The sequence below is a fragment of the Sus scrofa genome, chromosome 13, assembly GCF_000003025.6.
Source record: "Sus scrofa isolate TJ Tabasco breed Duroc chromosome 13, Sscrofa11.1, whole genome shotgun sequence".
In the NCBI taxonomy this organism is placed as follows: Eukaryota; Metazoa; Chordata; class Mammalia; order Artiodactyla; family Suidae; genus Sus; species Sus scrofa.
In genome coordinates this window covers 204,569,384-204,832,731 of record NC_010455.5, presented here as the reverse complement: position 1 = coordinate 204,832,731, position 263,348 = coordinate 204,569,384, and the positions used below count along the sequence as shown (strand labels likewise).

Sequence of the window (263,348 nt, the reverse complement as noted above, 5' to 3'; positions counted from 1 at the left end):
CTGATTGGACCCGTAGCCTGGGAACCTCCATATGCTGCAGGTGTGGCCCTAAAAAGACAAAAGACCAAAAAAAAAAAAAAAAGATAAAGGATAGAAGATGATATAAAGACGATATAAAGAGACACAGAGGAAGACAGCCAAAACAAATCCAGCTAGGAACCATGAGGTTGCAGGTTCGATCCCTGGCCTCGCTCCGTGGATTAAGGATCTGGCATTGCCATGAGCTGTGGTGTAGGTCGCAGACGTGGCTCAGATCTGGCGTTGCTGTGGTTGTGATGTAGGCCAGCAGCTGTAGCTCTGATTCGACCTCTAGCCTGGAAACCTCCATATGCTGCAGATGTGACCCTAAAAAGCAAAGAAGGGGGTGGGGGGGCGGACAGAGGCTGGAGGGATGCACCACAAGCTAAGGAAAGCTGAGGGTAGCTGGAGCCACTGGAAGCTGGGAGAGAGGCTGGGGCAGATTTTCCCGCAGAGCCTCCAGGAGGAACCCACTCTGCTGACACCTGGACTTCAGATTTCTGGCCTCCAGAACCGTGAGAGGACAAACTACCGTTGTTCTGTGCCATCCAGTTGGTGGTGCTTTGTGATGGAAGCACACACCTGGCCCCAAGCATCTTCCCTGAACACCCGGCACCTGGGTTTGGGGTCAGTCCGGAGGTGTAAATGAGCTTTGGTTGAGGCTGTGTGTATGTGTACAGGTGAGTGGAGCACAGTAAGGGGACGCTTTGAGTGTACAACTCACGGACCCAAGAGTAAACATCAGGCTTTGTTTTTCTCAGACTTTATTGTCCACAACAGCATTTATAATATGAAGAGATTTGATTCTTCTCTTCAGCCCTGCTACTAACTATGTGTACGAGTGACCCGATTCATAAAACGAGGGGAAACGCCAAGAAGGAAAAAAAAGTATGACACCTACACTGAGACCAATGTTTTGTCATTTAATTGTCTTCTCATAATTGTTAGTTTCGATATTTACCAAAGTTCCCTAAAACCAGAGTCACTTTGCAGGACAAGGATTCCCCACTTTTACCACTTGTATTCAATACAGTTTTGGAAGTCCTAGCCAGAGCAATTGGGCAAGATAAAGAAAGAAAAGGCATCCGAGTCAGAAAGGAAGAAGTAAATTCATCCCTGTTCACAGATGATATGACCTTATATGTAGAAATGGTAAATATGCCACAAAAATTCTTACAACTACTAAATGAATTCACCAAAGTAGCAGGATATAAAACCAATACACAAAAATGAGTTGCATATACGGAAACTAACAGTGACCAATCTGAAAAGGAAATTAAGAAAATAATTCCATTTATAATAACATCAAAAAGAATAAAATACTTGCTAATTAACTAGGGAACTGAAAGTCTCAAACACTGAAAACTACAAAACATGGATTGCCAGAAGAAATTAAAGAGACACAGATAAATGGAAAGACATCCTATGTTCATGGATTGAAAGACCCAATATTGTTAAGGTGCAAACAGCACCCAACGTGACCTAAAAGGAGTCAGTGCAGTTTCTATCAAAATCCCAATGACATTTTACCCATCCTAAAATCCATATAAAAAATTCACATGGGATTTCAAGGAACCCCAAATAACCAATGAAACAACCATAAAGAAAGATACTCAGCCATAAAAAACCATGAAATAATGCCATTTGCAGCAACATAGATGAAACTAGAGAGTCTCATACTAAGTGTAGTGAGTCAGAAAGAGAACGACCAATACCATATGATATCTCTTATACGTGGAATCTAAAATATGGCACAAATGAACAGAAGCAGACTCATAGAGAACAGACTTGTGGTTGCCAAAAGGGAGGGGGAAGGAGTGGGCTGGACAGGGAGTTGGGGGTTAGTAGATGCAAACTATTGCATTTAGAATAAATAAGCAATGAGGTCCTGCTGTCCAGCACAGGGAACTATATGCGACTTCTTGGGATAGAACATGATGGAAGATGATAACATACGAAAAAGAACGTGTGTGTGTGTGTGTGTGTGTGTGTGTGTGTGTGTGTGTGTGTGTGGGACTGGGGCACTTTGCTGTACAACAGAAATTGGCACGACATTTAATAAAGATAAAATTTAAAAAGAAAAAGAAAAATAGAACAAAGCTAGAGTATTCACCCTTCCTGATTTCAAGGCTTACTATAATCCTACAATGATCAAAAGAGTGTGGTAAGAACGTGAACACGGTCATACAGGCAAGGAACAGAACAGAGCCCAGAAACAAGTCATGCACATGTGGCCGAAAGATTTTTGACAAGGGTGCCAAGATCAACAGGAAAGAGCAGTCTTTTCAACGAACGGTGCTGGGGAAACTGGATATCCAGATGCAAAAGAGTGAAGGTGGATGCTTCCCTAACACCAGGTACAAAAACTGACTCAGAACGTATTAAAGAACTCAACCTAAGAACTGGCTGCAGGAGCTTTAGAAGTCAGGGTTGCTCTGCGGACCGAGAAGTAAAGAAAAAAAGAGGCACTGGAGGGAGGGAGGATTTGCTGGCATTTTTGAACACCTGCTTTGGGACACATAGTGGGTAAAAATGGTTTCTCTTAGCCCTCTGAAAGTTCCTGTGAGCTCATTAGAGCTTAGCGTGAAGAAGAAATTAAAATTAGCCATAATCCTCCGATGGAGAGATGACCACTTGTGTTAAGCTCTTGTTTTAAAAAAGTAAGTTTTTCCTTATTCAGTTTCTCTCGAAGACTTAACAGAGCCGTGGGAGCTCACTGCAATGGGAAACAACAGAGATTAAAACCAGTACCACTCAGCCGCCTTCCTCCTGGGGACCGGGAGATACCATCACAGCAAAGCCCGGGAAGAAGGTGGCATGACCGAATTTATCTGAGTGACCAGCTAAGGGGTGCCATCCCCAGCGACCAAGGTCTGGATTGAAGCCAGAGCTTCAGGTCATGGCCCCCATTCATTTGTTCAATGAGATACGTATTACGTGGCTCCCACGTGCTGGGCACGCTGCAGGATTCCGGAAATACAAAAGAACAGGATACTGACCTTACCCCTCTGAGGTCTCAGGGTCTAAGGGGGAGAGGTGATCCCTTAACAACGAATGGTAGCAGTCGTTAAGAATACTGTAACTGGGGTTAGGGGACACAAGGGCTGGACAGCCCCCTCTTCCTGGAGGGGGAGGAAGATTCCCGGCCAAGCTGACAGCACTGCGCACACGTGAGTTTCAGACAGAAGCTCTGGTGCTGAGGGTACAGTACAGCAAAGACAGAGACAGGCAAGGACAGAAGAGTCCGGCCCCAGACCAGAAGCCACCTGCTATACCACCTCCCTTCCAAGGACAGACAGAAGCAAAAATCCAGAAGTACTGGGGTTCTTTGGGGAGTTTACCCCTGTAATGACTGAGCGAATTTGCTGAGAGTGTGCCGTGCTTCAGCCAGCCGGTGAATTTTCTCCTTCAGGAAATGCCTCTTGGCAGAAGTGTGGCTCTCTTCTTGAAGCAGCCAAGAATACTGTTCTCTTCCCTGCAGCATCTGCATCATGGCTTTCTGCAAGTGATCTCTGCTTTCTTGGAGCACACAGTATTGAATTATGAATGGGATCTGGTTGGCCAGACGTTGGGAGGTCCCCTGGAAGGGGGGGTAAGAAAAGTCAGCTGGAGAGGCCTTGGCCAAGCCCGTGGTTGCAGACGCAGTCTCAGATGCGTGGACAGCCACGTTGCTCGGTCCTGGGGTCCCGTCCCCCTCCACTCCAGTGGTCAGTACCAAACCAAGGGAAGGGGCTATTGGGCTCACCCAGTTCTCACCACCCGGGTATTCCCTCTGGCACGAAGAAGCCCGCTGTAGACTGGCAAACCCATACCACGTTCTGGACATCCCCGCCTGCCAGGAGCTCCTCCCCACCTCCACTCCACCTCCCTGGAGAGACCTCGTGGCCCTGGGAACCCAAGCCCTTTCTGGGAGCAGACGGGGACCCGCTTCAGTGCTCGCCTTGTCCCCTCCTCACCAGCATCTCGTTTGCCTGGCAGCTGGACCTCACGTCTGAGTAACTCTCCGTTCTATTCTGATCAAGAAGGGCTTCTTGAGTTCCCACTGTCGTGCAGTGGGTTAAAGATCCTGCATCCCTGCAGCTGTGGCATAGGTCGCAGCTGTGGCTTGGACCAAATCCCAGGCTCGGGATCTTCCATATGCCACGGGTGGCCCCCCAAAAACAAAACCACTTGGGCTTCTGCGCAGTTGAAAAGCTACCTTCCTTTCTGTACACCCTAATACTTTTGCACGGATGGAGGTTAGAAATCTCCAAGTCGACAGGGACACAAGATCTAGGGAAAGGCATTTCGCCCGCGCTTTGCAGAGCAGCCAGTTGGAGACAGTTCAAAGCGGAGTATCTTCTGAACACGAAGGAAAGCTGTGTTAGAAGCGGTAACATCAGTGCTTGTTGTGTTTTGCTATATTCTGATAACGGTAATTTTGCGATCTGTGCCTAGCATAAACTGTAAAGAACGTTCGATTCGTTCTGAGGATGTGCTCTCTGCCACAGGAAAAACCTTGAAAAGCGCCTCGATAGGGTGACGGTCAAACTATAAGGAGATAACACCTGAGTGGTTTTTCGCAGCCGAAAGCGCTTGGTCCCAGCAGTGGGCCTTCTCTTCTCGGCTCGGCTGAGCCGCTGGCAGCCAGGAGACCGCAGCAGCCCTCGCGGGGCAGGGAGCATCGCGCGCGACCCCGGACCCCGGTACACTCACCATGAAGTACGCGTTCACGTGCACCCCGATCTCGGTGATGGAGGAAACAGGAGACGGTCCGTTTACGAAAGGCAGCCTCAGCTGCAGGCTCTGCGGATGTTCCGCCACCGGGTTGAAGAGCTCCTCCCGGACCGCTTTGAGATCCACCCTGTAGATGTCATCTTGACAAAAAACCAGCTGCTCCATCCTGAACTGAAGTCGGATCAAACCTTCTGCTCTTTCTGCTGCACGTGCTGCTATGCTGTCCACTTTGTTCTGGTTGGATGAGAAGGAGATTATGTCTCTTTTATGCTCCCCCCCGGCCCCTGCTGTTGTGTAAACAGCTTAGGAAGTACCATTATGTTGAACACGGAACTAAAACTAATCGGAGGTCAAAAAAGGCCTGAGACTTTTTTTGTTCGTTTCTTTTTAGGGCCGCACCTGAGACATATGGAGGTTCCCAGGCTAGGGGTCGCATAGGAGCTGCAGCTGCCAGCCTACACCACCGCCACAGCCACGCCAGATCCAAGCCGTGTCTGTGACCAGGCTGGGGCGACGCTGGATCCTTAATCCCCTGAGTGAGGCCAGGGATCGAACCCCTAGTCTGCATCCTGACCTCATGGATGCGAACTAGGTCAGGTTCTTAACCCACTGAGCCATCGTGGGAACTCCAGGCCTGAGACCTTTCAGAAGGTCCCTTTGCCCTCAGCCACTGTCCTCCTCAGCCGGACCTTGTGCTCTGCCCCCGTGTGCGCCAGGCCCCCCTCGTCTCCCGCCTGTCCTCTCTCTACCCTGACCTCTGACCTCTGTGTCCTCCCACGCCCCCATCTCAGCATCTCCTTAAGGCATCGTGGCCTTTTTACACCCATTCTTGTCTCTGTGGGGGACTCGACTCCACGCTCTGGAGAACACCCCAGCACTGATGACTCGGTGGGGAAACAGCTCCAAGTCTGTGTTTCCCAGAAGCCCTGCAACTCCCACATCACCCTCTCGTCAAAGGCGTCGGGAAAGGAAGGGACGACAGAGTGGAGAAAACTCACGTCTTGGCTTCTGAGTTTCAAAGAGACGTTGGTACAACAAAGGTGGAGGCAAGAGCGAAAGACCTGACCTCCATAAGGGCATAACTTCTTTTTTGGAGTGTGCGTTGCCCAAAAAAACCCCTCATGTGTGCAGGTTTGAGACTGCTTCATGGATATATTTGTGTGTGTGTGTGTCTTTTGGCTTTTTAGGGCCGCACCCACGGCATAAGGAGGTTCCCAGGCTAGGGGTCGAACTGGAGCTGCAGCTGCCGGCCGGCACCACAGCCACAGCCACGCAGATCTGAGCCACACCTGTGACCTGGGCCGTGGCTCATGGCAACGGTGGATCCTTAACCCACGGACTGAACCTGCATCCCCATGGACACTGTGTTGGGGTCTTAACCCACTGAGCCACCACGGGAACTCCACGTGCTTTGCTTCATTTCTCCCAGGAAGTACAGACTCTCCTGAGTGGAAGCAAAATGAAAGATGCTCCTGGCATCACCAGCGCAGCCACAGTGACCCCTCCCTGGTGGTTCCAAATGAGTGCAGAGGGCCAGCTTCTCATCGAAGGCTGGACTATCGGCCAGCAGAGAGCAGGTGACGAGCAAGGAAGCTGGGCGCTTACCTGGGTTGTCTGATTCAGGTTGGAAAATTCACCAAAATTTTTTTGGGCTGTGTCAGAGAAAGTCTGCCGGACAATTTCTGCTCAAAGAAAGAACAAAAACATCAGTAAAATGCAGGCAGCAAGGAAATGGGTGAAAGACACAGGGAGGATAAATCAGAGTATGCTGGCGTTCCCGTTGTGGCTCAGTGGTTAACGAACCCGACTAGCATCCGTGAGGATGCAGGTTCGATCCCTGACCTTGCTCAGTGGGTTAGGGACCCGGTGTTGTCATGAGCCGAGGTGTAGGTCGCAGGTGCAGCTTGGATCCTGCATTGCTATGGCTGTGGTGTAGGCCAGCGGCTACAGCTCCGATTGGACCCCTAGCCTGGGAACCTCCATGTGCCACAGGTGCAGTTCTAAAAAGACCAAAAAAAAAAAAAAAATTCAGGGTACGTTGATCCCGTCCTCTGGTTGAACTCCCCAGATCTCCAGACTCAGAGAGAAGGAGAGGATGGCACACAATGCCAGGGAAATGCAGTACCCACTGTCACCACCACCCCAAGCAGGTCCCATCAATTTCCTGCCCTTCCCTGGCTGTGTTCCCAGCAGGCTTCTCATTTTCCTCGTACAGCGGCCTCGAGGCTCGGCTACGACAAGACGAAGCTCTTACATATCCTGCTCCTGCCCCCAAAGGGCCGGCTGGCCTCTGCTGCCTGTGTGGGCTACGTCCATCCCAATCTCTGCCTACGGCCGGGCCTGGCATGACCACGGGGAAGGCAGGCGGCACAGGTCCTCACCAACGACCGTCTGCAGCATCCCGAGTGCCGGGTCGACCAGTTCTTCCAGGTACTGCCTCACGATGGACTCGAACGTCTTGTAGCTGACAAACCCCATCAGTTCTTTGCCGCGGTACTGCCTGTCGTATTTTGAGACTTCTTCGTGGATGATGTTTTTAACTGCAAGGTGAAACAAGTCACCAAGGTCACTTCGAACCATGTCACAGGCCTTTTAAAGCTGGTCTTTTAACTCTTTTCAAGTTCCCACGGTAGTGCTGTGGGTTTATAATCCAGCTTATCTCTGCGGTGGCGCTGGTCACGCTGCAGCGGTGGCACAGGTCGCAGCCCTGGCTCGGATGTGATCCCTGGCCCAGGAGCGTCCATGTGCTGCGGATGCAGCCAAGAAAGAGCCAAAAAAAAAGGCACTTAAAAAACAATTCTTACCCACTGAACGGGATGACAGTGTTTTTTTTTTTTTTAAAGAATGAACAAAATATTCATGGTCCTGTAATGCCAGTTTGAGAAATACTGTCTCTTAAGAGGGAAAAATCGTATTCTGGTCAAACGTGTTTCAATGGAGAGTCATTATCCTGAGAGAGAAATGGAAGAAAAAGTTGGGGAGACTGGTGGAAAAAGATCTGACTTGTTAAAGGAAAATAGGAATTCAGACATTCTTGTGGCACTTCCAGCTCTCCCAAGAATACATCCAGACTCCAGATGGAGAAATCTTATCAGGGAAGGAATAGGGCTGTTTGTTTATTTGTTTTTTGTTTTTTTTTTTTTTTTGGCCGCGTCCACAGCATGCGGAAGTTCTGAGGTCAGGGATCAAACCTGTGCCACAGCAGCTACCCAAGCCCCAGCAGTAACCATGCTGGGTCCTTAACTTGCTGAGCCACCAGGGAACTCCTTTTTTCTTTCTCTCTTTTTTTTTTTTGGGAATAGTGCTGTTTTTATCAAGTGCCAGAACAAAGACTCATTCACACACACGCGCGCACACACACACACACACACACTACTGGTATTTGGGCCAGAGCAGAATGGAAGCTGAGGGGTTCCTGTCGTGGCTCAGCAGAAATGAACCTGACTAGGATCCACGAGGATGTGGGTTCAATCCCTGGCCTTGCTCAGTGGGTTAAGGATCCAGTGTTGCCGTGAGCTGTGCTATAGGTCGAAGATGCTGCTCGGACCCTGTGTTGCTGTGGCTGTGGTGTAGACCAGCGGCCATAGCTCCCGTTCAACCCCTAGCCTAGGAACCTCCATGTGCTGAGGGCGTGGCCCTAAAACAAAAAGAATGGAAGCTGCAACTCTGCCAGGTCTTGAGCTCTCTGGTCTTGGATTAGGGGTGAAGAGATGGGATAGGTGGCACTGCCTGGCCTTGAAACAAAGCAGCAGAAAGCAAGAGTGTGGCACGGTCTTCTGTGGGACTGACTCAGGCAGGGCCCCACACGGTGGCTGGGAAGCAGCTAGAGATGCCAAGGGCTCCCTGGCGTAGGCACCGTCAGTCAGCTCTTTGCTCACCTTCCATGTGCCGGGAGCAGCTTCTGGTCTTGGTAAATACGACGCTGCTTTTAGGCGGAGCCGGGTCCCAGGACTTACCTTTTTTGGAATTGCAATCAAGTGTGACTATCCAGCTTTTAAACTCCTCTCTGATTTTGTTATATAAGCGGGCCTCTTTCTCCTTTACAATTTCTTCTCCTTCTGCCAAGTTTTCAATGTCCTGATTAAACACCTTTATTTTCTGAAACAGAAATAAAGTCATCAGTGTGTGCTGTAGTTGTATTAAAAAGCCGGGCCCAGGACAGCGGCGTGTGGTGTGGGGGCGGGAGGGGCCTCGAGGAAGTCAGAGCATCCACCCACCACCCCGTCCCCGGGGTGAGACCCACGGAGGGCAGGGCAGGGCTCCCGCACCCCACAGACAGGTGGGGGAGCATGAAGGGCCACCTCGGGGGGAGCGGGGCCACCAGGAAGGATCGGATTGTCTCAAGAGATCTGGTGACAGGGAAGCCACTTTCTGTGCTTTTGAGGGCCACGCGGGGTCCCCAGGAATCCTGACCTCAATCAGAAAGAACATTTTATCAGCGTCGTTGCTGGGGACGCTGGCTCCACACAGGCGCAGCTCCTCTGTCGCACTCTGGTGGATCTCCTTTATCTGACTGAACAACAACGGCAGCGATTTCTGAACAAAACAGGAGGAAACAAAACGTGGCAGCTTGATGAGATGAGCTGGCAGGTCTGGTAGGTGTGCACAGAAGCCCACCTGAACACACTCAAGCGGATCCAGAATTTCTATTAGCGGGCGAAGCTTGTTAAGACGTTAACACGTGTTCCAAGCTCAAGGAGGGCTTTGCATGCAATGGCTGGGCACTTCAGCGTGAACCATCATCTGGCGTCGAATGTTCCAGTTCTGCTACGTGATCAGAGTGGGGAGGAAGCGGCTGGTGGCCAGTTTGGGGGGGTTTGGTTGTTGGGGTTGTTTTGTTTGACTCGGTGCTTTGCCCGAGAAAAGAACAGGCACACATGCCTGTAGGGGAAGATTACTGAAAGGTCCCGGCGGTGGTCTTTGGGTGTTACGAGCTGACAAACGGTGCTTCGGGAAAGGATGTGTCAGCAAATCGCTATCAGGCTGGGCACAGTCCTAAGCAGTCAAGGCTGCTGATGGCAACAGCGAAGCAGAGGAGAAGGAAAGATGGAGAAGGGCAGCAAGGAGGGTTGTCTTTGGGCCGAGCATCCTTCCAAGCCCTCCCCATCTCAGCGAAGCCCCCCCCGGAGGGCGGGCCGTACAAAGCCCACGTCTCAGAGGGGCAAGCTGCTCGATAGCATGGCTGGGCTGGTCAGGGGCAGAGCTCCACTGACACCCCGCTCGCCAGCTCCGCAGCCCAAGCAGGTGAACTCTGCAGGTAAGGATGCCTGAGTGAAGCAGCCCGGCAGGATGGGCTCTTTGGGATTTAGAGGCAGTTTGTGGATTAGCATCTTAAGACATAGATAAGGTCTCTGTCTTTTTTTTTTTTTTTTTTTTTTGGACAATTTGTATCTGGAGGCAGAACTGTATTCCTTTTCCCTCTAAGTGTGTTGACTCAGGATTGGTCAAACACACTTAAAATAGTATTATACACATGGTTCATTTTCTTTCTAGATCTCATGTCATTAATATTTATACATTGTGAAAATTAAAATAGCCTAGGACTGGGAAAGCAGTTGGATGCTTTCACTGTTGCGGCCCGAGTTTAATCCCTGGTCTGGTGACTGAAATCCCACATCGAGCCGCTGCATGCCACAGCCAAATAAATAAAGGAATAAATACATGAAATAGCACAAGACTGAAATGCAAATTTTCACGTGAAATATTTAATCGTTGGGCACTGTGTTAGGACAAAATGATCAAACTGCAACGTCTTTTTGCAGAAAAGATGTTTTTCTCGATTGGACAGGGAATACATAGCTTTTTGTCTTTGAGAATCATCTATGGCAAACCTGGGGGTTCCAGCGGAATCAGTGTTCCTCAAAGTTGTGTCCCCTCAGTCACCTGGGAAGTGAGAAGAATGAATTCCTGGGCCCACCCAGGACCTATGGGCTCAGACACCCAGCCTGGGGCCCAGGAAGCAGAGTTTAAACATACGTTTCAGGAAATTTTGGTGGGCTCGTCATTTGAGAACCACGGGCCCCCCAAACAATTATCTCTTGATTCTGCGTCTTCAGGTTCAAAAGAATTCGCTGCTTTTATGTGACACGCAATTTAGCATCGCCCAGAATCCGGCCTCTGGGATCATCTCTGCTCTTAGGTTTAATCCTCCAACTTTCCAGGTTGTTCTATTTCAGGTGCAAAGGTTCAGGCAAGTGTGACACATTTTACTTCTCACGAAGCACGAAGACGCAGTGAGTCTATCTCCTGTGACATCATGAGAACTCTGCCTATGGTTGTCCATTTTTGAGCATCTGTGGAAACTGAACATGTTTCCTACAAGGTTGAAGCTGGGGCAATGCTTTCTTTATATGCTGATTTTTTTTTTTTTTTTTTGCCTTGCTGCAGCATGTCGAGTTCCTGGGCCAGGAATGGAACCCATGTCACAGCTGTGACCTGAGCCGCTGCAAGGACAATGCCTGATCCTTGACCCGCTGTGCCACAGGAGAACCCCTACACTGTGCATTTTTAACCTAGTACAAATTTTGCCAACTCAGTGTTCATTCCTTTTCACACTGCGAACCAGGCACCAGAGTTTTCTTCTTTTCCTTTTTGCATCCTTCAAAGTGACAGATTCAGCTCTGTTTCAGCATTATGCAGTTGTTGCTCCCCCAGTTCAGAAGCTCTCTCGTGAGCCTCTGACCAGCACTGATGAGGTTTCCAGAATGTGCTTGTTTCTCTGTTGCTTTGGACAGTTCAGTGGGGAATCTTAGACAACCCATGACCAAGAAAGTGACTTGGGGAATTCCCATAGTGGCTCAGCAGGTTAAGAACCAGACATAGGGTCCATGAGGATGTGGATTCGATTCCCGGCCTCACTCAGTGGGTTAAGGATCTGGTGTGGCCACAAGCAGCGGTGTAGGTCAAAGATGTGGCTCAGATCCCATGTTGCTGTGGCTGTGGTATAGACCAGCAGCTACAGCTCTGACTTGAACCCTAGGCTGGGAGCTTCCACATTCTGCAGATATGGCAGTAAAAAGAAGACGAAGAAAAAAAAGAAAGTGACTTGGACAGTCATTTTTACATCCCTTGTACCTCAACCCACCAACTCACACTGATATGCCCGATGAGCTCGACGGTGAGTCGTTCTGCCAGACGAGGCACTGTGGCCTTTCCTTCCTCCAGCAGGATTCTGAAACGAGACAGAGCACACGAGAACTTAGGAAGGCCCCACAGGATCATGTTCCAAAAACTGGGCCTTGTAAGCAGGTAGGTGAGCTCAGCTCCTTGGAGCAACACGGGACTTCAGAAAAGCCAGGGAGGGCATGAGAAGGACAGTTGATAATGATGGAGCAAGCCCAGACCTAAGCAGGAATGGTGCTGGGAAGGTTACATTGATTTTCTCTTCTTATCATTGCAATAAACTCATGAGGCAAGTCATCTTTTCAGGGAACGCAAACCAAAGATAACTTCGTAGAGGTGACGTGACTTTCCCAAACTACTGTCTTATTTCTTCTATCCAATGTTGGTCCCTGAATAGCTAAGTCAGTCTTGATAAAGAAGAACAAAGCTGGAGGGAGGCATCGTATTTCCTGACATCAAATATATTACAAAACTACCATGATTAAAGCAGTATGGTCCTAGCATAAAGACAGACATATAGACCTATGGGACAGAATAGCAAGCCCAGAGATAAATCCATGCATATACAGAGAACTGATTTTTGGCAAAAGCGCCCTGAATGCACAAAGAAAAAGGATAATCTCTTCAAAAAACAGTGTTGGGAACATTGGATATCCACAATGCAAGAATGAAGTTGGACCCTAATCTTACACTAGACACAAAAGTCAACTGAAAATTGAAGGCTTAAGTGTAAGACCTGAAAACTCCTAGACGAAAACATGGGGGAACAGCTTCATCATATTGATCTTGGAAACGACTTCATGGTCTGACACCAAAAGCACAGTCAACAAAAGCAAAAAGAGACAAGTAGGATGAGATCCAACCAAAAGAACCATCCACAGAGGAGAAGACAGGCGACCAAATGGCGGGAGATACCTGCAAACCATGTATCCGATAAGGGGTTAAGTTATGAAATATATACGAAACTCTACGATTCAAGAGCAAGTAAACTCTCATACCCCAGTTTAAAAATGGGCTAAAGACTTGAATAGAGATTTCTTTAAAGAAGACATATAGTCGGCCAATAGGTACATGAAAAGATGCTCAACATCACTAATCATCAGGGAACCACGAATCAAACCACAATGGAATACCACTTCACATGGGTTAGGTGACATGCGTTGGCAAGGACATGAAGAAACTGGAATGCGCTACGATTCCCTGACGGGAATTCAAAATGGCAGGGCCATTACGCAAAGCACCACGAAAAATTACAAGCACGTCAGAAAATTAAAAACGGGGCCTTCCCGCTGTGGCACAAAGGGATCGACAGCATCTTTGCAGTGCTCGCAGGGAGGCGGGTTCGATCCCTGGCCCAGTACAGTGGGTTAAGGATCCAGCCTTGCTATGGCTGCGGCATAGGTCACAACTGCGGCTCAGATCTGATCCCTGGCCTGGAACTCCATATGCCAAAGGCGGTCAAAAAAAAAAAAAAAAAAAAAAAAAAAGATTAAAAGTGGGCTACCATATGATCCAAGAATTTATTTCTGGGTATCTAATCAAAAGAATCGAAATTAAGATCTCAGAGACACTAGCACTCCCACGTCCACAGGTGTGGAGACCAGTTAGATGTCCATGGAAAGATATATAGATTAACACATGTGGTGGATACATGCAAGAGACCATCATCCAGCCTAGAAAAAGAAGGACATTTGGCGACATGTGACAGCATGAAAGAACATCAAGCACGTTACGTTAGAGAAACAAGCCACTCCCAGAAGGACAAATGATCCATTGACATGAGCTCTCTAAAATGGTCAAGCCTGGGAGTTCATTGTGGCTCAGCAGTTAAGAACAAGACATACTGTCCATGAAGACGTGGGTTCAATCCCTGCCCTTGCTCAGTGGTTTAATGATCCGGCGTTGCCGTGAGCTGTAGTGCAGGTTGCAGACGCGGCTCAGATCCCGTGTTCCTGTGGCTGTGGTGTGGGCTGGCAGCTGCAGCTCCGATTGCACCCCTAGCCTGGGAACTTCCATATGCCGCAGGTGCAGTCCTAAAGAGACAAAAGACAAAAAAAATTTAGAAATGTAAAAAATAAATAAAAAGGTCAACTCATGCAATCAGGGAGTGGACTGGTGGTTGCCAGGTATGGGGGGGGGGCAGGAAATGAGGAGCTGCTAATCAAAGGGCATGAAATTTCCCTTATGCAAGATGAGTAGGTCCTTGAACTCCGCTGAGCAATACCGAGCCTGTCGTGAACAAAAGAGCAGTGTGTACACCGATGTTTGTCGGGAGGGTGGACCTCACATTAAAAGTTCTCGCCCCAATCAAATCAAGTCTCAAGCAGGTTTACCTGGGGCTTACTAAGCGTCCACACCATTCTAAGCCCTTGATAAATATTTAATCATTGAAGGGCCAATCTTTGAGAGAAAGACGAAGGCACAGAGAGGTTAAGTCACTTTCCCAGGGTCGCTCACCAGGCAGTCTAGCTGCTGGGTTGTGTGTTTGCCCTTAACAGGAATTCAGGAAGGATCCCGTAGGGTCACTTTGCCAGTACGACTCCACGTCCCTCTCCAGCAGGTGCCGAGTTCGAGCATGTGGGCGCACAAGGATTTCAACTCAGCCATTCAACACGCTTGTTCATCCAAGACTTAACGTTCCCAGAGACCCTGAGAAGCAGTTTGCAAAGTGTGGCCCCTGGACCAGCAAATATCAACCCTAAACAGGAACTTGTTAGAAACCCAAATTCCTGGGTCCCACCCCAGATCTCAGAAACTCTGGGACAGAGCACCACCAGCTGGATTTTAACAAATGCTCCTGGAGAGTCTGCTGCTTGTTCAGGGTTGAGAACCAGCGGTGTGACTGTTAGAGAATCTTCTCTCTGTTGGGTGAGCCCAGTTTTCTCTCCCTGTGATTCCCCAACACTATGGAACATGATCTGTTTCTCCCATTCAGGGCAGAAGCAGAGAGAAAGAAGGAACCAGGGTTTTATTTATGGAGGGCTGGCTAGAAGCCTTGCATGTGTCTTTGCCATTTAACCCAAAACACAATCCTCTGAGGTAGTAGCAGGGCTCCTGGACCAGATGAGAGAGCGAAAGCTCATAGAACTGGAGGCACCTCCCCAGGGCACAGGGCAAGAAGCAAACCTGGTCTTCCCAAATTCATGATTTTCTCAGGTGTTCTTACCAAGTCTCTCTTTAAAGCAGGAGTGACCTCTGTAAGTTGTTACCTGTTCCCTCAAGGTTCAGGAATAGCAAGTTCTTGAATGACAGGAAAGGAAAATGTACCCCATTCAATGGGAAAAACCCCAACATCCTGCAAACTGCAGAGTCGCTACAGGGTAATTTACATTGAATAAAACCATTTGGTTTGCAGGCTCCAAAGAGTTCCATGAAGAGGGTTTGAAAGTGAACCATTTATGGTGGTTGGATAGGTTTATGAAAGTTAGGGATCTGAGTCTAGTTCTGTTTGCATTTACCAGTTGTTTGCCTTTCTTCTTCTTTGCTACCAAAATGGGAAGACTCTCCAGATTTTGTGCAACTCAAATGAGAACGCGAGTGAAAACATTTTGGGAAACCAAAATGGGTTGTGCCGTATGGACCCGCGACTTTGGGTTTCTAAGAAGTTCCCATTCGAGGTTGATACTGCTGGTCCCGGGGCCACGCTTTGCAAACCACTGCTCAAGGTCTCTGGGGAAGTTAAGCTACGGTAAACTTTTAATCAGCATCATCATCAGGGTTCAAGAAAACACGATTTGTTCGAATGCTGGAGAGAGTGTGGAGAAAAGAGAACCTTCCGACAGGGTTGGCAGGAATGTAAATTGATGCAGCCACTATAGAGAACGGCGTGGAGGTTCATCAAAAAAGTAAAAACAGAATTGCCATTTGGTCCTGCAATCCCACTTCTGGGCATATATCCAGATAAAATTATCATTCAAAAAGATACACGCACCCCATGTTCATAGCAGCACTGTTCGCAATAGCCAAGACCTGGAAGCAACCTAAAAGTCCATGGATGGAGGACTGGATAAAGAAGATGTGGTACATGTACACAATGGAATATTACTCAGCCGTAAAAAAGAATGAAATGATGCCATTTGCAGCAACATGGATGGACCCAGAGAGTCTCGAACTAAGAGAAATAAGTCAGACAGAGACCGATACCATGTGATATGCTTCTATGCGGAGTCTAAAATATGGTACGAAAGAACGCATCTACAAAACAGAAACAGACTCACATAGAGAACAGACGTGTGCTTGCCAAGGGGACGGGGGCGGGGGTGGAAGAGGGATGGACGGTGGGGGGTTGGAACTAGCAGAGGCGACCTATTATATACAGGATGGATAAACAACAGGGTCCCACTGTAGAGCACGGGGAACTCTACTCAGTATCCTGTGATAAGTCACAGTGGAGAAGAACACAAAAAAGAATGTGTACCCACATGAAGGGTAGGTGATGCTCTGCTGCATCGTTTTCCTATTTAATTTGGTACTGATCTTGGCCCATTCTGGGAGGCAGGGCTGGCTTCCACGGAGTCCAAGGTTGTCCTCAAGCATCTTACCTGAAGTGCGGATGCGAGTGAAAGAATGCGATTTCCCTCTTGGTTGCCTCGGCCAGGCTCAGCTTGTTCAAGATCTCCTGCTGGCCACGGCACTTCACTATCATGTAGCCCTTCTTGAGATGGTATGTGAGGTTCTGCATCACATTCAGGACAACTTTCTCGGCGCCCGTGTCCACCAGATCTGGTTTGGTCAGGATCCCTGGGAGGGGATTCGAGAAGGACAATGGAAAGGGCGGTTCTTTCCCCAAAGATCTCTGAGTGCTGCTGGGCTGTGGGATCTCCTTTGGCTGGGACCCACAATGCCTTCAGCAGAGTTGATGGCCCCGGGCCTGAGAATCCCTTTAAGTCCCTCCAGCATCACTCCCCTTACTCGCATTCTTATTGGCTCACCCACTCATTCAGCTTATGAACTGCCTTGTGTAATGTATTTAACAAATGTTTCCTGGGTACCTGCTGGGTGCCAGACACTAAGGCAACAAGCATCATCAGAGCCACACTGCCCCATCACTGTGTTTCCAGAAAAAGGTGTCCTCTGCTGGAAGGAGGGTCCGTGCCCTCTCTCTAGTGTCCCCGTCAGGGACTCCCTCTGCCCCTTCTGTGGGTACCTCCCCCAACTCGCTCCTTCGTGCCTTCCTCTCACTCTCCTCCTCACTCCTTTCTGCTCACGCTGGATTGAAAGCTTGGCATTCCGAGGGGTTGTGGTCTTTGAGTGTTTAATTTTGCCACAGCATTTTTTTTTGTTTGATTGTTTATGTTGGAAAACGGAATGTCACCTACTGTTTTTTTCTTTTTAATGTGTGGTAAAGTCTGGCCGTCTGGTCTACCAGCTGCTCGCGCGCGGCCCCCCCCCTTTGTTTTTGTCTTTTTAGGGCCACGTCTGAGGCTTATGGAGGTTCCCAGGCAAGGGGTCACAGCAGAGCTACACCTGCCAACCTAGATCACAACCACAGCAACACCAGATCCAAGCCACATCTGTGACTTACACCACAGCTCACGGCAACACCAGATCCCTAACCCACGGAGTGAGGCCAGGGATCAAACCTGCATCCTCACGGTCAGTAGTCAGGTTCCTTACTGCTGTACCACAATGGGAACTCCCAGGGTCTGCCATTTTCTGAGCCTTTCCTGGCACATATGTAGTTGATTTTCTCTGTTTTAAACTTCCTCTTACCAAGGGTGTTATTTAAGATCACATCTTAGAGTCACTAAAAGGTTTAGGGGAGGACAGGCCTTCATGCGACTAACGGAGCCAAGACATCTCTGAATCTACTTTGCTAACATAGAGGACCTTCTACTGGGAAGACAGGAAGCCGCCAAGAAGCCCCTTCCCTGGAAGCAGCGGTCCTTCAGGAAAGCCTGGATCATTGTACTTGATCCCGAGAAAAAGCAGCAGGAAGATAACAGTGGAGGCTCGTGATGAAAATTCACCCTACCTGGAGGAGGAGAGCCTTTCACAGAGAAGCCAAGTCAGAAAGCACCCCTGTCTCTCGCGGCTCAAGAGCGTTGATTACTGACCCAACTATTGAGCAGTTTCTAGATACTTTAATTTTTTAAATGAATTCATTCCCGAGTCCATTACACATACGTATTTCCTTAACAAGGGCTCATCAAGCACACCACTTGCGGTGTTGAGGAGGTAGCACAGTCGAGACTGAAAAGTCCCTGACCCGTGAATGTCTCCCACCTTCAAGCAGGAGAGAGCCAGATGGGCTGATCTGGCCATCTACAGAAATAAAGAAAATATTCAGTATTGATTCGTGTTCTGCAGAGAATGACAATCAGTTGAAGTGCTGGCCAATGACTGCAGACAGGGGTGGGGGTACAGTTTGAGGCGGGGTTTCCAGGAGGACCTCTGAGAAGGCACGTCTGGGTCGAGCCCAGCCTGATGAAGACGGAGAAGGAGCATTCCCGGCCCTTAGCAAGGAGGAGCTGGGGTGACTGAGCCACATCAGAGAGGAGCGGGCAAGGCAGTGAGCGATGGGACCTGTGATCAGAGGCACACCGAGGCCAGGCACGTACAGAGGACCTAGTTGTCCAGGTAAAGGGGCCTGGGCTTTGTACAGGTGAGATGGGAGCATTAGAGGGTAAAAGCGGAGGAAGGGCATGGCCTGACGTACACCTGAAAGGCTGGTACAGAGTGCGCTGTAGAGGGCAAGGTGGATGCCAAGAGGCTGGCAGGAGGAAGCCAGGCAGGAGCGGCTGGAGGCTTGGTCTAGGCGGTGACTGTGCAGATGGAGAGGAGTGGATGGACTGGGTCCTGGTTTGGAGGCAGAGTCACCAGGACCTCAAAGGAATCAGACATGGAAGCAATGGGAAGAAAGACTCAAGCGTGGCTCATCAATGCGGCTTCTGAACTGGGCAGGTGGATACGGTGTTAAGTGAGGTGAGGCAGCCTCAGGGAGGAGGAAGACTTGGGTCGGGTGGGGTATCGGGAGTCACGTTTTGGTCAAGTTAAACTGGAGACACTGAATGGACATCCAAGGGTCAGGTCTAAGGAAGGGTTAAGGGTTACAGAGAGAGCTCTGGGCATTGCTGGCTTACGGATGCGATTCAAAACTGTGGGCGGACACGATTATTTAAAGAAAGAGGGGAGAGCTCAGAAGCAAGTTCTGGGGTCCAACATGTAGAGGTCAGAGATGTGGAAAAGCAACCAAACTAAGAATGTGACCTCTAGCTGGCCAGGGACCAGGAGACCTGAGAACGGGGACCCAGATCTGTGACGTCACAGCCAAGGCAGGAAAGGTTTCTGGAGAAGGGAGGGCTCAGCCATCCCGACATGGGCTGAGAGGTTGAGAAAAGTAAGGACCGAGAAGGGACTGCACGCTTGTCCGCGTTGCATGCCCTTCCCCACTCCCCTTTCTGATACGTCTTTATATATTTCCCTGTTCCTCTTTGGGGCAGCATGAAATAGAGCCTCCAGGGCTGCAGTTAGTGGACAAAACAAAAGGTGTCATTTTGTTTTGTCGCGGCGCAGCAGAAACAAATCCAAAGAGGAACCATGAGGTTGCAGGTTCGATCCCTGGCCTTGCTCAGTGGGTTAAAGAATCCGGCGATGCTGTGAGCTGTGGTGTAGGTCAAAGACGGCTCAGATCTGGCATTGCTATGGCTGAGGTGTAGGCTGGGAGCTGTAGCTCCCCTAGAGTGGGATTCGACCCCTAGACTGGGAACCTCCATATGCTGCGGGGGCAGCCCTAAAAAGCAAAAAAAAAGAGAGAAAACAAAAACCAAAAAACGAAAGTGAGAACAGCCACTCCCAAAGGTGGGCCAGCGAGCCCTGAGGGAACTCAGGAAAGACACACAGACGACTGGCCCCCAACTGAGGTCACATCAAAGGAGTGAGTCCAGGAAGCCCAGACCTCCTCTTCTGGGCTTTCTGGAAATCTTTGTCTGTAAATCCGGTTTCCTGTAAATCTTTTGTTCCTACGCCCTTCCCTTTGTTGCAAAAACTCCTGTATCCTAGCTCCCCCCGCCCCCCGCCGCCTCCTGGGCGCCGTTTCTCGGGGCTCCCTGAGATGCCGGCTCCTGGGCTTCCGTCCTAATTTCACCCCAAATAAAACTGCACTGTCGACTTTCAGGTTGTTTTGTTTTGTTTTTGTTTTTGTTTTTAGCCGACAGAGTGGTACTCCATCTCAATAGAGATACGAACATCCAAATGGATCCGTCTACTGGACAGATGCCATTCCCTTCCGGGGCATCAGTGAGACATCCCTACTGACATGCCTTTGAGATGAGAAAGAAATGGCACTTACAATGACGGTGACCCCACCCCTGAGTTTTCTCTCTGGTTCAGTGCGTTCTAGATGCCTGTGAACGGCGGCGGCTAACGGGCACAAGTGTGGCCGGGCAGATGGTAACATATTAAACTTGTATTGTCTTCCCCTAATGTTCATTTTCATCCTTACCCGAAAACTGAGCATTTGTTTGGGGGAAAAAATGGAAAAGACGATTACATACTGAGTATCCATTGAGTCAAGGAAAACGACTTGCAAATTTTCAGGAAAGTAAACTCCAAAGGTAGGTGGAATGATTGCAAAGAAGTGATATTGAATAAGAAGAGTAAAACTTAAAACAATACCAGTATCCTTTGTCCAAGGATATGTAGCCACTAAGTAATAGAACAAGGATTCCAACCCCGGCAGTCTGTGCTCTTAAACCAGGTCCCCTAAAATACCTTCTGGGGGGACATTTTTTTCCTTTTTAGGGCCACACCTATGGCATATGGAGGTTCCCAAACCCAGGGCTGAATCAGAGCTGCAGCTGGCAGCCGACACCACAGCCACAGCAATGCTAGAGCCGAACCGCATCTGGGAACTCTGCTGGATCCCTAACCTACTGAGCGAGGCCAAGGATCGAACCTGCATCCTCACAGACACTGTCAGGTTCTTAACCCCCTGCACCACAGTGGCAACTCCCAAAAAGGCTGGTTTGAGAGAAGCCAGTTCCCCAGTGAAGAGTCCTGCTTGAACACATGTTCCGCAGACGCCCGGCCCCAGCGTGAGCCTGGAGGCCTGTGCCCTGCACATGCTCATAAAGGCGCTAGGGAGGCCTTCACCAGCACCAAGCGGTGGCCAGAACTTTACCCGAGGAACTGCAGAGCCGACGGGCCAGTCGCTTTCTGCTCTCTGGACCATTCTGGGCAGCGCTCCCCGATCCGGAAAGGTTCCAGGATGCAAAGGAGGGACAGGGGAAGGAGGGCAAAGAACCTCCAGATTTGGGCCACACATCGAACGCTGACCGGAGCAAGAATGACCCCTCTGCTGGGCTCCCCTGCACTCCAAGTCCATGGAGCTTCTGGGGGAACAGCGCTCGGATCCCACGCGGGATGCGGGCACCTCCGACGGGCTACATTCCGGGCCCTTCTAAAGCCGGAGGGGCCTCCCCTTCCCTTCCCGGCCTCCAGAAGCTGGGCCCTGCCTACCGATGGTCCTGTCTCCTTCGGGGTCCACCTCCTGGGCCATGCGCAGCGCCTCCGTGGTGGCGATGTCCACGTTGCAGGGGACCACCACCAAGTTGATGGTCTGCTGCTCCTGGATGTACTTCCTGATGAGCGCCTTGATCTGTCGCCAGGGAGTCGCAGAGGGAGAGCAAGCACACCTGGTCAGCCAAGAGCCCCTGTAGACGGACGCGCCCTCCAGAGCAGGACGCGGGGCTCACACTTCGGGGCTTCCGCTGGAGTGCCCGCCCCACCTGCCCTTACGGATGTCCTACTTAGCCTCCAGAGCTCATCACCGCAATTTCTTCCTTCTGGAAGACTCTCGGACTCCTGCGGCCAGAACACGCCCCTCCTTTCTCTCCAGACACCCCCCCTCGGAGGCTCCCGAGAGCCAGTCTTCTATCAGACTGATCTGTGTGTGTCATATCTGCCCCCGAAGCTGGGGGTGCCTTGGGGTGACCCCCTGACATCCTCTAGAATCCAGCCAGCGCCCCAAGCGGCAGGTACTCCATCCCGGCTCCCACGGCCCTGACATCAATACCGTCTCCTAAAATCAACGGCTTCTTCCGCAGCTTGTTCTCGGAAGGGGTCCAGCTCATTCAAGTTAGAGGAATTTAGTACAATTTCTTAGACTTTGTGGCTGGGGAAGGAGTTTCTGGGGCCGGGGCTGTGGTGCAGACCAAGAGCTGCAGCTCCGAACTGACCCCTCACCGGGGAACCTCCATACGCCGCCACTGCGGCTGTAAAAAGCCAAAAAAAAAAAAAAAAAAAAAAAATCTGGATTCCATTAGAGGCTGGAAGACATGGCAGGAGGAAATGAATGGCCTGTCACCCCACGCCCGCGTCTTTCTCTACCCTAGACAATGCCACCGTTCGCTGGCTGAAGCAGGGTCGTGGAGTGGAATGGGTCACTTGACTCACCAAGGGAAGTGAGCTAATTACCCCGCGTCCAGGGAGACTGAGGATGGCGGTGTGGATGCAGAGGAAGGAAGAGTAATTTAGCCGCGGAGACAGCGGAGCTGGCAAAGACGCCATCCAGGGAGCACGGCCACATGCTAGTTTGGCTGTGGCTGGGTTCCCAACACCAGCAGGGTCCCCCACAAAAGGGACGGGGCAGGTGAGTGACCCCAGTCCCAGGCCAGAAGGGTCTCATCCTGCCCCCCCTCCACACTGTCCCTTTACACCCGGGACCCCATCCCCATTCTCAGGCCGTCCTCGTCTCCCTGGCCTCCACGTGAGCTGGCTCAGCACAGCTGGACGAGGCTGGTCTTGGGATGAACCTGCCCATGTGAGACTCCAGCATCCCGGGGACGGGGGGGGGGAACCACGTCCTCAGGCGACCTTGGGTGGGAAGGTCATTGGCAAGGAAGCCACCGGCTCAGCGGCTGTTGGTTTGTCCTGGGTCACAGCTGGTCCGTGGCTCTCAGCCCTGTCCACTGTGCGGACCTTCCTGCTCCTGGCCAGAGATCACAGCCTCTGGTAAGTGATCCGACTTACGTAGTACTGACAAAGTGTTGCTAAAATGGGCAGATCTCAGGCAAAAATCCAATTCCTGGCTACTTCTAAATCAGAGGACAGTTTAGGGGTAACGCTGGGCTGACATGGCCATAGGACGAGGTCGGGCAGGGTGTGGATTCGCCTGTCCATCTCCACTCCCACGAGTCCACCTCGCCTGTTTCCACGACCTGCCAGGTCCTGAGTGTGTGGCCCCGGCCCCCAGCCCCCTCCCCTGCCACTCGGAGTGAGGGCAGGCCCAGCGCTGCCCTGGGGCTGCCTGCAGGGACCCGGGACGTCTCCCCGGCTGAGCACGGTCCACTCCCAAGTCCCAGGAAGGCGCACCTGCAGTCCGATGTCCTGGGGCTGGTTGCCCACGGCCACCCTGGTGATGCCGGGAAGATCGATGAGGGTCAGGTCTGGAACCTCCGGGGAGGTGACCTCCAGACTGATGAGCTCGTGGCTGATGCCAACTCCGCTCCCAGCGATGGCATCCTGGGCTACAGACGCCAAGAGAGGAGACATCCAGGGTCAGGATGAACCACCCACCCCTCCTGGCAAAAGCACCTGCAGCTGGGGCAGTGAGGCGGTGCACCTCCATTCCACCCAGAGCAGCGCGGGTGTGAGAACTGGGAAGCAGCTCCAGACACAGCCCTGACGATTCGCCTCGTTCTCTCTTTTATCTTTCTTTCTTTCTTGCTTGCTTGCTTGCTTGCTTGCTTGCTTTTCTTGGGGGGCTGCACCTGTGGCACATGGAGGTTCCCAGACTAGGGGTTGAATTGGAGCTACAGCTGCCGGCCTACACCACAGCCCCAGCAACATCAGATCCAAGCCATGTCTGCAACCTACCCCACAGCTCATGGACCTCATGGTTCCTAGTTGGATTCGTTTCCACTGCGCCATGACGGGAACTCCTTTTTTTTATTGTTCTTTTTTTAGGGCTACACCCACGACATATGAAGGTTCTCGGACTAGGGTCAAATAGGAGCTACAGACGCTAGCCTACACCACAGCCACAGCAAAGCAGGATCCCAGGCGTGTCTTCGACTTACACCACAGCTCACGGCAACGCCAGATCCTTAACCCACTGAGCGAGGCCAGGGATCGAACCCTCATGGATAACTAGTTATGGATGAGCCACGGTGGGCACTCGCTGCCTCATTCTTTAGAGATGGAACAGGGGCCATGGGGAAACCCAGAGCTGCTCCTTTGTAAACTCTGTCCTGCTTGAATGCTCATTTGGAGTCACTACTACAGACAGGACTTTATAACTGTATTGAGTTGGAACAGACCTAAGCATGTGGCTTGGTGGGTTTCAGGCTGGACTCACGGGCGTAAGCGACACATCAGGAGTGTCAGTGTCAGGAAACAGAGCACGGCCAGTCCCCTGAAGCCCTCTCTCCTTGCTGGTTGTTGCCTACCAGCATCTACTCCTTTGCTATTTTTGTACTTCATACCTGGTTGAGCCAAGCCACTTTGCTGGTGGGTAACCGCCTTTGAATACAAGAAGATCAGTTTCACGTGGGCCCATCTCATTATAGATGGAAGCATAAACTATATCCTCTCTTGGCTCCATTCTCTTTGCTCAGCTTGCATTTATACACGTCCTCATCGCTGAGGCTGCTCCTTGCCCTGTGTTATTCTACCCTGTGCCCCGATGCAGTCTACGGCTGATGGACAATGGGTGGTTTCCAGCTTTGCCAAAAGTGCCGCTACGAACTTTCCAGAACCTAACTTTGGGTGCACATCTCGGGCTGGGTATATACTCAGGGGTAGAGTTTGGGGGCGTCCCCCATCTTCGTGGGCATTGTGCCAATTCTCCAAAGCGATTTGCAGCAATATAACCTCCCACTGGCAGTGGATGGGAGTTCCGAGATGCTGTCCTGAAGCTGCCTCAGCTGTGGTTTGCTCATTATCCATCCTTACCTAGAATGTTCACTTAAGCATGCACCCCTGGGGCCCACCCAGTCCTGCCCACAGAGCTCCTGGTTAGAGAGAGTCTGGGTGACCCCAAGAGCGCTGGGGCTGGAGGGTACAGGGATCACGGAAGGCAGAGCTGGTGCAGAGTTTTTTTATTTTTTCCAAGCTAGGAAACTTGCCAATTGTGGGTCTCAAGCAGCTCTGTTTGGGGGGCTGAATGCTAGAATTGGGGGCGGTGCTTCCTCACCTCGGGAGGGAGCTCTCTGAGGCCCCAGGGTTCTTGGGGGAGCTGGGTCCAGAGAGTCGTGTGGAAACCCCAGCTCTAGATGCTGAGTCTATTACTTAATAAGGCAAAAAGCCTGTCTCCCTGGGGTGGAGGCCGTGGCTGCAGATACTCAATCTTATGATCAGGGTTAATTCTTGCCAGCCTGGCTGAGCCCAGCAAAACAGCAGGAAAGGGGAGTCTCCTCGGGACTCAGAGACCTGGGTGGCAGGGCTGTGAGGGGGTGGCTGCCAGCGGTCCCTCCGAGCGGGAAGGGACGTGGACATGGACTCCAGGAGCAACGGCGCCTTTTGCTCATTCTGTAGTTACCTAACTAACGCTCATCTCAAGTGCTGGACAACCCCGTTCAAAGGGCAGTGTTGGCTGCGCTTCTGGGAATGATGGGTGGGCGGGGTCAGCTCTGGGGGACAGGGACGTGGCCACAGGTGGTCAGCCATGCTAGGTTAGAGCAGGGCCTCTGGATAGCGGTGCCCAGGGGAGCGAGGGCCAGGGGTCCTGCAGGGGGCAATTCCCAGAGAAGGGGCCGGGAAACTGAGACCCGAAGAAAGAGCGGGAACTGGGCAGACAAGGAGGAATGAGGAGGGGGCATGGTGGGGGGGCGCTCGGAGCTGGAGAGGTCCCCAGGCTTCAGAAGGAGCTGCAGCAGCTCCAGGGGCCCTTCCAAGGGGGGCGGGGCTCACCTTTGCGTATTTCCCGCTCCACCTGGGAGGGGTCTTGCAGCTGGAGCTCCACTTTGCGGTAGCTGATCCTCCCCTGCCACGGGCACTCCTTCTTTTTCAGCCTCAGGGCTAGCGGACACCTGGTGATGATTCCTGCAAGAGTTTCCCCAACCTCCTAAGTCTCCCTTAAAAAGAAGCGCTCAGAGATGCCCTTGGCTCTTATCCCCAAGGACCTGCCCTCGTGTCCCCAGAGACCTTGTTTGAAATCCCTGTCCCTCTCTAGGGCCCAGTCCAGGCCCCCTGGCTTACGCCCATGCCCTGGAAAGGCCTCAGGCACCATCCAGGTGGCAGCCACAGGGCTGGGACAGAAGGGGATGTCTGACCATGGCATCCGTCTGAATGAGGGGTGGGTCCAGCCCTCCCAAGCCCTTCACACAGAGGAGACAGCAGGAGTCTGGGGGAGACACCCCCCACCCCTCATCCCCCCACCGCTCCATCCCCCTCCCCCCAACCCCTCATCCCCCACCCCTCCATTGGGAAGAGAACACAGACGCGGGGGTATCGGGAACACCCGGGACCCCAGCCGCCACCACGCGCTCCAGACCCAGCCGTCCAGGCCTGTGAGAGATGCCCTTGGGGGCCTTCCCAGCAACCTGCCCTTGAAACCACTGGTCCCTGGGACGCTTTGTGGCTGGCAGGTGGCTGGCCTCTGGCAGTCGCCGGCTGGCCCCTCACTGCTCACCGCTGCCTCTGGGGAGAGGGACCCCCGACAGGGCCTCCAGCACGGAGCTCTTGCCCGAACTCTGGTCCCCGATGACGGCGATGGTGGGCAGGGCCAGGTCCTGCTCCACGCCCAGGGCCCGCAGCGAGTCGATGAGGTCGATGCAGGGCCGCACCTTCTCCTCGAACGGGCTGTACAGGTTGTTCTCGGGCCCCTGGGGGAGGCACCGCAACTTCAGTCATGACCTCCGAGGGGGCTCCCACCACCGTGGGGGATTTGTGGCAGCACAGATGCACGGACGTGGCAGGCAGCCAGGGGTGGGGGGGATCTGGCTGTGCCCTTCGAGAGGGAGGTCGCTATGGCCCAGTGCGGCTTTGCTCTGCAGCTGCAGGGGAACATCTGGCTGGGAGGGTTGGGGTGTCTGGCTGAGCAGGGAGACGGCACCAAGGGTGGACGCTCCCAGCCAGAGCGGGGAGGGGAGCCGGCCCCAGGGCTACCGAGCTGGGGTGGGGGTTGGGCGGGACAGTGGCCGTCACAGCGGGGGTGTGGGGGGGAGCTCCCAGAAAGGAGACCCCAGACTCCTGGGAGGTCACTGCTGCCCTGGAGACCGTCTGTCCCTGTCTTCGTTGGAAGTGCCCGGGAGAGGGAGGGACACCGGCTGTGAAGCCGGGCTTGGGGATTCACTGCCCTCCCTCCCCCGGCTGGGGGCTGGGATGTGCCCTTGCGGATGGTGGGTCCCTTACCTTTGACGTCTGCTGGCCACTCTTTCCCCCTGGCTGCTGAGGGCTCAAGGTCAGCATATTCAGGCCCTTGGTGAGGTCCTTCCCACCCATCTGCCAGTTTAGAGGGAAGGTCATCTGCCCTGGGCCTGCGCCCAGGGGCAAAGGCTGCTGCGGGAAGAAATTCATTTCTTTGTGGGGATGAGGTGGGGAAGAAGCCTGCCTATGACGTTGGTAAGGCCACGACATGCGGGGTTTAGGCATCAGCTGATGCCCAGGTGAGCTGGTGGCTTCAATCTCCACTGCTCAGCTCCTCAATCTTCTTGGCACGCTCTGCAAAGACATGAGACAGGAACATGGCCCAGGGTCCCCAGGCAGACCTCACCTGGGCTGCAGCTTTGCCAGCCCTGCCTCATCCGGCCCCACACGGCCCATCCTCCGCACCCAGACGCAGGCGAGGCAGGAACTGGGCACAGGCCCCGTCTGCGGGAGCAGCTGGTGGCAGCCAACAGAGCACAAGAGGGCTGTCTGTGGGCTCCCGGGGCCTGGGGACAAGTGGACCCCACGCTGCCACGGGAGAATGTGAAGGTCCCTCTGTCACCTCTAATGGACTCTGTGCCACCTGAGGTTCAGGACAGGACAGGGGAACAGCATCAGGCACAGAGAGGTGACAGGTAGCTCTCCTGGGTCCGTTTAAGCCCCTCCCCGCCCCATTGCCACTGTTTCTCCCCAGACTAGGTCGGGCTGTGGGAGGGTCTGGGAGAGAAGGCTCTTTGGGTCCCTGCTTCTCCACAGGGCCTGTAATCAGAGAGCCAGCGTCCTGAGCCAGCTGCGGTATTGGGGGGCAGGCCTCGCCAGGTGCTGCTCCCAGATGCTACTTTCTCTCTTTTTTTTTTTTTTCCTTTAGGGCCAGGCCCGCAGCATATGGACGTTCCCAAGCTAGGTTTGAATCAGAGCTGCAGCTGCGGTTCACAGCCACAGCCACGGCCATGGCCACGCTGGATCCTCAACCCGCTAAGCAAGGCCATGGATCCAACCCTCATCCTCATCGATACCAGTCAGGTTCATAACCCGCCAAGCCACAACGGGGACTCCCTTCCTTTTCACAGCAGCCCTGCGTGTTAGCTCCTGATCTGCATTTTCTGGGTCAGGACGCTGAGGTCTGGAGGTCCAGTTCCTGACCCAAGTCGGGGCCCAGAGACGAGCGGGTGACGCCACGGCATGAAGCGTTTCCTGCCACGACCCACCTGCCCCTCCTCCGAGAAGAGAGCGGATGCAACAGGTTGAAGGGTGGCGACCCCCTCTCAAGGGCAGGTCCCCTCAGGATCGGGACTGTGACTGTATCTGGGAAAAGGGTCGTGGCAGACGCGATGGACCAGGCTCTGCGAATGACAGTGGGCCCGAAACCCAAGAAGAGGCAGGTGGGGGGATTTGAGACACGGAAACCCGTGGCTGGAGGCGACGTGAACACAGAGGCAGACACGGCAGAGTCCAGGAGCCCCAGAGGTGCGGCCGCCGGGAGAGGGGCCAGAACAGACTGCCCCACAGAGCCACCGGGAGGAGCTGACCTGCCGACCCCTGACCCAGAGCTTCTGGGCTCCAGAACCAGGAGTGGGTAACTGCCTTGTCGTCAGCAGCCGAGGACTTTGGGGACTTTGCCATGCTGGCATCAGGGCACTAGCCAGTGGGCGGACTGGAGCCCTGGCACGGCCCCTCCCCCATAGGTGGACTCTGGGCGTCCACCTGCGCCCCGTGTCCAAGCTTCCCCCCTCCTCACGACAGAGCCCCCCCCCGACCCCAAGCCCCGCACATTTGTGCCTCTTTTTCTTCGAAACCCCAGACCGCATCATGTTGTGACCCTTTCTGAAAACCTCTGAGATCTTTTTTCAGGATACGATTCCTAAAAAAACATGGTCCCAACCGACCTTTTCATGTTAGAAGCATCTCTTCTCCGATGGCCGGGCTACACATTTTCCCCTTCCACAACCTGGACGTGCACAGTCACAATTTTGTGTGTGCTGTGCCCGTTTTAAAAATGAGGGTGGGATGGAGTTCCCAAGTGGCTCAGCAGGTTAAGACCCTGACATAGTATCCATGAGGATGTGGGTTTGATCCCTGGCCTCGCTCCGTGGGTTAAGGGTCCGGTGTTGCTGTGAGTTGTGGTGCAGGCCGGCAGCTGAAGCTCTGGTTCAACCCCTAGCCTGGGAACTTCCATATGCTGCAAGTGCGGCCATAAAAAACAAGCAAACAAACGAAAAAGGATGGTGAGATATACTGCACATCACAGGGGATGTAGCCAAATTTTGTAACAACTGTAAATGCTGTGTAACCTTTAAAAACTGTATCAAAAGGAGTCCCTGCTGTGGTGCAGTGTCAGTGACCCAGCTTGTCTCGTGAAGGCACTGGTTCAATCACTGGCCCGGCACAGTGGGTTTAGGATCTGGTGTTGCTGTCGCTGGGGCAGAGGTCACAACTCTGGCCTGGGAACTTCCATGTGCCACTGGTGGAACCAAAAAAGAAAAAAAGGAAAGAAAAGAGAAAAAATTTGTATAAAAAATTAAAAAATAGGAGTGTCCATCGTGGCTCAGTGGTTAACGAAATCCGACTAGGAACCATGGGGTTTCAGGTTCCAGCCCTGGCCTCGCTCAATGGGTTGGGGATCCGGCATTGCCGTGAGCTGTGGTGTAGGTGGCAGACGAGGCTCCAATCTGGCGTTGCTGTGGCTGTGGTGTAGGCCAGCGGCTGCACCGATTGGACCCCTAGCCTGGGAGCCTCCATATGCCATGGGTGCAGCCCTAGAATAGACAAAAAAGACAAAAAACAAACAAAATAAATAAAAAATTAAAAAATAACAAACATTTTAAAACGAGAGGGGTTCATTCATTCAGTCATTCGACAAATATGTTCTGAGGACAGTTATGGGCTGAAATGTGCCCCAAGTTCATACGGTGGGGACCTAACCCCGGGGACCTCCGCGTGGGTCCCTACTGGAGATTCAGCATTGAAAGAGGTGACTGAGGTCCCTATAGGGTGGACCCTAAACCAATCCGACTGAGGCCCTTATGAAAGAGGCCATGTGTGGACGCAGGGAGAAGGCAGCCGTCTACACGTCAAGGAGAGAGGCCCAAGAGAAAGCAAGGTGCAGCCCTAAAAGCAAAAGGAGGGAAGGAAGGAAGGAAGGAAGGAAGGAAGGACGGACGGACAGAAGATAGACAGTGGTTACTGATACTGGGGTTGGCTGGCATGGGTCTGTTTTGAGTGGATCTGTGAATAGGGTATGATTGAGCAGAGAGACAAGGGTTAGCAGTCCCAGCGGGAGCATTTCCAGCAGAGCAAATGCAAGTGCAAAGGTCCTGAGGTCAGCATGAGCTCAGGGAAAGGGAGAAACACGTCTTTCTCCCGAGAGGCTCAAAAAGCCCGGTCCAAGGGCAGCTTCTTTTTTGAGGGGGGTGGTGGGCTGGCCCCTCTGGTCCTCAGCCTGCATGGGGTGTGCCCTGGCCTTTCTTGGCCTTGCTGGGGTCAGACCTGACACCTGAGTTTGGGCTGGAAGACCTTCTACCTGTGTTTCTCCAGGGGGTCAGTCTCACCAACCTGGAGACCTTAAGCGATGGGGGATCCCCAGGCTCGGCCCTGCATCCTGGGGAGCCCTGTGCAGGGTGCTCAGGCGGAAGGAGCGCCTTCCCCTCTGTGTTCAAATCCTAAGCCAGTGCTTCCGCTCCCTCTTGTGGAGAAAGAGCAACCTCGAGACTGTTCCGCAGAAACCCAGAGCCAACTGGGTGGAAGGTCAAACCCACAGCTGGCCCAGGGGACGGTCTGCGTAGGACTAGTTCCCGTGATATGATGCCGGCACTTCCTGGACAGGAATCCCTGTCCCTCAGCCCTTGGAGGGCTGGGCGACCTAAGCTAGATTGGGAGGAAAAGGCTCCTAGCCAGGTCCTCCCTCTGGTTGGGGACCAAAACTCCATCTCGGTTTTTTCTGGCTGTTCTTCTTCATTTCCCCAGAGTCCCTGAGGTTTAGGCTTTGCTACCCCCCGCACCCGACAGCACATCGCATTACCACGTTCCCCAGGGAGACATTCATTTTACAGAACACCTAGCCCTTCACAAGTGCCAAGAGGAAATGTGACCTCTTGCAACGTTCTCTGCATTTTTATAGAAGACAGGACGTGACGTTCAAATGAGTTCAGCACACAGTCTCCACCTTTTTGCAAATTAATAAAATTGCCCTCAAGAACATATCCAGCGATTTTTTAATCTCTCTCTCTCTCTCTTTTTTTTGCTTTTTTTTAGGGCCGAACCTGCAGCCTATGGAGGTTCCCAGGCTATGGTTCAAATCGGAGCTGTAGCCACCAGCCTATGCCACAAGCTGTAGCAACACGGGATCCAAGCCACATCTGTGACCTACACCACAGCTCATGGCCACACCGGACACTGGACCCTTAACCCACTGAGCGAGGCCAGGGATCACACCCACGTCTCACGGGTACTAGTTGGTCTCTCCTTGGCACTCTTCATGTGCACTGAGAGTAACACGCAGGTGCCAGGGCCTGAAATCCAGCACGCTGCCACCGTCCCCTGGCCCCTGGGTCTGGCCCCTGGGACCTGCATGGGCCCTGGGTTCTGCTGGGAGGTTCCACAGCTGGGCAGGCTGTGCCCGCAGAGCGGGGAGCCCTGCATTCACTTAAAAACTCCCCTCTGAGCTGGCCTCTTGCACGGAATCTGTGTTTACACACACCCGCGGGAATACTACCCCTCCTTTTTTTTAAGTAAATAGGAAACTAGTTTCTCCGAAAAGCAAAATACAACAAGAATCTGGTTCCCTGGGATTTCCTCACAGTGTCCAGGAGAAGAAAGTTCACACTACCCTGGGATCCACGCCTAAACCTTCCCCCCCTCCCGGCTGGGTCCCTGTGAGCTGCACAGGGAAGCTCAGGCTCTGTCCTGTAAAATCTCCCACAGTGACAATGGGCCACAGGTCACGGCTGACCACGGGGCCTGGAGTATTTCCTTCCGCTGGCAGCGTGACCTCAGCATCCTAATATATTTTCCCCAGATAACACCAAGGAGTACTGGCAGCGGGCAGAAGCTGGAAGAGGCAAAGAAGGATTCTTTGCAGTCTTTGCAGGAACCAACCCTGCTGACGCCTTGATCTCAGAGCTGGCAGAGGGGGCATTTCTGAAGGTGAAGTCCCCCCTCCCCGCCCCGGGCCACCACAGGACACTAACACACTGTGGTTTGCACCTAATCTGCCTTTCTTTGCTGCAGACTTGGCATCAATGGCTGTCTTTCTTTAAATCAGACCTCGAAGGCATAGTAACGTTTCCAGCACACCCTACAGTGGGAATTGCAAATGCTATCAAGTGTCCCCATTCCTGGGAGAGCTGGCTTTCGAGGACACCGCTGAGAGCGACTGCCACAAGCAAGGGGGTGCCCCACGCTGAGGCCAGGCTGTGGGGCTCCCATTCTGACTTCTGTTCTCATCTGTGTGGTTTCCTATGTCACCAAGCAGTGACTTCGGTTCTGACACTTTCTACCAGGAAGCCCCACAGGGTTCCCCGGGGCTCCCTGATGGGGCTCAGCCCCCCTCAGCGGCTCCACTCCCACCCTGCCCATTCCAGACGAGGCCACTCCGGTCCAGGTGGTCACCTGTGTGTCTGACCCTGGGGACCATGTATTGATCAGAGGTTCCTACGACCCCCTCCTGGGGTTCAAATAATTTGCTAGAGCCGAGAGAAACCTTTCACTTACTAGATCACGGGTTTATTATAAACGGATGTAACTCAAGAACGGCCAGACGGAAGATGCAGAGGCAGGTCGGGCAGGGCACGGGGCTTCCAAGCTTTCCGGAGAGCCCCTCCCCCGACTCGGTGTGCTCACCTGCCCCTTCCCTGGTGGGCTTTCAGAAGGCTTCTTCGGAGACAAGACTGATGACTGATTAGCTCGCTGGCCATCAGAGATCAAGTTCCAGCCCCTCTGCCCGCCCGGAGGTTGGGGGAAGAACTGAAGGTTCCAGCCGTCAACCACGTGACTCCTCCTCCAGGTCCCCAGCCCCCATCGCATTAACATAACCACAGGACCTAAAGTCATCTGTTCTCGTAACCCGAGCCTGTGCGCTCCTTACTTCCTAGAGTTTGGCAGACTGTGTCAGGCACCCGCGAAGGCCAAAGAATACATTTCTTTTTTATTTTTTCTCTTTTTTGGGGGTGGGGGAGGGCTGAACCTGCAGTATATGGAAGTTCCCAGGCTCGGGGTCGAATCAGAGCTGTAGCTGCTGGCGGCAGCCGCAGCCACGCCAGATCCGAGGCGCGTCTGCGATCTACACCACAGCTCACGGCAAGGCTGGATCCTTAACCCACCGAGCCGGAGCCAGGGATCAAACCGGCATCTTCACGGACTCAGGTCGGGTTCTTCACCCGCTGAGCCACCAGGGGAACTCCCAGATTTCTCTTTTTTCCTGTCTTTGTTGTGAAACAATCACCATGACAAGTCACCACCTCTCCTCAAACATTTTTTTCTTAGGATACAGATTCTGAACATCTGCTCTCAGCAACTTTCAAAAAAGCAGCACAGTTTTACTAGCTAAGAGGTGGGTCACGGTGACTATATACTTAGGACAATTCTTATAAACCACTAGACCACAGAGCAGAGTCCTCTGCCCACCCCAGGTACGGTATCTGCCACGGAAGTACCCAAAGCCACTTCTTTGTGACCACAGGCCCCTGGCCAGATTTGGGAAGACAGCTCCCAGACCGGTCATTTCCCCTCCAGAATGTGCCCTCTTCCCGAAGCGGGGGCTGGGGGCCAGAGTCAAAACGAGCAGCTTCAGAAATTTACCTGTTTCTCGCCTCTGGCAGAAGCCGCACTGACCAGGAAATGCTTCTAGAAGAAAGGTCTGGGCTGCAGCCCTCCGTCCAGGGACCGAGCTCTTACCTGAGCACCCGCTGAACGTATGGAGACCAGCACAGCATCTATGGCTCGTCCCCCCGGGCTTGGCTTCCCTTTTATAGGACAGGCTCTCCTTGGTGTACCTCCCTTTCCAGTGGGGAAGGAAATGAAACTAACAGCCTGCCCCAGAAATGAAACTCAAGAATCAAAAGACTTTCCCATTACTCAGCCTCTGTCTTCTGACTCTGGCTGCATCAGGTGGGCTCACGGGGCCAGACCCCCGCCCCCGCCCCTGCCCTGTGAGGCGCAGGTGCCCGACCATCTGCACTGCTAACAGGTTCTCAGGGAGGCGGAGAGATCCAGCCAGTTAGGTCCAGCAGGGCTTTCTGAGATGGTGGAGGCGTGCCATGCTGCTCTGTGCTGTCACCCTCTCCCCGTGTTCAGTGCTGAGGACCCAAAGAAGGGGCGGCCCCAGCTCCCCACAGTGCCCTGCTCCCACAGTGCACACGCTTACACTCGGGATGGTTCCTGGCCCTTAGAGTCCTGGCTGGGAACTCAGCCCCACTTGCTTCACCTGCAAAACTCTAGGTGTGCAACCTGGGGTCGGGGGGCAAAGCTCCCTCTGCCCTGTGATGGAATCCCTGAATCCAGGGTGTCGTGTCAGGCATTTGAATCCCAGGGAGGGGAGAAGGGGGTGCGGGGAGTGACACCTTGGTCTCAGCTTCACCCCAGATCCTTGCAAAACAAAAACATCATAAATTAAGAAGACACGTTCTGGGCACTTCCATGCTCATTCACTTTACTTGTGGACAGGTTTTCTTTTAAGGAAGGAACTCAGAGGCTTATAAGAAATGGTTTGCCAATCCCGGCATCAGGAGGTCACAGGGAGAGTTTTCAGAGTCAGCCTTCTGGAGGATCTAAAGCCCGGCTCATCCAGAGGGGGGCGGGGGGGGGGCAGAGGGGGAGGGCCCAGGAAGACTGGGCAGCTGATGGCACGCTGAGATAGCTAGCGTTTCCGTTTCACTACGGATGGTTTCTGTAACAGGGCGGGGAGCCTACTGTTCTGGAAAGAACAGAGTGACACTCGCTGGTCCCTGCATCCCCTCCGATGCACCCTCATCCCTGCAACATCAAAGCGCTGGGCTGCTCAGCTCCCGGGTGGGGCAGGCAGCAGGGAGCATGGTGAAGCGCCCCACAACCCCCGCGCTCGATAGAGCTGCTTCCTTGAGAGGAAGGGCTGGCCTGTGGGCTCCTACAGCCCCCAGACTGCACTCACCCTCAGCCGCCCCTCAACCACACAGAGGAGACCATGTGACCGTCTCCCCGGATCGATGACATGGAGGGACCAGGGAGCCTGCAGACAGGCAAGCGTCCCAGCGGAGCGAAGCAGCAGAGGCACTTGGGGTGGAAACCCCCTGACTCTTCACTGCCCAGGTCCTGCCTGCTCCAGTGGGCGTGACGATGGGGACCCATCACAGGCAGATGCTAAGAGCATGTCAGCCCCCTGCACGGTCCCCGTGGACAAGGGACAGGCCAGGCCTGGCCTGGATAGTGCCACCATCTGGGCTACAGGGAGACCAAGGGCTCCCGAGTGGTGGAGGGTCCCAGCCGGTGACACCCCTTCCTCGGTCAGGCACAAACGCACTTCCTGCTTTTTGTTGTATCAAAAGTTCCTGGGCTTTTGGTAACCCTGGTGATACGGACGCTACGCGGTCAGGAACTGCCTGCCTTCTCCAGGGCTGAAGCTCCCAGGGAGGGAGGGGGAGCCCTTCCAGGCCCTGGGAACGGAGGGGCGGGGCCACGCTGGGGAGGGGGCGGGGCCGCGCTGGGGAGGGGGCGGGGCTTCAGCTCATTTCCTCACCAGGTCTGGCTTTGTAGGACAGGTGCTCAGGGGTGCTTGCCCATCTCAGTCTCGGACTCCTTGGCAGTTTTGTTTTTTCTTTCTTTTTTTTTGGTAATATACTTTATTTTTCAGAGCACTTTCAGGTTCACAGCAAAATTGAGAGGAAGGTACAGAGGGTTCCCGCAGAGTCCCTGCCCCATCCATGCCCAGCCTCCCCACAGTCACCCACCCACCCCCAGCCCCAGAGGGCTCCACCTGTCACACTCCCCAACCCACGCTGCCACGCTATCACCACGCAGAGCCCACCGCTGACATCAGGGCACTTTTGGTCTTGTTCACTCCATGGGGTTGGACAAGTGTGTAACGACATCCACCTCCTGGGCCACAGGACCCGCCCCTAGCTCGCTGCCCTCAGACTCCTCTTTGCGCCTGCCGCTGCCCTCATCTCTGTACCGTCTCCACTCTGCTGCCTTTTCCGAGACGCCTTCACCCTCTCCGCCGGAACCCAGAAAGCGGTTCTGCTGGCTCATCTGCACCCACGTGTCCTTTTTGTAAGGACACCGGTCACTGCTCTAGCTTAGTCCATCAACAATGAGCCTGCTTCCAGGAAGGGCCCATTCTGAGGTGCCGGCGGTTAGGACTGAGAAATAAAGCCGTGCCTGCCACATCAGCAAACAAAGATGTCACAGTCGTCAGTGCCCGCAGCCACCTCAGAGCAGGTGAGCCCCCGGGGGGTCTCAGGATGGGAACACACAGGATGCTGGCTCCTGGGAGCTGAGGCACACATCGAAGGAGTGATTTCAGGGAGCCCGGATCTTGCACCTTCCCATACAGAGAAAAGGACCACATGCCTTGAGATGCCTGGTTTCCAGTCATGAACAGGTATTTAGCTTTTGTTCCCACTCCCTGCCCTTTGAGGCAAAAACTCCTCTGTAAACCCCCCCCGCCCCCCCCACCTGCTGCCTCCTCGGGGCAGTCTTCTCAGGGTGACTTGAGATGCTGCCTCCCAGGCTTAAGTCCTCCCTTTGCCCCAAAGAAAACTTAATTCTCCCCTTATAGGTTGTGCATGTAGTTTTGTAGTCGACAGGACTCAACTGAAGAATCGGGGGAAACAGAATTCAGCCCGTACCAGGGGCTGAGCCAAGACGCCGTCCAGTGGTCTGCAGACCCTCTGCAGAGAGAGGCCAGGCTCCCTGAGGGGCTGCTGCCCAGAGGCCACAGCCCACCCCTCCCTGGGCCAGAGCACGGCTTGGCTTCCAGGGGCCACTGTCCTCCTGTTCACAAATACAGGACAGTCGCCCCCAACGGCCTGAGGTTGACACCCCCCACCCCCGCTCCAGCTGGCCTGTGGTGCCAGAACGAAGGCTCACACGTCCTCGCAGGAGCTTTGGGGGAACCCGGACCTTGGCTCTCGCTGGCTTCGGTGCCTGATAGGGACCCTCCCCCAGCCTGGTTGCAGGCACACAGAGCTGAGCCTCAGCCGACCTGCAGCCCGCATATAACACTCGGTGGTGTAGCCACCAAGACAGTGCTGGTTCGACACCGCAAGGGTGCTGAAAGGCAGGATGCCCTGTGCTGCCAGCTTTTTAAAAGATCTGCTGCTTTATCAGCAGGAAGCCATCGCTCTGGCCCAGTGCTTGAAAATCACGCATTCATCTCAGTCCCCCTCCTTCACAGGTGAGAAGCCGAGGCTCAGAAAAGCACTAGGAACCTGGCATCAATGTCTCCTACTTCTCCTGGCGGCCAGACCCCGGAGGGAGGTTCCAGTGGTGCTGGGCACTGGCTTGGTTTTCTTAACTGCACGTCACTGGTTCCCTGAGTACGTGGATATGATGTGTTTCCTAGGACACCTGGGGTACAGAGTGGCCCTCCTGAGAGCAGACCCTGCTCACCTGTGAGTCACAAGTCCCACCGGCCAGAAGGAGGGAGTGTCCCCTCATCGGGGAAGGCAGTGGTCGCTCCTCCCAAGGCTCAGTCACCCAGCCCCACCCCGCCCCCCGCCGGACAATCCCCGTGCATTTCCGTTCTTCTGCTCATTTTTACCTTCCCTCTACAAATGCTGGCATAACAAGTCTGTGGGACAGGATTTTATACAACTGGCAAATATTTGGGTTGGTTGATGACAAGCCCCAAATACTTATCCAGTATTGGCGGTTGGCTAAGAGTCGTGGTCCATTCCAGGCTGTGTGTGTCTATAAAAGCATTTATTGAGGCCAGGCAACGTCAGCTCGGTCCTTTCGGGATGCAGCCTTCCACCTGAATCTCGGCGGGCCAGCCCGAGTACCTGTTCTTCGCGTTGTCGGAGTGGTTGATCTGTCGTAAAGGAAAGAGGATTTGACTCACCCACTCGTCTAAGCAACCCGTGTTTAGTGGTTCCCTGTGGTTGGTAGTATATTCCCAGAGACACGCAACTGTCATCATCACACTCCATTTTTTTTTTTTTTTTTTTTTTGGCTTTTCTAGGGCCGCTCCCGCAGCATATGGAGGTTCCCAGGCTAGGGGTTGAATCGGAGCTGTAGCCACCGGCCTACGCCAGAGCCACAGCAACGTGAGATCCGAGCCGCGTCTGCAACCTACACCACAGCTCACGGCAATGCCGGATTGTTAACCCACAGAGCAAGGGCAGGGACCGAACCCGCAACCTCATGGTTCCTAGTCGGATTCGTGAACCACTGCGCCACGACGGGAACTCCCATACTCAAATTTTAAAACCTTTTCTTCCCCTCAACAAGAAAGCACACACCCATTTGAGGCCACTCAGCACCCCGACAGCCCCAGGCAGCCACTAATCTGTTTGTCTCTGGATTTCGACTATTTCAGAAATTGTATCTAAATGGAATCATACAATATATGGCCTTCTGTGTTTGGTTTTCTTCACAGAGGGTGTTTTTTGATCCGTATTGGGGCATATATCAGTACTTCCTACTTGTAGGTGCCTGAACAATATTCCAGTATATGGCTATGCTGTATTTTTTATACATTTTTTATCCATGGATCAGACATATGGGTGGTTTCTGCTTTTTTGCTCTTCCGAATAATGCTGCTGCACACATTCATGTGACGTTTTCATGTGAACAAATGCCTTCCTTTTCTTGGCTGTCTGTCTTTGAGCGGAACTGCTAGGACAGATGCTAAGGACACGCCAACTTTTTGAGGAACTGCCAGAATATTCCCCAAAGCAGCCGTATTGTAACACTTCCTCCAGCAGTGTCTGGAGGTTATAACTTCTCCACATCCTTGTCAATAGTTCTTACTATGTTTTTGGATCGTTAGAACCGTCCCAGTGACTGTGAGGAAGTATCTCTTCATGGTTTTTATGTGCATTTTCCTCATGGCTAACAATGAGTATATCTGTGGTGCTTATTAGTCATCTGAGTATCTTCTTTGAAGAAATGTCTATTCAGATCCCTTGCACATTTAAAATTTGGGTTGTCTTTCTATTATTGAGTTGTAAGTGTTCTTTATATATTCTTTTTTTTTTTTTTTTTTGTCTTTGGTCTTTTTAGGGCTGCACCCGCGGCATATGGAGGGTCCTAGGCTAGGGGTCTAATCAGAGCTGTAGCTGCCGGCCTACACCGCAGTCACAGCAATGCCAGATCCGAGCCACGTCTGCAACCCACACCACAGCTCACAGCAACGCCGGACCCTCAACCCACTGAGCGAGGCCAGGGATTGAACCCGCAACCTCATGGTTCCTAGTCGGATTCGTTTCCGCTGTGCCACCATGGGAACTCCTATTCTTTATATATTCTTGATCCAAGTCCTTAATTTGCAAATATTTTCCCCCACACCATGGCTTATCTTTTCACATTGTTTCTGGCCACACCCATGGCATGTGCAAGTTCCTGGATCAGGGATGGAACCCGAGCCACAGCAGCAACCTGAGCCTGTGACATTGCTAGATCCTGAACCCACGGCACCACAAGGGAACTCTTTTCACTTTCTTGATGGTGTCCTTCAAAGCACAAATGTTTTAAATTTTGATGAAGTACACTGTATGTAATTTTTCTGTTGTTGTTTGTGCTTTTGATGTCATCTCTAAGAGACCATTGCCTAATCCAAGATAACAAAGATTTTCATCTGTGTTTTCTTCTAAGAGTTTAATAGTTCTAGAGCTTACATTTAGTTATTTGACTCATTTGGGTTCCTTTTTGTATATGGTGTGAGGTAGGGGTCCAAATTCCTTCTTTTGCCTGTGGATATCTAGTTGTCCTAGCATTTGCTTAAAAGACTATTTATTCCCCATTAAAAGGTCTTGGCATCCTTGTTGAAAACCCATTGACCAAAATGTGAGGTTCTGTTTCTGGACTCTCGATGCTAGTCCATTGGTCTGTACGTTGGTCTTTATGTGCCCTTGATTACTGCAGCTTCGTAGTAAGTTTTGAAATTGGAAAGGGTGAGTTCTCCAACTTTGTTCTTCATTTTCAAGGCGGTTTTGGCTATTGGGGACCCTTGAATTTCCTCATGAATTTTAGGATTATCTTGTCAATTTATGCAAAAAATCACCTGGAGTTCTTATACCACATCTTAACAGTTTTAAATCTTCTGATCCATAAACTATCATTTCACTTTTTTGAGGCCTTCTTAGTTTCTTTCAGCAATGTTTTGTAGGTTTTAGTGTAGGAGTCCTACATCTCCTATGTTAATTCCCAAATATTTTATTCTTTTTGGTGCTATTATACATGGAATTGTTTTCTGGATTCCATTTTCAGACTGTTCATTGCAAGTAAACAGAGTTTGTACATCGATCTTGTGTTCTGCAAAATTCCGGAACTTGTGTACTAGCTCAGTTTTTTTTTTTTTTTTTTTTTTAAGTGGACTCCTTAGGATTTTCTATACAAAGAATCACGCCATCTGTGAAGAGAGGTAGATTTACTTCTTCCTTTCCAGTGTGAATGGCTTTTATTTCCTCTTTTTCTTTTTTTAAAATCGTCCCAAGTTGCCCTGGCCAGAAAAATGTAGAAGAACACGGCCACAGTGGACATCCTTGTCTTGCTCTTGATCTCGGGGGAGCCAGTCTGTTTTCGCGTTAGATGTGATGTTAGATATGGGTTGATAGCTACCTTTTTTTTTTTTGTTCTTTTGTCGTTTTGCTATTTCTTTGGGCCGCTCCCGCGGCATGTGGAGGTTCCCAGGCTAGGGGTCGAATCGGAGCTGTAGCCGCCGGCCTACGCCAGAGCCACAGCAACGCGGGATCCGAGCCGCGTCTGCAACCTACACCACAGCTCACAGCACCACAGCTCACGGCAACGCCGGATCGTTAACCCACTGAGCAAGGGCAGGGACCGAACCCGCAACCTCATGGTTCCTAGTCGGATTCGTTAACGACCGCGCCACGACGGGAACTCCTAGCTACCTCTTAGTTTGCCGAGTGTTATCACAAGAGGGTGCTGAATTGTGTTAAATATGTTTTCTGTGTGTTGAATGAGATAGTCATGCAATTTCGTCCTTTATACATGTGACGTAGTACACTAATTTTTTTTTCCCTTTTTTTAGGGCCACACGTCCAGCATATGGGAATTCCCAGGGTAGGAGTCAAGTTGGAGCTGCAGCTGCCAGCCTATGCCATAGCCACCACAATGTGGGCTTTGAGTTGCGTCTGGGACCTGCACCACAGCTCATGGCAACGCCGGATCCCAGACCCACCGAGAGAGGCCAGGGATGGAACCTGCATCCTCATGGATACTAGTCGGATTCGTTTCTGCTGTGCCACAACAGGAACTCCCCCCAGTTGAATTCTGGATGTTAAACAAATCTATGCTCCTGGAACAAACCTCACTTCATTGTACATCTCTTAAAACTATCTTTCTGATAACTGACACATTGCTGGGACTTTGGGGGTCATACAATGGGAGCAGATGTGCTCCATGCTTTCAAGAGGTGACATCCAGGTGTGGCGAGGCAGGTAACACTTGTGCAAAGCACCTCGTGCCCATCAAGGAAGGTCCAGAGTGCCGGGGGCCGGCGTGGGCAGGGGAGGAGGGCCAGAAGGGCTCCGCCAAAAAAACAGGCCACACGGCTTGGACGATGGTTTGGACGATGGACCCGAGATCCACACCTAGTCACACCCATGGAAACTTCTATCCTCGGTTATCTCCCTCTTGTGGGTCTCAAACTGCTCCTCCCAGTTAGAGAACTGTGTGGAAAGTAACATAACGTCTTTTCTATCGAAGGAAACCTTGGTGACTCCATGTTGCTCCCTTATGGCTGAGACGCCCTCCTGCGACCCCCTCCTCTTTCCTGCTTCTCCCAGCAAGTCTGTTTCAAATGAGCCAACCGAGAAGAGTTTGCGCCCTGGCCTGACCCACGGGAAGGGGACAGGTCCATCGCCTGTGCTAGGGACCAGTAGGGAGGGTCTCTTCTTCTTTGCAGGGGCCTTTTGAGCACCCGCGCCCTCCTGCAGAAGGAAAGAGCCTTGTCGCGATCTCCCCGTCTCCTCATTTTTCGACACTGACGATCCGAACCAAGTCCCCAACAACTGGAATCAACTTTCAAGACTCGCATGTTTAAAAATTCAATTCAGTAGGCAGTGGGGCCAATAAAGGCTTGTGGGCCTGGGGACATCCTGCGAGCTGTGCCCAGGACACAGGGTCTGGGAACAGCAGGGGAAGGGATGTGAACGGGGAGACCGCTGGGAGCTCAGGAGGCGCCCCCCCCCCCCCACACAGTCCTCCACCAGGAACATCCGGGTGTGCCCGTCTGAATACCCAAAATAATGAAGATGCAATGATTCCTCCAACAGACTTGATTCAGAGCCTCCGTCCGAGCGCCCTGAGACCCTGGCTGCCCGGTCCAGCCTCATCGGCGTTCCAGCAAACATCCCTTAGGACCTGAACCACAGCAGCTCTGATAACACAACCACTGCTCACCCCATCCAGGCCTGGGCCCTCCCTCCTGCAGAAACGGGGACAATGACTTTCCACCCACACTTGTAAGCAGGAGACGTGTTTTCCTGCAATTCACTTAGTGCTGTGGTATCAAGAGACATTCGAGTCTCTACACCCAGCGCAGTGCTTGGACCCCTGCTTTTTTCTGGATTCCTCCCACTCCAGAAACTCCTTTTCTCCTGAAGAAGACAAAAAAGCAAGGGCCATTGCTCCCTCTTTTGCAATTCAAATGAGGCTTTGTTTTCTGCCTTAGCTGAACGTTAACACAGAGTTAACCTTCAACTTGAAAGGGATTCGAGCCTCACACACTTGCGCGCAGAGGGGGACCAAGGCTCCAGTCCTCGCCTTAATGACAGGCGAGGACACACAGCACTTTCCGACTGGCCTGGCGCCCCTGGCTGTCAGCAGGGGTCCCCGGTCACTGCACTGTCACTCTTGCAGGGTCAAGAGATAGGGCAGCTGGGGTGGGGGCAGGATTGGCACCTGGAGAGGCTGCCGAAGAGGCGTGGAGGGGGTGCGGGGTAAGCCAGCCAGCCAGGGAAAGGGCAGAGAACAGTGGGAGGGGCTTGTCATCCCTCAGGCCACAAGCTACTCGAGAACAAGCCCGAAATCCACGTTTCCCAGTGGTAGTAGGGGGCCCGCCCCGTCTTTGGTGCTTCACGTGCACAGGCTTGGTTACCCTGCCTCATCACCTTAAGTATTAAGTACTGTCCCCACCCCAGGAACAGAGACGGCGGAGAGGGGCTTGGGACAGACCGTGGGCTGCAGGTGATAGAAAACTGATGCCAGAATTTTCTACTTTTAAAGAGATTTGAGAGTCCAAACTCAGCACATGCCTTTTGAAGGCTGGCGCAGAGGGAAAGGCTGCAAACATCCCAGGCTGGGCTGTTGTGCCTGCGATGATTCATCAAGCACCGCCACACGGATCATGTACTATTTCCCGGATTGCGAGACAGAAGCACAGGTGAAGCATCTTTAAATCCCGGCAGCCGTGGTCACAGCCGTGGTCACAGCCTTTGCGTGTGCTTTACGCGGGAAGGGGTTTCCGGACAGAAAGTTATCACCGACCAGCGACCTCTCCCACTACAGCGTGTCCTGCGCCAGCCGGTTTGCGGGGAAAGCGATGTTTACACCACTCACCTTTTCTCTCTCGATTCCCGCAGGAAGTTCGAAGCCTTTTGCTGCCAGGAACACCCAGCTCGACCTGAATCGCATGTTCCTGATCTCCTTACTTCCCAGGGATTCGATGGCCTTCTTGGCGTCCTCCTTCAGCCTGGGGGGCGGGGTGGGGGTGGGGAATGGTGTGAGCATCTCACCTGCAGACTCCACTGCGCTGCACTAGGACAGAGTCAGTCCTAGGACAGGTTTCTTTTTCTTCTTTTTTCTCTTTTTCTTCTGAGGACCACACCCGTGGCATATGAAAGTGCCCAGGCTAGGGGTCGAATCGGAGCTGCAGGTGCCAGCCACAGCCACAGCCACAGCAACGCGGGATCTGAGCTGCCTCTGCAACTTACACCACAGCTCACAGCAACGTCGGATCTTTAACCCACTGAGCAAGGCCAGGGATCGAACCTGCGTCCTCATGGATGCTAGTGGGGTTCATTACTGCTGAACCATGATGGGAGCTCTGGGGCACAGAGTCCTAACTCTCAACTCTGAAAAGCCCGGTGTCTTGGGGTTGTCACCTCCTCACCCCCGGCCAATATGATTTTTGGTCCTTGCTACCTTGCTTACTGACCACAAGACAAGGCAGACTGAAGTTGCTGAAAGACAAACACCAATGCCAAAAACGTTCATATTCAGAAAGGTCGGTATCAAAAAAGAAAAAAATTAAACCATCGTCCCATTGTAAAAAGGTGCAATTTCAAGTAAGCAAAGCAAGGAGGGCAGAAAGGAAAGAAAAAGAAGTTCAGATTTTCCAAAGGGTATGTCAGAGAACTTTCCATCTGGAAGATGCTTTTTTAAAAAGAGGACCTGACGTCAAACAAATCTGGAACATGCTGCATTTAGTAGCTCCACCTTGGAAATTCAGGGCGCAAAAAAGCACTCTGAGGTTCTCGGAAGTTCGGCCACGAAGACGCACATGCTTGCTTAAAAGAGCATCCTTGGCGAAACACAGCCCTGTCATTCTCCCCAGTGCAAGCATCGTGTGTGCACACGCATGTGCATGTATGCATGCATGGAAGTCCCACCCGGAGTCTTTGGCCACGAGTTAGCGTTGCTATTTTATTTATGGTCAGTGGCGGCTTTGTCTTGCTAACCGGGGACTATTCCTCCGTTTCTAGGACTTCTGCGCTCCAGCGGCTGGCCGTTTATCTAGAAATGAGGTCCCTTCGTCAGGGTCCCCACTCCTCTTCCTTTGAGAAGCAACCTGCTCCTCGGCGCTCTGTTCTTTCTTAAGGAGAATGTGGGGACCCTGACAGGGCTGGGCCCTCGGCACCCTGCTGGCTTCTTCAACGCTGGCCCGGCTGCGACCGACCCACCCACGCACTCACCTGCTGCTGCCGTCATCGTGGGTCACCATGAAGAGCAGCGACTTGGAGGGAGCGCTCTGAATGAACGCCGTCATGGGGCCAGAGTTGTCTGCGGGGACAGGGCAAATCAGCTGGAAGACCCTCTTGGCGGCTGAGACCCTGGTCTAGGGGCTGTGTTTCCTCTGCGCTCAGCTTCTGCGCCCTGCTCGAGAACCCTCCTATTCGAGAGCCGTCTCTGCGCACACAGAGGGTGCTCTCCGGCTTTGAGAGCGAACGGCCCGTGGGGTCCACGCTGAGCCCACGTGAGGGGAGCAGCACCATCAGATCCTAAAGAGTCTAGCGATCAACTCTGAAACCCGCAACCACTTCAGCGGCACAGGTGAGCTTTCCTCTGCAGGTGCTAAGAAAGCACGGACCCCAGGCGTGACCATCTCAGAGCAGAGTGGCTCCAGGACAGTGATGATATGAGACACACAGACCAGGCCGGGATGGGTCAGTCTTTGCTAAGACCCTCTTCTATTTCTTACAGGAAGAAAGCAAAGGCTCAGCTCAGACCCCCCCCCCCTTTTTATGGCCACATTTGCAGCCTATGAAAGTTCCCGGGCCAGGGACTGCATGAAGCTGGGCGGCACCTGCAGCAACCCTGGATCCTTTAATGCACTGTGCTGGGCAGGGGATCAAACCCTTGCCTCTGTAGCAACCCAAGCTGCTGCAGTGGGACTCTCAATCCAGTGCACCTCGGCAGGAACCCCTCAAAGCCCATCATTTACCACCGGGGCCCGTTACTTACAGTTAAGATTAAGTTAACTGCACAGTGAAACGCATAGCTCCCGAGCCTATCTGGGCCCTTGTTACTTAACTTTAAACACCTCTTTTCAGTGATTCTCAGCATTCCATACACTTAAAAAGGGCTGGTATATGGTGACTGGCCACTGCAGTCAAGATCCAGAGCCCAGAACGGAAGGAAGAGATGGGTACCATGGTTGTGGGAATGTTTGCACCGAGCCCAGCAGGGCACTGGGAGCACAACAGCCACCAAGGTGACATGCAGAGCAGGATGTCAATCACGTTATTTCACAGACGTTTGACTTTTTTTTTTTTTTTTTAATCAATTCCCTTGGAGATCCCACTGTGGCTCAACAGTAATGAACCTGACTAGTATCCACGATTATGCAGGTTCGATCCCTGGCCTCGCTCAGTGGGTTAAGGATCCAGCATTGCCACGAGCTGTGGTGTAGGTCGCAGACACAGCTCAGATCTGGCGCAGCTGTGGCTGTGGTGCAGGCCAGAGGCTACACCAGCTCTGATTCAACCCCTAGCCTGGGAACCTCCATATGTCATGGGTGCGGCTCTAAAGAGACAAAATAAATACATAAATTAAAAAATTAAAAAAATTCTTTCCTGCTATCTGATGAAGGAGCAGAAGGAAAAGATCCGGGGAAAATGTGAGCAAAGATGCTTAGTAGATAATATGCCTTCTAACTTGAATACATGAACTCACTCGGAGGCTCCAAGGATGGCTGTACAACCATTCTAGAAAACTCACCTGACCTTCTGGCAAACTTTTTTCTGGTAGACAAAATAAGCGTATTTGACATTTTTGGTTGTGATTTTTTCATCCTAATTTATGTTTATGATTCCCTTTCAGTTTAAGAGGAAAAGAGTCATCTTACCACCTTCAAACATGTCAAAATACTGTGTTGCGATCACTTTCCCAGTCGCATCTGGAAATAAAAGAAGCTGTTTTTAAGAGAAGGTTCATGGAGATGCAGGGGGAACTTTAAAAGGGCTGTATATGGTGACCGAAAGGGCCTGTCCCTTCTCTGTCTCTGTCCAGGAAGCGTGACTGCCGGGGGGACCCAGCCTGAAGGGCAGGCAGGACCCCTTTCCTGGGGCGGTGGGTCAGGAGAGCAGGGCTTGCCAGCTGCCCACAGCGGAGCACACATCTGTTTCCAGTTGGCGAGTCACATACGCTTCCCAATCATCTGCCTCTTCCCATAAATACCGGGGCCCCCACCAGCCCTTTCTGCCCCACTCCCCCCAGGGGTCCCACAGCCCCGCTGTCACCTGACTCCGTGCTCAGCTTGTTCCCAGGGGCACACACCATGAGCAACCCTTTCCCCAAACCTGCTACAGTCCTGTCAGGGCCTCAATGGCAACAGTGACAGGTGTTTCTCCAGGACCAAGCGGAGGCCAAGGTTCGCTTCCCCTGAGGCCCTAGTCACCTGTTCGTAGACAAAGGTGTCGCCCCCTGCTGGCCACCAGCCATCAGAGCAAAGAGGAGGCCCAATACCAGGGTGTCTGTGCCCCAGGTCTGAGGATCTGGTTTTAGCCCTGACTTCTGCAGGTCCTTCTTTGTTTTTTAAAAGTCAACTTATATAGAGTTCCCGCTGTGGCGTGGTGGGTTAAGAATCCAACCACAGAGGCTCGGGTGGCCGAGGAAGTGCAGGTTCAGTCCCCGTGCCGTGCAGTGGGTTCAAGGATCTGACGTGGAAGTCACGGCTGCAGCTCAGAGTCAGTCCCTGGCCTGGGAACTTCCATACGCTGTGGGCACGGCCGTAAAATAAAAATAAATAAGCTCAGTTTATATTTGATTTCAGGGTTTTCTGAGGAACCATCAATAATCTATTAAGTGAGACAGTGTAAAAATAGGTAAATATATACTTTTAAAATGTATTAAAATATAAACCTAGGAGTTCCCAACGTGGCACAGTGGTTAACGAATCCGACTAGGAACCATGAGGTTGAGTTCGATCCCTGGCCTTGCTCAGTGGGCTGATGATCCAGCGTTGCTGTGAGCTGTGGTGTAGGTTGCAGACCCGGCTCGGATCTGGTGTTGCTGTGCCTGAGCCATAGGCTGGCGGCTACAGCTCCAATTAGACCCCTAGCCTGGGAACCTCCATATGCCACAGGAGTGGCTCTAGAAAAGACAAAAAATAAAAATAAAAATAAATAAATAAACCTAGACTAAATTGTATGTGAAAAAAAATCAATAAAAAACCAAAGTACCTCTGAATTCCCAGCCACAGAGACTTTAGAGAGGCTGTAAAGCTGTTTAGTAACTTACAGTTCACGATGGCAATATTTATTCCTCTTGCAACGTTTCCAGTCTTCTCTCCGATGAGCCTGAAATGTAAACACGCAGCTGGCAAAGAACTCCTTTCTTACCAGGCAGTGAAGAGCCTCCCTGCTCCAAAAGGTCTCTCTCTCTCTCTCTCTTTTTTTTTTTTTTTTGTCTTTTTAGGGCCACACCCATGGCATATGGAGGTTCCCAGGCTAGGGGTCGCATCAGAGCTGTAGCCACCGGCCTACACCACAGCCACAGCAACGCCAGATCCGAGCCACGTCTGTGACCTACACCACCACTCAGGGCAACGCCGGATCCTTAACCCACTGAGCAAGGTCAGGGACCGAACCTGTGTTCTCGCGGATACTAGTCAGATTCGTTTCTGCTAAACCACAACAGGAACTCCATTTTTTTCCCCTCCCGTAGGATTCGTTGGCAGAATCGCTGTCCTCATGGATATGCCCTGGTCTTGAGTCAGCTCCCTTGAAAGCCACCCCACCCTCGCTCCGCACACACCGTCTCTACAGACCGAGGGCACCTGGAAACCGCAGAAGCTATAAAGTCTTAGACTTGATACAAATGGCTGAGCCAGCGTTTGCTTTATTAGCACAGGCTCTTGGCAAACATTCTCTCGTGGAATTCTCAGCCTCCTCTTGGGTGGGCTTTCGTGTTCCCATATTATACATCTGGAGCACAGCAGCCGGCAGAGCGGGTTAGGAGCCAGAAAGTCTGGAGGCACGTGTGCATGCGTGGACGTGCACAGACACGCACGTACATTCACACAAACACAGATATAGCACACACCTAACACATACGCATACACACATGCACACACACGTGAGTGCATATGCAAGCACACACACATGCACACACATACATGTAACAAACACACAAGACACATGCACATACAAGCACACGTGCATACACACAGGTACATACATACACACAATACTTAGATACACACATTCAAACACACAAACACAAAACCCAGACAAACACAGTGCACACACACAAACACAGACATACACAAACACGCGGACCCACAGGTACACACATATATACATGCACACACACATCCGCACACACACCCCCACCCGGGTACTCCAACGTCCTGATGCAGGCTTGCTGGACTGTGAACACGGAGGCAGAAGCAGGGAGAGCGAGGAGACGGCAAAATAAGAGTTACCGAGGATGTGTACCTGCTGGACCTGGACAGAGGACGGGATGTGAGGACCAGACTTGGGGTGGCAGGGACAAGTGACGCCTTCAGCCGGGCTGGCTGTTAACAACAGGGAAGAGGAGGTGGGTGGCAGGGGAAGAGCCTGGCCCGCCTGTGCTATCAGCTTCTAGGCGTCCTCTCCCCGTCAGGCTGGCTCTCACAGGCTTTGCTGACGTCTGGATGTAAGTCGGTGGCCCCCTTACCTAAGTCCCTGGACTCCTCTGCTTAAGGGTTACCTTCAAACTGGAGAACAGCAACTGTCAGCTTCAAGGAGACTGTGCCCTGAAGCCCGGAAGAAGGCTGACCTTCCCGGAAATGTCAAATGGTACTGAACATCTGGGGGGTTGTGTGTGTGTGTGTCTGTAGGTGTTCGTGCACCTTCTGCCAAGTTTTAGAATCAACAATGTGTTAGCATCATCAAAAGAATTTGGAAGCGTTCCTCCTATTCCCATGCTTTGGAACAGTAAATATGGTCTTGACTTATTCTTTTTTTTCTTGGCTGTGGGAGGTGGAAGTTCCAGGGCCGGGGACTGAACCCACACCACAGCAGCAACCTGAGCTGCTGCAGTGACAATACCACATCCTTAACCCACTGCGCCACCTGAGAACTCTCAGTCCTGGAATATTCTGCTCTTGCGATGTTTGCCTAAACTCCCCTGTGGACCTTCCAAGCTAAGTCTTTTTGGAGGCAGTAGCCCTTTTTTTGGATAATTCTAGAGAATACCCCATAAGAACTTGAAAAAGAAACGTCCATTTATGATAATAGAACACTGAGTAATCTGAACCTGTTCCTCCAGAGAGAAAAACAAAAAAATGGGACTTAAAAAAAAAAAAGCTTAATTAAATATGTCAGAGACTTAATACGGCAACCAAGAATTTCCAGGCTGAGATCTGGGAGAAGGCTCAACTTCACCATAGTAAGCCCAGCACTTAGAGCCACTTTTAAATTAGCAACATTGGCTCATTCCAGAAAAACTGCAAAAGAAAATCAGTGGCATTTCTGACAACTCTCAGAAGCAAAAGGGACAAAAGCTGGAGGCCAGGGCCCCCCAAAGGGAGGGAGCTGATAAATCCTCATTTGCTTGGGTTGGGGACAAAGAGAACTTGAAAGTGAGTCTGAAAGTGAGTCAGAAATAAATCAGAATTGGTATAACACGGTGCAGCTTTAAGTCAACTAGCCAAATCTCAATCCTTAACCTTTAATCAGATCCTTCTATTGCGCGGATGGTTCTGGGTTCCCGACAGAGCAAACAAAAATCCTCAGGAGAAGAAGACATCATCTAATGCCTCAGTTAACAAACGAACCAAAAAAGCAATTGACCAAATGCACCACCTGGCACATTATCAAGTGTAACCCGGCGTCCAAGGACAGACGCCAAGATAAACAAGAACCCACACAACCAGAAGGAAACAAAGAGATGTTACTGACACACTCATGGGCTCCAAACAGCAGAATGATCAGACTTACCACGACCCCAAGAAGACGATAAGTAAGACTGAGAATTTCAGAGCTGCAAACTATGAAAGAATGAGATGAAGATGAGAAAAAGAACCGAGAAAAAGTTCTAAAATTAAATACGATAAATAAAATCAGGAGTTTAACAGCAACTTAGGTGCAGTAAAAGAGAGAATTAGTGAACTGAAAACAGTTCAGAGGAAAACAGCCCCATCCACCCTGAAGCACAGAGATGCAAAGAGGGAACATACTAAACAGAATATAGTAATCAGGTCTGACGTATGTTTCATTAATAGTCTCAGAAGAACAGGAGAAAGAGACTGGGGCAGAAGAGCCAATGACAGAGAATTGATTAACTGTGACGACGTCAGTACATACAGATTTAAGAAGCCCAATAAATCCCAAATAAGATAAAGCAGCAACAACAAAGATGGACACAGACAGTACAAGCGTTTAAAAGACAGAGGAAAAAAAGAAAAAACCTTGAAGGCAAGCAAAAAAGGAAAAAAAGGCAGTTACTTTCAACTTCTCAAGAGGAACAACAGAAACCAGAAGACCATAAAATAGTTCTTTTTTTTTTTTCTCTTTTTAGGGCTGCACCCACGGCATATGGAGGTTCCCAGGCTTAGGGGTCCTATTGGAGCTGAAGCTGCTGGCCTACACCACGGCCATGGCAATGCCAGATCCTTAACCCACTGAGCGAGGCCAGGGATTAAACCCACTTCCTCATGGATCAGTCAGGTTCGTTACCGCTGAGCTACAATGGGAACTCACGAAATGGTATCTTGAATGGGCTGGAAAAAAAAAATAATAGCCGACTCAGTCTGGAAAAATATCTTATAGCAATGAAGATGAAATAAAGATATTTTAGAGAAACATAAACTTGGGAAATTCACCACCAGCAAGACATTCAGAAGCTTTTGCTGTCTTTTGTTTTAATAAGCCTTATCTGTAAGTATCAGTTCTTGGTGAGTCTCAGGAGTCCTTCCAGAGTTGTCACTGGAGAGGATGGCTGTGCCTGCCCAATACCCCAGCAAAGTAGGTACACGTGCAACAAAAGCAAGAACGGAACTAGTCGCAGCACCTGTACTCCTAACAGCCCCAGACTAGAAATGATCTGAATGTCAGTTAATAGCAGGATGGATAAGGAAACTGTAGAATATTCCACGCACTTCAATATTACACAGCAGTGCAAACTGATGAACAACAGCTACCCCGACATCGAGGACAAGTCTCACAAATACAATTCTGAGCCAAGGAACTCAGACGCAAAAGAGTATGTGGTTCGGGGTTCCACCAGAATGATGTTCAAAATGGACACAATTGAAGACAAGGGTTTTGCAGCGCATGCCTAGGCGGTAAGATGGTCAGTAAACGCCAGGAAAAAATCGCCATCAAAGACAGAAGAGAGGTTAGGACTGGGCAGTAAGGAAAGGGGGGCCGGATTTGGGGAGGGGTACGCGGAGGCGTGTGGAGGGCCAGTGACGGTCCATTCCTCAGCCGGGCGGTGATGCCACGAGTACTCACTTTACGATGATGCATCTCAAAACAACACGTTGGCAAGGGTATTCACTGAGTACTCTCTGTAACACCGGAAGATTTCCAACATTAAAAGCATCCATCAGGGAGAACAGACTGAGTCAATTACGATACAGCCACGCTCTGGAATACTCCAGAATACCGTGGACCCAGCAGAAGCCAAGAGCACAGTCCCTTGTGTGCTGATCCTGTTACGGGCAAAGAGCAAAATGCAGAACTGTGTATAGAGTCTGCTACCTTTTACATAAGAACAGAAGTTAGAGAGAAGGCTTCTTTGAGTATAATGTTATGTTTCTTCTCACGGCCGCCCCTCCAGCATACGGCAGTTCCTGGGCCAGGGATCGAATCGGAGCTGCAGCTGCCACCCTACACCACAGCCATGGCAACATCAGATGCGCCCCACATCTGTGACCTACACCGCAGCTTGTGACAGTGCTGGATCCTTAACCCACAGAGTGAGGCCAGGGATCGAACCTGCGTCCTCACAGAGACAATGTCAGCTCTTAACCTGCTGAACCACAACAGGAACTCCTCTTTGAGTACAATTTTATTCTGTATACATAATATTGATTTGCGAACCATGTAAGTGCATTACAAATTCAAAAGTTAAATAGAACGCGAAGAAAACTAAAATGAAGACTAGAATTTAGACTAAACTGAAAAAAAATACATCAAATATGGAATATAACTACAGGAAAAAGAATAACCATTTCATATGGCTTTGGGAACAGTACTTGGATTGGGCCTTTAATGGTGTATTTTTGAGGACAAAAAGAAGTGCAAAGAAAATTTAAGCTCCATGTACTAGCTGTGTTAATAGCTACACCGGCATTGTAATTAGAAAACAAACATAATGGTACTAGAAACCAAAATTTTCAGTGTATGTGAAAAAAGTTAAAAATGCAGACAAAGAACTTAGGGAGAAATAAACCCCCAGGATGTTAACTTTTAAGCTGGAAATGCTAATGGAAAGGCATGATTGAAAACATGCCTATTTCTTGCCTCTGTCCGCTAGACATGCTTAGACGCTTAGAAGCACTAATAGCCCAGCAGTTACGAGCACACCTGGCATCTAGATTTTAGTTTCTCAACATCGTAACCCACTAAAGGAACGGTCTTCATAGAGAAATGACTGACCTCGGGTCTAGACAAAGAAAGACAAAAACGGTATAAATCCGGAGTTCCCGTCCTGGCGCAGCGGAAACGAATCTGACCACCATCTGTGAGGATGCAGGTTCGATCCCTGGCCTTGCTCAGTTAAGGATCCGGCGTTGCATGAGCTGTGGTGTAGGTTGCAGACACGGCTCGGATCCAGCATTGCTCTGGCCGTGGTGTAGGCCGGCAGGTACAGCTCTGATTCGACTCCTAGCCTGGGAACCTCCATATGCCACGGGTGCAGCCCTAAAAGACCCCCCCAAAAAACAAAAAAAGGATGGTATAAATCAAGAAAGCACTTTGTGAAATAAGAAATACACATATAAAGGAGTTCCCATCGTGGCGCAGTGGTTAACAAATCCGACTAGGAACCGTGAGGTTGCGGGTTCGGTCCCTGCCCTTGCTCAGTGGGTTAACGATCCGGCGTTGCCGTGAGCTGTGGTGTAGGTTGCAGATGCGACTCGGATCCCGCGTTGCTGTGGCTCTGGTGTAGGCCAGTGGCTACAGCTCCAATTTGACCCCTAGCCTGGGAACCTCCATATGCTGCGGGAGCGGCCCAAAGAAATAGCAAAAAGACAAAAAAAAAAAAAAAAAAAAAAAAGAAAAAAAGAAATACACATATATGTGTGTATATCCACTTATCTATCGCTCTGTCTGTCTGTCTATGTCTCTGCCCCCCGTTCTTGCAATGTCATGAGTGAGAAGAGGCACTAGGAATACTTGGTTCCTGACCCTGGTTCCTGAACATAGAGCTTCTAAATCCCTTGGAATTTCCTGGGTGATGGAAGTGCCTTGTTGCAATGAGACAACGCTTTGTAGGGTCCTGGAAGGGGCCGGTCACCAAGTCGAGCTTAGAAGCTGGGGGCTTTCCGCCTCGTTCCCCTCAGCCCTGACCCCCACCCTGGCAGTGAGGTAAAGGATTGACCACGCCTATGTGATGAAACCTCCATAAAATCCGCCAAAGCACGGAACTCAGAGAGGTTCCAGGGTGGTGAGAACACAGGAGACAGGTGCATCTGGAGAGGGCACAGGAGCTCTGTGCCTCCGCACGTACCGTGACCTGGCTGTTCATCGTCACCCTTTTGTACTAAGCCAGTCAACGTAAGGAAGCGTCTCCCTGAGTTCTGTGAGCCGCTCGAGCAAGTGACCGAACCCCAGGAGGGGGGGTCCCAGGGAACCTCACTCATAGCCTGTTGGTCAGAAGAGCAAGTGACCACCGAGGTGTGTGACTGGCAGCTGAAGCGGGGGTCGGTCCTGGGCCACAGGGCCCTTCGTCTGTGGGATCTGATGCTCTCTCCAGGCAGCGCACGTCAGAATTTACTTCAAGTGTAGGCCACTTGGCTGGTGTCTCAGAGGACGGCTTGATACAGAAGAAACCTTTGCGAACGTACCAACCAAAGTACTCCAGTGTTTGCAGCATGCGTGCTGTGTAAAGGCACTACTGGAAATAAGCAGAGTTTTTCTCTGCTCGCCCCAACAGAAGCAGATGACCTGAGTAGCTCCGTGTTCATTAAACGAACTGAAATTGGAGTTAGAGCCTTCTCACCAAGAGAATTCCAGGCCAGGTGGCTTGGCACTGAACATTTACAGAAGAAATGATACCCAATTTACAAAGACTCTCCCAGAATGCTAAAGAACAGCGAACACTCACTAATGTATTTTATGAGCTCAGTGTTATTCTGATGCCAAAACCAGAGGAAAAAAGGTGACAAGAACACTACAGACCATGGAGTTCCCCTCATGGCTCAGCACTTAACAAACCCGACTAGCATCCTTGAGGTTGCAGGTTTGATCCCTGGTCTCGCTCAGTGGGTTGAGGATCTGACGTTGGCGTGAGCTGGGGTGTAGGTTGCAGACATGGCTCAGACCCAGCACTGCTGTGGCTGTGGTGTAGGTCGGCAGCTGCAGCTCCGACTGGACCCCTAGCCTGGGAACCTCCATATGCCACAGGTGTAGCCCTAAAACGCCAACAAAAAAAAAAAAAAAGGAAGGATGGAAAACTATAGACCAATATCCCTCATGAACAGAGATGCAAACATTCTTAACAAAATTTTAGCAAACTGAATCCAATTTGGTACTGAGCAATTAGATAGCCATATATATGTTTAAAAAGACTACAAAAATAAAATAAAATGACTACAAACCACATTTCACATCATTTTCAAAAATTAGTTAAAAATGGACATATCATATAAAAAGTATATAAAACGAATACCATATCATGACTAAAGGAAATTTATCTCAAAAATGCAAGATTGGTTTAACACTCAGAAATCAATTTAATTCACCGTATTAGAGGACTAAAAAAAGACACCCCATATAATCATCTCAAAAAACACGGAATAAGCATTTGAGGAAATTAATTATACACTGCTGATTAAAAGAAACAAACACACCTCTCAGCAATCTTGGAATAGAAGGGAATTTCCTGAGTCATCTAGGAAAGGTCACCTATGAAAAACCCCTAGGGAACATTATGCTTAATGGCGAATGACTGAATGTTTTCCCTCAGACCTGGGAAAAGGTAAGGATTCCTGATCGCATCATCCGTATTCGACACGGCAATGGAAGTTCCAGGGCAAGCGGGCAAGAAAAACGAAGTTAAGGGCATGCAGACTAGAAAAGAAGTATAACTGCTTTTTTTTTTTAAGTAGGTGACATGATTACCTATGCAGAAAATGTAATGACCACAAAGCTACTAGAACCAATAAGTGAGTTAACAAGATTGTCAGATATAAGGGACTGATAGAAAAACCAGTCGTATTTCTACCTACCAGCAACAAACAACTGGAAATGGAAATTTTAAAAAATATACTCGGTCGTATAAAAATATGAGATACTTAAGAGAGAAATACAGCAAAAGATCTGTAAAGTGTATACACTGAATACTATGAGACACTGCTGAGGCAACTGAACAAATGGAGTTGAGCGAAAGACTCAATATTGCAAAGATGTCAATTTCCCCCAAATTATCTAGAGGTCTAATGATGCAAATCCCTATTAAAAAAGAAAAAGATGAAATTGAAGAGGTCATAAAATCACTCCCTACAAATAAAAGTCCAGGACCAGATGGCTTCACAGGTGAATTCTATCAAGCATATAAAGAGGAATTGGTGCCCATCCTCCTTAAACTCTCTCAAAAGGTTGAAGAAGAAGGAATACTCCCAAAGACATTCTATGAGGCCACCATCACCCTCATTCCAAAACCAGACAGAGATACCACCAAAAAAGACAGCTATCGCCCAATATCACTGATGAAATAGACGCAAAAATTCTCAACAAAATCTTAGCCAACCGAATCCAAACCTCACATATCAAAAAAATTATACACCATGACCAGGTTGGGTTCATCCCAGGTTCACAAGGATGGTTCAACATACGCAAATCAATCAGCATCATACACCACATTAACAAAAAAAAGGTCAAAAATCATATGATCATCTCAATAGACGCAGGAAAAGCATTTGACAAAGTTCAACATCCATTCATGATCAAGACCCTCGCCAAAGTGGGTATAGAGGGAACATTCCTGAATATCATCAAAGCCATTTATGATAAACCCTCAGCAAATATAATACTCAATGGGGAAAAAGTGAAAGCCTTCTCACTCAAATCTGGAACAAGACAGGGATGCCCACTCTCACCACTGCTCTTCAACATAGTTTTGGAAGTCCTAGCCACAGCAATTAGACAAACAAAAGAAATAAAAGGCATCCATATAGGAAGAGAAGAGATCAAACTGTCACTGTATGCAGATGACATGATACTATACATAGAAAACCCTAAGGACTCAACCCCAAAACTCCTTGAACTGATGAATAAATTCAGCAAAGTGGCAGGATATAAGATTAACATTCAGAAGTCAGTTGCATTTCTGTATACCAGCAATGAAACATTAGAAAAGGAATACAAAAATACGATACCTTTTAAAATTGTACCTCACAAAATCAAATACCTCGGAATACACCTGACCAAAGAGGTAAAGGACCTATATGCCGAGAACTACAAAACTTTAATCAAAGAAATCAAAGAAGATGTAAAGAAATGGAAAGATATTCCATGTTCCTGGATTGGAAAAATCAATATTTTGAAAATGGCCATCCTACCCAAAGCAATCTACAGATTCAATGCAATCCCTATCAAATTACCCAGGACATTTTTCACAGAACTAGAACAAACAATCCAAACATTTATATGGAACAACAAAAGACCCAGAATCACCAAAGCAATCCTGAGAAACAAAAACCAAGCAGGAGGCATAACTCTCCCAGACTTCAAGAAATACTACAAAGCCACAGTCATCAAAACAGTGTGGTACTGGTATCAAAACAGACAGACAGACCAATGGAAAAGAATAGAGAATCCGGAAATAAACCCTGACACCTATGGTCAATTAATCTTTGACAAGGGAGGCAAGAACATAAAATGGGAAAAAGAAAGTCTATTCAGCAAGCATTGCTGGGAAACCTGGACAGCTGCATGCAAAGCAATGAAACTAGAACACACCCTCACACCATGCACCAAAATAAACTCCAAATGGCTGAAAGACTTAAATATACGACAGGACACCATCAAACTCCTAGAAGAGAACATAGGCAAAACACTCTCTGACATCAACATCATGAATATTTTCTCAGGGCAGTCTCCCAAAGCGATAGAAATTAGAGCAAAAATAAACCCATGGGACCTCATCAAACTGAAAAGCTTTTGCACAGCAAAGGAAACCAAAAAGAAAACAAAAAGACAACTTACAGAATGGGAGAAAATAGTTTCAAATGATGCAACTGACAAGGGCTTAATCTCTAGAATATATAAGCAACTTATACAACCCAACAGCAAAAAAACCAATCAATCAATGGAAAAATGGGCAAAAGACCTGAATAGACATTTCTCCAAAGAAGATATACAGATGGCCAGCAAACACATGAAAAAATGCTCAACATCGCTGATTATAAGAGAAATGCAAATCAAAACTACCATGAGATACCACCTCACACCAGTCAGAATGGCCATCATTAATAAATCCACAAATAACAAGTGCTGGAGGGGCTGTGGAGAAAAGGGAACCCTCCTGCACTGCTGGTGGGAATGTAAACTGGTACAGCCACTATGGAGAACAGTTTGGAGATACCTTAGAAATCTATACATAGAACTTCCATATGACCCTGCAATCTCACTCTTGGGCATCTATCCGGACAAAACTCTACTTAAAAGAGACACATGCACCCAAATGTTCATTGCAGCACTATTCACAATAGCCAGGACATGGAAACAACCCAAATGTCCATCGACAGATGACTGGATTCGGAAGATGTGGTATATATACACAATGGAATACTACTCGGCCATAAAAAAGGATGACATCATGCCATTTGCAGCAACATGGATGGAACTAGAGAATCTCATACTGAGGTAAATGAGCCAGAAAGACAAAGACAAATACCATATGATATCACTTATAACTGGAATCTAATATCCAGCACAAATGAACATCTCCTCAGAAAAGAAAATCATGGACTTGGAAAATAGACTTGTGGCTGCCTGATGGGAGGGGGAGGGAGTGGGAGGGGATCAGGAGCTTGGGCTTATCAGACACAACTTAGAATAGATTTACAAGGAGATCCTGCTGAATAGCATTGAGAACTATGTCTAGATACTCATGTCGCAACAGAAGAAAGGGTGGGGGAAAAAACTGTAACTGCAATGTATACATCTAAGGATAACCTGACCCCCTTGCTGTACAGTGGGGAAATAAAAAAAAAAAAAAAAAAAAAAAAACAGCGTTGAGAAGCCAAGCAGGGAAGCTGAGAATAAAAGGCTCAAAAAAAAAAAAAAAAGAAAAAGAAAAAAGCCAGCAGACTTTTGCGTCAACATTTCTAAGCTGATTCTAAAATTCCCATGGAAATAGAAAAAATCCAGCATAGGAGTTCCTGTTGTGGCTCAGTGGTTAACGAATCCAACTAGGAACCATGAGGTTGTGGGTTCGATCCCTGGCCTCGCTCAGTGGGTTAAGGATCCAGTGTTGCTGTGAGCTGTGGTATAGGCCGCAGACACGGCTCAGATTCTGCTTTGCTGTGGCTGTGGCTGTGGCATAGGCCGGCAGCTATAGCTCCAAATAGACCCCTAGCCTGGGAATCTCCATATGCCATGTGTGTGGCCCTAGAAAAGACAAAAAAAACAAAAACAAAAACCAAAAAAACTTAAGTAAAGAGACATAGAGAAATCAATACAGAGAAATCTATAGAGAAACCTCAGAATTAACAATAAGAAAACAAGGAGTTCCCTGGTGGTGCAGTGGGTTAAGGATCTAGTTGTCTCAGCTCCCTGCAGGTGTGGTTTGGTGTCTATCAATAATTTTGAAAAATTCTTGGCAATATTACTTCAACTATTTCTCTTCTCTTCCTTCTTCTGGTATTTCTGTCATACATGTTATATCTTTTGTAGTTTTCCTACAGTTCTTGGATATTCTGTGGTTTCTTTGGTTTTTTTTTTCAGTTTTAAAAAAATTTTTTTCTTCCTCCTTTTTCAGTTTGGGAGGTTTTACTGACACATCCTCAGGCTCACTGATTCTTTTCTTGGTTGAGTCTAGTCTGCTGCCCAGCCCATCAGAAGGGTTCTTGGTTTCTGCCATGGTGTTTCTCTCACTTCCTTTTGATTCTTTCTTAGGGTTTTCATCTCTCTGCTTATATCATTTGCTCTTGTATTTTGTCCATTTTTTCTATTACAGCTCTTAGCATATTAATCATACTTGCTTTATTTGTTTTTCTCTTTTTACGGCCGCACTGGCAACATATGGAAATTCCCAGGCCAGGGGTCGAATCGGAGCTGCATCTGCGACCTACACTGCACTTGCGGCAACACTGGATCCTTAACCCATTGAGCGAGGCCAGGGATTGAACCTGCATCCTCATAGAGACAACATCCGCTCCTTAACCCACTGAGCCACAACAGAAACTCTGGTCACAGTTGCTTGAAATTCCAGGTATGCTAATTCCAAAATCTCTGCCATTTTTGAGTAAGGTTCTGATGCTTTCCCCGTCGCTTCAAGCTGTGTTTTGTTCGGCTTTGTTTTTACTTTCAGTAGGCCTTGTTATTGTTTATTATTACTATTATCATCATTGTCTTTTTAGGGCCGCACCCACAGCATATGGAAGTTCCCAGGCTAGGGGCTGAATTGGAGCTGCAGCTGCTGGCCTACACCACAGACCACGGCAACACCAGATCCTTAACCCATTGAGTGAGGCCAGGAATCGAACCCACATCCTCATGGATACTAGTCAGGTTCCTTACTGCTGAGTCACAACAGGAACTCCTGCCTCGTTATTCTTTGCTGAGAGCCAGCCAGGGAATACTCAGGAAAAGGAACTTCGCTGTGAAGGCTACATTCATCCGGCAGGGGCCAGGCTGTGTTTACACCTGCTGAGCTGCAGGTGTCAGAGGCTCACCTGCCTCCCCTCTGCCCCGGGTTTGAGACGTTCAGCTCCTCTCTGCTGTGACCCCGTCATTTTAGAGGAGCCCTGCTCTGCGGTGGTAAGATGCCAAGGCGGAGGGCATCTTCTGCAGTCCTGTGACGCGGCCTCCGTCCTTCAGAGAGCCTGTGCCCCTGGGCTGTGGCCTTCACACGTGGCCTCAGCTTTTCCTCCACTCCTCAGGTGTGACGGGAAGGCCAGAGGGGCCTGAAGCTGGGCATCTCCCTCCTCCAGGCTGGCGGGTCTTTGCAAACTCGCCGTTGGTCAGACTCTGGTAAAAGAGTTTCCCTTGAAGGCAGACCGTTGCTAAAGAAAACAGAACGCCGTGGGCATATTTCAGCGTGTCCACGCCTGCTGCTCAAAGCACATGGGTGTGTGTGGGGGGTCTTTGATTTTTCACTCTGAAAGCCTCGCAGGCTCCTGGAGGAAAAACTCAGCACAGCGGAGGTGATCCCCAGGCAGTGGCCTCCAGGAGCTCCTCTCAAGCTGTCCCCAGCTCGGTCTCCAGGACTTAGTCAAGGACCCTTTTGGGGTTCTTCCCTGACCTTGACCCCAGCTGAGCGCTCTGCCCCAGCTAAGCTGTGACTGGGAATCTGCCAGTCTCTCCGCGGTTTGCCCTGTGACCGTGAACGCCTGTATGTGTGCGTTTTTTACATACAGCTTGATTTGAGCTTTATGTGCTGCGATCCAGTCTAAGAACTGTCCTCTTTTCACTGGCAGCCTGCCGGCCACTTACTCACATGGGAGGTATATTTATGTTTTGTGATACGTTTGTACTTGGGTTGTTTTCTGGTCTGGGTGCTCTTTAAATTTTAAAATGTTTGCTTTCACTGTATCGTGTGTATTGCTTTGTCAAAGGTCATACATAAACTAAAGCATAGCATATTTAAAAAGAGCATCTAAAAAGAGAGTCTCTTCAGCAAGCGGTGCTGGGGAACCCGGACAGCTGCATGCAAATCAATGAAATTAGAACACACCCCCACACCATGCACACAAACTCAAAATGGCTTGAAGGTGTAAACCTAAGACATGACACCATAAAATTCCTAGAAGAGGAGTTCCCGTGGTGGCACAGTGGTTAACGAATCCGACTAGGAACCATGAGGTTGCGGGTTCGGTCCCTGCCCTTGCTCAGTGGGTTAACGATCCGGCGTTGCCGTGAGCTGTGGTGTAGGTCACAGACGCGGCTCGGATCCCATGTTGCTGTGGCTCTGGCGTAGGCCGGTGGCTACAGCTCCGATTAGACCCCTAGCCTGGGAACCTCCATATGCCGCGGGAACGTCCCAAGAAAAGGCAAAAAAAAAAAAAAAAAAAGACAAAAAAAAAGTTTCTAGAAGAGAACATAGGCAAAACATCCTCTGACAAAAATTGTACCAACATTCTATTAGGTTATTCTCCCAAGGCAATAGAAATAAAAACAAAAATAAACAAATGGGACCTAATCAAAATTACAAGCTTTTGCATTGCAAAGGAAACCATAAAAAAAAAAAAAAAGACAACCTACAGCATGAGAGAAGATAGTTGCAAATGATTCATCTGACAAGGGCTTAATCTCCAAAATATACAAACAAGTCATACAACTCAAAAGCAAAAAAAACCCCAAACAACCTGATTGAAAAATGGGCAGAGACCTAAACAGACATTTCTCCAAAGAAGATACAGGTGGCCAGCAGGCACATGAGAAAATGCTCAACATCCCTCATTCTTAGACAAAAGCAAATCAAAACTACGATGATGTACCACCTCCCACTGGCCACCATTAAGTCTACTGATAACAAATGCTGGAGAGGGTGTGGAGAAAAGGGAACCCTCCTGCACTGCTGGTGGGAACGGAAGCTGGTAACAACCACTGGAAAACAGTATGGAATTCCTCAGAAAACTAATATAGAACTACCACATGATCCAGAAATCCCACTCCTGGGCAAATATCCAGACAAAACTGTAATTCAAAAAGAAACATGCACCCACATGTTCACTGCAGCACTATTCATAACAGCAAGACATGGAAACAACCTAAATGTCCATCACTAGAGGAATGGATAAAGAAATTGTGGTACATATGCACAATGGAATACTACACAGCCATAAAAAAGAAAAATAATGCCATTCATAGCAACAAGGATGAAACTAGAGATTATTATACTCACTGAGGTTGAGTCAGAAAGAGAAGGGAAAACACCATATGATATCACTTATATGTGGAATCTAAAATATGGCACAAATGAACCATCTACAAAACAGAAACAGACTCACAGAGAACAGACTTGTGGTTGCCGAGGGGGAGGGGGAGAAATTGGGACGGACAGACGGGGAATTTGGGTTTAGTAGATGAAAACTATTACATTTAGGATGGAAAAGCAATGAGGTCCTGCTGTACAGCACAGGGACCTCTATTCAGTCTGCTGGCATAGATCATGATGGAGGATAACTTATAAAAAAGAAAGTGTGTATATATTTATACACACACACACAGCAGAAGTTAACAACACTGTAAATCAATTTTAATAAAACAGACAAAAATACCATCTAAAAAATGAAAAGACAAAATCTGGAGAACATTTTTACAATACAAAGTGCTAACCACGTTAATATATAAAGAATCTTATAAATCAATAAAAAAGGCCAATAGTAGAAATAAAAATGGGCATAAAATATAGAGAGTTCACAGAAAATATAGTCCTCCTTCAGAATCTGCAGGAGATTGGTTCCAAGTCTCCCCTCAGATACCCAAATCCCCTAGTGCTCATGCCCCACAGTCAGCCCTCCATCCAGTATCTGTGAAATCTGCATCAGTGGATTCAACCAATCACAGGTCAGAAGCATAGTACATGCCCCCTGATTGGCTGAATCTAAGGATGTAGGACTGAGGACCGAGGGCCGACTGTCTGGCTTCTCTTAGCTTGAAGAGATTCTAGATTCACCGGCAGCAAGAACAGTAAGAGTAAAAAGCTAATCTGAGACTAACTTTCCTCTCTTGGAATGGCAAAAATCAAATTACCAGTCACATGCCACGTTGGACAGACTGGAAAGAGTCACTCTCAATGTGTTAATCCGAGTCTTCTGAGAAGCAGATGCCAAAACAGGGTTAAAGGCACAAGGTTAAACACCTGTGAGAGAAGATGAGGGGGGCTGGGTGAAGCAGGGGGAGGAGTCAGCCCACCACCCGAGTCTGACCCCAAGGGGAGGAGCGGAGAAGTGGGGTGGCCATGTGCTGGGAGGCTGGGCAGCCTCAGGAGGCCTTGCCAGGGCCTCTGGGCACCTGGGAACCCAAGCTGGGCTCAGCCGGGCCTGAGTGTCCCAGAACAAGGCTGCCTGGGGCCTCTAGCTTCTGACATGGATTCCCTCCTTGACCAAACTCTGCGTGGGCCCCGCAAGCTGTCTGGAAACGAGGCCTTATGCTTGGACTCCTGTGTCCATCTCTGCATTATCAGTTTTGGCAGGAATTCTGCTGATCAGTTTAACCAGAACGCCCCTTTGATATCTAATTACTGTCCATATCCAATCGATTTCCTCAGGCTCCACCAGCCCCACCTCCTCCCCAGGGGGTATCTGATCGCCCTGGCCCACCTTCAGCAACAATCCTATAATCCTGTTTAGCCAGAATCCCTGTAGCCTGATGTTTCCTCTTGGTGATTTTCTGTCCACTGATCTCCACCCTGCTCCTTGACTATAAATTTCCCCCCATGATGCATGTGGACGTGCAGCCAACAGCTCTCCCCATCGCAAGACCCCATTGCAGGGGTCCCTACACGTACTGCCACGCACCCCCTTGAGGAGAGGGTGCCTTTCCATTTTCAGGAAGGGTCATGAATATTTTTTTTTTTAACAGTTCTCAGGCACTGGCTAGGAGCAGCCAGGGGAAGCCCAGCCTCCAGCACACAGGCTATGGATTTCAGAATGCAGTGGCTAGAAACGCCCGGTCAATGCACTTCCTGCAACAAGAGATCTGAGAAGCGCCTTCTCACGGTCACCACGCCCAAACGGTGCTGCAGGGAGAGTCATTTAATTTCAGGCAAGGATTCCAAAATTCAAAGTGGCAACCATTTCTAATTGAGAAATCTATCCTCAGCCAGATGACCAGGGGATGGTGAAGGGGAATGAATACATTGAAACACGAGGAACTGTTCCCCATTTCAGCTCCCTCTGTACCCTTTTCTCAGGATGTCATGCAGGATGTGCTCCAGCAAAGCAGGGTGAAAACTCAGGAAGAGGAAGATCTCTATCCAGGAAACAGGGGCTCTAACTCCAGAGATGGGGGGGCAGAGGTCACCCGGGGCGGTGGGGAAGAGGGTGACACAGTGGCTTCAGGGCAACCTGGCTGACTGGAGCAGGACGGGAGCTTCAGAAGGCGAGGCTGGTAAATATCTGATGTGAGAGATTTATTTTATTTTTGTTTTTTTTGTGTGTCTTTTTAGGGCCGCCCCCATGGCATATGGAGGTTCCCAGGCTAGGGGTCAAGTTGAAGCTACAGCTGCCGGTCTACACCACAGCCACAGTCACACAGGATCTGAGCTGCATCTTTGACCTACACGCACAGCTCATGCAACACTGGATCCTTAACCCACTGAGCGAGGCCCGGGATCGAACCCACATCCTTATGGATCCTAGTCCGTTCCTTAATGGCTGAGCCATCACGGGAGCTCCCTGAGAGATTTATTTTAGCGGAAAGTTCAGGGATTAAAGTGATGTAGGTTCATGGAAAACCAAGCAAGCCAGCAACACCGAAGTGTAAGTGTTGCGTACAAAGTGCTTTAGTCGTGAAGACCTTCCCTTAGTCATGTTTGACACAAACCAAACGAGGAGCTCCCACTGTCGCTCAGTGGGTCCAGAACCCGACACAGTATCCATGAACATGTGGGTTCGATCCCTGGCCTCACTCAGGAGGTTAAGGTTAAGGATCTGGCAGTTGCCACAAGCTGTGGCGTAGATCACAGATGCGGCTCAGACCCCGTGTTGCTGTGCCTGTGGGATAGGCCGGCAGCTGCAGCTCCAATTTGACCCCTGGCCTGGGAACTTCCATATGCCACAGGTGCAGCCATATTAAAAAAAAAAAAAGAAGTAGAAAGAAAAACAAAAACAAAAACAAACTGAGGCCACAGTTTGAAATAGATCCCAAATACTCGTAGTCACATAACCAAAACTTAAAACTCTGACCTTGAATAAAGCCTGAGTTTTTGCCATGTCGGCATGACCTTGTGGTCACGAAGGAGTCAGCTCATGCAATGGAAAGTCGCAAAAGTCCTAGTAACAGGTCACCCTTGAAAACAATGCACGTATTCATGCAAGCTTTTTATGAGCCGAGCTGTGACCCCGGAGAGTCACGCTTCTGGGCCAAGCTTCCATGTGCAAATCTCCGTGTTTGCCAGAAGCTGGGTTCTCAATGACATGTTCCTACCAAGTACGGCTCTCTGAATTTTATTTGCAGTCTTCATCACATCAGTGCTGGATTCTCCTCAAAGCACCACGACAGAATAAAAAGTTCATCAGGACAACGGGAAGGGGGGCGGGGGCAGGGACTGTGTGACAGTGGTAGAGAGCTGACCTCCCAAGGGACAAGGCACCAGAAAATGTCTAACAGGAAAACCAGCAAGTGGTATCGCCCGCTGGCAGCGATGGGAGCAGTGGCCCGCCGACAGCTGGAGGCGGCTGTCCCGTGGGGGCGGTGTGTGCGGGCCCCAGGGACATGCTGGTGGCAGGAAGGAAACAAACGGCAAAGACCCACCTGTCTTTCTACTCACACCTGTCTACTTTCTTTATAAGATGACAGCTCTCCACAACCTGTGCCTTCTCTTCCACCAGCTGGTTACGAGAAAACGCAAGACTAAGCCAGGCAGCATCTCTTCTCGGGCACCTGGCTGCGTTCATTCCTCTGTTCCTTTCAACTTGCTTGTGTTTGTGTTACCCTGCTTTATCCTGCATCGTATCCGGAAAAACACCTAGAAGAGTGTCGGGCAGGCCCGCTCCCTCTGCCTCCTATAGTTATAAACGTGGTGAGCTGTTCCTTTGGGCTGCTGGACTCACAATGGTCCACCCAGCACACCCCACCTACACCTGGGTGGGGGCCTGGCTCTGCCACTAACAGCTGTGTGACAAGGGACAAGTGACTGATTCCTTGTCTGGGTCCAGGGAATAATAATAGCACCACCTCAGAGGGAATCAGAGGAGCGTCCGAGAGGTTGCTTTGTACCAGGTGGCAGGATGCTGCAGCTCCTACATCACATCAGCAGGAGGCTTCGGGCCCCGTGGAGCAGTGGAAACCTGGGCTCTGGAATCTGAGTCTGGATAACCCTCTTCTGGGTGTGCAACGCCGTCCCACTGTCTCCACCACCCCCTCCCAGGTCCCTCTGCCTCCCTCCTGCTCCTGCTCCATGGACCTCACCCACAACCCCATTCACCGGTGCAACACCTCTGAAATTCCACAGCCACGCAATCACCGTACAGCATTCACCGCGGACATTTGCAAAACCTGCCTGTTCTCTCCAGCTAGGCCAGTGGTTCTTAAGGGGGGAGGGGCAGGATTTTGCCACCCTGGGGACCTGTGACAATGTCTGGGATGCGAGTGTTTGGCACAGCGAGGGGGTGGGTGTTCCATGTCAACTAATGAGGGGAGGCAGGGGGTACCGCTAATGCTGCACTGCCCAGGGCAGCCCCACCGCACAGAACCAGCTGCCCAGAGTGAACACGGGGCTGAGAAGGAGAACCTGGAGCTGGGTCAGCTCCCTGGGCAGGAGTCACGGGTCCCCGTCACGGTTCCTCACCCCCGGGGGGTTCATCGGTGAACGGATGTTTATCAGCAAACTCCCCGGAAGAGTGAGGAGGGCCTTAGGTAAGTGCGGGACCCTGGAGCAGAGTGGCTATTTCTCCCCACTTCCCAGATATGGAATGTGGGATACGTGGAGACAACGTGGGGTGTCCGAAGCTGAAGGTGACACTTTCTGAGTGTGCTTCTGCTCCTTGGACGGACAGGGAAGCTGCACAGACAGATGGACGCAAAGACGGAGGGAGGGAAATGCAGCAGGTGCCAAGCGCCATGGGCGACAACCAACCAACGAAAAAGGGAGGTGTGCCGGGTTTGGGGGAAAAGCTAGGCTAAGCGGGAACGGTTAGGAATGGGCCACGTTCTTCCTCACTGCCAGTGGGGACCACTTAACGGCCCAAACATCCCTCAGCTCCGGGCAGCGGGCTGCACTGTGCTCCCTCAGAATTCAAAGGCTGACGCTCCTGAGCCCCAGAACTTGAGACTGTGATGGTAAAGAGGAGATGAAGCCAAAAGGAGGGTGACCCTAAGCCAATACGACTGCTGTCCTTCTAAAAAGGGGAAATTGGGGGGAGTTCCCTGGTGGCTCGGTGGGTTAAGATCCAGTGTGGTCCCTGCTGGAGCACAGGTTCGATCTGGCCCCAGAACTTCTGTATGCTGCAGGCACAGCCAAAAACAGTGAGGGGTATGTGGACACAGACACACGTCCAGAGGGAAGGCGCTGTGAAGACACAGGCAGAGACGCATCCCCAAGCCAAGAGGGACCCTGGGACAGATGCTCCCTTGCAGCCGCGAAGCACCCAGCCCTGCCCACTCCTTGACCTTGACCGTAGTTTAAGCGGCCCTGCCTGTGTGCTTCGTTACGGCGGCTCTAGCCACGGAACACCCTAGGCTAGGACAGTTCCGTGTGCCGGGGTTTATTAGGCTGTCCTGGCTGAGGCAGGCACACAGAACCCAACACGGGGTGTAGGCTGCACGGAGAGACGGCCCTGCCTGAATCCCTGAGGGCGAGGATCAAACCCCAAAGGAAGCACAGCTGCGCCTCTGAATATGCTGTTTCCACAAGCCTAAGGGGCCAGAGTCCAAAATCTATACTGAGTTTTGTTCTGACTGCTCTCAAATGAAAGTTCAGGAGTTCCCGCTGTGGCACAGTGAGTTAAGAAACCAACTGCAGCAGCCAGCAGCTTGGTCCCTGGTGGCTGCGGAGGTGCCAGTTCAGTCCCCAGCCAGCACAGCAGGTTAAAGGATCCTGAGTTGCTGCGGTCGTGGTGTAGGTCGAAGCTGCATCTGGGATTCAGTCCCTGGCCTGGCAACTTCCACGTGCTACGGGTACAGCAATAAAATTTTTTTTTTTTTTTTGTCTTTTTGCCTTTTCTTGGGCCACTCCCATGGCATATGGAGGTTCCCAGGCTAGGGGTCCAATCGGAGCTGTAGCTGCCGGCCTACGCCACAGCCACAGCAACGCGGGATCCGAGCCGTGTCTGCTACCTACACCACAGCTCACGGCAACACCTGATCCTTAACCCACTGAGCAAGGCCAGGGTTCGAACCTGCAACCTCATGGTTCCTAGTCAGATTCATTAACCACTGTGCCATGACGGGAACTCCAGCAATAAAATTTTTTAAAAAAAGAAAGAAAAGAAAAGACAGACAGTTCAACACAGGACACATGAAATGGCAGGAGACACTCTGGGGGCCCCTTCCCAGCAGGCACAGTGGGCACTCTTGGTTCCCCTCGATGCCGCCGGCCTCGCCTGGGGCCCAGGACAAGCCTTTCTCTCCCGGGGCTGACTGGCTGCTTGGCCAGCCTCAGGAACGGGAAAGAACTAAGCAGGAGAGCTGGGCTCTCCTCCGAGCCCGTACTTACATCTCGTCCTCAAAGCAGATCTTGGCAAACTTGTCCCGGCCGCCCCCGCTGAGCAACCGGTAGGCATAGGTGTTTGGAGGGCACGGGGTCCAGTGGTCACATTTTTGCCTTTTCGGGGCTGGGGCTGTAACGAGCAGGAATATACCAGTTAGCATCATGCACTACTGACCAGGGGAGCCCACGGCTTGACTCTGACCGGCGGCTGTTCTGTCTCAGGACTTCACACCAGCCGAGTCCCAGGAGCCGCAGGCGAAAACACAGGAAGATACAAAGTTAGTTTAACCCAATCTTGTCTTCAAGCAGCAAATATGCAAAAGGAAAAGGACGGTGAGTAGGAGGAAATGCCAGCTTCAAGGAGACTGTGCCCCACGGCCGGGAAGAAGACTGACCCTGCTGGAGATGTAAAGCATTACTGAAGATCTGGGGGGGGGGGGGGGGGTGCGTGTGTGTCTGTGTTTGTGCATTGCACCCTCTGCCAGGTTTTAGAATCAACACAATGTTAGCATCACCAAAAGAATCTGGAAGCATTCCTCCTATACCCATGCTTTGGAACAGTAAATATAGCCCTGGAATATTGTTTGTTTGGTTTGTTTTTTGTTTTTTGCTTTTTAGGGCCACACCCTCAGCATATGCAAGTTCCCAGGCTAGGGGTCTAATCGGGAGCTACAGCTGCCAACCTACACCACAGCCACAGCAACACGAGATCTGAGTTCAGTGGGATCCTTAACCCACTGTGTGAGGCCAGGGATTGAACCTGAAACCTCATGGTTCCTAGCTGGATTCATTTCTACTGCACTATGATGGGAATTCCTGTTTTTTTGTTGTTGTTTTTGTTTTTTTTGACTGAGCCAAGGGCATGTGGAAGTTCCAGGGCCAGGGACTGAACCCACGCCACATCAGCAATCCAAGCTGCTGCAGTGACAATGCCACATCCTTAATCCACTGTACCACCTGGGAATTCCCGGACCTGGAATATTCTGCTCTTGACATGTTGGCCTAAACTCCCCTGTGACCTTCCAGGTTACGTCTTTTTGGAGGGAGTAGCTTTCTGGGGTCAACTTTAGGGAATATCCTCTAAGAATGTGAAAAAGAAACTTCCATTTATGAATAGAAAATTGGGTAATCTGAACCTATTCTTCCAGAGAGAAAAACAAAAAAAAGTGGGACTTAAAAAAAAAAAAAAAAGAACTGCTGGAGTTCCCGTCGTGGCTCAGGGGTTAACGAATCCGACCAGGAACCATGAGGTTAAGGGTTCGATCCCTGGCCTTGCTCAGTGGGTTAAGGATCCAGCGCTGCCCTGAGCTGTGGTGTAGGTTGCAGATGCGGCTCGGATCTGGCGTTGCTGTGGCTGTGGTGTAGGAACACCTGGGAACCTCCATATGCAGCAGGTGCGGCCCTAGCAAAGACCAAAAAAAACACAAAAAACAAACAAACAAACAAAAAAAACTGCTTAAATATATTACAAACCTAATAAGGTAGCAAAGAATTTCCAGGCTGAGATGCGGGAGAAGACTAAACTTCACCATAGTAAGCCCAGCACTTACAGCCGCTTTTAAATTAGCAACATTGGCTAATTCCAGAAAAAGTGCAAAAGAAAATCAGTGGCATTTCTGACAACTCTCAGAGGCAAAAGGGACAAAAGCTGGATGCCAGGGCCCCCCAAAGGGAGGGATCTGATAAATCCTGCTCATTTGTTGGGTTGGGGACAAAGAGAACTAGAAAGTGAGTCAGAAATAAATCAGAACTTGTATGATGCGGTGCAGCCTTAAGCCAACTGCGTGGCCCAGAAAAGGCCGAGGCAGATGCTGGTGCTGAGCAGGCCCAACAGTCTCGAAAGAGTCGGGATCACTTCCGAGGTGGATCATCAGGAGGACAGACAGCCCGGGCTGCAACGCACAGGATTTTGTATCCACTTGAAGAAAGACTGCTTGGGTCCAAGAGTGCTGGCGGACAAAAAAGAAGCCTATGGGGCATCTATCCAGCCTCTGCAATTTTACACCCGAAACACACACACATACACACACCCCTGACCAGTGCTGCCTGCCCCTTCTTCCCCGAGCTGCTGGGTCAGCGCCGGCAGGCTCTGGAGCTGTCGTGCCCAGCACAAGGGTCAGCCACGGAGGAGGACCGGGAACGTGCTGAGGAGCCGAGCTGGCCTGGGCACCCCTGGCATCTCCCCTTGCTGGGGGCCACCGCGTTGCCATTGCTACCCCTCCTGTCTCCCTGCCGTGCAGGTGAGGCTGTCTGTCACCCACAGAATCCTGTGCTGGGTTCAAATTTAAACCCTGAGCCTCCAGGGAAGACAATCAGGCAGCGCCCTCACGCCTCCAGTTTGACTGGGGACCTGCTGCTGTGCGGCTGGCGGTGCTTCTCCGCCTGAGCTCACCCGGCTGGAGGCAGAGCCAGCAGAGCCGCTGGAGGAACCAGGACGCAGGGGGGCTGTGATGGCCGAGTGTGGGGGTGCTGAGCAGAAGGGCTGAGCTTCTTGGTGACACGGGGATGCAGGCATGCATCCAGCCCTGGTGTCCAGGAAGATGCTGATTTTTTTTGGGGGGGGCGTGTACCCCAACATCACGCTTACTCAGCCCTTCAGCTGCTCCATCAAGGTTGGTGAAGGAACAAATGGACATTGGGCCCCTTGGACGGGCAGAGAGCTGCGCCTACTTTGGCAGGAAACTCAGAGAGACTGAGCCCTGTTCCCGCCCCGGCAAAGGACCGGACCATGTATCAGAGGTTTCTGAACTTGTGGACTGCAGCTCCGGTCCGCTTTTCCCAATTTCTCCTCCCCCTGATTCTAATCCTTTAAATAACAAAGGACCCTGGGGGTTTATCTTTTCTCATCTGAATTAAAAATGGACTGTATAGAAAAAGAAAAAAAAAAAAACTACGTATTTTCACTCTAAGGAGATTTCCCTGTTTTACTTCTCAATACACTTCCTTCCAGGCTTTTCTATGCATATGAGGGCATCTGCAAAGTTGGAAAACATAGATTAAACATATTTGAACCACGTTATCCTATGTATATCTTCATATATACTCCGTGTTTTTTCTTACTTTCCAGTTTCCTACATTTCATGAACATGAAAAAGTGCTATACAGTATCTTTTCAACGTTTCCAGTTTTGAACGCTATAGTGTATTTTAGTTTAAAAAAAATTCTGAAGTTCCCCCGTTGTGGTGCAGCAGAAATGAATCTGACCAGTATCCCTGAGGATGCGGCTTGGATCCCCGGCCTTGCCCAGTGGTTTGGGGATCCAGCGTTGCCCTGAGCCGTGGTGTAGGTCACAGACGCAGCCTAGATCCTGCGTGGCTGTGGCCGGGGTGTAGGCCGGCAGCTACAGCTCCAATTTCGACCCCTAGCCTGGAAATTTCCATACGCCTCAGGGGCAACCCTAAAAAGAAAAAAAAAAATTGGGGGGGGGGCTGCACCTAAGGCATGTGGAAGTTCCCGGCCAGGGATCAGACCCAAGCCACAGCCGTGACACCACCAGATCCTTAGCCTGCTGCCCCAGAGAACTCCTGGTTTTAAAACTTGGATAATAATACTCACCACTTTGAATTTAGAGGTAATTCACCTGGAAACACACTGAGCATAGTATTTGGCCGTGTAACTAACACACTGTTTCAAGGCAGCGTGTCCATTTCCCAGCCTTGCAGACGTCTGAGCACGTGTACACAGGACCCCCGACGTACGATGGTTCGACTCTGTGATGATTCAGTCAAAACCTGTGAGCTGTGACCCCCCCCCCGATCCTTCCCAGGCTAGTGACACCTGCTCCAATGCTAAAAACTGCTCCACCGATACCCGATCTGGACGCACACACCGTTCTGCTCTTCGCCTTCAGTACAGGATTCGGTAAGTGACGGGAGATAGTGAACATTTTATTGGAAAACAGACTTTGTGGTAGATGATTCTGCTCCACTGTAGGCACATTCGTTGTGAGCATGGTGAAGGTGGGCCAGGCTCAGCTACAACGTTCAGCACCTTTTATTCAAAGCATTTCTTTTTCTTTCTTTCTTTTTTTTTTAGGGCCCCCACGGCATACAGAGGTTCCCAGGCCAGGGGTGGAATCAGAGCTATGCTGCTGGCCTACACCACAGCCACAGCCACAGCAATGCCAGATCCGAGCCGTGTCTGCGACCTACACCACAGCTCACGGCAATGCCAGATCCTTAACCCACTGAGCGAGGCCAGGGATCGAACCTGCAACCTCATGGTTCCTAGTTGGATTCGTTTCTGCTGTGCCATGACGGGAATTCCCTCCAAAAGCATTTTGACCTAAGATATTTTCGGTTTGTTTTTATGATTTTTGTCTTATTTTAAAGAATTTTTATTATAGTTGATTTGCAACGTCATGTCAATTTCTACTGCACAGCAAAGTGAGCCAGTGATAGCTGCACACACACACACACACACACACACACACACACACACACATTCCTTTTCTCATATCATCTTCCATCTTGTTTATTACCAGTAATTGGCTATAGGTCCCTGTGCTGCACAATAAAACCTCATGGCTTACCCTTCCAAAGTATAATCGCGTGCATCTACTACCCCAACTCCCAATCCACCCTCCCCGCCGCTGCTGTTTTCACCTTACGATGGGTTTGTGGGATGTAATCCCATCGGAGACTGAGGAGGAGGCTTCGTCCTTAATCTGGAGGGAGCCTCCTTAAAGTGGGACCCGCACTTGTTCCCCTGCCACCTGCAGTTCCCTGCGTGGAGGTCACCCTTCCTCTTAAACACACAGCCCTGCTCCCGGGCCCCTGCTGTTCTCGGCAGGGCTCCTTCCAGGTCACTGCACCAGGCCCGGCTCTTGGAGAAGGACGTTACTTCCGGGCCCTCTGCTGTCCCCAGGCTGCTGGGGGAGGGCCCTGGTCCCGGACCCTCTCCACCTGGGCCCTCGCCCAGCACTGGGCCTGCGGACGGGTGTGCTGTGAGCTGCAGAGGGGCACGGGCTAACCCCGCCCGGGGCCCCAGTGGAGCTTAAAAGAGAAGGCCAGGAGGACAAGGCCTACCTCCGCCTGACCCAGGTGACACGGTCGTCTGGGGACTGAATGACAGCAGATTGGAACAGGAAGGAGAGAGGGATATTTTGCTTTGGTTTAAAGCCAGCTGGAAAAACAGAAGCAAACCGGGTGTGATGGCATCGCAAATGAGCCGGAGACAGATGCCCACAGGGTGAACGAGGCAGCACGGCCTGCAAGGGACCCCCCCACGCTGCTCTGGAGGCTGGACAGTTAAGAAGGGACAGCATGGGTGTAACCACCCTGCCCTCATGCTCCCAGCCACTAACCCTGTGCTGACCAGCCAGCCTGGTCAGAAAGTTCATGGAGCAGCTCAGAAGGCAGAGAGATGCTAAACGCAGATGAAAAACTAAACATCTGGTGGCAGGGAAGGAGAGCGCGCTGAGGCAGAGAGCACTTCTTGGCAAAAATGCAGGGAAGAGTCAGAAAAGAATCCTCACTTTTATGATCTAGCGAAGGGCTCTGTGCCTGCAAATACATTAAATAGCAGTTTTATATATTTAACGTCATTTAAAGAATGTAAAATATATTTTATATTGTAAAAACAGCAGTGGTTTTTTCCTTTTCTTTTCACGCCCGCACCTGCGGCATATGGAAGGTCCCTGGTCCGGGGGTCAAATCAGAGCGGCACCTGTCGGCCTACGCCACAGGCACAGCAACGCCAGATCTGAGCGGCATCAGCTTGCAGCAATGCCAGATCCTTAACCGGCTGAGCAAGGCCAGAGATCGAACCTGCTTCCTCATGGGCACCTGTGGGGTTCTTAGCCTGCTGAGCCACAGTGGGAACTCCAGTGGCTTCTGGAGTTTATCGATGTATAGTTGGTTGAGGATGGTGTGTTGGTTTCAGGTGTACAGCAAAGTGATTCAGTTACACGTACATATAGAGATGTGGTTTCCAGGTGAAGTTTATTTCACCTAGAAATAAACTGTGGAGCTGAACTTGCAGGCATTCGTTTGCTGCCCTTCTTCCTTTGACACAGGAACCCCCCAGGCATTGTGAGATCTCTAAACGCACCTCCCCAGGTGCCAAGGCAGGGGCAGCAGACTGCAAACTGAGAGTAGAGGTAGAGGGAAGCGGGGCTGGAGAGACAAAGGGACGATGCCAGTGTGCTTGGGATCCAGCCACACGCACGCTCCCCCTTCGCTTCCCCGTGTTCCTCCTCCCGCCCCCAGACAGAAATACAGCGCCCTCCACCGCATCCGTGGCTTCCACATCTTGGATTCAACCCACCAGGGATTGAAAGGGTTCCAAAAAAGTTCCAGAAAGACCCAAAAAGCAAAACTGGATTTTGCATCCTGCAGGAAACTATTCACGTGGCATTTACACTATATTTACAATGACTGACGTAGCATTTACAGGATATTAGGTATCACAAGTCATCTGGAGACGACTGAAAGCTGGAGTGCCCGCTGTGGCACAGTGGGTTAAGAATCTGACTGCAGCACCTTGGGGCCCGGTGGAGGCTCAGGTTCGATTCCTGGCCCGGTGCAGCGGGTTGAAGGACCCAGTGTTGCCACAGTTGGGGCACAGGTTGCAGCTGTAGCCCGGATTCAGTCCCTGGCCTGGGAACTTCCTCGGTGCAGCCATGAAAATAAACAAATAAACAAACAAACAAATAAATGAAAATGAGGTACACAGGAGGGTCGTTAAGGGAGTAAATCCTGAGTTTTCATCACACTAATTTTTTTTCTATTTCTTTCATTTTGTGTCTATATGAGATGACGGGTGGTCACCAGACTTGAGACAACTCTTTCGCAGTGTGTGTGTGTCAGATCACTGTGTCGTAGACTTGAAGCTCAGACAGGGCTGTTACGTCAACCGTATCTCAATAAAACCGACAGAAAAAAATGTACCTGGGAGGCTGGGCGTAGGTTATGTGCAAATACTGCACCGCCTTCTACAAGCAACTCGAGCATCCATGGCTTTTGGTACCTGAGGGGGTCCTGGAACCATCCCCCCATCTGGTACCCCCACTGCGGATGCCTGTGGAAGCCTCAGATCCAGCCTGGGGTCCCCAAACTCTCTGGAAATGAGAAACGCTCGTCACTGCCGTGAGCTGCCACTCCACGCCCGTCAGACTGGCGAACGCGGAAGGCTGAGCCGTGCACGTGTTGGTGAGGCTGGCAGGAGCCAGGAGCTCAGGCACTGCTGGTGACACCGCAGACGGGCCGGCCCGTCCTGAAAAGCCATCGGCCTCAAGGCAGTCACCGTAAGCTGACATGCACGCTGTGGCCTGGCGGTTCACGCCTGCATATGTAAATCCCAGAGGAAATGTCACCCAGGCCCACCGGAGACCTGTGGGCTGCTCCTGGTGCGGCATCTGTGTGGTGACAGGGGGGAGGCCACGGGGAGCGGTCCCTGAGTCCCCGAGAGGGAACACGCGAGGACTCGAGCCCCAGGCACGAAGCAGCTGGGACCAGCCGGGGAGGAGAAGCACCCACAGCACGACGGGGCCTCGGGTGTGACAGCAAGTGACATCACAACACAGAACGAGGGCTGGACCGCCCCGGAATACACGCCCGCAAAACCGGACAGCCCGGTCTGCCATTAGGTGTTCAAACAGGAAGGTGACACTAGACACCTCAGATTGGGCCTGGTGGGGACGTCAGACAGGAAAGCAGAGAGAGAAAGAGAGAGATGGGAAAATAAGGGAGGCCTGGGCCGTGCGGGGCCAGCCTGGCAGCCCGCCTCCTCCTCCACTGGTACCTGGGCTTTCGACAGGGCGTGCGGTCAGGCCACGCAAGGCAGCTCTCGTCCTGCTCCATCCACGCCCTGCTTGACCTGCTTCAGCTACACCTACTCGTCCGAAAGGCCTTCCTGCCCACCTGCCCCAGGCCCCAGCTGGCGATGACGAGGGACCGCGAGGGGCGTGCCCTCAGCTGGTTTCCCTGGTAACCGAGAAGCCAAGCAGATGTCAACTCCCCCCATAACTGCTAATTTTGCTGAAACCCAGCAAGACCCTATGGTCCCTCCCTCAATGTCCCCTGCCTGCCTTTCGTCTGTAGAAAAATGTCAAAGAATAAGTTTAATCAGAGAACGAGAAAACGCAGATGCAGAGGAAAGCAGTCCAACGAGACCAAGTCACAACATTTAGTCACGAAGCAAAGGCAAGGACTTTAGTTCCTCTCAGGGGCTGTGGGTCACCTTCTGAGCCGTGTCCTGAGAGCTGCCTTGTCGACACTGAAACCCCACCCGCTGGAAGACGTTAGCGGCATGACGACCAGACTGGGGCCATGACATTGCTGCCACAGTTCCCAGAAGTGGCCTCAAAGAAGCAGGAACAAACCGACCCTGGAACTGAAGACAAACTGTGCTTGACACAGTCAAGAGGCTGCTGCTCAGATCACCCGACCAACTGCGAGGTGACGGCGGAGCGGACGGCGCTGTTTCCGCACGCAGCCCCCACCCTCCGCCGTAAAACCTCTTGCCCCCTGATCCTCAGTGGGGGGCGGGCCTTTGGGCAGGAGTCTGCCTTCTTTCTCGGCCCCCACCCCGCCCCGCCAGTTGCTGACCTCCAAAATATAGCAAACTTTCCTCTCCATCAACCTTGCCTCTTTACTGGCTTTAGAGTGGCCAGTGGCCGAACCCCACCCAAGATGGTCCCACTGGGGGCCATGGCCGAGGGGCCAAGGGCCCACAGCCTTGGTTCTGCAAACACCTGGGGTTACTGCGGTTCCAGAGGCCTGCGGACGCCAGGAGCTGGGCTCACCCTTGAACCCTGTCCCAGGGCAGGGAAAGCACACTCTACCTGTTCAGCAGGCACAGGAGGAGGCAGGGAGGAGCACCGGGCGGGGGGCACCCGTCCCTGGGGGGCACCTCCCCAGCCACGCTGCTGCTGACAGCAAGGAGTAAGCCTCGCTGCAAAGCCAGCCCGGCCCACGATGACACCGTCCCCTTTTAACCTCTCACCACATGGGCATTACACTCTGCAACACGGGACCCAACCCCCAAGCAGCCACGTGTCCCCCAAAGTGGAGGTTCCAAGCCCACAAGAGCCAGGACACAGCCTCCTGGGCGAACGTAGCCACCCCTCGCCCCCACCTTGACATCCCAATAGCTTGATGTCACAGGGAAGGGGTGACGGGGCCTCCCCAGCCCCTGCTGGTGGGAATCAGAAACCATGCGAATGAGCCTCCTAAAAGGACCGGGTCAGAGGCAGCTCCTGAAGGTGAGCCCGAATCCAGTGCAGACTTCACGTTTTGGGTGAAAAAGAGACATTGAGAAAGTAAGCCCTTGGAGGGCCTCGCCCACACCCTCCGCACGGGGTCTCCACGGCGCTGGGCTCATCCATGGTCCACGTGCAACCATCTGTCTGATGACCCGCAAACTCACTGTGAAAACCTTACTTAAAATAAAAACACGTCAGGAGTTCCCATCGTGGCACAGTGGAAACAAATCCGACTAAGAACCATGAGCTTTTGGGTTCGATCCCTGGCCTCACTCAGTGCGTTAAGGATCTGGCCGTGAGCTGTGGTGTAGGTCGAAGACGTGGCTCAGATCCTGCGTGGCTGTGGCTGTGGCGTAGGCCAGTGGCTACAGCTCCGATTAGACCCCTAGCCTGGGAACCTCCATGTGGCACAGGTGCGGCCCTGGAAATGGCAAAAATAAATAAATAAATAAATAAATAAATAAAAACACATCAGTCACCGTCAATATCTAGAAAGTTCCTTTTTTCTTCCTTTGGCCACAAAGAGGTCATTAAATCGAAAATGGAATCGTTTTTACAAAATTTTAAGGCATTACCCAGTTCTTTATATTTGTGCAAATGAATCCTGGATAACTTGCTTCTGCATTTAAAGTAAAGCAGCGCACCTACGTACGGTGAGATTTTGAACAAGGGTACAGGTGAGCGCTTTGGGGCCCCTGCATTTGCCGATGTAATACGTAGGGGACATTCTGTAATTTCACTTCATTCTCAGCTCCAGCGCCTGCTTTTATTCAACCTGCCCTGCAGGGTTTTCTCCCCTGACACCATGGTTTGCTTTGGGGTCTCACGGGGTGATGAGCAGGGGTCCCTGCCTCGGAAGAGGGGGCACAGGAGAGAACTTTCCCCACCCCCCACCCCCCCCCATCATCATCAGCATAAGTGGCTGGTGGGGCCGAGGCGAGGCCAGGGCCACTCCCCCCCTCCAACCCCGGCAGCTGGGCCGCAGAGCCCTCATGCTGACCGGGCTGTGGTACCCACCTCTGAGAACAGGCTTCTCCCCGATGCTCCGGATGCTGTAGACGGCGCTGGACAGGGGCATGTCTGGGACAAGCTCTGCAAGCAGGTACCCCGAATACCAGGCACACAGGGAGGCGAAGACAAAGAACACGGCCTTCAGGGTGCCTGCGGACAGACGAGACGCGTGTGGGTGCCGGCGCCCAGGGCTCTCCTGACCCCTCCAGCCTCCCCAGGACAGCATCCTGCACTCGTGTCAGCGGGATGCTCAGTGGGCAGGCCAGGGCCCGGGGCCGCTGAAGGAGCGACCAGGGCTCAGGGGCTTCTGCGAGCCGGCTTCCAGGTAGGCGAGCGACGAGAAGAGCAGGATGACGGGGGCAAGGCCACCGTCCCCACCCGCGCTGCTGCGCTGGGACAGAGCCTCCTCCAGCGCTCAGGCCAAGACTCAGCGAACTGCCCTGAGGTGGGCCTGAGACCACAGAGCCGCCCTTCCCTCCGGTCTGAGGAAGCTCCCGGAAGCAGAGGGACCCTCCGGAGCTGGGGGGCTGCCCTTGTTTCATTTACTGCTGCGTCCCCAGTGCTGAGGACAGTGCCAGGCCCCCCGTGGGCACACGACCACCCTGTGTCGCCCTGGAAAAAGTCCCCAGGCTCTCAGGATCCTCAGACAGGCCTGCGGGGACGGACGCCCAGGGCTCCCAGAGGCGGAAAATCCCTGGAGATAATTGTCTGGCTGACAGGCTCCAGGACCTTCCTCTCAATTCCTCAGGTAAAGGCATTCGTCTCACCCACTCCCGGGCAGCCACAGCCCCAGGGACAGCTCTGTCCCTCCACAGGAATCCGACCCTGCGTCTTTCAGGTTTTACCCCCTAAATGCCTCACAGATCAGGGCTGTGCGGGAGTTCCCAAAACTGCCAGGACGAAGGGGTGGCAGCAGGTCCTGTGCCTAAAGGGCCCTCAGTGTGCCCGGGTCAGACGTAGGTGCTCACAGGTCTGGTGCCGCAAATAAGAAAGCGGGCGGCGGGGAGGGAGGGGAGGAGGGAGGGGGAGGGAAGGAAGAGGGGGAAAAACCAGAGGAAGAGGGAAAGAAAGGGGGAAGGGGGAAGGAGGGGAGGAGGGGGAGGGGGAGAAGGGGGAAGGGGGCTTCATCTGCTCCCTCTCAGGTGAAGCATCTGGAAACAACCGCCCTCGAGGGCGGCCTCTGAGGTCCTCCGGGCTGCCAGCCCCAGACCCCCTGACCACGGTCCCAGCCTGTCCTGTCCCCCGGGCGGCACCCACGCTGCCGGCCCGCGTCTGGCTGGGCAGAAGGGCCTCTGCCGGCCCCCAGGTGGCGTGTGGCCAGGGTCTCTCCCCAGGACCCGGTAGTTCACCCTGGGTTCTGGGCCAGCGTCCCCGGTGGACCCCGGGCCCCCGGGTCTGTCCCTTCCCCACATCCTGCCCAGTTCAGACGGGGAACAGGCTCGGCCGTCTGGGCCTCTTTCTGGACCCTACACCCACCCTCCCAGCAGGCTGGCCGGGCGACCCCCAAAACAGAGCCCCCCACAGACCTGGCTTCACCCCAGCGTGCTCCCTGCTGGGTGCGGATCTATCCCGGGGGGAGATAAAGACCCCGTCTGTCTGGTCTCTACCCCAGTTCCAGGCACCAAACTCCTAAAACCCTGAGGGTCTCCCGGGTGACAGGGTGTCTGCCGCTGTTGACAGAAGCAGCCCCTTGCAGCCCTCCAGAGTGTGTGCTAATGAGGTGGCTCAGGGCGGGTCCTTGGAGAGCTTCAGGAGGGGCTGGTCACCCCGGAAAGGCCCAGCCCACCAGCCCCCCACACCCCCGACCCCCAGGAGGTCATGTGACCAATGACGCAATAAGACCTCAATGACACCCTGGACTCAGACACTTGGGGGGCTTCCTGTGGTGAACACACTGATGAGCCAAGAGGGTGATGCACCCCAAGTCCCAGGGGTGAAGACCCGGAACTCCCACCCCAAGACCCTCCAACCTTCACCACGCAGCCCTGCATCTGGCGGCTCCTGACTTATATTCTCTATCATAAAGCTAATTGTAAATACGGTAACACTGTAATGTTTCTGTGAGTCATTCTAGCAAATTATTGACCCCTCCAAGCAGCTGTGGGAACCCCTAGATTTGTAGCCAGTTGGTCAGATGTAGGGGTGGCCCCGAGCTCTGAAGACAGGGCAGCTTGTGGAGGGCACTGCCCTTGGCCTCGGCCTCGGCCTCTGGCGCTTACTGTAGCTGGTCGCCGTCAGAACTGCGCTGAGTGGCTGGTGTCAGAGGGCTGGTGTCTCTCCACCCAGAGCCCAGAGGAGACAAGAGAGGGCGTCCCCCGCGCCTCTCCAAGTGTGCAGGCCTCCAGCACCCAGCAGGGGGTGTCCTCTCTCTCCAGGCCGTGAGGAGATGCAAACCTCGCCTCACTTCTCACACCTCGAAGTTTCCCCCACTGGAACCCCCACTGGTTAGGTCATAGGGGTCCTATTTGCTGGTGCTTCCGGGGTGGCCCGTTAGCTTGCGTAGCCGTCCTGGTGGACTGTGGATGCCTCTGTCTCACCTGGACCGCTGGCTCCTTTTTCAAGTGCCTGTTTCAACATCAATTACGCTCTCTTTCCCAAGCCACACTCTCCCTAAGACTGTTAGAACTAACGCAGGGATGGCTTCCTGCTGGCATCGTGGTCCCTGCAGTTCCCAGGATGGAGGGACGTCTCCAAGCCAGCAAGACCAGCCACAGAAAACACAGTGAGAGTCACGGGTGAAGCAGGCATGGTGTCCCGGCAAGTCCTCTGCTCTGAGCTGGGGCCACGCCAACCTGTGCAGGGCGGCTTCTCTGCTGAAACCTGTGCACGAGCTGGTCCCTCTGCCCCAGCGCGCTCTCCTCCACACGCCCCCGGCCAGCTCCCTCCCTCTCCCCTCCACGGACCCCAGCGAAGCCCCCTGGCCTTCCTGGTGCACCTGCACAGGGTCCCTGACATCGGCCCTTCACACGCCCCGTTGGTGCCGGACCTGGAGGCGGTCCCCTCCGGGTCTGTGCCTGCATACCCGGAACGGAGTGAGAGTCACAGGACGTGCCAGAAAGTGCTGCTGGACTTACCCGGGTGAACAGTGCGAGAGACTGCTGGAAACTCAGTCCCGGGTTCAGAAACCACCGTCCACTGTGTCCGGGGTGTGTCAGACCACAGGTGGACTCTCTTATCCGAGAAGAAAATCAGCAAAGCTGAGATGATTCACGAGAGCTTCTAGACACCCTGTCACATGTGAAATCTGTGAGCAGAGGTGCTGTTTGGCTGGCAGAAGAGTGAAAGGACCATGACGCCACCTCTCGGATGCCCTCCTTCCTGCACGGAAGTGACACACGATTCTGTCCCCAGGTGTACAAGGACAAACAGGTAGAGATGACGGAAAGAAAATGAAAGGTCCTCCCTCACAAGAGACCTATGACCGCCGGACTGGCGGGGCCACGGGCGCCCATCCCTGGAAAACTTCCCAGTCTCCCAGGAAGGCTGTAATGTGTCTGGCCTCTGGGTGAGGGGTGCAGCCGATGACCACCAGGCTGGGGACAGCCAGGGTCCCTGTGGTGGCTGAGGAAAGCCACACCCTGGAGCCAGAACCCCTGGAGGGAGGGAGGGCAGACGGAGCAGGGTGCCCTGCACCAGCTCACTCCGAGAAGGTGGGGCAAGGGCGGCGGCGGACCTGGCACCCGGCAGGATGGGTTCCGCAGCTTCAGATGTGGGGGAAGACGCAAAGGAAGTACCCAGAGGCCAGAACCTTCTGTGACCCTGTAACCAGGATCCGGCCTTTTCTCGGAAGGTAATAAAGTCATCAGCAGCCCAGCAGCCAGGACCCGTCCTAAGTACATCCACCCAGCAGGCACCCTGAGTACTGGAGCAAAAGCCAGTTCTGAGCCTCCTCCAGGCAGGCCCTCAGGTACCTGCCGCGCGCCGGCATGCGCGTGTCTGTCTGTCTGTCTGTCTGCACTTTTGTGCCTCCTAACTTCCCCTCCCCCTCCCCCTCCGATTCTTGCGGGTCTCAGGCTGGTCCTGATGCCTCATGTACACCGGAGGACCAGCAGTCCTGAAACCAGGGTACACTAAGCCAGGCTATGGGGGGGGGGTCTCAGGACGGCCCCCTCCAACCCAGGGGCCATCCTGAACCCCTAAACACAAACACTGGAGGGATTTCCTTCCACAGGAAATGGACGAGGAGGCTGTTTGTCCCTGGCAGCCTCCCCACAGGAACCCAGATCCCCTGGCCCAGGGCGGGTCGGGGGGGTCGGGCAGCCACACCTGCACCCCTCGTCCTTGAGAGGCTGGGGGCCCAGAGGGCTGAAGCTGCCACACGTATGATGCAGATGCTTTGTGGCTTCAGCTCAGCAGGCCTCAGGGTCCACGACTGCTCCCATTCTGTTTATGGAGGCCTTTTGGCAGCAGGACCGGGAAACGTCATAACCTGAACGCCGAAGCAGGTTTGCAAGGTTAATCCACTTTCAAAGTTCACACGCCAATGCCCTGGCTTGGAGGCGTTGGAGGACCGCTCCCAGGCCGCTGCCCCAGCCAAGGGTGGTGATGGCTTCACTTGCTTTCTCCCTCCAGGCTGACTGTGCTTCCTGGGACCTGTGTCCCTACTTGGGACAGACCCGGTTCCTGACAGAAGCATCCAAGGAAATGCTGCTTCCATGAATGCGGCTACATCTTCAGCGCATTCAATCGAAATGACCTGAGCTGCGGTCATTTCTCCCACAGCCACGAACCCGGATAAACGCTAACCTGTGTGGCCTCACAGCTCCTGGTGTGAAAGGACCCCGAGGCTCACAAATGAGTCAGGAAGGCTGTGTGCGAAGAAGCAGCGGGCAGGGAAAAGCCATCCGAGGATACTCAGCACTAAGTGAGCAGCAGCAGCATCTCAAAAGCACATAAGATACGAACAATTCTTCCAAAGCAGCTAAGATGAACGTCAGAGCCCCAAGAGAGAGGGTTTCTCCCAAGAAAAGAGATACGGAGTTCCACTGGTTTATTATACAAGCCACACAAGGTACCCCAAACGGCGCTGTTTGTAAGTTGTTTTTTTGTTTTTTTTAAATGGTATCTTACACAGTAAAACGAAATCTCAAGAGTTGGATCCCTCCCCGCTGGGAACGGAGGAGAGAAAAGGGTGTGCTCAGAGCTTTCCACAGTGTGACCATACAACCGGAATGCCACTCGGGAAGGGAGAGATCACCAAGTCTAACAAACACTGCGCAGCCTTGACCAACCACGCGGAGACGGAGAGGGGGCCTCTGAGGAGGCCCAGAGAACTTCCCACTTTTGAGCTTTTAATGTTTGCACCATGTGCTGCCTTGCTCTGGGAGGAATCCGGATTCCTCAGGTTACAGGAAGAAACATCCAGACCAACTGGAAAGGGAACATGTGGCAGAGACCAGCCGTTCACCCTGGACCCTAGTGCTGAAGAGATGCTATTTGTTAAGGTCATCGGAAGGGCCAAGGGCATCCCATGTCAGCCTCCACGTCTCACCTACCTACAGACGGGTGACCCGGAAAGGGCTGTCTCACTGTCCCCACACTTTCCTGAGTTCCTTGGTTGGTCGGGTGGACCTGCTGGCTATTGACAAGTGACTCCAGCCAGAGGAGGAGCCGCAGGTGGAGCCCAAAAGGGCCTCCTCGAAGCAGCACTGGCAGCCCCCTCTTGGCCCGGGAAGTCGGGGGCGCCCCTACAGGTTCCTCCTTCTGGCGGAAGGCGCCCTCTCTCCTTGGGGCCCATTGGGTCTGCTCTACCTGGGCTCACCCAACACATAATTTCCAGGCAAAATCTCAGTCACTGGCCCCCTCCCCTGCCACGCACGCAGCTAGGGCGGTGGGGACAGCAGGAGGGCCGAGGAACCCCAGCCGACTTGCCTTCAGGATTCGCTTCCCATCCTCGCATTCCTGATCCCGGGTCTAAGGGACAACCCTGCCCCAGTACTGCCCCCACCTCTGGCTCAGCGGGGCGCGTTCCAGGAAGGGCAAGAGAGCCGACTCTCCTGTGCGGGTCTCCCTTCCCTCTCGGCACAGTGTGGGGGTCGCACTTACCCGCAGCCCAGGGGCGCATCTTTCGGGTGCGGCTGGGGCCCTCCTGGCCCTGAGCCGCAGCTCCCGGGCGACCGGAGGGAGGAGGGCGCCTCGCACCGACTGGGCAGACGACAGGGCGACACTCCCTGGGGGCAGGACGGCGGCGGGAGGGCGGGCAAGTGCGTGGCGGTGGGGGCGGCTGGCGCGCGGGAAGGTGCGGGCTGGACCAGCGCGCAGTGTGGGCGGGGCAGGTGCGCGGGGCGGGGCGGGCGCGGGGCAGGTGCGCGGGGTGGGCGGTGCCCTCGAGCTCCGGGTCTTGCAGCCCAGGCGGACGGGGAGCCGGGGAGAACCAGCGGGTTTGGCTCTGCAAGGAGGGCGCTGTCCCTTCAGGGTCGGCGGCCCCAGGCCCCGACGGAATGTCTCACAGAGAGAAGGGACAGCCACAATGTGCTTTCCAGGCGTCAAAGTCGAGTCCCCGCGGAACCCAGGTTCGAAGTCCAAGTTCCCGGGTCACTGTCATAAAGCTCTCTGCTTCCTCCAGAACTTCCTGCCCACAGCTGTTTGCACAGCCCAGCCGGCCTCCTGCCTCTTGCTTCCTCCTTGAGGCCTGGGGGGGGGGGGGTTGGTGGGGAAAAACAGCTCAAGAGCAAAGTCCCAGGCCCCACCGGAAGGGCGGCAGGGCGGCAGGGCAGCCAGCCTGCAGGTCCTTGGGTTCACAAGGGGCCGGGCTTGCGGGGGGCGGGGGGGAGCAGGTATTTGAAGACGGCTTCCCATGAAATGTCCTACCCCCCAAACAGGCACAGCTGCTTCTCCCCACCCCAGGCGGGCTTGCCTTCTGGACATCCATCAGGATTTTTCTGTGTGTTTCCTAATTTAAGGCTAAGTTCCTGGGCCAGGGATGGAATCCCATCTGCAACTGGCACCTATGACAATGCCAGATACTTTTACGCCACCGTGCCTCGCAGGAGGACTGAACCCTGGCCTCCGTATCCACACCGAGCTGCTGCAGGGGACTCTTAACCCACTGCCAGAGCGGAAACTCCCCAGACAGCTGTCGAGTTGGACGGCGCTTCTGAATCCACTGCAGTCACAGTAGTCTCAGGCTCCTAGGGCAACTGACGGCTCTAAGGCAGTTGGTCTTTGGTGGAAAATTCCAGGGAGGCAGGTCTGCCAGCCACCCAGTACCAATCCCTCATGTCGACAGCTCCGGTTCCCCCCAAGAAAACGCGGAGGTCTAAGGACCCTGGGTGTCACATGGGGGCCTGGCTGTGACGTGCCCTCCACTGCCGTCTTTGCTCCTGAGAAACTCCTGCCCGGCCACATCCAGGGAGCCTGTGGACAGTGCGACTTTATTTTTCTAAGCCACTCTCTGCCTGCTGTCCTCCAAACCAGAGGCGGGTCTCCATCAGGACCCTTCCCCAGGGCTCCCGAAGAGTCCCCTCCCGAGCGTGACACAGTTCGGCTCAGACACGTTTCTGAGCTGCTCCACGGCCTCACTCAGAAGCTGTTCCCCAGCCCCTCCTGACAATACATTAAACTCGTTAAAGTGGTTTCATCTACCAAGAATCTCAGCTTTCTCTTTAGCTTCCCTCATTTCCAAGACGGGGCTTTTACAAAACCCTGGGTTGACTTTCATTTAAAGCAATGTGATAAGGGAGTTCCCACTGTGGCACTGCGGTTAAGGATCGTGTGTCGCCCCAGCTGCGGTGTAGGTAACAACTGTGGCTTGGATTCGCTCTCTGGCCCAGGAACCACCACGTGCTGTGGGCGTGGCCAAGAAAGAAACCAAGTGTGGTTAAAAAGAGGTCTAACAAAATGTATCACCTTTCGCCAAGTTAAAATTTTCACTTTTACACACACACTTCAGCAGTGCTAAGTATGTTCGCACTGTTGCACCACAGAACTTGGCAACGTTTCATTCTGCAAAACTACAACTCTGTTCCCACGAACCAACAGCCTCCACGCTTCCATCCCCAGCACCTGGCAACCACCAGTCTATTTTGTTTCCAGACTATAACCACTTTAGATACTTATTTAAGTGGACTCATGCAGTATTTGCCTTTTTATGACCGGCCTATTTCACGGAGCATAAAGTCCTCAAGGTTCATCCATGTTGTAGCCTGTGACAGGCCTTTACTCCTTTTTAAGGCCGAATAATATTCCCTTATATGTATGGACCACACCTCGGTCATCCATTGATCCCTTGATGAACACGGGCTGTTTCTGCCACTTAGCTGGTGTGACTACTGCTGCGAACATGGCTGTGCAAATGTCTCTGAGGTCCTCTTTTCAATTCTTTGGGGTATATTCCAGGAGTGGGATTGCTGGATCATATGGTCATTCTACTTCCATTTTTTTCGAGGACGGCCACACTGTTTTCCACAGGGGCAGCCCCATTTTACACTCCTAGGAATAGTACACATGGAGCTCCCGTCGTGGCTCAGTGGTTAACGAATCCGACGAGGAACCATGAGGTTGCGGGTTCGATCCCTGGCCTTGCTCAGTGGGTTAAGGATCCGGTGTTGCCGTGAACTGTGGTGTAGGTCACAGATGAGGCTCGGACCCCGAATTGCTATGGCTGTGGTGTAGGCCAGCTGCTGTAGCTCCAACTGGACCCCTGGCCTAGGAACCTCCATATGCTGTGGGTACAGCCCTAGAAAAGACAAAAAGGCAAAACAAAAAACAAAAAAAACTGCACAAGTGTTCCAGTTTCTCCCCATCCTACTCAACACACCGCTGTTTGTTTTTTAATTGTGTAACGGATGTGAGGGGGTCTCTCATTATAGTTTGAGATGCATTTCTCTAATGATTAGTGATGCTGAGCATCTTTTCATATGCTTGTTGGCCATTTGCATATTAACTCTGGAGCAATGTCTATTCCTTCTTGAATAGTCCTTTGCCCATTAATAAATCTGCTTGCTTTTGGTGGCGTTGAGTTGCAGGAGTTCCTTAAATATTCTGGATATTAACTCCTTATCAGATATAGGGTTGGCAAATATTTCCCTTCATTCCACAGTTTTCACTGTGTTGTATCCCTTAATACAGAAATTTTAGTTTGATGTAACTTTTATCTATTTTTGCTTTTTTTCATCTTTTTTTAGGGCCTCACCCTCTGCACATGGAGGTTCCCAGGCTAGGGATCGAATCAGAGCTATAGCTGCCGGCCTATGTCATAGCCACAACAACTCAGTATCCGAGCCACGTCTGCAACCTACACCACAGCTCATGGCAACACTGGATCCTTAACCCACTAAGTGAGGCCAGGGATCAAACCTGCGTCCTCATGGATGCCAGTCAGATTCATTTCCGCTGAGCCACAATGGGAACTCCTATTTTTGCTTTTGTTGCCTGAGCTTTTGGTGGCATATCCAATGAATTATTACCAAATCCAAAATCATGAAGCTTTTCTCCTATGTTTTCTTCTAGGTGTTTTACAATTTGGGGTCTTTAATTCATTGTTAGTTAATATTGCACATGTGGTGTTAGGTGTGTAGACACACACATATATATTTATACGTATATTTGTCAACAATAACTTGATCATACATTCAAGGGATACTTTTAGGGCTCCTTGGTCTATACCACTGATTAACACATCTGTCTTTATGCCATTATCACACTGTTTGTTTTAATTTTATGGCTGCAACCATGGTATATGGAAGTTCTTGGGCCAGGGGCTGAATCCAAGCTGATGCTGTGACCTGTGCTGCAGCTGCAGCAACGTCAGCTGGGCCAAGGATGGAACCTGCACCTCTGCAGCCGGATCCTTAACCCACTGCGCCACCATGGGAACTACCAGTACCACACTGTTTTGATTACTGTAGCTTTATAACAAGTTTTTAAATCAGGAAGTGCAAATCCTCTGCTTTGTTCTTCTTTGTCAAGATTGTTTCAGCGACTCAAAGTCCCCTCAGATTCCGTATGAACGTCTATGTCTGCGAAAAACACATGACATTTTGATAGGTGGTGTAGTTTTCAGTGTACTTCCTTGTTTAGGTTAGGGTTTGCTTTCATTCTGCTTTAATCACACCACAGCCAGACCCCGCCTTTCTCACACGGTCTATAAGACACCTCCAGAGGTTCTTAGCAAGTCTCTGGAAAAACAAAATATAGTGTCTAGACTAAGGAATCTTTTTAAAAGAGGAAATACTGTGTACACTCAACAGTGAGAAAGGTGACGAAAGCTATAAGGGCGATGAAAGGCAGAAGGACTACTTCGATAAGTGACAGCGTCATCATCTGGAACTCCACTCAGGAACTGCAAATAACAGACGCCAAGATCATACATGACTTGGGATACATACGGAAAATGCACATGAAATGCACGTTAAGTGTAAAAGCAGGTGCAGTGGACATCTATGCATGCAAATAGACTGGAGACGCATACAAACGAAAACGCTGCTACCTACACTGCCCTGGGCATACCAGAAAGCCATGTTAGAGATTTTGAAAATACATTGCACTGAAAGGTTATAAACCCTCTGTCTCATTCCCCCTAATTCCTCGTGCTTCCCTGGGCCACTGGCTCCTGTCCAAAGCGCTTTTCTCTCTGACGGCCCCTCCCGCCTGAGCAAGCCCATGTCATAGGATCCCCCCCTCAACAGGCTCCCGGCCCCACCCTAGGCCCAGAGTTGCCTCCTCTGAGACAGACGCTGGGTGGAGCCTTTCCTGAAGCCTTCTCTGCTTTTTCTATTCTCCGCTTTCACCAGTCCGCATACACTGCCTTCATCCTTCTCACACACAAGCTGCCACATGCTGTATGTGGTGTTTAACAGCTTACCTTTCATAACACGACAGCATCAAACACAGGCACATACACACAGCACCGCGTGACTCGTGTACTCCACTGTCCTGTTGGACTCCTCTGCCCTTTTCCTGTTGGATGTACCTGTTCTTTACATGGGCTGCAGAACAACCTCTTTGGTTATTTCCAATCTTTTCTGCTATTAATGCTGCTGCCATCAACACCTTTGTGCATCCAACTTGGCAGAAACATTGGGATGGATTTAAAATAAATTCCTATTGATTGATTGATTGATTGATTGTCTCTTTGCCTTTTCTAGGGCCACTCCTGCGGCATATGGAGGATCCCAGGCTAGGGGTCCAATCGGAGCTGTAGCCACCGGCCTTCGCCAGAGCCACAGCAATGGAGGATCCAAGCCGTGTCTGCCTACACCACAGCTCAAGGCAACACTGGATCCTTAACCCACTGAGTGAAGCCAGGGATTGAACCCGCAACCTCACGGTTCCTAGTCGGATTCGTTAACCACTGAGCCACGACAGGAACTCCTAAAATAAATTCCTAAAGGAGAATTCCTGAATCAAAGGGTGTGTGAATTCTGAATTTTGCCAGAAACTTCCCACAGCTCTCCAGAGAAGGGACACAGGCTACATGCCCACCAGCAGCATATGAGGACGTGCCTACTTGTTCATCCCTTTCCCATCGCCTCGGATGATCCAACCTGTTGATCTATACTAACCTGTTGCTGGAAAAAAAATCTTCGTATTGTTCTAACTGGGTCTCCCATTAAAGTGATTGCTTTGGCACCCTCTCCTAGGTTTAAAAACCATTTGTGAGGTTCCCTGGTGGCCTGGTGGTTAAGGATGTGATGTTGTCACTGCTGTGGCGTGGGTTCAGTCCCTGGCCTGGGAACTTCTGCATGCTCTGAGTGTCGCCAAAATAACAATAACAATAGTGAATCAGTTTCTTTAAAATAATAAAAACCATTTGTCTTGTGTATTTCTTTTTCCAGAAACTATCTAGTCACAGCCACTGCCTATTTTTTTTTCTTTAAAAAAATTTCTTTGGCCTCACCGTCTGCATGTGGAAGTTCCAGAGCCAGGGACTGAACCCACCCCACAGCAGTGACCAGAGCCACGGCAGTGATAATGCCGGATCCTTAACCCACGGTGCCACCAGGGAACTCCCTGCCCATTTTTCCATTCAGTTGTTGGTCTTCTTTCTGATTATAGAGCAGCTTTGAGAAATAATTTGTGGACTAGATAACACATTTCCATGTTCCGTTTTTAAAAGTACATTGAAGGCGGGTACTGATAGGTCACCTCCTTCTTCACCCTCTTTACCCAACAGAAAACCAAGACTATTAATTTCTTGGTGTCCTTCCAGGATTTCTTCGTGCAAATTCAACCAAATAAGAATCCCTCTCTCATCAGAGTTCCCGTCGTGCCTCAGTGGTTAAGGAATCCAACTAGTATCCATGAGGATGAAGGTTCGATCCCTGGCCTTGCTCAGTGGGCTAAGTAAGGATCCAGCATTGCCCTGAGCTGTGGTGTAGGTCGCAAATGCTCCTCGGATCCTGCGTTGCTGTGGCTGTGGTGTAGGTCGGCACCTACAGCTCCTATTGGACCCCTAGCCTGGGAACCTCGATATGCCGCGGGTACAGCCCTAAAAAGACCAAAAAAAAAAAAGTGCCCTCACTTAGACTGTAACATACTCTCACCCTTGCCCACATCCTGCTTCTCAAGGTGCCCTGGAAAGGTATCTTCTCCAGGTATCGAAGACCTTAAAGGGCTCTTCCTCATTCTTTCCCTACCTGCAGGGAGCCCTGCAGCAAGGATGGACCACAATTTACCAGCTCCCTACTGGAGTGCTTCTTGTCCACCTTCTGCTCGGACCAACATTCTGCAATGAAACCTTCTCACACAGAGGGTGTCGCTTAGACACTCGTAGAAGAGCGGCTGCTGGGCTTGTATGCTGGTGATTCTGAGATGTTGCCAAGTCAACCTCTGGGTGGCTGCTACGTTCAGGGACAGGCCCCCTCCCCGCCCCCCAACATCTGTGCACGCGTCTTTCCTTTGAAGGAGCTTCCAAGGATAACCTCTACTACTGGGTGGTTCCCGCACTTGCTTCCTCTGGGAAACCACTGTCCTCTCAGAGGCTCCCCGAAGACGCATTCCAGTGCCAAGCAGCCGAGAGAGCAGAGCGGGGAGGAAGGAGACCCTCTTACGGATGTCACTGCAGGGTCAGGTCCTCACTCACTTTCCCACCAGGGGACCCCTCCAGCCACCCGGTCCTATGATTCTCAATCGGGAATCACAGGCGTTACAAGCCTGTGTTCATTCGTTCCTTATCGTAGGTAAGTTCGTTTTACTTCCAGTGTGAAGTTTTCCCCCCAGACACTTTAAAAAATTGCTCTTTCTTTTTAGAGTGCTTGAGTTTTGTCTTGCTTATTAGAACGGCCGTTTTCTCCCTTTCCCCATATTTTCTGGTGTTGATGAAAATCTTTGCTCCCTCTCTGCTCAGCTTTGACGGAAATTCAAACTTACTTCCTCCTGCCCACTGTTTGTTGAATGATAACCTGTTGAGGTGAATTCAATGTCCCTTTGTCGTAGTAAGTCCTGCGGGTACCTGTGTCCACGCCTGGACTTTATATTCTGTTCCTTCTGCTTTACTTCCTGCTGCTCAGGCACCTCCTAGCGAGTCCTTGGTGTTTACTTTCCAAGTGAACTTTGCATTCAGCTGACTTTTCACGACAGTCACCACCCTCCGGCCGAGGAACCCCCGCCACGGCCATGCTCCGTGCTGGAGGTTGCACTGAGAAATCTTTTTCAAGCCATACGACAGCCTAAGGGGAAGCTGTCTGAACCATTTTACAAACGGCAAAATGAAACATCAAATGTCACCAACTTCATCAGTTAGAAAGCGGGGATTTGAAAGGACTCCAAGCGACTCCACACTTACGTCGACCCCCCCCCCCATCACAGCAGGAGGACAACTCCAGGGTCTCCTAATGTTAGAGCAGGCAGATAGCTAGGGGTGAGCAGAGAAAGGGGGCCCAGGGCTGGGGGTGCGGGGCCAGGCGGCAGAAAACCATGCTTCATGTAAACAGCAGGGGGTTGGGGCAAAGAAAGCAGGAACCCCCAGACTGCCGGGAACCCTCACTTCTTGGGGTGCTGAGTGCCCTGGGGGCAGACAAAGGCGGGAAAAGGCTCGAATCGCCAGCATCCACAGGTAACCTGTCGCTTGTTATGCCCTCATTACAATAACACTCTCATGAAATTAGCCGTGCAGAGAAGAAGTGCCCCCATGCGCTGGCACCAGGACATTTCTGATCAAAGCTAAATAGGGACCAAAATCCCTCCTCCCTTTGGGAAGGTGGAGCTGGAATGAAAATCAGGGACGAGGACCCCCACACCCCTCCTTCCCAGTGTTGATTCCGCCCTGCATGTGGCTGCCCCTCATAACTGCCCACGAAACAGGGCAGCTCCTCCTCACCTGTCTGCCCACGTCTCCTCCCCATCACACCTCACACAAGGGGGCTCTTCAGAGAGGCCCCCGCCCCCTCTCCTCAGCACCCCTTCTCCTTGCTTTGGGGTCTGTTTCCTGCCTCCCTCCGCAGAATAGACGCTCCACCAAGCCAGGGGCTCATCTGAACGCCTCTGGGGCCCCAGCGCCTGGGACAGAGCCTCACACTGGGTGGGGGGTTTCTCCAAGGGCCTCCCAAGAACCCGTGATTCCACGGGAAGAGACGGAAGGTCAGGAGGGGGAACAACACGGGGGGCGGGGGCAAGTTACCAAGGCGATTCAGACACTGAGTGAGGGGACCACGGCTGCTGCAGGGGCAGGAAGCTGGAAGGGGTTAAGCATCTTCCACTTAAGAGGTGGCAAGGACCAGCCTCCCCAGCCTGGCTTCCTTCTCACCACACGGGTCACACACGAGACCCTCAGAGCAGAGGGTGGGTGCAACCACACCGTAACGTCTTGGGACCCAAACATACTAGGTGTCTTTTTTCTTTTTTTTTTTTTTGGCTTTTCTAGGGCCGCTCCTGTGGCATATGGAGGTTCCCAGGCTAGGGGTCGAATCGGAGCTGTAGCCACCAGCCTACGTCCGAGCCACAGCAACGCGGGATCCGAACCACATCTGCAACCTACACCACAGCTCACGGCAACACCGGATCCTTAACCCACTGAGTGAGGCCAGGGATCGAACCAGCAACCTCATGGTTCCTAGTCGGATTCATTAACCACTGCGCCACGAAGGAAACTCCCTTTTTTTTAATGAACCCCCAAATTTTAGAGGCACTTTGGGTGTGCAGCAAAACTGAGGGGCAGATACAGGAATTTCCTCTATTTTCCCTGCCCCGCCCAGGCGCACCTCCCCCATCACTAAGGCCCCTCCGGAGTGTGTATTTGTTAGAAATGATGAGCCTGCACGTTACAATAAACCACCAAGGTCATGATCACCTCAAGTCCACAGTTCGCAGTGGCCTCACTCTCGGCTTTACCCGCTGTGGCTTTGCACCAACGTATGAGGACGCGTGGGCATCATTATGGCCTCACACAGAGCAATTTCAGGGCCTCAACCGCCCCCCCTCTGTCCTCTGCCTCGTCGCCTTCCACCCCACCCCCCGACAAGCACCGATCTTGTCACTGGCTCTTTTCCGGAATGTCATGTAGTTGGCACCACGCCGCGTGCGGTCCTCTCAGACCTGCTTTCTTCACTTGATAAGCACACATTTGAGGCTCATCCGCATCCCTTTACGACGTATTAGCTCATCTGCTCTCAGCGCTAACATCCCCTCGTCCGCATGCGCTCGTGCCCTGTCCACTCACGCACTGGAGGACATCCAGCTTATTTCCGAGTTGGGGTAATTATTAAAGAAGCTGCTAGAAACATCTGCGCTCGGGTTTTTGCACAGACATACGTTTTTAAGTCCTCTGGGTGCATATCAAGGCGTACAATTGCTAGATCATGTGGTAAGAAAAGGTTTAGCTTTGTAAACGACCACCCGACTGCTTTCCACAGTGGCCGTGCCAGGCTGCATCCCCGCCAGCAACGAAGGAGAGTTCCGACCACGCCTCATCCTTGTCGGCATCCGGTGTTGTCGGTATCCAGGATTTTTGAACAGGTGTGCAGTGTCTTGCTGCTTTCATTGCAGTTCCTCAATGATATACAATACGGGGCCTCTTTTCCTATGCTTATGTGCCACTGTATATCTTTGGTGAGGTGTCTGTTGAGGTCTTTGGCCAATTTTAACAGGCGGTTTGCTTGTTGTTGACTTTTATGAGCTCTTTGTATATTTTAGACCACAGGCCTTTATCTGTCTTATAATTCTCTAGACATTGTCTTTTGTGGAGCAGCAGTATTTCATTTGAATGAAGTCCAGCTTACCAATCATTTCTTTCATGGGAGGTGCCTTTGGCATTACATTGAAAAAGACATCACCAGGAGTTCCCTTGTGACGCGGCAGATCAAGGATCCAGAGCTGTCAGTGCAACAGCTCGGATCACTGCTCTGGTGTGCGTTTGATCCCCGGCCCTGGAATATCCGCATGCAGCGGGCACAGCCAATAATAATAATAATAATAATAACTTTTAAAAATAAAAAGGCCACACTAAACTCAAGCCAGGTAGGTTTTCTCCTGCTATCTTTCAGGAGTTTTACAGTTTCGAGTTAGGTTGTCTAAAGGGTATAATGTCTGCATCTACATTCATTTCGTTTGCCTGCGAATGTGCAGCTGTTCCAGCACCACTTGCCGAGAAGACCACCTTTGGTCTGCTGTATCGTCTTTGCTCCTTCGCTAAAGATCAGTTTACTATACTTCTGCCAATATTTATTATTATTTTGTGTGTTTTATATGTGAGTTAATGTGCTATGTGAGTTCCAGAAGACCGTGGCTTCTGCCGTTGTTCCCAGTAAAGTTAAACACGCACTCCGCTTACACCGCAGCACGTCTGCCCCACTGTGCACATCCTGCTGCAGGTCTCTCTCCGAGCGCTCTGTTCTGTCCCATCGATCTGTCTGTCTTCTCTTTCACCAGCACCATCCTGCTTTGATTCCTATACAGTCGATTAGTGACAATCCTCCCGCTTTGTTCTTTTCCTTCAATCTCGTGTTGGCTATTCTGGGTCTCCTGCCTTTACAAATAAACTTTAGATTCAACTTCCCGACATCTGCAAAAGAAAGGTTTTGACTGGGATTGTGCTGAATCTACAGATCACGTTGGGAAGAACCCACATCTTGACAATACTGAATTTTTCTGTCTACCCAGAAGAGCTCTCCACTTTTTTACTTTTTCTTCGATTTTGTTCATCAGAGTTTTCTAGGTTTCCTCATATAGATTTTATACATATTTTGTTAGGTTTATACCTAAGTATTTGATTTTGGAGGCTGCTAAGTTAATGGTATCGTCTTCTTAATTCCAAATTCCACTTGTTCATTGCTGGCGTATAGAAAAATGATGGACTTGTACGTCAAGTTAAGAAACTGCATCCTGCAGCCTTGCTATAATCACTTAGTATTTTGTTGATTCTTCTGGATTTTATATATAGACGATCACATCTGTGAACGAAGACAGTTTGATTTCTTCCTTGCCAATCCCTATACCTTTTATTTCTTTTCCTTATTAGTCTTACTGAATACATAGCACGTCCAGTACCAGGGCAGTGAGAGGGAACATCCTTGCCTCAGACCTGATCTCAGCGGGAAAATGTCAAGACTCTCGCCGTCAAGTATGATGTTAGCTGCAGGGTTTTTGTCGATATTCTTTACCAAGTTAGGCAGCCCCTCTCTACTCCTGGTTTACTGAGAGTTTCAATCACGAGCGCTGTGCTATGTGTGTGTTGGGTTTTGTCAAATGCTTTTTCTGCATCTATTAATACAGTCATGTGATTCTTTTTTTAGCCTGTTCATGGGATGGATCACATTAATTGATTTATGAATACTGATTCAGCCCTGCAGAGCTAAGATAAAGCCCACTTGGTTGTAGTGTATAATTCTTTTTATATGTTGCTGGATTTGATCTGCTAATATTTTGTTGAGAATTTGTGCACATGTGTTCATGAGAGATACTGGTCTGTAATTTTCTTCTCTCATAATGCCTTTTTCTGTTTTGGTAACATGGTAATGACAGCCCCCCAGAATGACTTAGGAAGCATTCCCTCTATTTCTACTTGCTGTAAGAGAGTATAAAGAACTGTTACAACTTCTTCCTTGAATGTTTGTCGGAATTCACCGGTGAACTCATTTGGGCCTGGGGCTTTCTATTTTGGAAGGTTATTAATTACCTTTAATTAATTATCATTAATCAACTTCCTTAATGAATATGGGCCTATCTGAATTGTCTATTTCTTCTTGTGTGAGTTCTGGCAGGTTGTGTCTTTTCAGGAATGGGTCCATTTCATCTAGACTATGGAATGTGTGAGCACAGAGTTGTTCAAGGCATCCCTTTCTTATCCTTTTTCTGTCCGTAGCATCTGTAGTAATGGCTTCAATTTCATTCTGATATTTGTAATTTCTGTTCTCTCGTTTTTTTCTTAGCTAGCCTGGCTGGAAGCAATTTTATTGATTCTTCAAAAAGCCACTGTTTGGTTTTATCGATTTCCCGTTTTATATTTTACTCATGTCGGCTCTAATTCTTATATCTTTTCTTCTACTTTGATTTCCTCTGCTTTTTCTAGGTTCCCAAGGTACAAACTTAGATTATTAGCTTCAGATCTTTCTTTTTTCCTAATATATGCATTCGATGCTATAAATGTTCCCTAAGCATGGTTTGGCTATATTCCACACGTTTTGATAAATTGTGTTTTCATTTACATTTGGTTGAAAATATTTTAAAATTTTTCTTGAGAATTCTTCTTCGACTCATGTGCTATTTAGAAGTGTGAAAACCCATGTGGTTTTGGATTTTCCAGTTAATTTTGTGTTACTTATTTCTAGTTTAATACCACTGTGGTCTGACAACACATAACATATAATTTCTATTATTTTAAATTTGGGGTTTTTTGTTTGTTTGTTTTTGTCTTTTTGCCTTTTTCTAGGGCCATACCTGCAGCATATGGTGGTTCCCGGGCTAGGGGTCTAATCGGAGCTGTAGCCACCAGCCTACGCCAGAGCCACAGCAACAGGGGATCCGAGCCGCGTCTGTGACCTACACCACAGCTCACAGCAATGCCAGATCCTTAACCCACTAAGCGAGGCCAGGAATCGAACCCACAACCTCATCGTTCCTAGTCGGATTCATGAACCACTGAGCATGACGGGAACTCCTATTATTTTAAATTTGTTAAAGTGTGTGTTATGGCCCAGAATGTGGTCTAGCTTGGTTAATATTTTATGTGAGTTTGAGAAGAACATTGTCTTCTGCTGTTGTTCCCAATAAAGTTAAACACACACTTAGCTTACAAGGCGGCACCTCCGCCCCAAGACTATGGCCTGGAAAATAAACTGCATGCAGTTATGTTCATAGCATCCACAGAAGATTATAGCCAAAACCCAGATACAACCTCAAAGTCCACCAACAGAGCAGTTGAACAAACTGTGGTATATTCCTAGGATAAAATACTACTCAGTGATTTTTGTTTTAAAGAATGCATTGCTGATGAATGCAACAACATGAAGAGCTCTCAAAAACGATATGCATACCTAGTGAATGACTGATTACATTTGGATGAAGTGCAGGAGCAGAGAAAACGAATCCTTGGTGATGGGAGACAGCACAGTGAACACGGAGGTGGAAGGAGAGTCAGAGGGACAGCTCCGGGGAAGGCTTACGGGTGCGATGGAGAAGTGCTGGGTGGGATGGGACCTCCAAGCGTCTCCAAGGAGATAAAACTCAAACAGCCTCCAGCCGAGATAAGAACCGTCACACCCTCATCACCCCACCTGCCTCACCGTCGCAGTCACAACGTTCCCAAGGAGCTGCCCACCCAGCACCCTGGCCTCCTCCTTCCTGCCCCCACTAGAAGGTAGATAGCCCACTCCTCACCCCGCCCCTACAGGGGCAGCATATGCCCCCAACCAACCAGTAAGTGTATCAGGAGACGCCATCCTTCCCCAACCCATCAGCAGGTCAACAGGTGCACGGCAAGACCACTCCTCGCACTCCTTTGTCTCCGGGCTAGAAGAACAGACCCGACCCTGTACCCAGGGCCGCCTCTCCCAGGTGATCAGGAAGTCGGCCCACTGCGTTAACAGCATCTCTTGCCTCAATACACTTGCCCTTTCTACAACTTAGTTTAAATCCGGAAACTTCTTTTCCCACCCGCGTGCAGAGACCACAACATTTTGGTGGCCTGTATGGGAACTACTGGGGATCTCCCCTGCTCCTTTTCTCTTTCTGGAACCCTCTGTGGACAGGTGAGCAGCTATGGAAGCAACTGAGGAATTCTGGCCAGGGTTACACTCTGGTGTGTTCTGAAGGCCCCACTGCTCCCCTGACCTTAGTAACTGCCGCCCTAAGGGGTGAGGGTTCCTCTTTTTTTTTCTCCAGGCCGGGGACCATACCGACTGATACCATGCGGGACAGGAGACCTGAAGCTGAATAGCACGCTCCGTCGGCTTGAAGACTCGCGTGAGAGGATAAGGGGGTCATGGAGCAGACCAGGCTGTGAGAGCGTCTGCCCCCAGCAGGACAACGTCCATGCAATGAGAGGCACATAGCGGCTAAAGCAAAAACACAGAGCCTGCCAGCCCTCGGCCACCACCTCCCCAAAAGGACTACAAGGCGGAACCCCCAGCCTTCTCTCCCTGGTAGCTTTGCTCTGTCTTCCTTGGCCCGGATTGGCTGTGGAGGACCTCACTGCTCTGGTGGCATCCTGAGAACTCCTTCCACGTCCTGGGGGTCGCTAAACATTGAGTCAATTCCCCTCCCGGCTGGCTCCCCTCCCTGTTTTAGGGTGACCTAGTCGCACGGTCCCCTGACTCCCCAGTTTTCTCTGGCCACCTCTCCTCGTCAGACACGACTGTGGGGAGGGTGGGGGCCTTGGGCTTTAGTCACACAGAGACGTCCTTGAGACAAAAAGGGATGCCTTTTTGCCAGTGGGTGACTCTCGGTACCCCCGTTCTATGGCATTTAGGCTAAGGAAGGTTCTGGCACATCCCGGGAGCCCCCTGCAGATTCTCCCCTTGGCTGTATCCTCAGGAAATGGAAGAAATTTGATCCAATCTCAAAAAGAATAGGGTTCTTTTCTTTTCTGTCTTCTGTCTTTTTAGGGCCACACCCAGGGCATATGGAGGTTCCCAGGCTAGGGGTTGAATCAGAGCTGCAGCTGCTGGCTTACACCACAGCCACAGCAACATGGGATCCAAGCCATGTCTGCGACCTACACTACAGCTCACCGCAACGCCAGATCCTTAACCCACTGAGAGAGGCCAGGGATCGAACCCACTTCCTCACGGATACTAGTCAGGTTCATTAACCACTGAGCCATGATGGGAACGCCCTCATTTTCTTTTCTAACACAGCGTGGCCCCAACACAAACTGGGAAGCCAAGAACAGTGGCCTCTTAAGGGCACACTAAGCTATAACACAGTTCTCCATCTGGATCTCTTCTGTCGAAAACAAGGAAAGAACTCCGAGGTAACTTAGGTCCAGGCCTTCATGGCCCGCAGCCAAAACGCGGGCCTAAGGGACTCCTGCCACATGCGTCTCTCTGCTGCTGCTCTGTCGCCTCGTCTCCCCCCACCCCCCCACCAGACATTCTGCATGACCCTTCCCGAACTCGATCGCACCAGCCTCCCCCTCAACCCCCTTCCCCGGACACAAACTCTCCTTCTCCAGCCCCCACCCGGTCATGAAGGTCACAGACACCCCCGCGCTCTCAATCAAGGCCCAGTGTCCTCCCTCCAAGGGAAGCTGCTAACGGAGACTTAGGCATTATCCGGGTCCGTATCCTCTTTCCCACACTGGATCTCTCCCACATTCAGGGTAAACGAGGCTCCGTCAGCCAGGATCCTCGCACTTTTACTAGAGATTTCCAGGCACTTACCATGGCCTTTGACTTGACCTGGCAAGATATTCGTGAGGGTCTAACCACTTGCTGTCCCCATGACGAGAAGACCAGAATCGGGGCCTGGGCCGATGAGGCACATACTCAAAACCCTAATGAAACCAGTGCTGGGCAGAGGCCGTCCTGTGGGGAGACCCAGGATGCAGGTACAAATGAAAACGGGCCTACAGGTGAGCTTACCAGGAGAAATTGCTCAATGACCTGTCTCCTAGAGGGCATGAGAAAGGCCATCATCAAACCTGTTAGGAAGCTCAGGGAAGTCTCACAGGAGCCTCCTGAAAACCCAGGCCTTTTCCAGGCCTGACCAGCAGAGGCCACGAGAAGACATACTAAGTTGGAGCCCGAGACCAATGACGGACAGCCATTCCTGCAGCCCATGCTACAAGCCCAACGAAACTACAAAGGTTAGAACAGGGCACACAAGTCCCCCTCCCGGTCTTACTCCACACGGCCTTTGAGGTCTTTGACAACAGGAGGACGCTTCTAGGAATGGGTGGGGACAGAGAGAGGAGGGGAGATTAAAACGCCATGCCCACTTTATGGCTCGTGCCATCACTCCGTGTGCTCCACCCCAGGGTTCAATGGCAAACCTCCCCCCGGCCCCCGAAATCGCCAATGACCTGTTTCCAACGCAGTCAGCTGGGCACACTGTCAAAAACCGCCACGCTGGCCGCCTGACACCCCCGCCCTTCCTGTCATCAAGAGGGCCACTGGAAGAGGAGTTGTCCCTCTCGCTCTCAGGTGGGTGGCCAACACCTGAGCCACCGAACACTCAGGGACTTCGAGGCCCAGCCCTCCGAGCAGGGGCCAAAAGCCAACTGCCACGGTCGGTGGCACCTGACTACCAGGAACAAGAGCCAGATGGCGTCCTGGGCCTTGGCCTCCTAATTGTGGAGGACTGATGGGGCCCGGGGCTGAACTTACGGCCCGTATATTTCCCGTAAGACTGGAGGAGCCCCGGGTGACCCTGGACGCGACAGGGGCCATCACAGCTTTTCTAACTGACACGGGAGCCACCCCATCAGCCCTGACCTCCAGCTCCGGTTCCACCAGTTACTCCTCAATCCTCCGAACCGGGCTGGAGGAAAAACCCGCATGTGGCTGCTGTACCCCTCTCCGATCCGGTGCCCTCGCAAATCCTCTGTTCACACACTCTTAGTCCTTCCAACCTGCCCGCCCTTTACGAGGCCGAGACCTCTTGACAAAACTCAAAGCTACATTATCCTTTACTCCGGCAAACGTGGCCTTAACAGCCCCCACGGAACCTCGCCTAACTCACGTCCCATCCCCCAGCCTCCATCAAGTCCCCCAGACGTGTGGGACAGCTCTACTCCTGGCAGATCTACGGGAGCCACCCCAGTAGGCATCAGTGCAAAGGACACCAGCTCCTTTCCTAGAGTGTCGCAACAGCCTCTCGAGAAAGAGGCTGCGACGGGACTGAAGCCTCTAATTTCCAAGTTCCTCCACACAGGGTGTCTGAAGCCTGTTTTCACTGCTTGGCAACGTTCCCTCGAACTGACCAAACAGACTGCTAACCCAGCAGCCCAAATTAACATTTTTTTTTTTTTTTGTCTTTTTGCTATTTCTTGGGCCGCTCCCACGGCATATGGAGGTTCCCAAGTTAGGGGTCGAATCGGAGAGGTCGCCACCGGCCTATGCCAGAGCCACAGCAACGCGGGATCCGAGCCGCATCTGCAACCTACACCAAGCTCACGGCAACGCCAGATCGTTAACCCACTGAGCAAGGGCAGGGACCAAACCCGCAACCTCATGGTTCCTAGTCGGATTGGTTAACCACTGCGCCACGACGGACCCCCAAATTAACATTTTAAAAGAACAAATCAACTCTCTAGTGGGTGTGGACTCGCAGAATAGAAGAGCTCTGGATTTACCAGCAGCTAACCAAGGTGGCACCTGCTCTATGCTAGAGGACGTGCTGTTTCCTCGTCAACCAGTCACACCAAGTCCAGGCTCATGCTTGAGACATGACTGATAGAGCAAAGAGGTTTTATAAGAGAGGAACCTCAGGCGGACTTGACTGGTGGGATTTTAAAACCGATGTCTAGGAGTTCCCGTTGTGGCGTAGTGGTTAACGAATCCGACTGGGAACCATGAGGTTGCGGGTTCGATCCCTGGCCTCGCTCAGTGGGTTAAGGATCTGGCGTTGCCGTGAGCTGTGGTGTAGGTTGCAGATGTGGCTCGGATCCCAAGTTGCTGTGGCTGTGGCGTAGGCCACTGGCTACAGCTCTGATTCAACCCCTAGCCTGGGCATATGCTGCAGGCACGGCCCAAGAAATGGAAAAAAAACAAAAACAAAAACAAACAAACCAAAAAAACCGATGTCCAGTCCTGGTTCTCTTGGTTAACCCCTCTTTTAGGCCCCTTGGTGGTCTTTCTACTTGTATTATTAACCTTTGGGCCATGTCTCTCTCTCTCTTTTTTTTTTTTTTTTTGGTCTTTTTGCTATTTCTTGGGCCGCTCCCGCGGCATATGGAGGTTCCCAGGCTAGGGGTCCAATCGGAGCTGTAGCCACTGGCCTACACCAGAGCCACAGTAACACGGGATCCGAGCCACGTCTGCAACCTACAGCACAGCTCACAGCAACGCCGGATTGTTAACCCACTGAGCGAGGGCAGGGATTGAACCTGCAACCTCATGGTTCCTAGTCGGATTCGTTAACCACTGCACCACGACGGGAACTCCTGGGCCATGTCTCTTCAACCTCCTTGCTAAGTTTGTTTCTCTAGGATACCGTCTCCAAAAGGTAATGGGACAGGGATACCAACCCAGAAGGCCACACCTATGCTGGAACAAGCTGCCACATCATTCCGTGGCGCCACACCTCGCTCTTCAGAAAGACCCTGACAGAGAGAGAGCAGGCGGGGGGAACCCAGGACCCCACAATGCCCCCGTTCACCAGGAAGCAGCCAGAGCGGTCGTCACCCCTTTTCCCTGATACTTCGGGTGCCAGACGCCATAGAGGGAAATAGGCAGGTAGTTATAGACGTGAGCACGGTATTCAAAGGGGCCCAAGACTTGGCCCTTGGGAAAAAGAGGGGGCATGTGGGACTTCAAGGTTTCTCCAAGGAGATCAAACTCCAAAAGCCTCCAGGGCTGAGATAAGAACTGCCTGACCCTCATCACTCCACCTGTCCCACTGTCATTGCTACAAAGCGCCCAAGGCCCTCCCCACCCCAGCACCTTGGCCTACGCCGTCCTGCCCCACTGGGAAAGGTATGTGGCCCACTCCTTACCCCGCCCTCTAGGGGCAACAGATACCCCCAACCAGCCGGCGAGGGGGCCAGAAGACCCCGTCCTTCCCCAACCAACCGGCAGGCCAACAGGTGCATGGCCAGACCCCTCCTTGCACTCCCTTGTCTCTGGGCCGTAAAAGCAGACACGCCCACGCGCCCGGAGTCCGGCTCCCTTATCATCCGGGCATCAGCCCACTGTGTGAACAGTGGCTCTTATCTCAACAACCTTGTCTTGTCTACACCTGGCTTTAAATCTGGAAACGTCTTTTTTCCACCTGCGCGCAGAGACCACAACAGGTGGGGAGCGCGTAAGAATCCCACATAAAAACTTACAGAGCTGTATCCGCTTCACAGCATGTAAATGATGCCTCAAGAACACACATTATCAGAAACACAGAAAACAAGTGGGTGCAAGTGACAGAGCCGGACGGGGCCGTGGAAGCGCATCTGCCGGTGCACCTGAGCCGCCCTGGTCAAGCCCCATCGCAGACCCCGAGTGGCCCCCTCTGAAGCCCGCCCTCGGCTCTGACTGGCTGCACACCCTGCAAGCTGTCTTCTCCAGGGAGATGGGAGGGAACAGTCCGTGGTCCTACCTCCACCTGGACACACGCCCCCACCCCACTGGGTGCTGCCCTTCTTTCAAGGCCTCCCCAAAGCCTCTCCTCTCTGCCACCCTCCCAGGGGCTCCCATGTGCCTCTGGTCCCCCTAGACTCCCCAGCACCCCTCGGCTCGTGGACGGCTGGGCTCCAGATGGCCTGGACATCAGGCCTCATCACACACGCACCCATCCACACACACACACACAGAATGAGCCCCAAGGTGTGGCGTTTTTCCTTAGTGCTTTGTAAACTTAAGGGCTCACTTCCTTTTTTTTTGTTTGCCTTTTCTTAGTTTCACAGACTGCACTAAACACACTTTTTTTTTAAGCATTAAGATCACTGAACTTAATGATCCATTTAATGATCCACTGAATCCACTTAGACTTTTTTTTTTGTCTTTTGTATTCTCTCAACCTCTCACAGGGCTTTGGAGACAACGCCCATTACATTGCCCATTACATTACGAGTGGCGGTTCTCAAAGTGTGGCGGGGGGACCCCAGAGGTCCTAAGACCCTTCAGGGAGCCTATGAGGTCAAAACTCAGAAACTGTAGCATTAGTTGCCTTTTCCACCCTCCTGCTCCCAGGAGCTCCAGTGGAGCTTCCTGCTGGATGCAGAGAAGGTGTGTGTGGCTCAGCCACCCAGCAGTTTCCAAGTGCTGGGTGCAGAATGATCCAAGATCATGCAAACACAACAGATCCATCCCAAACACCAGACAGACCAGTACGTTTTTCTTTTTTTTTTGGCGGGACTCAGCAGTATGTGGAAGTTCTCAGGCCAAGAATCAAACCCACCTCACAGCAATGGCCCAAGTCATACAGTGACAAAGCCAGACCCTAACCACGAGGCCACCAGGGAACTCTTAGCCCAGTACATTGTAATGCAGCAGAGTAAGACAAATGCATGTTCAGATTCGACATTGCAACGCATCTTTAAGAAACTACCACTCGGAGTTTCTGTCGTGGCTCAGCGGTTAACAAACCCGACTAGCATCCATGAGGATGCCAGTTGGATCCCTGGCCTCACTGAGTGGGTTAAGGATCTGGTGCTGCAGTGAGCTGTGGTGTAGATCGCAGACGCGGCTTGTATCTTGAGTTGCTGTGGCTGGGGTATAGGCCGGAGGCTACAGCTCCGATTGGACCCCTCGCCTGGGAACCTCCATGTGCTGTGGGTGTGGTCCTAGAAAGACAAAAAGACAAAAAAAAAAAGAAGGAAAGAAAGAAACTACCACTAGGGGAGTTCCCGTTTCAGCTCAGTAGGTTAAGAATCCAGAGTAGTCTGTGTGAGGATGGGGTTTTGATCCCTGGCCTCGCTCACTGGGTTAAGGATCCGGCGTTGCTGCAAGCTGTGACGTGGATGCAGCTCAGATCTGGTATTGCCGTAGCTGTGTCGTAGTCAGGCAGCTGCGGCTGTGATTCAGAAACCTCCCTATGCTCTTAGCCCAGAAAATTCCATATGCCTCAGGTGTGGCTGTAAAAAGAAAAAAGAAAGGAAGAAAGAAAAAAAGAAAAGAAAGAAACCATCCTTTGCTGAGTTTTGACCTGTCAAAAATACTCCACACTGTTCCAGCTACAGAGCCAAGAGAGCCCGGAGTTCTGCCAGCCCTTCGAGCCAAACACCGCACTGCAACAGACCGAATGCAGAAGGAACTTTGAGAAGAACCCAGGTGTCTTCTGTTAAGGACATTAAAGAGATTTGCAAAAGTATGAAACAATGCCATTCTTTTCGGCAGAGATTCTGTTTTGGAAAATAAAACGATTCCTTGTGAGAATATGTACGTTAACATGCAACAAGCATAATGTTGTTATTTTAACATGTTATTAGTAAGTCTTTAAAAATCTTCTCCCTTAGATGATTTCAAATGCATAACCTACAGAAATAGAATCTCTTCTGGGTCCTCGGTCACGTTTAAGTGTACAGAGGAGTCGCGAGGGGACAGAGTCGGAAGACTGCCGCCTCAGACCCCTGACCCTAATCCCGAGCATTGGAAAGGAAAGGGTCAAAGACGCTGGATTTGGAGTCGGACAGGCCTGGGTTAACCCTGATGCTGAGCCTGCACTGATGGATCTGGAGCTTACTGAGTATCTGCATTCCAGGCAGAGCTAATGCATGAAACGCACCAACACGAGGAACCTCGGGCCCCGTCGCTGTGGGACCTTATGTGTGTGTTGCCCCCTGGCCCATCCAGGTTCCAACCCAAACACGGGGCAGCAGCCCAGAATGGCAGCTAAAGGAAGACAGATCGGCTTGCCTCTGCTCTCAGTTTGCCCAGCTTCCCGTGGCCCCATCAACCTCAGAGGTGGCTACACCGTCCGCCAGGCCAGAGCTTGCTGGCCCCAATGTCTCTTCCTCTCCCTGCTGCAGAGGAGGAAGCTGCTGACGGACCTGTGATGTAGGAACAGGGACAGGGGTGCAAGTTTCACCCAAGAGGGGCCTCCCCCAGCCCCAGGCTTCTTTCCCCTCGCTTCCTCATCTGGCTCCAGGGCAGCCCAATGTCTTGCTTGCCATCACCCCAGCATCCCTGGTCTGGGCGCCCCAGTGTCACCAGGGCCTCCCCATGGTACCACCTGACCCCACGCACAAGAGGCTTCACGGGTCACGGCATGTACCTGGCCCCTCTCCATGGCCGGGAGGTTTTCACTGGTTATTCTTCGGTCTGCAGGTGGGTTCTCCCCAGAGCCCTGGGCTGCTGCTTCACTTTCCCAAACTTTGCACTAGAAGGTGAGCTGCCCAGGACCCAGGTCTTTGTCAGTTTTGTTTTCTGATGCATCGTTAGGGCGTAAAGAGCACCTGGCATCCAGTAGGTGCTTCAGAAACAGGGTGTCTAATTGAACTGGATTGAACTAAGGCCCGACTCCTCCCCAGAGCCGCTCTGCCTGGGGTTTCTGGCCCCTGGAAAGGTACACACGTCTCCGCCAAGGGTGGAAGGGCTCCCAAGGGCAGCCTTCTACCATCCCACGGCCTCTTCCCAGGATGCGTCCCAGCACACGCTGAGCCTCGCTTTCCTTGTGCTTGGCCAGCTGCCCAGGATCCTGAATGTCCCCCCGACTCCGAGCAGCCTCTGGCTGCCCAAAGCCTTCAAGGACCACGAGCAACGTGCATAAATAACCTGTCTCAGTGCGACCACCGGCATTTCCGTTTTGATTCAGAAAAAAGTAACAAAAGGGACGACCAAAGAAACACTGTGTGACACCTGTCCCAGGATTTTCCAAGGAGCAAAGGGGTTTCTTTTTTTTCACTTTTTTTTTTTTAGGGTGGCCTAGTCGCACGGTCCCCTGACTCCCCAGTTTTCTCTGGCCACCTCTCCTCGTCAGACACGACTGTGGGGAGGGTGGGGGCCTTGGGCTTTAGTCACACAGAGACGTCCCTGAGACAAAAAGGGACGCCTTTTTGCCAGTGGGTGACTCTCAGTACCCCGTTCTATGGCATTTAGGCTAAGGATGGTTCTGGAATATCCTGGGAGCCCCCTGCAGATTCTCCCCTTGGCTGTATCCTCAGGAAATGGAAGAAATTTGATCCAATCTCAAAAAGAATAGGGTTCTTTTCTTTTCTGTGTTCTGTCTTTTTAGGGCCACACCCATGGCATATGGAGGTTCCCAAGCTAGGGGTCTAATCGGAGCTGTAGCCTCCGGCCTACACCACAGCCACAGCAACTCAGGATCCGAGCCACGTCTGAAACCTACACCACAGCTCACGGGCAACACTGGATCATCAACCCACTGAGCAAGGCCAGGGATCGAACCTGCAACCTCATGGTTCCTACTCGAATTTGTTAACCACTGAGCCATGACGGGAATGCCTGCAAAGGTAAATCCTTCCGGAAAGAAAACAAAAAACCACAACGTCTTATGGATGGAATCATCTAAAAATGCTAAATGGAAGCAAACGGGGGACCCTATTGGCCACTCAGACTGGGCCGGGGACTGGGCTGCAGTGTGTTCACAGCTCTCAGCTGCCTAGGACTGTCCCTCTCCTTCCTGTACCCAAACCAGCCCTCAGCCAAGAGGTACGGCAGGGACCCCGCAGGGACCCCTGCAGGGAACGCGCCACCTCCCCTGTTCTTTTCCAGCCTCCTATAAAGATGGCAGCCCTGGGCCTGGGCCCCCAGCTGCCCTGCCCGGGGTGGCTCCAGCAGCTGCCTCAACCTGGGGGTCTCAAACTCAGAAATGCATCATTTGGGACGCTTTTCCTTGGGCAATTGTTGGGGAACTGAAAATACACGTAAGGGGAGAAAGGAGAAAAGTCACCAGCACAGGATCCCCGGCAGTCCCGACCACTCGGGGCCCTGACTCCTGTCACGGTGCCACGTGGCTCTGATGATGTAATCCTGACAGCCCCCCTCCCCCCAGCCCCCTACCTGCAGCCACCCTCCTTTCCAGAAGGCCTCCGAGTTTCTACAGCTCCTCCCACAAACTCCCAGGCCTGCCGATGCTGCTTTAGGGGCACAGCAGGGGCTCTGACCCTGAGGGGCTCGCCCTCCCCCACGGCAGCTTCTGGAACCCTCTGCCAGGGGCGCCATCCTTGGTCGCCCAAGTCGGGTCGGGGGGGCGCAGGTGGTGGCCAGCGTGAGGCCTTTCATCACCTGGTGTTTGGGCTCAGCACCCCACCCCACCCCCCACTCGGGGGGACGAGTGCGAGGGGTGGGGGTTGTGCAGGTCCCCCACTGGCTGAGGAGAAGGGCCGGGAGTCCGACCCCTGCACTGCATCCTCGACGTGAGCTGCTCATCCCGGAAACCCGCCGTGCCCTCAACCCTTGGGCTCGTCCTGAGACCCCCGCCCCCAAACAACAGCCCCGGCCGGCCCCTCCCTCCGACCCAGAGGGTCTCGGCCTGCGGCCCGCGCATCCCAACCGACCCCACCGCCAGTCAGACCCGACCCCCGTCCGCGACGTTGATCCCTCCCGTGCCCTCCCCACCCCAAGCGGTGCCCTCGCTCTCACCATGTGGCCACTTGTGGTTTCCGCGCTCAGGGGGCAGTGGGTACTGCGCCCCTGCCATGTCCGCCCGGGCGGGGTCTACACCACCATCCCGCCGCTCGGGGGCAGCACAGCCAACGCACGTTGCCTTCTCCTGGTAGAGCCGTGCGGAGCCACTCAGGTCTATAGGGCCTCTCCGCACGCAGAGCCGGGTGTGGGCGTGGCCTGTGGGTTTCTCCCCGCCTTCCCCGCGCTCAGGCCCGCCCCCCACGTGCTCCCTGGGCTCCGTCACCTCCTTTCCCGCCCCACCACTCCCGCCCCGCCACGTGATCCCTCGGCTCCATCGCCGCCTTTCCGGCCAACTGCCCCCCTCCACGCGATCCCTCGGCTCCACCACCTCCTTTCCTGCCCTCTCCCCACTCCTGCCCCCAACGGGATCTCTAGGCTCCGCCACCGTCTCTCCCGCTCCTCCCCCTCCCGCCAGCTCCCGCCCCCCACGTGATCCTTCGGCCCCACCACCAATTTCCTGCCCACACGGGTTCCCTCGGCTCCGTCACCGTCTTTCCCACCCACTTCCACTTGCCCCTCGGGCCCACGACCATTTTCCCTGCCCTGGGGACTGGAGGGAGCCCAGGAGCGGCCTTCCTAAGGCGCCCTGCCTGGGCCCCTACCCTCCCTTAGGGCTTCCCTGGGGTTGTGTTTGCCGAAATTGTTCAAGTCCCCAGGTGAGGAGAGTGCGTTTAAGAAGAGGGACCGGATCCAGAGAAAACCACGACTCGCAAAGACACATGTACTTTAGTGTTCATTGCAGCACTATTTACAGTAGCCAAGACATGGAAACAACCTAAATGTCCATCCACAGAGGAGTGGATCAAGAAGATGTGGTACATACACACAAGGGAATATTACTCAGCCACTACAAAGAAGGAAATATCCGCATTTTTAGCAACATGGATGGACCTAGAAATTATCATGCTAAGTGAAGTCAGCCATGCAATGAGACACCAACATCAAATGCTTTCACTGACATGTGGGATCTGAAAAAAAGGACAGACGGAACTTCTTTGCAGAACAGATGCTGACTCACAGACATTGAAGAATTTATGGTCTCCAGAGGAAACAGTTTGGGGGGTGGGGGGATGTGCTTGGGCTGTGGGATGGAAATCTTGTGAAATCAGATTGTTATGATCATTATACAACTACAGATGTGATAAATTCATTTGAGTAATTAAAAAAAAAAAGTCAAAAAAAAAAAAAAAAAAAAAAGAAGAAGGGCCAGAAATGGCCCACTTTGGGGTAAGACGTGGCCACTGCACAAAGTCCCTAATTAGACAGGGAGTCGTGGTGCTCCCACTTCTTCTCATCAGGGCCTGGCTTCCCCACTGCTGTCCTCAGTCCCTGTAGAACGTGTATCATTAAAAAAGAGGGAAGAGGAGTTCCTGTCGTGGCACAGCGGAAACGAATCCGACTAGGAACCATGAGGTTGCAGGTTCGATCCCTGACCTCACTCAGTGGGTTAAGGATCCAGTGTTGCAGTGAGCTATGGTGCAGGTCGCAGATGCAGCTCGGATCCTGCGTGGCTATGGTGTAGGCCTCTGGCTCCAATTAGACCCCTAGCCTGGGAACCTCCATATGCAGTGGGTGCGGCCCTAAAAAGACAAAAAAAATAATAAGAATAAAATTAAAAGGAAAAAAAGGTCTGAGGAGCCTCGTTGAGGTGCTTTATGAATAACTCCCATGTCAAAGTGTCTCCTACCTCCCCTCATTGTCCTGACCTGCGCCCCCTGCAGTATCTTCAGGTATTTATAACAAAGCGGAGCCTGCATGGCTGTCACCCCTGCTGGCCTGCAGGTTCCTGGAAGGCAGAGACTGTGTTTATTTCTCTGAAGTCCTCAGTGTGCAGCCCAGGTGGAGCAGCTCATAAGCACGCAGGACTTCAGTATGTGTTGAAGGGATGCGGAGCTGGTGAAAAGGCCAGGCTTCACTGAGTTCGGCTCCCTGTGAGCATTTCATTCCTGGGCAGTTGGATGAGTCAGCACCAGCTGCTGAAACAAAAATACCACAGACTGGGGGTGTGAGGCTGGGGCTTCGGCAGGAGAAGTTCATTCCTTCACAGTTCTAAGCCTGGGTATCTCAGATCAAGGTGCCAGGAGATTAGGTTCTTGGTGAAGCCTTTTCAGGCTGGCAAGACAGCTGCCATGGTGCATGGCAGTGCACCTGCCTGTGTGTGTCTCTCTCATGCACGTGCACACACATGCACATGCACGTGCTCACTCTGGCGTCTTTCCCTTGTGGCTCAGAGTTAATGAACCCAACTAGTATCCGTGAGGACGAGGGTTCAATCCCTGGCCTCACTCAGTGGGTTAAGGATCCCACATGGCTGTGGCTGTGGTGTTGGCTGGCAGCTGCATTTCCAACTTGACCTGTTGCCTGGCAACTTCCAAATGCCACAGGTGCGGCCCTAAAAAGCAAAACCAAACCAAACCAAACCTGCAAGGCTGACCCCATCAGGAGGGCTTCACCCTCATAATCTCATCTAGATTTAATTATTACCCCCAGGAATCCGTCTCCAAATAACAGCACATTGCAAGTTAGGGGTTCAGCACGTGGATTGGGACAGGGTAGCGGGTGGTGGGGGTAGGAAGGTGAGGGGTGAGGAGGTGGGCTTGGAACAAGCATTCAGTCTCCAACAGCGGGGATACTCCAAATCTAGGATCTTCCAGGAGCTGGAAGGAGGCCTCTTACGGGAATTCTGCAGTCCAAACCCTTACCTTGCAAAATAAGGACATCCAGAATTGTGGGCAAAGCGACTTGTCCTTGGCAATGTCTTCACACCTTTGTGTTCTGCTTACATCTAATCTCTCTTAAAGGCCTCATCTTCAGGGGCCTCGAAGTGGATTCAGTTGGGGGTTAATCCGATATAGTATGTTTGGAACAACAATCACTGCATAAAACAATGGCTGTGGCTCTTCCAGCCACTGTCATTCGAGCTCAGGCCACAAGTTCAAGAAGAGGAGTGGATGCCATACCTCAAATTAGCCTGGTCGTACATGTTGACAGCAAGGTGTGTTTGATCAGCAGAGGATTTGGCTGGCGAAGAATGGGTTTCTGGAAGAAATAAAACCACCATAATCATTCCCAGAGCACAGAACAAAGGTCAGAATACCTGATGAAGAATGCAAAACAAAAACTCCGCGGTCATATGGCTTTTCTGTGATTGTGCCAAGGAACTCGGCTTGTTCTGCTCTTAGGATGGACGCCTCCCTTGCATTTTCTTTGATTTTTGGCTGCATCTGTGGCATGCGGAAGTTCCCAGGCCGGGAATCAAACCCGGGCCACAGCAGTGACCACACCGAAAACCACTAGGCCACCAGGGAACTCCAAGTACATCCCTTTTCGATGTGAGCTGAAAGTTGCTTTTCCCTCAAAAAGTCTAACAGTGATCAGTAGAGTGGCAAGTGGTTTCACACGCACACACACACAGAGCTTGTGTGTTTTTAAAGACGTGACAAGAAAAATTTTAAAGCCTGTTTAATAAACATTGTTTAAAAAAATTGAGTTGTGAGTCATTCATTGAATAATAATAATAACAATAAAATTGTTGTCCAAAAAAAATTCGAGAGCACTTCTTCACTGACTCAGGCTAGCCTGTCCCTCACCGCCGTCCCTCTGTCCCTCCAGTGTCTTAACAAAACGGTGGATGAATGAACACTTACTCGGACCTGCTACTTTGGTGACTCCAGGGAGGCTGGAGCTGTTATTCCCATTTTACAGATGCAGCGGCTGAGGAGGTGAGAAGTGTGAGTCGTTCAATGTCTCAAGGCTAGTGGACTCGGGCCGGGGGCTCTCGCCTTATATTCCTCCAGGGGCGTTTATCACACTGCGTGACAATGATCTGTTCCGGTTCCTGTGGACAGGACCGCTCTGAGACCTGTTTATCCGGCAGCTAAAACCATACTTCGCACACAGCGCATTTTCAGTGACTTTTGAACAAATGAACGATTGAACCATCAGACGAAAGCAAAGGAAGAAAGTCGAGACTGCGTCGGATGTGAATGCTTGAAGCCTGGGTTCCCATCCCAGCTCTGCCATTTTTCTAGCTAGTTCATCTCATTCTTCTGGTCCTAAGTTTTCTTTTTTCTTTTTCTCTCCTTGTCACTTTTAGGGCTGCACTTGCGGCATATGGAGGTTCCCAGGCTAGGGATCGAATCAAAGCTACAGCAGCCATAGCAACTTGGGATCCGAGCCGCCTCTGCGACCTACACCACGGCTCATGGCAACGCCGGATCCTTAACCCAACTGAGCGAGGCCAGGGTTCGAACCCGCATCCTCATGGATCCTAGTTGGGCTTGTTAACCGCTGAGCCACGAAGGGAACTCCCATACCTCCTTTGTTTTCATAAGGTTGAAATGAAAACTCCCCTGCAGTCCTTGTGGGATTTGAATCCAATGATGACAAATGTAATTTGTTGTTGCTGTTGTTTTGCTTTTGTCTTTTTAGGGCCGCACCTGCCCTTGGAAGTTCCCAAGCTACGGGTCAAATCAGAGCTGCAGTTGCCGGCCTACGCCACAGCCACAGCCACAGCCACAGCCACACCAGATCCGAGCCGCATCTGCGACCTATGTCACAGCTTGGGGCAACACTGGATGCTTAAGCCACTGGGCAAGGCCAGGGATGGAACTCACATCCTCACGGATACTGGCTATGTTCTTAACCCTCTGAGCCACCACAGGAACGCCGACAAGTGTACTGCTGACTGGGGCTTCTGCAGAGGGGGCAGGAGAGAGCCCTGACCTGCTCCCCGTGTTGCTGGGATGGCGCTGGAACCCCCCACCCCCACCCCCATCCCCAAGTTCAGAGGGAGACCCTCACACTAAGCAGACCACAAAAACGCTTTGTCTTCAGGCTCCCCCCGTGCTGGCAGCCAGGGTCGGAAAAAACCTATGCTGGGCAATAAAGAGTAAGGAATAGAAAAGGTCCCCAAATAGCAGCCCTCTTCCCCAGCCTGCGATTTCTGCCGTTAGGGTCCATGCTGGTGGAGGCCGCTGGTTCTCAGCGGGAGACACACGCTGGAACCATGGGGACGCTGAAAAATGCAGAAGCAAGATCTTGTCCTGAGACGGTGAAGCCATCGTCCAGAAGGGACAATGACACTTTGCAAAAGACAGTCAGGCCCTGCCAGTGCTTCCTGGTGTGAACAAGAGGCTGCCCCCCAGTAGGCTAACGGTGAGCAGGGAGGTATTGGAGGGGGACCTGAGTGGGACTGGGACAGGGAGTGGGACTGCCCGATGGCGCTCTGTCTCCTGGCAGGACCAATCCTGGGGTTCCCTCTGTGCGCCCCCCCCCACCAGACATTTGTGCAGGTGACAGCTGGCGGCCTTGAGGGCAGGGGAGCCACAACAAGGCAGCCTGGGAGGCCTTGTGGACTTGGGCCGTGATGATGGGAGGGCGGCCATGGTATTTCTCTAAAGGAGCATCTCTCGTCCCTGTCGTCTCTCCTTCCTTCACAGCACCGAGCATCGCCCAGCAGAATTTTAGGCATGTTCTGGTTAATTTGCTTATTATCTGGAGAAGCATCCCCTCTCCCCCAGACCACAAGTGCCGTGGGGACAGAGAGGGCGCTCGACCTGTTCACAGCAGAATACCAGGGCCTCCGACGGGGCCCTGTCACAGCCAGCACTCTCTCAATATTTGCTCAATGACTGAATAAACGAATGAGCAAATAGATAAGCCTGGGGTGTGTAACTGAACACCTCTTCCTTCTTCCTCTCCCTGGGACGGGGTGATTCACCGTCCCGTCACCTGCTTTGTGAAAAGCTCTCAGGAAAGGACTAAGAGGAAAACCTCAATTTTACTGCTCCTGGGAAGGTTCCATTGTTTGGACTCATTCTCTTCTCTTCCCAAGAGGTTCAAGACGGCTTATAATTATACCACCTGTTTCTTCCACTTTCATGCATTCATTCGTTCGTATATTCCGTGAAAGCGCATCCGCTGCGTTCCTCTACCTGTCAGGCCACGTGGCAGGGGCTCGGACAGCAAGATAAGCGCAGCCTGTGTCGTGCAACGCTGGGCTCCCGAGGTCGGGTGGCTGGGGGCATCCACGTCGGATCAATCAAACCCTGTTCACATTGTCACATAGCTGCTCCATGGAAACCTTACGAAGAGCAGGCCTGAGACTCAGCATGTGGGCTAGTTTTACTGGACGAGGGACATACAGGCCTATTGATAACTTTTTTTTTTTTTACTTTTTTTATTTGGACTTTTTAGGGCTGCCCCTGCGAAAGGGCTGGAGGGCACAGGTGGACTCCCCGGAGGCTCACAGCATCCCTCCGGTGTAAAACCAGCATGTTTTTGCCAAGTGTGGGTACAGAAATGGCTCGCAACCCGCACGCCTAGTACACTTAAGATACTTAAGGTTTTTTTGGGTTTTTTGTTTTTGCTTTTCAGGGCCACACCTGCAGCATATGGTTACTAGTCTGTTCATGACCGCTGAGCCGCAAAGGGAACTCCCATTTGAGATTTCTACTGTCTAAAAAAAATGGAGTTCTCTGTCATGGCGCAGTGGAAATGAATCCGACTAGGAACCACGAGGTTGCAGGTTCGATCCCTGGCCTTGCTCAGTGGGTTAAGGCAGCTGTAGCTTCGATTAGACTCCTAGCCTGGAAAACTCCATATGCCGCATGTGCGGCGCTAAAAAGCAAAAAAAAAAAAAAAAAAAGATTTTTACTGTCTAGAGTTCCCACTGTGGCTCAGTGGGTTAAGAACCTGACATAGTGTCTGTGAGGATGTGTGTTCGATCCTTGGCCACTCAGTGGATTAAGGATCTGGCATTGCTGTGAGCTGTAGCATAGGTTGTAGATGCATCTTGGATCTGGTGTTGCCATGGCTGTGGCATAAGCTGGCAGCTGCAGCTCTGATTCAACCCCTGGCCCAGGAATTTCCATATGCTGCAAGTCTTGCCACAAAAAAACAAAAAGATGCTTAGTGTCTGAGGATTCAAAATGTTTTATAAAAGGCTTAGAGAAATATAGGCAAGCCAGCATTCATTTATGGATCCAGAAAAGAGCTATTTTTCTGGAGTTCCTGTCGTGGTTCAGCGGTTAACAAATCTGACCAGCATCCATGAGGACGCAGGTTCAATTCCTGGCCTTGCTCAGTGGGTTAAGGATCCAGCGTTGCTGTGAGCTGTGGTGTAGGTGGCAGATGAAGTTCAGATCTGGTGTTGCTGTGGCTGTGGTGTAGGCCAGAAGCTGTAGCTCTGATTCGACCCCTAGACTGGGAACCTCCATATACCACAGGTGTGGCCCTAAAAGGCAAAAAAAAAAAAAAAAAGAGTTCTTTTCTTCCCCAAGCCAAGCATACACAGGATTCAGGTGGGACAATGGTGACCAGGCCCGCTGCCTGCTTCCTGGCAGGCAGATGACAGGCTGGGACATGGGCCAAGCTGATGCACATTATTGGGGGAGTGCTTGATTTTTAATCCCATCTTGGGGAGGTGGGTACCTGGAGGGCTTTCAGGGGGCGGTGAGGCGAGGCTGGGGCTGGAAGAATGAGAGGCAGTAAACTTGCAGGGTGTTTTCTGAAGGTGGGGGTTTGGGAACCTAGACTTTGATACTTAAGGGGCCCCCAGGAGCGGCAGGAGGCCCTACCCCAGACCCACAGAACCAGAGCCTGCATTTCACAGGATCCGGAGTGCCGCGTGTGCATGTTAGACCCAGAAGCCCTGAGCCAGAGGGTTTTATGCACAGAATCTACAAAGTCCGGGGGCAAGAGAGAGTCAGGTCCAGGCTGGGGCCCAGCAGGTGGGCCAGGGAGTGAAAAAGACAGAAGTTTGAAAACCAGCCAATGCTGGGGGCAGGGGCGAAGCTGGAACTTGAGCTTCCTGCCTTGCATCAGGCCAGTGGTTCATCTTCCTTTTCCTCTCCTTCCCCGGGGGCGTATGCTGATGGATGAAATACAATCAATCAACAGGGTGGAGAACTCAGAACTTCTTTCTGGGTCTGGCTTTCTGGGTGGGACTTTCTACTTGAATGTTTCTGCCTTCTGTCGGGGACAGGGCTCGGATCGCCAGTTCTGGAAAAGGAGACACGGGCACACGGGGAGATCTCGACAAGGCTCTTTCCTTCTGCAGGAGGGCGCGGGTGCTCAAAAAGCCCCGGCAAAGAAGAAGAGACCCTCCCTATTGGTCCCTAGCGCAGGCGACGGACCTGTCCCCTTCCCGTGGGTCAGGCCAGGGCGCAAACTCTTCTCGGTTGGCTTGTTTGAAACAGACTGTTGCTGGGAGAAGCGGGAAAGAGGAGGGGGTCGCAGGAGGGCATCTCAGCCATAAGGGAGCAACATGGAGTCACCAAGGTTTCCTTCGATAGAAAAGACGGTATGTTCCTTTCCACTCCTCACAAATGCACAGAGTTCAGCCGACCTGTTAAAGCACCAACACTCTCAAGACGGAGCCAACTTGAAAGCCGAGTGAAAAAGGGGCCAAACAAAAGAAGCCAGGGTTCACAAAACGCGTGATACAGAGAAGAAAAAAAAAATTAACCTTACGAACAAGCAGATGCCTCTAAAATTAGCACGGTTTCCTTGGAATACTACTTTAATAACAGATTATATAGTGTTCTTTTAAGCGACCGGCTGTATTTGCTTTTGGTATCTCTTATAACTTTGGTTAGAATTGTTTGGTATGTTAAAATACATAGAGCGCATTATCAAATGAGTGGTAAACCTCAGATTGCATTAATTACCCTAGCGATGCCATTAAAGGAATAGCCCAACAGCTGGGGCCAACTCGTCAAACGGCCTGGCAAAAGAGCCTTGCTTTAGACATGCTGCTGCCAGAAGAGGGTGGGGTCTGTGTAATGAGTGGTCCAGTGCTGTACCTTCATCCCAAGTAACACCGCCCCAGACGGCACCATCGCCAAGGCCCTATGAAGACGAACGACCTTAGCAGATAGACTTTCCAAAAATTCTGGTCCAAGGCCCTATGAAGACGAACGACCTTAGCAGATAGACTTTCCAAAAATTCTGGTGTTAATGACCCTTCACAGACCTTTGAAAAAATTGGTTTGGAAGATGAAAGGGACCAATAGCTTCAATCCTTACCCCTCTAATCGCATTAATAAATGTCCTTGTCTTAGTTTGATGTTGTCCAGGGGCCTTATTCAAAGATTAATAGACACTGCCCTAACACACCAACTGGGACCTCCTCCCCATCAAACCAACATGCTTCTGATGGACGCAATAGAACGTGAAAGTCAAACTATGCTCATAGAGTTTGAAGAAAAGAATATCTGATAAAAAAGACGAAAGGAGGAAATTGTGAAAATTAACATGTCTCTTTTCTGGCAAAGGAAGCCTTGGTTCCTGCTTCCTCTGAGATGCCTTCCTCTGGCCCCTCCCCTTTTCCCTCTTCTCCCTGTAACAATTTGTTTCAAAGGAGCCAACTGAGAAGAATGTGTGCTCTGACCTGACCCATGGGAAGGGGACAGATCTACCGCCTGCGTTACGGATAAGTAAGGGGTCTTCCTTCTTCCCACGAGCCTTTTGAGCACTCACGCCCTTCTGCAGAGGGAAAGAGCCTTGCCGAGACCTCCCCGGCTCCCCGTGTTCGGGTGTCTCACTTTCTGACACCGACGATCTGAGCGGGGGTCATTTTCCCCATCCATTCGGGGACTCAAATAATTATATTCATCAGTGAGGTGACCCGTTTCATCCCTGGCTGAGTGGAGTGTGAATGGGAATAGCCCACCCTGGCAAAGTGTCCACAAAAAGCCCTGACCGGGACAGATCCCCCACTCCCTGTAACACCGGGACGACCTCTGCTCCAGCTGTGCGATGAGGTGGTCAGAGACGCCCCAGGAAACAGTGAAAGAGCAGAGGAAAGAAGCTGGAGATGAGACAGAATCTGCGCATTTCCACACGCGAGGGCTCTTCAGCCAATCAAAACACGGCTTGGATATCGTCATGGTTGCTGGGCAGAAATCTGAGATCCCTACTCTTTTTAGGCTCCTAAGCCGGACAAGTCATGATTTTTCTAGCGTGGCTTAGAACTGGTTCTGTCTGGACCTGGATACCAGGCTGAACTCCTGCCTCCACGATGCCTGTGTGCAAGCCGCATCCACTATACACATGCTCCATTTCCAGGAGAGCAGATCCAGCCAGCAGGCAGAGCCGGTGGTTTCAAGTCCAATTGTGTACCAGCTATTGCTGAATTTGATGACTGTTCACTCTTCCAGGTGCGGTGCCGGAGTGCAGGCTACCTAGACACTGGTGTGTAACAGGTGTGTCCTGGGATAGAGAGATTCGGGTCAGAATGGGGATGACCTTGAGTGCTTGCGTCCAGATTTTTCTCCTGTGGCTGCTGAGAGCCACGTAAGTGCTTAGGCTGGGAGTGGTACAACCTCGGAGAAGGTGGTTTCAAGCTGGCAGAGGGTGAGGAGGAACAAGGGAACGAACTCGAGCTCCTGGAAGACGGCCGGCTGGAACAACCCTAGGGAGGGCGGAGGAATTTGAGTTCTTGCAGGAGCAAAGCAGCCTGGGGTGCGGAATTAAGGGAAAGGAGAGGATGGGTGACTCAGGTTTCCTGCCCAGGCTGCTGGTGGGAGGATTGCCCTCCACCCAGAGAGAGAGAGAGCAAAATACGAACGGGGTCAAGTGCAGATCAGGAAGAAACTAATTAATGGGCAAGGGTGTCTTTTCAATAGCATTTCTCATGATAAAAATCACACACACACCCACATATTTAGAAAACAGAAATTTAAAAAGAATATTGTAAAGCCCCTGAAGGTCTTTTGGAGATAATTTCTTTGACCTTTGGGTGCATTTTCCTTCGTCTTTGGTCTCTCTCTCTTTTTTTAATGACCACGCCCACGGCCTATGGAAGTTCCCTGGCTCGGAGTAGAACCAGAGCTGCAGCTGCCAGCCTCCACCACAGCTATGGCCACACCAGACCCCAGCCGCGTCTGTGACCTACGCCTCAGCTTGAGGCAACTCCAGATCCTTAGCGAGGCCAGGGATCAAAGCTGCATCCTCATGGACATTATGTCAGGTTCTTAACCCACTGAGCCACAGTGGGAACTCCTCTCTCTCTGTTTATCCTTATTGTAAAAAAAATTTTTTTTCATTGAATTATAGGTGCTTTTCAGTGTTGTGTTAGTTTCAAGTGTACGGCAAAGTGATTCAGTTATATATATATATATATATATATATATTTTTTTTTTTTTTTCAGATTCTTTTCCCATATAGGCTGTCACAGAGTATTTGGTGCAGTCCCCTGTGCTATGTACAGCAGGTCCCCGCTGGCCACCATTCCATAGACAACAGTGTTCACCTGCTCATCCCAAACCCCGATTCCTCCCCCTCCTTGCCCTTTGGTAACCATAAGCTTGTTTTCTATGCGAATCCATTACTGTTTTGTAAATAAGTTATTTGTATCGCCTTTTAGACTCCATAAGTGACATCCTGTGACATTTCTTGTATGTGTCTTGGTGTGTGTGTAGGTATGATCTACACGCCCAGCGGTTAAGAGGTGTGATCAAGGCACTAAACAGTCTTGATCTCACGTCTCAGACAGCTTTTACTTCTTCCCTTAATATAGTCATTTCCTGGCCTTTACGTGATTATAACGCAGGCAGACCTTGTTTTTTTGCACCTTATAGGTATTGTGTTTTTTTTTTTTTTTTTTTTTTTTACAAAGTGAGTGTGGCAACTCTGCACCAAGCAAGTCTGTTGGCACCATCTTTCTAATAGGATTTGCCTGCTTCCTGTCTCTGGGTCACGTTTTGATCATTCTTGCAGCATCTCAAAGCCTTTCACTACTGTTATATTTGTCACTGAGATCTGCGATTAGCCATCTTTTTTTTTTTTTTGTCTTTCTGCTATTTCTTTGGGCCGCTCCCACGGCATATGGAGGTTCCCAGGCTAGGGGTCTAATCGGAGCTGTAGCCACCGGCCTACGCCAGAGCCACAGCAACGCAGGATCCGAGCTATGTCTGCAACCTACACCACAGCTCACGGCAACGCCAGATCCTTAACCCACTGAGCAAGCCCATGGATCGAACCCGCAGCCTCATGGTTCCTAGTCGGATTCGTTAACCACTGCACCACAACGGGAACTCCCCGATTAGCCATCTTTGATGTTACTCCTATAACTCACTGAAGGCTCAGGTGACAGTTTTTAGCAAAAAAGTATTTTTAAATTAAAGAATGTATGTATTTATTTATTTACTTTTATTTTAGGACCACACCCGCAGCATATGGAGGTTCCCAGGCTAGGGGTTGAATCAGAGCTACAGCTGCTAGCCTGCACCACAGCCACAGCCACACCAGATCCCAGCCACATCTGTGACCTACACTGCAGTTCAGAGCGACACTGGATCCTTAACCCAGTGAGCGAGGCCAGGGATCGAAGCTGAGTCCTCATGGATGCCAGTCAGGTTCAGTGCTCATGGAGGCTAGTTTCCACTGAGCTGCAATAGGAACTCCAGGAATGTATACTTTTAATGATATAGGAGTTCCCGGAGTTCCCATCATGGCGCAGTGGTTAACGAATCTGACTAGGAACCATGAAGTTGCGGGTTCAGTCCCTGGCCTTGCTCAGTGGGTTAAGGATCCGGCGTTGCCTTGAGCTGTGGTGTAGGTTGCAGACGTGGCTCAGATCCCTCATTGCTGTGGCACCTCCAAGATCTGGCGTAGGCCGGCGGCTACATCTCTGATTAGACCCCAGCCTGGGAACCTCCATATGCCGTGGGAGCGGCCCTAGAAAAGGCAAAAAGACAAAAAAAAAAAAAAAAAAAAAAAGAAGAAGATATAGGAGTTCCCGTCGTGGCTCAGTGGTTAACGAATCCGACTAGGAACCATGAGGTTGTGGGTTCGATCCATTGCCTTGCTCAGTGGGTTAAGGATCCGGCATTGCCGTGAGCTGTGGTGTAGCTCGCAGATTCGGCTTGGATCCTGCATTGCTCTGGCTGTGGTGTAGGCCAGTGGCTATAGCTCCAATTCGACTCCTAGCCTGGGAACTTCCACATGCCACAGGAGCAGCCCTAGAAAAGACAAAAAAAAAAAAAAAAAGATATAATGCTGTTGCACATTTAATAAACTACAGTACAGTATAAATAGAACCCTTTTTATTTATTTTTGGCTGCACCCCTGGCATATGGAGGTTCCTGGACCAGGGGTCCAATCTGAGCTGCAGCTGCAACCTACACCACAGCTGTGGCAACTTCAGATCCTTAACCCACTGCACCGGGCTGGGGATCAAACCCTCACCTCCAAAGCGACCAGAGCCACTGCAGTCAGATTCTTAACCCAGTGTACCACAGTGGGAACTCATAGTGCAAACATAACTTTTATAGGAACTAGGAAGCCAAAAACATTGTGTGGCTCATTTTATAATGCTATTTGCCTTATTGTGGTCTGAAAGCAAACCTGTACCACCTCCAAGATCTGCCTGTATATTTTTAACAGTGGCTGAGTAGTCCGCCGTATGAGGTGTGGCAACTACTCTGCTTATCTCTTAACCATTGGACAGGTAGATCAATTCCGTTTTTCCCACCTTGAATAACACAGCAATGAAAAGGCTTGTATTAAATCTGTATCCGAGTTTCAATGAAAAAGTTTAAAAACATTTAAAGACCAAACTAGATATTCCCATAGAACAAACAAATAAGCAGACAAAAACCTTAAGTGATATCATCAGCTTTCATATTCCCCCCAAAATCAGCCCGTTAGAGATTTAATGGGAGTAAAGATTTTTTTTTTTTGCAATACCAAAGATTAAATACCTAGAAATACATCTCATAAGAAATTGGCAAGACCTATATCAAGGAAGCTTAATAATGTTATGAAGGAACAAAAAAGAAGTAACTAATACATAAAAACACATTTCCTCTCCTTGAAGAGGCTATCTCAACATCAGAAAGGTGCCAAGTCTAAGTTAAATATCGTATGATCCCTCAAAATCCTAGCATGTGTTTTCAGGGGCTTCTCTATACACTGATTCAAATGTTGACATGAGCACATAAGAACAGCCAGGGAGTTCCCACTGTGGCGCTGGGGAAACAAATCCAACTAGTAACCATGAGGCTGCAGGTCTGATCCCTGGCCTTGCTCAGTGGGTTAAGGATCCGGCGTTGCCGTGAGCTGTGGTGTAGGTCAGTGGCTACAGCTCCGATTCGACCCCTAGCCTGGGAACGTCCATATGCCGCAGGAGTGGCCCTAGAAAAGGCAAAAAGACAAAAAAAAGAAAAAGAAAAACCACATCCCACATCTTGCCTGAGCATATATTTCAAATGGATTAAAGAGTAAATGCTTTTTTTTTTAAGCCATAAATACACTGGAAGAAAACATAGTTGTAAGTTTCTTTGTAAACTTGGAGATGGGAAGGCTTTTCTAATAAAGTCCAGAAGACTTAGTAAAACATATTTAGTATATTTGAGTAAGTGTGTGTATACACCTTTCTCAAAGGCAAAAACAGAAACAAAACAAAACAACCCAACAGAAGCAAAGCCAGAAGTCATGACAAACGAAACAAAAATTGCCACTGATAACCTCACCCCTTCATTTTTTTTTTAAACCATCACATATGGTGCTTCTTATGTGAGAACTTAAAAAGATTAGCTCAGTTAAACTGTATACCAAGCCTGTGATGCAGAATTATTTTTAACTCCATTTCACAGTTGGGAAATTCAGGCATGAAGGGGTATGTAATTGGCTGAGATCACAGAGCTAATAGTACAAAGACACCTCCCTGTATGAACCCTGGAAGATTTATACCAATATATCTGATTCTTCAGAAACTGTCCAACAGCCCCGTAGAAAAACGGGCAAACGATTCAAAGTGTTCCTAGAAAAAGAACTCCATCTGGCTCTCAAATATATGAAAAGCTGTCTAAAGTTGCTTGTAATAAAAGATATGCAAATTCAAATTCACTAAAATATCATTTTCCACCCATCAGCAAAAATTTGAGACTTTAATGCCCAACTTCCTGATGAGAAACCAGGGAAAAAGGCACACTCATCCATTCCTCGTGGGTGTGGAAAGCGGACTAATCCCTAGAAAGGGCTATTTGACAGCGCTCCTAGGAGTACAATGTAGGTGGCTTCTGACCCAGCAGCTCCCTTCCTGGAAATGAATCCTACAGAGGCACCTGCCCACAGCACGATGTTTGTATAAGGTTATTCATGCAGCAACGTCAGCAGAAGCAAAAGATGGGAAACCGCCCAAGGATGTCAACATAGGACTGGTGACACCGGGACAGACACGGCCATGTAAGGGCTGTGATGCATCTGAGAAAAAATATGGGGCCATCTCCCAGGTAAACTACATGCAAAGGGAAGAAAGCAGCCCGCATATGTAGCTGGCTACTTTTTTATGGAGAAAGAGGGAAAATAAGAGTAAGTACCCATCACAAGACAAATTGGAAGGCTACATGGCAAACGCATAACAGGTCACTTTGGCAGAGGTGGGGTGCAGTGGATAAGGGGTTGAAACTAGGCAGATGAGTGGTCAGGAGTGGCAGGGAGATTTTTCACCATATACTGTTTTGATTTTTTTGTTTTTGGCTGTGTCTGTGGAACGCAAAAGTTCCCAGGCCAGGGATGGAACCTGTGCTTACAGCAGCAATCCAAGCCACTGCAGTGACAATGCCAGGTCCTTAACCCACAGAGCCACCAGGGAGCTCCAATTGTTTTGATTTTTGACTTTGCAAATGTATGACCTATCAAAATTAAATTTAAAAAGCTGGCTTAAACAGCGTGCTATATGCCACAAGGAATTAAAAAAAGAAGAAATGAACATAAAATAAAAGGCGCAAATATTCGAAAGGAGATAAATTGCCATCGTCTACAGGTTATATCATTTTCTTCTTGGAAACCCCCAGAAAATTAAAGCAGGACAAAAAAAAAAACTTGCTAGAAACAATAGTTTACTAATGTGGTCGATTACAGGATGAGCCTGGAAAAATAGGTACTTTCAAATATCTGAGCAATAACCAATTTTAAAATGTTATAGAAAAAAAATTGCACCCATAATGACAACAGAAAATTCAAAACCCTTGGGAATGAAGTTATCAAGACATAGACATGGAAATGTACATGAAATAAACTTCACTGAGGGAGGACCTTGAATGAAGGTAGAAAATAAGCTGCTGCCTTGAATTCAAAGGCTCAATTTTGCAACAATATAAATTCTCCCCAAGCTCTTCTATAAATTTAGCAGGATTCTAAAACAAACATCAACAGGATGTTTTTAGAAACATTATTCCATATCCAATCTCTCTTTTTCTTTCTTTTTCTTTTTCTCTTTTTCTTTCTTTCTTTCTTTCTTTCTTTCTTTCTTTCTTTCTTTCTTTCTTTCTTTCTTTCTTTCTTTCTTTCTTTCTTTCCTTCCTTCCTTTCTTTCTTTTTCTTTCTCTTTCTCTTTCTTTCTCTCTCTCTCCTTCTTTCCTTCCTTCCTTCCTTCCTTTCTTTCTTTCTTTCTTTTTCTCTTTCTCTTTCTTTCTTTCTTTCTTTTTCTTTCTCTTTCTTTCTTTCTTTCTTTTTCTTTCTTTCCTTCCTTCCTTTCTTCCTTTCTTTCTTTCTTTCTTTCTTTTTCTTTCTCTTTCTTTCTTTCTTTCTTTCTTTCTTTCTTTCTTTCTTTCTTTCTCTCTCTCTCTCTCTCTCTCTCTTTCTTTCTTTTCTGTCTTTTTAGGGCCATACCCTCGGCATATGGAGATTCCCAGGCTAAGGGTCGAATTGGAGCTGTAGCCACTGGCCTATGCCAGGGCCACAGCAATGCCAGACCTGAGCCACATCTGCAATCTGTACCACAGTTCGTGGCAACGCCAGATCCTTAACCCACTGAGCGAGGCCTGTGTCCTCATGGATGCTAGACAGATTCGTTAACAGCTGAGCCACGACAAGAATTCCATCTCCAATATTTCTAGAGGATGTCTAGCAGAGGAGGTCCTGTTCACGAGCCCAGCTAGCATCCATGAAGACACATGTTCGCGAGCCCAGCTAGCATCCATGAAGACACAGGGTGGCTCCCTGGCCTTGCTCGGTGGCTTAAGGGTCCCGTGTTGCTAGGAGCTGTGGTGTTCAGACGTGGCTCGGATCCTGCGCTGTGGTGGCTGTGGTGTAGGTTGGCAGCCACAGCTCTGATTTGACCCCTAGCCTGGAAACCTCCATATGCCGCAGGAGCGGCCCTAGGAAAGGCAAAAAGACAAAAACAACAACAACAACAAAAAAGAAACCTCAGAGCAGGCAGCACAGCACAGCAGGATCTACAGGTGGGAGGGGGAGGCAGGGGACCGCTGTTTTCCATGATAAGCCTCTCTTGAGATTATTTGAATTTTTAATGGAGATGTAAATGTGTTGCTTGAATACAATTAAAAATTAATTAAAAACCCCGAAACCATTCTTTTCCATGATTCGCACTTCTTGAGGGGTAGCGCTTCACGTAAATGTCATAAACTCACTAGACTCATATTTTATAGCCTCATATTCATATGAATATCTTTCCCTGAAAAATGAAGAAGTATTGATTTCAGCCGAGACGTGGCTCTTTTTAGGGCTCTAAAATGGTTTTTTCCAATTTCCAATTCTCATCAGCCAAAAAGGGAGATTGCTCACCTCTTAGGTGGCTAGTTGTCATTAAAAACTTGGTTCATTTGATTTTTAGCGACTTAACTACTTGGCAAACATTTTCTTTTTTTGTCTTTTTTTTTTTTTTTTTTGCCTTTTCTAGGGCTGCTCCCACGGCACATGGAGGTTCCCAGGCGAGGGGTCCAATCGGAGCTGCAGCTGCCAGCCTACGCCAGAGCCACAGCCACTTGGGATCCGAGCCACGTCTACAACCTACACCACAGCTCACGGCAACGCCGGATCCTTAACCCACTGAGCAAGGCCAGGGACCGAACCTGCAACCTCATGGTTCCTAGTCGGATTCGTTAACCACTGCGCCATGACGGGAACTCCTCCTGCAAACATTTTTAATAAGCCTGGACACTCTCATGTTTCTTGACCATTTGTATTTCCACTTTTGTCAGCTGTTGTTCACAGCCTTTGCATGCCATCACGAAGGAAGTTTGTTTTACTCACAGATCCCTAGCGACAGGAGGCTGGGCGCGTGGAGCGGGCCACTCGGGGAAGCACCAGGCCGAGGGAGGGCACAGAGGGAGGAGGAGGAGGAAAAAACAAGAGCGTTTAGGGTAGTTTCTGCTTCTGCAGGAAGGCTGGCTGAGGCAGGGTAAACAGCTTTAAGGCTGCCTAGATTGAATGATGACAACCGGATGTGGGGCAGGGACTGTCCTTCACTGTCGGGCACCTGAGCCCTGGGTGATGAGGGCAGGTGGCTGGGAGCCCAGAGTGTGAGAGTCCATAAGGGATAAAGGGGCTCTTAGAGGTGTGGGCTCTGGATTGGCTGCCTGCATATGAAGACACACACCTGAGGTGAGCTGCTGGCTTGCAGGTGACCTGCTGGCTTGCAGGTGAGCCGCTTGCTCTCTCTGGGGTTGGCCAGCCCTCGGAGTCCATTCTCTCCAGGCCCAGCAAGGTCTCAGATGTCAAAGCATCAGAATATTTGGATTATTTATATGGACCTTTTCCGTGTTGTGTTATTTATTTACCACGACACACCTAAGACTGTGGCCGGTGGAATCTCACCTTTGGTGGGTGGAGATTTCTTCCTACACCCCTGATTTCTCTGACTCTGTTCTTTTCGTGGCCCCTGCCTTCTACTGCAGAGATTTAAATTTTTTTTTTTTTTTTTTTTTTTAGAAACAATATTTACCAGCCAGGGCACTTCTGAGGATGGAATGTCATAATGCATCTAAGATGCCAGGATCTGCTGTTCGATCAATGTTAGCGTCTGTCCTTGTACTTGTTAGAAATCGTTTCCCCAGTAGCATTTTTATCTTCCCCTACATCCTTTTAAAGCATTTAAAAAAATAATTTTCCTTTTAATTTCCAATGTTTAACCTTACAGACAACAGCTGCATGGTTGAGACCATAGGTCTGGTACTCGGACGAGCTGGTTTTTCCAGTCTGGACTCTGCCACCCCAGCAACGACCTGGGGGCGGGGGGCGGCGTTTTGGCATCTTCCTGACACCATGGACTTCCCACAACCAAATACACCGGCCACTTGCTCCAAGATTTGCTACACATCTAGACAGCCTGTTTTGCAGATTCGATTTTGGAGAGGAACGGAGGAATGGACAGCCTTGGATAATTGCTGAATGTGACTGAATTACAGGCACACTGGATAAAAGCTGCCTGTGAGAGCCACACAGGATGAAAAAATAATAAAGGCACAGATGTCATTCCGCAAAGTTTCACCACAGCGCCACCCAGTGGCCAACGTGCAAAAGCACATCTGCAATGCCACCCACCGGTGATGGAGGGCAAAACTGATAAGCCTGGGAATCCAGTACAAAGAGCCCAGGTGAAAAGTGAAATCAAATGATCTCCTACGTTACTAGAAGTTAAATCTCTTCTGTTTCCCCAATAACTATTGCTTCACCTCTTAATGGTTTTAGGGTCCTCTCTTTCTCCCCTTGTCCAGGTATTTTCAAAGAGCAAGTGTCCAGTGACTGAGTAGTGTCTTTTTCGCTGGTCGGTGTAGCAGTTTGCCCACAGCTCAGGGGTGATGTTTGTCTCCATGGAGCATCTCTGCTTTGCCTGAGCTGGGGCACAGCCCTCTCCAGAGACTGACCCATCAGCTAGATCCTTGTGTGTGACGTGGTGCTGTTCCTGGGAGAGTGGCGTGCAGAGAAAGGTTTGCTTTTGGAGGTGAACAGAGCTGGGTCCACTCCCAGGGCAAGCCATTTGCCGTGTTTTCCTGAGCACGGGACTTGGAGCTGGTTTCTCATCCGTAGAATCTGGAGAGCACCTCCTCCTTGCGAGGTGACTGGGAGGGGGTGGCATAAGCCAATTTGGCCATTTTCAGTCACTGTAGAACAGAACTGTTCCATTTTTTTTGGGGGGGAGTGGGGGGCTGCACACACAGCATATGGAAGTTCCTGAACTAGGGGTCGAATGGGAGCTGCACTAGCCAACCTACACCACAGTCCCAGCAACACCAGATCCAGGCTGCGTCTGTGACCTACACCACAGCTCATGGCAACGCCGGATCCTTAACTCAATGAATGGGGCCAGGGATCGAACCTGCATCCTCATGGATCCTAGGCAGGTTATTACGGCTGAGCCACGAATTAAACTCCAAGCCCTGTTCAATCCTTGAATGTCTTTTCCCGGCAGGTCTCTCCTCACTCCTCCCCAGGTTCTCACATTCTAAAGTAGTTGATTCTTCTCCCATTTCCCGCAAAGTTCACACACTGGACTCAGACCCTCCCTTCATTCCTTTATCTTTGACACTTTGCAAGAACCCACAGGAGAGGAGCTGAGAAAGCACACACACCATGAAGGTCACTGACAGTAATTTCAGAGCTACTTGAACTTAGCATTAAAACAGATTCCAAACCCGACAAGTTGGAAGTGGTATTTATTCAAACAAAGCAAGCTCTTTTATTTCTTTTTCAATGCGACACATCTCAAAGTGGTGGAGCAAACAGGTATAAAAATAAGACTATTGTAGAAAAGTCCACGTTTGAGGTGCCTAACAATTTGGATCCTGGTCGGTGCCCAAGGAGGTCCCATCTAAAGATGGGGTGAACACCTCTGTTCTCCAGCTTCTGGTCCCATCACGACTTTGACTTAAATCAACACGACAGACTAGACACAGAGGAAAATTCCAACAGGGGAATAAAAGACAATCCAAAGCATTTTCAGAAACACAAGTTACACTTCAGTATTGTGTCTCAAGGTAGGTAAATCTGAGGCACACATATCAACACCTTTTCTAAAGCACTACTTGAAGGCTTTTTTTATTCTATTTTTTTAAAGAATAAAAGTCTTGCCGCTCTTAAGCCCAAACAGGAACATTGCTGGTGCAGAAAAGTTTGAGAAAAAAATGAGTGGCTGCTTTAAGTGACTGAACACAGGGATTTTAAACTTGAAGTATATTTAACGGGGTGAAAGAACAGAAATAGTAGCAAACACCTCATTTCAGATGACAAAAACACAAATCGTTATCAGCACATGGTAAATCCCATTCATTCTTTTCGCTTACATTATACAAATTCCAATCCTAAACGGAATTTACAGCCTCACTGACGAGAAGGTGTAACCTGACATCCACAGTTAGGAAAATGAGAAAAAAAAAAAAGTCCAAGTTGTTACCACTAGCAACAAAGAAAGCAAAATTGTATAAGACACTGGAATTACAGATATTTATTCTTGGTGATTTTCATTACAAATTAATAGATCTTTAGTTAGGCTTGCTTACTTTTTCTTTATCTCATAAAGATGATTTTTATTTTCCTTAAAAAATTTTTTTTGGCTTTGCTTGTGGCATGCAGAAGTTCCTGGCCAGGGATGGAACCTGGGCCACAGCAGTGACAATGCTGGATCCTTAACCCACTAGGCTACCAGGGAACTCCAATTTTTGAACATTTTCTTAACTTGCACTCAGAAACACTGACCACTTAGAAAGTAAGGGTCTGGTGACATGAAACAAGCTGAAACCTTAGTTATGTCAGGAGACTTTCAGCTACCTCCAAATGCAGCATTTAACAGAGGAAAAAATAAGCCCTTAAGACTTTAAAAATTGCTTCTCATGCTCTTGTGACCTGTGCATGCATCATGAATAAAAACACAATTATTCCAACCTAAGTGAAGGCAAATCTATGGAAAAACATCAATGTCAAATCAGGCTAAGTTTCAAAGATTTTCAAGGCTTCAAGTCTCAGGAATTCCCACTGTGGTGCAGCGGATTAAGAACCTAACGGCGGCAGCTCAGGTTGCTGCAGAGGCGTGGTTTCAATCTCCGCCCAGTTTAGTGGGTTAAAGGATCCCCATGTTGCTGCAGTAGCTGCAGCGTAGGTCACAGCTGCAGCTCCGATTCAATCCCTGGCTTGGGAACTCCCATATGCTGTGGCCATTAGAAAAAAAAAAAGGACTTCAAATCTCCTTTTAGTGGTATCATTAGTATGATAGCTGTGCTTATTTGAAATCTACTTTATACATCTATAATTTGTAATTGGATGGTTTGTAATTATAAATACACACTGGCAAAATATTCAACTCAGACTGATATGTGTGGGCTACACCCTTGGTACATACAATTGAAACTTCACCTAGTCGATCTTCTGTAAATAATTCTCCATCTGCAAAAAGAACCACCCACTTGTCATTGCTGCTCCCAGGGCACCGGCCAGCCCTGACCAGCCCATGTCTAGAGGTGAGATGGAGAGTTTATCATCACACACTCTCCTGCATCCCCAGATGCTACCCAGACACATCCAGGACCACTGCCCTGCCAGTGGTGTCCCAACAAGTACCCGAGGGCTTCACCCGACACGGTGAGGCTCCCGACGCCAAAGATCAGGGGCCCTGGAGTCACTCCTGCCGCGGGCTCCATCTGAATTTATCTGGATCCTTCACGTGCCTCTTGCCAGCTGTTGGTACCGGGCTCCCTTTAAGAGCATGTGCGCTGTGATGTCACAGGGCACACCGGAGTTTAGAAGCGCCGGACATCTGTCCATATGGCATATCTGATTGTAAGAAACCCGAGAAAGCCAGGGGTGGAAGAGAAAACACCATCCTGATTGGTCCAAGCCGTGTCTTCTGGACACACCCACTTAATCCCAGTGGACAGAGGTTTTGCAGATGCACTCGGAGGCCTGGCTTCGCTCTCGCGCCCACAGCCCCCAGCGCTGCCAACTCTCTTCTGCCCGGGGAGGCCATTCTCCTGGGGGCTGAAGGCCGGCTTTGCGTTCGGAGTCCCCCGTGGGAGCGCAATGAGCTGCACTGATTATGATTGGGATTCTGGGATGTGCTCGGTGACCGCATGGACCCGCCAGATTGCAGGTGCAGGGGCTCCCAGCGGGCACCGCAGTGCCCTCGGGGACCCTTCTGCTGCCCACCCCCCAAGCTCTTCTTTCTGGAAGTGCCCCTGACAGCAGGTGTCCCGGGAGCAGGCGTGTGGTCAGGAAGCTGCAGGGCTCTTTCTGAGTCCACGGGCTGGCCAGCAGGGCTGGGGGACGTGGCTGCTCTGATATCTCTGACTTCCAAGGTGACTGTCAAGCAGGATGGCTGCAGCCGGGAGCTTTCCCCAGATGCTCAGATCCCAAACTCTGTCCACTCCTCTTTGGCTCCAGACTCTGGACCCTGCCCTTTGAACTTCCCAGGGCACAACCTTGAACCCGCAGCCTAAGGACAAGGTCCCAATGGGGACTTCAGGTGTCGCTAGTTTTGTTAGAAGTGACCCGTGCCAGGCAAGCTTCTCTTTGACACATTATAAAGCCTGAGAGTTTGCTTTGGAAAATTCCTAAAACGTAGGCTGTGCCCCAAACTCAAGGAAATGAGTTTCCTGGGACATCGTGGAATGTTCTCCGTGTGTCCAGATCTTTGCTGTCATTTGCGGGTCAGGAGATACTGCTTCTTCCCCCACCGCCCTTCCTAGGTTCTAGAATTTTCTCACAACCATCACCTACTCTGTTCCTTGAATAAATCGATCTTCACCTGGATTGGGCAACACAGAGCATAAGGGGCCACCTTCTCTCATTTTTTCTGTGCGGACATCTGACACGTGACTCTAGCTTGAATGTTCGTGAAGTTTGGGGTTTGCAGCTGTGTGAACGAAATCACATCCCCAACGGATCCAGTTCAGGGTAAAAGATACCCGAGGAGTCCTGGAATTAGGGCTACTTTTCCAAAAGAGCTAATTCTGCTTATTTTCTTAGTTCTGTTATACTTTCACTTATATTTTTATGTTCCCTCCTCTCAAAACCATATTTTTCCATCCTGCTATTTAATGGGTAAACTGTCTTAAGTTCAAATCTGAAATTCTTAAAACCCACTAGAAACGTACACAATAACTTCTGTTGTGTGGAGTCTTCTTGGCACCGGAATCTGTCTTGGCAAAACCCATTCTTTTATGTTTTATGGTGTTTGGTTGTCTTTCCCAAAAAAGAAAAAAATATCTTAGTGGCAAGTCTTTCCTCTGAACAGTTCTGCAATCAATTCTAATAAGTTCGTGCAAGAGAAAAACGCACTGGGATTCCGCCCAATCATTTGGTTTCTGCTAATGATCAAGTCTATGAAACTCAATGATTGTTTACGGAACAGGCTGTTGGGCAGCGATTTATTTCCAGGGACATCAAGTGGCTCTAGGCCAGAACTTGGAACTGAACCAAGCCTGGCAGCTCCAGCAGTGGGGACCTGGTAAGAGGGAATTAACAAAATTTCCATTTCAGAGGAGAACCTATCAAATAGAGAGAGTGGTCTCTCTTCTCTTAAAGGGGAAAATGGAACCCCCAGATCAAAACTACTTTGCAGGGAGTTCCCATCGTGGCTCAGTGGTTAACAAACCCAACTAGTATCCATGAGGGCTTGGGTTCGATCCCTGGCCTCACTCAGTGGGTTAAGGATCCAGCGCAGCTGTGAGCTGCGGTGTAGGTTGCAGACTTGGTTCAGATCCCGCATTGCTGTGGCTGTGGTGCAGGCTGGCAGCTGCAGCTCCAATTCGACCCCTAGCCTGGGAACCTCCATATGCTGTGGGTGTGGCCCTAAAAAGCAAAACACGAAACAAAACTACTTTGCAAAATCTGCTACCCAAAGCTCTGTGAGGTTGTTACTGCTGCAATGTCGTGAGTTACTGTCATAGTTTTGAATCTAACTGACCCCAAATTTCTCTCTAACCGAAACCTCTGCGTTTCCCAGAATCAGGTTAAAAAAAAAAAATCCTTTCAGAAGTTTGGGAGTGGGCTGTGTTCAGGGGACGTTTCCCACCATCACTGGCAAGGAATCTGTGTCTAACGCCAGGTGCCTGCTCTGAGGTGGTAAGAAATGCGAAATAGTGTGCGGTAAAATGCCACGGTGACCTGATACCAATCACTGTGGTTCTTTTACGTTCCAGTCGGGGGACACATAGAATCTATCCCCAGCTCATGTCTTGCTATTTTTCATACACAGCTTCCGTTTCTGAAGATAGGATTTCATTTCAGACTTCTGAATAACTTGTCAAGATATGAAGCATCGGCCTATTTAAGAAAACATTGCTTGTGTAGAAGGGTCTGTTTCCCATCAGGGAGGTGATACGGCTTTGATGACCATCTAATGCTAAGGTGCATCTTTCAGGAGCAGACCATCTCCCAGTACCTTCCAGAGTGTGCTGCGAGGTAAAAATGACACCCCAAAGGACTGGCACCTCCTTTCCTGTTCAAAGCAAGCCTCCTTGAAGGTCTGCCAAGCTAAGCATCAATTTACATTAACTGGAGAAGGTGGGTGTCACTAACAGTTTTGACCCCACGCCCAATTTTCAGCAGCAAGGCATGCCAGGAAAATGCCCCACTTCCAATTGTCTATTTCATTCTTGTTGCTAAGTTATGCTTTTGTAATGCAAGTCATTCCATTAAAATGTCACATCCAATGACACCTCAGATGAAAAGGTGATAGGAAATACAGATGAGAAATTTGATAGGAAATACAGAGCGTTATAGCAAACTCCATTCACGTACCCAAGGCTGGATTCTAACTTGCTATTCTCAAGTATTCTGGGAACAGTACCCGCTCATCTGTGGCAATAGAAACGGTCCCCAGCTCTCCTCCCAGAAACCAAACATGGAAAAACAGAACAGAAGACGCTTGCATAAAACAATAAGGAGCAAAACGAACCAGGTCATACTGGCAATTCCTTCCTTTGATTTCAGAGGTTCAGATTCTCCACAGCGAGGGGAAAGCGACATGAGAGGCTGCTGCCTTCACTTCTAGCTAAAGCGGCCCCCGAAACAGGCACCCATGGAAAGAGATTTGGACTTGCAGAGATTTCGAGCTTGGAAAGGTATTCTGAAACGATTACCTCTCAACCAGCTGAGACCGGAAATGATCATGAGCTTCCTATGACAGAATCTCCTGCCTTCATCCCATCTCAAGAAGGTGTCGTTCCCACCATGGCCATGCCTGCCCTGAGTCTGGAAGAACATAGAAGATCCATGTTCTAAGATGCAACTCAAACCTCCTCCACGAGAATCCCACGGATTCCTGGAGCCGCTAGAGAGTCTGTGAGGACAACAAGACATGTATAAGTGGCCCTGCATCTCTTTGGCATGCTCACATATTTCTCAATTTGGAGGTGACCCAGGGAGCTTGCGAGTGGGCAGGTGGCTGAAACATCCATGTGAAGCCTATCTGGAACACAGAAAACACTCCAGCCAGAAGAAATACTTCAGTTAGCCCTTCCAGGGGGATTGTATCATTTATCCAGTCCATCCCAACAGCCATGCAAAGGGAAGCTTGAACTTGGCATGCAGCAAGAGAAGGGATATTGGCTTTAAGCCCTTCTAATTACATCAAGTTAAAGACGTCTGCTTTTCTTTCTCGAAGGCCTCAAATAAATGACAGCAAGTGTGGATTTCCCCTAACAAGGATACCCCTGCACCCCCAATTCATCAACCAAAGACTGAACACACCAAAGGGAAGATGCCTCTAGGTGAGCTGCTTGACAGACTTGTTAAAGCTGTTTCAGATGGGTGTGTTCAAGCACATGGTTCCAAAGCCCAGGAAAATGTAGACGTTCCCTCGCATCCTTTGCATGTCTTGTGCTGTCTTTCCTCTGGGAGCTGGTCAGAAGAATTGGCATTGAGCCATTTTCCTATTTCCCCAAAGAGTAATCAGCAACCTACCTGCAGAAGAGACTTGGAAGAAGAACCAAACTAGTGAAATGGATTTTTTTTTCTCCTTAAAACAGTGTTTATTCATTTTAAGTAAGAGGAAGCATAGGTGATGAGAACCAGCTTGGTGACAGAGCGTCTCCAGGTTGATGTGGGGTTCAGCACCTGTTACGTCTCGCCTGCTGGAAAGAGGATTGAGGTGAGGGCAAGGCTGGAGCCAGGCTGCCTGTACCCCCACCCAGGCACAGGACCCTGGGCAAAGTCTCAACAGAGGTAGTTTTTACTTCTATACCCACAATACTATAGAAGTATTGAGTACAAGACTAGGCTTCCTTCTCCCTCGAAGGCCTTCTGTCTTCAGAAGAGGCTGGTGAAAACTTGAGTGGATTCCCGCTCCTGTTCAGAGCACAGAGACACCCAGAAAAGGGGCCTGCTGCTCTTCTGCTGACTCAGAAGGGGGCAGGATGGTTATATCATTAGGCCCCAGACTTCTTCCTCTGCCATCATATCACAAGCCTTCTTACACCACTCTGACCCAGGCTGAGGCCTGGTACAAAATACCCTTAAATGCAATTAAGACAAAAAAAAGCTTCCCATTAGCAAAGAAGAGTTATAAACCATATGCACTTATTTCTCAAGAGATGGGAGGGAGAAGAGAACTAGCCAAGGCTTATGAGTTTTTTTTTGGTTTTTTTGGTAGCACACCTAGCTAGTTTGGCATAACCAGCTACGTAAAGCCTGAAGCCCAATTCACTCTGTTTTGATTACAAATGAGGTGCTTTCTTTTTATTATTATTATTGTTATTATCATTTTCTTTGGAAGTAGGGGAGAAGGAGGAAGCTTTAAAATCAAGAATCAAAATACAGTGCATCTGGAAGGCATCAGGAGTGGAACAGAGATTTAAGACTAAGGGACACAGGAAGAAACCTTGCCTTCTAACCCCTGCCTGCTGCACTTGAATTCAACTGTCTAGATTGTGGAGTTCAAGGTCATTGGAGTTCAGGCTTTTCTCTTCATTTCCAGCGGTGCCGGACGAGAGAGGACTCATCATTGACAACCTCAGGGTCCCGGGGGAGATGCCGACATCGGAGTGGAAGTAGCAGCAGGATGATTAAGATAAGAAGGATGATTCCACACACGCTCATGAGAGTATACGAGACAATCCACAAAATGGGCTCATTCACAGGCAGGGCTGGGACGCAGTTGCTGGCTACATCTTCTGTTGAGAAAGGCCCCGAAATTTCTGACACTGGAGCACCTGCAATTTCTGAGGAGACAGAAGGGGGAAAATCCACAGCTATGAAATGAGCAGTCCCTCTGTCTCACATGACAAAAGAGGCAACCCTTTGCTCTCTCAGCCCACAGTCAAGTCATGTTAGCACTCAAGTTCCAACAGCCCAGGCATCTGAGCCGGCACCAAGGGTGGTCTCGGTGGCCATGTGCCTTCAGAGGGTCTAGTCCCCTGCGTGCTGGAATGACAGCATGTCTCAAGGTCTGCAGGCAGAGGGCAACGTGTAGCAGGGCACCTATAGGAGCAGCTGGAGGGCTGGCAAGACTGGAGCACTACGTAGGTGAGAGTGTTAGGAGCCTGTTAGGAGCTGTGCTGGTGGTGCTTCCTCAGTTGAGATGGGCAAGGAAGATTAAGTAAGAAGAGTGGTAGTATCTAGGATAGAAAACTCAGCCGCACCTGCCAGAATCATGGCGCTTTCCCCTGGGAAGTCAACCTGCATTCACGCCCTGGGGTGGATCCCAGGAGAGGTAACACCTTGCATCAGCCTGACCCATAACTCCTCATGGCTTCCAAGCCCAGCTGAGTCAGCCTGGCCCAGGAGGCTCTTCCCCATCCCACACTTGTCCTATGTCACATCTCCCATAATCAAGAGTGGTAAATGAGGAAGTTCCCTTGTAGCAGAGTGGGTTAAGGATCTAGCATTGCTGCTGGAGCTGTGGTACAGGCTGCAACTGCAGTGCGGGTTCGATCCCTGGCCCAAAAAATGAAAATAAAACCCCAAAAATGCAAAAACAGGGCTACAATTCATCGCATGACTTCTGCAAACTGATTCTGGAAAAACATTCTTCTTGGGAAAGGAAGTTGAAATGACTACTTTTGTTTTTCTTTTTTTTTTTTTTTAGGGCCGCACCCACAGCATATGGAAGTTCCCAGGCTAGGGGTCGAATCGGAGCTGCAGCTGCCAGCCTACACCACAGCCACAGCAACACCAGATCCGAGCTACATCTGTAACCTACACGTGCGGTTTGTGACAACACCAGATCCTTAACCCACTGAGCCAGGGATTGAACCCACATCCTCATGGATACTAGTTGGGCTCCTAACTCTCTGATCCACAATGGGAACTCCTTGAAATGATTTCTAACAGCAAGTTTGGGGATTAAAAGTATTTCATTTGTCTACACTAGTCTTACCTGCTCCTTTCAGAAGTGTAGAATTTGTTTGGTATCTTAAGTTTTACTTGGAAAAAGAAAAGTAGGTCTCATGACACATTTACTGTATTTAATTGCAGAATGAGTATTCAGGTGCCAGAAAATAACCTTGCTAAGCATTTAATTTTCCTGTAAGTAAAGCCTCAAGATCCTAAGACCTGCCAAGGAAGATCCATTTGTATGGAGGAAAGAAAAAAATCAAAATAACAATGGCATAAGAACCTTAGAAATGGGGTTTAAAATGAGGGAAAGACACACTGGAAGACTTTGCAAAGTGGTAACATTTTCTTGCTACAAACGTGGGTTCTGTTAACGTGGACCCATAGCTTTTTCTTAATGTGCTGGGAGAGAAAAGTGAGGAACAGAGCCTGCAAATAACTAAGAACAAAGGGGTGCTGGCCTTTAGTTAGTCTAGATGCCCAAATGCCCACAGCTGTAGTCCTTAAAGAGCCCACGGTCCAAATGCGGCCTGCCAGCTCCTTGTGAAAATCAAGTTTTGGAGGTCCTGTCGTGGCGCAGCGGAAACGAATCCGACTAGGAACCATGAGGTTGCAGGTTTGATCCCTGGCCTTGCTCCCTGGGTTAAGGATCCCGCATTGCCGTGAGCAGTGGTGTAGGTCACAGATGCGGCTTGGATCTGGCATTGCTGTGGCTGTGGTGTAGGCCAGGGGCTACGGCTCCGATTGGACCCCTAGCCTGGGAACCTCCATATGCCGCGGGTGTGGCCCTAAAAAAAAGGAAATCAGCTTTTGTTGGAACACAGCCACTTTCATTCATTTTTGTACCGTCTACAGTTACTTTTATGCTATCCCAGCAGAGTGCAGCCGTGGAGACAGAGCCAATCTGCCTCACAAGCCTCAAATATTTATTACCTGGCTCCTCATGGAAAAATATTTGCCAATACCTGGCCCGAAAGCATTTAACAAGCATTTTAAATAATGAAAAATAACCCCACTCCTCTTATTACCAAGGTGATACATATTTATGGTAGACAATTTGAAAACGTAAGTAAATAAGGAAAGAGAAACGCACTCATAAACTCACCACTCAGAAATCGTCAATATTCGCATTTCAGAGTATAATCATAGGCATCAATTTTTAAGACAATGATGGGATCATTTAGCACCTGCTGTTTTGTACGCTCTAGTTTTGCTTTACATGTGATAAAAAAAACCTTTTCATAGTGTTTAATTTTCAACCATGCTATTTTTATGACTACTCAGAAAACTGTATTATAGATGTATCAAATTTGCTTACCAATCCCCATTTGTGACCATTTAAGCGGTTTTCAATATTTCTAGTTATAAACACTGATGTGTGAAAGGCCGTGTACTCGTATCTCTGCCCATATTCTTATTTGTTGCAGAATGAGTTCATAAAGTAAAACCATGGGCGTTCCTGCTTGGGGTTAAGAATCTGACTGCAGCAGCTCAGGTCACTGTGGAGGTGCAGGTTCGATCCCCAGCCTAGCACAATGGGTTAAAGGATCTGGCATTGCTGTAGCTGCAGCACAGGTTGCAGCTGTGGCTCAGACTGAATCCCTGGCTCAGGAACTTCCAGATGCTGCAGGTGCAGCCATTATTAAACAAATAAAAATAAAGTACAACTATGGGTCAGATATGCATCTGGATATATGCTGCCAAAATGACCACAAGAAAGGCCAAGCCAGGCGTTCCCGTTGTGGTGTGATAGAGGCAAATCTGACTAGTATCCACAAGGATGTGGGTTCAATCCCTGGCCTTACTCAGTGGATTAAGGATCCAGTGTTGCCACGAGCTGTGGTGTAGGTTGAAGACATGGCTCAGATCTAGCATCACTGTGACTATGGTGTGGGCTGGCAGCTACAGCTCTGATTGGACCCTTAGCCTGGGAACTTCCATGCCTCAGGTGCAGCCCTTAAAAAAAAAGGAAAAAAAAGGCTGAGCCATACATACATACACGCCCGCCAACATGGGGTGGGAGTGCCACATCCCACGCACTCGCCAGCATCAGCATCTATAAGGAAGAATGCTGGTCCTCCATCTAATGCTGACAATTCTTTCATCACTAGTTGGGGGACCATTTAAAAAATATACTCCTTGGCCACTTCCCTTTCTGTTATAGCTTCTACCTTTTTCTCAGGGGTTTGTAAGAATTGTTTAAACGGCAAACACTTCCTTTTGTTGCAAATGTCTTTCCGCAGTAGGCCATTTGTCTTTCCAAAAATGTATTTACTTTCTACAGAGAGAAGCTTAAACAAATACAATTACGAAGGAAACATGCTGGCTGCAAAGATAATACGCTCATACAGTAAAGCACAGAGATGCGCAAAATCATTTGAAACCCCTTCTGCTTCCAGGCGAGATGGAAGGGGGACCAGATTTCCTCTCTCACCTGGAACGACTAAAATAACAGACAAAACAATATGAAAAAAAAAAAAAAAAAAAGAGAGACGCTGAAGATATTCAAAATTGGGCAAAGAAGGACAGTAAATCCTGAGAGATGGGAAACAGAGGACGTGAGCCCCACGGCTGCCCTACGTACCGCCTTGACCTTGTGTTTCCGACTTACGGCACAGGGAAGGGGACACCGGCAGAGGAGGGTGTCTCCCCTTGCTGGGGAGGCCGAGGCAGAAATCCAGGGGAGCAAGGCTGTTAAGAGTTGCAGGGAGGAGTTCCCGTCATGGCGCAGTGGTTAACGAATCCAACTAGGAACCATGAGGTTGCGGGTTCGATCCCTGGCCTCGCTCAGTGGGTCAAGGATCCGGCGTTGCCGTGAGCTGTGGTGTGGGTCGCAGACACGGCTCGGATCCCGTGTTGCTGTGGCTCTGGTGTAGGCTTGGCAGCTAAAGCTCCAATTCGACCCCTAGCCTGGGAACCTCCATATGCCAAGGGAGTGGCCCAAGAAATGGCAAAAAGACAAAAAAAAAAAAAAAGAGTTGCAGGGAGAGTGATGCAGGAGACAGCAACACCCCACACATCTCCAGAGGGCATCCCCTGAGCCTTCAGTTGAACCCTGACCATAACGTGTGTAAAGGCCAGTGACAGAACGGCTGGGAAGGAGGAAGAGGAACAGCGCTAGGACCTCACCCAGGGGTGAGAATACTGCCTCCTGTTGCCAATGATTTTCTGTTGACGCTGTTGCCCATAGTGAAAAAACAAAACAAAACAAAAGACAACAACAACAACAAAAAACCCATGAACAAACCCAGAAAAATAATTTCCTGGGTCCTTAGAGTACTAAGGACCTTTCCTCTGTGATAGAAAAGATTAATCATAGACTAAACATGGCTCCGATCCCTCTAATAAAACTTAAAAGCAAGACAAAAAAGGGTCAGACTCTTTCTAAGGAACTTAGCTGGAACCCAGAACAGAAATCCTTGGGGATTTTAAAGAATACAAAAGTCCTCGGCACCCTCCAAGGTAAAATTCCCAATGTGTGGCATCCAAATCAAAATCTCCAGGATGCAAAGAAGCAGGAAAACACAGCTTGTAATTCACACAGAAGTACGAAAATGCAATTCGTTACAGGGGAAAAATCAATCAATTAAAACTGAGCAAGAAATGAAGCAGAATTATTAGACAGGATATTAAAGCAGTTATTATAACTGTATTCCGCTCAAGAAGCTAGACAAAGCGTTAGCCATGTTAAACAGATGCACACAAACTATTAAAAAAGACCTATATCAAACTTCTGCAGATTAAAAACTGCATTACGGGAGTTCCCATTGTGGCTCAGTGGTCATGAGCCCGACTAGCATCCATGAGGATGTGGGTTTGATCCCTCACTCCATGGGTTAAAGGACCTGGTGTTGTCGTGAGCTGTGGTGTGGGTCACAGACAAAGCTTCGTTCTGGTGTTGCTGTGGCTGTGGTGTAGGCTGGCGGCTGCGGCTCTGATTTAACCCCTAGCCTGGGAACTTCCATATGCTGCCAGTGCATCCCTGAAAAGCAAAACAAACAAACAAACAAACAAAACCCAAAGTTGCATTATGTGACATGAAAAATAGATGAATGGTGTTAATAGCAAATAATACGCTGCAGAAAAAGACAAGTGAACATGAAAACATAACAATAGGAACTATTGACACAAAGCACAGAAAGAGCAAACCATTGGAAAAAAAATAGAAAATTTGTGAGACCACCCAAATGAGAGGAGAGGATGGGAGACAGAAAAAAACATGTGAAGAAATGGTAACCAAAATGTTTCCAAATTTGATAGAACCTGTAAACCCACAGACCCAAGAGGTTCAAAGAATCCGAAGTACAAGAAACAGGAATACACCACTGAATTGCTGAAAACCAGTGATAGAAGATCTTTGAAGCAGAGAGAAAGAAAAAAGAAATATTATGTACAAAGGAACAAGGAAAAGGTTTACAGAAGATTTCATGTCAGAAACAGTATAAGCTACAAGCAGTGGGTCAGCATCTTTGGCGTACTGGGGGTGGGGAGGTAGGGGAGAAACCTGCCAACCTAGAATCTGTCTGTCTGTCTGTCTGTCTGTCTGTCTGTCTGTCTATCTATCTATCTATCATGTCTATCCATCTGGGGCCGCACCCTCAGCATATGGAAGTTCCCGGGCTAGGGGTCGAATCAGAGCTGTAGCTGCCGGCCTACACTGCAGCCACAGCAATGTTCAATCTGAGCCACGTCTGCGACCTACACCCCAGTTGAGGATCAGCAATGCCTGATCCTTAACCCATTGAGGGAGGCCAGGGATTGAACCTGCATCCTCATGGATACTAGTCAGATTTGTTCTCACTGAACCACAATGGGAAATCCCTAGAATTCTATACCAAGCAAAAATATTTGTCAAAAGTGAAGATTAAAAAGATGTTTTCAGACATACGTAAGCCCAAAGAATTCATCACAAGCAGACACGTGCGTGCACGCACACGGCATGATGAAATATTATTCAGTCTTAAAAAAGAAGGCTATCTTGCCATTTGTGCAAAATGGATGAATCTGGAGGACATGCTAAATGGAATGAGCTAGACACAGAGGGACAATTACTGCATGGATCCACTTCGTGAAATCTAAAAAAGTCAAACTCATTGATTCAAAGAGTAGAATGGTAGTTGCTAGGGGCTGGGGGAGTGGGCATACAGAGATGTGTTGGCAGGGTCAGCAAAGTTTCAGCTGCACAGATAAATAAGTCTGGGGTCTATTGTCTGGCATGATATCATCGCCAACAATATCGTATACCTGAAATTTGCTAAGAGGGTAGACTTTTTTTTTTTTTTTGCTTTTTAGGTTGGCACCCATGGCATATGGAGGTTCCCCGGCCAGAGGTCGAATCGGAGCTGCAGCTGCCAGCCTATACCACAGCCACAGCAACACCAGGTCTGAGCCACGTCTGCAACCTATACCCGATCTCAGCAACGCCTGATCCTCAACCCATTGATCAGAGTCAGGAATCAAACCTGTGTCCTCATGGATGCTAGTTGGGTTCATTTCTGCTGAGCCACAATGGCAACTCCCAAGAGGGTAGATCTTAAGTGTTCTCACCACCATCAAAAGGAGGGAAGGCAGGGAGGGTGGGAGGCAGGAAGGAGGGAGAGAAGGAAGAATGGAGGCAGGCTCTCCTGATAATGGGAGGTGGGGGGTATATTACCGAGCTGGAGGGAGGTGACCATTTTCCAACGTACAGGTATATGAGAGCATCAGGTTGCATACCTGCGAATGTACGTAACTTTCATTGGCCAATGACACCTCGATAAAGCTGAAAAGAAGAATCATCCCAGCAGATCTCCACCACAAAATGCACTACAGGCAGCCCTTCAAGCAGGAGAAAAATGACATCAGGAGGAAACGCAGACCCACACAGAGAAATAAACACTGGAAACGGTAACTTGGCAGGCGATCGTAAAGCCCTCATTTCTGACGTTAAATGTTTTAAAAGGTAACTGACGGATGAAAGCAAAAAGAATAACCATGTCCTGGGTGGTTCGTAACACGGCCTAAGTCCTGTGTGTGACACACACAGCACCACAGACAGAGGGCAGAGGGAAGCAGACAGTGTAGACTCTTCTACCACGGGAAGTGGCAGACGTGATAAAGTAAACCGTAGACCCACTAAAATAGCACAGCTGAGAGTCATAGCTAATACACTAGCCGAGGAGATAAAAATACTCGATTCAAAAGGAGGCAGAAAGATTGAAAATAAGGGGAGAAAAGAGCAGAGGAGACAGAGAAAACAAGGAGCAAGACGGCAGAGTTAAATCCAACCACATCCATCATCACAGGAAATACACATAGTCTAAACTGCGGCTTTGCGAGCTTCTCCCATAAAGGACCAGACAGTAAACATGTTAGGTTTTTTGCGTCACACATGATTTCTATCACATACTCCTTTGGACTTTTTTAAACAACCTTTTAATAAAGTAAAAACCATTCTTTGTTCATGGGCCCTATAAAAGCAGGCTACATGCCAGATTTCGCCTTCCAGCTGTCATTTGCTGATATCTGCTCTAAATACCCCAGTTAAAAAACAGAGCTCGTTATACTCCATAAAAAGCAAGACTCAATTATATGCAGCCTACAAGAAACCCACTTTAAACGTAAATAGTCAACTATGTTAAAAGTCATAGGATGGAAAAAGAAGTATCGTGCCAATGCTGATACAAAGAAACCCAGAGTGGCTATATTAATATCAGAGCAGATCCAGAGCAGGGAATCAACATGGTAGCTTCAAAAGGTTAAAAGGGTTACTTCGTAACTATGACATAACAATACCAAACACTTTTGCACCTAATAACAGAATTTCAAAATACATAAACGAGAACGGTTAAGGGAGTTCCTGTCGTGGCGCAGTGGGTTAAGAATCTGACTGCAGTGGCTTGGGTCTCTGAAGAGGGGCAGGTTCAGTCCTGGCCCAGTGCTGTGTGCAGTGGGTTAAAGGATCCAACATTGCTGCAGCTTCTGCAGCTGGGACTCAATCCCTGGTCTGGGAACTTCCATATGCTATGGGTGTAGACATAAAATTTAAACAAAACAAAACAAAAAACCAAGAATGGTGAAAGTGCAAGGAGGGACAGATAAATCCCCAAAGACAGTCAGTGATTTCAACATCCTTTTATCAATCATAGAGCGAGTCTACAGAGAATAAGTACGGACGACCTGAACGATTCTATAAACCAACTTGACAATTATAGAATATTCCATCTGCACAGCAGTATACACAGTGTTTTCAAGAGCACATGGAATATTTAGCAAGACAGACTATAGCCTGGGCCATAAAACAAGTTTCAATACATTTAAAAGGATTTAGTTCATACTAACTACGTTCTCTGGTCAGAGTGGAATTAGATGTCAACAACTGAAAAGACAGCTGGAAAATCCCTAAATATTTGGAAACTCAATAACACATTTCTCAAACTATAACATGTCTAGGAAAAAAACACAGAAGGAAATCTTTGTGTCATTGTGTTAGGCAAAAAGTTTCTTAGCTATAAGTAACACCCAAAAGCACAAGGTGTAAAAGAAAAATATTGGTAAATTTTATTTCATCAGCACTAAGAACTTGTCCTCTTTGAAGGACAATATTAAGAGATGGAAAAGACTGGGAGAAAATATTTGTGAGTCACATGTGTGATAGACGGTTTGTATTCTGAATATAAAGAAGACTGAAAATGCAAAAATAAGGAAACAAATAACTCAATACAAAAACAGGCAGGAGTTCCCTGGTGGCTCAGTGGGTTAAGGATCCGGCATTGTCACTACTGTGGCTCGGGTTCAACCCCTGGCTCAGGAACTTCGGTATGCCATGGGTGTGGCCAAAAAAAACCGGGGCAAGAAAACTTAAAAAGACACTTCACGAAAGAAGATGCCTACATGGCAAATAAGCACAGGAAAACATATTCAAGACTGTTAGCCATTAGAACAATGAAAATTTAAACAACACAAAGATACCCGTCACCACCTGTTAAAAAGAGTGACCGTTTCAAAAGTTGGTGAGGATGTAGAGGAGCTAAAATCTCATAGGCTGCTGGCGGGGGTGGAAAGTGACACGGTCATCTCTGAAAAACAGCGGCGGTTTCTTACGAAGTGACACATGTGACTCAGCCCTTCCACTCCTGGGTACTTTCTCAGGAGAAAAGAAAACGATGTCCAAAGACTTCTCCATTAATCTTCAGAGCAGCTTTATTCAAAATAGCCAAAACATCTGGAAACAACCCACAAGTTTGACAGGTGAATGGGGTTTAAACCAGGTGCGATACATCTATGCAACTGAACGTGGCTCAGCATGAAAAGAAATGATGGAAATGGGACACAAAAAAAAAAAAAAAATCAATCTCGAGGTAATGCAGAGGGAAGGACATCCAAGGTGAAGGAGTGCATGCTCCGATTCCATCTGTATGGCCTTCTGAAAGGGAAGACAGTCTGTAGTGACAGGGGCCGCCTGGGGCTTCGAGGGCGGCAGAACAAGGAAGACCCAGGGAACTCTGGGGCTTGATGGAAAGGCTGAAGTCTTGTGTGTGGTGATGGTGTTTTCAGGTCCAACTGTCCCCACGAGCACGAGAGCTGCTCTTGACCAGATGATCATAAGAGGGCATCACCAGGATGCTTAGAACCATTCTGCACCCAGACACCCATTCTGCTTTTCACGTTCAGTACAGGAGCCAACAACTTACAGGAGATATCCAACAGCGTATGATAAAATAGGCTTCTGTTAGGTGATTTTGCCCGACTATAGGCTAATGTGTTGCCAGCATAGTCAAGACGGGCTAGGTACAGCTAGAATGTTCCAGAGCTTTGGTGTATCAAATGCATCTGGACTTGATACTTTCAACCCATCCTGGGTTTACTGGGAGGGACCCCATCATATGTCTAGATGAGGATGATAGGGTGTGTTCGGTGTGCATCTCGTATTTGAAAATGTGCATAAATGGACGCATTCCACTCAAAGAACAATACTAAAATCGGTCCCTGGGTACCTAGCAGACTTGGGGTTGGCTTTGTCTTTCTTTTTTAACCTAAATCCAGTCATATCACGTGTCTTAGTCTTTGACACACTTTTTTTGGACTGCCTTGCTCTTTTGACTAACAGCTTTCTTGAGATATAATGGGTATAAAATGAACAGTTCATGTTTGCGGGGACAGTTGGACCTGAAAACACCATCACCACACACAAGACATCAGCCTTTCCATCAAGCCCCAGGGTTCCCTGGGTCTTCCTTGTTGTGCCGCCCTCGAAGCCCCTGCTCCCCCGCCCCAGCCCCAGGCGGCCCCTGTCACTACAGACTGTCTTCCCTTTCAGAAGGCCATACAGATGGAATCGGAGCATGCACTCCTTCTCCTTGGATGTCCTTCCCTCCGCGTTACCTCGAGATTGATTTTTTTTTAATTTTTATTTTATTTTTTGTGTCCCATTTCCATCATTTCTTTTTATGCTGAGCCACGTTCAGTTGCATAGATGCATCGCACCTGGTTTAACCGCCATTCACCTGTCAAACTTGTGGGTTGTTTCCAGATGTTTTGGCTATTTTGAATAAAGCTGCTCTGAAGATGAGTGACTTGTTGGCTCCTGAGCTGAAAGGGAAAAACAGAATGGTTGTCTGGGTACAGAATGGTTCTAGGCATATTGGTAGTTCACTCTCGTGATCGCCTGGTTAAGAACTGCGGTTGGCATTTCTGTTGTGGCGCAGCGGAAACGAATCCGACTAGGAACCATGAGGTTGTGGGTTTGATCCCTGGCCTTGCTCAGTGGGTTAAGGATCTGGCATTGCCATGCGCTGTGGTGTAGGTCGCAGATGTGGCTTGGATCCCGTGTTGCTGTGGCTGTGGTGTAGGCTGGCAGCTACAGCTCTGATTCGGCACCTAGCCTGGGCACCTCTATATGCTGCGGGTGTGGCCCTAAAAAGCAAAAAAAAAAAAAAAAAAAAAAAAAGAAAAAAAGAGCTGCAGAGCTGCATCTGCTGCCGCCCAGTCCCCTTGATCATTGGGCTGCATATCACTAGTGATACAGAGACGACCCAAATCCACAGCTCGGAGTACACTTTCTACTGAATGCGTATTGCTCTCCTTCACAGCATCGTAAAGTCGAGAAGTCTCAAGTCAAACCATCGTTAAGTCCAAGACCATCTGTACATACATATAAATACAATAAAAATGGTTTAAAATAAAACCCTGCCGACATCATCACATTTTCTTTAGTGTACCCGTCTTATTTTTGTAATCGGAAAAGTTACGTATTTCTTTAAAAGTTTTTGAAAACTAGTAGCAATTTGAGGTTGTCAGACAGAACGTATCATCTGGAAACACGAGCTTTCTCACGCTGGCTCACTAGCTACTCCTCTAAAAGGAAGGTTAGTGGCTCTAAAATGACTTCCGGAGGATACTTTCTGGAGATGCCTTTCACTGGGTGCTTTGCACATTCACTGCCCACGCTACTAATTCTGTGGTCATAGAACAGAGTTTACCTTTTCACACTGGATCTAATTATGAGAGGCCACCGTGTGCTGTTGCCAAGAGCACGGTCGCTAGAGTTCAAATCCTAGTTGTCACTTATGCGTAAGGTCATTTTGGTCAAGCTACTTCTCTGCCTCTCGGGTTCCCCATCTGTACAACTGAAAATAATCCTGACAGTCTTGTGTGGATAATCGAGTCAAGAGCAGTGCAGCCCTTAGCCCAGCGCCTGGAATACAGGTCAGGGCTTACGAAGTGTCAGCTGTTAAGATGCTGTTATTTTAAATTCTTGCATCAAGGTCTTGGGTTAAAATGTTAATTATGCATGTTCCGTCTTGTCTCCTAGAAGGTCAGGACCTGCCTGATAATGGGTGCCTGAGGAAGAGATCTCTCTTTCCCAACTATAAAAGTCATAAAGGTGAGGTCTTTTAATCACAGCATGCAACACGAAGTGACCTGTCCTCTCCGATGGGCCAGCTGGTACTGAGATGCTTTCTGAGTGCATGTGGTTTACTTGGAAGAGTGGCCTGGGGTCACAGGACAGGCGTAATGGACTCTGTGCTGTTTTGCTCTGCAACCCTGGAAGCCACTTACCCTCCCGAGGTCTCAGTGCTCTTTCGGGTAAAACGAGGAAGCAGGGCTGCCTAATCTTTGTCTTTGGGTTGTATTCTAAGTAGATGGCAGAGGCATATCTCTGTTCTTAACAGCTAACTTCCCTATTTTTAAACATGAACCAGATGATCCAATTGCAACCTGCAGCAAGGAAAATTCACAGTGAAACGACTGCCACAACCCATGATGCGTCTCAAATTGTCTAAGCTGAAATCTATACAGTTCTTGGGTGCTAAATGTCTCAATCTATAAAAAGAGATGGGTGGTATTTCAGAAGCTTTGGATACATTAAGAGAAAGTTGTCAATTTTCACAACTCTGTCATTTTTTCTAGCTATGGGACACTTGGTCCAGGCAACAGAGAGGCAGTCGAAAGTGGCCCAGTCCCTGGTACCTGTTCCAGGTATGTAGGACTATGGGCTGAAGACCCAGGTTGGCCAAACACATGACACGCCGTGACCACCACCTATTTATCTGGCTCTGATCTGAGACCAGAATCGTGATGGTCCGTAGGAGGAGGGGGTGAGTTGAGGAGAAGCAGGGGCAGCAGAAGAGAAGCATCTGGACTCTTCTTCCAAAATACCCACCACCCTCCCACCCACCACCGTTCGGATATACCTTGGCTGAAAAAGGAGGTAAAATGTAGACCAGGCATATTTTAAGAAGCTCCCCAGGAGATTCTAATCAAAGAGCACCCACTCACTGCTCTCCTCCCCACCCCACCCCACCTCTCATAGAGAAGCCCAATCCTCTAGGCTAAGTGTTGTCTGACAAACACAGAGTATTATGAAAACCAAAATAAAGACACTGGGGAAGAAGGGCAGCTCCCCCCAATTTTTTTCAAGTGCTGGTCTGTGCAAAAGTAGAACTTTGTCCTGTTATGATACATGGAAATGGGGGTAAAACAACCCTCAATTTAAAATATGGAGCTGAGCTCAGAAATAGGCCATAGGGCTGGGCTTCCAATACCCAATGAGGAGTGGGGGGCGGGGCTCAGAAGACTTGACCCCAGCGCCAAGGAGAGGGATACTAGAGCAGAGATGCCAGTTCGAAGCCTAGCCCATCAGTAAAAGAAGCCAGGAAGCCTCTACCAACAAGGAAGCTTCCTTCTGAGATTTGAGGAGGGTGGACGTCAAGGGCAAGGCTTGCCCATGAGAAACAGAACCTCCACATTGCTAGCTCAAGCATGGCTGGCACCTGAATTTCTACAACTTGGTGTAGAAGCCCTATACTTCACACGGTCTGAAAACACTCCACAGAAAAATGCAAAGGTGCTTATAGGAACACTTTTACAACCCAAAGTGCACTGAACTCTCAGATGAAAAAAAAAAAGTACTCTCGATAAAGATTTGTTCACAACCAAAAATTACAAACCAAGTGAGAAAAAAATCCACCATGAGAGAATAGTCAGCAGACACAGGAACAAGGTTAGTTCTCCATCAATAATAAAAACACAACCATCTGCTTGAATTACATAATAGCCATGGCTAAAGTGATTAAAAACTCACTAAAATATCAATAAGATTTTTTTTTAACTAAACAAGCTGATTCTATAATTCATAAAGGAGGAGTTCACTGGTGGCCTAGCAGTTAAGGATTCAGTGTTGCCTCTGCTGTGGCTTGGGTTCAGTCCCTGGACTGAGAACTTTTATATGTTGCAGCTACGGCCAAAAGAAAGTAAAAAGGAAAGAAAAAAGTTCATAAGGGAAAAGAAAATTAAGGAGTTCCCACTGTGGCTCAGCAGAAATGACTCCAACTGGTATCCATGAGGATGTGGGTTTGATCCCTGGCCTCACTTAGCGGGTTGGGGATCCAGCGTTGCTGTGAGCTGTGGTGTAGGTTGCAGACACAGCTTGGATCACATGTTGCTGTGGCTGTGGCTAGCAGCTGTAGCTCTGAATCGACCCCTAGCCTAGGAACCTCCATATGCCACAAGTGTGGCCCTAAAAAGTAAGAAGAAAAAAAAAAAAAAAGAATAGCAGGAAAGTCTTGAATAGGAAAAATATGATATGACCTATCAATGGAACAAAATGGGAAATCCAGAAATAAATATATATCTCCCAAATATTTACCAGAATTTGGTATGCAGTAATAGTGGGATTTCAAATTAGTGAAGAAAAGACAGATCAGTTGATAAATATTATAGAAACAATCTTATAGTCACCATGGGGAGAAAAGACTGAATACATACAGTGTAGGCCAAAGGAAATCAAACGTAAAAGTACTTAAATAACTCACAAAATAATTTTAGTGAGGAGCATAACTTAAAATGAGACAGGGCCTTCGAGTCATGGACTGAATATTGAAATGCATAAAAGTAAACATTTTTACACTAAAGTTCATCATAAGCAAAGTTTAAAAATTCTTTATACTTGAGATAGGAATCATAATTTTTCTTCTCTGGTTTGATACGAAAAAACTAAACCCAACAGAAAAAAAATGGGTAAAAGACATGAGTGGATAGTTCACAGAAAAGGAAAAACAAATGCCCTTAGATATACAAAAGGAAATGCAAGCTCACCCATCTAAAGGAATATAATTAAAACTACACCGAGGTAATCTTTTTTTCACCCATCAGCTTGGCAAAATTCCCCAAAGTGTGTCATTGTGTTGGAACGTCTGACTGGAGAGAGAGGCCATCCCACTGATTGCTAGGGACCTGGAACAACCGGGTGTGACTGATATAACCTCTCTGGAAAGCCCAGTGATGGTGTCATCAAGATGACAAATGCTACGCCCTTCCACCCCGGGATGCTATGCCTAGGAATCCTTCTGGAGGTATGCGTTCTTATATGTGAATAGACATATATGAACAGCATATCCACTGCAGAACTGTTGTACCAAAAAAGACTGGAAACAATGTAGATGCATATCAACAAGGATTAGGCAAATTATGAAACATCCACACCACAGGAGATCATGAGGCTCAAAGAAATGACGATGCGGGGACACTGGGTGAACTCACGAGATGGACTCTGAGATAGTGGGACGCTATATAAACCATTGCACCTTTTGAATTTTCAAACTGATAAAGGAGATATAAGCTACCACAAAATCATTACAGAACACCACAGAAAAGCAAACGAATACATTTGAGAAAGCACCAAAGGGATTTTCTGAAGATGAAAAATACAGTTGATGTAATTAAAAACTCACAGAATAGGTTAGATAGAGTGAACATGGCTGACGAGAGAACTAGACCAAGAGAAGATGCTTCCTAGGAACCTACACAAAATGCAGCAAAGAGAAAGAAAGGAACATGTGAATGAAAGTGCAGGGATATGGGGGAAATAATGAGGACCTCCCAAATTTATTCCATAGCAGATTAGAAGAGAGTAGGAAGAATGGAATGTGAGGCAATAGTGGAGGAGATACAGCTGACAATTTTCTAGGGTTGATGGAAATCATGGAGTTCCCGTCGTGGTGCAGTGGTTAACGAATCCGACTAGGAACCAGGAGGTTGCGAGTTCCATCCCTGGCCTTGCTTAGTGGGTTAAGGATCCAGCATTGCCGTGAGCTGTGGTGTAGGTTGCAGACGCAGCTTGGATCCTGCGTTGCTGTGGCTGGGAAACTCCATGTGCCATGGGTGTGGCCCTAGAAAAGACAAAGAAAAAAAAAAGAAAAAAAGAAAATCATGAGTGATCAGGATCAGAGAGCATAATGAGTCTTGAACAAGATGAAAACACAACCTATATCTAGATACATCATGGTGAAAGTTCAGAACACTAAAAATTTTTAATTTACCTTTCACAGACTTTGATAAAAGAAATCCTAAAGTATATTCCTTAAAAAAAAAAAAAGCGGAGTTCCCGTTGTGGTGCAGTGGTTAACCAATCCGACTAGAAACCATGAGGTTGCAGGTTTGGTCCCTGCCCTTGCTCAGTGGGTTAAGGATCCGGCATTGCCATGAGCTGTGGTGTAGGTTGCAGACGCGGCTCGGATCCCGTGTTGCTGTGGCTCTGGTGTAGGCCAGTGGATACAGCTCCAATTGGACCCCTAGCCTGGGAACCTCCATATGCCGTGGGAGCAGCCCAAAGAAATAGCAAAAAGACAAAAAAAAAAAAAAAAAAAAAAAAGCACATTCTTCAGCAGGAAGAAAATTGCTGTGTAGTGTCCCACTTAATGGAAAGATGATCATTCATTCATCCATTCTCCTTCACAAGACTTTGGGCTGTTCTTAGTTTGAAGAAAATGATAGGCTTTTTTTTCTTCCTCTTTTTATGGCCACACTTGTGGCATATGGAAGTTCCTAGGCAAGGGGTTGAATTGGAGCTGTAGCTGCTGGCCTACACCACAGTCGCAGCAATGCCAGATCTAAGCTGCATCTGTGACCTATTCTGCAGCTTGTGGCAATGTCGGATCTTTAACCCACTGAGCAAGGCCAGGGGTCAAACCTGCATCCTCACAGACACTATGTCAGGTTGTTAACCCTCTGAGCCACAATGGCAACTCCAGTTAGTTTTATGTAATTACTAAATGAATGCAGCATTCCGTCAGTTTTTGAATAAAGCTGTTTCTGGTCAAGTCTTTGAGTGGACATAGGTATTTATTTCTCCTTTGCACACACCTAGGAGTGAAAGCGCCAGGTCATTGAATGGGAGTATGTTTAACATTAGTAGAAACTGTGAAGCAGATTTTTTTCATTCATACTAAACAATTTCAGCAAATGGGAGTCCCTTGACTTAGGATTAGAAGGGAATTCTACAGACCTATCTCATATGTTATGCTCAATAGTGAAATATTCCCATCAAAGTAAGGAAAAAACAAAAATGTCCATCACTATTTCTATTCAGTATTGTCTCTAAAAGTATCACAAAAAGAAAAGTAAATACAAGATGAAAGACTAGATGTGATAAAAATATATTATTTTCAGATCATATAATTTTCAAAGAAAATCCAAGTGATTTTACCAACTATTTTAAAATAGGAGAATTCAGTAAGGTGGCTGGATAGAAGATTAATATACAAAAAAAAAAAAAAATGAATGCCTATATACCAAACAATCCATTAGAAAATGCAATTTTAAATAATCTCATTTATAGGAACTGTAAGAGCTAAGAGGTATCTAGTATTAAGTATATGCATTAAGATTTTTTTAGAGAAAACTACAGAATACTGCCATAGGACACAAAAGACGACCGAAACAAGTAGAGTTTAGCATGAGGAAAAGACTCATACGGTAGTGATTTGATATCTTCTCAAGTTATCTATAAATTCAGTGCAGTTAACAAAAATCTCAATGTGATTCTTCAGGGATCTTGACAAGCTGAATAAAAGGACAAAAGAAACCAGGTCAATTTTAAAGAAGAAAAAGGGGAAGACTCAAACCCCTACCAGATATTGAGTCTTATTATAACTACAGAAATTAAAACCACAGGTTACAGCTCAGGAATATCCCACTACCCCTGTCGGCACCAGAATAGACTGCTCAGAAATAGACCCAGGTATTTTTACATAATGAAGATATTATTAAAATTCAGTAGATAGCTTGCAGAAAATACTTAACCTCAATCTAATCGAGCCTCTAGACCTAAGTTCAAGTTTATAGGAAATATGAAATGATATTAAACTGACCTATTAAATGATACCATTAGGAAATAGGCAAATCTGAATATGATACCTTCTGTAAGACACCTGACCTTCAAAACAATAAAAACTAAGGAAAACATTTTTGGGGCAACTGGGGAAATTTGAATATGGCCTAGATATTACATATATTAGATAAATATTGGTACCTTTTTAGGTGTCATATTGATATTATGGTTATGTAGGAGAATGTCTTTTTCTTTTTCTTTCTTTTAATTTATTTTTGGCTGTGACTGTGGCATGTGGAAGTTTCCAGACCAGGGATCGAACTTGCGCCACAGCAGTGACACAAGCTGCTACAGTGACCTGAGCTGCTGCAGTGACAATGCTGGGTCTTGAACCTACTGCACTACAAGAGGACTTCCAGAATGTCTTTAGTTTTAGGAGGTGAACAATGAGATATTTACGAGTGAAATATCATGATATCTGCAAATTATTTGCAAATATTTCAGCAAAAAACTCATACAGACTGATATACACACATGCCCATAAACTGACACATGGTCAAGTGTTAAAATTAAATTTAGATGGTTGGTATGCAGGACATTATGTTATTATTTTTTAGTCTTTTTTGTATAATAAAATTTGTATAATAAAATTTTTGTATAAGAAAAATTTTTGTATAATAAATTTTTGGTATAATAAAAATTTTAACAATAAAATATTGAAAAAATTGGATGGGAAAACATACAATCAATAAGTGATGCTAGAAAACTGAATGGCCTCATAAAAATTAGATTCCTACTTCACATTTTAGAAGAAAATGAAAAAATAAGTATATAGTACCTTTAGAAGAAAAATGATCTCTTATTTTTTTTAGATTAAGGAAGAACATCTCAAAAAAGGTACAGAGCAAAAGCCATGAAAAAGGAATTGGTGAATTATATTTCACTAAGTAGACACTAAAACCAAGAAAAGTCAGAGAGATAAGGTGAAAATATTTGCCATGCACATAACCCAGAAAATTAGTATTTCAAGTACATGAAGAACTTGCGTATATCAATTAAAAAAATAAGTAGAAAAATGTGCACAAACTGTTAACAGAAAAATTCACCATCAGAGAAAAAGCTCAAACATCCCAGAAACATATCAACAGTTGCATCATCTTCCGGAGAAAATTAAAATGCAACATTATTTCACACACATTTTGGCAAAAAACCAAATATTAATACTTTGAAGGAATGGAAATTCTTACATAACTTTGGTGGTCCAGCTACTTCTAAGACACATTGATGATGGCCAGTAACACGGAAGGCTGGCAGCGGAGATCATCAGAAATTCCATTTCTAGAAGATCTCATTTGCATGCACAGGGCTGTTCACCGCGGTACTGAGATGACAACTGAACATCTTATCCGCATGCACAGAGTTTGCCCCGGTACTGTTTACAACTCAAATGCAAGCAGGGCAGGACTGGGTGAATAAGCCGGGTACATTCATACAAGGGCCTACTATAGAGCCGCCCAAATGAATGAGCTGGTACTCATATCAGCATGGAGAATGTAGATTTTTTTGGGGGGGTCTTTTTAGGGTTATACCTGTGGCATATGGAAGTTTCCAAGCTAGAGGTTGAATCAGAGCTACAGCTGCAGGCCTACGCCACAGACACAGCAACACAGGATCTGAGCTGCAACTGCAGCCTACACCACAGCTCAGGGCAATGCTGGATCCTCAACCCACTGAGTGAGGCCAGGGATTGAACCCGCGTCCTCATGGATATTAGCCGGATTTGCTACCACTGAGCCACAGCGGAAACTCCGTGCGTGGAGTGTCCAGTAAATGTAACGCTGGACAATAAAAGCAAGCTGACAATGGCTATGTACAGCACCATCGCATTCATGCAAATTAAAAAACACCAAAACACCCAAACCAACCAACCTACGTTTTGTTACAGGTACTCCGTTATTGATCCATGGTAGGCAGCTTCTAAGATGCCCCCAGTGGTCCTGCTTTCTGGCATTTACTTGTGTGTCATTACCCCCAAGTCATATGGTACAGGGTTGCTCTGTTTGACCAGGAGAGGAGAGCAGAAGTGACGGCCCTCAGATTAGGTTATAAAAAGGCTGTGGCTTCCCTGTTGGGGGCTCAGTCGCGCGCTTTCTCTGGGATCCCTTTCTTGGGAGTGATGTGTGCCCTGCCTGGAGGACATTCGGGCAGGCCTGTGGTGAGGGCCATACGGTGAGGAAAGAGGTTCCTGCCAGTAAGCACGTGAGTGAGCGTGAAAGTGGACCCTCTGGCCTGTAGGTGGCTGCAGCCTCAGGAGAGACCCTGGGCCAGAACCACCCAAATAAGCCCCCTCTTGATTCCTGACGCTCAGCACCTGCACAAGGCCGTGCAGTGCTGTGAGGTTTGGGGGTAACTGTGACACAGTCATAGATAACTAATCCGATGTGGTTATAACCATGGAGTGAAATTTTAAGTGTACAGTACCTATGAGAAGGATATACACCAATTTCAGGATAAAGTCTGGGGAGTTCCCACTGTGGCTCCATGGGTTAAGAACCTGGCTAGTAGCCATGAGGATGTGGGTTCAATTCCTAAGCTCGCTCAATGGGTTAAGCATCAGGTGTTGCCATGAGCTGCAGTGTAGGTCACAGATGTGGCCTGGATCTGGTGTGGCTGTGGCTGTGGCTGTGGTGTAGGCCAGCAGCTGCAGCGTGGATTTGACCCCCAGCCTGGGAACTTCCATATGCCACAGGCGCAGCCCTAAAAAGACCAAAATGAAACAAACAAAATAGACAGTAATTCCAGGGAAGGCAGTGGGATGGGACGTTAGCTGTATTTTATTTCTATGAAAAATTTTTGAAGGACGTATTACAAAATGGTAGCATTTGTTAAATCTGAGTGCCCCTAAGTGTATACACAGTACATGATTTCTTGCAATTGAAAAAATTTTGTTACTTAAAAGAGAACTTAAAAATAAATACTTTTTTTTTTTCTTTTTAGGGCTGCACCTGCGGCATATGGAAGCTCCCAGGCTAGGGGTCGAATTGGAGCTACAGCTGCCTGCCTACACCACAGCCACAGCAATGCGGGATCCAAGCCACGTCTGTGACCTACACCACAGCTCATGGCAACGCCGGATCCTAAACCCACTGAACAAGACCAGGGATTGAACCCGCATCCTCATGGAAAATAGTCGGATTCATTTTCTCTGAGCCACAACGGGACCTCCAAAAATAAATACTTTTAGGAGTTCTCATCGTGGCGCAGCAGAAACGAATCCAACTTGGAACCATGAGGTTGCAGGTTCGATCCCTGGCCTCACTCAGGGGGTTAAGGATCTGGCGATGTGGTGAGCTGTGATGTAGATGCAGCTCAGATCTAATGTTGCTGTGGCTGCGGTGTAGGCCAGTGGCTACAGCTCCGATTAGACCCCTAGCCTGGGAACCTCCATATGCTGAGGGGGCAGCCCTAAAAAGCAAAAAATATTAAAAAATTAAAAAATAAGAAACACTTTTAAAAAGAAAGGCAGGGTATTTTCCACTTACGGTGGTGCTTGAGATCACTGTCTGGCCCCTAACCGCTGTCCTGAGAGAGGTAATTGCTTCAGTGGCGAAACATATCACAGTCCATTGTCGCCACTGGTAAAAATCTAATGTTTAAGTACCAAGACCTGAAAGACACTGCTTTTTACAAATAGCAAGGCAAATGTGTATAAGAGCATCTCACAAAGAATTTGTGATGAAATGCAGGAGAGAACGTGGCTCTGCTTAGAGACGCTTAATATTAAACTCTTTCTAACAGCAATGCACTCAGGGAACAGACGGTGATTATGCTCTGGGTGGCACGAAGTAAAGTGGACCATGTAACAGCTGTTGCCATAGTAGCCTCTGTTTAATAGGATTTAGCAAGAGAACAGAAATGGTGGGGAAACCTGCTGTAGTTCTTAGATCCTCTGGGTGAAAAGGAGAAAAAGAATCGCGCCTGGGAGATGCCCTCGTGTCCTGCCCCAGGAAACCCCACAGAGGAAACTCCCCTTTGGGGTGATCTAACAGGCTGAAAGGCAAGCATTTACTCAAGACCCAGATTTAAAAAAAAAAAAAAAGGACAAGTTTCAAGGATACCGAGTCTGTTCACGCAAACAAAGTCCACGAAATCTGCGTTGATATCTAAGGAGTTATATTGCAAGATATCAAATATGGTATCTTGGGGGTTGGAGGAGTTATTTATGTAGAATCTGGATTGGCCTGATGCTCCAGATGTAACTGTCCCCTCTAAGACTTCTCGTCCTGCGTTCTCCAAAGTGTCATTGTATTTTGTGGGAACACACAGTGTCTTGAAGCAAGGCTATGAGGCATCACTTCCCTGCTTTATTTACTGGCGCTCTTATTTTAAGACCACAACTTAATAGTAAGAAATAATACTTGAAACCTCCCCTCCTGAATAAATCAGCTGTGAGCATTTGGCATTTCATCTCACAGGCTCCCCTCCAAACTCCTCAGGTGATTTAAGATCAGAGCGAAGGTAAGGTCAGAGCTGAGGGTACCAGCATGGTCAGCAAACCTGCCTTGTCCTCAATGAACTGCAGCTAATATTTTTGAGAATGATGTAAAAAAATGTAATGTTTTTCTTTCACCAAATTCATATTTCCTTTTCTTTACTATGTGGTGGTCTTTTTTTTTTTTTTTTTTCATTTTTGGCCACTCTGTGGCATGTGGAGTTCTGGGGCCGGGGACCACATCTGAGCCACAGTTGTGACCTATGTCACAGCTGCAGCAATGCTGGATCCTTTAACCCCCTGTGCTGGGCTGGGGAGCCAACTTGTGCCCTGGTGCTACAGAAATGCTGTGGGTCCTTTTGTCCCACAGCAGGACCTCCAAACTGCATGGTGAGCTTGAATTTCACTACAATCTCCAATTTTCTCCTGTTTCATCTTTTTTCCACAGCATATGGAAGTTTCCAGACTAGGGGTCAAATTGGAGCTGCAGCTGCCAGCCTGCACCACAGCCACAGCAGTGCCAGATCCAAGCTGCATCTGAGACCTACACCACAGCTCACGGCAACACTGGATCCTTAATCCACTGAGCAAGGCCAGGAATTGAGCCCGCATCCTTGCGGATACTAGTTGGGTTCATTACCGCTGAGCCATGATGGGAAATCCTCATTTTAAGTTTAACATGAGAGAGAGCTATAAGGCTAACATTTCTGGTATGTTTGCCATGTGCCAAGCCCTGGACTAAAAGTTTACATGGATTATTCTCAGTTATTCCTCTCTGCAAGCCCACAGTACATTTTGTTGCTAGGACTTTGATCACGGAGGATAAGCAGGAGAGAAACAATTCAATGGCAACTGATTTGCCATCAAGAACTGCTTCTGAGTCAGTGAACCGACATCAAGGCATCTCGTGAGGGGCCCTTGTCCCATGTGAGCATTGCTTACCGGCACAGGGGCTGGCTGCGAAGCCTACCCTCTTCCGAGCTCTGTCAAAGACCACGTAGAAGCCCTCCATCACGGTAGCACCAATCACCAGCGCGTTTGTGGAAGGTGAAATGCCAAACCGGTAACATTCATAATTCAGGCCAGCCCCCATCATGGGCTGGATGTAAAGCTGTTGAAGAGGAAAGAGCAAACAAGAAAGTGCACAACTCAGGCAAGGTCACAAAACTTTGTTCAGACCCTCCACTGGAGCTGCAGAGAGTGAACAGCACCAGATCAGTAAACAGCCACCCAGGGGTCAGGACCATAACCGTGGTGACAAACACTCCTGAGATAGGAGTATGCATGTGACCTCAGACTGCACACAGGTACACCCACACAGGAGATGTCCATCATCCATCCATCCGTCATCCATCCTTCATTCATCCATCATCCATCCATCATCCATCCTTCATCCATCCTTCATCCATCCTTCATCCAACCACCCGTCATCCATCCATCCAACCACTCATCCACCCATCCAATCACTCATCCATCCATCCATCCATTATCCATCCTTCAACCAACCATCCATCATCCATTATCCATCCATCATCCATCCTTCATCCAACCATCTGTCATCCATCCATCACTCATCCATCCATCCATCCATCATCCATCCATCCATTATCCATCCTTCAACCAACCATCCATCATCCATTATCCATCCATCATCCATCCATCCATCATCCATCCTTCATCTAACCACCTGTCATCCATCCATCCACCCATCCAACCATCATCCATCCACCCATCCAACCATCATCCATCCATCCATCACTCATCCATCCATCCATTATCCATCCTTCATCCATCCATCCATCATCCATTATCCATCCATCATCCATCCATTCATCATCCATCCTTCATTCATCCATCATCCATCCATCATCCAGCTGGTCTGCACTCACTGAGCACTTATTTATTTATTTATTTATTTATTTATTTATTTATTTATTGTCTTTTTGCTATTTCTTTGGGCCGCTTCCGCAGCATATGGAGGTTCCCAGGCTAGGGGTCCAACTGGAGCTGTATCCACTGGCCTACACCAGAGCCACAGCAACACGGGATCTGAGCCGCGTCTGCAACCTACACCACAGCTCACTGCAACGCCGGATCGTTAACCCACTGAGCAAGGGCAGGGACCGAACCCGTAACCTCATGGTTCCTAGTCGGATTCGTTAACCTCTGCACCACGACGGGAACTCCCCTCACTTAATACGGTCCAGATACTGTCTTGGTACCAGCAATACAAAGAATAACATTTGTGTGATCAAAACGTACATGATCAAACTGACACGCGAGGAAGATGAATGTCACCGCCCTTGCTACTAGCAGGGAAGACTAGAGGGAGAGGGGTTTCAGGGAGAAAAGTGAGCTAGGACACAGCTGGGGTGGTTCCTGGAGTCACCACCTGCTGAGCATCAAGCAGCTGCCAGGTCTAGGGGGCGGGCCCAGCAGATAGAACCCTGCACTGATTGGCGTGTCTCTCGGTGAGCCCTTCTTCACAGCAAGGAATCATTCTGTTCTTCACTGTATTCTTGGCACCTGGGCATCTAGCATATGCTAAGCACATAGTGGGGCCTCAGTAAATGTACGTAAATGAATGAGCTTCATCCATGTAATGAAACAGACAAGTGCTCCTGAAGGTTGACATAAATGAGGACAAGGTGGCCGATACAATTAGCTGCTACTGAAACCTTTCCTGTTAGGGCTCTGAAAGCAGGTCCTGGGTATGTGTGTGACTACAAAAACGGCCCTAGCTTTGAATGAATTAATTCCATAACAACCCCCCCATCATCTGATGACACTGACACAAACACAATGCAGACTCAAGTTGTATCTTTCACTCTGTCCTGCGTGTCCCAGTTAACTTCCAAAAACAAATCTCAGACTGTAAATTTTGTAACCTGTTGGGAAAACTTCAGTGTTGCTGGATCTCAGAATTGAAAGCTTGTCCTAAAACTAAAATAGCACAAATAGACAAACCAGTGGTATTTAGACTGAAACTACTTACATTTTCAGGATTACATATGCATATAAAAAACAAGAATTTAAAAAAAAAAAAAAGAATTTGTCTGTGGGCTGGGATTGGAGGCCAATTCTTCAAACAGACCACACCGGATTCAGCCTAGGTGCTTTTAAAACATAGTGCTGGGGATGGAACCTATGCTTTGCTTTGCTTTTTGGCCACGTCTGCAGCACGGGGATGTTTCCAGGCCAGGAATCAAACCCAAGCTACAGTAATGACTTGAGCCACCGTGGTGATAACCCTGGGTCCTCAACCTGCTGAGCCACCAGGGAACTCCGACAGTTTTTGGACCCAGTTCTTCTGCACGAGCAATCAGTTGCCCATCTACTGCTGCCGATGCCTGAATGGTCCAGGGTACAGGCCTCTTTCTAAAACGTTGGTGCCAAGGAGCCTTGAGAGTTGCCCTGAATGTCAGGAAGGGGTTCCGTCGGGCAGAGCTGCAGGGTTAGGAGGGGACTCCCAGGGATATCCCTGACGGGGGGGGGGGCATCACCGGCCTGTGGAACGTGGGGGGGGTCTCAGCAGGTGGTGTTCAGAACAGTCATGCTTTCCCACCAAGGCACTGGGAAGCATCCTTTCCCACCAAGGCACTGGGAAGCATCCTTTCCCACCAAGGCACTGGGAAGCATCCTTTCCCACCAAGGCACTGGGAAGCAAATGGGATGAGGATGGTGAATACGACGTCAGGGAAACAGGGGGCAGCATAGGTCTTTAAAAACTGAAAAAGTGCACATGTCATAGAGAACAGACTCGTGGTTGTCAAGGGGGAGGGGGACGGAGTGGGATGGCCGGGGAATTTGGGGGTAGTAATGCCAACTCTTCCATGCCGAATGGATAAGCAGTGAGATGCTACTGTACAGCACAGGGAATTCTCTCCAGTCTCTTGGGATAGACCATGAGGAAGATAGAATGAGAAAGGGAATGTATATATAGGTATGACTGGGCCACTTTGCTATATAGCAGGTTTTTTTTGTTTGTTTTGTTTTTGTCTTTTTAGGGCCATACCCACAGCATACGGAGGTTCCCAGGCTAGGGGTCTAATTGGAGCTGCAGCTGCCGACCTCCATCAAAGCCACAGCAGTGCCAGGTCCGAGCTGCGTCTTTGACCTACACTGCAGCTCACACCAAAGGATCCTTAACCCACTGAGCGAGGCCAGGGATTGAACGTGTGTCCTCCTGGCTACTAGTCAGATTTATTACTGCTGAGCCACGATGGGAACTCCTGTACAGCTGAAATTGGCACGACACTGTAAATCAACTAGACTTTGATAAAAAATATAAAAAAGAAAGAAAATGTGGACGTGTCAATGTCAAACAAAAAATACCTACAGTCTTACAAGTAAGAATAAACTGAATTTTTATGTAGAGATATGCGAATTAAATGAAAGGCTCCCAAGTCTTCCTCCTTACATTTCCGTGCTCACCCAGGGCTCGGACCCAAAAGGGGCTGATGCTCTCCAGTGGTCGGTCCACTCTGAGGGCTGCTGCCTGCCCTGAACCCAATAGGTTCCCCCAACATCTGCTTTCCTCCTGCTCCTGACAAGTCCCTGACTGTCGACCCATTCACACGCCATTTATTCTCTGCTCCGCATTCACCTTTGTCCTCAAGCTGGGTTTCACCTTCAGCTCCAGACCACACTGATGAAATAACGTCCACATTTTGCTGTGGACGGACCAACACTTCATCACAAAAAGCGCAGTATTTTAAAGATGCCGAAAACACATCATTCTAACGTCACTCTACGCAGTGCTGTTCACCCAAGCACACAGCGGTCTTCCAAACTTGTCTTTGGCAAGTATGATTATTTCTCCTTTATGGTTAAAGAGACAGACACAGAAAGGGCTAAGGGATGGGTTCAGAGTTACGGTGTGAGTCAAGGGCAGTGCTGAGACTATAACTCAGACGCCAGCTCTCAGAGTCTGTGTCCTCTGCTGGGCTGTATTTCTCTTGACGCTTCCAATCCTTCCCCCAACAACTGTCCATTTCCGGAATGCGCTCCCCGTGAATCAAGTTGAAAACATATCCTTTTCCTTCTCCTGCTGACATCGCCCCTCCCATCCCCCAACCCCGCTCCTTTATCCCCAATGCAGCCAACAGCAACAAAGACACATTGTTCCGTGCATGCAGCAAGCAGGGGTTAGGTACCACTCTCTACCACGTGGCAGAGTTAGGGGAGGAAGGATGATCATTACGGCTCATGGTTCTCGTCCTCCAGGAGTTGATCATTTCATGGAGGAAGAAATGTAAGTGTGTGCGTGTCACTCAAGAAAAAAAGCAAATGAAAAAAGGCAGCTGCGTAAACCATGCCCCGAAGATAGGATTCCGAGCGGATGAGTAGCCTAGAAAGCGCGCATTATGCGTCTGAAGGGCAAGCTCACAAACGGGTCATTCTGCCCAGCGGAGGTTTAACAAAGAGGGTTGTTTGTGCTGGGCCTTAAAGGATGGGAAGAATTCGGATACCCACACGGAGTGGGGAGGAGAGGGCATTTCAGGCAGAGCGCGTTGGTGGGAGCAAACATTAAGAGACGGGAGCAGGCACCCAGGAAGAGGGGGGGATTCAGGGCTCAGAAGGGAGGAAATGTGCGGGAGAGGCAGCAAGAGTCCCGGGAGGTGGCGAAAGCCACGCGGAGAAGGAAATCTTCAGGACAGAGGGAGCGGGATGGAGATGCTGTTCAGGAACATTCATCTGGCAATAGTTTATTTATTTTTGTCTTTTTGCTATTTCTTTGGGCCACTCCCGCGGCATATGGAGGTTCCCAGACTAGGGGTCAAATCGGAGCTGCAGCCACCGGCCTACACCAGAGCCACAGCAATGTGGGATCCAAGCTGCGTCTGCAACCTACACCACAGCTCACGGCAACGCCGGATCCTTAACCCACTGAGCAAGGGCAGGGACCGAACCCGCAACTTCATGGTTCCTAGTCGGATTTGTTAACCACTGCGCCACGACGGGAACTCCATCTGGCAATAGTTTAGGAAAGAGACAGGGCGGAGGGAGCTCTGGGTGAGAGGGGGGTGGGTGAGGGGCTCTGGGAACAGAGAGGAGGAGGTGAGACACGTGACAGGAAGGATGGAACTTGTCTGCGTCACCAGACGCAGAGGATGAAGGCGGAGTCAATGATTTACTAAATATGGAAAATCTGACGTCTGCTTCGCTGAGCATCTAGTTTCATTTTTTTCCCCCTTTTTTGGCCGCCCCTCGGCATGTGGAGTTCCCGGGCCAGGGATCAGATCCGAGCAAGCTGTAGTTGTGACCTCAGCCACAGCTGCAGCAATGTTGGCGGACCCTTAACCCCCTGTGCCTGGCCAGGGATGGAGCCTGCATCCCAGCGCTCCCCAGATGCCGCCACCCCACTGCGCCGCAGCGGGCACTCCGGGTTTCACTCTTTATTTATAAATAAGCCAGAACTAACCAGATCGGGGTGTTGTGGTAGATGCTGTCCAAAGTCCTCAATTCTTGACCTTGCGCCACACCCTTGTGATGTGACTTGTCAGCTCTTGCCACTGGGAGGTGGCACCTCTGACCCTCCCTGGGATCTGGGCTGCCCTTGGTCTGGTTTGGGAAATACAGTGCAAGAGGTGTCGGCCACTCCTGGGCCTGGACTTCAGGAGCCCCATGTGTTTCTTCCTTCTCCGTCTCTCTCAGAACCCTCCCGCCCCTGTGCGAGCCAGCCGCTGGACAGTGACAGACGATGGCCTCATAATTCCATCAACCAAGCTATGAGATAACATGAGTGAGGCCATCTGAAACCATCCCAAACAGAGGCCAGCTTATTCCTGGCCAACCACCAACTGACCAGAGACACATGAGCAAGCCCGCCCAGACCAGCAGAGCTGCCCAGAAGCACATGTGGGAATAAAAGCCCATTGATTAAGGCCACCAGGTCTGGTGGTTGGTGGTTACACAGCCTTACTGTGGCAACTGCTATCTCATGCAGGTGTGATATCGAAATGCATGTGTCACGCGTGAAGTGCTTTCCTTCTGCACGGTCCACGCTGAAAGGAGAAAAGCACCAATTTGAGTTCATACCTGAGGCAGGATAGTTATGCGGAATGACCTGCTGGAGTTCTCGTCTCGCAGGTAGATGGAAATCTTAGGGAAGTAAGACCAAGGTGTCTCAGAATTCGTCCAGCAGGCCAGCTGGGACCCAGTCCAGAAACCGTCAGAGAATTCTGGAATCTAGACAAGACGAGAGCATGTGACACACAGTGATTAGTCTGGCACATCAACAGGAAGCAGCGCCCAGCTCTCTCATCACCTCGCCAGATGCCCACGGCGACAAACAGTGTTTCATTTGGACACTGACGCGAAGACATCAATCCTTTGGAAGAGTGACGGCGGTGACAAAATGACACTTATTAAAATTACCGAGGCGTGTGCAAGACTTCCTGGTATCAGGCACTGCTATGAGCGCTCTGCAGAAATGTTTACTTTAACCCTCAAACCCCTGCATTGGTTCAGTGACGTCATCCCCTCCACTTTACAGATGAGGAAACCACAGCCGAGGGAGGTGAGAGAACTCCGGCCGGGTCGCAGTGTAGTAGGCAACACCCTTTAGAAGAGAGGTGGGATCTTAAATGCGGCGCTCAAGGCCCTTTGGGGCATCATCTTTCCTAGGAATTCCCTGAGCCCAGGAAGTTTCCTCCGGGTGCAGAGCCCTGTGCAGCTTCTCTGTCTGCTCTTCTGGAACAACTTTCAGATTTCAGCTCTGATGCCACTTTGTCCAGGAAGCCCTCCCTGACTCCCCAGCACAGTGTGGGCACCCTGCCATGTGTCTCTCTTCCTGGGCCATTGCACCAGTTAGAATTTTATTGGCACAACTGGGGAAACTTCTCTTTCCTGCCCTAGACTCTGAATTTTCTAAGGACCCAGGTCTGCAATCTGTTCCTCTGTCTCCTTTCCATAATCCTAACATCTGGCCCAAAGGGAAGACTCAGTGACCGTTCATGGAAAAAAATAAATGGCCAAGAACACAGAGTGTTCGGAGTTCCCATCGTGGCTCAGCAGAAATGAATCTGACCGGTACACATGCAGACACAGGTTCGACCCCTGGCCTCGCTCAATGGGTTAAGGATGCGGTGTTGCCGTGAGCTGTGGTGTAGGTCGCAGACTCAGCTCTGATTCGACCCCTCACCTGGGACCTCCATATTTCTTGGGTGGGGCAGACAAAACACAAAAGACGCCCCCCCCCAAAAGAACACAGAGTGTTCATTTGTGCCTCTCATCAAGGGACCAGAAAGGCAATGCCAACGTCGCTTGTCCACTAGTTGCTGAATCTTTAAGTTACTCCTGTGCCACGTCACCAGGCCCAGTGAAGTTTCCAGGAGCAGAACTGCCCTGGGCCTACCAGTTCCCGGGTGGTGGGGGGGAACGGTCCCATGAGCCTCTTTCAACACGTCCCACACAATGCCCTGCTCACGTGAGAAAAAGGATGTGGTGAGGGAGGGGCTAAGAGAGCAGGTGTTGGGGGCGGGGCTAGGAGAGCACGTGATAGGGGCGGGGCTAGGAGAACACTGAAGGGGCGGAGTCAGGAGAGTACTAACAGGACTGGGGTGTCTGTCTCCGAGGCAGAAGCTCAGGAGCTGAGTTGAGGGGCAGGTGGGCACCGGGGAGATAGGGTGAGACAGGGCAGGCAGAGCAGGGAACCTGCCCCACTGCACAACATGAGGTCCAAGGAGGCTGGTGCCGAGGACCACACGGGGTGGGAAATGAGCTGGGAGGCACCCGCCGGCACTTTCATGCATTTATCAGAGCCCGTTCATTAAGGATCTGAGCTCTGCTGTACAACGGGTGTGATTAAGGCATCGGAGTGGGATTGGTGCAGGTCACTGGTTCCCTGAGTTTAACCTCCAGGGATTCGGCCTGGGCTAGACAGACGCATGTGAGAGGCAGTGAGCGGGTGGGAAGTCATAGATGGAATGGCTTAGGAGAGGGGACAGGCAGGAGGGCGGGGCAGAGGACCCACCCTGAGACCCCCCCGCCCCCAGCAGCAAAGGACCCCGGGCAGCAAAAAGAGACCCCCAGAAGAGGGGCAGAGGGACAGAAAGAAGTCCCCAGGGGAGGGTGCTATGGAAGCCAAGAGACAGGTGAGCAGGGGTGCCCTGGAGCTGCTAGGGGACAAGAACTGAGAAAACAGCTGGTGTCTGCGGATGAATACAGGGTGGGAGCTTCCTCTCAGGATGCGCAGGGAGGGGCTGCCTCCCTCGGGGCGGGACACGTCTCTTCACCCAGCCTCGCCTCCCCACTGACACTGGCAGTGCTGATTCGTGACATCTCTAACGCTGGCCTTAATATATTTATACATTTTATAAAAAGAAGTCAGATCGAAATATGGAAAACAGGGACATCCTTTGCCAGGTGAGGTGATGGGTTGGGATGGTCACGGTACCGGATTCCAGGAGGAGGGAAGGTCACTGAGCCTCCGCTGAGGACACAGAGCTCCAATTTCCAGAGGACGCATGAGGCTCAGAGGGGCCAAGGAACCTGCCTGAGGGGCACAGCTCAGGAGGGGATGGGGGGTGGTCTGGAAACGGCCTCCCTGGGGGCCAGACCTCGTGTCCTTGGGGGAGAGTCTGGACACTCAGACCCCAGAGTTTCAGGTCAGAAGTCACTTTACAGCAGACAGCATCCTGCTTCTGGATTTTACAGATGGAGAAGCACTGGGCCTGAACCAACAAAGGTGCCCTGGCTGGGCAGGAAGGGAACCCAGGTCCCCGCCAGACACAAAAGTCCCCACCGGGCTCATGTCAAAATACACATCTACAAACCACTCCTTTCTTTTCTTTTTAAATTATTATTTTTTCATTTTCTTTTCCTTTTTAGGGCTGCACCCACAGCATATGGAAGTTTCCAGGCTACAGGTGGAATCAGACCTGCAGCTTCCGGCCTACACCACCGCCATGGCAATTCCGGATCCCAGGCACATCTGCAACCTACACTGCAGCTGGCCTCCATGCCGGATCCTTAACCCACTGAGCGAGGCCAGGGAGGGAACCTGCATCCTCACGGATGCTGTGTTGGGCTCTTAACCCGCAGAGCCACAAAGGGAGCTCCACCATTCGTTTCTAAAGTCCCATCTGTTGCAGGCTATTGCCTTTGGAATGGCTTAGCAATGAGATCCTGCTGTGTAGCCCTGGAAACTCTGGTCACTTACGATGGAGCAGGATAATGTGAGAAAATAGAATGCATACATGTATGTGTGACTGGGTCACCATGCTGTACAGTAGAAAATTGACGGAACACTGTAAACTAGCTATAATGGAAAAAATAAAAATCACTTTATATATATAAGAAAAATTAAAATAAAGTCCCATCGGAGCAATCCCAGGGCCAGAGACAGAGCCCAACTTCGGTCCTGTGTTTAACTCTCCAAAGCCAGCTCTTTCCTTGATCAGAAAGAGAACCCCAGCCTAGAGGGCCGGCTGGGATTACCTTGCAGAGAGGACCAACAGGCACATCTCTGGTCCCCGACCAACCCTCTCAACTCTCCACTGAGCCTTTCCTGCCCGAGACTAACAGCCTCCCCCGGCCTCTCCTTCCTGATGCAGGCACTGAAAGCAGAGGATAATTTTAGACCAGGCAAACAAATGTCGTAATTTCATTCCTTCTACCTCGTGCTTTTCTTGCAAAATCAGCCTGCTGAACACATGCTGTGCTGACCTCAGGAGTGCTAGCGCCCCCTCGCCACCGCCGTGCTTGTCCCCGCTGAAGTCCCGGACTCTGCAGAGGCCCGGGCTGGTCATGGGCTCACTGGAGTCACACACGGATGCTGCCCACATGTCCTCGGGGTAGTTGGAAACCATTATACGCCGAATATTAAATTTGAGGACGCTCACGGTAATTTCGTGGGAGACATTTTCACTCGTGGAGAAAATCAGCCATTGCTGGGCATTTCTAGCAGAGCAACTCTGGTCTGATTCCCAGGCAGTTTTCTAAATTTAAGGCATTAAAAACTTTACCTGCTATTTTTTCGGATTCAGCCGATATGAGACAAGATAGAGGCTTTGGCTCTCTCGACCTTTCAGTTCATACAGGATCTTGGCGTTGCTTCGTCTCAATTTTCCCTCTGTGTTCTTAGATTTGCCTCCTGCTCTTCCTGCGGCAGTTGGAGGCTTTGAAGTTTGGGTCCAGGACAACCCCAAGCCTGCTCTTCCTGCCCCTCTTCCACTCTTACGAGTAGGAATGCACTCACTGTGCCTCTTCTACGAATTATTCCTTGAACTTGGCCAGCCCAGTGAGCAGTGGGACTGTCAGCCCCACTGATGAAGGCTTTGAGCAGGAAACACTCATTTTTGGTGACCTTGTAAGGATATGGCCCTGCGTGGACAGGTGTTTAGGAAGACACCCAAGAGGTCAAGAGAAGTGTTTATTTCGCATCCAAACAAACAGTAGCAGCATCACGATTTGGACACTACAATGACCATACGGGAGTTCCCGTCATGGCACAGTGGTTAATGAATCTGACTAGGAACCATGAGGTTGCAGGTTCGATCCCTGGCCTTGCTCAGTGGGTTGAGGATCTGGCGTTGCCGTGAGCTGTGGTGTAGGTCGAAGACGAGGCTCGGATCCTGAGTTGCTGTGGCTGTGGCGTAGGCTTGCGGCTACAGCTCCGATTGGACCCCTAGCCTGGGAACCTCCATATACTGTGGGAGCGGCGGCCCCAGAAAAGGCAAAAAGACACACAAAAATAATAATAATAAAATAAAATAAAATAAAATAAAATGACCATACGCTTGCTGTGCCAGGCTTTTACCCCAAACCCTCCTAACAACACCAGTGAGAACACAGAGGCTCTCCAGGGGGCACAAAAGCCTCCAGAGGTACTTAGCTAAGAAGTGGCAGAAACTAGATTCAATTCAATTCCATCTGACCCCCAAGGCCGTGGTTCTTCCAACCCTTGGGTTCCCCCATTGTCCCTGTTGAATGTACTGGCAGGTGGGGGGTCACACTGGGACTACTGCCGGGAAAGGCCTGCTGCCCTTGACTGTGATTTTAATTGTATTCCAAAGCTCAGCCATAAAGTACTTATTAGGCGGCAGATTGACCTTCGTCTTCTGTGAATCACATGCTTTTATAGACGTAGGAATTAAAAGCCCAGCCCAGCTTGATGAAGATCAAAAGAGGAGTATAATTTTTCTTTGTTTTAAAGGCTAAAAACATTCCTGGTTTACTTTAATACAGACTGTTACCAAATAGCTTTTATTCCCTTAGATTAAACAAGTACCACAGCAGAGTTTCCGCTGTGGCAAAGTGGGTTAAGACTCTGACTGCAGCGGTTTGGGTTGCTGTGGAGGTATGGGTTTGATCCCCAGCCTGATGCAGTGGGTTATAGGAGCTGGTGTTGCCACAGCTGCAGTGCAGGTCAGTCCCTGGCCTGGGAACTTCCATATGCTGTGGGTGCGGCCATAAACATAAAAATTAAAAAAAAGAAGTTGTGGAGTTCCCGTTGTGGCGCAGTAGTTAACGAATCCGACTAGGAACCATGAGGTTGCAGGTTCGGTCCCTGCCCTTGCTCAGTGGGTTAACGATCTGGCGTTGCCGTGAGCTGTGGTGTGGGTTGCAGACGAGGCTCAGATCCCGCGTTGCTGTGGCTCTGGCATAGGCTGGTGGCTACAGCTCCAATTCGACCCCTAGCCTAGGAACCTCCATATGCCGTGGGAGCGGCCCAAGAAATAGCAAAAAGACAAAAAAAAAAAAAAAGAAAGAAGTTCTATAGCAACTTTACTATTATTTGAAATACTAAAAAGCATTGCCCCTGCAGATCTAAGTTCTCTGAGATTAAAGTGAAGGAATTATTTGCTGGTTAACATCAAAGATTGTGAACTTAATACGTTAGAATAATAAAAAGGAGTTCCCCTGTGGCTCAGTGGGTTAAGGATCCAGCACTGTCACTGTGGTGGTTCCAGTTACTGCAGTGGAGAGGTTCCATCTCTGGCCTGGAAATTTCTACATCCCATGCGTGTGGTCAAAAATAAATAAATAACCCCAAACAGGAGTTCCCGTCATGGCACAGCAGAAACGAATACGACTAGGAACCATGAGGTCTTGGGTTCGATCCCTGGTCTTGCTCGCGGGTTAAGGATCCGGCGTTGCCGTGACTTGTGGTGTAGGTCGCAGACACAGCTCGGATCTAGTGTTGCTGTGGCTGTGGTGTAGGCCGGCAGCTGTAGCTCTGATTCGACCCCTAGCCTGGGAACCTCCATGTGTCGCGGGTTTGGCCCTAAAGAGACAGGAAAAAAAAAAAAGAAAAAAAAAAGAAAAGAAAATTCAGAGACTGTTAGAAGACAAGGTTGTACTTCCCAGTAGGTGGTCATGACCTGGTATGACCTCCAAGAGTCATCAATTGTGCAGAGGACTCACCAGAGACGTGCGGGCCACAGCCTCCACCACGGCATTAAACACCTTCTGAGGCAGGCGCAGGAGTGTGGTACCGCTGTCCACGATGGCTTTGTCGGCGTTATACTAGAACAGGGGAGACGAGGTGGGGAAAAGGCGCATGAGCAATAAGGCACCCACATCACCGCACGACCCCAGCCCGCCATCCCCACACGTCTGCTACACAGCATCCCGTAGTCATGGCAACCTCCCAGGTGGCTACAGTTCATTGCCCGTTCTCGGAGCTTGGAAACCAAGAACTTCCTATAGCCCAATGTCTTCGTGGCAAATAAAGAAACTGAGGCCAGGAAAGGGAGGTGACACGGCCCCATCAACAGCCTAAGGCGGAGCTTTTCTCTTACTCGGCAGGGCCCAGATTCTGTCCAGGGTCCCTGGAAGATGTAGAGAGAAGACCCATTTGTCTTTAGGGGTTGAGACAACACATTAAGTGCCATTTATACAGATCATGCAAAATCAACGCTCTATTATCCAGCAAGGGGAGAAAGAGGAAGGACACGTTTTTAAGAGACACCTCGTATCTGCATTGAGAATGGAGCCAAAGCCACATTCAGCGAGAGACTCTCGCGCACACAGAGGCACGGTCTCGTCCCTGTCCCCACCTTGTCATTGTCATTCTCTGTGTAGCCGAGTGAGAAGAATGGAGGCAGTGGGCCAACACCAGGGAAGCCACCCCAGCCTCTTAGGACATAAGTGTGAGCAAGTCTGGCCAAGAATGGAATGAGTCGCGGGCAGTTTTTCTTTTTCTTTTTAGTCGCATGGCTTATGGAAGTTCCAAGACTAGGGGGCAAATTGGAGCTGCAGCCCCGGCCTACACCACATCCACAGCAATGCAGAATCCAAAGTGCGTCCGTGACCTACACCACAGCTCACGGCAATGCTAGAACTTTAAGCCACTGAGAGAGGCCAGGGATCGAACCCGCAACCTCATGGATACTATAGCTGGGTTCGCTTCCGCTTCACACAACAGGAACTCCCTGAGCTGCAGCAATTTAATCCTCCTGCTTCTACAGCGAATCCCTGAGCCACGTGATCAAGTACATTGACCAGGTCAAAAGGAAAGAAAGATTTGTGAAGCAGCAGGAGGGAGGAGGGAGAATTTTGAGAAACTGAAACATAGCAATTGATGCAGATTCTTTTCCAATGTAAAACTCATTTCGGTTTAGAAACGAATTTAACTATAATCTAGTTTGGTTGAATGAGCAAGAAAAGCTTGCACACTGAAATGCTGGGGTGGGCTGTTTGGGGTTTGGTGGTTTGCTCTCTTGTGGCAGAATGGGGATGGGGGCAGGAACGAACCAGAATATGAAAATCGAATCTCCAAATATATGCTTTTACTCTCCAACACACACACACACACACTCTCTCTCTCACACTCACACAGAGTCTGGGCTATACTCTAGGTTGCCCCATTTGATTCTCTCATTACACACTTTCGTGGCAAATAAATGCCTATGGACAATAACCAGATGTGTGGACTTAGGACTGAAACAGCAGCCCCGTGGAATGGACCATCATGTTATCAAGCTTTGATTGTTTTTCCCAGAGGCCTCTGTGTATGTGAGAAGTTACGGTACAAGTGATGGTTAAAAATGAAAGGGAGTGATGACAGGTAGGAACACAATGAATGCTGATGAAATGTGAGCTGGGCTGGGGGGGTGGTGGTGGTGGTGGTTAGAAACCATTCTGAAAATGCGGTAGAGGACCAAGCCCCCCCGTATCATCACAAACATGTCATTATGTGCCACCAATAAGACAAAACGCAGTGTGGGGGGGAGGCGTGTGAGTGAGGTTAAGGAGAGCTGCAGTTTCACTGCGGTTTCGCCAGGCAGCACATCTGCCTCCTTTTAGCATCCTCGAGCCACGCACATCTTTAAAGCATCATGTTTCTTCCCATGAGAATTGTCTGCTGGGGGGGGGGGGGATTAGCCGTGGATGGATGATAAAGCCGATGATTTATTTTTGGTCTCATTTGACTTCTTTTTTAGTCCCCCTTTGTCCCCTTGCACTGACAAAACCCTGCTTACTTCATCCTCTGGGGGGGCGGGGCGTGATGGAGATAAAATGATCTACCAAACGGCTCTGTAACTTTCAATGTCGTGAGCCTTGATTTACCTTGCAATGTCATGCACCCTCTGATTTCCTATTCAGCCCCAGCCGCAAGCGGCCCAGGCCCCCAGAGACAAGTAGACAGCAAGAGATCACCACGGAAATACCTCTCTGCAGTCCAGATTAAGGCTCTGGCCTCCGATTTCCAATTTCAGAATTTCTATCTGATAGTACCACTCCTCCTTAATAGGGGTATACCAGATGTCTCCTTTGTACAAAGTTGGTTCAATTCCACCCAGGACCTGGGAAGGAAGAATGTATAGATATAAGAGAAGAAGATAAAGAGGCGTGTAACAAGTTTCACAGAGACGCATGCTCTCCTGAGGTGCAACTTCCTGGAGTCCGGACTTTCAATTTATTAGCATAGTATAAACAAAAACATATGTCTGCCTGAAAATTAAACAGAACATTTTGGAATCAAGTGTCCAAGTGTCCAAGAGGGTTCTGCCCTCGTCTAAGCGAGGTGCTCTGGTGGTTTGCCTTCTCTCACGGAAGTGCACCCCCCGCCCCAGCTTCCCAGTACTGGAATCCCTCCACCCTGCAAAGAAACACAAGAGCCAGCTTCAGAGACTGACAATAACTTCGGTCCTCAGAAGACAGAGCATGACTCCCTGCCCCACGCATTTGCATGGAAAGCAGATAACGCTTCTGTAATCAAAGCGTCATTTTGCAAAACTGTCTAAGCTGACCCCACAAATCCCAGGCTACCCTCTCCCCTGAAAGGTGATTAAAAAAAAAAAAGGTGTTGAGAGCAGGTGTATGGTTAGCAAATGGAGGTAAATGAGACTCAGAGTCAGCAGCACCCCCCCCTGGGGGCCCTTCTTGTATATTCTCCCCGTCATCTCCTGATTTAGATGTCTGGTGTAGGGTCCATCAAGGGGACACTTGGGCCGTGGCGTGTCCCCCGCGTTGATTCTGCTTCCCCCCTGTGTGTGTGTGTGTGCATGTGTGTGTATGTGCATGTATGTGTGCAACTATGTAAAAGTGTGTGCATGTGTATGTGTAACTGTATATAAGTGTGGTGCATGTGTGTACATATATGGGTGTAAGTGTAAGTTTGTAAAAGTGTGTGCATGTAATTGTGTATAAGTGAAGTGTATGCACGCGTGCAGATGCATGTATGTGTGTATGTGTGTAACTGTGTATACGTGTGCTCATGTGTGTATACATATGTGTGTAAAATGGTACCAAAGCGTGTGTCTATGTGTGTAACTGTGTAAGTGTGCGCATGTGTGTGTATCTGTATGTGTATATGTATATAACTGTATGTAAGTGTGTATATATGTGTGTGTGTATCTGTATGTGTGTATAACTGTATATACGTGTGTATACGTGTGTGTGTGTGTGTGTGTGTGTACGTGCGCATATGTGTGTGTTGAGGAAGAGAGAAAGGATGTACAGGGGTCCCGTCTTCCCACCAAGTTTATGAGACCACAGGCACCCCCTTTGCCTCCGCTGCACCTGCCATATCCCCCGCTTTGCTCACATGCCCCTCCCTCAGCCAACAAAAACCATTGCCTTTCAAAGGAACGTTTTTAAAAGCTTTAATGGAATTTTGGGCAAGCAATGAGACTCATCTTAGTAGGTGGCAAGATGATCAGGAAGGATAAAAATAACACCCAATTTTATCCATTTTTTGAAAAGGTTCCCAAAGAAGGATGATCAAAATTTTACAGTACCTACGGATGCCTACATGTCTAATATCTCTACCAGGGTCTTAATGAAAGAGAAAAAAAGCAGCCCCACTGGTTTGTGATGATGTCCCCCCTTTAAGACTAAAAGATACCCACAAGACTACCTCCGTTGGTACCAGTTCCAGCCACTGGCAATCCAGCCCCACACATCTGCATGGAGAACACGTTGGGAATTTTCGCTTGTGCCACGAGGGAGTCAAAGAAGGTCTCCAGAGAACTTGACGGCTGCAGGAGGGATGGGCAAAGAGGACAGCTGCTTCAGGACTCGTCGGTGGACAAGGAGTGGCCCCATTGCAGGTGCCAGGCATGCTCTACAACGTGGCATTTCTTCATGCTCCATATTTCTCATGGCTAAACAACAAACCAGCTTACGATTAAGTACAATAACTCAGACACCTCCAGCAGGACTTCCTACTACTTGGTATTTTTCCCTTTGGTACAGCTCTGTTGTAAAAATAAGACAGTATTTCCAGAAGCTACAGAGATGCTTGCCACATTTATCATCCTGACTGCCTTGTGAGGCAGGCGTGAGGTATGGAAGTGGGTTACTGAGGTAGGTGGTGGATTCTAATCTTAGACATCTCGGAGTAAGGACAGAACAGTGTCTCCCGGAGCTGCCTCTGTAGCTCCAGAAAGCTTCTATGCACCCCTTTCAGCCGTAGTGTCCATCACGCAAATGACAGGTGCCTGACCACAAGGACACATCACATCCACGATCCTGGACCCCGGACATGGCTCAGCTCTCAGTCCGCTGAACTCGCGACCAGGAGAGGAGCTAGGTCTTCTCAAGTGGAAAAGCTCGTTATTCCCCACGGCCCTGTTTCTGTAATTTGCTCTGTGTCTATGTTCCATGTAGCCACGCCTTCAGACAACGGCCTCATTTCTCCAGGATTGAAAGAGAGATGGTAGGAATTCTGGTTGTAGCTCAGAGGGTTAAGAACCCAACTAGCCTCCATGAGGACATGGGTTCGATCCCTGGCCTCGCTCAGTGGGTTAAGGATCCAACGTTGCTGTGAGCTGTGGTGTAGCTCGCAGATTTGGCTCGGATCCTGCTTTGCTGCGGCTGTGGTGGAGGCTGGCAGCTGCAGCTCTGATTCGACCCCTAGCCTGGGAACTTCCAAATGCCGCAGGTGTGGCCCTAAAAAGGAAAAAAGTGGGGAGATGACGGTATGTGAACAGGTCCTAGTTGAGGGTGGGCCATGGGTGCTGGTAACCAGGAAGGAGGGAATGGACTCAGGTTCAGGTTTTGGCTTTCACAGCTGGGGGAGATTAGAGCTGGTGACTCTGAGTTAGTTCTGGTTGACGCTATGGGCATGTTCTGAGCATCTATGGTTAATGTAAGGAAGGATTCTTTGTTATCTGTAAGACCTGAAACTCTAATTCTTGAGTAAGTGAGAGGTATGTTATCAAATGGACAGAAACCTTCCCGTTGGTTTAGTTCCTGTCTATCTGGCCTCCCACCGGCTTTTGTCTCAGTTCCTGGGGACTCCGGCAGAACTCGGCACAGTCCCTGCCGCCATCTCTGTCTAGACACTTTGGGTTTGGGTCAAGAATGGAACAAAGGCCCCCTCTTGAAATGGGCTGGGTCTGGGGGTGACCCAGTTTCCGCGCACCTTCTTGAGAGGCAGCCAAGTAAACAACACTTGGAATTGAATCCCAGCTCCACCACCCACCTTCTGAGCGTGTGACCTGTTCCTTTGTTTCCTTGTCTATAAAACGGGGACCACAGTAGCTGCCGGGAGCTCTTCAGGGGTTTAAACGGGTCGGTGCACCCGGGTGCTCGGAATGGCGCCCGGCACAAGGGACAGGATCTGTGACTATTTTGTTTTGTCCCAGTCACCAGTCATTCTTCAGCAGGACTTGGGATCTCTTTAGAGCTTTTTTTTTTTTCTTTCTTTTTAGGGCCACACCCATGGCGTATGGAGATTACCTGCTAGAGGACAGGACAGATGTTGCTTAGGGAAGAGCTGGCATCCTGATAGAGGGTTAAGCTGGCTTAGGTGGAAGGGAACCCTGGCACGGCCACCAGCTCCCCAAGTGATCTTGGACTTACCTACTGGTCTTTTCTTTTTTTGTCTTTTTAGGGTCACACCCGCGGCATATGGAGGTTCCCAGGCTAGGGGTCAAATCGGAGCTGTAGCCACTGGCCTCCATCACAGCCACAGCAACGCAGGATCTGAGCCTCATGCGACTACACCACAGCTCATGGCAATGCCAGATCCTTAACCCACTGAGCCAGGGGTCAAACCTGCATCCTCATGGATACCAGTCAGATTTGCTTCCATTGAGCCATGACAGGAACTCCCTCTTTAGAGGTTTAAAAGTACACAGTTGCCCAGGGCCCGCCCAAGGGAACATGATTCAGCAGGAATGCTGTTAGTCACAGTACAAGAGACCCCCCAGTGGTTCTGACGCACATCCTTGGGTGGGACGCTTCTAGGATCCACTGGGGGCCGCCGCACACTCTGAGCCCCACCGGCTGCTCCATCAACTCATTTCTGAACCAGCTTTGGGCCACGCACCGAGACGGCCCTGCCAGTCCTGTTTCTGGCCAGGCTCCACTTCCTACTCGACTTCCTAAGAAACCTGATATTGTCTCTTCAAAGGGAAGAATGTGAAGCCCATTGCTGGTGACCTTGGCATTTCATAGTTGTGGTGGGGGGCAGGGTCTGGACACCCCAAAGAACCCTGAGGCAGTCTATTCTCAAGCAGGTGTGACATATTATTAACTCCAGATAATTTAGCTTTACGCCCCCATCCTGCAAATAATCAGCATAAAATCAATCCTACGGCGTTCCCTTTCCTTTTTGTCTTTTTTAGGCTGCCCTGTGGCCTGTGGAATCCCTGGGCCAGGGATCAGATCCGAGCCACAGTCGTGGCCTACGCCGCAGCGGCAGCAACACTGGATCCTTGAACCCACTGTGCCAGGCCGGGGATTGAATCTGAGTCCTGGTGCTGCAGAGCCACTGCCCATCCCGTTGCGCCACAGCGGGAACTCCAAATGCTCGTTTTCCAAGTCACACGAAGATGAAATGTTTTGCCCAAGGATGACAGAGGATGCTGAGTCAGAAGAGGCTCCAGAAGCCGCCTCGGGTCCCCAGACAGAGTGGGAGGTGCAGCCGGGCTCTGTGCTGACCCTCGGTCCTCTCAGACCCTCTGTCCACACATCTCTTAAAATGGGAACCACGGGGTCCCATTTTGAGACCACCAGCTTGAGAAATGCCCCCGCCCACTGCCCCACCCGCCCCGCCCCGCATTACCCACCCTCCCCATAAACCTGAGCGGGAAGACACGTCCTTATAGAGAGACAACAGGCCTTGCTACACCCAAGAGTCTTTGTTCCACATTTAGCTGTGGCTCAAAGCCTAACCCCAACAAGAGAGTCCGGGCTGCGTTGCCCGGTTACAGGCCAGGAGGGGCCTGCACGACCTCTCAGGTAGACGCAGACCTGCCCTGGCATCCCGGAGTGGGGGCACACGGGTGCAGCATCCACCTGCCTCGGGCATCCGTTCCCTGGGAAACGCCCCAGCCCCTCCCTCTTTGCGCCCATGCGCATTACTTCCTCCGGGTGGACCAAGCACGGGCAAGCAGAAAGCGTCCGTCTGTCTTTCCCTGCCCGCGAGGGTGCTGATGCGACGTGGGCAGGGGTTGCACAGTCTCTCCCTGGGGCGTCGCTACTTCGAGCACGTGGTTATCCCCCAGGCGCACTTGAAGGCTTGCCTGCGCTCAGCTCCGGAGTGAGGGGAAGGGGGCGTGATGCTGTCTCTGCCTGGCGGGGTCCCCTCCCCCTGATGGGACCCCCCCCCCTGCTGAGGTTCCAGTATCCACTGGGGACTCTGTCTTTATATGAACCTATGAATTTAATAAATGTGTTTTCTCGTCATTGTACCTTAATAAAAACTCCTAAAGGAATACCACGAAGTGATTCAGATTCTCTTAACCTCTGGAAACTATGCAAGAAAAATAAACCAAAAAAAAAGACAAAAAATAATTCCTGGAGTTCCCCTTGTGGTTCAGCAGGTTAAGAATTCGACTAGTATCCAAGAGGATTCAGATTTGATTCGCTCAGTGGGTTAAGGAAGCTGCAGCATAAGGTGTAGATGTGGCTTGGATCTGGCATTGCTATGGCTGTGGTGCAGGCCAGTGGCTGCAGCTCCAATGTGCCCCATAGCCTGGGAACCTCCATAGGCAGCAGGTGCAGCCCTAAAAAGACCACCCCAAAAAAAAAAGAAAAGAATTCCATGAATGTCACCTTCATGACATGTTGTCTTCCTAACACTGACGGGAAGGGTCAAAGCATCTCACCATTTACCTTAACTTTTAAAATTTTAAAAATTCTTGGAGGTACAATTAATTGTATGAAACGGGTCTGTTCCAAACACGTGATTCTCCCTGACTGTCTCGGACAGGCTGGACCCACTTGTGGGCCCCTCCAGTAACTGGTTTCAGCATCTCGTCCCGTCAGTTGGTGTCCTTAGACCCGTGGATTCTTCTTACCTTGGCCAGGGTGGCATAAGCCAGTCCGAGGATCCCATTCCACTTAATCCCAGGCAAAAAGAAATTCTCCGACTCAAAGATGGTGGCAATGTTGACAAGAAAAGAGCTATTGAAGCCCTTGGGGATGGTGACAACGTCCTCCCCAACAAGGCCGGTCCAGCTCCCTTGCGTGTACTTCACGGTGACATCAAAGCCCTTGGGGCGGTAGGTGCTGGACCTGGAGAAAGAGAAGAGACATCGTGTCCTGTGTCCATCCTCAGGTCCCTGTTTTCACCGGATGGCCAGTCGTGGTGGCAGAGACCGCCGTCCTAAGCCCTGGTTGGCATAAGCAGGTCTTTGGGATGATCAGGGCATCTGCTCGCACGGCGGTGTTTCCCACAGGACACAATCTCTAACGTTTGGGTGATGGCTGTTTTGCTTAACTATATAGGCCTTGGACAGTACGACGCAGTGTGGACACCTGCCTGGCCCCCCGGCTCTGGGGAGGACCCTGCCCTGCTGCTCTGTGACATAGGCAGGGGCTGGCAGCCCAGAAGGTGCCACCAGCTTATGCCCACCGTGGCCTGGGGTTTGGATTCATAAAAAACCCAACATGACGAATAAAGATGGAGCCACAGCCCCTAACACCAGGGCTGCTGGCCTCAGGGTCTGCATGACCTTGCGAGGGCATGGGTTCCTTCTCAAGCCTGTCCCAGTGCCCCAGAGCTGACAATACTCATACACGAGGAAGGATGATGCTAATGACACGCTATGACGTAAATCACTGCGACCCATCGATAACCCCTCACACAGACAGCCCTAAGGGAAAGAGCTACTGCAACCGTAACATGAGCAAGACCAGACACCGGGCGGGCAGGGCAGGTGGAAGTCCTGCTCTCAGGATTTCAGAGACACACGGTAGGCAAACGCACCCCTAAAATTCTAGGCAGTGACAGAGCGGTAGGAGTTACCCAAGACGATGGCAGAGTAAGGGATGCCAGGTGACCTGGTGGTCACTGAGGCCTCTCTGAAAAATACCATTTGTGTGGGACCTGCATGAGGACAGGGGGAGGGACACCCTGGAGAGAGAAGAGCAGGTGTCAAGGCCCTGGGGTGTCCAATCCTATAAGGTCATTTTCACACCCATCTGAGCTTGAAGACTTGGCTGGAATAGAGGAAGGAACTCAAGGGACATCTCGGGACAAATATCTAGGCCTTGAAACCAAGCTCCCCATGGGACAAGGGTGGCATTTCTAAAAGAAACACCATTTCAGCAGACAGAACACTGTGAAGTGTCCCCGCCAGCCTACACTTTTTTTTTTTTTTTTTTTAAGCTTTTAAGGCTGTACCCATGGCATATGGAGGTTCCCAGGCTAGGGGTCAAATCCGAGCTGTAGCCACCAGCCAACGCCACAGCCACAGCAATGCAGGATCTGAGCCGTGTCTGCGACCTACACCACAGTTCAAGGCACCACTGGATCCCTGACCCACTGAGCAGGGCCAGGGATCGAACCTGCATCCTCCTGGATACTTGTTGGATTTATTTCTGCTGCACCCCAATGGGAACTCCTGCACTTTTTATTTTTTTAGGATTTTTTTTTCTTGGCCATGCCCGAAGCAAGTGGAAGTTCCTGGGCCAGGGATAGAACCTGCACCACAGCAGGGACCCACGCCACTGCAGTGACAGTGCCAAATCCTTAATGCATTGCACCACAAGGGAAATGCTGCCTGCAATTTTTAAATCTCTGAACATTAATACATGCTAATAAATTTTTGCTGTAGGGTTATATGAATTAACAAACAAACAAAAAAAGGAGTTCTCGTTGTGGTGCAGTGGAAACGAATCTGACTAGGAACCATGAGGTTGTGGGTTCGATCCCTGGCCTTGCTCAGTGGGTTAAGGATCTGATGTTGCCATGAGCTGTACTGTAGGTTGCAGACGTGGCTCGGATCTGGCATTGCTGTGGCTGTGGCGTAGGCTGCCGGGTACAGCTCGGATTGGACCCCTAGCCTGGGAATCTCCATAAGCTGCAGGTGCAGCCCTAAAAAGACAAAAAGACAAAAACAAAAAAAAGAGGATTATATGAATTGATGTGGTCTTACGTGGAGTCAGGGAGAAAGTTAAGTCAGAGATGATATATGACTTTTTCTTGGTACATCTCATCATCTTTAAAAATGGTAACAGTCTTTTTTTTTTTTTTTTCTTTTTAGGGCCGCACACACAGCATATGGAGGTTCCCAGGCTAGGGTTCAAATTGGAGCTATAGCCGCTGGCCCACACCACAGCCACAGCAATGTCAGATCCAAGCCGCGTCTGCAATCTACATCACAGCTCAGAGCAACGCCGGAACCTTAACCCACTGAGCGAGACCAGGGATTGAACCTGCGTCCTCATGGATGCTAGTCAGATTTGCTACTGCTGAGCCACGACGGGAACTCCTAAAAATGGTAAGAATCTTTATTTAATTCAGTAACTGTACTTTTGAGAATTTGATTCTAAGGGAACACCCATGATGCACACAGACCTTCATGAACAAAGACAGTCATTGTGTTTTATTTATAACAGCAAACAGCTGGAAACAACCTAAATGCCCAGTGAAAAGGAAATACTTTGCTAAATTACAGCACATTCATGTGATGGAATATTATATATCACCGAAAAAGCTGTTGGCTAAGACCTTTTCAATGAGATAAAAAAATTAAGGTAAAAGAAACATTTGCATATGTGGCAGAATCCTTTTCAAAATAATTTACGACACTCAGATATTGACAGTGGTGACTCTGGGGTGGTGGGGTTCCGTGGGGGAAACTCTCATTCTTATGGTCAGACCCACATTTTCTGTATATGTAATTTGTATAATCGGAAGGGAAAAGGGTATTTTTAAAATGCGTAGCAGACACATTTTGGAGAAATTTGATTTATCTAACTTCATAATGGGATGTGAAATATGAAGAATATTTAATTTTAATGCTTTCTGACGATTTTAGCTAACTTCACCATGATCTTAAAGAGAGAGCTACATAAGTGGACATTTTCTCTACATTTGCCTTCTCACAAGGGCAGACACAGACAGAAAAGTGAGTTGGGTGTTCCTGCTGTGGTGAAGTGGGTTAAGGATCCAACTGCAGCAGCTCAAGTCTATGTGGAGGTGCAGTTCAGTCTCAGGCCTAGTGCAGTGGGTTAAGGATCCTGTGTTGCTCCAGCTGTGGTGTAGGTTGCAGCTATAGCTTGGCTTCAATCCCTGGCCCAGGAACTTGTATATACTGCAGGTGTGGCCAGAAAAAAAAAAAAAAAAGGAGAGAGGGAAAGAAAGATGAAGATGGATGGCCCCAGGGCACACAGAGTGCCAAGAGACTCATCAGAAATGACACATACAAAGGGCATAGACAGGTCATTGAAATGCAGGCCCTCGAGGGTTGGTGTTCCAGTGCCACGCTTTAGTGCCAGCCTCAACTCACTTCTGCCTGGCGCACAGCAGAGCCTGTAAGCCATCTAGGTTGAAAAGCAATGAAAATACTGAATGGTCAGTCCCTTTGGACAACCTGGGATCACTCCTCAAGGTCAAAGCTGCACTGCTGCTAACAGATAAGGTCATGATTTTGAAAGGCTCAGAGAATATGATTTAGCACAGAGCTGGCACACTTCGTCTGCGAAGGGCCAGAAAAGAAATGCTTCAGCTTTTGTGGGTCCCGTGAGCTCTGGCACCACGCCTCCACTCTGCCAGTGAGGAAGCAGCCTCAGATGACAGAGAAACAAACGGGTGTGGCTGCATTCCAATAAAACTTTATTTGCAAACACAGGCAACGGGTTGGATGTAGCCTGGCAGGGCTAGTTGGCCAACACCTGATCTCGAAGGTTCTTACCCCCAGAAACATCCTATACTGTGATTCTCTTTGGAAACGCTGTTTTATGGTCACCCTGTCTCACCTGCAGAAAACTCATGAGAATCTGCTAATGTCACTGAGAAGAGCCTAAATCTGCCTGACCATCGATGCAGCATGCCCTCGGCAGGGGACCGTCCAGCCTGCTGGCTCCCTCTTGGGGGAACATTCTGCATATTTTGGTACCATCTGCAGAGAGATGAGAGGCAGCTGGCATTACACTGCCTGGGGTCAAACAGGATTTCAGCCACGTTGGAGCCAGGTGTGACCCTTGGCCAAGTTACCTAATCTCAAATGCCTCCGTTTCCTCTGCTCACAAGGGGGGACAAGAGAGCACCGGACGTCTATACGGGTCATACTAAGGACTGAAGAGCGAAGGCCATAAGCCACTTAGAACAAAACCCTGGAACTCAGCTGGTACCCACCAAAAATAGCTGCCATTATTATAATTATTTAATTGCTTGTGTGACCTTTGTTCACTGATGAACTACTACTGGAAAATGGAAGCATTAATCTTCTAGAAAATATTCCTCTAGAGTGACTTTTCTTGAATATCCCCAAGGGTTTCGTTCTGGAGTCCCACAGCCTCCACGAAAAGGAGACATATCGGCTAAGACTTGGTTAAAAGGGTCGAGGAAGGGGAGGAACCTTCTAGATTTCTAAAAGATAGACTTTTTTGGGGGGGGGGCACACCCGAGGCATATGGAAGTTCCCAGGCTAAGGGTTCATCGAATTGGAGCTGCAGCTGCCGGCCTACACCACAGCAACGTGGGATCCAAGGTGTGTTTGCAGCCTATACCACAGCTCACGGCAATGCCGGATCCTTAACCCACTGAGCGAGGCCAGGGACCAAGCCCACGTCCTCATGGATCCTAGTTGGGTTTGTCACCATTGAGTCCCAACGGGAGCTCCAAGATGGAGTTCTTCAGTGTTCTGGACCAGAGCTGCCCAAGAGAGCTTCGGCAAAGACAGAAATACCCTCTAGCTAGGCTTCTAAGACAGTAGCCACTGGGGGCAAGGGCGCCCCTGAAGTGTGATTGCAGGTCTTCCTCAACACGCAGTGGGGTTCCTTCCTGATCAACGCATTGCACACTGAAAATATCATTGCATCAAAATGCATTTAATACACCTAACCTATCAAACAACACAGCTTAGCTCAGCCTACCTTCAATGTGCTCAGAACATTGCATTAGCAGACAGCCGGGCCAGACCATCTAACACCAAGCCTGTCTTAGAACAAAAGGTTGAATATACCCTGTGATTTATTGAATACTGGAAGTGAAAAACAGAATGGCTGTCCGGGTCCAGCACAATTATGAGCGGATCAGTTGCTCACCTTCCTGACCACGTGGCTGACGGGGAGCTGCGGCTGCCGCTGTGCAGACTAAGAGAGAGGATGGGCCCGAAAAACGCTGGCTCAGGAGAAGATCAAAATTCAGACTCGAAGCACAGTTTCTACAGAACGTGTATTGCTTTTGCATCATCATCAAGTTGAAAAATCCCAAGTCAAACCATCCTAAGCCAGGGACCGTCTGGATTGTCTGACTAAAGGACTGAACCTTCATTTAGCATTATTATTATTTTTTTTCTTTTTCTAGTGGCATAGGGAAGGTCCCAGGCGAGCAGTCGAATTGGAGCAGCAGCTGATGGCCTATGTCACAGCCACAGCAACACAGGATCAGAGCCATATCTGTGACCTACGCTACAGCTCGAGGCAACGCCGGATCCTTAACCCACTAAGCAAGGTCAGGAATCGGACCCACAACCTCATGGAGCCGGAGTCGGGTTCTTAACCTGCTGAGCCACAATGGGAACTCCTGATTAATTTACATTTAAATAGCCACCTGTGGCTACTCTCTATCCTTGGAGAGGCGCAGTTCTAGATGACGTGAGAAAGAAGGAATTCTTAGCCCCTGTTCCCTGGGTTCCTTGAACTAAACCTTATAGAGCAAAAACCCTAGAGATGAATCGTTAAAGGCTATTAAGGTATAGTTTCCAGCACTAGACTTTTTTAAAAAGTGTACTTGTCCATCCCAACTCTTGGCATTAAAATCCTTTGGCTCTTGATAGCTTCGCACATTAATTAACGATACCAAGAGCAAAGCCCGAACTGGCTGCTTCTTTGCAGTGTCTACTATGGGTGCACAGAAACAGCCATCCATCACGGATGTGGGTAGCCAGGAAAAAGTCCACTCACAGCAATAAAATCCCTTTGAACCAAATGCAGGAGACATTCTGCCTCTGATGAGAGCATTCAGGGAATATGCAGGATTGAAAAATGAAATCAATAGAACTGAGGAGAAAAGAAAACACAGAACATTTTATTATTTTAGGGAGACCTTCTGTGGTTTTCAAAGAACATATGGGGAGAAGGTGGGAGGGCAGAATTCAAAAGGGTGGGGTCCTGGGGCGGGTGGGCTCTGGTTCTCCTAAGCCTGGCATCTAGGGAATGCTGAGTCTCCTCAAACAGGCTGCCCAAGGCGTCTCCCAGGCTCTGCTGCACCTTCTCAGCTTGGGGTCTGTCTCCGGGGATAGTCGGCCTGGTGACCAGGTGACCAGCTACCCTTCTTACTCTTCTAGGGTCTGGACATGACCAGATCGGAGCAGATGGGGCCACTGACAGCCCAGGAGCTTCTGCCCAACCTGGAGGGGCATGGGCACCCTCAACAATGGCAAACGCTTCTGGGCTCCAACACGGCAAGACCCCTCCTCGACAGGCAGGCAGCGGGCAGGCCCGAGAAATAATCTCCATCGTCAGGGGGAGTTCCCGTCTTGGCTCAGTGGAGATGAATCTGACGAGCATCCAGGAGGACGCAGGTTCCATCCCTGGCCTCGCTCAGGGGGTTAAGGATCTGGCGTCGCTGTGAGCTGTGGTGGAGGTCGAAGGCGCAGCTCGGATGCTGTGTTGCTGTGGCTGTGGTGTAGGCTGGTGGCTACAGCTCTGATTTGATCGCTAGCCTGGGAACCTCCATAGGCCACGGGTGCCACCCTAAAAAGACAAAAAAAAAAAAAGACGTAATTACATCATCAGGCAAAAATATCTGTTCTTCGCACATGGAGAGATGGGGTGTTGGGTTCCAAGGATTCAGTTCAGCCTCGTTAAGGACACTCATTACTGGGAAGTTTGATAATGTATCAACTCTACGTAGAAGCATCGATTGAGGCAAAGAAATAGCGCCAGTGTCACAGCTCCTCTGTGGGCTTCACCCCAGATGGGGGATAGGAGGAGGAGACATTTTAATGAAAATAGACTTAATTTCCTGAATAGGTGAATATAAGGTCAGGGCGTGAATATATTGAAATTCTCGTCAAGCCAAATGGCTGGAGGTGATTGCACTGGCTAAACAAGAAGTACACCTTAAAAAACCAAACCAAACCAAACAGGACTGTCTTTTTGCTACACAGTCATTCATTGGACTGTTCGCCACCAGGAAAAGAGGGCTTCTGGTGTGACAAAGCTACACCGATGACTAATGGCAGCCTGACATCTCATTCCATAAATGAAAGCGGTCTTGTCAGAGAAACCCCAAGTCAAATCTCCAATTACTGAGACGTGTTTCAGGAAGCATTAAACCTGAATATCCAGAGACTGGGGGACGTGAATCAGAGGCTGGCAAACCCAACCAGAAACCTTATTATAACTAAGAGAGATCAGAGGGACAAGCAGATGCAGAAACATCACAAGGCAGGGAGCTACAGCTCAGAAAAGAAAGCTTTGTCAAGCATTGAGGAAGAAAGTAGAACATTCTGTGGACTTCCATCAGCTCCAAGGGTGGGGGGTGTCTCTTAGGCCAAATCTGCAGTAAGCGGGCAGCAGTAGACAAATTCATCATGCATTATTTAAATTATGTTCATAGCTTCTATCTTGACAATGATAAGTCTGGGTTGACTTAAGCCTATGAGAAGCATGGAGGAAAAAAAAAAAAAAAAAAACAGGAGAGAAGAGGAAGATAGGTTAGTATTAACCTAAGCAGAGATTTAACTTGCAAAGCACATGTGTGAGTAGAAATGCAGTTGATGGAGCAGAACTTGCTTCAGACTCAGAAATGTGATGGGTCATGTCTGATTGCGCTAAGAAGAAATATGACAGCCCTGTTAAAGAAGAGAACTCCCAGAGTTCCCGTCGTGGCTCAGTGGTTAACAAATCCAACTAGGAACCATGAGGATGCGGGTTCGATCCCTGGCCTTGCTCAGTGGGTTAAGGATCCGGCATTGCGGTGAGCTGTGGTGTAGGTCACAGATGTGGCTCAGAGCCCACGTTGCTGTGGCTGTGGCGTAGGCCAGCTGCTACAGCTCCGATTGGACTCCTAACCTGGGAACCTCCATATGCCAAGGGTGCGGCCCTAGAAAAAGACAAAAAAAAAAAAAGAGAGAGAGCTCCTTAAAAGAAAGGCAGCACCAGAGCTAGGGGCCCCAAATGGGTCACGGTGCACAGAGACGAAGTAAATTTCAGCAAAAATTCAGTCAATTTGCAAATGAGGAAGGCAGGTCGAAGCTGGAGTGATGGATGTGCCAATGGGGTGAAACTGACAACGCAGGGGAGTCTGGGGCTTCCCCCACGTGTTGCCAGGTTCTGTTATTTCTCTTTTTATTCACTCCTAAGGGAGAAAGAGGTGAGAACCTGGAGTGCTCAGGACGCTGGGAGGGAGCCCCAAATGCTCCTGCGGGGTTACCAGGAGGGGAGGCATAGCCCTCGGGTGCTGTGGGTGTTCCCAGACGTCTTCACATCAAGTCAGGTGCACAGAAGCCAGAGAAGCTCAGCCTTTGAGGATGAAAGGCAGGAACCAGCTGAACCCAACCCTGGCTGGCAGGAACGTTAGAAGAACATGTCTCATTTCAGGCTGTAAGGGGACCACGGTCCACCCCAGCAATGGCCAACGTCGAAGACGCCTGAGTAAGACACCCAGTCATCTAGAAGCAGTTAAATATCACACACACATTAAATGGCACCTTATCCCGCGCCTGTAATGTTGACTATTATTTTCCCTGGGGTGTTTCCCTAACTGCACCTACAGGGCAAAGCCGTGACTGGGTTTAAAGTACTCTCTGACCCGTATGGAACCCCGGCTGTGCCCTTGATCTCCTGGGAAGGACATACCCCGCCACAGTGTTAGATTTGCACATTTAAGTCTATAAAGGGGCTACGTGCACCCCCCAAACGGTGGCTTTCCCGTGTTGTACTGCAGTTTTCTTGTATTGTAACAAGTGTCTTTTTTAAAAAGAGAGAGAGAGAGCTTTGGACAGACTTGCTGCAGAGAAGGAAAACTGCTGAAGACATAACTTCGGTCTAAGTGTGTCCATTCTGTCCACAGCAGGCAGAATACCCGGCAGGCTTGGGGGAAACGGGGCAACGCATAAGCTACAAAGAGGCTCAGAGTGAAAACACACAGGGCTGCGATTGCCTTGCTAAACATTCTTTATGTAGTTGAATGGATGCTGTATTTTTTAGGAATGTAACTACCATGAAAATTGAGGAAAGTGATACTTTGGAGCCGGGGGCCGGGGCGGGGGGGATTTTACCAAGACTCTTCCCTAGGCTGGAAAATCCACATCACCAAACCAAGCTGCTCTGGGGGTGTCGGAGTCTAACTGAATCCGACTTATCGGTCTGCGCTGGGTGCTCCACAGTGGGCATGACGCTCACAGCTTTCCACATCTCCCAGCGTCACACGCTTCCTCCCCAGACCAGAGTGTTGACACACTGAGGTGTGGGCCACCTTCCTAAAAATCCTCTCCTTTTATCCGCCCCCTCCCCAACCTTATTGCATCAGAGCATTTAGAATTACACATGTGGCTAAGTTCTATTTCCTTTACATTTCAGGTCAGGGCATTACAAAATGCTCGTTATAAAAACAGGGTGCCGGGGCTGAAGTTTGGAGATTTCTTGGCCTAAAGGCTTGAACTTGAGCCAGTTTTTTGGCTCCTCGACCTCCTGTGCTACATGAATAAAAATGAGAAGTTTTGGAGTTTCTGCCATGGTGCAGTGCCTTAAAAATCCCATTGCAGCAGCTCAGGTTGCTATGGAGGTATGGGTTCGATTCCTGGTCTGGTGGAGTGGGTTCGAGTTGTAGGTTGCGGCTGCAGCTTAGGTTCAGTTCTTGGCCTGGGGAATGTCCATATGCTGCAGTGCAGCCATAACAATAAAAATAAAATTTTTTTAAAAAGAGAGATAGAGAGGTTTGGACGGACTTGGAAGTTCTGTTCCATGATGACGTGGTGGAGGGAAGGCAGCTGTTTGGGGCAGAGGGTTCGGACAAGCCATGATTTGAGCAGGAAAGGGCAAAGGGCAGCCAGTGCATCATAAGCCAGCCTCCTTCCCTGTCTGCACACCCCTCGCCCCACTTCCCAGGAACCCGAGGTTACACAACAACTTGAGAACACACACTAGTCTTCAGAAAGCAATCCCTGGCCAGGAGTTTCACTGCACATTTCAACAGGCAGCCTGGAGCCCTGTCTCAGGTCCACAGGCTTTGTGCTCACAACACACCCTTCCCACTGAGTCATGGGTTTCTCTCACCAGAAACACCTCTGCACACAAGCGCGTTCAGGTGAGAGTCACACCTCGACTGACGCCACTGGGGCAATGCAACGGTGGCTTTTCCGAGCAAGCCAGCCCAGACGGCTGCCCAGAAGAGCCTCACTGGCACCCAGGCTCCCCTCCTTGCTCAAGCCCACCTCCGCTTTAGGACTCGAGGGCTCAACAGACATCAAAGGGCCACGTGCTCCCTGCGACTCGGGTATAGCTACACAACTCCTTTCTGACTTGAGTTTTCATAAAGTGGACCTCATGAGAACACACCAAGGCTGCTAGGTGAGTCCTCCTGTGGATGCATCTGGAATAAAGGCCACCTATGGACACCGCACACAAATATACACAGCAGCATGTGCATGTACACACAGATGCCTACATGAACACAAACATACACATATATACACACGACCCCACACATGTACACAGACATCTATACTACGCGAATCTACATAAATATACACACCACCATATGCATGTACACAGATACCTACATGTCACAAACATACACTAACATACACACAACCTTAAGCACAGACATACAGACATCTACACACACACAAGTACAAACACATATATACAAATATACAGATATCTGCATATACACACAAACACGTACATATGCAAATATCTACACGTACTTATCTCCCTTAAAGTGAAACCGGTATATATACACGATGGAATACCACTCCGCCATAAAAAAGAACAAAACAATGCCATTTGCAGCAACAGGGATGGAACTAGAGACTCTCATCCTGAGTGAAGTCAGCCAGAAAGAGAAAGACCAATACCATATGATATCACTTATATCTGGAATCTAATATACGGCGCAAAGGAACAAAAGAAAATCATGGACTTGGAGAAGAGACTTGTGGTTGCCAAAGGGGAAGGTGAGGAAGTGGGAGGGACTAGGAGCTTGGGGTTAATAGATGCAGACTCTTGCCTTTAGAATGAATTAGCAATGAGATCCTGCTGTGTAGCCCTGGGAACTATGTCAGGGCACTTATGATAGAGCAGGATAATGTGCAAAAACAGAATGCATGCATGTATGTGTAACTGGGTCACCATGCTGTATAGTAGGAAAAAAATTGTATTGGGGAAATAACAATTACAAAAATAATAATAATAACCAAAAAACCCCAAATGTAAATATTAAAAAAAAAAAAATGAAACCGCCTTTGCTGGTGTGTCCTCCCAGTGGATTTTCAGGCGTGTCTGCGGTGTCCCCAAACCCAGCCAGGCCTGGACGAATCCCCCCATCACTCACCTCTCCGCGTCAAAGTAAGAGTCGATGTAGGGATGCGGGGCACCGGCCACGGCGAAGTTGCTGCTTCCAGTGTCAACGAGTATCTGCAGCTTTTATTTTGGAGGGAAAAACACACAATCATTAGGTTATGGCATAAAGCAACACTCTCACACACTTCTTTTAAAAATTAAGTACAAAGAACAACCTATTATTTGAAAACAAACAAAACCTTTCTATTCATTAGCAATTGTTTATCTTTTATAAAACAGAACCCTGAACCCAGTCCATTATGAAGCCTAACACAGGGAGGGGAGATCAGTTTTGCCTCAGATACACACAAAAACCTTAAAGAAAGGTAAATTCAGCGAAATAACTGGGATTTCCTTTTTCAGCCCTTGGTACTTGGGGACAAGGCTTTCTCACCCTGGGCTGTTGGCGGAGGCTGGTCCCTTGCCTGGGGCGGCCTCCTCCAGCCCTTCCAATCTCCCTTAGAAATTCTCATTCAATGCCCCTCCCCCATAGAATGCCTCCCCAGCCCCCTCCTGGCAGGTGGTATTCCCTCATCTCCACGGCACAGCACCTGGGAACCCCTGTCTCAGGTGTCATTATTATTATTAGTCTTGATGAGTTAGAATTTCCATACAATAAAAATACAAGCTCTTTCTTGGATTTGCCACTGGTGCATTTTGACAGAGTGTTCTCCCAAACCAAGACAGAGAAGTTCCTATTATTCCCAGAAGGTCTCCTTCTGTCCCTTTCTGGTCAATGCCTCCTATTTCTTAGAGGCAACCACTTCCTGACTTCTGTCACCACGAATTGGGTTCTCGGGTTCCTGGATGTTATATAAATGGAATCGTGTGGGGTTGTTTTTTGGGGGTGGTGGTGAGAGTGGAGGGTCTGGCTCCTTCTGCTCCACAGGTTTTGGGGGGCTTCTCACACTGAATAAAGAGACGACAAACGCCACGTTGTGCATCCTCGCTTTAGGAAATGAATTCTCCGCCCTTAGTTTCCATTTATGAACACGCAGTTGCTGGAAAAATTGCAGGGCCTCCCTCCCTTACAGGGATGTTTAGATTGATTTTGGACAGAGTGCAATTAAAACACATATGTTACCCATGAAGTTCCCGTCATGGCACAGCGGAAACAAATCTGACTAGGAACCATGAGGTTGCGGGTTCGATCCCTGGCCTCCCTCAGTGGGTTAAGGATCTGGCGTTGCTGCAAGCTGTGGTGTAGGTCACAGATGCAGCTCAGATCTGGTGTTGCTGTGGCTGTGGCTAAGGCCGGCCACTGCAGCTCCGACTCCACCCTTATCCCAGGAATCTCCATATGCCGAGGTGCGGCCCTTAAAAAAGCAAAAAAAGAAAAAAATATATATGTTATCCATTTTCTATTCAAATATTAGATGTTCAACAGCCCAAGGTCCCCAAGTCACAACTCGGATTTGATTTGACCTGAATTTCTCATAAATGTGCAGTGGGTACCAAGCAGAAGCTGCATGATCTTGTATGTTACTGGAGGGAAACTGGAGATGCAGGGGAATCCTTACAGGTACCATCCTCCAGGTGGCCACAGGGAAGAGAGGGTGGGCGGCTGTCTGCAGGCAGTGGGGCTGGGCCAGATGGTCCCCTTTCTTTCTGCTCCTAAATATTCCAATTTCCGGTGGGCAGTCATATCAGAATCTCTGCCTGTCTTTTTAAAAAATCTCTGTAACTTCAGTTCTTTTAAGAGATGGGTTCATCCCACTTACATCCAAGTGTACACATTTTTCTTAGTCCTATCACTTCCTGTCACCGTTTGTTTTATTTTTCTATTTTTTTGGCTTCTTAGGGCTGCACCTGCGGCACACGGAAGCTCCCAGGAAAGGGGTCAAACAGGAGCTGTAGTTGCAGCCTACGCCACAGCCACAGCAACGCCAGATCCGAGCCTCATCTGCGATCTACATCACAGTTCACAGCAACACTGGATCCTTAACCCACTGAGCGAGGCCGGGGATCGAACCCTTGTCCTCATGGATGCTGGTGGGACTCGTTGCTGCTGAGCCATGACAGCAGCTCCTGGCACGCCGGCACGTTTTGTTGTAATCCTGCCCTTTAGGATTTTTACGGAGGCCGCCCTCTGGAGGGATGATGGATTAGTCACCTGGCCAGGTGACCGGTTCAACCTCACCCCGCCCCACCCCTCCCTGGAAAGGAAGCTGAAAGGACCCACGCTAGTCTCAGAGGGGTTCCCCATTCTTGGGGCTTTTCCCCAAAACCTTGGACACAACTCAGGTGTGTTTGAAAGGCACTTGTGAATATAACAAAAGACACCGTTGTCACTCTTATCACAGAGGAACTTCCAGGAGCCCTGTTCCCGGAACAGGGACAAAGACCAAAGACGTATTTCTTTGTATAAATATGTACTTCTTCAAACAAGTCACCCTATCACTTACAGCCGGAAACAGGTCAGGTTCCAGGACCCCACCCGTACAAGGAATGAAGTTCAGGTCCTGACAGTCCGAGCTGACCTGATAAGGCCCGGAACTCCCAGGGCCTTCCGTCCTTAGCCCTGCCTCCTCGTCCTGGATGGAAAAGATGCCTAAAGGCAGGAAGAGCCTTTCGAGGTGCTGGGGTGAACGGAGCGGTGAAGAGGAGAGGGCAAGACACAACCCAATTCCTTCCGGATGTGTCCATGTAACAAATGCACAACCTGAAAGTCGACAGCGCAGTTTTATTTGGGGTGAAATTAGGACGGAAGCCCAGGAGATGGCATCTCAGGGAGCCCCGAGATGCCAGGGGGGAGCTAGGACACAGGAGTTTTTGCAACAAAGGGAAGGTCATAGGAACAAAAGATTTACAGGTAACTGGATTTACAGACAAAGATTTCCAGAAAGCCCGTTTCTCCGGGAAGAGGAGAAGGTTTGGGCTTCCTGGACTCACTCCTTTGATGCGACCTCGGTTGGGGGCCAGTTGCCTGTGTGTCTTTCCTGAGTTCCCTCAGGGCTCCCTGGCCCCTTGTTGGGAGTGGCTGTTCTCAGAGGTGACCGTGACACCTTTTGTTTTGTCCACTTAACTCCAGCCCAGGAGGCAGGATTTCAGATAGTTTTGACACACTGCCCCAAAGAGGAAAGGGGACGATCCAGATGGAAGTCAGAAAGGGGAGCGGGGAGGGGCCTGCTGTTAGGCACACATTTTATTTTATTTTATTTATTTTTTGTCTTTTTCCCTTTTCTAGGGCCGCTCCCGCGGCATATGGAGGTTCCCAGGCTAGGGTTGAATCAGAGCTGTAGCCGCCGGCCACAGCCACAGCCACAGCCACAGCAACGTCAGATCCAAGCTGAATCTGTGACCTACACCACAGCTCGTGGCAACACCGGATCCTTAACCCACTGAGCAAGGCCAGGGATCGAACCCGCAACCTCATGGTTCCTAGTCAGATTCGTTAACCACTGCGCCACAGCAGGAACTCCCAGGCACACATCTTATAGACGTTTGCTGCTGGTCTCATGCAGGTGACTGCTAGTCACAGACATCAAGCATCATTGATGGATTTTAGTGTTTTTTTTCTAGATAGGCGGCGATGCAAGAATTGGGCTCATGAAATCTAAAAATATCTAACTCTCTGAAGACCTGCTCGTCCAGTTTTTCCGGCGCACAGAGAGCCTCGCTCCTGGTCTCCGCCCTGAGCTCTGCTCTGGGGGTGCTGCCGGTCGGCAGGTGCGCTGGCTCCCGTTTTACTCCACGGAGAGGCCGATGGCGAGCGCCCAACTTCAGTTCATAAAGAGGCAAATCAGGGACTGTCGGGCTTTACGAGAAGAGTATGTGGCTGTCAGACAGGGGGACATCTGTTTCCCCTTCCCCACCCGCAACTGCACAACATGAGCAATGCTTTTTCTCGGGCATCAAAAGTCACAAATAACAAGAGCTGTGGATCCTGCACCAGGCCAGCCTTCCTCTCCAGGCCCCCAGCAGTCATGAAAACGGGCTATTTTCATAAGCTTTTCCTAGGTCTCCCTGGCCAGCAGGCACCCAACAGCCCAGGAGGACGTGATGGGTGTGGAAAGGTCAGGCCGCCTGGTAGCCTGGGTTCCCAGGCTGGTATGCCACGTCCACACCCAACACTCCTGCACGACCAAACACAGGACTACTGTCCTGGGCACAATGGCCCCGGTGACGGCGGACTCTCTCTGCAGACATTTCATTCGGCTTCCCTGGGTGTGGAATTCCACCCACAGCCTCTGCATCACATCAGAACCACGACCTCGATTGGTTATGCACCCCCGACCTCACTTCTGCCATGAGGCACAGGGCCCCCCTTGCAGAGGCAGGCGACACAAAACAGAGAAAGTCACACCAAAACACAGCCTGCCCTATCTTACACAGGCTACTTCTAATTGCCCAGGTATTTGGCGCAACTATACGCCGAGCTATTTTAGCAAGAGCCAGGTTTCAAGAAAACTCAGTTTGGGAGTTCCCGTTGTGTCTCAGCAGTAATGAACCCAGGTAGTATCCAAGGGGATGCAGGTTCGATCCCTGGCTTCACTCAGTGGGTTAAGGATCCAGCATTGCCGTGAGCTGCGGTGTAGGTCAAAGATGCGGCTTGGATCTGGTGTTGCTGTGGCTGTGGTGTAGGCCGGCAGCTGCAGCTCCAATTCGACTCCTAGCCTGGGACCTTTCATATGCTGCAGGTATGGCTCTAAAAAGCAAAAAGAAAAGAGAAAATTCAATTTGGAGTCCCTGCTCAGCCATGCTGGTCACCACACCTCGGCTGTTCCTAGAGTATAGGATTTGAGGCGTGAGATCACCCCATAAAGGAGGCAGCACAAAGTCAGGCAAGGAATGAATTTCCAGGAAGATGTGAATGCTCTAAATTGGGCTTCAAGTCATGTTTCTGAGCCACCAACACCTTTTTCTGTGTGATGATCTGGAAACAGCTATGTCTCAGGTTGACATCTTGCCAGGGTTTTGACTTTCCTTTTGCAAGTCCCACCCTCAACCACAAAGGAGGAAAAAAAAAAAAAAAAAAGACAGTAACTTGCACTATGAATTTTATAGGATGGATGCTGAAACTGCTGATGCCAAGTCTCAGCCTGTAGGTTACGTTTCTTCTGGACGCCTCACACGCTCACTCCACACACAGAAGGGCACCTGCTGTGTCCTTCATCTGGGAATTTCCAGTATCATTTCCTGCCCCCTTGGGTTCAGCTCCAGGGACACGGGACAGAGCACGTTGTTCAGCCCCATAAAGGGATGCTCAAAATACACACCTTATCTCACATTCGGGAAATGCTTTGCGCTTTCAAAGCACAACTGAAAATGACTCAGAAGCGTGTAAGAAACAACATGCCCACTTTACAAGAAATGCAGAAAGGCCGCCAAGTGGCGGAAGGTCCCACATCCTTCCCTAATCAGCCTCCTGGATTTAAATGGTTCCTAAAAGCACGATGAGATTTTATTATTTTAATTAATGTATTATTATTATTATTTTTTGCTGTGCCTACTGCATGTGGAAATTTCCAGGTCGGAGGTCGAACCCACACCGTAGCTGTAACTAGATCAGTGACAACACCCGATCCTTAACCCATGGAGCCACTCGGGAACTCCAAGCTGAGCTTTTAAAGCTGCTTGGATATAGGGTATATCCAAGGATACAGTAACAATGATAAACATCTGTCTGCATAAGAGCGAGCATCCTGCATTCTCAAGGTCACTGGCTTGTCGCTGCTCCAATGTTTTGCCAACATTAGGGTGTCAGGGGCCCTTTGATGGAAGAAGCAGGTCCCCAGTGTGCATCATGTTCACACTGGAGCCCGTCTTCTCCAGAAAACATGCCCTGCACAGGGCGCCCCATGACAACGCGGTCCGCGTGTGGTTCCACCATCCTTCATCCGTCCAGCACCTTGGACAGTGGTCGGGGCAGCACGGCTACTCAATCAATGAACAGTTATTGAAACAGCGGAAAATTCAGAGAACGAGAGAATGTCCCTAAACGGAAATTAAATAGGAGCGATGCACATTCCAGGCAAACAGAATGTGTTTATTCACTCACAAGAGCAACCTGCATGGCACACCAACCAATTATACACCAAATGTGGAGACTGAGGGCAAAAGTCTCGGACCACCTCTTCCAGAAACAAGAGAGTGAACGTGGGAAAGTCCTATTTTCCTGCCAGTGAAAGCTTTCTCCTTAGGAAGATGTTTTTGACAAGAGTCCCCAATTCCAGCAAGTCTCGCTCAAACTTGCAGAATGAGAGTTTATAAAATAATCATGACATGAGGGCAGCCCTTATGCCCACGTCACTGCTGGGCGGGAGCCAGACAGGGTGGGATGGTGAATGGTTATCTCTCCATGTCAGGAGGGCAGTCCTGTCTGCGTGTCACCATGGCCCCTCACTTTGCTGAGCAGTGACAGAGTACCCAGAGGGTGGTCCACCGCTCGGGAGCCCAGGAAGGGGGTGACTGACCCCGCTCCAGGGGCCTTTGTAAGGTGAGTAGTAAAGGCTAGCATTGATCACACATGCCCCTTTCAGCAGGAGGTGGGGAGACGGAGGTGAGCCACAGTGGCCACTGACACAAACTCTGGGATACCCCAACGAACCACTGGCCCAGAGCAGGTTCGGCAGCAATTTGAAGCTTACGGGTTCTTCGGGAAGATTCCTTGGGAACGTTTTGGGGACAGCGAGGGCTTTCTCGCGTGTCTTGCTCTGCCGAGACCAAGATTACTTGTTTTTAAAACAGCGCATCTTGTGGGGTTTTATTTCCCTCCTCTCGCTTTGGCACAACCAGAAGCTCCCTCTCGCGCTTTCTGCCAGGTTAAGGGCAAACCACACCCAGTGCTTTCCTGGAGACCCAGGCTGTCCCACATCCTCCAAGAGGACTTTCGGCTGCAGCCCCGATTCCCGCCTCTTCCCCGCCAGCAGCAGTGTCCTGATTTTTGGCTCCCTCGGTTGTCTGAGGCCTTTTACTGGCCTCTCATTTCTCCTAGGTTCCCGTTTTTCTACCGCGGAGCTTGTAAGTTGCTTGGGGGCAAAGCCATTTTCCTCCCCTCTTTAGGACCAGCTCCGGGATGACTGCCCACCTCTAAGAGGGATTCACGAGTCACCTGGAGAAGAAATACACCGACGCTCCACCCAGGAGTGGAAAGCTGATAACAAAGGCTGACCTGCCAAGAAGCGGGCAAGGGGGCACCGGGCCAACCCCCTGTGCGCAGCCTCTATTAGGCTTTTCTAGCATCAGCTAGGGTGGCTCGCGGAACGTCCCAGCTGCAACAGCAAATACTCACACACTCCTCAGTGTGGAGCATGGGCTTCCATGCATTCTTTGCTATGGCCATTGATGAACGTTTGTGGCTTAAGGGCTCCAGGGAGTAACATGCCCACAGGCTTGGTTTACTCTAGGGAGTGTATCTGCGACCAGACAGACATAAATTCCTAACCCCTGTGGCTCAGTTTACGGGAAGAAAAGGGCAAAGAAACAATGAGACTTAAGCGACACGTCCACCCCTAAGGCCGTATTGGACAAGGACTGATATGGGTAATCGAACAGGCCAATGGCAGAAAACCACATCTTTCTGGACCCCAGGTTGGTGCCCATCTTTAAGGGCTAAAAACCCCTATAAGACAATAGAGAGGGGGGCTCTTCTCCCCCCTCCAGCAGCCCTGCGAGCTATTTGCTTTCCTGTAATAAAGACTTTGCTAGCTTGCTGCCTGTATTCGCGAAGTTCTTTCTTTGGCTGCGTGAACAAGAACCCAGATCCCGGTAACATCTTTCTGGCATCACTTTCTCTTAAATATTCAAAGCTAACCAAAGGTAGCAGCGAGGGGGTCTTGGGAGTCATTGGTGCCCTCCATGTGCCCCACACTCACTCCAGCTGCAGGGGTTCTTTCAGCGTCCAGGGCAGGCCTAAAGTGCCAGGGAGGGAACTCTCGCTCCTGGGAGCAGCCCCGAACCCCGGCAGCTGATGGGTGAAGCCTTCTATTTCGGAGATGCTCAGATGGACGGCCCCGGCCTCTGAGAGGGATGGAGTAGGGTAGCCACAGAGGCGGTTGTAGAAGTCCCAGCAGGGGACCTTAGATAGAGAGGGAAGCCAAAGGGACTTTGGGAGACCACCGTTAATACCTTACTAATGGCTCAAGAAAGCCGTCAGAACGAAGCAGCCTTGTTTAACTATAAAACCACAAATGCCTCAGGTCCTTGAGTAAAAGATAAAATGAGTCCTGCGTTCAAGTTCAGCAAGACAATGACCCTTAGGACCAAGGACAGGAATTGAAGGGAAAGAGGACATCCCACAGTGGGAGACCCTCATTACAGGGAAGCCTGAGAGTCACATTTTTTGGCACCTGTTACCATCCTTCTCCTGGTTTTTTTTTTTTTTTTTTTTTTGGTCTTATTATTATTATTTTTTTTTTTTGTCTTTTTGCCTTTTCTTTGGCCGCCCCCGTGGCATATGGGAGGTTCTCAGGCTAGGGGTCGAATCGGAGCTGTAGCTGCCAGCCTATGCCAGAGCCACAGCAACGTGGGATCTGAGCCGAGTCTGCAACCTACACCACAGCTCACGGCAACGCCGGATTGTTAACCCACTGAGCAAGGCCAGGGATCGAACCCGCAACCTCATGGTTCCTAGTCGGATTCGTTAACCACTGCGCCACGATGGAACTCCCCTTCTGCTGATTTGAATAAGCACCACGACAGTCCTAGTTTGACCTCATAGGGTCAAATACTCCCTTGCCTGACACGAAGGAGGAGCTCGTGATGTAAGAATGAGGAAGAGGTGGTCTCCCTGCTCCCCACTTTCCTTGGATGATGAAACTGTAGCCCGCCGAATCCTCAGAGCAGAGTCTCCTTGCCTGCCCGCTTGTACCTCTCGCAGCATCCTGTCTTAATAAGTCTGTCTGCCTATCACTCTGCCTCTCACTGAATTCCTTCTGCACTGAGACACAAAGGACCTGAACTTCAGTAAGTCCAGACACCAGGCGAGGGATTTTAATTAAAAAACTGTGGGTTCAAGTCCCAGCCCGTTGGTAGTTGAGTCATCAGTGTTGTCAGTTTCGGCTCTGGGTGTGCGGGCCGCAGGACTGCCCCGTGTTAGCCTTTTCCTCTTTCCTACCACGCTGCCCTGCCCCCACCAGTGTCCGGGGTAGAGAGAAACCAAGGAAAGCTGACTCACACAAGCCTCGTGTGCCCCAGAGACCAAACATCCACTGGAGCAGCTCCCACGCCACTGACGCGCTGCCCGTGGAAACCTACAGCCAGTGCCCATCTGCCCCTGTCCCCTTTCCCCTGCTGATGCACTGGGCTGTCACCGCACAGAGAGCCATTTGCTAAGGGCTGTAATAAGGTAAAAGGCTGCATTAAAGGAAGACCCGGTTCTGTGCATCTAGTTCGTGATTAGCAGCCTGAGATCTCTCAGATCTTGTTGCTGCCTCTTTTTGTCAGCAGGTTAATAGATAGGAAAATTAGCAGATAATTTAAATAATGGCTCATTTCACACAACGATTCCTAATTACATTAGCAGCCCATCTGCTGAAGTCTGCCTGCAAGCAGAACGCACAGCAGTGGGGTCCTTGCCGGCCTGGCTCCGAGGGGCTGTTTGCCCACAGTTATTACATGTGATTGCAGGCGCTGATCTTGCTAATTGCGTTCTTTGAGGGCTTCCATTCTGGAAATGAATCTCATTTACTTAAACATGTCTTGTTGAAGAAAGCAAAAATAATTGCCACGCGCCATTTCTCCATGTTCTAAAATTAAGGCTGTGTTTATAGAGAAGGAAAAAAAAAATCATTTTCAAAGGGCTCCGCTGAACACCAAACAGATGTTTCAGAAGTTAGCTATGAGGGGCTTGATGATACAGTCTACTCATACCGTGTGCGTGTGTGTGTGTGTGTGTGTGCGCGCGCGCGCGTGTGCAAGTGCATGAGAAAGAGCAAGAGAGAGGGAGAGAGGGCATTCTTCTCTCTTCTAGACAGTGCTTGCACTAGACAAACACAGTCCAGCGACCTGCAGATTCCCTAACGCCTTCGGGAAACTTTAATGGCCAAGGGGCACCCTGGAGAGAGGGGGATAGGTCAGCCTGATCTGAATGTGGTGGCAGTTTTCCACGGAACGCTGAAGGCTTGGAAGGCTGGGAAATGCTTCGGAGGTGGTAGGGTATAGGAGGAGTCGTGTGAGGGGTCCCTGTTTTGGAAAACTAAATGTCCCCCCAAAATCAGACTCCTTCTGGACACGGGAGCTGCGGCTACCTCTGTAGCAGCAACCTGTCTCTGGGGCGACAGGACAGCTACTAGGGGGAGGGGCGGCTGTGTGATCGAGTTTTTTAAATTTTCAACCAAGCTGTCCCCATTAAGATGCGTGGAAAGGTTGGATTTCTAAGGGAAGGGGGGTTGACACCCCCATAGGCGAAGCTCGTAGAAGTGCTGGGTCCATTCATTAGATGCTTTCAAATTCCCTTCCCACTTGTGGGCCCAGGGTGCTCCCTGCCCTAAAGCTGAGTGCATGAAAATACTGGCTTTAGCATCAGTTAGACCTGGATTTGAAGCCAGACTTAGCCTCCTCTGGGCTGTGGAACTTTAGATAAACTCCTGTCTCAGAGCCGCGGTGTCCTCAACTTTATCAGGATGCTCAATCGATGCTCTCGGTGTGTGTGACGCACCCAGAAGGGGGCCTGCCACCCTGGGGGTGTTTCAATTTCCCCAAGAGAGGCGGTATGACGTGCTCTTTCCCCTTGCTACAGGGCGGATTTCTCCAGACATCACCGTGTCAAATGGGACACACATCCAATTCCCCCCCAGACTTTCAGTCCGAGTCTCCGCACGGCAGCTGGTCTGATGGCAGCCCAGAAGTGACCTGCAGGCGGAAGCTCCAGAACTGGCACTAGGCACTTGGTAGTGGCCCACGCACGGCGGCTGGTCCCGCAGCAGATGATGCTGAGACGTGAGCAAGCACTGAAATATGTGGGAGTCTCCTGTGCCCGTAGCAGAGACCCATCCGGAAACCCTATGACCCATCTGGAAACACTGATCTCAGGGCCAGGAAAGTGGTTTTCACTGGGCCGGCCTTTTCTTCCCCACGCTGCTCCATCCCCAGAGATCCCAGCCTCCCTGTTTCCTGCCCTTTCTCTCGGCCTCCCCTTGCAGGAGTCTGCATCCCATGCAGGGGGTTCCAGAGTGTTCCTCTCTCTCTCCCCTTCCACCTCCTTGGATCACCCCGGTGTCTCTGTGTCCCCAGCTCTGAGCGCAGTGCCTGGCACACAGTTAGTGCTCGGGAAAGGCTGCTGATGCATGGATGACGGGTGTCCAAACATCACGGAGACCAGCGGTCTCGAGAGACTCAGTCCAGCCAGTTTCTGCTCTCCCGCCTGGGTTTTCTCAGGGTCCAGGCCCTCTCTGGGTTTTTCTTTAAAATTAATTATGTCTTCATATTTTATTAGCACATAGTTGATTGACAGTGTTGTGTCAATTTCTGCTGTACAGCAGAGTGAACCAGTCGTACACAGAGACACATTCTCTTTCTCGTATCATCTTCCGGCATATTCTATCCCGAGAGTCTGGACAGAGTTCCCCCGCACGGTACTGTGGTCTCTGGGGTTTTGGCGAGTTCTGGGGTCTCCTCATCGCAGTGCCTCCTGGGCTCTGCGGACAGTTTTTAACAGTAGGGTAGCAACAGCATTAGAGTACACTTGAGTTAGAACAGGAGGCCGTCCTCTAAACCCACGGCCCTGACAAAGCTGCATCTGCAGCTCTCATCCTTACGCATGAGTGTTGAGCTGGGTTTGTTTCCCCTGATATTCCCAGGGTCCGGTCATCTGTTCAGGCTGCCGAGAACCAGAGACGACATCTGCATGCAGGTCCAGGGGGTGTAATCACACATCCAGGGTGGCCCCTGGACCGGGAGAACCAGGGCCAGAACCTGGAGACACTTTACTCCGGGCATGGAGCTCAGGGAGTGGCTGGTGTCACGCCTGAACGGGGCACCTGGTTGTTGGCCAAGAGGCTGCACACGGTGCATTGTCTCCAGGGATCACAACACCAGCAGCTGGTTCTCGGCCTCCTGATTGCGGAAACCAATCCTGGACTCAGGGAGCTGCTATGAGCAGCCTCACGGCCACAAGCTTCTGGAAGGAAGAGCCAGAAGCCACAAAGTGCTTCTATGTTTGCAGGGGGATATTCAGAGATAGGTAGGCTGGATGCTTCCAGCTGCTTGGCCAGCCCCTCCCTCTGGGTAGGCAAACTCTGGGGCGGGGGGGGGGGGGGGCGGGCAGGGCGGCAGAGAAAACACTCTGGGCTCCCTTTCTAGAAGGACATCATGGCCCCCAGGGAGTCTCCCTCAGCCTCTGAGGTTACACAATCCACCTGCTGGCAGGAAGTAATCCCGCTGACTGAAGAATGAAGGCGGATATTTAAACAGACACGGATGAGAGTCACAAGGCTGGGCCTCATTCATGGATGCCAATAAATGTAATAACCCTTTTTCCTCTGGAAAATTCACACCAAAACCGCTTCTCAGAAAGCACTACTAAAAAGGACAGGAGTTCCCGTCGTGGCGCAGTGGTTAACGAATCCGACTAGGAACCATGGGGTTGTGGGTTCGATCCCTGGCCTTGCTCAGTGGGTTAAGGATCTGGCGTTGCTGTGAGCTGTGGTGTAGGTTGCAGACGCGGCTTGGATCCTGTGTTGATGTGACTCTGGCGTAGGCTGGTGGCTACAGCTCTGATTCGACCCCTAGCCTGGGAACCTCCATGTGCCATGGGAGTGGCCCTCAAAAAGGCAAAAAGACAAAAAAAAAAAAAAAAAAAAAAAAAAAAAGGACAAAAGCAGATCTGTCTCCATATTTTGGTGACTGAGACGGAGGGGCCAGGTATGGAAACTTCTGCTAAAAGAGGGCAAGCTAGCCTCTTCTTTCCCAAAGAGATAACAAGCCACGCCCCCAGACCCATTCCACATTTCTAGGGATTTTTGGAGACATCACTTTAGCTAAAAATCAGTTCTTTCTGCACATTTTCCAAAGGAGTTTAAAGAGAGTCTCATCAAAGGGGGTAATGTCTTAACTCTCAAGACATTTCTGGAGTTTCACTGAATTTTTCCCTTTTGCTCAAGAGTTGATAACTGCCAACGGAAAGCCATTTCAGATCCGAATTTTCAGAAAAAAAGAGATAGGGGATTAACTTCATCCTAGTTCCCAACATTCAAATACGGTTACAACTTTCAATATTAAAAAAAATAAAGATAAAGCACATTCACTCACTGCAGCAACAGGCAAGATCTTCAAGTTACCATCATTATAAAATGGTTACTCTTCGCTATTATTCTAGGTATTAAGGTTCCTTTTAAAAATTGTGGTAAAAAGCACAAAACATGAAATTTACCACTTTAACATTTTGAAGCATGTGGTTGAGCAGAGTTAAGACACTCACACTGCTGAGGAGCTGTCATCACCATCTATCTCTAGAACTTTCCATCATCTCAAATAGAAACTCTGCACCCACTAAACAACTGACTCCCCCCTCCTCCTCCCCCAGCCCCTGGAACAGACCTCTACTTCCTTCTCAATGGAGTTGACTCCTCTAGGGACCTCATGGGAGTGCAATCCAGCATTTACCCTTTGGCAACTGGCTTATTTATTTATTTTTTTCCACTTTGCATGTCCTCAAGGTTCACCCATGTCACAGCAGGAGTCAGAAAGTCCTTCCCTGTCAAGGTTGGATAATATTCCATTGTATGTACATTTTGCATTTTTTGGGTCCATTTATCCATCAGTGGACACTTGGGTTGCTTCCGCTTTTTGGCTATTATGAATAATGCTGCTACAACATGGGTGTACAAATGACGCTTCAAAATCCTATTTCAGTTCCTTGGGAAGATTGATCTTACTCTTTTCAATGAATATGTAGTGAACAGCCTGGGCCATGGAGACGGAAGGTATGGGGCCCCTTGTGGAATTCATCACCTCGCCTTCAGACCAAGGACCAGCCTCCCCTTCCATCACAGCTTCCAGTCTCTGTTGAACTGGCTACAGGGCTGGTGAGACTAAAGCACAAATAACTATAGATGACTTACTGGAGGTTTTTCCACGGAATTGAAAGTTTAGTTTCTAAGTCCTTATCCACATCAATCAATACACTAATACAAACCAACCAACCAACCAAAAAAACCCTCCTCTGTTTATGATATTTATCAAGCTACCATAATCAATTTTCTTTCTTCTGTCTTTTTAGGGCCGCACCCGTGGCATATGGGGTTCCCAGGCCAGGGGTCTAATCGGAGCTGTAGCTGCCGGCCGACACCACAGCCACAGCAACCTGGGATCCGAGCTGCGTCTGTGACCTACAGCACTGCTCGTGGCAATACCGGAACCTTGACCCACTGAGCAAGGCCAGGGATCGAACCTGCATCCTCATGGTTCCTAGTCGGGTCCATTAACTACTGAGTATAAAGGGAATTCCAATTTTAAGACCGTGTAAAACATAAAAGAATTAGGAAAGTCAATTACCTAATAGGGAAATTGACTGCCAATGACATAACCCATTATTTTGCGTTAAGCACACAGATGACTAAATTATAACTGCCCTGGATCTAAAACTGACCTGTCAAATGGCCCTGCAGGTTGGCCTCTTGGAGTTTATTGGACATTAACTCCACGTACGTGCCGTGAAAATAAACGTGCGGTATTATCATTAAGTGCTTTGAAAGCAGAAAATGCGATTTAAGCCCCAAGTATCGTAAGAGCACAGACACCCAGAAGCCAAGAGACGTGTGGCACAGGTACGTTCCCAGTAGTGGCTGATCAGCTCACATCCCTCAAAGCTGCCTCACCTGCAGCAATGGGACCTTGCTTTTACAAGGATGTCTTAAAATCCCAAACGGTTCCCTCGGGGCTACAGACCCTCTTCGCATGCCTATCTGATCAGCTCAAACTTGGAATGTATAACACAAAAAAGCCACTGTTTTCGGAGTCCCTATCCTTTGCTAATTTCAATCCAGCCATTTAAGAAACGGGCTATCACTATGTGGTTGGGCAAAGGCTTTGATGTTTTTTTTCCTTATTAAACCCACGAGGGAAGAAAAAGTATTTTCATAGGCATATGGCGATCAAAGCTATCATTCTCTGTTAAAATGAGTTTTTAGAGCCTTTCCAAGTAAATTTCTCTCAGGAAAGACATTAAATCGCCACACTTTTATGGTGTTCAGATATTCTGAAAGAATGTTAGTCCAGAAGAGACATGATGTCTCCTTCTTTTGCATGTATGCCAGGAAAATACAGATGTTTTCCTAATTAGGGTAGAGAACGGCCCCACGGAAATCTTCTTTCTTTCTTTTTTAAATTAGTTTAATGATTTTTCTTTGTTTCCATTATAACTGGTTTACAATGCTCTGTCAATTTTCTACTGTACAGCAAGGTGACCCAGTCACACAGGAAACCTTCCAGAACATTTTAGAGAGAGGAGAAACTAAGATCCGACAAAAAAAAAAAGCAACATATCAGCCTTGGCAAAATCTCCAACATATACATGAGCGCTCTTGGGCGTTATCCTTAAATACAATGGAGGCTGCAAAAGTAGAGACAGAACTGCCTCCTGCTCCTTCCAGCCTCTTTGCAGACGCTGGACCCGCCCCATCGCCTGCTCGGGACAACGCATCCCCAAGTCCCGCATCTCTTGTTCCTGCTCTGCCAGGACCACTCCACTGCCACTTGCCTACAAGCAGGTTGCTGTCTTTCCCATCTTGAGAAAGACAACACACAACTGTGCTCACCCACATCTTCCTTCCCGGCCCCATTTTTCTCACTCCTGTTACAGCAAAGCCTCTACGAGAGTGGATGGTGGTCAGTCTCCAAACCCTCCCCTCCTGTTCTCCGTGGACCCCACTGCCTCGTGGAAACAGCTCTTCTCTGTGTCAACCATGACCCTCCTGTGCCTGGGCCAACCGCTGGGCCCGCTCCCCGGGGCTGTTGCGGCTTTGGCACTGATCTGCTTCCCTCAGCTTCCCGACGTCCTGTCTTCCATCCTTTTCCCACCCCCTGGCTGCTCCTTCTCAGGGTCCCGGCCCATTCCTCCTTCCCTCCCCAGCCTCCGGGTTTAGGCACCCAGCCCCATCCTTGGAGCCCCCCCCTCAGGATAGCCTCCAGTCTCCTAACTTGATACATCTCTTCCTGCGTGACCCTCAAAATCAGGTCTCCATCTGGGACTTTCTGCCTGAACTCCAGATGCATATACAGCTGCTACTGGACCACTCACCTCGGATGTTCTAAAAGCATCTCAGGGAGTCCCCAATGTGGCTCCGTGGATAGTGAGCCTGACTAGCATCCATGAGGACGTGGGTTAAGGATTCGGCGCTGCTATGAGCCGTGGTGTAGGTCACAGACGCAGCTCAGATCCTTCGTTGCTGTGGCTGTGGTGTAGGCCGGTGGCTACAGCTCCGATTTGACCCCCAGCCTGGGAACCTCCATACGCTACAGGTGCGCCCTAAAAAGACAAAATAAGTAAGTGAATAAATGAATAAATAAAGCATCTCAGTTTGGCTTTTCCGAAACGGAGCACTTACTTGACCTAGTAAACCACGTAACACGCATCAGCAGCAATCCCGTCTTCTCTTACGTCCTCTCCCGCAACCCACTACGCTCCTGCTGGAGACTCCTTGGGTTCCTCCAAAGGCGAACACACTCTTCTCAGGAAGGGCCTTTGCATTGGCTGTTCCTGCTGGTGGGAACACGCTTCCCCACATGCCTGACTCTCCTCCAGGTCTTAGCTCCCCATGAGAGGTGCCTTCTCCAGCTACCCCATATAAAACATAGCATTCCCCCCTCCCAGCACACCTCTGCCCAGGCTTTTTTTTTTTTTTTTTTTTTGATAGCACCTACCACCCTCCAAATGCAATGCCTTGACTTGATCTGGCTTTCCTCACTAAAATGTGAGATTCAAGAAGGCAGGATTTTTGTGACCAGGCTCATTGCCGTGTCCTCTGTGCCTAGAATCAGGCCAGGCAAGGATGTGGTACACGTCAAATGTTTATTGAACATGTTTAGCCATATGTGAATTATAGGAACCGCCTTAACAGTAACCAAACACAGAATTAAGAAATACAAATATTGAAGAACTGAAATGAATCTTGGGGGCCATTGCTTTGCTCATTGGAATCACTCCAGCAATTAAAAAAAAAGAATCTCCAATCCACAGGTGAGAGCCTGGCATTCATACACTTAACAAGGTCCCGCATGACTCATGCTCAGCCAGGTATGGGGACAACCCATGTGATCCAGCGTCCCCGTATACAGCAGCGCCGTCTAGAACCACCCCGAGAGGCAGTCCCGTTCTGCTGGATGCCTCAGAGAGGGGAGGCTCAGGACCACACGCCCTCACCTGTTACAGGATCAGGACAGTCCTGTTGCAATGCTGTTCCTTTGTCAGTTTAGTTCAGCCAATGTGTTTTGAGGACCCCCTGTCACGGAGCAGGGCCCTGTGGGGCGCCTGGGCACAAAAGCCTGTCTGTGTCCCCCATTTCTTGTTCTTAGGAAATGGGGTCTCATTCAGCCTCCATGGCCTTCCCTGAGTTCCTAGGGGCAGGTTCAGATAGTTGCTGATCAGGGAATGCAGAGCAGAGGCAGAGACCAGAGGAGAACAGGCAAGAAACAATAGCACAGCCTTGGGGCAGGCACATAGGTGTGCACATAATGACACAGGCGTCTTAGACACCTAAGAGAGAAGTGATATTCCTTATGCTTCTTCTAGAAATGAATACTTTAAAACTGAACAGCTTAGAGGCCTTCCTTGTCCTTCTCCCTGGCTTAACTGCACCCTAAACACAATCACCCACAAGCTAAAGACGAGGCACCCTGAGCACAGCTGCCTGTGGGTTAAAGATGATTAGCATGTGCTGTTTTTCCGAAATGTTTCTAGTTTATTCTAATCTCTGATGAATAATAAGCCCTTTTCACAAGTGCTGTTACTCCAGGAAATAACCCAGGATCAGGCCGAGACCTCTGACATCAGCTTCGATGACTAAGATTCCCCCAAAGAAAGAAGAATGCGTGTCTGCCCCAACCCTGATTCTTATCTCAAACCCGTTTTTCTCTTTTTTAGCCTATAAAACGCCCTGCAATTCTTCCCCCAAAGAGGGCCCGGTCTTTAAGGCATTACTCTGCTCTGGCCTCCTCTGCCTGGCAAAGTAATAAAAGCTATGTTTTTTTCCTTCACCCAAAACTCTGTCCTGTGTTTCTATTTGGCACCAGTGGACAGAGGCCGAGTTTGGCAACACGCCCTGTGCCAAGCAGGATGCTCCATCCTGGATGAAGGGGTAGCTTCCCTGTCCTGGGGAAGCTTCCAGTTGGCTAAAGAGTTCATGGTCCCCGCCGCTTCCCAGCAGACCCAGCCTGCCCTCTGCAGCAGTGCCCCCTTCCTTGAGGCAGCTTGCTGAATATTTGCACTCGGTAGATGGAGGGTGCCCTCCACAGAGCCCGTGGCCTCTCTCCTCTGGGGCAGTGGGCGCCGTGTACGTCTCCCAGATTCCTCCAAGCATCGGTCCTGTGACATGACTTCCTGTCCCTTCTGCACCAGAGGAGCTTCTCAGGGGCTCATTTAACACCCAAATTAACATCCAACCCTCCTTCATATCACCTTCCAACAACCCACTAATCAATCATCAAATGATCAATTTCCATGCACGTCAACGCATCATTATGCACGTTGTGTCCACACAACAAACACTGAAGTGCAGTCACACCTGCCATTTGGCACAAAGACCTTGTAAAAATAATTCAGAGCAAAAGCTGTATCACATGACTTCACAATTCCCTAAAACATTAAAAGCTGTTAAGAAGCCAGTGTTGGACAAAGAGGGGATGTGCCTCGGATAAAGAGGTTTTAGCACGCCAATACACCCTGCTCCATCCAGTCAGCGCCTCTGACTGTTAGCATTCATCAGAAGTTTTAAAATAATCAAGTTTTAGTCCTTGACGATAATCCCCCCCCCCAAAAAAAAATGCTGGGCTTGTGAGTTTGGAAACTAGGGATTCTTGTCTGAAACTGCCAAAATTAACTCAAACTTTATCTCGTCCTCTGACAAAATAGATTTCCTGCAGCCAGAGGGTGAGTGTAGACTTTGGAAAAGAAAAAAAAATTTCCCCACACAATTTCCTGACTCTGATTTATAGGCAGAGTCTCGCAGCCTCACCACAGAGCTAATACGCTCTTAACGAGGGTGCCCGTTACACCTCTTGGTTTCTGGACAAAACGGAGATTTGAGCTGCTCAGTCTTAAATCTTCTCTCCCTAGAGGAGGCGGCCAGGTTTGGAGATCAATGAACTTGCCGGGATGGAGACAAGAGCACAAGAGTCACAGCTGAGAGCCTCAGGCTCTTAAGGGCCGGGTCTTGTACAAAAAAAATCTCAATCCTTTTGTTCCAAGTGCTCGGAAAGGCAGGCTATGAGATGGGCTTAGCTTTGGATAACTGGCTAGAAGAGAAGCTGTAATTTTCAGATTCACCTGAATGTCACGATTTTGCCCCAAGGGGATGTGTCTTGATTTGTGAAAAACAAATAAACTTAACTCTATTAAAGGCGTTTCCCTTAAGTCTACCTTCTGTGCAAAAAGCCAGCTGAATGCTGCCTGGCACACAGTGGATGCTCAGTTTGTCAGGGGACCAGGCCCGCACAGCCCAGGCATAAGGCCCTGAGACCCTGTGGATGACACAGTTTTGACCCAAGACCCTAAAACCCTATAGGACAGAGCACTGAGGTCCAAATCCTGAGTGGGAGGGGATGGCGGTGAAAACAGATTGGCCCCTTGCCTTGGCTGAGTTTCTACCGCTCCGTCTACTCACTAAACAGATTGCGGCCTGAATTTAAACGCTTAACAGATTTAGACAGACTCTTTTTTTTTTTTTTTTTTTTTTTTGTCTTTTCTAGGGCTACATGCGCATATGGAGGTTCCCAGGCTAGGGGTCTCATCAGAGCTTCAGCTGCCAGCCTACACCACAGCCACAGTGGCTTGGGATCTGAGCCGCGTCTGCCACCTACACCACAGCTCACGGCAACGCTGGATGGATCCTTCACTCACTGAGCAAGGCCAGGGATGGAACCTGCAACCTCATGGTTCCTAGTGGGATTTGTCCTGCTGCGCCACGATGGGAACTCCACAGACAGACTCGTGAACAGAGGTTGGTTCTCACTGTCATCACCACCAGCTGCAGGGTTGTCCTGGCCACCGGAGCCCAGCAGGAGGCTTCCCTAGAGGTGATGGACAGCTGGGTGTGGGGTGTGGGCTGGGCCTGTGGGCGGGGCGTGGAGGTGTGGGCGGGGCAGGCAGCACCAGCTCCCAGACCAGCCACAGCTGTGGGAAGTGTGGGACACGCCCCCTCCTGGCTTGACAAGCAGGCTGGAAGCCCAATCCCAAGCCAGAAGAGCAGGCGCTGGAGCCATACGGGTGCAGAAGTGGGCTGAAGGGCGGGCCCCGGAAGACTCCCTACCTGTCTTGGGGGAGGGGAGGCTGTTTTCCTCCCCGCACCTGATCAGATGCCTCCTGCTGCGCTAGGCCAGGCCCCCAGCCCCACCTGCAGAGGCTCCTAGCACCTTTTGCTTCTCGCCGGCCTCCGCCCCTCCTCCTCCCTCTGGCTTCCATTGGAAGCGGGTGGGGAGAGGGCCGGACCAGTAGCAGGAGGAAGGAGCGGGAGCAGGCGGGGCCGCCGACCCACCCCCCACATCACACAGGCGGGAAGAGATGAGCAGATGCCACTTCGGCTTCTGCGATTGTCCGGGGGGAAAAAAGTGGGCGCTGCCAACACTCACGGGGTGTAGCTGCTACCTGCTAGTTGCAGAGGGGGAAAAGCATGCACACCGCAGGGCCACTGCCGCTGGGAGCTGCTATTTATAGTTTAGATAAAGCTTTCAGTTGTTGAGTTGTGTTCTGGGACTGCCCTGGTGAAAGAGCTTATTGGGCCAGGCGGCCGGTCTGCTCCAGGAGGTCGAGTGGCAGCGACAGACCAGCGGATGAACAAATGAATGGCTATTCTCTGAGCATCTGCGCTTCTCCAGGAACTGGCCTAAGGACCAGACACATGGGCTCAGGGCAGCAACCGGCAGTTTCTCTGGAATCAGACCAGACCCACAATCCCGTACAAGGCTCCGGAATTCACACAGACTAGTGACTCTGGAAATTTCTGGATAAACTGCCCCAATCAAGAGCGGCGGCCCCCTGTAGTTGTGTACCGCCATAGAGGCAGCCTGGAGAAGTGCTTCAGAACACGGAGTCTGGAACAAGCCCACCCGTTTTGAAATCCTGGCTCTGCCCTCATGCAGTGTGTGGCCTCAGCCATGAAACTGCCTGGCTTCTGCTTATACATCTGTAAAATGGGGGTAGTGAATGGTAGCAAATTAAGCAAAAGGTGCAAGGTATCTCTGATTTGTTATTTTCCTTAAACAGCTGAAATTCTCTGGAAGATTTTTTACCCAGGTAGAAAATTCAGTTTCCAGGTTAAAGGTTCAAAACTGTTTATTTTTTATTAATAGTTGATTTACAATGTTCTGTCAATTTCTGCTGTACAGCATAGTGACCCAGTCATATATATACATATTTTAAAATATATACTTTTTCTCATACTCTCTTCCATCATGGTCTATCACATGTGATTGGATATAGTTCCCTGTGCTGCAGAGCAGGATCTCATTGCTTATCCATTCTAAACGTAATTGTTTGCATCTACTAGCCCCTAACTCCCAGTCCATCTCTTACTCCCCCTCCCCACTGGCAACCACGAGTCTGTTCTCCATGTCTGTCTGTTTCTCTTTTGTGGATAGATTTATCTGTGCTATATTTTAGATTCCACATATAAGTGATATCATATGGTATTTGTCTTTCTCTTTCTGACTTCACTTAGTATGAGAATCTCTAGTTGCATCCATGTTGCTGCAAATGGCATTATTTCATTCTTTTTCATGGCTGAGTAGTATTCATTGTGTATATGTACCACATCTTCATCCATTCATCTGTCAATGGACATTAGGTTTTTCCATATCTTGGCTATTGTGAATAGTCAAAACTGTTTTGAAAAGTCCAATCATGAAGGAAACATTTAAAGATATCTTCAAAAGACTCTCCATAGCAGGAGTTTCTGCCACTTCTAATACCATGGTAAAATATCCTCTTAAAAGGACATGTGTTAATTATATTTATCTTTTTTCAATAACTACAAAGTGGCATGTTGCTGCCAGCCACTTGTAATCTCAACAGAAGTCAGCAAATCTGGAACTGTGGCTTTCTGGGAAATAAAAGCATGCAACTCTTTGTCAGAGAGCTTGTTTTTAACAGCCAACCAGTCCGATGCTGCACTGAGGCCTGAAGACTTTCTCAGCGGCTGTAAGAAGGGAAGCATGTGCAAGAACAGAGGCCACACTCTCTCAGCTGTGTAATCGCCCAGTGTTGGAGACTTCTGTCCTGTCCTTTTCTCCACCTTGCTGTCCCCACTTTTTAAATTTTTTTAAATTTTTAATTTTTTTTTCCGCTGTACAGCATGGGGACCAAGTTACACATACATGTATACATAATTTTTCTCCCATGGTTGTGTTGCGATATAAGTATCTAGACATAGTTCTCAATGCTACATAGCTGGATCTCATTGTAAATCCATTCCAAGAGCAATAGTTTGCATCCATTAACCCCAAGTTCCCTATCCCTCCCTCTCGCCATGGGCAGCCACAAGTCTGGTCTCCAAGTCCATGATTTTCTTTTCTGTGGAAATGTTCATTTGTGCTGGATATTAGATTCCAGTTATAAGTGATATCATATGGTATTTGTCTTTGTCTTTATGGCTCATTCACTCAGTATGAGATTCTCTAGTTCCATCAGTGTTGCTGCAAATGGCATTATTCATTCTTTTTTATGGCTGAGTAGTATTCCATTGTGTATATATACCACATCTTCCGAATCCAATCATCTGTCGATGGACATTTGGGTTGTTTCCATGTCTTGGCTATCGTGAATAGTGCTGCAATGAACATGCGGGTGCATGTGTCTTTTTTAAGGAAAGTTTTGTACAGATATATGCCCAAGAGTGAGATTGCTAGGTCATATGGTAGTTCTATGTATAGTTTTCTAAGGTATCTCCAGACTGTTCTCCATAGTGGCTGTACCTGTTTACATTCCCACCAACAGTACAGGAGGGTTCCCTTTTCTCCACAACCCCTCCAGCATTATTATTTGTGGACTTATTAATGATGGCCATTCTGACTGGTGTGAGGTGGTATCTCATGGTAGTTTTGATTTGCATTTCTCTAATAATCAGGGATGTTGAGCATTTTTTCATGTGCTTGTTGGCCATCTGTATATCTTCCTTGGAGAACGGTCTATTCAGATCTTTTGCCCATTTTTCCATTGGTGGTTAGCTTTTTGGCTGTTGAGTTGTATAAGTTGCTTGTATATCCTAAAGATTAAGCCCTTGTCCATTGCATTGTTTGAAAATATTTTCTCCCATTCTGTAAATTGTCTTCTTTTTTTGTTTTGTTTTGTTTTTTTTTTTTGTTTTTGGTTTCCTTTGCTGTGCAAAAGCTTGTCAGTTTGATTAGGTCCCATTGGTTTATTTTTGCTCTTATTTCTTTTGCCTTGGGAGAATGACCTGAGAAAATATTCATGAGGTTGATGTCAGAGAATATTTTGCCTATGTTCTCTTCTAGGAGTTTGATGGCATCTTGTCTTATATTTAAGTCTTTCAGCCATTTTGAGTTTATTTCTGTGCATGGTGTGAGGATGTGTTCTAGTTTCACTGCTTTGTGTGTAGGAAAATTCCTCAGAACTGAATCTCATGAAATTCCAGACCAAAAAGACCAAGCGTAATATGACATTTACAGTATTTCAGGATCTAACATACAGTTCATGTACAAAAATCAGAAATCCCAATTGCATTGGGCTTATCAAGGCAGAAGACAATGTAAAAAAGAGGTTCAGGACTCTGAGGGTACTTTATGTCAAAAACCCTAAGGTCTCCACCAAAAAAACGATTAGACCTGATAAACAATTCAGCAAAGTTACAAGATACAAGGTTAATAAGATATCTGTTGCTCTTCTATACACTTATAATAATAAACTACCAGAAAGAGAAAGTGAAAAAAAAAGATCTAGTTTAAAATCACATCACACACACCCACACAAAAAACTAGGGATAAACTTAACCTTGCCTTTCAGACTTATCCTCTGAAAACTACAAAACACTGATGGAAGAAACTGTGTTCTCGGACGGGAAGAAGGAGTATTGTTCAAATGGCTACACTATCCAAAGCAGTCTACAGATTTCATGGGGTCTCTGTTGAAATATCCGTGAATTTTTTGCAGAGCTAGAACTAGCAATCCTAAAGTTCACGTGGAACCACAAAAGATCCCGAGTCGCCAAAGCAATCTTGAGAAAAAAGAACAGAGCTAAAGGCATAACCCTCCGTGACTTCAGACCATACCACAAGTAGTCAAGACAGCACACGGTACTGGCACAAAACAGACACATGGATCCATGGACCAGAACAGAGAGCCCAGAATTAAACCCACGCACCTATCGTCAATCAGTCCATGACAAAGGAGGCGCGAATACACTATGAAGAAGACAGTGCTTCAACAAGGGGTGCCCAGAGAGCTGAACAGCTGCATGTAAAACAATGCGACTAAAACATTTTCTCACACCACATACAAATATAAATTCAAAACGGATTAAAGACCTAAATGTCAGACTTGAAACCATAAAACCCCTAGAAGAGAACATAAGCAAAATACTCTTTGATATAAATTAGAGCAATATTTTTTTGGATCTGTCTCCTGAGGCAAAAGAAATAAAAGCAAAAATAAACAAACAGGACCGGATTAAACTGAAAAGCTTTTGTGCAGCAAAGGAAACCACTGAGAAAATGAAAAGACAAATCTCAGAATGGGAGAAAATGTTTGCAAATGATATGACTGACAAAGGGTTAAATATCCCCCCAAAAAAAAGAAAAGAAAAAAAAGGGCAGAAGACTTGAACAGACATGTTCCAAAGAGATGGCTCCCAGAAAAAGATGCTTAACTTTGCTAATGATTAGAAATGCAAATGAAAACAACAATGAAATATCATCTCACACCCGTCAGAAATTGAAAAGTCTGCAAATAACACATGTTGGAGAACTGGGAGAAAAGGGAACCCTAGTACACTGTTGGTGGGACTGTAAATTGGTGCAGCCACTATGGAAAACAGTAGAGGTCCCCCCCAAAACTAAAAGTACCATAGGATCTAGCCATTCCACTCCCGGGTATATCCAAAGAATACAAAACAAAAACAAAAACAAAACAAAACCCTGATTTGAAAAGGTAGGTGCACCCCAATGTTCATAGCAGCACGATTTACAATAGCCAACATATGGAAGCAACCCAAGTGTCCATCAATAGAGGAATGGATCAAGAAGATGCGGTGTATGCACGCGCGTGCACACACACACACACACACACACACACCACAAAATGGAATATTACTCAGCTATAAAAAAGAATGAAATTCTGCCATTTGCAGCAATGTGGATGCACCTAGAAAAATATTAGAGTGAGATAAGTCAGAGAAAGACACTGTATGTTACCCCTGTTATGTGAAATCTAAAAAAATAATATGAAACAAAGGAATATATAGAATAAAACAGAAAGAGACTCACAGATACAGAGAACAAACTAGTGGCTACCAGTGGAGCAGGAAGTGGGAAGAGGCAAGATAGGGGAGGGTATTAAGAGGTACAGACTATTACAGATAAAATAGATGAGCAACAGGATATATTGAGTAGCACTGGGAATGGAAGCCATTATCTTGTAATAACTTTTAACAGAGTATAATCTATAAAAATACCCTGAGCCTAATATAACATCATCAGTCCATAATAAAGGAAAAAAGTCTTTGAGGGACGGGTGACGGTGATATTGGCCAGAGGAGCCAGAACTGCCTGGCTCTGTGTCTCTGCCCACTCTTGGTGGGGACCGGAGGTGGTGCTGATGAAAGGAGTTGCAGGAAATGGAAGAGGCCACCAGTGGCCGCAGAGCTCTGGTGAATCTGGGTTGGAGCACGAGGCTTGGATTGGAGGCTCAGCAGGTCCCTGCCTCCACCGAGGCCTGAACACACACACATGGGATTTCTCAGTTCTCCAGCCAGCATCCTGGGTCATGAGCCTAGGACAACGAGGCATGCGTTCAAAGAGACAGGGATGAGCAGGCTCCAAAGGCAGCGGCACTTGCTCAGCCATGGAGCAGAAGGCGAGGTCTCCAGCTCTATAAACAGCCCAGCCCAATGCCTATGGCAGCATCCCCTCCTTAGGGGAATGAGCAAGAAGGTGGGGGCAGAAGATGCCATGACCTATGGGATGAATGAGCCAAAATGCCCATCCCTACCGATCAAAGCACCACAAAGATATTTCATATATTTCTGAAATTTACGTATACTGAGGAACTGACGTTCTGGAGATTATAAGCAACCTATTAGATGGTATATTCTTATGCACACGAGCGCTAAGGGACCCGCACTCGGGTGGGCGTGGCTATGGACTGGACCACACGGAGGTGTCCCTGGACCAGGAACTTGGCAATTTTGTGACCTTTGCAGCACTGCTTCTCCACATCACAAGGCGCTGGCCATTCAAAAGGTTTTGAAAACCCTTATGTTCACAGCATTCGATCTTCAAAGGCGGTTTTGTGGTTGTTTTTAACCTCAAACACAATCTCCCTTTGCCCCCCAACCATTTTCTCTCAGGGCTCACACATCACATCTTCCTCTTCTAGGGAAAAAAAGTTCAAAGCACGCAGAGCGATGAGAGGCTCACTCTAGACTGACTCACAGAGGCTGTCGTGAGTTCGATTCTAGAACATTCCAGGATGCTAGGATTTTAAAGCAGAATTTTAAAACTCTTGTTTGGGGACTCCTGGCTCAAAATGATGTTCTCAGATACCTTTGGTGGTAGAGAGAATCATTCTTTTATTCCTCAAATATAGCCTAACCTGTGCCGGCCACAGTCCCAGGCAGGAGAGATGCAGTGGCCGCAGCAGACTCTGCTGAGCCCGCCATTCTGTGTGCCTGACCCCAAAGACCCCTGGACTCTGGGCCATCGCAGGACCACAAACACTGCCCCCAGCTAGCCCTCACCCAGGGCTGACAGGAGTGGGCGGTGAAGGCCCCACTCCCTTGCCTGTGTGTCAGCTGGGACAGCTGAGTCTAGGTGCCATGCCCTCTCAGAGGTCCCAGGGGACTGAGCCCAGGCCCACACCTGTCCCCTCTCTCTCCCCAGCCCCTCCCCACCCACTGCATGCCATTCCTGACCTCAGCTCCCACGTGAACAGCCCAGCTCACACCCTCGTCTCAGTCTGTTTCTGGGGAGGGTCCCAACACAAGACAGGGGTCTAAGTGGGCTCCCACCTCCCCAGGGAAGCCTATATTTTAATTCCCTTCCCACCGTTCTCACCCCTGCACACCAGTGCGATAAGCATGCAGGATACGAAGGTTTCACACCTGGCAAGGCCCTTCTTCTAACACAATTTAACCTTAAAGCCCAATTTTAAACCAGATGAATGGGGAACTGCTCGGAAGACCGGGCCTCTGAGAGCAGCTCCCCGTGGCCCTGTGCCCCCATCCCCGGCCACAGAGCCACCTGCCTGGCTTCTCCCTGGAATACGGCCCCCCAGCAGCTCAAGAGTGGGTTCTTTCCACCTGCTGATCACAGCTCGATCACCCTGAAACTTCCATATGCTTGGGTGCAGCCATTAAAAAAAAAAAACAGTATGTTTTTTTCTCCTTATTAGTGATTTATTTATTTATTTATTTATTGGTCTTTTTGCCTTTTCTTGGGCTGCACCCGCGGCATATGGAGGTTCCCAGGCCAGGGGTCTAATCGGAGCTGTAGCCACCGGCCTACACCACAGCCACAGCAACTCGGGCTCCAAGCCGCATCTGCAACTTACACCACAGCTCACAGCAACGCCGGATCCTTAACCCACTGAGCAAGGGCAGGGACCGAACCTGCAACCTCATGGTTCCTAGTTGGATTCGTTAACCACTGCTCCACAACGGGAACCCTTTCATTATTTTTTACAGCATTTTTTATTACTCGATTACATTTATAGCTGTACAATGATCATCACAACCCAATTTTATAGCATTTCCATCCCAAACCCCCAGCACACCCCCCCTTCCCCAACCTGTCTCATTTGGGAACCAAAGTTTTCCATATGCCTCGGGTGCGGCCTTTAAAAAAAAAGTATGTCTGCTGAATCTAATAATTTTAAAATGGTGCTTGTATTTGCATGTCTTTTAAATGCTCTTTTTCCTAGTAATTCATTTTCATTGATTTAAAATTACTGCCCCGAGACGGACTGGAAATTTAAAAAGGACACAGTCAGCCTAGGACTTTGAACGGCAGGCCTGTGGAGCACTTGCACTGGAGGCATCACACTCCACCTCGCCAAGCTGCCAAGTGCACAGAAGCTTCTAGAACACGACCTGCTGGAGTGAGTGTCTTCCGTCATGGACAGAGTTAATACCTCATCACACAACAGGCTTTAGGAAGATGAAAGAACCTACGGATTCCACACAGGAAACCACCCAGCAGAGGAGAGGCTGACCTTGCAGGGGCCAGGCTGGCTGCTTAACGGGAGGTTTGGTAAAATGCAGATTCCCGGGCTCCGACACAGACTGTCTTACTCAGTCCGGACTGGATCTCGGGAAACTTTTTTTTTTCTTTTTTGTTATGCTTGCCATGTGTGCAAGTTCCTGGGGCAGCAATCCAACGTGGGCCACAGCAGCAACTGGAGCCCCAGCAATGACAGCGCTGGATTCTTAGCCTGCTGCGCCCCAAGGGAGCTCTGGGAATCTGCATTTTTAACCAAGGTTACCAGGTGCTCCTGCGGCTGGCCGGTCTGAGAAGCAAGGACTCCAGTTGTGGCCTTCAAGCCAGCAGCACACAGCCTCCCGGCTCCCCGGGGCCTAAATGGGGTTCCACACCTTAAGAGACTGCCCCCCCCCAAGATGATGCACCTGCTTACAGCTGCTGAGAATGAGAGCTATCAGAAGCTCTCACCAACATAATGGATTTTAGCCATTGAGTGTCAGGGCTTCTAGAAGGCATCTCGGGGCAGCCCGTCAAGTCTCCTTATTGACAGAGGGGGACACTGAGGCCCCAGAGATGGAAGAATTTGCTCAGCCACTCCAGTGTTTGGCGAGCAGCCCATCTCTGGGATCCGCACTAGATAGGCCGAATTCCCAAAGACTGACAAGCATGCAGACCCGCTTGCTCCTCCCGAGGTGGCTTGTCCCGTGGGAAAAAGCTAATGCATTTCCCCAGGAGGCAGCACAGAGCTCCCTCTGAGGCTTGGGGAATCCACATCCGCTTCAGAAAGCAGAGCTTCCCTTTGGGTAACACACATCCTGCTTTGAAAAGCAGTCAGAGGAGTTCCTGTGGTGGCGCAGCAGAAACGAATCTGACTGGGATCCACGAGGATGCAATTCCGATCCCTGGACTCACTCAGTGGGTTAAGGATCCGGTGTTGCTGTGAGCTGTGGTGTAGGTCAAAGATGTGGCTCGGATCCTGCATTGCTATGGCTGTGGCTGTGGCATAGGCCAGTGGCTACAGCTCAGATACATCCCCTAGCCTGGGAACTTCCATATGCAGAGGGTACAGCCTAAGAAGAAAAAAGAAAGAAAGAAAGAAAAGTGGTCAGACCTGATTATCCCGCCCACCATAGGCTATATGGAAAACTTTGTTTTTAGCGGTCATACCTGCTGGTCTATGACACAGCCATAGCCACACTAGATCCGAGCTGCATCTGAGCCCTACACCACAGCTTGCAGCAATGCTGGATCCTTAATCCACAGAGCAAGGCCAAGGATTAAACCCACATCCTTAGGGAAACTATGTCAGGTTCTTAACCCACTGAGCCATGGCGGGAACTCCAGGAAAACTTTTTGATTCAGTGCTTTCCATGCTTCTGCCCTGCGGTGCACAGCTGCCTTGTGGGTGTTTCTCTTTGATTTCTGGCAGGAGGGGGGTGCAGGGCGGACAAGCTCAGGTGGTTCCCAGCCCACTGCCAAGAAGGCCATGTATCCAGCATGGGGTGGGGGGTGGGGGGGCTGGAGGGCTCCTGGGGGAGCACGAGGCCGTCCTCAGGGAGGCTGGGTTATAAATCCCCCTCCAGGACCTGCCTTGGGCTCGTGTGAACCGGAGGGAGAGGCTCCCCACCGGCCTTTACGGCTCCAGGAACGATGAAGCCTGCCCAGGGCATCCCCCTCCACAGGCAGGCAATCCTCTTCATCTTCCCAAAACGGCTGGGCTGAGACTGTGTTTTAGGTACAGGTATATGGTATTCCGTGTAATAAGGCTGAAACATCCGACCTGAGACCTGTTCAATGTAGCAAGCATCGGCTCAAACACATACCTGTTGGTTTTGTCTTTTTAGGGCTGCACCTGCAGCATGTGGAAGTTCCCAGGCTAAGGGTCAAATTGGGGCGGCAGCTTGGGGCCTAGACCACAGCCATGCCAACACCAGATCCGAGCTGCATCCACAACCTACACTGCAGCTTATGGCCACACCAGATCCTTAACCTACAGATCAAGACCGGGGATTGAACCCGCATCCTCATGGATACTAGTCGGATTCTTAACTGGTTGAGCCACAACAGGAACTCCCACACCTGCTAGTTTTGTTTCTTTAACATGGTGATGCAGGCAATCCAAGAATCTCTTACCTCTTTGAGAATTCCCAGAGCCAAAAAGCAACCATTTTTTATTGAGTAGCCACAGGCAAAAAAAATCAGATAGTCCATCTATAGGCCAGGGGAGGAGCAAGGAGAGTCACGTGACCGCCAATTCAAGCTGTGTCACACACAGACTCCGCAGCCTAGGAAAGCAGCCCAGGACGTGGGACATGCCCCCTTACTCACAACCCAGCCGTCGAAGGGGAGGCACAGGGCTCAGAGGTCCAGGTGGCCATCCACCTGCCTCCCAGGTGTGGTCTGTCTTCCGGTGGTATCCGTTGTCGCTAACAAACAATGGGGCCCAGTGTCAACCTCTAGCCCGGGTTAGGCGAGCAGAACAGAGCGAGTGCAAGGAGGCATCTGTGACAGGTGGCAGTGGAGCCAAGGGGAAGCAGAAAGCCCATTGCTGGTCCTAAAAGGAGGCTCTCTGAGGTGCAAGGGAGACGTGCCTTGTTCTCTTCCCACACCCACCTCTGCTGCCCTCTGCTCGTCAGCAGTCACCACCCCACCCTCGGCTCAGGCGGACTCTGAATCCAGGACCATTCAGCATCAGAGACATGCTTCCCACACACTGTGAAGAGGGGAAAATGCAGTCTCACAATTCCTTTCCTGGGGTCCGACAGGGCCTACCACGCAGGAGAAGTCACTCAAGCCACTGTCACTGAAGCCAATGGCTTGCCTTGACCTTCCCTTTTGGTTTTCGTTGGAACGGGGTCAGCGATCATTCTAGGGGGAGTCGGGAGGCCCATAGGTCAGGCTGCCTACCGACAGCAGAGGGGGTCGGGCAGGGGTCAAGAAACAGCCGGGATGCTGGAGGGGAAAAGGAGTGTATTTCCCATCAAACAGATTCCCTTGAAAAAAGGTGACATGTCTTACAGGGTCTTTAAACGATGAAATGCACGCTTTCCACATGAGTATCTGTGACTCATAGTGTTTAAATACTAGCCATCTGAGTTCATCTAAGTGGGCTTTTCCCAGGTTACACAATAATTCCAGCCATTCTAGAAGTAAGGCAACAGGACAAGAGACACTTTAAAAATGTAAGTAAGTGACTTACACTCTCATGAGGAAACTGACACAGAAATACAGAAAGTAACCCCAAATCCTCCCCTCCCCGCCTCCCGCCCTGAGCCCCGGCACACTATCTTGTCACAGGCTCCATGTCAGCACACCACCAAAAGCACCAAATGAAAATGACACTTGAATGCCAAATTAAAATTATCAGCAATTAAGAGTTCCTGATGTGGCTCAGAGGGTTAAGAACCTGACATAGTGTCTGGGAGGACTGGGGTTCAATCCCCGGCCTTGCTGCAAGCTGCTGCAGATCACAGATGCAGCTCAGATCCCGTGTGGCTGTGGCTGTGGCTGTGGTCGAGGCCGGCTGCTGCAGCTCTGATTTGACCCCTAGGCCGGAACTGTCATATGCCTCAGGTGTGGCTTTAAAAAAGAAGAAAAAAAAACTATCGGCAATTAAAGGATGGGATAGAATAAAGGAAAAAAAAAATCCACAGAATGGTAAACCGAGAGTGGACTTGTTGCGGGTTACACTGTGTGCCCCCAAAGAGCTGGGTGAATCCCTAAACCCCGGGTCCCATCTTGATGGACGTAATCAAACTCCAATGAGATCAGGCTGGATCAGGATCCGATCCAATCACTGGTATCCTCATAAGAGGCAGCAAATTTGGACCCAGACACACAGGGTGGGGGAGGGGGAATGTTCCGTGAAGACAGAGGCTGAGGTTGGAGGGACGCAGCCAAGAGCCAAGGAAGCTGGAAGAGGCAGGAAGGACCCTCTCCGAGAGCCCTGGGAGGAAGTGCAGCCCTGAGAACACCTTGACCTTGGACTCCTGGCTTCCAGAACTGTGGGATGGTGCATTTCTATTGTTTTAAGCCTCCTAGTTTGTGGATCCTTAAAACTTAATAGATCATCAACACGTGAGAAAGGGAGCCTGGGAATCTGCCACCTGCCCACCATCGAAGTCACATGTGTCACGGCCCTGGCACCCAGCACCCTGCAGTGGGTCCAAGACGCGTCCCACTACCCCCGAGTCATACACAGGTAAATGAAGATTTTTTTTTTTATTCTCTTCCAGCTGCACCCGCAGCATATGGAAGTTCCTGGGCAAGGGGTTGAATCAGAGCCGCAGCTGAGGCCCATTCCACACCTTGCAGCAATGCCAGATCCTAAACACTGGTGAGGCCAGGGATCGAACCTGCATCGTTAGGACACTATGTCAGGTTCTTAACCTGCTGAGCCACAAAGGGAACTCCAAAGGTGGTTCTTTTTAAAAAAGTCACTGGAGTTGCTGCTGTGGTGCAGTGGGTTAAGGATCTGACTGCAGCAACTTGGATGCCTACAGATGTGTGAGTTCGATCTTCAGTCCAGTAAAGGGTCCAGTAATGCTACAGCTGTGGTGTAGGTTGAAGTTGAGGCTTGGATTCAATCCTTGGCCGAGCCACTGCCGTATGCCTTGAGTGTGGCCATTAAAACGCAATGCAATGCAATACAATACAGTGCAATACAACACAATACAATGCAACACAATACAATGTCCCTGCAGCTCAAACAGCAGCATGCAGAGCAGTGACGAGCTCAGGCTGTGGACCAGGATAAGCCAGCAGGGCCACTCACCAGCATGACCTGAGACCAATGACTTGGCGTCTCTGAGCCTTAGTTTCCCCATCTGCAAGCCAGGTCAAATAATAGGGCTGTGGTGAAGAAAAAATGAGGTGTTCTGGGCAAAAAGCTTGGCATGGTGCCTGGCTCCTAATAAGCCTGAAATCAAGGTTAGCTATTAAGACCCAGTTGTCAATGATTTCGCAGACTCTGAGTCTCCAAGTTGTTTGGAGCGGATCCCTGGGCCTTTGATGTGGAATTCTTGCTCCAAAGCTCAGGAACGGCACCTTTTCCCCCAAGGAGCTGGTGGGAACCCAGCTGGGACTTTCTGGCTGTTTTCATCCCAGTAATCCACTCCTTCTTCGTGGAAGACTGTTTATGATCTCACTTTGTTCCATCAAATTCCTTCTTGCTGGCCTTTTTTCAGCCTCCTCCGCAGTGAGCTTACTATAATTTGGGGGAGGCTGGATGGCTTACTCTGAAAAAGACAACCTTTGAAACTGTATATGACGGATACATATTTTCAATCCAAAGTCTTCCAGATACTTGTGTACTAAGAAGCTGATGAGCCCATGTGCCATGATTAAAATGCAAGTCCCAGGAATCGTGGTCCAGCGGAAACGAATCCGACTCGGAACCATGAGGTTGCGGGTTCGATCCCTGGCCTCGCTCAGTGGGTTAAGGCTCCCGAGTTGCTGTGAACTGTGGGGTAGGTCGCAGACGCGGCTCAGATCCAGTGTTGCTGTGGCTGTGGTGTAGGCTGGCGGCTACAGCTCCGATTCGACTGCTAGCCTGGGAACCTTCATATGCCATGGGGGTGGCCCTAAAAAGCAAAAAAAAAAAAGCAAGTCTCACATAATTTGTTAACCCTTTACATTCAAATGTTTGAATATGCAAAGCATCTTGCTGTCTGTTTCACCCATATTAGTGGAGATGACAGAAAACCTTCCCACAGAAACCCTAAAAGCCTTTTGGAAGCCATTACAAGGGATATAGCCACAGACCTTTGGCTTCTGCAGTTGGATTGACTGTGTTAGCATGAACGTCTTTTTTTTTTAAATAATGGAAATTGCTGTAATTATAATCACTTTAGAACACCCTTATTATTATTAATAAGACCAAATTACATGGTTCAAGCAGATGCTGGCTCTGTGCTGTTAGAAAAAAGTCACGCAATGGTACCAAAGCCCCAGCACTCATCTCCATGCCAACATGGGGCTGCTCACAAATGGGCGTCTGGGCAGACGCCTGTAATGTCTTGAAAAGTGTCAGGCAGAATGAGAACCCTCGTTCTTGATTAAAGCATTCAGGGCACAGGCACATTTTCGACAGCTGCCTTTCCCGGGGGAGAGCGGGAACTGTGGGGCTCTGATTCCTGTTGAATCTTCTCTCGCCTTCTCTCCCATGCAGGCCTGGATCCAACTATTCCTGATGCCGAGCCTTGAGCATTGCCCTGAAGGAAGGGGAAGAAGAGAGGGATGGTGGGGACTGGGAGAGTTCACTTTTGGTCACATGTTAAAGTTTCTAACTCCTGGGGGGGTGGTGGTTACAGCTCAAGGATCTCTAGCTGAAAACTGGAGGCCAAAAGATAAAGATAAGGAGTCTAGAGGGAGGAAGGAAAGGGAGCGGGCATCTCCCAGTTCTTGAGAACCTGGGTCCTGGAGTCCAGCTGCCTGGGGTCCACCTCTGGCGTTTTCCTTTTTTTCTTGTTCTGTTGTCCTGGGAAAGTCATTGATTGAACCTCTCCACGTTTCAGCTGTCCCACCCCCTAAATGGGAGTAAGAACGTGGGGCCATTTCAAGGATTTTCAGGGAGCCTGCCCCCCTTGCTATTAGGACTGTGAATTTGGGAACAATTCCTGGTTCTCTACTGCTTGAAACTACAATCCCATTTTTCTCTCCCCTAAGCAAGTTTTATTTTAGGCTCCAGAGGATCAGCACAGAACATATGCCTGACTCTTGGCCATTAATAAATAGAGCAGGAAAATTTAACTTCAAGTTCAGAAGTCACCACCCAGCTGCCCCCTCTTGCCGGCTGCAAACACCCAGCTGGTGGTCAGAGTCAGTGCAGGAGGACACAGGCAAGAAGTAAATCTTGATTCGCTTGTCACTAATACCTAAGAGTTTACAGTAGGCGCTTGGAAAGCATGTACATGGATCCTGCTATAAAGCAGCTTATTACTAAATCAGGCCAAGAAGAAGGCACGGAATATTTCATTTCCTGTCAAATGTAAAAATTAAATCTGGATTGTTAAAAACAGCTTCCCTGGAAACATGCTAATGTTTAACTGAGAACTAACCTTGAATGAACTGCTTCCATGGCCAAGGTAAAGATAGCAGCATACGATACGCAGTGCATTCCTGTTGATTCATTAAACAATCATTTTAAAGTAAAGGTCATTAAACTAATTAATAAGGACAAACTATTATTGAGGAAAGCTTTTTTTTTTTTTTTTTTTTGAGCGCCTAAGAGAGATTTTTCTTTTATGGCCATGCCAGCGGCATGCAGAAATTCATAGGCCAGGGACTGAACCTGAGCCAGAACAGTGCCAATGCCAGGTCCTTAACCCACTGAGCCACCAGGGAACTCCCTCCTTTTCTCCCCCTTCTTCCTGATGCTCTTTTCCTTTTCCCTCTGCTCTAGGAGGAGACAGGCATCAGGACCCAAACTGCCCAAATGTACTTTTCTCTAGTAGAGAATCCCCTTCCACTCAAAAATCAAGGAGCTTTTCTTCCATCAAGGCACACATTTCCCAAGTGGAGAATGACTGAAGGCCCGTTCTGGAAGGATTATCCTGAGGCCACACAAAAAGACGTTCATCCTCAGTATCTCATGAATCTTGTGAACAGCAACATAAGCGAGGTTCTCACCACCAGCGCGTGTTCTCACGTGGTGGCTGTTACCAGTCCCAGCGTCTTGTGGTCAAGTTAAGCTTCCTCAGCTGACTTCCTCCCCCCCTTCCCCAGCCACCATCCACCCTAGATGCCAAAGACAGCACTTAGATGAAGGGCAACTAGAACCAAAGTTTTGAGCCGAGTTCCTTTCTGAAGGCTTTTCTTTCCTCAACTAATTAAACAAGTAGAGAAGTTACTCAGTCGAGTTTCTTTTTTTAAACGGATTAGCATGTCTTTCCTCTTAAGAAAGTCTTGAATAATTAGAATTACACCAAAGTCATGGGTATATGCTATTTATGGGGGAATCATAGCTGAACTAAAACCGACATGACAATGTTAAAAATAAAAATAAAGTCTCTGCAGACAGCATAGTCAATTGATAAGAAAAACCTGACTTCAAGTCACACTTTGATTCGGGAGTCTGGAAGGAAGAGGCCCAAAGCCACGGCTGAGATTTTGCTTTTCTAAAGATCACCGAGCCTGGGCACCTTTGGGTCTTGCTGCAGAAACTGCCACTGCTGAAACTCTGGATACGAGAGCTGCTTGATTTTATTATTTTGTCATTGGGAGACCGCTTGGTCCCCAGAAACCTAACTCAGCCCATATTTTTCCCCAGTGCCTTCCCTGCATTTAACACATTCCACACGCGCGTGTAGACTCTTTGATCCGTGCAGAGGAGCCGGGCAGCCGGGCCAGCCCAGAGGAAGCCGACAAGCCAACTCCGAGAGGAAAGTAGCACCGCCAGGGAAACGAGGCTCCCTCCGCGGGCAGCGAGCAAGCCTCCTTGGACAGGGTTGCTTTCAGCTGAGCTGAAGCCTGAATCCCTTTCAAAGGGTACTGCGCCTTTGGAGGCCGTCCACGAGGCTCCAAAGCGATGAGACAGCATGGGGGTGGGGGTGGGGGGTGGAATATTAACGCAAAGGGATTTCCCACCAGGAACCACAGCATCGCGTCCAGGCCCCACCGCACCATCTCCTCGCCGAAAGGAGGTGTCGCTCGCCAGAAGGACATCCCGTTAGAGGCAAGTTACAGGTCTCTCGCCGCCCTGCCACTCGGCGAGGAGAGCGAACAAGTTCTGAAGCACTTGCACACACCCCTGGCTGCGCCCCGGGCAGGGCTGCCACCGCTCCGCGTCCCGAGTGCGCGCGCCCCGGCTCCCAGCCCGACGGAGTTCCTCTGCGTCCCCAAGATCTGCTCTCCCGAGACAGCCACTGCTTTGGGGGCGACGGGAAGCTACGCGGAGACACAGCTGGGCGCCCCCGGGAGCCCCGAAAAGCCCGCGGCAGCAGGGCGCAGGGTCCGAGCGGGCGAGCGAGCGCGTAGCGACCTACCTTCTGCGGAGGGGTCCCGATCAGCATCTCCAGGTAGTAGCCGCGGCCGGAGTCCCCCTGCAGGTTATCCACCATGGCCAAGAAGTTGGCAGCTCCCCCGGCGGGCTCCAGGGCGAGCGCCAGGCCGTCGGCGCGGGGTTCGGCTGGGGGTCCGGGCCCAGGGGTGGGCGCAGCCCCGCGGCTGGTGGTGGAGGCCACCCGGAGAGGCAGCGTGAAGGGCGCCGGGGCCAAAGCCGGGGCCGCGCGCAGGAGCCACTGGGCCAACAGCGGCAGCAGCAGCGCCCTGAGCAGCGCGCCCATGCCCGCGGCGGGGCCCGGGGGGCGCGCGCGGCCGGGCCCGTCCCGTCCGGCGACAGGGGCTCAGCGACTCGGCGGCGCGCGGGGCTGCGGGGAAGGGCTGAGCGTGCGGCGGGGCGGGAGGCAGCAGCAGCGGCGGCGGCGGCGGCGGCGGCAGCGGATGGGAGGAGGACTGGGGAGGAGGCGCGGCGGGAGGAGGAGGAGGAGGAGGCGCCGGAGCCGCCCCAGCCCGCGCCAAGTTAAGCAAGTTGGTCGCCGCTGCCCCCTCTGGCGGGCGGCGGCTGCCCCGCAGGGGCCGGGCCCCTCCCCCACGGCCAAGGTCAAAGCAAGGCGCGGGGTCCGCCGGGGTCCTCCCAGACCTGCCCTGAACACCCTCGCTCGTCTCGGGCCGCGCCTCTTCCCCGGGAAACTCGAGTCCCCAATTTCCTCGGAACGCGCCCCGGCGGCCACGGCCAACGGATGTGACGAGGCTCATCTGATACCAGGGGGGAAAGTTTCGGGAACCCTTAAAGGGGCAGCGAGAGCCTGAATTGGCCCCCTGGCCCCGAGCGCCCTGGTGCCCTGCCGGGGTTCCCTGGCCCCACAGGGGCGGGGGCTGCCAGCGGGTCACGTGGGGGTCAGAGAGAAGAGGAGGGAATCGAAAAAAAGCCGCGAGCATCTCAAGGAGTCAAAGAGTCTGCGCCTCCGCTTGCCAAGTATGTCCCTGCAGCCCTTCAGCCCTCCAGGGTCCTGCGGCTTCTCAGGGCATTTTCTGGGCGCTGCCCACCCGGTCCACCCCCGTTCCTGCCCATTCTCCATGTCCACTTCGGGGGGCCCGGAGCGATTTTCAAAGAGGTCGGAGTGGCGCTGGGAGAGTCCAGGGTTGGGAGAGCCAGGCGAGGGCGGAGAGCTTTGGCGACTTCTCCCTAGAACTCGTGGGGGGAGACGAGGGGCTTGGCTGCCGTGGCTCTCTCAGCCTCGCGTCTCCCTTTGTGCCCACCGTTTGAGGCTGGGGAGGTGGCACTCGCAACTGGCCTGGAGCTTGGGCATCTCGACACCCCCACCCCCTCCGCGCCCCGCCGCTCGCCCGTAATGCAGATGCGAGGCTGCCTGCAGCTGCGCCTTCACCTGCCCCAGAACTCCCTCTGTCCGCTCAGCAAGTTACAGTCAGGCATCCACAGTCTGGGCCGCTGAATCTACAGCGCAGCATCCATCCCTTGGCTTCCCGCTTCCCCCAAGCTCTCCGCGGATTATCCAATTAATACTTGTTTAGCCACAGACACCGAGACTCAGAGCGCATTCAGGGATGCAGGCAATGAAGGTTATTTTATTTGGGATGCTAAACGCAGGGGGGACCATTACACCAGCTAAAGTACATCGATTTCAAGTGAAACAGGGAGGAGAAAAATCTTTTTACCTCCTCCAGCTGAATTATGTTGGCCGTTCAAACAAACAAACAAGCCCATCTTCAAACAGTGGGGAGGCTGGAGCAAAACTTCCCTCCTCGCTGCAGTTTCCAGGTGCTTTTACTCAAGATTTGATTTTTATTCCTGTCTTCCTTATTTGAGAATCAGGTCTGTGGCTCTGCAAGGGACCCTTATGCCAGAGCTCTTTCCTGTGCTGATTTTTCAGATGACTTTAACCGTAAATCACATGTCCCCCAAACTATATCCCAACTTCACCAAGTCCCCAGCCACACAAAGAAAGGCCTAGTTGGGTCCCGTGATGTAACCTAAGTTGATATTCCTCATAAATCTACATAGTTATTCCAGCGCGATTACATTCATATATTCACATTTCCAATTCAAGGTTGTAGAAGAAGTGTAATTTTAAAAAAACGATTATTTATACTCTTCAGTGTCCAGTCTTGAGGGTTCAAGAAGACATTCGGACGGCTCTCAGTAGAACGTAATCTTCTAAAGAGCACATGCAGTTTATTAAGGACAATGCCATCGTGGCCACGTGACTTGTAAGTGCAACATTCGAGACGTTTGCTGTAATAATTAAACACCACAAGAGAACTTTTTAAAAACTCGAGTCTAATTAAGGTTTGTCCTTCAGGAAAAAGGTGACTCCATCTCTAATGTGAGTATTCATGAGCTTTTCATTTTAAGAGGGCTAGTTTGTGGGTAAACAGATGCCTGAAGAGACGGTCACAGGAGGAGCTCATGCAGTTTTAATAGATGGCAGTGCTGCGGCATCAGAAAATGATGCCGGCTGGAGTGACAGCGTCTGATGACTGTACCCTTGGTCGGCTCTGTTTTTATGAATGGTCTTAGGGTTCTCCCTTCCTGCCCAGGTCGGTGATGCTGGCTGGATTTGGGAACCCATCATTTTATCTTCCAGGTGACAGTCCTCTCATGGGGTGGCATCCGTTTTCTCCCTTAGCATCCTCTAAATGCTTCTCCAAGAAGCCACCTCCCACAGGGCTCGTGCAGTGAGGAAGGAGGAAGTGAGGAAGGGAGGAGGTGAGCCCCTCCTGCTCCGTAGCACCCCCAACATCCGCCTCTCTCTGGCCCAGGCTCCTTTACTGCTCCCATAGCTTCCCCCCCTCCCCCTGACCCCTCCCTCCCCTGACTTCTTCCTCCCCCCTCCCCTTCATTCTCTTCTTCCTCCCCCCCTCACCTCCCCCTCCTCCCCTTTCTCCCCGAAGCCTGGGGGGCCTCCATTTCAGCCACACACTTCCTCGGTCCACTCAGGAAAACCAAAGCCCTACAGTGATGGGCCCTCCCTCCTTGCGAAGAGCAAACCCCATCACTCTCCTGTCCCTGGACCACAGAAGCTGGGGTGAGGGTCTCACCCTCCAGCCCAAGGAGCTACCCAGGGGTCCTTTCCAGGAATACCTGGCACTTGGCCAGAAAGATTGTCACCCACATGCAGGTTGCTGCTCCACGGCCCTTACTGCCAGCTCTGGGTTCCTTTTGTTACAGGCTTCAAGTCCCCTTCGAGAAGATGAACCCCCAAAGCCTCAGGCCACGTCTCCTTGCAATGCTGCTTCCCCCACCTTGACCCGCCTGGGCTGCTCACTCCCTGCTGGGAGAGGTACGTGGCCCAGGCCTCACCCGCCCCTGCGTCACCTGTTCTCCATGCAGATAAGGCCTCCTGCCCATGACCAATCTGAGCATCACGCTGGGTCTCCACCCTGGTCGCACCGTGGGTCCTGGAGACCATTGCAAGTGAGCCGGGCCCTCTGGGAACCTGCAAGCCTCTGACTCCTCTCTCCCTCTCTGAAAGTGTGCTTTCGCCTTGATAAAGGTATAAAGCATCTGCAGTTCCCGTGCTTTGCCTTGGTGAGACGGGGAGATGGGGAGACAGGGATCGAGCGAGGAATCTGTGATGTATCATTTTAACACCAGCAGTTCGCGGATTTTTTAATCTCAAGTCCGCTTTACACTCTTTAAAATTGAGGACCCCAAAGAGCTTTTGTTTATGAGGTCATTTCTATTAATAGTCACCCAATTAGAAAGTAGAACTGAGAAAGTTGAACAATATGTAGTCATTCATGGGAAAATAACAATAATAAACCCGTGACGCAGCACCCCTAAGTAACGTTTTAATGAAAACTAACTTTACTTTTCCAAACCTGAGAAGAATGGCGTTATTTTACATTTTTGCACTTTTTGGCAAATCTCTCTCTGGCTTAGGAGAAGGCATCTGGGTTCTCTTATGTGCTTCTTCATTCAGTCTTCTAGGAAGCATCTGGAAGATTCTGTCCAGCAAGCAGGAGAGAAGGAGTGTGAACAAGGCAAATAACATTTTCCTATTATTAAAAGAGCTAATGGAGGAGTTCCCGTTGTGGCTCAGCAGATGAAGAACTTGACTAGGATCCACGAGGATGTGGGTTTGATCCCTGGCTTCACTCGGAGGGTGAAGGGTCAGGCATTGCCGAAATAGGCTGCAGATGTGGCTCAGATCTGGTGTTGCCCTGGCTGTGGCATAGGCCTGAGCTGTAGCTCCAATACTGCCCCGACCCCAGCCTGGCAACTTCCATATGCTGCAGCTGAGGCTGTAAAATAAAATAAATAATAATAATAAAAAAAGCTAAATGACCCCTCTGATCTGAAAGGCTGAAAGGGTGTGACTGTACGTTGAGAGCTTCTGTTTTGCACTGTCTTTCTTTGGTTTCTATGTTTGCATCTTCAGTTATTTTCAACACCTAATGAATCCTTTGTACCTGGCACTGTGTCAGCAGCTGGGAGGAAAAAGCAAAACAGGAGCTAATCCTTATGTTTGCAGACTAGATGCAGGAGGCCTTTGCTCTATTCTAGCGCCCTTGAGACTTAGCAGGAGGGGAGCACCAGCCCTCTGCAGCCCAGAGGAAGCTTCTGGCTTTACCTCTTCATTCTACATTTTCCACCTGCCCCTCTGCTGCCACGGCCTTGCCCCCCCATCCCAACTGCCCCCCCAACTCACTCTTCACCTGCAGTTCTCCACCCACCCATCAAAGGCTCTGGCCCTGTGGGCAGTTCTCCCTCCTGAGCCCTGCCCACCCCCTCGGCAGCATCCCCCCCAGGGTCTTTATCTCTGCCCGGTTTTCAAGCCTGGCTTCTCACTAGAATCACCAGGCCATCCTGCCTATGCCTCTTCCTGGGAGGAGCCCATTCAGCTGCTTTGGGGCAGCAACCCCGGAATTGCCATTTCTGGAAGCTTCCAGGTGACTCTGGAATTTGAGCCTGGGAGCACTGAGATAAAATGTCAGACTGAAGAGGGCCGGTGGCCTCATCATCTTGAATTGGTTTGGAAATTTCAGTATGCATTCCTGAGGGCTTTCGTATTGAAAACACTATTCCTTCCTGTGTTGACTGGAAAAACCTAGAAACCAGGAGCATTCCTACTGCCAGAATTAGGGTTTCCACATACCCTTTCCCTCCACACCAGGGCTCTTTGGAGAAGAGTGATTCTAGGCTTGGAGCAGCAACTGAACAAGATAAGCCTGGGACATCTTGTCATCTCAGAGAGCAAGGATGTTGTCATACCCCCCAGGTCCTGTCGAGAGCTGGCACAGAGATGCAACATCATTAAAAGCAGTCATTGCAGTGGCTCCGAACCCTCCAATTATGGTGAAACCTATTCGTTCATCATGTTCTTTTTAAAAAGTACATTGGTTATCTTTGAAGAATGTTAAGGAACCCAGCTCATTTTTTGGAAAACCTGGCAGAGGAAGGAAAAGAATCCAGCATTTATTATCTTGACTTTCTTGTACAAACCATTTCTCAGTAGAAGCAAATAATTGATGAAGGGAAATTTCTCTTTATGGAAGTTATCGCAGCTAATAAATGAAGGAATGATGAAATTAGACAGTTGCCATTTCACAGCCCCTAATGAGTGGACGGATCCGGGCTGATAAAACCCCACACAGCATTCTGTGTTCCCGATGGAAGGCCGCAGTGCTACCTGTGAAAGGGTCTTGCCCAAACCTCAAACCTGAATCCCATGGTCTCTACACCACAGCTTGGCACACCCCTTCCTGGGGACCAGACCTGGCCTGCTGCCTGTTGTTGTAAAGAAAGCTTTGTTGAAACACAACTATACCTGTTTGCTTAAATCATTGCAACAGAGACTGTCTGGCCCTTAACACCTAAAGTGCTTAATGCCCAGCCCTTTATAGACAGAGTCTGCCAACCCTGCCCTTGATCGCAAGCATCCCAAGACTCTTCTCCATCCACTGCAGTTTTGGGACCTGATTTAGATCCTGATTTGAACAGATTGAAAAAGTGACGTATGAGACAATTAGAGAAACTTGAACACCAGCTGGATGATGCTATGGAATCCTCATTAATATTTTTGATGGAATATGATGTCACGTGTGTGTGCGAGCATGCGTGGGTGTTCCCATCTAGTGGGGCATTTGCTGCCATGTTTAGGAATGAAATGAGGTTTGTTTCAAAGTAATATGGGTTGGTGGGGAAGGGGCCAGGCAGTGTTCTCAGTAAAATATAGACTCCTAGTCGTAACACTATCGGCAGGTGCCAATACCTTTCCCCTTTACAGATGAGCATCGAGACACAGATCCAGAATCCGAGGTCTGATTTCAGATCTTGTGTTCTCCCTCCAGTGGCTTGGGCCACCCCTTTGATGTGCCCTTTCTGTGAAGCTGGGGAGGACCTCCAGGTGGCACCTGCCCGGGAGATCGTACCGACAATGTCCACATCACTCAGGTAACAGACACGTTGGGGCGCCCCTGTCAGATCTCACATCACGGCCGGAGCCACGTGGGCCCATAAGACCAGACAGCCCCTTCCCTCAGGGGCCACAGTGTAGCTGGAGACACACTGAAAATACACTTCTGTCTGGGAGACACCACTCCAGCTTCCTTCTGTTTGCATGATGCTGAGCCCTTCTGTTTTTAGAGAAGTGTCACAAATCCTATCCCACCTTGATCCTCAAGGCGGGAGGTGGAGATGGTGGATGCCTCTGTTTATGAAGGGACATTGACGGACCGGAGCACCGAGCTCTCACCACATCCTGGATGCTCTTGCCTCTAACGTACATCCTCCAGCTTGTTCTCTGACGCTCCGAGGGGGACATGATGTCACGGAGGACAGTGGACGTCAGGTGCCCAGGCCATGGAAGAGGCTGTGCGGCAAAGCGTTGAAGGTCATCCTGAGGTCACTGTGGGTAAATGGCCAACCTGATTTAAACCTGACCCATCCACTGCCCAAGCCTATGTTCATTTTTTTTTTCTTTTTTTTGGCTTTTTTAGGGCTGCACCTGTGGCATATGGAGGTTTCCAGCCTAGGGGTCGAATCGGAGCTGTGGCTGCTGGCCTTTGCCACAGCCACAGCAGCCAGATCCGAGCCACGTCTGCCACCTACACCACAGCTCACGGCAACGCTAGATCCTTAACCCACTGAGCGAGGCCAGGGATGGAACCCGAATCCTCATGGATCCTAGTCAGGTTCATTTCCGCTGAGCCACAACGGGAACCCCCCCCCCCCAAGCCTATGTTCTTCTCCCTAGACCATGTCGCCTTTCTTAAAATGACTAATCCGGCACATCTTGGTCCGAGGGGAGTAAGGGCTTCCTTATGCCAGCGTCCTCTCATGCATTTCAAGCAGGTGGCTCTTACAAACAGCCAAGGAGGCATTCAGGAACACAAGGGTTGGATAAATATGACCCCTGGTATTACATTACACTAGCTGGGTCCCACCTAGGCAGGGCTCTACCGGGAGAGGGGGGCTGCCAACATCTCGGAGTTTTCCGAGTGTTTGCCTACTGCCAACCCTGCTTTTTGAATGAGTGTGGAGGTAACAGCCAAAGGCTCTGAGCCCAGAGACCCGGATCGACTTCTGCCACAGATGGTTGGAACGTCCCCGGGCAGCTCTCTTCTGTTCTCTGAGCCTTGGCTTCCTTAAGTGCATGTGTACTGCCTTCTTCCAGGGGCGAGTTCTCAGAGTCAGCATGAGTGTGCTCCCTGGAGTTGGGCATCAGTACAGTTTGTTTACCTGCTTTGGGAAGCTCCTTGTTAGGATTACATTATATTCCATTGCCCATCAATTCTATTTGTTCACATTTATTTTATTATTTTGTTTTATTTTATTTTTATTTTTAGGGCCACACTCATGGCATATGGAGGTTCCCAGGCTAGAGATCGAATGGGATCTGTAGCCGCCAACCTACACCACAGCCACAGCAACGCAGGGTCTGTGACCTACACCACAGCTCACAGCAACGCCGGATCCTTAACCCACTGAGTGAGGCCAGGGATCAAATCTATGTCCTCATGGATCCTAGTCAGATTCATTTCTGCCACGCCAGGATGGGAACTCCTATTTTTTCACATTTTAACTGCTCCAAAGCCAGGAGAAGCATGTCTCAAAAGTCAAGGCTTGGAAAGGAAAGGAAAGGAAAAAAGAAAGTAGGAAGGAGAGAAGGAAAGGAGGGAGGGAGGAAGGAAGGAAAGAAAGAGACACCTGGGAAGGCATGCATTTGGTTGTTGTTCCTATACCCTGAGTGGAAACCACTGTCCCTGGCATCTCAGTCTCCATGCTACTGTCCCTGGCACCTCAGTTGCTGTACCACTGTCCCTGGCATCTCAGCCTCCATGCCACTGTCCCTGGCAACTCAGTCTCCATGCCACTGTCCCTGGCATCTCAGTCTCCATGCCACTGTCCCTGGCACCTCAGTCTCCATGCCACTGTCCCTGGCACCTCAGTCGCTGTGCCCCTTATTTGAGAAAGGTGGATGAGAATTGGGATTGTCTAAAACTTCCTGTTGATATTCAGGTAACATTCAGGAAGCTCAGCCTAAACGCTTGCAAGAAGGTGCCAGGGCTGGGGAATTCCTAGAGACCACGGTAGGAAACCACTCTGGTGGCAGGATAATGGTCCCCTCAAGACGTCCGTGTCCTCGTCCCCAGAACCTGTGAATAAGTTGCCTTGTATGGCAGAAGGGACTTGGCAGATGTGACTAAATTAATGCCCTAGAGTTTAGAGGAGCAGCCTGGATTATCCATCTGGGTCCGGTCTAATCATGTGCATTCTTAAAATCAGAGTACCTTTGCCAGCTGGGGTTGGGGGGAGCCATGATTACAGAAGAACTGCCAGAGAGGTGCAATGCTGCCAGCTTCTGAGAGGGAGGAGGGGACCACAAGCCCAGCTTCCGAGAGGGAGGAGGGGACCACAAGCCAAGGAATGCAGATGACCTGAGACCCTTGTCAAGGTGAGGAAACAGATTTTCCTCTAGAAGCTCCAGAAAGGAAAGCAGCCCTGCTGGCACCTTGATTTTAGCCCAGCCAGACCCAGGTGAGACTCTGACCTCATAAAATACATGCTGTTTTAAGCCACCACATTTGTGGTCCTTTGTTACAGCAGCAATAGGAAACTAATACGCCCATCTTAGGAACCTCTATCACCTCCTCTCTTAGCGGCACAGAGAATGATGTTGTAAGGAAAAACACAGATACTGATGACTGCGAGCCCAAAAAGGATTCAGGAGAGTTGGCTGGAGTGTGAAAAATTTTAACAACTTACCAGTTTATTTCATCCATATTTTGTGTGTATACAGGTATACAAATTGGACTGAAAACCTCTTTCCCTGGGCATAAAACAAAAAACCTAAGTGATAAGAACGTATCATGTCATGGTATAACAGTAACATTTTTTCCCTTAGTGGTGTACAGAATAGTGGTTCTTTGTGCTGAGGCACGTAATCTTATTATGATTGGAGTCAGTGGAACAGGTGGAAGTACTGCAGAGTAGTCATTCAATAAACATTAGTTTACCTTCCCTGAAAATGTTGTCTTGGATGTTAAGACTGTCACCCCTACAGAGGAGTGGATAAAGAAGATGTGATACATATACACAGTGGAATATTACTCAGCCATAAAAAGGAACGAAATAATGGCATTTGCAACAACATAGATAGACTTAGAAATTATCATGCTAAGTGAAGTTAGACGGTGAGACACAAACATCATATTCTATTACTTATATGTGGAATCTTAAAAAAAGAATACAATGAACTTAGCAGAACATATACTAACTCACAGATTTTGAAAAACTTATGGGGAAGTTCCCTTTATGGCTCAGTGGTTAACGATCCTGGCTAGGATCCAAGAGGACTCGGGTTTGATCCCTGGCCACGCTCAGTGGATTAAGGATCCGGCCTTGCTGTGGGCTGTGGTGCAGGTTGAAGAGACGCAGCTCAGATCCTGCGCTGCTCTCACTCTGGCATAGGCCGACAGCTGCAGCTCCGATTAGACCCCTAGCTTGGGAACTTCCATGTGCCACTTCCAAGTGGGGCCCTAAAATGCAAAAAAAAAAAAAAAAAAAAAAAAAAAAATCAACCGCATACACATAAAAACTTACAGTTTCCAAAGGAGACGGGTTGGGGTGAGGGGGGAAGGATGGGCTGGGGGTTTGGGATGGAAATCCTATACAAATGCTTATAATGATCATTGCACAACCATAAATGTAGTAAAATTCATTCAGTTAAAAAAAAAAAGACTGTAGCAGTTCCCGTCATGGCTCAGTGGTTAACAAATCCTACTAGGAACTATGAGGTTGTGGGTTTGATCCCTGGCCTTGCTCAGTGGGTTAAGGATCTGGCATTGCTGTGAGCTGTGGTGTAGGTTGCAGGCGTGGCTGGGATCCCGCATTGCTGTGGCTCTGGCGTAGGCCAGCAGCTACAGCTCCAATTGGACCTCTAGCCTGGGAACCTCCATGTGCCCCAGGAGCAGCCCTAGAAATGGCAAAAAGACAAAAAAAAAAAAAAAAAAAAGAAGAAGACTGTAATCCTTTGGCCATATACATGGGGTTCTGAGGTTGCCTATCAGCACACCGCCCGTCCTGCCCCTCAGCTCTGGGCGGGATCGCGATGTCCCCCCCTCCCCTCTGACTGCCCGGCTCGCTCTCCCATCGCCCTGGAAACGGATTCCCTCCCTCATTGGAGAGGAGAGTTGGAGGCATTCAGTTATGATCGCACAGGTGGGAGTGGAATCTTCATCCCAACCAGCATCCTTGGTGAGTTCACAGCTCGCTCGCATCCAGCGACGTTTGCATCATCATAATTAATTAGTACCCGTGCCAGTGCGGGCAGAGTCTTGGAGTGGGGGAGTCAGAAGTGGGTTGCCGGCCGCAGACCGACTCATTCGCTGCACAAATGTTTTCTTTAATGCACCGTATTTATCTTGGTCACCGTTTGAAAATCTTAATCGCTCCCCTTTCCTGGGAGAAGTCTGGAGAACGACAAATTCAAGCTAGCGCCTGCAAACGCATCTCTTCTGACAGGGGTCGTTTAGAGAATGAGACTGTCCTTTGTGCGGATTTATGAGTTCATGGGAGGAAGACAGACGGGAGGGAGAGAAGCAGAAAGAATAGGGAAGGAACGGCGGGAGAAAGTGCACTACGGCTGGCAGTGGGAGTGGGGTCGGCGGTGGCGGGGCGGGAACCTGCATTGCCCCGCCCCCTCCCAGGGGGATTCCTGTGCCCAGTGGAGATTCCTGTGCCCCAGGCTGGTCCAGGTGAATCCGATCAGCTTCCTCTTGCATTGGAGAAAGAAGCCATGGGGGGGGGGCCAGAAATCATGGTCTCCCCCAAACTCAGGACACAGAACCCCTCCCACCCCCATCTCCCAAGCTCAGGACACAGAACGCCCTCTCCCGCCCAAGTTCTGGGTGCAGCAGCCCTTGTGGGTGAAGGCAAAGGACCTCAAGGGGCACATAACCAGAAAGACCTTTGTCTCCAAAAAGCATCTCGCCTTGGCCCTTGAGCCCAGACCACCCACACATGGGTGGCCCGCTGTGTGATGGGGCAGCTCTGGTCTGGCAGAGCCCTTAGCAGACCAGGAACTGGAGGGCAGGGCCACAGTCCCTGCAGGATGTGCTTATAAAAGGTGGGATAGCCCTGCAGGCAGCAGAGGAATGGCCGAGCCCGCCACCCTGCCTGGGCTCCCAGCCCCTCTCTTTAAAATCTCCCAGCAGAGACAGCCTGGGAGGGTGGGTGGCAAACCTGGAGCAGCTGTGGGAGAACCCATTAAAAAATCTCAGAAATTCCACTGGAGCATCACACGCAGAGTGACTGTCCAGCTGTAGCCTGCAGACCCAAGGGCCCTTAGGCACCCCCCACACACACACTGGCTCAGAATGGCACTGCCCCTTGCACACTGGTTCTTAGCCTTGGCCACCTGTCCCAATCCTGCCTCTGCACCATCCCCAAGAGGAAGGGTGTGGGCTGATCCTGGCCCCCATCCCCTTCTCTCCTCCCTCCCAAAGACTCTCCAGAGGGGGAGACCATGGCAGCTACTGAAATTCATCAGTCACCAAATTTATCAGTCTTCACTTTTATTTCAATATGGGGAGACAGCGAGGAGTTTCCAGGCAGCTGAAGGGGAACCACTGAGCTGAGGGGACAGTAGGGTACTTAACATGGGGTTCTAAGACTTTTTCCTCAGAGAAATCTCAGAAGCTATTCTAAGATGATAATAAGAAAGACTTCCTGTTGTGGCTCAGCGGGTTAAGAACGAGACTAGTATCCATGAGGATGTGGGTTCAATCCCTAGCCTCACCCAGTGGGTTAAGGATCTGGTGTTGCTGTGGCTGTGGCTGGCAGCTGCAGCTCTGATTCAAGCCCTGGCTTGGGAACGTCCATAAGTCGCAGGTGCAGCCATAAGAAGAAGAAAAAAATTGCAGTTGGAGCTCAAAGAATCCTTGGAGACAAAAACATAATATTTGAGAATAAAAGAAAAACTCATGGAGGCAGTAAACAGCAGAAAGGACAGCGCTGAAGTCTGAAGTGATGAATGAGCAGCTCAGTGTAACTGAAGGAATATGGTCTCCACCCCTTCCTGGCTGAGAGCGGGGCCCGACAAGGATGATGGGAGGGCTGTGGAAGGGCTTGGGAGGAAGCATCCAGGTCCCATGGCAAGGACAGACTCTTGACGCAGGATTCCCCAGCTGTGTCACCTCTTTGGCCTGCCTCAGTCTTCTTGGCCATAGGATGGGAACGGACACCCACTTCTTGGGATACAGTGACTTGAATGCATAATGCATGCGGATCGCTTCATTCCAGAGCTGGCGTGGTTGAATGGCTTGATGGTCACTAGCTTTTATGTTAATTAACAACAATTATTGACAGTGATAGGAAAATACAGGTCCAACCACGCTTCAATTTTTTTTTTTTGAATTTAAAAACCCAGAGGAGTTCTCTGGTGGCTCAGTGGGTGAAAGATCCAGTGTTGTCACTGCTGTGGCGCGGGTTCGAGTCCTGGCATGGGAACTTCTGCAGGTCAAGGGGTTCGGCCGAAAAACTTCCCAAAACCTAGAATATCGGTTGTCATTATAAAAACTTACCAGAACTCTTGAGGAGAGCCCTGTGCCCGTGTGGAGTCCCATGGAGGAAACACCTCTCCAGAGACCCGGGCAGATGGGCAGACGGGCGGGGCGCCCGGTTTCTGAGTGAGCCAGGCAGGTGGAGCCGGCGGGGTGACCAGCTTGGGTTGGGTTTGGAGGGTGGAGTTTGTTTGACTTTTCCTGGGAGGTTGGGGCCTCTCCCAGTCTGGTGGGTGGGGGCCACGTCCAGCGCAGACAGGAAAGCACCCAGAGAAGAAAGTCCCACAGGAACCGTCTCCCTTGGGGCAAAGAGCAGGGTGTCCAGCTGTGTACACAGTGAGCTGGCAACTCTCAGCTTGCACACCCCAGGCGTCGGGTTTGGCTCACAAGCCGACACTGCACTCAGGAGCCCCTTTCAGCCACCCAGAGTCCTGTAAAGGGCCTCACTGTCCTGTATGAAGAAGAGACAAGGGCAAGAGTGGCCTCTCCCACATACCTGGGGGCCAGATGCTCTCATCAGGGTAACCCCTCCCCCCAATAAGGGTCACTGGGGACAGTGGGGGCTTTGGTCATCAATAGCGGCTCCAGCGCTGTCAGGATGGACTCTGGGGCTTTGGGGACGAAGATCTCTGGTGAAATTGATCTTCTTGGGAAGTGTTTAAAGCCAATCACTGGAGTTCCTGTCGTGGCTCAGTGGTTAACAAATCTGACTAGGAAACATGAGGTTGCAGGTTCGATCCCTGGCCTTGCTCAGTGGGTTAAGGATCCAGCATTGCCGTGAGCTGTGGTGTAGGTCATAGCCTCGGCTCGGATCCCACATTGCTGTGGTTGTGGTGTAGGCCGGCAGCTACAGCTCCGATTAGACCCCTAGCCTGGGAACCTCTATATGCCTCGGGGGACAGCCCTAGAAAAGACAAAAAAAAAAAAAAAAAAAAAAAAAAGGCACATAACCATTACAATAGTTACTATTTCTCAGCTGCTCCTGTGCCAGGCTCTTACACATTTTATATCATTTAATCCCCCCCCTTTTTTAATGGCTGCACCCACGGCATATAGAAGTTCCCAGGCTGAGGGTCAAATTGGAGCTGCAACGGGAACCTACACCACAGTCATAGCAACGCAAGATCCGAGGCGCATCTGTGACCTATGCCACAACTTGCAGCAATGCGGAATTCTTAACCCACTGAGCCACAGCGGGAACTCCGATCTCACTGAAGGAACGGTGGGCAGTGAGCATTACCGCCCCAGCTAACCCATGAGGCAACTGATTCCTGATAAGCTAAGAAACTGTCCCCATGGCAGGGGGAGGAAATGCTGGCCCCCAGGCTGGAGTAGCAGATCTGCTGTGAGTCTTCAGGAAGAATTTGAAACCATGTATTTCCTTAAGCTTTTCCTTCATCAGTGCCTTTGGATGACTTCCATGTAAGTGAAGCTTTTATTTGGTTTTGAAAGAACATCCTGGAATGCATCTGTAGTTTATAAGGGCCTTGAGCAGTAATGCACTCCCCCTGCCCCGACCCCCGCCCCCCCGCCACCATGAGATGAAACAACCTTGCCTTGTTGGGTCTTGAAGGCTGATGGCTTTCTATTTATGAATAGCGATGGTGAATTTGCCTTTTTTTCTGCTTGGGGATGTGAGAGCTGCAGTGGTTTTCTTTTTTGAGCGCTTTGTCCTAACCTTGGGCTGGGGCATTTTGAACTCGAAGCTCAAGGCTACATACATAAGCTTCTGCTCTGGAGTCTCTGTTTTCACCACACTGGACATTGAACTTGATGGAGTCCCTTGGTGGAAACCAAAGTGAACCCTGGGGTCAAGCTTGCACAATCCAGGGAAGGACAAACAAGGGCATGGCCACAGTCCTAGGTTCCAAGCCCCAGAACAGGGTTGCTGGCTTCCCGGCTCCCGGCTCGGGAAAGCCTTTGGTCCAGGGCTCAGCTTTCTCCCTCACTCTCTTTTCTCCTGACTCCGCCACCTCTGCTCTCGTTGCCCCCCCCATCCCCACCCCCATCTCTTCTCAGATTCTGGTTCCTCCCTCCTCCACCCTCAGGTGTGGGGGACCCCAAGGTGCTGTCCTTGGCCCTCTCCTGTGCCCTCGGGGTCTCATCCAGATGGTGGCTTGAAATCAGGCCAGTTTAAGGGACCCGACCAGCCCTCCCCTCCGCTCCCAACACTGGGACCCCACAGCCTCTGCCTCCGTGACAGTCCGCTGGGATTTCTCATAGACGTCCCAAGGTCAACGTGATCAAACCAACTTCCGCGCTCTTACCCTCTCTGTCCACCCCCCACAAATCCTCCGCCTGCCCTGTTCTCTACCTCAGTTACCATTCCAGCCATTCTTCTAGCTGTTCAGGACACAAACTCAGGAGGCGGCCCTGATTCTTCTTTCTCTCACACCCCACATCCACTCAGGAGTCATCTGACTCCACCTTCAAAATGTATGAGAAAGTGGAGTTCTCTTATGGCTCAGTGGGTTAAAGATCTGGCGTTATCCCTGTGGCGTCTTGGGATGCTGCTGCCTCGTGGGTTCAATCCCTGGCCCGGGAACTTGTGCGTGGATGTTGGCTAAAAAAGAAAAAAAGTTATGAGCAACTGACCACCCTCTTCTTCCACCACTGCCATCTGATGGTCTGAGCCACTGTCATCCCAGTGTCCAGCCTCCCAGCTGCTCCCCAAGCTGTCATTCCTTCCTCATGCTCTGGTCTCTGCCCAGCTGCCCCAGCAATCTTGTTAAAATTATGTCGCTCCTCTGTTCAAACCTCTGCAATCGTTCCCAAAGGACCTGTCTTACTGTGACCTGTGGGGGTGTCTGGGGTCCCCACCGCCCCTCCTCCCCAAACTCCCAGCATGGGAGTTGCCTGAGAATGCTTGGGGGAGCTGCCCCCTTGGGGCCTCTTTGCTGCCTCTTCCTTCTGGAATGTTCTCCCTCTGGACAGATCGACAATACCCCCCATCACCGCCTTCAAGACCTCACTCAGAGGCTGCCTCGGTTTCCAAGCACAGCCAGCCCCTGTCCCCTTCAGCCGGGCCCGGGTGCTCCCTGACGCTAGCCCTTGTCTACTTTTTGCTTTTCCAACCTTCTTTCTTTTCCCTTCCCACCCTTCTTTTCTCCCTTCCTCCCTCCCTCTTTTCTCCTTCCTTCCCTCCTCTTTCTTTCTTTCTTTCTTTCTTTTTTTTTTTTGCTTTTTAGGGCTGCACTTGTGGCATATGGAGGTTCCCAGGCCAGGGGTCCAATCGGAGCTGCAGCTGTGGGCCTACACCACAGCCACAGCAACACAGGATCCAAGGCGTGTCTGCAACTTACACCACAGCTCATGGCCACGCCGGATCCTTAACCCACTGAGCGAGGCCAGGGATCAAACCTGCGTCCTCATGGATTCTAGTTGGATTTGTTTCCACTGCACCAGGATGGGAACTCCTCCTTCTTTCTTGTCCTCTACAGCACTTATCACTTTATAACAAAGCAGACAAATGAGTCCCTCATTCTCTTTGCTCATCACTGCTATCTCCCTTGCATACCTCCTGCCCACAGCTCGTCATCTCCACATGGGCTGCAATCCTTGCCTATGTTGTTCGTTGGCATATCCCAAATGCCTAGACAGAGGTTGGCATGCTGCAAACACTTGGAGCATACTTGTTGAAGGAAGGAGTGGCCACCTAGAGCCCAGGGATGTTGCTCCCAGGTGTGGGAGGCTGCTTGCTTCCCAGTTGAGCTGAATTGGCTCAGCTATGAAAATGGTGGTGCTTTGACCCCAAGACATGAGATTGGAACTCACTCTTCATCTTTTCCTGGGCAGGAGATTTTCCAGGGGGGAACCAAAGGAAATATCAATCGGGAAAGAGCTAGAAGTAAACAAGATCCCGTTGTGGCGCAGCAGAAATGAATCCAACTGGGAACCATGAGGTTGTGGATTCGATCAGTGGGTTAAGGATCTGGTGTTGCTGTGGCTGTGGCGTAGGACAATGGCCACAGCTCCTATTTGACCCCCAGCCTGGGAACCTCCATATGTTGTGGGTGTGGCCCTAAAAAGACCAAAGTAAATAAATAAATAAATAAATAAGAGGTAAACAAAATCCTACTGCACAACACAAGGAGCTATATTCAGCATTTTGTAATAAACTATAACGGAAAAGAATAGGAAAATGAATGTATATGTGTGTGTGTAAGAGTTGCTTTGCTGTGCACCAGAAACTAACACAACATCATAAATCAACTCTACTTCAATAAAAAAATTAAATGAAAGGCTAGAAGAGCAAGATGAAGACAGCAAAATCCTTCTTTGGTTGCCACAGATATTAACAAGAATATCCTAGTAAATTAAATTTTCATTAAAAATAATGCTGTGGAGGATTAAGTCAATTTCAAGTTAAGTGGGCACTAAGCTTCTAATCTTTGGCAAAAGATTGATAATACAATTTTCCATCATTTCTATCACTAAATATTTAGTATATATATATATATATATATATATATATAACCGCCTCTTACACTTGTTCGTGTAAACCAAGTTGATTCATGGAATATATATATATGTTAAATATTTCTCTAAGGCATGATTTTTTTTAAGTTCATTTATTTCCTTTTTTGATCTTTTTTTGCCTTTTCTTGAGCCGCTCCCGCGGCACATGGAGGTTCCCAGGCTAGGGGTCGAATCAGAGCTGTAGCCAGCAGCCTACACCAGAGCCACAGCAACGCGGGATCCCTCCAAGCCGCGTCTGTGACCCACACCACAGCTCATGGCAACTCTGGATCCTTAACCCACCCAGCAAGGGCCAGGATTGAACCCGCAACCTCGTGGTTCCTAGTCGGATTCATTAACCACTGCGCCACGACGGGAACTCCTAAGTTCATTTATTTCTTACTATACCTATTTATTATGTAGTTTTGTGTTAACATGTCTAAAAAAAATCCCCATGATATGTTCCCTTTGCACCAATGTTCATAAGGTTTTTTTTTCAAATACTTTTTCAGTGCCCATTGAGATGATCATGTGGTTTTTATTCTTCTTTTCATTAATGTGGTGTATCACATGGATTGATTTGCAGATATCAAACCATCTTTGTATCCCTGGAGAGTATAGTGTGTGTGCGTGTGTGTGTGTATGTATTTATATATTCATACACATATATACATATACACCATCTTTCTATCCCTGGAAAATACACACACACACACACACACACACACACACACACACACACACACACAATGATATTAGCCATAAAAGAAGAATGAAATGGACCGAGAGGTAAGTGAAATAAGTAGACAGAGAAAGGCAGCTATGCTTGTCATCACATGTGGAATCTAAAAAATGAAACAAATGAATATAACCGAATGGAAACAGAATTACAGATCTAGAGAAGACACTAATGGTTACCAGGAGAAAGAGGGAAGGGAGGAGGGCCAAGTTAGAGGTAGGGGGTCTAAGAGGTACAAGCTACAATGTATAAAATAAATAAGCTACATGGGTATTGTGCAGCACAGGGAACATAGCCAATAATTTATAATAGCTTTAAATGGAGTCTAATCTATACACATTTTGAATCACTATATTGTACACCTGAAACTAAGAGGGTATTGGAAATCAACTATTCTTCAGAAAAAAAACCTAACTAAATAAAAAACTAAATAAAAAAACTAACTAAATAAAAAAAAACCTAACTAAGTAAAAAATAGTCATTGTGTTGTTGTAGACTTAAGGTAAACTCTGAAAATACTGTTAATGGGAGTAGATCTGGACATGGACATTCACAGTAGATGGTTTTCAACTATACGCCTGGCCAGAGAGAACACGGGAAGATGCTGGATTTGGCCCCAATTTCTGTATACTGGGAAATTCTGCCGGGGAGGATTTCTTTCTTATTTCTTTCTTTCTTTCTTTCTTTCTTTCTTTCTTTCTTTCTTTCTTTCTTTCTTTCTTTCTTTCTTTCTTTCTTTCTTTCTTTCTTTCTTTCTTTCTTTCTTCTCTCTCTCTCTCTCTCTCTTTCTCTCTTTCTCTCTTTCTCTCTCTCTCTTCCTTCCTTCCTTCCTTCCTTCCTTCCTTCCTTCCTTCCTTCCTTCTTTCTTTCTTTCTTTCTTTCTTTCTTTCTTTCTTTCTTTCTTTCTTTCTTTCTTTCTTTCTTTCTTTCTTTCTCCCTTTCTCTTCCTCCCTCCCTTCTTCCTCTTTAACTTCTTGTCATTTTCTGGGGTTCACATTCATGGGCCTCTCCTATCAACCAGGCCATCTGACCTGGAACCTCAGAACCAAGCACTTGACATAGAGCAGAGAACCTGCCCAGGGGACCAGCCTGGGAGGCTGGCTACCATTTATCGGACTTTCACTCTGCACACGGGTGTAGACACTTTACTTTCATTAAGTCATTTTCAAACCATTTCACAGAAGAGGAAACTGGGTTCAAAAAGCTTCAGTAAGTAGCCTGGACAGTAAGTGGTGGGGAGCTAGGTAGTATGAGATGATTTTTCATTTGAGAGTATTTTGCAATGTAAAACCCTAACAAACCTACAGGAAGCATCAGGGCTTTTTATTTGTGCATCTCTAGAGAAGAGGAAGAATGGATTATTCCAATGCCAAAATCAAATATTTTACCACACACAAATATTTTAAGAAGATTGTTTAATAATATCATTAAGGGCTTCACTGGTGACTCTTTGGAGCTCAGACAGTGTGGCAGGAGATTATAAGCATCCTAACTCTCACATCTTATAGGTGAGGAGACCTGGGCTCTAGGGCTGTTACCTGCCAGGCAGAGCAGAACTCACCACTCTCCATCAGGCTGCTGTTCGTGATCCAGCTGTGCTTCCCCACAGCCTTCAAACAGGGCTCCGTCCATCCTCCTGTTTGAGAAGCACCTGCACATTCTAATGCGCTCCAAAGGCTTCCTGACCTCCCTGGTCCACAGCGACCTCTGCCTTCCGCCATCACACCCACACACCCACACACTCCATTCCATACCACACCACACACACCATATCACACACCACAGCGCACATTGCACACATAAGCAAACAGACGCTCTGTTGCTGGCTTATAAGCCACAAGCGCCTGGACATCTGCTCTCAGCACGGTCTCTCCGGCCCCGCCCAGCACTCTGACTTGGGAGAGACTCTCCTCTAGAATAAAGGAGAGGGATTCTTCCCAGAGCATCCGTAGAGATGGGCTGCTCGGAACCTCTCCAGGCCCTTGGGGCCATGATTTAGCACCGGGGGGTTCTAATCTCAGAGGATGGGGGATGGTCCCCTACCTGAGAAGTTGTACACTCGCCCTGCAGAGGAGAGTTCAGTCACATGCCCCCATCTGTGCCCTGCTCCTCATCCCAGGCTCCTCACACCCGCTTCCAGCCATGGCTGCTCTGGCAGGATCCTGTGAAAGCCCCTGTGTGTGGTGTGTGTGGTGTGTGTGTGTGTGTGTGTGTGTGTGTGTGTGGCGGGGGGGGGGGGGAATCAGACATGTTGCTTACCCACGATGAATCCACCCACTGTAGGAACTTACAAACTGGGAGCACATCTTGTCTGCAAATATTCCTCTCTCCTGACTTGACTGACAGAGGGTTGGAAGACCCGGCCAGCTTGGCAGTTCTCATCCATCACCTGGGCGGAAGGGATTAGCCCAAGTTGTCTGCAATCCACTTTTACAACTGAAGAAATAGTTGAAAACAGTTCAAGCCACAATTTTGGGCCAGTTTGTCATCAGGCCTCTCTAGGGAAATCCCTCTGCTGTCAAATTCTCACTTCCCCCAGGGTCCCCTGCTTGTGTGGGCATGGTGCTTGTGCCAGGGGATTCCTTTTTTTTTCTTTTTAGGGCCACACCCGTGGCATATGGAAGTTCCTAAACTAGGGGTCAAATCGGAGCTGCAGCTGCTGGTCTACACCACAGCCACAGCCATACGGGATCTAGGCTGCATCTTCAGCCTACACTGCAGCTTGGGGCCACACTGGATCCTTGACCCACTGAGCGAGGCCAGAGACTGAACCTGCCTCCTCATGGAGACTATGGCATGTTCTTAACCCTTTGAGCCACAGCTGTAACTCCAGGGGATTCCTTTTTAAAATATGGATGTGTGGAGTTCTCTTGTGGCTCAGCAGGTTAAAGATCTGGCCTTGTTGCTGCTACGGTTTGGGTTCGATCCCTGGCCTGGGAACTCACCCATGTTGAGGGGCAGAATGAAAATATGAATGTGAATTTCAGATCCATTCAAATACGTCCAATCCCTGGATGCGTTTTTCCTCTCCCTGAATCAAACTTTTTTTTTTTTTTCCTGGCTAGAATATTTTTGTAAAAAAGAAAAGAAAAGGCGTGCCTTGGTCTGTCTGCTGTGTGCCTGCCTGTTTTCAGCAGGGCCGGTGAATTGTGCTTTGTTTGCTGCTACAAGCCCCGCTTTTATCTCCCCCGTCTTGCATCCACGTGTATCACTGTACCAGGTAATGAAAGGCGTTTTCTAATGTTTCCGTTCTTTGTTTTCAAGGAACAACGAGGGGATATTTCCAGACAAGGAAGTCAATTCCCAGAAGCAAGTGGCCGGGAAGGGAATCCTGGGGAAGGGAGCCGTCTACCTACTGTCCTCTGAAAACGGGCCAAGCTTGTCGCTGCCAGGGTCATTCTCTGCCCACAGGGACCCGCTCCTGGAGGGCCTCAGGGGACCATTCCTAGCACACTTTGCAGGAATGAGGACCCTTGGGCCAGTGCTGTACACACCCTGTGACTCATTGGCTTGGTGAACTGGAGGCTCAGAACCATGTGGAAATGCCATTTTTTTTTTTTTTTAATTTAGGGCCAAACCTGTAGCATACGGAGGTTCCCAAATTAAGGGTCAAATCGAAGCTACAGCTGCCAGCCTACACCACAGCCACAACCACACCAGATCCGAACTGCGTCTGCGACCTACACCACAGCTCAGGGCAATGCCAGATCCTTAACCCACTGAACTGAGGCCAGGGATCCAACCCACATCCTTATGGATACTAGTCCAGTTTGTTACTGCTGCACCACAATGGGAACTCCAGAAATGCCACTTTTATCAGGCTAATTCATTAATGATCCAGGGCTGTGACCTCCCTGCTCAGCAGGACCACGAGGGAGCACAGGAATAGTGGTGATTGCAGGAGAGACAGCCCCAGGAGTTCCTGTTGTGACACAAGCAGAAATGAATCTGGCTGGTATCCATTAGGACGCGGGTTCGATCCCTGGCCTCACTCAGTGGGTCAGGGATCTAGTGTTGCCCTGAGCTGGATGCTGTGGCAGATGCGGCTTGGATCCCATGTTGCTGTGGCTGTGGTGCAGGCTGGCAGCTGTAGCTCCATTTCGACCCCTAACCTGGGAACTTCCTTATGTCATAGGTGTGGCCCTAAAAAGCAAAAAAAAAAAAAAAAAAAGAAGAAGAGAGAGACCCTGGAGAACCCTTAGCAGCCTGTCTGCCCCACCCCCAAGAATGCACCCAGAAGTGATCAGCTCCCAGAGGGCACCTGTCAGCTGGCCCTGCCACTCCCCTTGGGTGTCACCTGCTCTGTTATCCTCTCCTGGTGAGGTGCTCCAGGACGTACCTGTGACACCGTACCTGCATCATCTAGCAGAAGTGAGAACCAGGACAAGCCCTGGCTGCTGCGTGGGCCTCCAAGATCAGGGAGTAAAGCGGGCAAGCACCTCATCGCAGGACTTTGACTGATGGCTGGACAGTGTCCGCTGAGGTGGGACAGGTGTCTCAGAACGAGTTATGCTTCATGACGTTCCTTGGACCCAAAGCTCCTGCCCGCTGTCCAGGGGTGCCCTGCTCAGGTGCAGCCAAGTCCAGTCTTTGGACTGAGGATAACAGCATCCATCAGGGGCCAGGGAGGGGCCCTGCTGGCCAGCCTCTGTGCACTCTGCCTCCTTCATTCTTTCCCACCTTCTCCTCTCTCACCTTTACCATCCCCGCCACCTGCACCTGTCACTCTGAAGCCTCCAGCGGCGATGTTAACCTCTCCTCCCAGGGCACTAAGAACTGGCCATGTGTTGCCTCCCAGGTCACATGGCCAGTGACAGCAGCAACGACCATACTTGAAGAGCTTGCCAGAGTTTGAAGCTTTCAGCTTCACGATGCCACCTGCACCTCACAATAGCCCTTCGAAAATGGATCGACACGGATGATGTGTCTCAGGAGGCATTTATTAGGTTTTCATAAACAGGTTGCTTTCTTTCAGATGCGACATATTTGAAAAAAGGTGTTGCGCTTGTTGATCAAAATCGAACCGTAAAGCTTTTTAGGGGCGGTACAGTCTACACGGCGTCTTTGCTGTCACAAACCCTAGGAGCATAAAGTGAATACAATCACCCCAAGTCCTCCAATGTGCTCTGTTCTTCAGGGTTAGGATAAGCACCGTGCATTTTTTACAGCTCTTTGTATTGAAAAAAAAATCCACCTTCAATGGACACTGTAATTGGATTGTCTCAGCAATCTTCCTGGGGGGATATTATTATTTTTAATTTACATATTGAGGAAACAGACTTCTATCAGCTAAATGATGTGTGGGGAGTCACAGAGAACTAGTAGATAGCACGGCTAAAATTTGCTTCTCGTTTCTGGCTTTTTTTTTTCTACTATAGACCTCGATTTCCTTCCCAAGGTTGTGGCTTCTGGATATAGATGGAAAAAACACAGTGTCCATGCATATTCTCCCAATACCAGAAGCAGCTATTCAGAGACCTCCCTTCCCTCGAATGGCCATGGGACATGTGCTCCCCCCCGCCTTCGGTAGTTTTTCCTGCTTTCTCTAGTTGTTTCCACAGAAACTGCTCCTTTCATGCACACACACACACACAAAGCCCTGGTGGCTCCTCTGTCTCTGGGGTGGCTCTGGGGATGCAGCTCTGGCCCCAGAGTTTGCAGAATGTGGGAATGCCCGCTGTGGTGCAACGGGATTGGCAGCATCTCTGCAGCACCAGGACGCAGGATCGATCCCCAGCCTGGAAAAGTGGGTTAAAGGATCTGGCACTGCTGCAGTGTACTGCGACTCGGATCTGATCCCTGGCCCGGGAAATCCATATGCTGCAGGGCAGCCAGGAAAAAAAAAAGTTTGCAGAATGTGGCCTGGCCAGACTCGCTTCACCTCATGACCTAGAAAAGGAGACTCTCTGGACAATTTTCCTGAAGAAGAAATGAGAGCAGCCACGTAATCTGGTGATTGAAGCAAACGCTCCTCCCCGCTTCTCCCCCCTGAAGCGCTGCCGGTGGCACGGAATCAACAAGGCAACCCCTTTTCCTTGGCCGTGGCCCCTGTGTCTTGTCTACTCAGAGCACCATGAGCCAGGGGGCTGCGAGATCCTGGAGGAGGGAGGGGGATCCTGGGGAGGGGCTGTCCGCTCAGCAGACGGGGGCCCCTGGAAACCCAGGAAGCCAGGTGGGGGCCTGGAGAGATGATGAGATCACACCGGTGCTCAGGAGCCCAGCGGGGTTACCTCGGGTAGGAAGTCAGGTGAAAACAGGAGTGACGGTGTTAGACAGTCACAAGGAAGGGAGGGCGAACCCAGGAAAGTCACAGCTCACAAAGTAGAACCACAGGCAATGGAAGAAATTAACACACGCTGGACAAGCTGAAGAACCGGAGAGTGAATTTCGGAACCTGCTGTGTTCTCTTCACTGATGAGTGGGAGAAAGGTGACCTCTCCCCGCCCCCCCCCGCCCCCCGCCCCCGCCCCGGGTCTTCCGGCGGAACAAAGGGTGGGTCTCAGTAACTCATGATTTTTAAAGAGCAAAGGATACCGAGAGAAGTGACTGTGATCAGGCAAGAGAAGTAACCAGAGCAGATACAGTGAACCAGGCTCAAAGACTCCGGCCCGTTTCAAAGATAAAGATCAGCCCGAGGCACATTCTTGAGCTGTTTTGCAGGATCCGAAGTCCCTTAAGCGCTCAACCGCCAGGCTAACGGGAGCCTAAGGATTGATGACTCGGACCTTTGCTGACCCTTGGACTGCACTCGGCCGGGTCCCTGGATTTTGTCCCTCTAGAGTAAACTGTCTCATTTTAATGCTGAATCTCCACCCCATTTTGGGACTTATCCAAAGTTCCAAAGACTTCTCTGAGCACGTTGCTGTCTAGAGCTTCACCTCTATAGGAGGGTCACACCCACTCTTCCACGAATGTGCCTGCACCCTTGGCATAAAACTTCCCTGATTCTGGAGTTCCCGTTGTGGCTCAGCAGAAATGAATCTGACTAGCATCCATGAGGACGCAGGCTCAATCCCTGGCCTTGCTCAGGGGGTTAAGGATCCGACATTGCTGTGAGCTGTGGTGTAGGTCGCAGACATAGCTTGGATCTGCGTTGCTGTGGCTGTGGCATAGGCCAGTGGCTACAGCTCTGATTTGACCTCTAGCCTGGGAACCTCCATATGTCATGGTTGTGGCCCTGAAAAGATAAAAAAAATAAGCAAACGAACAAAACCTTCTCTGATCTTGCTGTTGGGGGTGGGGGCACAGGGGGCAGTGCTTTGAGAGCTTCTCATCACAGTAAGGACACCTCTGCCTTGGTTCAAGGGGCTCAGAGTGTTCATTGGCTGTGCCCCAAGCAATGGACACACGGAGCCCAGTAACAATGGCTGTTGGATCAGAGACACATGCGGGTTTGGGGAAGGAGAGAGGGGAAAAGCAGGAAAACAAGATGGGGCTTCAGCAAGAGTCTGGGGGCAGGGGGGGAGGACCAGCTGGTGACAGTTGAGGTCATCTTGAATGAAAATTAATAGAGACCTCAAAAAAATGTAGTTGAGAGACTGGAAGGGGGAGCTCGGGCCTTCCTACCCCTGGTGACCAGTCCAGATGCCAACAGGAAGAAAAGAGCCCTTTGCCACCCCCAGCAGGAGGAAGGAAGATTTCCTCCTTGCCCAGCAACAGCTCAGCCAATGACAAGCTACTATCTTTCCCAGTTTCTTCCAATGAATTTTCTGTTTATGATAGCCCCTCCTAACTCCCCATCTCCTCTATAAGAGCTTCCTCTTCTTTGTTTTTCTGGGCTAGTAGGTGGTTCAGCATAGTTGCCTAATTATGCAACTACACCCCCACACCCAACAGCAAAATCAGGGAAGGGTTTTTTTGTTTGTTTGAATTATAATTCCTTGCTGCTCCCAAGTAAACCTTTTTTTTTCTGGTAAAATAACTGGCTATTATATTGTTATAGGTTAGTACTTGTCAACCTGGTCCTTGCTGATTTAGGAAGGCTGCCCCATGGTATCCCCAGGGCTACTAAAGTCACTTGGAGATTTTAGGCAAAACCAGAAAAAACTGCCTAGGGACCGGATACATGTTCTTCTTGTCTGTAGTTTTTTTTAAACTGAACTCTGAATACTTTGCTACAGGAAACATTGGGGTCACCTCCTGCCTGGCTGAGCTGGCCCTTCCCCCGGCACAAGCAAGGGACCTGCACTGCAGTGTTTTTTCTGTAATGCCCTGTCAAGTGGGTCTTGGTCATTACCCCAGCCTCCTTGATACCTTCAATCTGCAAACTTCATTCATTAGGATTTTTTTTAAGGCTCAAATGTTCTCCCTTTGTTTTTGCACAGAACAACCCCACAATCACACCCCCGTTTCATCATAATTCCCTCCATGTGTCTGCTTCTGTCCACTTAAAACATATGCACAAGTTGAAAGTCGAGAGTCAAGTTATTTGGGGCAAAATGAAGACTATAGTTCGGGAGACAGCCTTTCAGAGAGCCTGAGATACCACGCCACAGGGTCAGGGAAAATGTCAGTAAAGATTTGATTCTGGTGAAGGGGAGACCCATGAAACTGTTACGGCAGATACCCAGCAGCCCTGCACTGCAGCGTTATCAGCTCTGGTGACAGCCCCGTGGCTGTAGCGTACCAGCTCCAGCAGCTCTGTGGCTGCAGTGGATCGGCTCTTTTACCCGCGAGAAACCAAGCGAGCACTTGGAGGGGTGGAGAACTCAGGTTTATGACACCGGCGGGCTCAGAGGAGATCGCTCTCCAGAGTCTGAGCCTGGAGGAAGGGTTTCACAAGGCTTCTGTGGGCTACGTCTTCTGGGTCCAAGCTTGGCTGGTTGGACCGGAGTGACATCAGGCAAGGGAGTAGATGCGGAAACAAATTGACAGAAGCAGGTGCGTGGAGGAGGGGTGGTTGGGGCCGTTGGCTGGACTTTGCTTAGTCACCATGGCCGGGGTCTCTCCTTTCTGCCTTTTTATCGGGACATTTTCTCCTACAAAACCAAGCACACATTTTGCAGAAGGTGGCTGATAGTTGCATGAAGGTTGCTGCTCATCACGATGAAAGATTTCAGTGCTTTTCTAGATAAGAGGAGATGCAAGACCTGGGCTCATAAAATCTTCTCCTGGAAACATCCATCTGAAGACCCTGTTCTGCCAGTTTTCCCAGAGCACAGAGGGCCTCACTCCTGGTCTCCACCCTGAGTCCCCTTCATCGGGGATTGAGGCTTGGCGGCTGCAGTGGCTCATGATTCAATCCGTGTGGAGGCAGCTGGCAGGGCCCGTGTCCATTTCACACTTCCTATGCCTGCCTCCTTAGATGCGAATAGTGAACTGGTTTTTGGAAACTCCCTGACTGGCTGGCTTAGTTTTTTTCTTTCCTTTTTTTTTTTTTTTTTTTTTTTTTTTTTTTGTCTTTTGTCCTTTTTAGGGCTGCACCCACGGCATATGGAGGTTCCCAGGCTAGGGGTCTAATTGGAGCTGTAGCTGCCGGCCTACCCCCCGAGCCATAGCAACGCCAGATCTGAACCGCATCTGTGACCCACACCACAGCCCACAGCAACGCCGGATCCTCAACCCACTGAGTGAGGCCAGGGGTTGAACCCACAACCTCATGGTTCCTAGTCAGATTTGTTTCCACTGCGCCACGATGGGAACTCCCCATGGCTTAGTTTTATTAAGGTCTGGAGGAGCAAATGCATTCCGCTTTGGGTGGTAAAGGGCGGTTTTGTGTCATACAAAGAGCATAGACTTCGGAGCCAAGCAAGCCTTGCTTCCCAGCTGTGGGACTTTGGGTGAAGTTTCTCCCCCTCTCTGGACCTCAGTTTCTGCCTCTGAAAGTCAGAGCAGGAATGCTCCCCTCCTGGTATGGCAAGAACTCCACGTGCTGTTGAGAGTAAGGCTGGCACATGGCGTTCCTGGGCCCCCTCTTCCCACCACACTAGCCCAAGGACTCAGGACATTGGGAAAAAAAACCCCACAATTTATTCAGTGAATCATTGAAAAAGTGTCATTACCAACATGACTAAAATTAGGACACACGTCCACTCTGTGCTCCACTGTGTACAAAAGGGACACTACAGAAAATGTTTGGTTTTTAGAACAAAAGTCCAGGTCTATGAGATGCCATAATTCCACCATTGGGAGTTCCCACTCTGGCTCAGCAGGTTAAAAACCCTACACAGTGTCCCCCAGGATGCAGGTTAGATCCCTGGCCTTACTCAGTGGGTCAAGGATCTGGTGTTGCTGCAAGTTGCAGTGTATGTTGTGGATGTGGCTCGAATCTGGCATTGCTGTGGCTGTGGCTGTGGCTGTAGCTGTGGCTGTGGTGGGCGGCTGCAGCTCTGATTCGACCTCTAGCCTGGGAACCTCCATATGCTGCAAGTGGGGCCCAGGTCACATGGCCTGGGGTCCAGGGGGCTCTCCTCCCCACCTGCGACCTTGAGGAGACTGGCTCTGTGCGCCGAGGTCCCCTCGGACAACCCCGCTCTTTCGGGCGTGAGGCCATGGGTGTTTTCCTGGTGCAGAGCTCTCTCCACGCCCCTCTTTCTTTCCAGAAGTGCCCTGGACACAGCTGTACCCCTGCTTCCTCCTCTCATTGCTCCAAATGAAGACACAGCCAACCCCTTCCCCATTTTTTGTTTGTTTGTTTGTTTTTTCTTTTTCCCACATCAAGATCAAGGTCACGGTGCCCTAGGGCTGACAGCTAGCTGTTTGGGAAACAGGTGGGGGTTTATAACCATATAAATATCAAAATAGTCCACAAAATAAACATTAGTGATGACCCACAGCAGTAAAAGTGACAACATCAGGGACGGTGCCTTCCTAACCTTTGGTGCAAGAACCACGGCCAAGCTCTGGGCTTCCAAGGGTGCTAGGAAACCCTCCTTGTTCCCAGACATCACTGCCCCCTCCAGCCTAGCCTGTCAAACTGTCATCAGAACACAGCAAGGAGACGAGAGCTGTCTTGGAGTCTCTAAGAATGACCCATGCGATAGAACCTTCTAGGTGCCCCTTGACTTGTGGGCATGGGTTGAAAGTAGCCAGAAAAATATCCCCTCCCCCATTTAAAGTTGAAATGGGAGAGAGTGGCTTCTGAAAGGGTCTGGGTGCAGAAGCTGCTAGAGACTGTGTTCTAACTCCCTTCCTTAGCAGCAGGACGAGCAGACCAGCCCTGTGCCCACCTCAGATCCAGGCTGGTCCAAGACGTCAAGGCTGAAAGCCCTCTAAGGGTTGGTGGAGCACGTGGCCGTCTGGAGCAGAGGCCTCCGTAGGGATCCTGGCTCTGCCGTCTGCCGGCTGTGTGGCCTCAGACAAGTCCCCGAGCCTGACCTTCAGCCTCCTCATCTGTAAAATGGGTGTAAGGATATCAGCCTTACAGACGGTATATGATTCCTACGCACAAGGCCCTTTAAACAGTGCAAGAGTGAGTGTGGTCCTAAGTACATGTTTGTGAAATGAGTGTGCAAGGCAAGCAGCTGGCTATAGGCGGGGGGCAGGCAGTGACGGCCCGGAGGCCTGGGTGACAAGAGGGTGTACCTCTGGGTGGGGACAGACCCTGTCAGGAGAATGCAGGCAAACTGCCCCTGCCTCTCCATGCGCTCTCCTATCCCGTTTCTCTCCATCGGACTGGGGGTGTCACATCGGACTCACGGCCTGGATCCCTTTTCCTGCCAAGACGCCTCTTCTGAGCCGCGAGCAAGAAAGTCGTTGGAGGGATGAAGCCCATTTGGCAAGAAGGCTTGTTTTGGAAAGTGATCAGCCGTGTGGGTTGGGATGAGGTTTCCTGCGTATTTTCATCGTTGCTTCGGCTTCACGTCCCCTGACTGAGCAACGTTCAGCTGAGTGGAGGCTGGGCAGCAGATGGACGGAGGTTTTTCTCAAAGTTCTTTCTGAGCCAATTTCAAAATCAAGGGGGGAAGGGGACAGAACCCTTGTTTTCTCTTTTTAGTTTGGAAAGGGTTCCTATGTAGACACAATTTGAAAGTCCTTTCCCCAGTGAGATGTTTGAGGATGGTGATACAGGAATGGGGAAGCGTCTGTATTTGTTGAAGAATTCTCACACCCTTTCCTGTACTTTGCCCAGAATTCAAGGAGCAGATGGGTACAGTTTTTGCTGAAGAGACAGAGACAGAGAGAGACAGAGAGACAGAGAGAGAAAGATGTTTTGGGTAGATGTTCAAAATGACTGTAGGGAAAATAGCTCTAGATTACTTCGATGAGAGTAAGTGCACAGTCAGGCGTTCTGATCAGCCATCCCACTGATTGATCGATGGATTCAAATATGTATTGAGCAGCCACTGTAGACAGACACTGGGAATTCAGCAATAAACAAAGCAGGGAAAAAGGCCCACTTGTGAACCTGACTTTTGTGGGCAGGGGGTGGGGAGCAGGGGCACAGGAGATGTCACGTGGCAGACAGCCGTGGAAGTGAGCCACACCCCCCCCCCGAGGAGGCCCGGGGATTGGTCCAGGATGCGCCACGCCCACCCACGGCCACGTGCTGCCATGTTCCTGTCAGCGTCTCTGTCTCAGCCCAAGCTCTCAGCTTCCTATGGAGACGAAAAGGGTCACCGCTGCCTTCTTTTGGGAGTCAGACACAGTTGGGCTCAAATCCAGGCTCTGCCACTTACCAGTGGTGGCCCCGGGGGAGGTCTGTCCCGTGTCTGAGACTCGTGTAAGTAAAGACGGGGCTGACAGCTTTCCATCCAGCTGGCAGGAGAATTGGAGCCTAAACCCAAAGTGCCTCGATGGGGGCTGGTGTGGAGTTCACGTGCCCCAAGTGCCCAGTGTGCTGGCTACTCTCCCTGGCATCTCGGACCGAGGAACCTTGATGGGGAGTTTCTGGCTCCCACCACTGCAGGACCCTCCCTCTCCCCACCCCCTGGATGCCGGGGAAGGCCTTTGCAGCGTGGGGTCTGTAACTTGCCTAGAACCCAGGAACACAGACGGAGCCATGGCCGTTCCCTGCCTCTGGCAGGTGTACCAGAACAGCAGTAAAGGGTAAAGGGGTGGTGCCCACACCCCGCAGGTGGCCCCACGCCCCACTCCTGGCCTGAGAAGGTCAGGAGAGGAAGAAAGGAGAATCCTTGGCTTTTCTAGCAACAGGACCAGCAACGCCCTTCCTCTGCGGATGCCTGGCTCTCGTGTCTGGTGTCTGTGGGCACTTGTCCAGGGGGGCTCATCCAGAGGTGGTGTCAGAGTCCAGCTGGCCCCACCCTCAAAGGGAGGACCTGAGGCTCCTGGGCCGCTGCCGCCGGGAGTGCTGAGAGTCACCGTCTCCCCCCAGGGAAGGGTCGAGTTTGGGAGGGGCAGGGACTCCCCCTGCCAGCTCTCAGGCTTGACTCTCTGCAGACCTCTGGGCGGCCCTGCAGGGAAAGTCAGCAGGTGGAAGACCCCTCCCCCCCCAAATTTCTGAACTGACAGACTTACTGGGAGACTAAGAGCTGGCTTCCCCTTCTTGTTGCTTCTCTCCTGCAAATGGGGCACAAAGAACATTCTAGCAGGTAACCCTCAGCTCAGGTGCCCCATGAGCCAGGCCAGTCCTTCCTGTAGAAGCCACCCAGCTGAGCCGTAAT

General features: G+C 49.9%; 3 protein-coding genes and 1 long non-coding RNA gene across 14 annotated transcripts; 1 reads left to right on the top strand and 3 right to left on the bottom strand.

The window, feature by feature from the left end:
- MX2 (myxovirus (influenza virus) resistance 2 (mouse)) lies at positions 11,120–34,099 on the bottom strand (the record flags this gene model as incomplete). The annotated part of the gene is given in 8 exon segments (NM_001097416.1): positions 11,120–11,905; positions 16,398–16,596; positions 21,316–21,454; positions 23,170–23,324; positions 25,708–25,839; positions 26,429–26,621; positions 27,151–27,459; positions 33,961–34,099. Coding segments are annotated over 7 exon segments (1,170 nt in total). The 3' UTR covers positions 11,120–11,793.
- FAM3B (family with sequence similarity 3 member B) lies at positions 35,940–86,394 on the bottom strand. Of its 2 annotated transcripts, none has more exons than XM_021071007.1 (8): positions 86,000–86,394; positions 79,961–80,104; positions 69,745–69,868; positions 48,283–48,341; positions 46,889–46,939; positions 45,237–45,324; positions 43,882–44,014; positions 35,940–38,167 (listed from the first exon to the last, which is right to left on the bottom strand). In XM_021071007.1, exons 1-8 carry the CDS (start codon positions 86,016–86,018, stop codon positions 38,078–38,080), a joined length of 708 nt encoding a protein of 235 aa, XP_020926666.1. In that variant the 5' UTR covers positions 86,019–86,394; the 3' UTR covers positions 35,940–38,077. The 2 variants fall into 2 exon arrangements, with proteins under 2 accessions (XP_020926666.1, XP_003132827.4); XM_003132779.5 differs by lacking the exon at positions 86,000–86,394 and adding an exon at positions 83,029–83,579.
- On the bottom strand, positions 112,517–231,992 carry BACE2 (beta-site APP-cleaving enzyme 2). Of its 5 annotated transcripts, none has more exons than XM_021071005.1 (10): positions 231,545–231,992; positions 194,032–194,120; positions 182,375–182,591; positions 177,974–178,102; positions 176,291–176,425; positions 174,042–174,143; positions 167,712–167,861; positions 161,613–161,781; positions 113,529–113,607; positions 112,517–112,544 (listed from the first exon to the last, which is right to left on the bottom strand). In XM_021071005.1, the coding sequence occupies exons 1-10, from the start codon at positions 231,842–231,844 to the stop codon at positions 112,532–112,534; spliced, it is 1,383 nt and encodes a 460-aa protein (XP_020926664.1). In that variant the 5' UTR covers positions 231,845–231,992; the 3' UTR covers positions 112,517–112,531. The 5 variants fall into 5 exon arrangements, with proteins under 5 accessions (XP_020926664.1, XP_020926665.1, XP_020926663.1 ...); XM_021071006.1 differs by having other exon boundaries at positions 112,517–112,541; XM_021071004.1 differs by lacking the exon at positions 112,517–112,544 and having other exon boundaries at positions 113,489–113,607.
- LOC110256492 lies at positions 232,403–238,530 on the top strand. 6 transcript variants are annotated; one of them, XR_002338080.1, is made up of 5 exons: positions 232,403–232,536; positions 233,679–233,789; positions 234,209–234,288; positions 234,913–235,075; positions 235,505–238,530. It is a non-coding gene; the product is annotated as an uncharacterized LOC110256492 (long non-coding RNA). The 6 variants fall into 6 exon arrangements; XR_002338079.1 differs by having other exon boundaries at positions 234,167–234,288; XR_002338078.1 differs by having other exon boundaries at positions 232,415–232,536; positions 233,679–234,288; positions 235,505–237,978; positions 238,171–238,530.

What these genes read in the sequence shown, in the direction of transcription:
- FAM3B (XM_021071007.1), bottom strand. An exon ending in ATCTGCTTTGAGGACGAGAT is followed by an intron (nt 48,342 to 69,744) that starts GTAAGTACGGGC and finishes TTTACATTTCAG; the next exon opens with GCTCATCGGAGAGAAGACTG. An exon ending in CACGATGACGGCAGCAGCAG is followed by an intron (nt 44,015 to 45,236) that starts GTGAGTGCGTGG and finishes CCCGCCCCCCAG; the next exon opens with GCTGAAGGAGGACGCCAAGA.
- BACE2 (XM_021071002.1), bottom strand. Translation starts at nt 231,844, where the DNA reads ATGGGCGCGCTGCTCAGGGCGCTGCTGCTGCCGCTGTTGGCCCAGTGG. An exon ending in CTTATGCCACCCTGGCCAAG is followed by an intron (nt 178,103 to 182,374) that starts GTAAGAAGAATC and finishes TCCCTCCTGCAG; the next exon opens with CCGTCAAGTTCTCTGGAGAC. An exon ending in GTACCAACGGAGGTAGTCTT is followed by an intron (nt 176,426 to 177,973) that starts GTGGGTATCTTT and finishes CTTCCTTCCCAG; the next exon opens with GTCCTGGGTGGAATTGAACC.